Here is a 288,358-nt window from a genome sequence, read left to right as displayed (position 1 = left end):
AGAGACATCTCTGGAGGTGATTGCAGCCATGAGGTTGCAAACCTCTGTATTGTTTTAATCTGTAAGTAAAAGAGTTGTGTTTTCCCTAAACTGGTGAATGAGCATCATGTGCAAAATGTGAACACTATACTGTAAAATTTGCCCTCAAAAGTGTTAGTTTTTGGATTATTTGCTCTCAATATTTTTTTTCAGGTCTGGCACCTCGGATCATTTCCATAAACAAGCCTTTGCCCACAAATGACCTGAATAAAATCTATACCTGCCCAATATCTGTCAATGGTCAAGGACCTGTTAGCATTAACTCTGTTTCTCCTTCTACAGATGCTGCCTGACCTGCTGAGCATTTCTTACATTTTCTGTCATCATTTCAGATCTCCAGTATCTGCAGCATTTTGCTTTCCAATTGTTGATATCTTACCTGGCAGGAGTCAACGCTGCCTGATAGGTAGCCAGCACAGAACATTTGATTGGTGACCAATTCCTTCCCAAGTGCAGATTTACATGTACTCTGACCCAGCAAAGGCACTTTTGCTTCTACTAGTACATCTGCAGATGGCCCATCTGTTTGTAGGAATACAAGAGAACCATAAATCAATATACACGATAACCTTTACATGAATGGAGCATTATTATCTGCCAGTACAGAACTTATCTGCAGTTCATAGTATTTTTAAAAAACACCCTATCTCTGGAGACCTGGTGATATGAAGGATTGACATTTTTGTATCATCAGGTCTCAAACTCAAGCTAATAAGTGTTACCAGAGGGAAGGGAAGGGAAGGGGGGGGGGGGGGGCGGGGGGATGTTGGGGGGGGGGGGGCGGGGGGATGTTGGGGGGGGGGGCGGGGGGATGTTGGGGAGGGGGCTTTATGTGGGGAAAGAGGGGTTGAAGGTGGTGATGGGAGGAAGTTGGATTAAGAAAGACGAGTAGGAAAAATAGTAATTAAGGAAGAGAGCTGACAGCAGATCTATTTTAACATTGCTTCACAAAAACTACGCTATAATGTACTACACTGCGCATTGCACTGCCCCTTCATCAGGTGATGAAGGAGCAGCGCTACAAAAGCTCATGATTCCAAATAAACCTGTTGGACTTTAACCTGGTGTTGTGAGACTTCTTACTGTCCTTTAAGACAGATCACAGAACATCCGTATTTGACCAAGCTTTTGGCTATCTGACCCTGATGTGGCTTTGTTTTATAATGTTCCTGTGAAGTGCCTTGGGGCACTTTCATTATGGTAAAAGTGCTTTCTCTCATATATATGTATAAGTGGTTGCTGCTGTTATTGAAAGGAGATAATTGAAGAGATACCACGCTGATGTTTAAGGTAATAAGAAGTATAGTAAAGGCAAATCGGCCTTTTGGCTAAGATCAAGTGTAGTATGGACAGGCTGCACTTGGTTGAGGTCATTAGGTTACATTTAAGCTTCGTTTGAAGCAATTTTTAAAAGCAACATCTCGGCCTTTTGGCTAAGATGCAAATGAGATCAAGCCTTGGAGGAGGTGAGTCTGCACTTACTCCAATCATGTACTTGGCTCATGTAGATCAGGCCCAAGACAGGAGTGTCAGCTTGGATCGGAAATGTCTCAACTTGTTGAGACTCTGAATTGGACTTGATTTGATTGAATTGGAAAAGTATAAAAAATAAATTAAAAAATCCAGGAACACTGCTTAAAATTTACAATTGATATTAGGAAGTTCTCCACACAGCAATTGACATCCAGGTGGAGCATTGGAGCAAAGGTCCTGTAAGAATTTAAGGGACTTATTTGCGCTTGTATTTTTGTCCAAACTTTGACTTACTGGCTATCTCCTTAAAGTCATGATGTGGGGATGCTGGCGTTGGACTGAGGTGAACACAGTAAGAGTTTTAACAACACCAGGTTAAAGTCCAACAGGTTTATTTGGTAGCAAATACCATAAGCTTTCGAAGCGCTGCTCCTTCGTCAGATGGAGTGGAAATGTGCACCTCTTTGAAGAACTCTATCTTCCTTGTCAAACAAGACTTTTCTTTCCAGTACTGTTTTTGGCTGCTTCGAATTACTTTCTCCTCATCTAGATATATGCTAATTTCACCTTTAAGTAAAGATTCCACCATTTTCCCTAGCACAGATATTAAACTAATTGGCCTGAATTTACCTGGGTTAGCTATTTGTCCAGGTTAAAAAACATTGGAGCATTCTCCGGCATTCTTGCACACATCAATTCTCAATGAAGCCTGGAATTATAACTGCGTTGCTATTTACAACAGAATTCACATGTCAATCGTTCATTTTGTTAATTAATTATCAAGAACCAGTGACCTAACAGTTGTGAAAAACATGATTGTTTTTCTCTCTCTATCCTTGGGATTTGCCTTTCTGTCTGATTTCTACTGTTTCCTTTCTATTGCTCCCCCTCACTTCCATTGCTTGTTCAATTTCATTTTCTCCCCTTAAGAACCTAATTTGGTTCAATCAGTGTTGGGTGATCCCGGCTAGTGAGTGGCTTTCCTCCATCTCAGAGGGCCGCAAGATTGAAATTGAGCATTTTCACTAACCATGACCCTTGAATGAGATTGAATACATTTAGTACATCCCCACATATTTCATGACAAGTTATAGAAAGTGATTAATCATTCATATATTAATAGAACTGTCATCAACTTCAAATGGTAAAAGCAAAAGAAAAGAAATATTTACACTTGTTTAGATGCAGAGGGAGCACACTGCTGTCATGGTCAATGTTGTGTGTACTTCATGTGCCCTTGCTTTACATGTCTATCACAGCAATCATACCGGTAGGAAAAACATTACGTGGATGGAAACCAACAAATGTGACAACTCTGCGCATGGGCGACAGTGAACAAAATGTCTTGTGGTCCACACTCAGAACACTGATGTGACTCCCAGGTTGCCCTCCACTGGAGTAAGTTAATTTTTTCCAACTTTTATTGCAGTACTTGTTTTAACCATTGAATGGTGCTGTCCAGAAATAACTTTTAGTTTAATATGAAACCAGCACTTCTCTGTTTGGAACTACTCCACTCCCACCCAACCCTCCATTTAACCTGTTTTCTTACTGTATCCTCCTGTGAATCACCTGATTGCTGTCTGTTGTAACAATAGAATACCTGGAACCCATCTGCAATCAATATTTATGTTCTAATGCTAATTAGCATTAGCTTTATTCCAAATTGCTGGAATAAATGAAAACAAAGGTTACATTGAGTTTGCACCTTCCATGACCTTAGGACACCCCAAAACACTTCACAGTCAATGATGTGCTTTGGAAGTGGAGCCATTGCTATCATGTAGCAAAGGAAGTTTCCACAAACAGAAATGTAGATAATCTGATGCTTTAAGTGATGTTTAAATGATGTCAAGTGATGTCAACCTAGGACTAAATATTGGCTAGGGCACCAGGGATAATCCCCCTGCTCTTCTTCATGATAGGACTATGGGATCTCTTACATCCATTTGGAAGAGCAGACAAGGCCTGGGCTTAATGTCTCAACTAAAAGATGACATTCCAACAATGGATTGTCAGCTGAGATCCATATGCTCAAGTCCCTGGAGGGGGACCTGAACTTGCAACCTTCTGATTCAGAGCCCAGGGTGCTAGCAACTAAGCCACGAGTTTATTCCACACACTGCAAGACATGACTCCAATTTTGGAACAACAACAAATTGCAACCCCATATATACACACATGGTACAGGATGCATTTGCCCATCTGATACAGGCAGAACTGTGATTTCATTATCCAGTTCTGCCTGGCTTGAATTGTACCAGTGCAGCCCAAGAGGCAACACTTCAAGGACCAGGTGAGGTGATGTTCTGGAGTTGGGAGTACACATTGATTATACAAAATCTGTATAAAATATTTTGGGTAACACACAAGGAGTGATGTTTTATCATGTGACACATTGGAGGTCAGTGACCAGTGGAGTGCCCCAGGGATCTGTTCTGGGACCCTTGCTGTTTGTCATTTTCATAAATGACCTGGATGAGGAAGTGGAGGGATGGGTTGGTAAGTTTGCTGACGACACCAAGGTAGGTGGTGTTGTGGATAGTTTGGAGGGATGTCAGAAGTTGCAGCGAGACATAGATAGAATGCAAGACTGGGCGGAGAAGTGGCAGATGGACTTCAACCCGGATAAGTGTGTGGTGATCCATTTTGGCAGATCCAATGGGATGAAGCAGCAGTATAATATGAAGGGTACCATTCTTAGCAGTGTAGAGGATCAGAAGGACCTTGGGGTCCGGGTCCATAGGACTCTTAAATCGGCCTCGCAGGTGGAGGATGCGGTCAAGAAGGCGTACGGCGTACTGGCCTTCATTAATCGAGGGATTGAGTTTAGGAGTCGGGAGATAATGCTGCAGCTTTATAGGACCCTGGTTAGACCCCACTTGGAGTACTGCGCGCAGTTCTGGTCACCTCATTACAGGAAAGATGTTGAAGCCATTGAAAGGGTGCAGAGGAGATTTACAAGGATGTTGCCTGGATTGGGGGGCATGCCTTATGAGGATAGGTTGAGGGAGCTTGGTCTCTTCTCCCTGGAGAGACGCAGGATGAGAGGTGACCTGATAGAGGTTTACAAGATATTGAGAGGTCTGGATAGGGTAGACTCTCAGAGGCTATTTCCAAGGGCTGAAATGGTTGCTACGAGAGGACACAGGTTTAAGGTGCTGGGGGGTAGGTACAGAGGAGATGTCAGGGGTAAGTTTTTCACTCAGAGGGTGGTGGGTGAGTGGAATCGGCTGACGTCGGTGGTGGTGGAGGCAAACTCGTTGGGGTCTTTTAAGAGACTTCTGGATGAGTACATGGGATTTAATGGGATTGAGGGCTATCGATAGGCCTAGAGGTGGGGATGTGATCGGCGCAACTTGTGGGCCGAAGGGCCTGTTTGTGCTGTGGCTTTCTATGTTCTATGTTCTATTAGTTGGTATCAAAAGACAACCCTGGTGCTTATTGTTTCTTAACCTTTGGAACAATATTTTATACAGACAAGGTGAATTTCCAAAATATGAAATTGACTTGCCTTCCTTGAAGAAGATTCTTTCTGCTTTCACTCCCGTTACATCATGTAAGACATTTGCAGTGAATACCATGGGAATTAAACCAATAGCAACAGGCTAGTCATTTCATCTTGGTTGTCCGCCTTACCTTCATAGAGTGAACCCCAACCAGCAATGTAGCACATTGTTCCAGCAGGAAGCTCCCCAATGCTCTCCGGCAAACACACAAAGTTCACATGTTCTGATACGTCTATAGGCACCGTCAGCTCCAGGAGGGCAATGTCATTATTGAATGTTCTTTGATTAAACTGGAATAAACAGACATATAACTGTTAGTGTGTGAATATATTTGTCATGAGTCTCATTCTGAATTCAACATTTTCTGACCAAGCGGGAATATGACTTGCTTCCTTATGTTCTGAATAAGGTTTAGTGCAGTGAGCGTCATTCCTAGTAGCCAGGATTTTCAATTGCCTGGGAGCTTTGAAAGCTGAGCTTCCAGATGTCGGGGTGGCTCTCCCTGCCCGCTGCACTGCTTTAGCAGTGCAATAGGTCGGGAACCATGGCGTTCACACATCTCCAGCTCTATGTTTTTTGGAGTCATCAAAACTGGAAATCAGCTTGGAGCAGATTTAAATATTTAAATTTGAATTCAAATTTCATTAGTGGGCCCAGGACTGGTTTACTCCAGTTCCCCACTAATTGAGAACAGGCGGCCGACCCCACTGGAGGGAACAGAGGCCAGCAGTCAGCAGTAAAAGGGGAGAGCCCTCTGGGCAGTGCCAGCCTGGCCCCCTGGCACTGACCACCAGGCATCGGGCAATACCAAGGGGGTGGGCCAGAGGGGGTATGGCCTATTGGGTGGGCGGGGCCTACAGGGGTCATTAGTGGGGGTGGGGGAACCTGCTGCATTCAGGATGGAGGGAGGGAGGACAGCGATCAGGGCTGGCTGTCTGGCTGGTGGGGGGGGGGGGGGGGGGGGGGTTCGGGGCTGGTCGTCCAGGATGAGGGAGCATTGGGGCTGGCCCGGAGAGGTCCGAGAGGCCAACAATCGGGGGGGGGTGGAGGGGTCAGAGAGGCAGCGATGGGGGGTTGCGAGGCTGTCCAGTGATTGGGCTGGCCAGCGATTGGGAGGCCGGCAGTGCAGGGCCACTGCACATGCGTCGATCTCGGCACTGACAGATTGGCGCATGGATAGTGGCCCATTCAGCGCTATGCTGCCAGCCTCTCCAGGGGGAATAGGCCCTGCCCCCTGATTTTCAGAGTGAATCACACTAGGGCACACTGCAGTGCACACAGTGTGAGAGATTCATTCTGAAAATCCCACTAAAACAATCGACTGGAGTTACTTCAGTTTTCACACAAAGTCGGCAATTAGCATTTTTTTGGAAGAATCGCCCCTGTCATGTCTCTGTCGCAGCACCTCTGGAATGCGTTTGAGTTTTCAAAGTAAAGTGGGGGAGTCAGGAACCTCCAATTAATGACTCATTAAGCTCTATCTGGAATTTCTTAATGAGCCAGGAAGGGTAGAAGGTGATTTTCCATGTGCAGATTGCTAACTTGAGCAGTCTGGTTCATGTTAATGCACAACCGCTGGGTTCAATACAGAGAACAACCAGGTATTTTTTGATGGTGAAAAGTTTTAACCACCAGGTTGCGCACATTATCTTTTAGTCAGCCATTTGGCCACTTTTCTGAGCAGTGAGGCTGTTGGACCTCATGTTCTGCCTTGTATCTTCTACAAAACTGAAAAGAGATGTGGAATATCCATTTCACACCTCCACTCTGACCTGTCTTATGGAATCTTTCAATAAGACTTAATTCTCACGAGGATGATCAAACTCAATTCTGAGTAATCCTTTGCTTGGTAACGTGCTGAGAATTAACTGGGCATTTCTTGCGAATCTTCTTTTTAAACCTGAATGCTAAACAGAGAAAGTTATTGCTAATTTCCACCCTGTTGCCCATCTCCTATCCTACACCAAATGCAGCTCACCCATTGCCCCTGTGCCCACTGACCTAATGTGGCTTCTGTTCACCCCCAGTTGCTCAAATTTAAAATGATCATCCCCTTGTTTAAATCCTTCAAGAGGTTGGACTGGGATGGGCAGAGTAAGAAGTCTCACAACACCAGGTTAAAGTTTAACAGGTTTATTTGGAATCACAAGCTTTTGGAGCGCTGCTCCTTCATCAAATTAGTTTCTCACCATCCACTCACCTAACGAAGGAGCAGTGCTCCGAAAATTTGTGATTCCAAATAAACCTGTTGGACTTTAACCTGGTTGTGAGACTTTTTACTAAATCCTTCAAGGCCTTGTCCCTCCCTATTCCTGCAATCTCCGCTAACTGTATAATTCTCTGAGATCTCTGAGTTCCTCTAACCTGTACAAATCGCATTTCCTTGTCCCCACCATTGACAGTTGTACCTCCTGCTGTGAGGACCCCAAACTCTGAAATTCCCTCTCCTCATTTAAAACATTGGTAAAAACCCATCAGTTCCTTTGTCCCTCTTAATATCTCCTTCTTTGGCTCAATGCCGATTTTTGTCTGATTCTGTGCAGTGCTTTGGGGCATTTTCTACATTAGTCTAACAATGGCAGGGGAGGAGAAGGGTATTTTTGACAGATGCAGACAGAAAACAGCAGTTTCAGACACTTGTTATGCTTTATTGCCTGTGGAGTACAAAGTAATGTTCATGCCAACAAAACTCAGGGCACAGCTTTTGAATCAATTTACCTTGGGGTGTGTGATGATCCGGTTGACTTGCAAAATCCTTTCTTCAGTATCTTGCTTTTTCAAGTCATATTCACCAACGACCACACGCCAGTAATTCTCGTTTCTGTTCCTGAGGGTAAAAGAAAAAAAAAGATTTGCATTTATATAGCACCTTTCACACTTTCAGGACATCGCAAAGTGTTTTATAGTCAATGAGGTTTGGCAATATCACATAACAATTGGGTGTCTTTATTATCGAATAGAATAGGGCTCCATTCTCCGAAGTTTAAATTATGGAAATATATAAATTTTTTTAGAGGCTTTGACAGTACAGACATGGGCTGTTCCACCTGGCTGGAGAGTTTAGAACTAGGGGCATTCTCAGGATAAGGAGCTGGCCACTTAGAACTGAGATGAAGAGAAAACTCTTCACTCAGTGGGTTATGAGTCTTCTTTAAAGAGATGTGGATGCTCGGTCATTGAGTATTGTTAACTACCAGGACTCTTTAAATGCCACGTGAAAAGTCAACAAGAAGCAACTGAAGTGGTGCAGAGACCAACCCCAACACCAAGTATCAACCAAACCAACCCTACGATTGGGAAGGAGGAGGGGTAATATGTGCCATGCAAGGGAGGCCTGATGTATTCTTGTGGGTATCTTGCTGTTCATCTAGTCTCCATTAGGATAGTTAAAAAAATGTAAACTTGTCTTTTTGATCTTTTGGCCACAATCCAGTCCTTTCCTGAATTGGTCTAGTGAGAAATTCACTGTCACTTCCCCATCATACCTCTGAGTAAAATAGCGGGAGGACCACATTTCAATAAGTGGGACTTGACATGTTAAAAAGGACCCTGCTGGCTTTGTGTAGGCGTCCTTGCTGCCTGTTGAGTACAGCAGCTTCAACAATGTTGTTGGATGATGGTAGCCCAATGACTTTCAAAAAGCATTTAATAAGGTGGCCCATTTAGGTGTTAAATTAAAGTTTCATTCTGAGGAATTAATGGGCAGCATTCCTGCTGGATAGGGAGTTGGTTGCATTCTGATAGCCAGAATTAATGAAAGCAGCCCTGCAATTCTGGCCTCTTTAACATCCCCAGTTTTAATCACTCCACCATTGGTGGCTATGCCTTCAATTGCCTATTCCCAAACTCTGGAATTCCTTCCTATATTTCTTCACCTCTCTCTCTTTACAGTTCTTGGTGCCTGTTCAGTGCACCAGATGAGCCCCTGGGAGGCCTCAGGATGAGTAAGTAACCTGAATGATTGCCATAGGGTGGATAGGGTTAAAAGGGCCTCTACTGCACCTATGCCAGCCAGATCATCCTCCCACTTAAACGTGTTAATGTCAACAGGCAAAAAACTTTACAAGGACTTCAATAAATATTTTTGTCTTGGCTTTTGATTCATTTATTCCTGATGGTCATCAATAGCATTCTCACCCTGTAAAGCAATGTGCTGCTGTTACAACCCATGAATGCTGCACCAGCACGCCTCCACACATCACATTCCCATTCAGCTTGAGTAACACCAGCCACGGCCAGCTCCCAGGAGCTGCTAGGTTACCACCAACAATCCTCCCCATGGCAACGGTGTCATTGGATGTTGCTGCTTTCTGACCGCAAGTGACTGCAAGAAAAATAATGCTTCATAAACACATTCAAAAGCTGCTGCTCCCTGAAATAAAATCACCCCCAAAAATACACATCAACATCAGGGAATTGTAGCCCTACATCCTGGTATAGAAACAAAGCCATTTTTACATGCTAGTCTGATGCAGCATTAACAACCAACTTCCATATTGTAACTTATCTCAGACAATTGGCAGGAAAGTTAAAAGTTTATTTATTAGTGTCACAAGTAGGCTTACATTAATTCTGCAATGAAGTATTACTGTGAAAATCCCCTAGTCGCCACACTCTGCCGGGTACACTGAGGGAGAACTTAGCATGGCCGATGCACCTAACCTGCCCGTCTTTTGGAAGGTCGACAGAGGGAGAGGGACAGTGCAATGCAATGTTGGCCTTAACCTTACAGGGCTGGAACACAATGGGGTGAAAGTTATGTTAGTTATATAAAGCTCCTGGTTGGGGAATGTAGAACCAGGGACACAATTCCAAACTAAGGAGGAAGCCGCTCAGGACCAAGATGAAGAGAAATTTCTTTACTCAGAGGGCTGTGTATCTCTGGAAATCTCTACCCGAGAGCGCTCAGTCATTGCTATGTTTCAAGCAGAGATTGACAGATTTCTAAATACCAACGACATAAAGGGAAATGGGGATAGTGTGGGGAAAAAGGCATTGAAGTGGGTGATCAGCCATGATCGTATTTCAGGGTGTAGCAGGTTCGACAGGCTGAATGGCTTTCTGTTGCTTTTATGTTCCATTTGACCTTATCTAAAGTAATGTTTTCAGTACTGGAAACCACATCTCAGAAAGGATATGGGAATGAAGCATAGATTCACCACTATTATACTATAGAGGTGGCATGGTGGCACAGTGGTGAGCACTGCTGTCTCACAGCGCCAGGGACCCAGGTTCGATTCCCGGCTTGGGTCACTGTCTGTGTGGAGTTGGCACATTCTCCCTGTGTCTGTGTGGGTTTCCTCCAGGTGATCCGGTTTCCTCCCACAAGCCCGAAAGACGTGTCGGTTAGGCGCATTGGCCATGCTAAATTCTCCCTCAGTGTGCCAGAACAGGAGTGTGGTGACTAGGGGATTTTCACAGTAACTTCATTGCAGTGATAATGTAAGCCGACTTGTGACACAAATAAATAAACTTTAAACTACTGCAGGTAAAAGATTCAAATTATGGGGACAGTTTGAATAGACCATTTTCACATTCCCTTCAGTATAAAAGATTCAGGGATGATCTAACTGAAGTGATTATGATTAAAGAATTCTAAGAGTAGATGGAGAGTAAATACTTCCTCTGGTGGGGAGAGACCATTTCACCAATTGTGGGTTCAATGTTTACTTATTCGTGGTTTTCAGAAAAAAGAACACTAGAAGAAATGGTGGAGAAAATATCACAAAATAGAAAAAGCACTTCAATTAATATATTAAAAAAGAAAACTGAAGGTATCCTTGACTTATTTCCTGGACTAGAAGCTGTGCACTGCCTATGCATTAGCTGCCATGTTGCTTCCTAGAATGTTTGCTCGTGGTGTTACATAGAAACATAGACAATAAGAGCAGGAGGAGGCTATTTGGTCCTTCGAACCTGCTCTGCCATTCATTACGATCATGGCTGATCGTCCAACTCAATAGCCTAATCCTACTTTCTCCCCATAACCTTTGGTCCCATTCGCCCCAAAGTTGTTCATAGTTGTTAGGATTTTATTTGTGTTTACAGTAGAGTTAATGCTTGTTCGATAAATAGTTTTGCCTGAGGCTGTGAATGATTTCAGAGGATTCTCCAGTCTGAATGCTGAAGTAACCAAAATTGCTGAGTTGGCAAAACAATTTGGAGAGGAGCGATTTGAAGACTTGCCCACAGATGAGGTAGAGGAGTTTATACAGTCTCATCAAGATGAACTCTCGACAGAAGAATTTGTGGAACTGATGAAATCAAGTGAGTAAAAAAGGAGGAAGAAGGAGAGCCCAAGAAGGTTCAATTCACACCTAAGAGGATGGCACAAATCACCTGAGATCACCTGAAGAATTGAACAGGCAACAGACTAAAGCACAAACATAGAAAAAAATATTGTCCAATGTACAATGATCGACATTGCTATTGCTCCTTACCGAGAAAGTTATAAGATTGAAATGCAAAAGGGGAAGCAGTCAAAAATAACATTGGGGGGGCAGGGGGCGGATGCCATGTGCCCATCAGAAGCAATGCCAGTGTGGAGTCGGCATGAATTAATGAGGGGAGTGCTGAGTGGAACTTTCACCCCTCACTGGGGCTGTCCGTCCTGGCAGCGCCAGGAAACGCCAGTGGCTGCTGCTGGGGCTGCAGAGGAAGCAGATAACCAAGGTCCATGGATCCCTGGAACAGGTAAATCTGGGGTCTTGGGCTGGAAGTGTTTGAGTGGATTAAGTTAAGGGGTGTGGGCTGAGGTGTGTTTAAACATGGGAGTAGCGAGGAAGGAAGTGGGTGGGCTTTGACCTTAGAGTGGGATTGGGAAAGGGCAGCCCCCGGAGAGTGATCCCCCCTTCCTTCCTGCCCTTTAAACATTTAAGTGAAAAAAAAATCAGGCTTCCCACTCCCTCTCCGCCCATACCAAGCACTTTATGCCATGGGCAACATATTATCAGGGTTAGTTGGCTTGATAACAAGCCCAATTAACCCTAGATTATTCATTTGAACATGATGGGCTGTTAATTTTAACACCCCCCTCCCAAGGATTATGGGGGTGAGCTCGAGGGTGGGGTGGGGGGGGGGGGAATTTTATGTGTTCCCTGCCAGGGGCATGTCAAATTCAGCCCATTGTGTGTTTTTTTATCTACTGCCGCATTAATATCTACATCAACCATCTCACCCATTTCCTCCATCTTCAAATAAACCTCCATCAACTTCACCTCCAAGTTTGTTGATGAGCCTTTTACATGGCGGTAATTGTGACAAATATATATTTCTTTTTTTGTTAAAGATCGGGTAATGGTTATGTTTTTTATTGTCTTTTATTCTCTATAAGAACCAAATTGTTTTTTTGATTTATTATTGTCACATGCATTTGTACACAGTGAAAAGTATTGTTTCTTGCACGTTATACAGACAAAGCATACCATTCATTGTGAAGGAAAGCAGAGGGTGCAGGATATAGTGTTACAGTCATAGCTAGGGTGTATAGAAAGGTCAATTTGAGGTAAGGTAGGTCCATTCAAAGTTTAATGGGAGCTGGGAAGAAGCCGTTCTTGAGTCGGTTGGCACGTGACCTCAAACCTCTGTATCTTTTTCCTGCTGGAAGAAGGTGGAAGACAGTGTGTCTGGGGTCCGTGGGGTGCTTGATTATGCTGGCTGCTTTTTCAAAGCAATGGGAAGTTGTATCTTTGGAATCAATCTAACTGACTCCCATTATAAAATACATTTATCATTCGCGAATTTGCCAGTTGCAACGTTTTCCAGGAATGTAATTCCCATGAATGGTGGGACTTTACTATAGATCACTTTCCAAACTAGATAGCAAAGGGGGTTGTGATAGATCAGGTAAACATAGTTCCATTTTACCGGTAGATCCCATAAAATGTGGCTTTTGTTTCCATTAGCTAGATCACTTGTTGTTGCCATATTCCTTTATTGTTACTTCAGGTATTTGGAATTTAATGCCTACCTTTTCTTTCTGAGTTTAGTACAGAGTTCAGGCTCTTCATGTTGCCTGTCTGACCTGTAAATGACAAAAGAAGCACCATTACAATTCTTATTGTGAGTGAATATCAACAGTACTCCACCAACCATTGTGTATTGTGTTGACTAAACTAGTTTCACACCATTGTCTTTGTAGGAATGGTCCCAAAGTACAACATAGAGTAAATTAATTCATATTGTGAATAGGGGGGATAAGCAGAATAAGTGGCATTTACATGTCTTGGATATAAACCATGGGCGACACGGTGGCACAGTGGTTAGCACTGCTGCCATACAACGCCAGGGAGCTGGGTCTGATTCCCGGCTTGGGTCACTGTCTGTGTGGAGTCTGCATGTTCTCCCCGTGTCTGCGTGGGTTTCCTCTGGGTGCTCCGGTTTCCTCCCACAAGTCCGAAAGACGTGCTGGTTAGGCACATCAGCTATGCTAAATTCTCCCCTAGTGTACCCGAACAGCCACCGGAGTGTGGTGACTTGGTGTATTTTCACACTGACTTCAATGCCGTGTTAATGTAAGCCTACTTATGACACTAATAAATAAACTTTAAACAGGTCCAAACCACCCCTCCAAGTGCCTAATATGGAGCTACTTGGTGTAAACAGCATTTGTTTTTGTTTTTTTATTTTATACTTTTCCAATTCAATCAAATCAAATCCAATTCAAAGTCTCAACATTTCCGATCCAGGCTGCCAAGACAGGGCGAGCGACCAAATCACCCTGTCCTGGGCCTGATCTACATGAGCCAAGCTGATTGGAGGAGCAAAGCAACACCTCCTCCAAGACTTGAGCCCATCTGCATCTTAGCCAAAAGGCCGAGATGCCGCTTTAAAAAATTGCCTCATATGAAACATATGAAGCTTCAGTGCAACCGAATGACCCCAACCAAGCGCAGCATCCAATCCATACTACACTTGATCTTAGCCAAAAGGTGTTTGTGTGTAAACAGCATTTGTTGGTTAATACATACTGCACTGAAGTATCCTGGTGTGACAGCGCTCTTCCATCTGTTTCAGACAGCTCACCTTACGTTGCCTTCCTTTTGAACAATATGTCTGATAATACCAACAGGCCTTACTCAGCTCCCATTGACTCTCAGCCTCAGTCTCCATCAACTGTGCTCTTGAAATGGTTTCACAGCTGGGCTCGGAGGTAGGCATGACCCCCGAAACTAAAAACAAAGCAAACGAAAAGTAATAACCAATGGTGGCACAGGACAATATCAGATTTAACAATTGGTTTTACTTGACCATGAACCTGCCTACCATATGACAAAACAAAATAGGTAATATCTGACAATGTTGACAAAGCTGCCCTTCAGTCTTGTATGTGGTACATCATGATGAAAATAAAGCTTTATGCTGATACCCATAAATGTCTTATATTTATTTATTTTAAATATGGTGGGCAGCACAGTGGTTAGTTCTGCTGCCTCACAGCGCCAGGTACCCGGGTTCAATTCAAGGCTTGGGTCACTGTCTGTGCGGAGTTTGTCTCCATGGATTTCCTTTGGGTGCCCGGTTTCCTCCCACAGTCCAAAGATGTGTGGATTAGGTGGATTGGCCATGCTAAATTGCCCCTTAGTGATAGGGGGACTAGCTAGAGTAAATGCATGGGGTTATGAGGGATAGGGCCTGGGTGGGATTGAGGTCGGTGCAGACTGATGGGCCAAATGGCCTCCTTCTGCATTGTAGGACTCTATGATTCTATGGCACCAATCCACTTCCAAATGCTGCACCAAAATTGGCTGCTCAGAAAGTTGTTAGTTTTACAAAAAGTCTAGGTTAAGAGTTAGTGAAATTAAAGTTGATTTTTGAAGAGAAACAAGTATTTTAAATGGCAATTTCACATTCAACATTCCCGATCACAATATCATTTATGTGTCACTCATGTTGCTAGGGGGTGGGTGTTCCAGAAGCTTGGAAAATTTGTGTGCAAGAGACTCGGAGATTGAGGCCTTGTATCAATCCTATCTGTCCCACCCATATGCTGGGTCTCAGAGAATTAGTCATGATGTGGAGATGCCGGCGTTGGACTGGGGTAAGCACAGTAAGAAGTCTTCTTACTGTGCTTATCTCAGAGATCTGTGCTGTAATGTTCTATGTTCTATGTTCTAATTACCAGGGCCTGGAATCTCCACCGTTTGAAGTTGTATCAGGAGCCAACTGGAACTGCTGTAGAATTTACACATACTTTAACTGGACATTTTGGCGAGAATTCTCTGGCTGTTCGCATCCCACCGCCGCTGCCAGCGAGAACGGAGGATTTGGTGCTCAGCCAAACCTCCATTCACTTGCGGTAGGACCGGAGAATCCCAGCTGCAAGCGAGACTGGAGAATGTAGCAACCTCTCACTCCCCATTAAGAAAATCTCTGCAATAATGCTCAGGACTCAATTAATAAGATTATGTAGATGTGATAATTTAATGATTATGATACTGGACTGTCTAGGTCTTACTGATTTAAATTTTATTGCTAACCATCTCACAATAACCCGAGGGAGGACAATGGTGAAGTGTTAGGAGTAAAAGCAGTGCACTTTAGGTGCCAGTGTTGATCATTATGGAGCACTGAGGCCCATTCAGTACTCCATGTTGCATGTCAACTGTGCAGCCAGTGCATTCAATCCTTAGGAGTGAAAAATGCTCAAGGTTCATTGAAAGCATGGGGGAATTTTTCCCATGTTCTTGGAAGTGGGTTCGAAGGGGAGGTGGCTGGAAATATTTGAAAACTTGCCATTGGACAATGAGTAGCCACATATTTCACATAGGTTGTGTGTGCTGCCTGTAACTCACCCGGCAGCGTTGGGAAGCCAATTGAGCTTGTTAATGGTTAAATTATCAGTATTTTGCAAAGAAAATTGACTCTTCCCTCACAGTGTCTAAAGTTGTCAAAGGAGGTACAATCTGAACATTAGATGGGGAAAGCAGCAAATCTGTGGTTACTTGCAGACAGGCCGACCATTGCTTGAAAGGTTCCTACAGTCTGTTGTCACGGACATTGCTGGGAGTGAAGGAATGGATGCCTGTTTCTTCATCCTCATTTTGTTTCACTCTGCCCTTTTTGTGCCATTTATCTCCACAGCGCACTCACTGCAGACACAGTGAAGGCTGCCAGCCGCCCTCTCAATAACATGTGCTGAATCACCCTCCTGCCTCCTCAACCCACCCGCTCACTGATCCTAATTGATGGCCATTACAGAGGCAGGTTCTTAATTTGTACCTTCAGGAAGATTGAACAAGAGGGCTCACCACTTACGCTCTACTAATAGACCAGGAAATTAAGCTGTCCCATGTTTAAAAACTACGGTGGGTAAAATTTAGTTCCCATTTTCTATTTAATTGAGGCTGGCTTCCCAAACTGTAACTGAAGTGCCTGAGAAGTATGAGCAGGGTGATTTTAAGTTGTTCAGGATCTTGTTGGCCAGGACCTTCCTATACGGGTCACCAAGCTAACCAGTACCATGCAATTTGGGCTCAATGGGGCAACGTGTTCTGGCTCTGTGCTCCTCAGGGTGGCATGGTGGCACAGTGGTTAGCACTGCTGCCTCACAGCGCCAGGACCTGGGTTCGATTCCCAGCTTGGGTCACTGTCTGTGTGGAGTTTGCACATTCTCCCCGTGTCTGCGTGGGTTTCCTCCGAGTTCTCCAGTTTCCTCCCACAATCTGAAAGACGGGCTGGTTAGGTGCATTGGCCATGTTATATTCTCCCTCAGTGTACCTGAGCAGGTGCCGGAGGGGATTTTCACAGTAACTTCGTTGCAGTGTTAATGTAAGCCTACTTGTGACATAAATGAAGATAAAACTAAAACTCCTCCCCCCGATCAATTTATTACACACTAATGATGCTGGAGAACCAGTTCGTCTTTACACTGGGGCATGCCGTGCCCAATGAATCAGCCCCTGTGGCACTTGGCAAGCTGTTTTGTCTGTGGAAGCATCCTCACAAAGTCTAGTGTTGTTTTTTTTCCCAGTATCTGCATACACACGCTTTCAACACATTTCATTGGTTAAAGACTTCTGGCCAATTCTTCTTGCTGTAACTGGGCACTGCTATCAATCAAAGTAGGGTCCCTATCCCTGCCACAGCTGAGACCAGCTAACCCAGCACAGAGCATAGCACTCACTCACTTTATAAGCACAAATACCTATTGGACTTCAGTTGACTATACATAATTTCATTCTTCATTGATGTTGTTTTGCTTTCAGACTCTAAAATTCCCTCAGGCTGTCTCATACTCTTATTGGTCTCGCCAGGCAGTACTTGTGTTTCACCTACCGCACTGAGATGTTCTGTTGCCGCAGTTCTTGAACAAACAAACTGCACAGTAGTTGCATTCTTTCAAGTGGAGATTTCGATTCTTCAGCACTTCATCTAGCAGTAATAATGCATTCTTCAAAGCTGCTTCCAGAATTATTGTACCTTTGCTCGACAACTCTACAAATACACAGGTAGAGAATTAATTTGTATTATCTAAAATAGTCTCAGTTTCAACGATGTTTTAAAAGTATATCGGCAGGTTGTGTGAAATACTCAAATTCACACATTGATATTTCCATTCTACACTACAACACTGACACTCCAGAAGGACTTCACTGACTGCTGAGAGTTTTGATAATCCTAAGATCATGGAAAGAGCGATATAAATCGAAGTCATCCTTTCTTTTACTCTAGTGTTGTTTCATAAAGTTTGTTTTTTAAAACTGGATATAACCTGACAACCAAAACTGAACAGGTAGGAATGATTTTACACTTGGTCATTGGCACTTTGTGAATCTATGGAAACCAACTGGTATCCTTTTCCATAGCCTCATCTCAATTTCACTTGTTTAAGTTTATTTATTAGTGTCACAAGTAGGCTTACATTAACACTGCAATGAAGTTATTGTGAAAATCCCCTGGTCGCCAAACTCTGGCACCTGTTCGGGTACACTGAGGGAGAATTTAGCATGGCCAATGCACCTAACCAGCACGTCGTTCGGACTATGGGAGGAAACTAGAGCACCCGGAGGAAACCCACAGTGACACGGGAAGAGTGTGCAGACTCCACACAGTCAGTGACCCCAGCCAGGAATCGAACCCAGGTCCCTGGCGCTGTGAGGCAGCAGTGCTAGCCACTGTGCCACCGTGCTGCCCCCATCATAGACATGCAATAACTCTGTTAAGAATTGAAGCTGGGAAGATACAACATGTGGTTGCTTCATTTTTTCATGACAAAAGTTAAAATTATAAATTGAAAGTTTGGATAGGGTTTTCAAAAATGAACATGTCATTTGGGACATCGGTAACAGTCATGAGAAATGCTTTTCTGTGCTGTTCCAAACAATAGACTTGAATCTGCTTGATGGTTAATTAGTGTCACAAAATCTATTCCATATCTTACTAAACTATTGCCTTAAATGGCTTTGTCCTCCAATCCATTCAAAACATGAGGGGCGTGAAATTGATCATCATCAGCTGCATGGAAGGTGGGACAGGCTCATAACAAATTGTAGACTGATTTTTCACCCCACCCAACCCTCTTCCATAGGATGATGGTTCAAATAATTTTTGGAGACTCATTTCCTATCATCACTGTCACTTTTACTTTGTTTGAAATTAAAAATCTCAGTAATATTTTCCATGTCAATGGAAAATAAAGACTGACGTAGCATAATGTCAGCTGCCTATTTGCCACAAGCCCGTTTCTCACTCCTGGCATAGCTCAATCCCACCGTCAAGGTATTTTTACATGAAGAAATCCCACAACTCCATAATAAATACTTGTCAGCATCTTCTTTGCAAACTCAGCTGATCCCAAACAGCCTACAGTTAACCTGATGTACAACACACAGCGTAAGCAGAATTATTCTTTGTACTAACAAAGAGGAGACATTAGTCAGGGTTGAAGTGTGTGAAGTACTTTTGGATGCAGTAACGTACTGATAAAAGATTGACACTTAATGTCTCTCTGCGAGAATATCAACAATTGCCAATATCGAGTGTGGCCCTGACTCTCACTGTCAGTAGGAATATTTGGAGTTGTTTACTCTGTCTAAGAATTGAACAATCCCCTTCCTGTGTTCACATCACTCAGATATTTCAAGGCTTGAGCAGTTATGCAATATGTTATGTACAGTCCCTCATATTTTAGATATTAATAATTCCATTTCAGTTCCAATCCAGCAGTACCTTCACTTTTCCCCATCCATTTTCTACCTCTTCACCTCTAAATATCTGACTGGCGTGCGACTCCTCGCAAAACATTCATAGCAGACAGACGCATTTCTGATTGATTAATATTGTGAGAATAAACACAAGTGCCTCCACATATAGCAGGTACTCTCTGGATGTCCCATATCTATGCGTGATGCTTATATCCCTGAGAGGCACATTTGTGGACAATTATATGTAAGTGTTTTGAAATTTTAAGTGAATTTTCACTTTTACAGTATTAATTTACAGTTACTGATTTGATTCCAGCTTGCAAATTCAATACAGCTTGCATATTCAGTATATGAGCAATGGAAGCCGTCAATAACATGCACGCTACAATATTTCCTGTATGCTGAAAGCTTTGTGTTTAGTATGAATGCTTAACTAAATGTGCATATGTGTGCATGTGCAAATAGCTTTTACGTCTTCTTGTGCTTAGCAGTTATAAATAAAGTTATTTTTTATAAATGCACAGAATAATTAATATGTCAGTGTCTACGTTCAGCATCAGATAATGAAGGAGAACCTCACCTTCCAAGGCACTGGCTGGCAGTTTGTATACATCTTTGTTCAGTGGAGCAGCCAAGCTAATGTCCACAGCCAGTAAGAAATACAGCAACATCCTCCTCATAAAAACTCTGCGAAGGATCTGACTCTAAACTTCCTTCGGATTCTTTTCACAAACTCTTGTGACTCTGCTCTGCTGGGAAGTAAACCTTATTGTCTTGTTGCTGAAGTTTCCTTTGCACCGGTTAGATGACAGTGGGGAGCGCAGAGTTTTTATATATATATCTGGCTGAGGGGGGAAGCAGGAGTTTCCCATGAATTACAGACAAACAGTTGAATTCATTATTGCAGAGAGTGGAGTTTGTAGAGCTGGCTGATTGTGGGGTGTCTGTCCTCCTCTGAATAGCTGCATTGTGTTCCAAACACGACCCAAACGGCAGAATCAAAGCTAAACTAATGATCAAGAGCCCGGGCGCTGGCATTGATCATTTTCATGCTTTTGTCTTCGAGAATAAAATATTGTCAGTTTGGATCACTTTTGTCCAAGGGAATATTCTGCCAGAAAAAAGGAGGCGAACAAATCATTAAGCATGCTAGCCTGATCTGAAACACACATATATAATTAATTACTAGGGGTCAACTGTTTTAAAGAAGCACTTCAAATGAACACTAGAAACGTTTCATATTCCAAACTTTACGTAATCACCAAAACATAATAGAACAACCAATTGGTCATTGTAATGATTTATGTGGAAATCATACTCAGAAGGCTTTGAAGCAGAAATCCTGGTGTTAAATTACACTACTGCTTAAACTTTATTGTAAGCTGATGCAACAATATCATTTAACAGCACTGAATGAAAAAATGTTTTATTTTATACATGTTACAAATGTTAGGCACAAATGAACAAGAAATAGAACACTGATCAGAAAGATTTGCAGATTTGGAACATCTGGTTTGCTCATGTGCAAAAGTTAAATATACCTCATCTTTGTTGATGGTGTTCTTCATAATAACTTGCCATTTCAAAAATAAGTAAGTTCGTTAATAAAACTGAAATGCTCTCAAAATTTGTAGTCCTGGTGATTGTCATAATTTTCTTACAAGACCAGCAATGTGATCCTGCAGGTGCACAGTCTCACAATAAAACATTGAACTATATACAGCATTTGTCCCAAATCCACCCTTGAAAATATTATTTCTGAAACAAAAACACGAAATGCTGGAAAATCTCATCAGGTCTGACGGCATCAATGGAGAGAGAACAGAGCCAATGTTTCAAGTCTGGATGACTCTTGGTCAGAGATGTTCTAACTTGTACTATTTCTCTTGTGGTATATAAGTCACATTCATAGAAGCTGGTCTCAGCTGTGCTGCCACCGTTGAATTGAGAAATTTGCTGACATTTGAGTTCTGAATGTTTGCGGGGCCCCAATGTGAGAGAAGTTGCACCTGCACCAGTTTTCAGGGGTAGCTTGTATCAGAATTCCATCGACCAGCTCATTGCATTTGCATCGGCCTTTATTTTCATTTAATTCTTTTACAGTCCATGGGGATCGCTGGCTAGGCCAGCATTTTTAACACCCATCACTAATTACCCTTGAGAAAGTGATGGTGTGCTGCCTTCTTGAAACCCTGCAGTCCATCTGGTGTAGGTATACCCACAGTGCAGTTAGGGAGGGAGGCATTTGACCCAGTGACAATGAAGGAACAATGGTACAGTTCCAAGTCAGGATGGTGAGTGAAGTGGAGGGGAAACTCTAGGCGGTGGAATTCCTATGTGTCTGCTGCTCTTGTCCTTGTAGAGGACAAAGATTTGGAAGGACTCCAGTTCTGAAGAAGAGTCAGATTAGATTCAAGACATTAACTGTGTTTCTCTCTCCACAGATGCTGCCAGACCTGCTGAGTTTTCCCAGCACTTTTTATTGCTATTTTAAAAAGCTAACTGGCTGAAGGTTGCAGCAACAGACCGGGGAGCAGCAATATCAGTGCATGTCAGGTAGGTGACTAGAAGATTAGAAGACATAACCCATCAGTTTTCTAGCAAACATGCTAGGGAGAAAAAATAGATTATTATTTTATGTTTACATGATCTTTCTGTTAAATTGTACATTCTTTATTAGGGTATTTAAATATTCTTTGCTATATCCCATACAAAACGTGAATTTACAACAATCTCAATATTTACCTCAACCATACATCCTAAAAATTGATTCTAGATTTAGGTCAGTAGCATAATCTCTTGATATTCTGTCCTAAACAGGTCCTTCGCTAACTTGGGCATGTGCTCTCTTCCACTGCTTTGTTACATCAATAATTTCTTCATTCTTTGGTATTTGAGATTGAAAAGCATTAGCCTCTGTAACTCTTCCCTCTAACCCTGGGGAACAACCACCTTGCTCTCTTCCATACTGTAACGAGTATATTGCATTCAATATTCTAACAGCATAGATTTGCAATGTTGGAACTGGGAAAACACATCAGCTGCCCATGTTTTACTTTTCTTAAATGAATGGATAGAACATTGTGAGCAGTGGGCCTGGGGGTTTCCTGATATGCATTGGCAGTAAATGACATCGCCCACTCAAAAAATGACACCATAGATTCTGCCTGACCAGGGTGCACATCTACAGCATGACATCAGGCAGCAATAACAACACAATTTGCATTGATTATTGCTGCGTCACACTATTTGGACTCTCTGCAGAATCCTGCCTGCCACGGGAATCATAGCGGGTGGGACATGAACCGTGCAAAAGTCTGTTGATCCCAGGCAGGATTTTCTAGCCTTGTGGAGAGCGTGGTTGGAAAATCCCGCCCTTTGAGTTATATGTCAACAATCATCCCCATATCTCTTTCAACTTTTCTATTCTATCCATAATATACACAAGCCTTTTATTTGTGCTTCTGATTCTTAACACTTTTGAAATTAATTAGCTGCTGCTTAAGGTGCACCCTTCATCAAGCTTTCTTTGCAAGAACCTACCCACTCCCTCTGTGTCTACAATTCCTTCCCCCCTCCCCCCCCGTCCCGTCCCGTCCCCTCCACTAGCTTGGTATAACCTTCAAGTCTAACTAGCTGACATGAAGACTGTAGTTCCAGACACATACATCTGGAACATGAGAGATCCCATCATGGAATTCAACTTGATATTATGCGTGTTCTCCTTGAACTGCAACTTCAATCCCAATGAGATTGACAACAGTTGAAAAATATCCTGAATAGTTATAAACAGACATCTGTCAAAATAACAAAGCTGTCATTTCATGATTAAGAAGCCTTTAGAGGAGACGTGATAGTTCAAAGAATGAGAACTTTGCACTTCTGTCTCTAAAACATGGATTTGCAATCAGCTCAGACTGAAGAGATGGAAGTGTCTTCACGACATGGAAGTGAAGAGATTTTTAAAGAGTGAAAGCAATGGAAAGGAAAGCAAATTAAGTTTATAAAGGTTGCTGAATGGTAACAACCTTTTTGCACCCCCAACTGAAGTTGAATTTAACCTCCTATACTGGAGTTTAGAAGAATGAGAGGGGATCTCATAGAAACTTACAGGTTAGACAGGGTAGATTCAGAAAGAATGTTCCAAATGGTGGGGGAGTCCAGAATTAGGGGTCATAGTTTGAGAATAAGGGGTAAACCTTTTAGAACTGAGGTGAGGGGAAATTTCTTCACCCAGAGAGTGGTGAATGTGTGGAATTCACTACCACCGAATGTAGTTGAGGCCAAAATGTTGTCTGATTTCAAGAAGAAATGAGATATAGCTCTTGGGGCCAAAGGGATCAAGGGACATGGGGAGGGGGTGGCGGGGGTGGGGGGGGGGGGATCAGGATATTGAATTCGATAATCAGCCATGATCAAAATGAATGATGGAGCAGGCTTGAAGGGCTGAATGGCTTTCTCCTGCTACTAGTTTCTATGTCTCTATGTATTTTTTCCCAATACTAGCATATATCAGCTTGTTATGCATAACACTTCATTCCTTCCCAGTTCTCTTCACAGAAGCTGGTATATAAAGGATAAGGGAGCTTTGGTTTGAAAAGGCAAGATTCAAACTGTTTTTCTTGTGATGATTGTTGTAAGGTGTTAGCTACATCTCGGTAGGTTTGATGAAGTTTTTGTAATTCTTGGAAGGTTTAATTGTAAGACTTTATTAACTACTGGAAGTATTTACAAGTATACAGTAAAGGGTACAAGCTAGGAGCTGTCTCCATGCTTAGATTTGTACACATCCAACACCACACTGGCCTCGAGATGTGGGTCATATCCACTCTGAATCACTGTGTGGGAGACACTGCACTCAGTCCCACATTAACCCTATATGTGTGCCAGACCCTTGTACTATACCTCACGATGTGGAGATGCCGGCGTTGGACTGGGGTACCAAATAAATCTGTTAAACTTCTTACTATACCTCACCCCAAGACTTTATTCAATGTATTTTAAATGATTATAGTTTACCCGATATCTTATATTGTTATTACTATCATGTTACATTGTCATTATTACAACATCACTATGCCATCTCTCCCACTCAAGTCCTTGAATACAAAGGTTCAGGCAAATTGGAGATCTTATAACCCTTCCATACCTCATTTGCTTTACTGTCAGAGGAGTGGCCAGCTGGGATTTGCCGAAAGAAAGCTAGCACACAGGATAGCAGGTAATCAGGAAGGCTAATGGAACGCTGGCCCTTATTTCAAGGAGGTTGGAGTATAAGAGTGGGGAAATCTTGCTGCAACTGTACAAGGTACTGGTGAGATTACATCTGGAGCACTGGGAGCAGTCTTGGTTCCATTATTTAAGGAAAGATATTATTTCACTGAAGGCAGTTCAGAGACGGTTCACTGAGATGATCCCTGATACGGAGGGATTGTGTTATGAGGAAAGGTTAAAGAAGGTGGGACTCTACTCATGGGAATTTAGAAGAATGAGAGGTGGTCTCATCAAAACATATAGGGGACAATTCTCCCAAAAAAAACCCAAGTGCCCAACAGTTTTTGGGGTACTAAGTTGAATGAATTTCCAGCACTCTGTGCTCTACAGAGTGCCTCAGGGGATTTACACCGGTAAGGGGGAGCGGGGCCTCACCCTGTTGGAGAGGCCGGCAGCATAGTGCTGAGCGGGCCACTGTGCATGCGCTGATCCGTCAGTGGGGAGATCGTTGCATGCGTACTGGCACACACACACACACACACACACACACCCCTCCCCCCCCCCCCCCACCCCGATCTTCGGCCTTCTGATCGCCAGCCTCCCGAATGCTTCCCAGGCTCCTCCTTCTGATCATCGGCTTCCCAATCCCCCCACAGATCACTTCCATGACTCCCCCCAATCACCGGCCTATCCAACCCCCCCCCCCCCCCTCCACCGGGCAAGCCACAATTGTCAGCTCCCCCATGGCCAGCTCCGACACCCCCCATGTCAGCCCCAATCTCCCCCCCATGTGAAGCCCCGATCTCTCCCCCCTCCATGTACAGCCCCAATCACCCTCCTCCTTCCATCTCCTACGGATCCCATTGCGGAGTGTGCAGTGGAATCCTTCCCACCATCACTGATTGGCCCCACTCCCTTGGTACTATCCGGTGCCTGGTGGGCAGTGCTAGTGTGCTTGGTGGGCAGTGCCAGGGTGCCCAGTGGCAGTGTCAGGGTTCCAGGCTGGCACTGCCAAGCTGGCACTGCCCAGGGGTACCTCCTTCCCCTGATCTCCCGGGGGCCCTCAATGGCGGGGTGATCACACCTTACCCCTGTTTATGGGGACCAGTTTTAATCCCCACTGGTAGGAACCTCTCCTAGTGGGGTGGGGGGAGGCATTAGTGAGCCTGGAGAATACCATCCTGTGCTCGCTAATTATATGGAAATGTGAATGTCCATATTGCAATCAGCCTCCTATATTGAATTTTAAATTTATTAAATAACCATTGACTGAAATGTCCACATTCCAAAATGAGAAACCAAGATCTTTGACTTCACCCAAGAAGCATGGTTGTGTGTTTCCAAGCTTGTAGTCTCAACCTCGTGGATTATCTTTGGGCCTTCTGTGCATTTCAGAGTTGTCCTGCACAGTTTGCAGATGTGTCCGATCCTGTTGCACTGAAAGAATTGGACTGAAATTGCAGGAGCTCACCTGTGGGGGCGCTTTTCTTCACAGCATGGTCACTCTGCTGGCCAGTTTGGGTATTGCTTTCCCTGGCCTGGAGTCTGTCTTACTTAGTTAACTAGCTGAGCTGTGGGTTGACCTTTGCACCAAGATTTGCACCAGGGCGGCACGGTGGCACATTGGTTAGCACTGCTGCTTCACAGCTCCAGGGACCTGGGTTCGATTCCCGGCTTGGGTCACTGTCTGTGTGGAGTTTGCACATTCTCCTCGTGTCTGCGTGGGTTTCCTCCCACAGTCCAAAGATATGCGGGTTAGGTTGATTGGCCATGCTAAAAATTGCCCCTTAGTGTCCTGAGATGTGTAGGTTAGAGGGATTAGCGGGTAAATGTGTAGGGATATGGGGGTAGGGCCTGGGTGGGATTGTGGTCGGTGCAGACTCGATGGGCCGAATGGCCTCCTTCCGCACTGTAGGGTTTCTATGATTTCTATGATTTATTCTTCCCCTTAAAATAGCCCTGTACAGCTCACGGAATTCAGTCTGTCTAACTGTATGGATTGCCTTCTTCAGGGTTAGATCTTCCCTTGCTTGTAGGAGGTCAGAGAAAGTGGCATCTGCTACTCCTACCGCTATTCTGTCTACGATGAGCTCACAGAATCACAGAATTGTTACAGTGCAGAAGGTGGCCATTTGGCCCATTGTGTCTGCGCTAGCTCTCTGAATGAGCAGTCACCTGGTTCCATTCTTCTGCCTTCTCCCCATAACCCTGCGCATGCCTTCTTTTCAAATGATAGTCTAATTCCCGTTTTAATGCTTCAATGAACCCTGGCTCCAGCACAATCTCAGCCAGATCATTCCAGACCCTAACCTGCACGAAAGCATTTTCCTCATGTGACTGTTGCTCTTTTCACTAATTATTTTAAATCTGTGCCCTCTCATTCTCAATCCTTTCACAAGTGGAAACCATTTTTCCCTATCAGTTCTGATTTTAAAGCTCCATACTCACAACCTTCTGCTAACTGTAAGGATCATTGCTGAATGAATCAACAGGTTCTTCTGGCTGTTGGACTCTCTTATTGACTCTCTTACTGATTCAAAATATTTTATTACTTCTTAGATTCAAATAAACATCAAACGATTTTAGTACTTCTTTGAATTTTGTGGGTGATTCCTTCATTTAATGTCTTGCAATAATGTCATCCACAATTGGACCTACCATGTAAAACAGTGTGTTTACCTGCACTGTTTTGACTTTTTATTTAAAATTGAAGTGATTCTGTATCTTAAGAATCTTTACCTCCAAAAAGCCCAAATTGAATAATCTGGGCCTTGGATTGGTCTGAATTGAATTAGATTTGTGGAATTCTGATCTATGTTCAAGGTTTTAAAAGTGTAGTTTCTGCTTTAAGAGTTGTCTGAAGTTTGAGACGACATCACCCTTCACTTGGGGACAAAGGGGTTTCTCATGCTTGCTGGTTTTGATAGGCTCCATAGCAATGGTGATGACACTAAGCTTGTAAGATGTTTTCCTCAATAATGGCTGCCTGGAAAAGGTCTTGTCAAACTGCTCTTCTGACTGAATGATTTAAAGATTCCTCAGGACTATCTGTGGCCTGGAATTTTAAAAGATTTCATTCACCTTTCTGACTCTGCGCTCCGGGAATTGAAGCTGAACTTCCAAAGGAGCTGCAATGCAGTCTTCTGCTGCTATAAGGAATTTTACATTTGTGCCTTAAGCTTCCAAGCCTTTCTTTGGAGTTTTCTCTTGGCAATTTTTCCTCTGCACCTCTGCTTTTTGCAGCTTCTGTTCAGGTCAGATTGCTTTGTTGTATTTTTTCCTCAGCCTTCCAGCATATGGTTTATCTCTGAATTTTAGAAATGTTTTTGGTTTTTATCCTTCTGCTGCCACTATATTGTGAGATGTTGGTTTTTTCTCAATAGGTTTGATGAAGTCTTTGTAGCCTTTAGAGGTTAACTGTAAGTCTTTAACTGCTGTAACTATTTTCACATATACAGCAAAAGGTACAATCTAGGAGCTGTCCCCATGCTTAGGTCAGCACATGGCTTTGTCCAGCACCATGCTCACCTCTAGGTGGCAGTGATGTCCTCTCCAACATCACTGTGTGGGCAATACTGATCAGTCCCACATTGACCCTATATGTGCCAGACCCTTATACTACAATGGTTTCTGGTTAATAGTTGTGATAATCTTTCTTTGCAGGCTGTTTTGAGTGCTGAAAGCTAACCAAGCTGCAGCAGTGTGCTAAAATGACACTAGTTAGTTGAGTAGTTCAAGATTTTACATAAAGACGTTTGTAACTAATTGTACGTTATAATTGGCAAACGAAAAGCCCTGCGATTACCAGTATAATGAAACATTTTATTTACAGAATCAATCACAGAATGGTTACAGCACAGAAGGAGGCCACATGTCTGTGTTGAGTCTCTGAAGGAGCAATTCAGAACACGCCATTCCCTTACCTTCTCCCCTTAGCCCTGCATATTTTTCCTTTTCAGATAATAGTCCAATTCCCTCTTGAAGGCCTTGATTGAACATGCCTCTCCCCCGCTCTCAGGCAGTGCATCCCAGATCCTAACCATTCGCTGTACGAAAAAGACTACCTCTTGGCAACATTGCTTCTTTTGTCAATCACCTTAAATTTGTGCCCTTGTGTTCTTGATCCTTCCATCAATGGGAACGGTTTATCCCTATCTACTCCATTACTGTAAAACAGTTGTTTTTTGGAACTGGTGACACTGGGTAAATGGAATGCGTGACAGCTTTTGTTTGGAATGTAGAAGACAGATGTGCCTTAATGCCACCGCAGAATATTTTGATTAATGTTCTGCCTAATTAGGATACAGAGATACATAAAACTGGCATGGAAGAACAGTCAGTGCACGGGTGTGAAATTCAACGTTGGCAGGTTACAAACACCCCTGCCTTTTCTTCCTTTTTTGAATTTAAGTTTCATATATCTTAATATAGCCTCTTTTCAATTCTGTATCACTAATTCTTTGAGAATAATAAAGTTATCGCTTGTTCAGTTTCTAAGTCCAACTGGTTACTCGAACAACATTCCATATAGTTGGAACGCAGTTATCTCATTCTGAACTTTAATTTTAAACATTGCTGGTGAGCAAGTGGCGCTGGACACTTGCTGACTGTGTGGTCAGCTGTTGCAGTTATTATCCTCCTTCACTTTTAATTGGACTGAAAGAAACACAGAGCCAGAATGTGCTTTAAATGGAAGTATCACTGGAGGCAAATATTGAAAGAGCGAGTTGTGCTGTCAGGAAAAGATTTGCAGGATTTGTCACGGGCTGTTGCCGTATGATGATTGACTTGGTCTAGTATGATTTAATTATAAACATTAATAGTACGTTATAATGCTGGAGGCATGAGTAGTAGCATGCCCTGATTATTTAGGTATATTCTATGGATTAATGTTCCAGGTGCAGTGTGTTGAGTGAGAGGAACACACGCTGGGAGTTCAGTGCAGCCTGCACTCTTGAACGGATTGGAAATACAGTTCCCCATGCCCAAATTCCCAATGTGCACCACCTGCTGGGAAATCCTGTGTGTGTGGGCATTCATTTTAAACTGAAAAACTTCTCTCAGGCAGGGGTTTCTCAATATTCATTGTTAGAAGTGGTCGTGGAATTTATATTGTTGCTAAGCAACGCTAGGTTAAATAATTAAAACCCTATTGGGTTTCTTTGCCCCATTTGTCCCATAAATGTTTACTGGTATTTGACAATTCATCATTAGCACTAGACGCAGCCAAATAATCTTCTTTTCATATTACTGTAGCCAACATGGCTCTGAAATATTCCGTTCAGTAATATTTTTATGATGACTAACAAATATTCTACAGCTGAAGCTCATTTTTCATTCAAACAAAATACAGAATTTTCTCTAAACGGAACATTTTTTATCCTTATTTGCTTTTCATTTAATAGAACTTTCTTTCCTGTTGTGGGGGGTGTGGGGAGTCATAGTTTAGACATCTCAAACCTTATTGTACAATCCTAATATACATGTGGGAAATTACTTAAGGTTATAATTTAGTTACCCTTATAAAACCTGACTGCTTCCCAATGTACCCCAGGCTATATAATGGGTAGGTGATCTGTTTCACCACGGTGGTGAAGACAGCTCATTGCAGTTCTACAAAGAAAGTGAAATTATTTTTTCACATCTAAAATGTTTAGAAGAATTTAGGATCCAACCTGAAGGTAACATTCCTGACAATAAGAGTGATGAGGAGATGTGGAGGACATAAAAGTATGTAATGTGTACAGTTCTGGTCACCCTATTATAGAAAGGATATTATTAAACTAGAGAGAGTGCAGGGAAGATTTACTAGGATGCTACCGAGTTATAAGGAGAGGCTGGATAGACTGGGACTTTTTTCTCTGGAGCGTAGGAGGCTTAGGGGTGATCTTATAAAGGTCTATAAAATAATGAGGGGGATAAATAAGGTAGATAGTCAACATCTTTTCCCAAGATAGGGGAGTCTAAAACTAGAGGGCATAGGTTTAAGGTGAGAGGGGAAAGATAAAAAGTGTCCAGAGGGGCAATTTTTTCACACAGAGGGTGGTGAGCTGCCAGAGGTAGTAGTAGAGGCAGGTACAATTTTGTCTTTTAAAAAGCATTTAGACAATTACATGGGTAAGATGGGTAAAGAGGGATATGGGCCAAACGCGGGCAATTGGAACTATCTTAGTGGTTAAAAAAAAGGGCAGCATGGACAAGTTGGGCCGAAGGGTCTATTTCCATGCTGTAAACCTCGATGACTCTATGCCCATGCACATAATTCACAAAATGATGGTGCACAGGTACAAAAAGCAATGAAAATGATTAATGGAAAATGGAGATAAGGCAAGTAAATGGAGATCAGCCTTCTATTAGGACGATGAAATAGGTGTGAGAGGCGCTGTTCCTGTATTCTCACAAAGTGAATTAATCTCATAGATACCCTACAATGCAGAAGGAGGCCCATCGAGTCTGCACCGACTCTCCGACAGAGCATCTTATACAGGTCCCAGTCCCATAACCCCACATATTTACCCCATTAATCTCCCTAACCTACAAAGGGGCAATTTAGCATGACCAACCCACCTAACCTGAACAACTTTGGACTGTGGGAGGAAACCAGAGCACTTGGAGAAAATTTACACCGGCACAGGGAAAGCGTGCAATCTCCACACAATCACCCAAGGCTGGAATCGAATCGGGGTCCCTGGTGCTGTGAGGCAGCAGTGCTAACCACTGTGCCACTGTGTCTCATGTCTAAGAAGAGCAGTTGTGAAGCCACTAGTGGGCTATATTATGCTAAGGTCCACCTAACAAACCCAGGTATACCTAGATATGTAACAGACCTGGCTGGACCCTGGGTCAGAGTGGAACCTTTGTCCAGAAATATCAGAGGCCGGGGGATAGATTTTGTTGCCATGCCAAATCAGCAACAGGAACCAGAATATGGAAATGAAAGAGCAGATCAGGGGGTTGAGGGAAAGAAGGCCAAGAGACTAAGGGCTTAGGGACCGACTCAGTAGGCTCACTGAAGGGTCAGGGCCAGCTGGGAGTTGAATGGCTATGTTATGGTCCTTTGCAGTTACTTTCTCTCAAGTTTCTCCCAGTATTGGTGGTGGGCATTACATTCAGGCTTGGGCACTGAGGGGTGATGATAAACTGATGTCAGCAATGCTTGAAGCAGCTCTCCAAACCCATCTATTACAGGCAGTGGCTCGCATTTGGAATATGCAAGGACAAAGGTAGGGGTGATCCTCAGCCAAATTTTTGGTCATTAACTAGTCACCACATGTGGGGCAAATTTCCATTCCGAGCTACGTCATTACTGTAATTATGTAATCTGACAACTTTATTTCGAGACTAAAGTTAATACTAGTATCATTCATTCTATTAATGCTTTCAATCTTTTTCAAAGAATGTCGATATTTTAAAACCAATCCCAGATTATCATTATATACAGGAGCATAATAAAACAATCATAAATTGCTATTGTTCCAAATCAGTCATTTCCAGCACATAATTTTCTATGACGCTATTTTTATTGTATTGGAATTTTCCAATTTCTCTGCAAGTAACATGGCTCAGGTGGAGTGTTCCAGGCTGCTCTGGTGATTCTAGGGTACGGCAGTTGAATACATGGCTGCTGAGATTCTGAAGAAGCAGTTCACATGTTGTCCTGGGAAGCCATCGAGAGGCTGTAGGCTGGGATGGCTCCACCTTAGTCTGCAATGTCTCAGCATGGGGGCTTGGGCAGTCTGAGCAGTCTGGCTGACAGGCAACTGCAAGGACACTGATGGAGAGGCACGGAGAGAGAAAGAAATGCTGCCATTCAGAGAGAGGCCAATTGATTCCAGTTCCGTGATTCCCATGTCATTACCTCTGGATCCAATCTGCTGATCTGCAGAAAACAGATCTAAGGAATTGGAGATATTCTGTAAGCTCCTTTCAACTCAGGCAGCTGCTTGGACTCCTATTGCATCAGCTTGTCATTCCATGGATGCTGCAAATGAGCAGTAGAACCATAGAGTCACACAGCACAGAGACAGGCCCTTCAGCCCATCATGTCTATCCTAACCATCAAATACCAATCTATACTAATCCCATTTACCAGCATTTGATTCATGGCTTGCTATGCCTTGATGATTTAAGTGTTCGTCCAGATGTTCCTTAAATGTTGAGAGTACCTGCCTCCACCACCCCCTCAGGCAGCACGTTCCATATTTCCATCACCCTCTGGGCGAAAAAACTCTTTCTCAGATCCCCTCTAAATCACTTACTCCTCACCTTAAACCTATGCCCCTCTGGTCTTAGACACCTCTGCTATGGGGAAAGAAATTCTGACGATCTACCCTGTGCCTTTCATAATTTTGTATACCTCTATCAGATTCCTTCCTCTGCTCCAGGGAAAGCAAAGCCAGCCTAACCAGTCTCTCATCATAGCTGAAACTTTCCATCCCAGGCAACGTCCGGATGAATCTGCCCTGCAGTCTCTCCAGTGCAATCCTTTCCTTCTGATAGTGTGGCGACCAGAACTGTACACAATGGGGGCGATTCTCCCAGCCTGCTGTCTCCCAGGTGTCAACGGGCTGTGAGACATCAGCAGGGGCCATTTAGCGGGCTCCCCGCTGGGCACCACACCCCCCGAGAATCTCCGGCTCCATGTTTTTTGGAGTTATCAGCTCCGTGCTGGAAATTGGCACGGAGCTAATTTGAATATTTAAATCCCTATTTCAATGTCATTAGTTGGTCCGGGACTGAACACTCCGGGTCCGCTAGCGTATCCCACCCACCGGGAGTGGTTCACTCCAGCAGGATTTACTCCTGATCTCCACTAAAAGAAGCAGGTGGCCGACCCCGCTGGAGGGAACAGAGACCATGGAGGCCCCCCCCAGGAGGTCAGGGATAAGGAAGGGGTGCCCCCTGGGCAGTGCCAGCCTGGCAGTGCCAGTCTGCCCCCCGACACTGCCCAAGGGACAAACTGGCAATGCCCATGGAGTACCTTTGCATTGCCCACTGGACACCGGGTAGCGCCAAGCGAGCAGAGCCAGAGGGGGGTGATCGGTGGCAATGGGAGGGCTCTCCTACCATTCTGCACAGGGATCGGTGGCAGGGGAAAGGAAGGGGGTGATTGGGGCTGGCCATCCGGATGGGGGGGGTGCTCGGGGCTGCCAGGGGAGGAGGGATTGGGAATACCGGGTGGGCGGCGAATGTTGGGGAGATCGTGGCTGGCCAGGATGAGGGGGGAGGGTGGAGACATCAGGGCCAGCGATAGGGAGTACCTGACCTGTGACCAATTAATAAGTAGAATGTTTATTCAGGAAGGTGCTGAGAAACCTCGGGAACATGCAGGGGCAAAGTCGAAGCATCAGAGAGAAGGCACCAACCTCCAAACCCCCCTGCCCCCACAAGCCCTACCTATCTCACATGTCTCAGAGGCTGCACGTTGCACATTGGACTTATTGGCCATCTCAGAATCTATTGAACCAGAGTGGGAAGCAATTCATCCTCAATCCCAAGGGACTGCCTGAGAAGCTTTATAAAATCTTGGTTAGGCCACATTTGGAGCATTGCGTGCAGTTCTGGTCACCACGCTACCAGAAGGACATGGAAGCTTTGGAGAGAGTGCAAAGAAGGTTCACCAGGATGTTGCCTGGTCTCGAGGGTGTTGGCTGTGGGGAGAGGTTGAAAAAACTAGGATTGTTTTCACTGGAAAGATGGAGGCTGAGGGGAGACCTGATAAAGGTCTACAAAATTATGAGAGGCATAGACAGGGTGGATAGTCAGAGGCTTTTTCCTAGGGTGGCAACGTCAATTACAATGGGGCACAGATTCAAGGTGAGAGGGGCAAAGTTTAAGGGAGATGTGCTGTGATGAACCATAGATGGTTACCACTATGGGTACTTGTACATATGTTACTCTTGTTACTGTTGGGGTTAGGGTTGGGGTGTTCCACCTGTTATCATTGTTTATGTGGTACACTTCGTTTGGCTCCGCCTTCTTACAGGAGTATAAAGGTCACTGCTACTTCCTAGTAGCCCTTAGTCTGGGATAGTATTGTTAAGTAGTGTGCTCCAATCTTGTTGTGAATAAAAGCCTTTATTCCCGGGTACGTCCTAGCCTCCCGTGTGAATCAATCGCGCATCATGTGCGGGAGACGTTTTTCACTCAGAGAATGGTGGGTGCCTGGAACACACTGCCAGAGGAAGTGGCGGAAGCAGGCACATTAGCAAAATTTAAGAAGCATCTGGATGGGTGCATGAATAGGGAAGGAATAGAGGGATAAGGTCCGAGCAAGGGCAGAAGGTTTTTTTAAGTTTAGTTAGGGCATCATGATTGGCACAGGAGGGCCAAAGGGCCTGTTCCGATGCTGTACTTTTCCTTGTTCTTTATGTACTGCTTTAGAAAAATTGCTCCCAATAAACCCTCGAGTGCTAAATGTCAAGGGCTCCAATTTAGTATCTCCAGCCCCATGGCAATCATTGCCTTCACCAATACATCTCATGACCGCGTGGCTATAACTAGAGTTTTAAGCAGGCATGTCTTATTAGCAGAGCATCTACTTGAAGAATTGGGCAGAGAGGACTGCACCTGATTGGTGCTGCTCCAGCTTTTCAAGTTTAGGAAAAATCTAAAGAAAATGAACCATAGCCCCCCTCAACTGGGTAAAAAAAAGCACCAGGTACAATTAATTTTATAGAATGCATGAACAGCAGAAAAAATAGCCAACAGCCCCAGGCAACAGGAAAATTAATGACCAGAAAATTGGGAGCACCATGATTCGAGCACACTGACCTTCACACTTGATCTTCTGATCTGGGTTCCTATTCAACAAGGCTCTGTGCTGGGAATACAGACTCATAAAATTGTCCAGATTGTGGTAAACAAGATGGGATTGGCTCACAGAATGTAATTATTCTGGCACATTGGTGAACAAAACCCAGCAACAAGAAGACAAGAGTAATACAAGGATCGGTATTAGCACGATAAATAGGAAAAGAAAAGCTGAACCATTGTTAAAGGTGCATTCTAAACTCTCCAAGAATGGTGACTTCACCAGAGGGGAAGCTAAAGTTAATAGATTAATAAATTAAACTTTTATTGAAAGGTCCGAGAAAGCATTGAGGCCAGGGGAATGGTGGAGGGAAGACACAAACTAGTGAGATGGGTCAGATAGATTAAGCAGACGAAAATCAAAGTTAGGTGATTTAAACAAGCAAAGGGGAACAGCAAGGACACCAGAACCAGCAGAAACAAATGAAAGTCATTAGGACTGATGTCTTAAAAAAGGTTAAACAGGAGGTACATTGAAGGGAGAAGATCGAGAAAATAGTGAAACTTAGCTTCAACTTTTGCATGGAAAATAACTCCCAATCACAATTAACTTGACAAAATGCACCCATGGCACAGAAATACCCAATAGCCATGGGAGCAAGAACAGGAAAAGCAATTACAAGGTTTTTTAAAAAACTTTCCCTGCCGTGTTGCCTCACGTATTCCAGCTCCGATGCAAATCCTCTGGTCTGGCATTCTACATTCATGGTTGAGCTCACAGCATCAGCTACACTCTATTTATCAAAGAGCCCTTGGACAATGTATAGCCACTCCAGCTAATATCAAAGACAGAGAGGCTCTCTGTTAAGGACACCCGTCAATGCAGGATATTCAGCCTGGGATGTCGTGCACGCTCCCTGGTAATTAAAGATGATATGAAAAGAATCATCGTCGACACTAATTTAAGAGAGTTGTTGGCTGATGTCACTGTATATGTAATTGTAATCTTTCTTTATTCTGCCTAGTCTAAAGGAACCATTCTCATAGACTAAACTGAATTGTAGAATTCTATCTACCTCGGGAATGACAGCAAGGGTACCCAAGGTTTAATCAAGAAAACATTCAAGGAAAGTTTATTTATTAGTGTCACAAGTAGGCTTAACACTCTAATGAAGTTACTGTGAAAGTCCCTTAGTCGCCACACTCCGGTGCCTGTTCGGGTACACTGAGGGAGAATTTAGCATGGCCAGTGCACCTAACCAGCATGTCTTTCGCACTGTGGGAGGAAACCGGAGCACCTGAGGAAACCCACCCAGACACGGGGTGAACGTGCAAACTCCGCACAGATTTATGCATTGTTTTAACTTTTGCCATACTAACTGTATGCATACCCTTTTATTCAACACAGGAAGGTTTGTTGTTAAAAACTACTAAACACCCTTTCAGCGAAGATATTATATTTCTGAAATTATTTTTCGTTTCTCAGGACATGAGGTCGGTCACATATGTCAAAATAAAAATGTTCCAAGATTGCATTTAGAATTATGGAAACATAGACAGTTACAAGTATGAATGCAAGGAAAATGGAAAGTTTATAAAACTTAAGTTGCATGACCCCAACATTTCTGAGGGGTTTTTGTCCCAATCTATTCATTAAAATGACTAACTCCTTAAGTATTAAACAAATAGTATAATTTGGAAATGTTTTCAATTATATACACAATTATGTTTGTCTTATTTAAGGCTCATTACATACAGCCAATTAGATACATACATGGATAAGATAACTGAATGAGGATGGGCGGCACGGTGGCACAATAGTTAGCACTGCTGCCTCACAGCGCCAGGGACCCAGGTTCGATCCCCAGCTTGGGTCACTGTCTGTGCGGAGTCTGCATGTTCTCCCTGTGTCTCCATGGGTTTCTTCTGGGTGCTCCGGTTTCCTCCCGCAGTCCAAAAGACGTGCTGGTTAGGTGCATTGGCCATGCTAAATTCTCCCTCAGTGTACCCGAATAGGCGCCGGGGTGTGGCGACGAGGGGATTTTCACAGTAACTTCATTGCAGTGTTAATGTAAGCTTACTTGTGACACTAATTAATAAACTAACTTAATTGCCCTGTATCATTCAACTCTTCAGTCGGCTTTCTTATGCAAAGAAAGGTTACACTTATTTGGCTGTGTCCAGTTAACCAATCACTTTTATCATCTTAAAATCCTGCATGCACAAAATAACACCAGCAGATGTTTTGCTTTATTCAGGGGCTCATTATTTTATTGAATGTCTTTGGAAAAAAAGAATGGAAATTCTGGGGTAATACAGCTTAAGAAACCTTGCATATTTTTTATTGTTTTCAAAAATAGGAGGCTTTACATTAATGAGGAAAGACAGCCAGTTGACAGATGTTGATTTCACTGAACATACTGGAGTCGAGGCACGTAGAGCAAGATCACGCACTGAAAAGAAAAGTTCCAGTCCAGATGTTAGCAATCATGTTAAAGTGCTCGATAACATGGACCTAGACAAAAAGCAGCAACCTCAGAAAATCTGTGATGTGGATTTGCATTGGACTGTGAAGAAAGTGATTTCACCAAGAGGTTGTTGGCACCATACAGAGGAGAATAAATGAAATATTAAAAGATATTAAAGATTAGTGAGGATCAGCTTATTTTCTTGTTTTATATAGGGATAGGAGATGAGAAAGAATATGATAGACAAACTACAAAAGCATCAAGAAATTCAGAGGATAGAACTGAAGGAAAAGTTTAAAGTTTATTTATTGGTGTCACAAGTCGGCTTACATTAACACTGCAATGACGTTACTGTGAAAATCCCCCAGTTGCCACACTCCGGCGCCTGTTCGGGTACACTGAGGGAGAATTTAGCATGGCCAATGCACCTAACCAGCACATTTTTCGGACTGTGGGAGGAAACCAGAGCACCCGGAGGAAACCCACGCAGACATGGGGAGAACGTGCAAACTCCACACAGACAGTGACCCAAGCCGGGAATCAAACCCAGGTCTCTGGCGCTGTGAGGCAGTAGTACTAACCACTGTGCCGCCTTAATAAATGAAGGCAAGGGAATTTATTAAAATCATTCACACACAAAAAAAGTTGCACTGTAGCTTTCTAGCACACTTCCAGTAATGTCCTGTCCATACGACATACAGGGCAATCAGCCTGTAACAGATTTTCCCTTATTCATTTCTCTGGCATTAAATTCTGACAAGAGGACATTGTTCTACTTATAAATACCTTTTGTTTCAGCCATGGTGCGACCCCATTGATCTGATGTGACCTTGAACCCTTTCATCCTGTGGTTTGCTCTATTAAACAGCCACTAATGACTTATAGTCACATAAAATAAACTCAGAACGTGTTGTAAGCCCATTCATAGAAGATGATAGCAAAAATGACATGCAGGCTTACTTCAGTCGCCCATACAGTTAATACTTCATAATGTTACTGTCAGTGACCTAAAAGTTTATTTTCTAAATGTAAAGTTAAATATGATGCACGTGATGTTTTAAAAGTTGGAGGCTTAAAAAAGAACTTTACGTCATTGTACCAAGTTGTCACTCAATTAACAACACAAAGGAAACTTGGATAACAGCTATTTCAAACCAGCGGCCTGTTTTTTTTTGAAAACTTGTTTCTGTTCAAGAAATATTGTTATCTTGCTAAAGAATTGCACAATTTGCTGCGTTTGTAAACACAATACTTGAGAGGCCACCATCATTTGTGTAATGAGGTCATCTTGAAAGTGACAAATCAGGGCATGTTCCATCATTTAACAAAAATAAATCAAGTGCTTCTTTTTCCTGAAAATTAATCTCAAGAAAGATTGCACGAGAGCAGATAAAGAGAAATGTTTCAAAACGCTCACGGCCGGGATATTACTGCCCTGCCCCCCAGGGGAATTGGAGCGGGTGAGGGGCGGAACGTGGGAATGTCCGTTGACCTCAGGCAGGGTTTTACGGTTTAAGGGTGAGTGAGGCAGTAAAACTCTGCCCCACCTTCCTATTCGGCATCATTCGTTTTGTGATCAATCTTGATCAAAATTCTTCCCTCAAAATCAAGATACCTGGTAATTCATCATCTACTGTTTCTGAATCATTATAAAACACTCTGCGAATATCCAAGGGTATGATAATATGCTATGTAAATGCAACTTTTTCCATTCTTAATCTTTGAATTGATTTGATCTTGATTTTTTAATTTGATTTATCATTGTCACATATATTAGTAAACAGTGGAAAGTATTGTTTCTTGCGCGCTATACAGACAAAGCATACCGTTCATAGAGAAGGAAACGAGAGACTGCAAAATGTAGTGTTACAATTATGGCTAGGGTGTAAAGAAAGATCAACTTAACGCAAGGTAGGTCCATTCAAACGTCTGATGGCAGCAGGGAAGAAGCTGTTCTTGAGTTGGTTGGTGCGTGACCTCAGACTTGTATCTTTTTCCCGACGGAAGAAGATGGAAGAGAGAATGTCCGGGGTGCGTGGGGTCCTTAGTTATGCGGGCTGCTTTGCCAAGGCAGCAGGAAGTGTAGACAGAGTCAATGGAACTATTACTGAGTCATCCATAAAGGTTTACCATACAGAAGGTTCATGTCAGCACTTTGCTAGACCAGTCAAATACTATTTCTAATGCCACGCTCTATACCCATCACCCTAAAATCCTTCTGGCTCAAATATTTATCCAATATTCCTTTTGAAGATGCAATTGGCTTTGACTTACCCATTCCTTTGGCAAAGTATTGCATATCCCATCAACTTTCCATGTAACAAAATGTATTCTATCCCTCCTCTGCTTTCTTTTAATGATATTTTGACATCTTGTCACTAATTCCCCAATCAGAGGAAATAATGGAGGTGATTTTCTGACCTCGCCGTGCCTGGCGTAGATCGAACCGATCCTGGAAAATAGCACGCCGACTTAAAAATTGGCCTTGCGCCCGGTTTCAAACAGTTTGCAATCGTCCTGGTCCCTTTCTAATGGCACAAACCTGATCTCTGGGCTAAAAGCTAATGAGCATATTTAAAGTAGCATTTAAATATCTACATCCCGTTCGACACTGGATTCTCCGAGCTTCCGACCTTTGGGCGTGGCGCAAGACCAACGAGAATCACTACTGGTCTCAACTAGCAGAGACCAGTTGCAACGGGAGGCTCAAGGCCATTGAAGCACCCGGGTGGTCAGGGACATGGCTTGGCAGTGCCCACTTTGCAGTGCCACCTGGCAGTACCCACCGGGCACCATGGTGGTGCCCAATGGGCACCCTGGCAGTACCCACTGGGCATCCTGGCAGTGCTCACCAGGGGAACACGAAGATGGACATGTGTTTTTCATGGATTTCTTAAACTGAAATATAATGGATATTGTGTACACTTATCAGCATTTATTTACTCTTGTATTCTATGTCCCTATTCAAAAAGAATTGCAAAAATGCTTTATGTTAAGGCTTTATGAAACTGCATTAACCTGTCAGGGAATTGTGTATTTGGTTATGTTCACCCAGCCCCTTCTGTGGCTTTCCATTGAATGCCTGAGCTCTTTCCTTGTTGTTCGTTCAAAAATGTATTAGCTCAGACATGGTTAGGTTAAACTGCATCTTCTACCTCAATGTCCATTTCCTCAACTTGTCTATGTCTTCCTGAAGTATGTTACAGTTTTCGTCATTGTTTGTTAAACCTCTATTTTTGTATCATTGGCAAATTTCAAGGTTGCGTTCACTGTGCTCAAGTTAAAATCGTAACTGTAAATATATATTGTGGTGGGCATATCATTGAACCCCTTCTCCAGTTTGAGTTAACCTAACTCTGATTACTGTTAATCAGCTGACTTTCTATCCATACTGCTACATTTCTTCTTATACCATATGCCTGACTTTTTTCCTGGGAAATGGAGATAAGTTATCAAATGTCTTTTAAAAATCCTTCCAATATGTCAACTGCTTTCTCTTTACCTATCTAAATGGTCTTTTATTTTAAAGCCATTAAATTGCCATCAAATGCAATTTACTGGTAACAAATTCAGGTTGATTGTCCTTGATTAAATCATGCATTCTAAGTACTCATTAATTTTATTTTAATATATGTATTATAAAATGTTGTCCATGACTAACAATAAACTAGCTAGTCTAAGGTATCCACTTTATTAATGTATTCTTGGGAAAAGGGATTACAATGGCTACTCTCTGTCTCATGACAATTTGAATATTTAAGAAGGATTGAAGAATTGGTTATTTCTTCTCTCTCATCTTTCAGACTAACTAACCAAGTTCATCACCTATATAACCAATTAATTAACCCACCATTGCCTCAAATTAGCCCGCAGAGAAGGTAGAAGCTTAAAATGCTTGCAGAATCAAACAGCTAAAATTAAACAAGTATACAAGATTATGAGAGGCAAGAAGAGAGTGGATAAGGAGCAACTAACTATTCCCCTTAGTTGAAGGGTCAGTCACGAGGGGACATAGGTTCAAGGTGAGGAGTAGGAGATTTAGGGGGGATGTGAGGAAAAACTTTTTTACCCAGAGGATAGTGACAGTCTGGAATGTGCTGCCTGAGAGGGTGGTGGAGATGGGTTGCCTCACATCCTTTAAAAAGTATCTAGCTGAGCACTTGGCATGTTGTAACATTCACGGATATGGGCATTGGTATTAGGTGGGAGTTTGGATGTTTCTAATGTGTCAATGAGGACTTGATCGGCTGAAGGGTCGCTTCCGCGTTGTATGATTCTATGATTCTAAGTGAAAGTAAATTAACTTCAAAATACCTCCAAAAGGAAAAAACAAATGAAAATTCCAGTATCTATTCTCTCATCACTTCTGCTGAGGTTGGGCGGCACGGTAGCACAGTGGTTAGCACTGCTGCTTCACAGCTCCATCGACCTGGGTTCGATTCCCGGCTTGGGTCACTGTCTGTGTGGAGTTTGCACATTCTCCTCGTGTCTGCATGGGTTTCCTCCGGGTGCTCCGGTTTCCTCTCACTGTCCAAAGATGTGCGGGTTAGGCTGATTGGCCATGCTAAATTGCCCCTTAGTGTCCTGAGATGCGTAGGTTAGAGGGATTAGCGGGTAAATGTGTGGGGGTAGGGCCTGGGTGGGATTGTGGTCGGTGCAGACTCGATGGGCCAGTTGGCCTCTTTCTGAACTGTAGGGTTTCTATGATTCTAGGTTAAACTCCATGCCCATCTGATTTTTCACAACCCAATACTGCACACTCAGGGCGGGACATTCTGGCCCTGCTCGCCCCAAAACCAGTAATTCCCACCCAAGGTCAATGGACCTTTGCATGGTCCACCCTCCCCGCCCGCTACAATTCCTGTGGCGGTTGGGACGGGAAAATTCCCCCCTCGCTGTTCATTTGCCCTCTTTATTTCTGGAGTCTCACTTTGGTATGGACTGTACTGCAGGATTTACCTACTGCAGCTGTGCACATATGAAACAAGGATTTGCAGGGTAAAAGCAAATTATTGTGAATGCTGAAACAAAAAGAGAAAATGCTGGAAAATCTTAGCTAGTCTGACAGCATTTGTGCAAAAGAGAGAGAACAGAGCAATGTTTGAAGTCTGGATGACTCTTTGTTAGGGTCTATTTTTCCGGGGCCTATTTTGAGTTTTGATGACCAACTGGCAGTAAACACTGGTCCAGTGGCAATGGTTTCTGTTGAGAAATAACATTATCTGGGATACCAGGAGTATTCCTCTCCTTTTTACTAGATGATACCAGAAATGCATAGGTACACATATCAAGAAAGGTTCACCAAGCTGTGACTCGTTTCTCTTGAAACGAAGATGGTTGAGGGGTGATCATATAGAGGAACTTAAAATCATGAAAAGTTGTGATGGAGTGGATGCAGAGAGTATGTTTCCACTTGTGGGGAAGAGTATAGCGAGTGGCCATCAATATTAGGTAGTCACCAAGAAAGATGTATGGATTAGGTTGATTGCCCATGCTAAACTGCCTCTCGGTGTCCCAAGATATGCAGGTTAGGGGGATTAGAGGGGTAAATACGTGGGGCTATGAAGATAGGGCCTGGGTAGATGTTCTCTCAGAAACTCAGTGCAGACTTGATGGGCTGAATGGCCTCCTTCTGCACTGTACGGATTCTGTAATACTATGAAATTCAATAGGGATTCAGAAGAAACTTCTTTATCCAAAGAATGATGAGAATATGAAACCTGCTTCCACAGGAGGTGTTTGAAGCAACTGGTTGGGACTTGAGGGAAGCTAGACAAACAAATGAGCAAGAATGGAATGAAGGTTCTGATGGTAGATTTAGATGAGAAATGATGAGAGGAGGCTTGAGAGGAGCATAAACACTGGCATGGACTGATGACAAATAGCCTCTTTCTATGCTGTATATCCTATGTCATCTTTCAAATAACAACTTGAGGGCTGAGCAGGTAGAGCGGGCTTTAGTTTAACACATTGGCCCAAATCTTCTAGATGTAAGTTGGGGGATGCACATCCGGACCCTGCAGAAGCCCTGATGCACAGACTTGCATGGAAATTGTCTGGAAAGTTAGAATTTCCGATGAATTGATTTCAGCTGCCCGGGACATCGCAAAAGTCTCTGACCTTTAGGAAGAGAGGAGACTTGGGCAGAGACATGGGATCTACATGTGGAATGTTGCATGGCCTAACTCAGTGGTTAGCCAGGGTAACTCAACTGAGCACCGCAATCAATCCTCCAAGCAGTCACCCAACCACTTGACTACTTCCACTAACCAACCCCACTTGCCACTGTACAAACCCTGACCACCGACTACCCACTTCAACACCCGTCTATCCCCCACAACCACAACCCAAACCATCTGACTAAACCCCCCGACCATCTGACTACCCCTCGTCCCGACTATCAACTCACCCACCGACTGACCCCACCCACTGACTGACCTCAATCACCTACCCACCTCAGCCATTCACCCATTCACTAACTCACTCACTGAGTGGAAGACTCGGACCTTCAAAAACTTGCACAAATACAACAGCCACTGTTGTGAAAAGGGACGTGTCTTCCCTTCTTCTACCCTTTCTTGAGCCCAACAATCTTCTCAGTGGACATCTACACTGACCCTTCGATGCTTCAGCTGGGATCGGAAAATATAGCAGAAGAATTGTTAAAGAGTTTGCTCACAGAAATCTTTGCGGGAGCATCAATGTGCCCAGCATGAGCTCCAACACAACTGACACTGTAGCACGTCCTCAGTATCAGATTAGATTATGTACTTGAGTCCTCATAAAGGGTCTGAATTGATAACCTTCTAACTTAGGGGCAGGGTTCCGCCATTGAACAAGTGAAATCGATTGAATATTTTTGCTGATGATACAAATACACCAATGCTCAGTTACCCATAACGACAATTTTTAAAAATTCATTTGTGGGACATGGCGTTGCTGGTTGGCCAGCATTTGTTGCCCATCCCTAGTTGCCCTTGGAGGGCAGTTGAGAGTCAACCACATTGCTGTGGCTCTGGAGTCACATGTAAGCCAGACCGGGTAAGGATGGCAGATTTCCTTCCCTAAAGGACATTAGTGAACCGTCAATCGACAATGGTTTCATGGTCATCAGTAGATTCTTAATTCCATATATTTTTTTAATTGAATTCAAATTCCACCATTTGCTGTGATTGGATTCGAACCCAGGCCCCAGAACATTAGCTGAGTTTTCTAGATTAATACTCTAGCGCTAATAGCACTAGACCACCGGCTCCCCACAATTAAAGCGATACTAAACTAAAATAATTCATGTGAGTTATTTTTTGTTAACTCATCCAACAATATTGAACAAAGCACTGTTGAAATTGTCAAGATACATTAAAATGCTGTATTTTCTAAGATGCCAAAGATATAACCAGTTCAGACAGTCGTTTAAAAGTCTATGAAACATTGTGCATTAAATATTGGCCTGAGGTTCTGTAGCCTTCAATAATTTACTTACTGATTACTGAAAGCTCAAATTTAGAAGATTTTATGTTGTGGGGTGTAAATTTATTTCAAAGGTTCAAATGAAGTTCAGACTTAAATCCAATCTGTGACTATGTTTCATACAGTTTAACACTGATCAGGTAACTGACAACTGTCCATATTATTTTAATTAGCACAGAGCCGGACTAATGTAGCCTAATCAGTCGCAACTTTCTCATGGTTGGTTTAAACCCCATGCTGCACCCTTTCAAGAAATAATTGCAATATTTTCTCAGCAGGAGACAGGTGGCTGACGCATATTCACACGGGGCCTTTGGTTCCACACACTGTCATCACGTCATGGCTTTAGAATTGGTGTGAAGAGATGCTGGTACTAGGTATTGGTCTGGGTGAATGAGCAACTCCCTCATTTACACTAATAATTTTACCCCACTCATAAATAATCGTGTTTGTAAGTGAAATAAATTACATTAAGATTTGATTGTCAAACTGTAATGCAACAAGTGTAAATCCTAAATATGTCACACCGTAACAGTAAGGAGCATCTCTTTTGATTATAAAGTACATCACTTCTGGAATAATTTTTAAGTTCTTGAAATTTGGAAAAGATTTATTAAACTACAGGATTTTTAAAAAGACATTTGGTGAAGAGAAAGATTTCATCATCTATGTAATGTACATATACATAAAATCATTACCAAAAGTGACGTGAGGTGATGCATTTTGAGAGATAGGGTAGGAAAAGGCAATATAGACTTAATGGCACCGCTTTAAAATGTGTGAAGGGTCTGAGGGACCCTGGGGATCATATGCATAGATTGTTGAAGATGGCAGCTCATATTGAGAGAGTGGTTAGCAAACCAGATGGGATGTTGGGATTATAAATAAAGTATTGAGTACAAAACCAGGGAAGTTGCGCTAAATCTTTGCAAAGCTCTGGTCAGGCCACGACTAGAGTGTTGCATCCAGTTCTGGTCACCGCACCTTGGGAAGGATGTGAGGGCCCTTGAGAGGGCACAGAGAAGATTTACCAGGATTGTAGCAAGGATACGAACATAGAAAATAGGAGAAGAAGGAGCCGTCTTGTCCCTCGATGAGGGATTTTAGTTAGAGGTTTAGGTTGGAGAAGCTGGTGTTGTCCTCCTTCGCGTAAAGGAGATTGAGAAGAAACTTAATAGAGCTGCACAAGATTATAACAGATTTAGATAACATAAGTAATGAATAGCTGTTCCCATTATCTGATGGTACAGGGAATAGGGAACACCAATTTAAGATTTTGGGCCAGAGATGCAAGAGGAATGATCTGATGTGTTCCATTAGGATAAGAGAAGCTTCTACTCACTGCAAATTCACACTCTCATTAGGATATCAGGCAGTCTAAGGGTTACAGTCCATCTGAGGTCACACACGACATCAGCACTGAATGTCTGCCAGCAAGTTTAACATCACTATCTCATTTAAGATCCTGCGCTAACATTGTCTTACTCCCTTACCTGGAAAGGGCTCAGTACATGCAATAGGCATGCAAGCTTCCGAAACATCCCTCCATTCATAGCATTCACAGTCAATCAGCACGTCTTGATGCAGGACATGATTTCCCACAACCGAGGGGAGAAGAGATCGGAGGTGGGACCCCTGAATGGGGCACACTCTCCTCACACGAGGAGCAGAAGGTAGAGCTCACTGGAGAGGACAGAGATCATTCCTGTGTGGAAGATTAGACCAGTCTCCCCCGACAAGCCAGTGAGGCCCCAACCAGCATACATCGGCCACACATGGACAATGACTGTGAGTGACCTATAATGACCTGCCTAATCAATCACCAATCATCCTTCTTATCTATTCTAGCTCCCATCAAGAAAAGCTGGAGGAAGAGTCCCAGTAAACGTCTCAGCCCCAGCCGCCAGGAGGCAGAGGGACTATCAGACGAAGACCCATGACCGTGTTGACCTGCACCCTCCACCAGCACACATACATCGGCAGGTCCTGGTCCTAGAGCAGGCTCCTGTTCACAACCTGGTGATCACCTCACTGAAACGTGTCCACGGCTGGTGGAGGCAGTGACAGCTGAGGTCTTTGACGCAGGGAGGGCTGCTGGAGACCAGGCCCCTGCTGAGTCTGAGTCAGATGATGAGCCTCTGGAATCAGCCCTGGGAGAAACGTTGGAGATGAAAGGACAGACAGGGGAGCGTCAGGCTGAGTTGTCAGAGACTGTCACCAAGCTGCAGTGAGGGATGAAGGAGTTTTGTTGTGTTCTGTTCGGAGTCATGGCTCTGGCATGTGAGCGCATCGAAGTCTCCATGGAAAGGGTGATGGTTGCCTTGTTTCTGCCAGATTTGCGCACAGACTTGCACACCATAACTCTAACCATTAGTATGTTCCAGCAGTGCCGAGGCAAAAGGGGAAACGGGGCATCTCGACCCTTCCTCTCCTCAGGTATTCAGTGGCTGATCAATGTGGCGCAATGTCCCGCATTCATTCGATGGGACAAAATGAATGTTTAAAAGAAGTGAAAATAAAGTTTTTTTTTACAAAATGAATTATCTCCCATTTGCCTCAGTTCCATGAAGTCTCACTGAATCCCATCACAGTGACTTGTCTTTATTTCCACATCTGCAACATGAACAAAGGCGCTTCCTATGTTACAATGATGGCCAGACAATACCCCATGACCCTTACATGTCAGCTAGACATTATTTAGTCTCCGAATTGGTCATCAAAGTTAATGATTATATGATGCTGTCACAACAAAGTCTGTAATTTGTGGATGGAACAAGTATTTCTCGTGACCAATGTTAGAATCTTTTCTCCTAAGTGTACTTTGTAATGGCATTTATTTGATAACTGTAACCTTTTGAAAAAAGTAGTTTTCGTTGCTGAGCATCACAGCCTTTCATGCCTCCCTGTAGTGTGTTTTCATTTGAGGCTAAACATTATTCCATTACTATTCTCACCCTCCCCATGAGTGACGCTGAACGAGTGTGTGATGTAGGAGGTGTCTGTACTTATCCTACTGAGGCTGTCTACATACCTGTCCAGATTGTACTTTGCTTCTGAACAGTTGCCTAGCAGAGCCTTAAAGGAATCCTTCCGAAAAGGGACAGTATGCAATGTGTACACATTTACTTAAGCTAGATAGGAAGGATTGATAATGTGAAAGGAACAATGTCAAGGGCTGTAATGCTATGAAAGCAATGCTTTGGCACATCTCCTGAGCACTCAGTGGGATCTATGAAGGGAAGAAGTTGTCATTGACAACAGTGTCAATCCACGTCTCTCCCAGATCCCGAGGTAATGCAAGACAAATTGGGCAGGTTTCCAACGAATTCAGGATCGTGAGTGTTTGTAAATAGTCAAGAGCTGGTCCTGCTGAGCTGCTACCTGTGAGGACAATGTGAACATTACCCATAACTTTCGACCGAGCAACAGTTCACTGTGTCTTGATATCCAATCACATTTTGGAGCTCAGTAGCAAGCTGAGACCTCTGAGTTTAATCATGGATGAGGGCAGTGGATGGAGGGATGGTGCTGTCGGGAATCTGTTCCCTCTTGAGGTGGTCAAGCACTAACCATTGACGAATGTCTTTCCTGTTAGAGCTGCCTTGCTAAGCTGCTGTCACACTGGCTTGAGTGCATCCACATGTGCACTGACACTTCAGCTGCTTGCGAATGCCCTGTCCACTGACTTATTGACACCATGGTTGAAATGACTGCATTACGTGTAGTTGCTGAAGGAGGTGTGCTAGTGGAGTGCTGATCACATTCTCGGCAGCTCCATGTTCCCTAGGCTACTGCACCTTGGGAGGATGACTCCATCATTAGTGTTGAAGGGGTTTTACGCTTTCTCCATGATCATTGTGAGATTGATGACTTTGTGATATGTTGATGCTGACAGTGGAGGATTTGTTGTGTCTTTTGCAGTGAAGCCTGAAGTGACCTTGGATTGTGAAAACTTGTCTTCACCTTATTCCATTGAAATCCTGTAACTATGAGTTTGTCACAGGCAGGTCTGGTGCATTGTGGCCGTTCTATGGCATCCTCATTTAGCTTTTCATAATCACCAACCCTCTCACAGCCCCCCCATCCCCCCTCTCACAGCCCCCCATCCCCCCCCTCACACACCCCCGTCCCCCTCTCACACACCCCCATCCCCCTCTCACACCCCCCCATCCCCCTCTCACACCCCCCCTCTCACACACCCCCATCCCCCCTCTCACACCCCCCATCCCCCTCTCACACCCCCCCATCCCCCTCTCACACCCCCCGTCCCCCTCTCACACACCCCCATCCCCCTCTCACACCCCCCATCCCCCTCTCACACCCCCCCTCTCACACCCCCCCATCCCCCTCTCACACCCCCCCATCCCCCTCTCACACCCCCCCGTCCCCCTCTCACACCCCCCATCCCCCTCTCACACCCCCCATCCCCCTCTCACACCCCCCCTCTCACACACCCCCATCCCCCCTCTCACACACCCCCGTCCCCCTCTCACACCCCCCATCCCCCTCTCACACCCCCCCTCTCACACACCCCCATCCCCCCTCTCACACACCCCCCATCCCCCTCTCACACACCCCCGTCCCCCTCTCACACCCCCCCATCCCCCTCTCACACCCCCCCATCCCCCTCTCACACCCCCCTCCCCCTCTCACACACCCCCATCCCCCCTCTCACACACCCCCATCCCCCCTCTCACACCCCCCATCCCCCTCTCACAGCCCCCATCCCCCCTCTCACCCCCCCTCTCACACCCCCCATCCCCCTCTCACACCCCCTCTCCCCCTCTCACACCTCCCCCTGTCCCCTTCTCACATCCTCCCCCCCACCAGCTCCCCAACACCAACTCTCACAGCTCAGCCCTCATGCTCTCAGAGCACTGCCCCCCACCCACTCACCCCACCCCCACTCTCACAGCTCTGCCCCTCCGTTTGGCTCACAATCTGGGATCACAGCAATTTCCAAGCCACAAAAAGAGGACACAATGGGGGGAAAGCTGATGAAACTCGTTATCAACGTCTGGTGAGATTAGTGACAAAGTATGCCCACTAGATGGCACCCGTTACTGCACCAGCACTCTCCAGTTCACATCTGTCGACAGGAGCTGGGTTCACGGTGCAGATGTCCTCGGGACTGCATCTGCCCTGCCAGAGTAACACTGTCGATGTGCAGCGTCTGTTTTCATGCAAACAGGTCTTCCACTGCCTCTCAAGTGGAGTTATGGCAGCGGAGTGGCTGCATCTCTGAGCAAATTTACGGCTAATGTTTCAGGTAACCCTTGAAAAAAATGAAAGTTAACAGGTGAAAAAAGCAGTCTGTTTTCCCTTATCCTTTTTGCTGGATTCCTGTCCCTCTCTGTCACTGCCCTGACTCTCTTTCTTCGTGGACAGATTTACAGCTTCTTGTTGACTCAGCCTGGATATCCTTTGCATCATCCACAGTGGCTGCCACCCAGTCTGCCCATTCCCCTTTTCTGATGTCTTCCCCACAAACACAATTCCTGGAGTCAAATCTCTCAAACATCCCTCTCCTCCTTCAGCACCCTCAGCAGCTCTCCATGTGAGGCGTCTCCTGCACTTCGACTTTCCCAGTACAGCAACACTCATTCTCTCTCTATAGACTGGCACAAGACTGGAGGAGTTTACCGCCACGGAACTGACTGAAACCTCATTTATTTATGACAACATGGGCAACAAATCCAGCGACACCCACATTGCTTGAAAGAAACCTCATCCTCCAATGCTACGCTCGTGTTGACTACAAATGTCAGAGAGGCAAAAGTCTGTCTCCTCAGGACTGCTGTCTCATTGCGCCTCTCTTTATCATCTCATAGGCATAACACCATCTCCAACAGTTGTTATCTTTTCTACTACAGGACTGTGGGTCCTATACCCCCTCCTTATTTACCTGGTTATTCTTAACAACATCACTGGAAGTAAAGAGTTTAGGTAGTTACCATGTACATCAGTCACCCTCAGTGCCATTGTTCTGCCTTCGCTATTCATGTCACCATTGTCTCTAATTTCCTGTCTATCATCAATGAGGAGAAACTTTCACCAACTGAATACCAGCAGATCTTCGACAAGTACTTAAGTACCTGTTGCCACACACCATTCAGTGGTCTCATTTTCACCCTGAACTCTAATGTTGAATGCATAATGTTCAGATGTAACATTCACTTGGGGATCGAAATATATTTTCAGGAATTTCAAAATATCTGCCTTCTATTTTCTCTGCTCATCAGATAGGTTTAGTTGATATACACTTTGTAGCAGTTTCTCCCAGTAGTGTTTAAAGTATGGCTACTCTTTTTGGTTTGGCCTCAACGCAAAACAATAGACCAACGTAAGTCCAGAAGTGTAGAAACATGGTTCAATGCCAAGCTTCACTTTGTCTCCCTTTGTAGCTGTCACCAAGATCACTTCTTCAATAGCGTCACTTTGCTTCTCTGTTTCTGCTGCTAAACATTTAAACAACACTGTTTTTTGAAATGTAACTAGTCTGATTGACACATCTGACTTTCCATAGTCATGTGACTATGCCATGAGGTTGCCTCTGGAGACACATATCTTAACCCAGATCAATGAAGCCTCTCACTGAGAACACACTGAATAAGTACAGCTGTCCTTACACTTGAAACATGGGACAGGCTTTTACAGCCTTACTCATCTAAAAACCATAAAATCCCACCCAAGGTCAATGGACCTTCCCATTGTCCGGCCCTCGTGCACTCTGATTCCCGTGGCAGGCGGGGTGGTAAAATTCCAGCCATCGTGTCAGGAAGTGAGGAAAAAGCAGGTTCTTGAACCCTGAAATGATGTGAACCCAGGAACACAGACTGGTTAAAATCAGCAAAAAAGCTGCTGAAAAGAACAAAGGAAAATGAACAAAGGCATGACATGTAAATGACAGCATGAGTAAAATGACTACATTAAGTTTCCACTCCCATCTCCAGTTGAATTGAAAAGTGATGCATGACAAAACTGGCATTTCTTCTACTTACAATGGCAAAAGTATGAGATTGCAACAGACTTACTAAATTAATTAATTAATAAGCCTGAACTGATAAGACTACCTGTACTTTTAACACTACTCGGGAGATACCGCTACAAAGTGTATACCACCTAAACCTAACTGATGAGCAGAGAAAATAGAAGGCAGATATTTTGAAATTCTGGAAAACATGTTTTGAACCCCAAGTGAATGTTACATCTGAACGTTATGCATTCAACACTAGAGTTCAGAGTGAAAATGAGACCACTGACAACAGTACACAGCTGGCAGAATAATGTGAATTCGGATAGCTTAAAGATGATCCAATTAAAGATAGATTAGTTTTAGGCCAGCGAGACACCTCAGTGAGAGCAGGTCTACTGAAAGATGAGGAACAGAAAGCAATACACATGTGTCAAAATGTGGAAATTGTGAAACATAAGCTAGGGCATATGTATGATAGAGCAGACAAGGAGATACATTATGTTGAGAGACATTCCGGGGGGGGGTGGAGAGCAGAGTAGAGCAATCACATACAAAAGATGAGATGTAAATACTGCAGAGGACAGCATACAAATTAAAAGAAGGATTGCACAGCATGTGGAAAACAATTTAACTGAAAGAAGCAGATTCACTTTGCACACAAGCGCTGAGAATAAAGCAACCCAAGCCTATACACTGGAGAGATATCATCAGACATGTCTGTTGAAGAATTATATACCATACAACAGGTTGGTTTAGTCAAGTCTATAGGCAACAAATGGTTTGTGACTGTTACAATGAGGACCATAGAGGGAAAATGTCAAGCAAACAAGTGTCAGATAGATACTGGTCTGTCATGCAAAGTAATGATCTTCATGGATCTGTGTGAAGTGGTTTATTATGGCGGTCTGAAAATAAAGCCCTCAAAAGTAAGATTGACGCTATATGATGGCACAATACCGAGGACAAATTAGATAGCCCAATGCAATGGCAAGAAGGAAGATTTGGGGTTCCAGATCATAGATGGGACACCAAGGCCACTTATTTCAGCTGAAGCAAGATTAATGTTTGGACTGGTAACCTTGAATGTGCAAACGGTGATTCACAACGTGTCACAGCACACAAAACCATTGACAACAGAACGCATCCGAGAGGAATACAAAGATGTATTGACAGTGTTGGGATGTCTACCAGGACAATATAATCTAGAAATAGATGAGAGTGTAAGACCAGTTCAGAATCTACTGATAGCCTTCAAGTCAAGACTAAAAGACAAGAATGAAGAGCTGAAAAAGAGGGTAGTAATAAAAAGGTGACAACGCCTAAAGCCTGGACTGGCAAGATGGTAGCAGTGAAAAAACCTGGAACTCTGTCTTTGTGCTTAGACCCAAAGGATCTAACTAAAGCACTGAAGAGATCTCACTATTCCATACCAACCATCACAGGAATGTTGCTACACCTTGCTAAGGGAAAGATATTCCCTAGCTAAATGCGAAGGATGGTTACTGGGAAGTGAAACTGGATGAAAATCAGCAGCTTTCTAACGACATTCTGGATGCTGTTTGGGGGATACAGCTAGCTGCGCATGCTGTTTGGCATTCCCACAGCTCCAGAAACGTATCAATGCAGACAACATGAAGCAGTCAATGATCTTCCCAAAGTGGAAGCCATAGTAGATGATCTATAAGTGTATGGATGTGGAGACATAAAGGAAGAAGCCATAGCGGACCATAATCAGAATTTAATAGGACTGCTAGAGAGAATCTGAAGCTGCACAAGAACAAACTGTAACTGAAGATGCCTGAAGTCAAGTAACTAGGCCCTGCATTGACAGCAAAAGGTCTTCACCGAATCCTGACAAGGTGAGAGCTACAGCAGAGATGCAACGACCAATAGATGTGAAAGCAACACAATGATTTGATTGTTTTGTGAACTATTTAGCTAAATGTTTACCTAATTTGTCAGCCGAGTGTGAACCATTACACACTTTATTGCCAAAGAGGGGCTGTGCTATTGGGGAACAGAGGAAGAAACGGCATTCACTAAAATCCAACAGCCAATGAGGACAATGCCAGTGCTGAAGTACTGGCTGAATATCACATTACAATCTTTCAGCTGTAGAACAAGTTCACCTTCTCCAGGGTGTAGAAGGTTAATTGGTGTAAATCACACCCTGCTTCCCTGTATAACCATGTTTGGCTTCTGCTTTTCAGGTTAAAGAAAGCTGCCGGGGTTAAAAGGCCGGCATGTCTCTTGTTCGAAATAAATGTACTTTCCTTTGCTGAAATGGTCATATCCTGACTTCATGATTGAAGAAGGTCAGTCTTTACCCACTTGGTACTCAACCCACACCGCCATTTTGGGTTGGTTCTAACTTGCTTTCTTGGCCCCAAAATGGCTACACCATTAAGCTGCCTTGCTTTCCTGGTAAATGTGGCAAACCACATACTGCCACATACTACAGCCCGTTAAAGGAGATTAAGTTTAATTTTCTTTACCTGCCATATTTTCTTAGTTTTATTCTTATCACAAGAAGTCCACATCCTCCAGGAAGAAGATTGGAACTTGCGTTCCTGGAGACAGAATTGCATCTTATCATGAAAAATCATAGAATCCTGACAGTGCAGAAGGAGGCCATTTGGTCCATGGAGTCTGCACCAAGCACAATCCCACCCAGGCCCTATTCCTGTAACCCGCACATCTTTGGACTGTGGGAGGAAACCGGAGCACCCGGAGGAAACCCACACAGACACAGGGAAGAATGTGCAAACTCCACACAGACAGTGACCCGAGGCCGGAATTGAACCTGGGTCCCTGGCGCTGTGAGGCAGCAATGCTAACCACTGCGCCACTGTGCCGCCCAAAAATAATCCTTCCCTGCCATTTTGGTGGGGGAAAAATATCACATAGAGGCAAACACCTATTTTTTGAATTCATTTGTGGGACATGGGCATCACTAGCTGGCCAGCATTTACTGCCCATCCTTAGTTGCCTGAGGGCAGTTGAGAGTCAACCACATTGCTGTGGCTCTGGAGTCACATGTGAGACCAGACCAGGTCAGGACGGTAGATTTCCTTCCCTAAAGGACATTAGTGAACCAGATGGATTTTCCAACAATCGGCAATTGTTTCATGGTCATCATTAGATTCTTAATTCCAAATGTATTTTATTGAATTCAAATTTGCCGTGGCGGGATTCGAATCCGGGTATTATTGAAGAAAAGGCAAGTAGCATAAAAAAGATAAATTAGTTAATACTCTATTATACTTTCCTTGTAAAATTGTTCCATCAACATTGAAAATTTTAACTGGAAAATGTAGTCTTATTTCTGGTAAAATGGCATGGATTGTTCCCGCAACAGCTCATAATTCCACTTAGCGTGTGATGAAGTTTTCAGCTTGATTTTGGCATGACTCTGAACAGGGAAAATAACATTTAACATTTGTCCAGGAACACTGCAACCTCACCAACAATGGAAGGTCGCATATCCTTCAAACGAGGATCGACGTGGCAGCACAAGTCACACATCTCGCCCAAATCAGTACATTTCCATTTTCAAAATGCAAATTCCACTTTGGTTAATCATAGAATGTAGGAGAATTAAGGCAAACGTTAAAAAGCATACCATTGAATTGAAAGAAGTAAGAGTGATATTTATTTTATGTTGCTGCTTGTTTATTTCATTATAATCAGCCATCATCCGTGACAGATTGGCATTCTGCGTTGTTTTATACAGATCATCAGTTCTTTCTGCAGGAAATGTTAAACATCCCACACATGCACTTGCTATGCCTGTAGAATGCTGCATTGTGGTTTTGCAAAATCATATTTTAATGAAACATGAAAGTTTATATTATCTAAAGTAAATTAACATGTTTGGCCTTTGCAAGGTTTAAACACAGATGAGTAAATGGCTTATGAGGCTGTGATTAAACAGCACAAACGTATAAATAAAACAGACCTTAACAAACCATTAAAAAGTTTAATCTGAATTATCAGGGTTAACAATCTTAACTTTCCAGAAATTGTGTGATGTCAGTATTAGCTATTAATATTAACCAGAACATGTCAGTTGATTGGCTCCATCACTGATCCTTAACCTATTACTATTTGGAATATATTTCTGTTAAAAGTATAAATATAAATGACTTAGGCAGTACAGGAAGTATGCTTGATTGAAAATATGGTAAGTTATTTTTCTTCTCTCCTCTATTATGAAGGCAAAGGTTCAGAAATAGACCACAGCTCCTTACCTAGTGAACCATTCTTCATGTGGGAACTTAGACAGTGACTGTTCAGGGACATTCTGAACAAAACCTTGCCCTGTGCTGGGGATTGGGTGTAAACATTCCGTTTCTCGATCCTGGAGCGGTGCTTTCGCCCATCAAACTAAGAACCGCAGATTAATAAGAATACCTGCTTTGTGTTCTTGTGGTCTTTTGGACTCCTGATTTTGTTAATAATCCCACTTCAAGCTTTGGAAGATGAAAGCTCTTTATGTTTAACACTTGCCATGCTGCCTTGTACAATCGAAAGACCAGGGCCGGGATTCTTCCCAAAAAGTTCTAAGTGTCGAATTTGCGTAAAAACTGGAGTAAATCCCACTGATTTTTTCAGTGGGATTTTCAAAATGAAAAATGAATCCCCCACACTCTGCACTGCAGAGAGCACTAGCATGAATCTCATTAAAAATCAGGGAGTGGGGCCTATTCTCGCTGGAGAGGCCGGCAGCATAGCGCTAAGCAGGCCACTGTGCATGTGCCAATCTGTCATAGCGGAGATCGGTGCATGCGCAGTAACCCCACACGGCCAACCTCCTGATTGCTGGCCAGCCCCATGACCCTGCATCGCTTCTCCTCTGACCCCCCCTCCAATCACTGACCCCCAGCCCACCGGCCGACCCCCTACCACCCCGGTGGGCAGTGCCAATGTGCCCCCTGGGCATTGCCATTTTTCCCCTTGGGCAGTGCCAGGAGGCCAGGCTGACACTGCCAAGCTGGCAATGCCCAGGGGAACCCCCCCATACCCTTGACTCCTGGGGGGACATCCATGGCCCCCCTTCATTCCAGCGGGATTGGGCTGCCAGCTCCTCGCAAGTGGGGAGTTATTGTAAACCCCGCTGGTGTGAAACACTCCTGATGAGGGGGAGACTCCAATGGGCCCAGAGACTTCACTTTCGGGCCCACTAATGATATGCAAATTCTATTTTAAATAATTTATACAGCTCCGCACCAATACCGTAGTACCCAGCGGGGAGCACGCTAAAGTAAAGTAAAGTTTATTTATTCGTGTCACAAGTAGGCTTACATTAACACTGCAATGAAGTTACTATGAAAATCCCCTAGTCGCCACACTCCGGCGCCTGTTCGGGTACACTGAGGAAGAATTTAGCATGGCCAATATACATAACCAGCACGTCTTTTGGACTGTGGGAGGAAACTGGAGCACCCGGAGGAAATCCACGCAGACATGGGGAGAACGAGCAAACTCCACACAGACAGTGACCCAAGCCGGGAATCGAACCCACAGCCTCCGCTTGAAGAATTGCCCCCCCTCCAGTTCTGTTATACATCCCATGAGTCACTGGTGCCGCCATGAAAAGTGGCCCCATGGAAGACTTACACATAACAACTAGTTCTTAGCTTTTTACAGAGGTATTTACAAATGATACAACGATAGATAACCTTGGAATTTCCTAAGTGTCACTGATGTGATGGGAGGAAGCCAGGAAAGTCTAACTTTAAAATTACCATCGGAATATTGCTGCAAACCATTAGTCAGAACACATGTTTAAATGTTTGTGTTTCTATTTTATGCCTGTGCTTAATTCCCAGAATAAAATTTTAATGGTCCAAAATTTTAGTTAATAAATGTTTTTGAGAGGCAGGCTTGACATGGACTTGGATGTCTTGCTTTCCTTGGATGTGTAATTGTGGAAGCAGAGTTAATCCCGGCATAACTCTGCTGTAGAATGATTTGGCCTAATGACCCACTTGTCAGAATCCACCCTAATCACCAATCAGATGTGGGATTATTAACAGAATGGTAATTTCATTGTTTTGTGCCACAGCATGCAATGTCTGGGAAGTTGAGTAGTTTGTTATAGGGCTCAAGGCATTGATTTCAATAGCATATTTCAGAAACAGACAGACTGCTTTCTTAGATAATGAATTGCAATGTATTACATCGTTTATCCCTTGGTAAGGATCACATCGCAGGCAGAGTACTTCACAGTAGCACAATTTTTCAGTGAAAATAGCTACCCACAATTAATAAAACAACAAAATACTGTAACAACGATAAAACTGCAGTCAGTCCAGTAACAAATAACAAGAAAAAAACACCTTACCGAAATGTTGCAGTGAACGGTTAATGTCTTTGACTGTATATAAGTGACACACTTCACTTAATTCGTGACTTAGATGTCAGTAGAGGTTATTAATTAATTGAGCTTCCTGTTGGGGCTACACTGGGGGACAGTATTCTGGACCCTTGAATAACCACAAAACATTGAATCAAATTGAATAATTGATTAATAATTACAGTTGTAAAACGGGATATTCTAATTAGCTCCGGATGGACTAATAATGAGCATTCATGGCAAGGTAATGAATGCAAATGTGGCTCCCAAAATTACTTAGCGGGAACCTCGACCTGCGTTTAACCCACCTTCAAAGTCAGGAGAATACAATTCTAAACTATTTTTATCTTGTAACTGGTACATATTGGATGGTGGTAACAGAAGCGGAATCGAGGCTTGGCGTGGGAGACATGACCAGTGGGGATGTGTGAGACGGAGGCATGAATGGTGGAGGTCAAACGAGAGAGGAAAGTTTAAGACACTGTCTGTGGAATGAGGCTACAATGTTCTGGCCATGATAAAGGCCTTTTCATGAGAAGAGAGTGATGATTGGTTGGCAAGTGGATTCTCATCTCATGCAATATAAATTGTTGCTCCCCTTTCAAGTGGTGTTTTTGCGTATCTGTCCTGATGAGTGCAAGACAAAATGCTTCGACACCATGTCACCTTTTTCAGCAATGCCCAAATTATTGACTGCTCGCCCTGGTGAAAATGTAGCAGAACTTAATTAACTGAAGTTCCGGATGGAGCTACATTGGGGGACAACATCTGGACCTTTAACTAACCATGAAACATTGAAGCAAATTGAATAAAAATGGAATCCATGAGACTTGGAGATGTATAGATTCAACATATCTGCAAAAGTGACAACTACAAACAATGAGTGATCACCTGTGCCACCAGTCTGCATTTTCAATACTACTTAATTTTTCTAACCCTACAACTACATCTAGGCACAGCCCCAATATCCGTAGCTGAGGTGGAGTTAACCTGCTGACTGCTATGCATTATTGTCCGGGATGTCTTTGACAAGTGTCCTCTGAAGGGCTCAGACCTTGAGGGCCCAGGCCTGCAAAAAGTCTTCTACTCAGGTACAGGTGATTCTTCTTCGACTTTATCCGCTGCAATTGATGGGCTCATAGCAGAGAGGGCTCGGAGTGGCATGGCACCCTTAGGGGGAGTTTTCCCATCCCGCCCACCACGGGAAACGTAGCGGGTGGGGCACGGACCATGGAAAGGTCTGTTCACTTCGGACAGGATTTTCTAGTTTTGAGGCGAGCGTGGCCGGAAAATCCCGCCCTGAGAGTGTCAGAGTTCCTGGGTACCAGCAACCTTAGGCACTCTTAGTTGACTTGAGTACAATTAGCACTAGATACCATGCATAATCCAATGCGAGGCCTTTGATGACTTGTGCACAAGGAGAAACCAACTTGCAGTTGTCCTGCAAGTGTTTCTGAAGTTACAGACCAGCAACTTTGCAATTATAGTCAAAGACAGCAAATCAGAAACAAGCAATTTTTCTAATCCTTCATTTGCATACATATTTGCCAATTAAATTCTGGCTTTTTGTCCTTCCTCATTCGATGAAAAACTGACTTCTGTTGATCTTTCATTTGCATAGCATATCCCCATATCTTGCCTTTGGTATTTGTTATGGAAAAATCTGGTCTTGCTCACCCTCTGGTGAAAGCCGAAAAACAGAATGTTATGGGGCCTACACAGATGAAGATTAGCCTGTTCATGCTGAATAGCAGATACTGACTCCTTTGGAAGGTCTGTGAGCCGATGAACATTTTCCACTACTGTACAGAGAAGGCATGAAACTTTAATTTGAACACCTTAGCCTCCGCACAATTTAGCTTCAAACTATGAAACTTCAATCTGAACATTTTAATTTCCACAAGCGTCCTGGCTGGGTATCCCCGGGGTGCCTGACTGGCACTCATCCTCCTTGTGGATGCCTGATAGTCCCTCACTAATTCCTTGAGGAGAAGGGACACCAGGCAGATGTTTGAGAGTCTAGCCACTGCTGAAATGGACCCACAGCTCAAGTGATGGTGTGCAAGTCCGAGTGAAAACCCAGCAGGTTACTCTATCGGAGAGTCGGTGTGGATTCGATGGGCTGAATGGCAGGTACTCTATGATGTTTCCATGATATTCACTGCTGACCTCAAAGATCTCACAATCTCTGTGGCGTTGATTTCCCAGTGCCAGGTTTAGATTTAAGCTGGCTACAGTTTAGGGCCTCACAAAATGAGGGGTCTTGAAGTCAGAAAAATACAGACTTATTATCAACTTTTATCATAATCTGTTGTTAAATAGAGAATAAAAGGGAAAATGATTCTCTAAATATGGACTTTTCATTCTGCTATGATTAAAATATGCATATGTATGGCAACACAGTCATATTGGGTTCATAAATCTGTGCAGATAGGACAATAATCCATCTCAAAATTTGCATTGAAAAATGCATTGAAAAATACTGACACCAGACAAGATGAAGATTTTATTCAGTAACTCTGCTGCTGTCCACAGTTATTGTCTCTGTCTTAAACGTGTCCCAGGTGAGTTTTGTATCCTACACGTATAACATCTTGGCCTGCTGGTTCCGACTGCATCTGTTGTGCCATTGTCTGAGTCGCACGAGGATTCCTTCTCTCTTTGAAACTAGGTCAATATCGACATTATTGAATACACATGTGTGTAAATGCAGCAGTTCAACGTGTTTAGAAGCTTTAAAATGAGTAGATCTTTGTAAGAGTCATAAAATTTCATAAAAACTTGGGGAATTCTGCTCAGTTCTGCAGAATTGAGTTCAAAGGATTTGCCTCAAGTTTATTTGCGTCATTGTGACCGATTGGGATGCTAAAATCTTTTGAAAGTAGATGTTAGAATAGGAAAAAGAAGCAGCAGCTTGAAGGGCAATTAGAACAATTCCCGCAGGTTAACAGTTATTTCACTGTAATAAAGGAGGAACCTCACACTCACGAGAGTCGGCTAGTTTGAGCCCACAGCAACCGCCTTTCTCTTCTACAAGGATAGATACCGGTGAGCGTTTTGACAAAATTGAACTCAAAGCAAAAGAAAACCTGCCTCGTGAAGACAGCAAGTGTGTAAATAAATGGAAAAGGATTAGAAAAAAAAGTCAATGATATGATACACCTCGGGCTAATAAAATTCTATTTCCAAGAGATAAATTTCAAGTGGAATCCTTTATCCCTTTGCTGGATGCACTTGAAATCAACTTGAAGAAAAGAGCAATCATATACAAAAATGCTGCAAAGAATTTTTCATTTTGGTTGATTTAGATGCCTTGGAAAGGCAGCTGTGTGAAAGTGTAAAACTTCTGATGAAAGGCTATCTTGAAGATGTTGATGTTAACCTTAGTGGGGAAATAAAGCACTTCCATGCTTATGTTAGGAAAAATTACACAAATAAAGGGCGCTTAAGCCACCAGAACGTGTTGCATTGTGGCAGCACGGTGGCACAGTGGTTAGCACTGTTGACTCACAGTGCCAGGGACGAGGGTTCGATTCCCAGCTTGGGTCACTGTCTGTGCAGAGTCTGCATGTTCTCCCTGTGTCTGCGTGGATTTCCTCCGGGTGCTCCAGTTTCCTCCCACAGTCGGAAAGACGTGCTGGTTAGGTGCATTGACCATGCTAAATTCTCCCTCAGTGTACCCGAACAGGCGCCGGATTTTTGATTTGATTTGATTTATTATTGTCACATGTATTAGCATACAATGAAAAGTACTGTTTCTTGCGCGCTATACAGACAGAGCATACCGTTCATAGAGAAGGAAACGAGAGAGTGCAGAATGTAGTGTTACGGTCATGGTTAGGGTGTAGAGAAAGATCAATTTAATGCGAGGTAGGTCCACTCAAAAGCCTGACGGCAGCAGGGAAGAAGCTGTTCTTGAGTCGGTTGGTACGCGACCTCAGACTTTTGTATCTTTTTCCCGACGGAAGAAGATGGCGACAAAGAACAAACAAAGAACAAAGAACAATACAGCACAGGAACAGGCCCTTCGGCCCTCCAAGCCCGCGCCGCTCCCCGGTCCAGGATTGAATCCTGAATCCAGGATCCCCGCCAAATTTTCCAGCCTATCTACATCCTAATATCCTATCCACCGAGCTGTCCCTCACAGCTACGATGCTTTGTTCATCACAACCTATTAACTCACCCCCACCCCCCCCATTCCAGACCATGTGATCTCCAGGGAGAGGCGAAAACCCAGAGTGAAAACCCAGGGCCAATATGGGGAAAAAAAAATCTGGGAAATTCCTCTCCGACCCCCTGTGGCGATCGAAACGAGTCCAGGAGATCACACTGGCCCTGATCAGGAATTTTCACAGTAACTTCATTGCAGTGTTAATGTAAGCCTACTTGTGACTAATAAATAAACTTTACAAGATTCAATTTGCGTTCCCTAATGTAGAAACAGCACTGCGGCTATTTTGGAGTCTAATGGTAACTAACTGTTCAGTGGGAAGGTCGCAACTGAAAATCATTGAGGATGAACTGTGGACAACAATGATGCAGGGAAAGCTCCTTGACCCAAGTATTATGAGCGTCAATAATGATAAACTTAGTCGCTTATCATTTGAGGACACCATCGATAACTTTGTTCTCATGAACATATTTTTAACTTCGTGTGATGTGCAAACAGATACACCACAGGTTGCATTAAAGCTTCCATTCAGTAAACTGCTGATTTGTGTGACAGCTTTTCTGCTGGTGTTGATAAAATGTTTCAGATATAATAATGAAAAAAATCATAAACATATTTTAATCTTAGAGTGTACAATTCAAACCGGTATTTTGCAAGACGTGTTTTAGTTACATTATAATGTTTTCTTTGTGCTTTTGTTAGGGTCCTGGACCAGAACCCCAAGTTACATTAGGACACCAGACTAGACTCCAACAATTTTTTATTTTGGCATAAATGTGAGGAACGGATACTTCCTTCCAGGAATTATTCCACTGACAAAGCAGGGATATTTAATAGTAAAACAAACATTATTTAATAACACAGTTTAAATATTACTCTAACAAATGAAGCAATTTAATTATTAACAGTTGAACAATATTTAAAAATGAAAAGGAAACAATTTTAATTTCTAACTGATCACTGTTTCAGTTACAAATAAGCAACATTCTTCTTACAAACCTAAATGCCACTTTAAATACAATCGTAAATATACTTGATGTAATGAGTGTAGATAGTCTTGCAGCTTTAGAGAGAAAATGAGTTTCAGAAGCCTGAAAAATCCTTCTAACTTCAACCAGGCTTCAGCTGTAAACTGCCTTTTGCAAAAACTTTTTCTCTCTGTCCCTAAAGCCATATCACCCCTTGGCCTTGTCTCTCACTCTAATCAGAAATCACCGGGGAATTTAAGTAAACAAAAGTCCAAAAACTACTTTACAATAACTCTCCATTAACCATTTGCAAGGCTAAAATGAGTAATTATCCTGCTCTTCCAGCATCTGAGTTGCATTCCCTCCATACATACCAACTGCCCATAGCATAAAGCTGAATTTTTAAACATTCCCCTTTAACAAAAAATAAGCAATATATATCTCCGTATCAATTGCATTATCATCACACCTTCGCCTTTGTATATATTCAAATATAAAACTTTGTTTCTATATTTTCAATGTTCTTTATGTGAGAATAATAAAGGATTATTTTTATTGTATGGGGCCTTTTAAGCTTGACCTATCTTTGGGCCTCAGCGTGTCATTATCTGGCCCTGAGAGTTCCCTTTCTCAGTTTGAATCTACTGCTAAGTTAAGGAGATCTCCAGGCATTCAACAACATAAAACAAGGTAAGTAGCCAATCTCACTGAGGTATTCTCATGAACAGCAAACCAGGAAGTAAAATGCACTGAATTCTTACTTTTGATTAACATTTTACAAAGAACAAAATAAATGATCAGATCCTATAGATGGGACTAAGAAATAAGCTAAAATCTGATAAACAAAATTTTTAAATATAAATATATATATATATGTAAAAATAATTTAAAATTAAATTATGTAATGCTTTTATCATAATAGATAAATTTGACATGCCACAAACTTTATAATTAGCTTTTCAGGGGTAATGTGAGTGCTTAGCAGTAAATATGAACTTAGCACACTATTAAATCCCCAGATCGTCTCATCTCATTCAATAGGTGTAACTTTTTCGAGGGCTTTTACAGCAAGATTAATCACATAAAATGGCACGTTTTTGTCAATGGAGTGATTTCTCCTTGATTTCTACCAATCTTGGGACCTTCAACATTGCACCCTATGAAGAAGCATGGAATCAGTGGTAACACCTTCCAGATTTCTTTCTTTAACTGTACATGTGCAGACTCCAGTTCATAGAAATCATAGAAACCCTACAGTACAGAAAGAGGCCATTCGGCCCATCGAGTCTGCACCGACCACAATCCCACCCAGGCCCTACCCCCGTATCCCTACATGATAATCAGTTGCTGTCAGTTTCAGGGAGTAATGATGATGAATGCTGGCACTTCCACGATCGTCACTACAACGAATTCTGGGCCATTAGCATTTGTCAGTTAGGTCTTCACTGGAAATTTCTATGCACCTCAGTCCGTGATATTCAAATGTAATGATTTGCTAAGATCCTGCTCACTATTTGAGACTAGCCCAAACCTTCATAATATGGGATGCAATTCTGCGTTATCAATGAATGATTGTCAGGCAAGCAACCTGGCAGGTTGGTGCAAACTCACAACAGATCACTGGAATGAATGAAACCAGAAAACAAATTTCCTGTAAGACAGTTTGTACGTCACAGGAATTTGTTCTCATAAAAACGGATGAGAGACAATCTATATATGGATCAAGTATGTTCTTAAGTGGTACTCGTTTTTAGAAAGCTAGCTCTTAAATTGCCTAAATAAAGAATTGTATACATGATAATCTGAGCCGTCAGAGAGATAACAAGCAGAAATCTGCCCTTGGAGCATTGTTCCATTATTCCCACTATATTGTAATATATCATACAAGTAACATTCAGATGAATGCACACATATCTGTGTTAAAGAATGACCAGACATTTTATTTGTGTGTATGTATGGTATGGGTCTGAAAATATAGAATCATAGAATCCTACAGTGCAGAAGGAGGCCATTCGGCCCATCAAGTCTGCACCGACCACAATCCTACCCAGACCCTGTCCCTATAACCCCATGCATTTTGCCCTAATTAGTCCCCCCGACACTATTTAGCATGGCAATTTGGCATGGTCAATCCACCTAACCTGCACGTCTTTCGGACTCTGGGAGGAAACCGGAGCACCCAGAGGCAACCCAAGTAGACATGGGGAGAATGTACAAACTCCGCACAGAACAGTGACCCAAGCCGGGATTCGAACCCGGATCCCTGGCGCTGTGAGGCAGCAGTGTTAACCACTGTGTCACCGTGCTGCCCTTATGATTTATCATATTAAAATATGATGGGTTGGTGCCTCACATCTTTGGAAAAGAGAACCCTAGACCCTAACACATATTTGACTGGCTTAGTGAAGCTGAATTTAGTCAGCCAGTGCAAAAGGAATTGAGAGCCTGTACTTAAACTGTGTGGTCTTTGCTTCTTGGACAATCAAAAATTATTAGAATGTACAAACATAATAAATAGGAGCTGGAGTAGGTGAATTAGCCCCTCCTTGAGCCAGCTGCACAATTCATTTGAATCGTGGCTGACCTCAACTCCATCTCCTGACTTGCTCCCTATGCCCCTTGACTGCCTTGTAGATCAAAAATATTTACCATTTACTAAGATGGATGTGTAAGATTCTCTCACATTACCCAAAGAGCAGGGAGTTCTCCTAGGGTCCTGACCAATATTCATCCCTTAAAAACTACCCCTTCTTGGTTATTCATTCATTAGCTGTTTGTGGGATCTTGCTATCCACAAATTTGATCAGATTGCAGGATTTCAAAATAATGAATTTAGTGTGAAGTGGTTTTTGGAGCTGTACATGGCCAATCTGTCATTTAGTCTACACCAACCCACCCTACTTGTCCGCCTCATAAAACTAACAGTTCCAGAAGCCATATATGTCCATTGTATAAACTGGCAGCCACATGTGCACATTCTATATTTGTGAAAATGTTTACCCAGCGTTAACAAAAACATCTCTCAGTTTCTGCACATGAAATTCAGATCTAGGAACCTCCACAACCTCGCCATTAGAGAGCCAAAGGTCGAATCAGGAAGAGGAGGAGGAGGCAGAGGAAGAGGAGGAGGCAGAGGAAGAGGAGGAGGCATCCTGGACTCCTTGGACCCAGACATGCTTCGAAAGGGCAGATTATTCAATTCTGATTTCAGAGAAACAACCTCCCGACTCCATCATGGACCCAACATCCTCCATCATTCCATGCAGCTGAAATACCCCATCACAGCGTGCCCTTGGTTCTTGATTCAACAATAATAGTCACCAATAGAAACCTTTCCATCACATCTTTATCCAACAGCACATCCAGTTAGACTAACAGATGTGATCTAATCACAGAATTTTTACAACAGAGAAGGAATTCATTCAACTCATTGGCTGGAAATCTACCACCTCACCCGCCACGGAATCGGGGCGAGCAAGGGTCCGACAACGGAAATCTCCGTTGACCTCGGGTGGGAATTTTGGGTCTCACCCGAGCAAGGCCTGCACCAGCTCTCCGAATGAGAAATTTACTTGGTGCCATTTCCCCACCTTCTCCTGCACATTCTTCCATTCAAATAACAATCTAATTCCCTTGACTGATGCCCCAATTGAACCTGCCTCCACCACACTCTTAAGTGGTGCTTTCCAGATCCTAAACACTTGCCGAGTGCAAAAGATTTTCCTCATATCACTTTTGCTTCTTTCGCAAATCCGCGTCCTCTCATTCTCAATCCTTCCATGAGTGGGAACCCTGTCCAGACCCCTCATGGTTTTGAACATCTCCATCGAATCTCCTCTCAGCCTTCGTTTCTCCAAGGAAAACAGTCCTGTTTTCTCCAATTTATCTTCCTAACTGGAGAAATGATAGAATAATCCTTGCACAGTCCATTAGTGTCTGTTTTCCATGTGCCTTGGCCTCAAGGTGCTCCTGTACAGTGGCTGTAGCATTGCTGGTGAAATGCTGTTTACTTTCACTGGGGAAGACTGCAGATGGTCTTGCAGGATCCATCGAGCAACTCTGGACCTTCAGGACACGGTTTGGGCTACTCAGCCTCAGCGTAGATGGCAGCAGTCTGAGCGCGCTGACTGAGTGCCTTCACCAAGGGTACCGGCAGCGTGGCAGCAGCGGGAGAACAAATGCAGAGAGGACAAAGGTTCATATTCCATGGAACTACTGCTCCTCCCCCAGGGCAATCCCTCAGCAATCTGTAGGAGGACAGATTGCTGGACTGTCATCAGAGCTTACACATCCCTTTGGATACTGAGATTCTGCAGCCATGATGCCAGCAGTCTAAACCTTCATGGCAGCAGGCATGGATTCTATGTCTGATCTTCTGCTGTGGCAATAAAACATTGGGTGGCTGCCGCTTGTGCTGCATGGGAAGTTGAGCAAGTGATAACAGACACTACACCATGACTGGGTCCTTAACTGCCGTCATGGAGTCAGCCACCACCTCTCGTGAGTTGACACATGAGCTACCCTTTCCCCCCTGGCTTGGCTGCAGCCCGCCCATGCCTGGTGGCCCATTTCGTACAGATCCCAACTCTTAGTAAAAGCCACTAAGATAAATTCAGTGCCAGCGTCTGAGCTGGTGGCTGTCAGATCAAGTGATGGTTTTCTCTTCCCTCGTGGTTATTGCAGTGTTCAGTTTTCCTGTGTTTGATAAAGCAAGTCTGTTTACTATTGATGCTCACTGTGCTTGACTGATTAAGCCTGGGTTTGAGCTCAGTGAAAAGTAAACAAAGCTGGAGAAAGAGCTGGAAGCATGTAGCAGACATTTTAAAGCACGTGAATCGAACCTGTTACGGATCTGCATAGATCTGAGATTTAAAATGTACAATATTATGAATCCTCTTGCCCTGCAAGAGAGGTCATATTGCCAGTAATTGTGTTGCATTGTGTTTGGTTGATATGCCTGTCATAGCTGAATAGTTGGAGGTATGTGAAGGCAATGAGAGGTGGCTGTGAGGCATCAGTGAAAGGGGTGTGTGATGCACTATCAACACCCAGAGACGGAATCTGGAATAATAGGCTTTTATTAACTATAAAAGGGAACTAACTCTAAAGTAAACTCTAACTGAGGGACCGGACCAGAATGAGGCGAAGGGGAGGAGCAGCCACCTTTACACCCCAGTGAACAGGGGAGGAGCCTCAGGCAGCACCGGTAGGGGCGTGTCCAGTCATCAGAACATAACAGTGGTTATCAGGACATAACAGTGGTTATCAGGACATAACAGTGGTTTACAACATTCATCCCCTGTTTAAAAAAAAGAGCGGGGGTGAGATGGGTGGAACTATATATACAGAGTCACAGATTAAGTCGGTTCGGTGGCTTGATCCGCCACTGCGACCGCCGTAGTGTAGGTTGCGATGTCGGTTCCGATGGCCGCGAAGTCAGTTGCGGAGATTGCAGTGTCGGTTCAGGCGCCAAAACCCAATTATCGGACCCATCCACAGCCTCGTCCAACTGCCGGGTGCGTGGTGACGGTTCCCGGGGCTCAGGCGAGCTGGACACAGGGGTGAGAGGAGTGAGCAGTGACCCTGGCGCTGTTTGGAGACCAAAAGAGTTTGGGGCTGTGGGGTTGAGGGGCGTAGTGGACTCTGGGGCACCCGCGGGTGCCAGGTCTCGAATCAAGACTGTGTCCTCTCACCCATCGGGATATGCTACGTAGCCATATTGGGGGTTGGCGTGGAGGAGCTGGACCCTATCGACCAGGGGATCCGACTTCCGGGTCTGAACATGCCTCCGGAGCAGAACAGGGCCGGGGTACACCAGCCACGATGGTAGGGATGTCCCCGAGGACGACTTCCTGGGGAACGCGAACATTCGTTCGTGGGAGTGGCATTGGTTGCTGTACACAGGAGGGACCTAATCGAGTGTAGTGCATCGGGAGGACCTCTTGCCAGCGGGTGACTGGAAGACCCTTAGACCGCAGAGCTAGTAGAACGGCCTTCCAGACTGTGGCGTTCTCTCTTTCCACCTGTCCGTTTCCCCGGGGGTTGTAGCTGGTAGTCCTACTCGAGGCTATGCCTTTAGAGAGTAGGTTATGACGCAGCTCATCACTCATGAAGGAGGATCCCCGGTCGCTGTGGATGTAGCTGGGGTAACCGAACAGAGTGAAGAGACCATGCAGGGCCCTGACGACCGTGGCCGAGGTCATATCCGGGCAGGGAATGGCAAAGGGGAAACGTGAATATTCATCTATCACGTTCAGAAAATAGATATTGTGGTCAGAAGAGGGGAGGGGCCCTTTGAAGTCGACACTTAGGCGTTCAAAAGGGCGGGTGGCTTTTATGAGGTGCTCTCTGTCTGGCCGATAAAAGTGCGGCTTGCACTCTGCGCAGACCTGGCAGTGTCTAGTTACAGACCTGACTTCCTCAACGGAGTAGGGAAGGTCGCGGGCTTTAATAAAATGGAAAAGCCTGGTGACCCCTGGGTGGCAGAGGTCATTATGGAGAGCCTGCAACCGGTCCACCTGCGCGCTGGCACATGTTCCACGGGACAGGGCATCCGGGGGCTCATTGAGCTTCCCGGGCCGGTACAAGATATCGTAATTGTAGGTGGAGAGTTCGATTCTCCACCTCAATATCTTATCATTTTTGATCTTGCCCCGCTGCGTATTATTGAACATGAAGGCGACGGATCGTTGGTCCGTGAGCAGGGTGAACCGTTTACCGGCTAAGTAATGGCGCCAGTGCAGTACAGCTTCCACTATGGCTTGGGCCTCTTTTTCAACAGAGGAGTGTCGAATTTCAGGGCCTTGGAGGGTTCGGGAAAAGAAGGCCACGGGTCTGCCCGCCTGGTTAAGAGTGGCGGCTAGGGCGAAATCAGACGCATCACTCTCCACATGGAATGGGATGGATTCGTCTATAGCGTGCATCGTGGCCTTCGCAATATCAGCTTTGACGCGGTCGAAGGCCAGACGGGCCTCTGCCATCATGGGAAAAGAGGCGGATTTGATCAGCGGATGGGTTTATCGACATAATTGGGGACCCACTGGGCATAGTACGAGAAGAAGCCCAGGCATCTTCTCAGTGCTTTGATGCTAGTGGGGAGGGGGAGTTCCGGGAAGGGACGCATACGTTCGGGATCGGGGCCGATGACCCCGTTTTCCACCATGTACCCGAGGATGGCAAGGCGGTGTGTGCAGAATACACACTTCTCCTTATTATAGGTCAGGTTAAGGAGATTTACTGTGTGCAGGAATTTTTGGAGGTTTGCGTCGTGGTCCTGCTGATCGTGGCCGCAGATGGTGACGTTATCCAGGTACGGGAAGGTAGCCCGTAGCCCGTTCTGGTCCACCATTGGGTCCATCTCACGCTGGAAGACCGAGACCCCATTGGTGACGCCGAAAGGGACCCTAAGGAAATGGTATAGGCGACCATCCGTCTCAAAGGCCGTATATGGCCTGTCCTCCGGGCGGATGGGGAGCTGGTGGTATGCCGACTTCAAGTCAATGGTGGAGAACACCCGATAGTGCGCAATCTGATTGACCATGTCAGATATGCGAGGAAGAGGGTACGCGTCCAGCTGCGCATATCGATTAATGGTCTGACTGTAGTCAGTGACCATTCTGTGTTTCTCACCAGACTTTACGATTACCACTTGAGCTCTCCAGGGGCTGGTACTGGCCTGAATGATCCCCTCCGTGAGGAGCCGTTGGACCTCGGACCTGATAAAGGCCCTGTCTCCAGCACTATATCGCCTGCTCTTGGTGGCGATAGGCTTGCAACCAGGGGCAAGATTAGCGAACAGAGAAGGAGGGGTGATTTTAAGAGTCGAGAGACTGCAGGTTGTGCGCGGTGGGTAATTTCGAAACTGCTGATTGCAGACGGAGAGCGGGGGAAGAGGCCCATTATAAATCATAGTCACACTCCTCAGGTGGGTCAGGAAATCCAGCCCCAAGAGTACAGCCGCGCAGAGATGAGGCAGCACGAGGAGCCTGAAATTCTCATATACCATGCCCCTCACCGTCAGGGTCACTACGCAGCATTCGAGGACATTTACGGAGCGGGATTGCGATGCCATGGAGATCGTTTGTTTGACGGGCCACACGGAAAGGGCGTATCGACTCACCGTATCAGGGTGAATAAAGCTCTCCGTGCTCCCACTGTCAAACAAACAATGCTCCACATGGCCATTTACCTGGACGTCCATTATGGACCTGGTGAGTTGGTGAGGCTGGGACTGGTCCAGGGTAATCGACGCCACTGTCGAGGCATGTGAGAAGACACAGGCTGCTGACGACGCCGGAGATGGCCGCCCCCGCTGATCGCACGCGGCTGATGGCGTCGAAGATGGCCGCCCCCGCTGGTCACACGCAGCCGATGGCGTCCAAGATGGCGGCCCCCGTGGGTCGCACGCGGCCAATGTCGTCCAAGGTGGCGGCCCCCGCAGGTCGCACGCGGCCGATGTCATCCAAAATGGCGGCTCTTGCGGGTCGCACGTGGCACTACTGGACCTTGAGTGGACTTTGCCTGGCAGACCTTCGCATAGTGGCCCTTCTTCCCACACGCGGAGCAGAACGAATCCTTCGCCGGGGGTGCTTTCCTAGGCCGCAGAAGTAGCATTTCGGACCACTGGGGACTGCCGCGGCGGTAGAGTCGTGGACTGCACGTGGCGTGGTGTGGGTCAGCGGCCCGCTTGAGTAATGGGGAGGTAGTGGCAGCGGTGCCCACGATGCACTCGTGTGGTCGGGGGTGTAAGCTTCGAGATTACGGGAGGCCAGCTCCAGCGATTCGGCTAGCGCCACGGTTTTCTGCAGGTCCAGCCCACCCTGCTCCAGCAGCTGCTGTTGGATATAACTTGACCCGATGCCCGTGACGTAGGCATCCCGGATTAAGTCCTCCGCGTTTTGGGCGGCTGATACTGCCGTACAGTTGCAGGCCCGGGCGAGTACCCGCAATGCGCGCAGAAATTGGTCGCACGACTCATCCGGCTGTTGTCGGCGTGTAGCTGGGAGATGTCGTGCGTAGACCTCATTAGGCTGCTTGTGGTATTGGCCTTTTAGCAGTTCGATTGCGGCCGTATACGTGTTGGCGTCCCGGATGGGGGTAGCATACACGATGGCGCTTACTCGTGCGTGGAGCACGTGGAGTTTGTCAGCCTCGGACTGGACGACAGCGGAGGCGTCGAGGAAAACCTGGAAACATTTTAGCCAGTGATCAAAACTATCAGAGGCTCCCACGGCTTGAGTGTCCAACTCGAGTTTGTCTGGCTTCAAGAGTTGCTCCATCACAAGAAAATTTTAATATAGTTAATAAAATTGATGCACTATCAACACCCAGAGACGGAATCTGGAATAATAGGCTTTTATTAACTATAAAAGGGAACTAACTCTACAGTAAACTCTAACCGAGGGACCGGACCAGAATGAGGCGAAGGGGAGGAGCAGCCACCTTTATACCCCAGTGAACAGGGGAGGAGCCTCAGGCAGCACCGGTAGGGGGGTGTCCAGTCATCAGGACATAACAGTGGTTATTAGGACATAACAGTGGTTTACCACAGTGTGACCGTGCGATAGAGTATATAAATGATAGGCCTGAGTCCAGAGTGCTAAAGAGTGCCGCTGGGTGAGCAATGGGTCTTTGTACATTTAGCTGTGTAAGAGGGTGGTGATTTGGTGGTATCAGAGGCGATGTAAGGGGACAATCATTGATCTTGATTTATGCATTTAGGGTATTAACCTTCTTCTGACACTGCTGTGAGATCTTTAGAGTCAGACTCTGGGCATTTACCTCCCTTACAGCCTATTGACAATCCATTTTGGCGGGGCTGTTGTGTGGAAACGTTAGTTACCTTTCTCTTTCGGCACAGCTCTGAGACCAGTGCCTCCAGTGACATTGAATCGTGGGGCCTGCTCCTTGGCTGGTGCTGCATTTTTCTTCACTTTCAACCTTCCGCTTTGTCTATCATTGAAGCCTTCACTTCTCCAGTACAGCTTTCCTTTAAAGAGCTGGAGGCTAGCTAGGATAGAAGGACGGCACGGTGGCACAGTGCTTAGCCTCACAGCGCCAAGGACTCAGATTCGATTCCGGCCATGGGTGACTGTCTGTTTGGAGTGTGCACGTTCTCCCCGTGTGTGCGTGGGTTTCCTCCAGCTGCTCCGATTTCCTTCCTCAATCCAAAGATGTGTGGGTTAGGTGGATTGGCCACGCTAAATTGCCCCTTAGTGTCAGCGGGATTGACAGGGTAAATACGTGGGGCTACGGGAATAGAGCTTGGGTGGAATTGTGATCGGTACAGGTTCGATGGGCCGAATGGCCTCCTTCTGCAGTGTAGGGATTCTATGAATATGTGATAGCCTCTTGTAATAATAATCTTACTGAGGCCAGTCTTCACTAATCACCCTTTTATTTACAGTGATATCTGAGTGCTGCTCAGTGGCTACAGAACGCAGATCAGTCCCGAGTGTATCGGCTGCCTGCCTGAGTGGAGTAAGTAGTCTCACAACACCAGGTTAAAGTCCAACAGCTTTCGGAGCATTGCCCCTTCATCAGGTGAGTGGAGCCAGCTGGTTTTAAACCCCCCACTGCTCCTTCTTTATCGGCCAAGCCTCCACTCACCTCATAGAAGAGCTCATATTCAATGAGACCCACGGGGAGATCTATTGACGATCCCCCATGGCCATCGTAACACCTCACATGCTCTTTGTTCCTGGACTGTGTGCAGCCAGCCTGCAGCATGGGTCATGTTTGGCTGCACTCTGCAACCATGTCAATAAGGAGGCAGCATAGACAAGATGCAAATTCAACTTGAATTCAACAAAAACCTGCAATTAAAGTCTAATGATGACCATGAAACCATTGTCGATTGTCATAAAAACCCACCTGATTCACTAATGTCTTTTTGGGAAGGAAATCTGCCATCCTGGCCTACATGTGACTCCAGATCCACAGCAATGTGGTTGTCTCGCAATGCCCTCAGAAATGGAGGGCAGTTAGGGATGGGAAATTAATGCTGGGCCCAGACAGTGATTCTCACTTCCCATAAAAGTTTATTTTTAAAAAATCGCGACCTCACGCGTGAATAACAGTGTAGTTGAATTTTTAGCTGCATCTCTGTATTTGAAGGCCTTTATTCCAATGTTACATTCATGAAAGGTTCACCTGGCTGACTGGTTCCCAAGTGCTGTAAGACTGAAGTCCATAACTTCTTTCAAAGTAACCAAAGGAATGTTACTGGTTAGTGTGGTTGTGGGTCACTCACTTAGCAACTTTGTGAGGGCTTGGTAATATATTTCTCCTCATCCCCTGTCATGTTATCTTTGTAAACATGATACATTATGTGCCTTGTCTGGGCTCTGCCTTTGCGCTCCTGCATTCTCAGGAAACTGTGGAAAGAAAAGAAGAAAGTTCCATTTGGCAGTGAAACTATTGGATTCCTGTCTGCTATGTGTTCCGAGAAGTCATTAATCAAACTATCTCTACAAATATACAGAAGGTTGGTGGAGACGGGGAAACGGGAAAGAGTATGGAAGTTATTTATTTCCTTTTTCAAATTTTTGCTACAATTATTTTCTTCTGTCTTCCTCGAATACTTTATGTAGTTGTAATTATCACGAACCAACATGCCTAATTTCACATGGAAGACCGTAACATGCTTGTACTCCTGTTCTATTAACTTGTATGGTCTTTAAGTATATTTAGCAGCAAAACTCTAAGACTCCGATGCTTCTATTTTGCACAGATTCAGCAGTTTCACACAGCCGTTGTGTTCAATGTTGTGTTTTTCGGGAATGTGATGGAAATTTTTATGATTACCTTCCTCAATGCAGTCAACTGAGAGCTTGGAATGTCTGACACTCCATAAATGCTATTTCATGACAAATACAAGTTTACCAGAGTTACTATCATAAAATGGCTTATAACTTGCTGTCAAATTAGCAGTGCATTTGCTCATGGATAATTAAGCACAGAATGGCGGGGGGGGGGGCGAACTTTCCTCACTTTCCACCCCACCAGTCTTTGCATTCAAAAGATCATCCTCCGCCATTTCCACCAATTCCAGCGTGATGTCACCATGAAACGCATCTCCCCCTCACCCTCCCGCCAGTCAGCATTCCACAGGGACCACTCCCTTTATGACACCCTGGTCCATTCCTCCATCACCCCCAACTCCTCAGTCCATCACGCAAACCAGCCTCCCGTCCATTGACACTGTCTGCACTTCCTGCTGCCTTGGAAAAGCAGTCAGCATAATCAAGGACCCTACGCACCCCGGACATTCTCTCTTCCACCTTCTTCCATCGGGAAAAAGATACAAAAGTCTGAGGTCACGTACCAATCGACTCAAGAGCATCTTCTTCCCTGCTGCCATCAGACTTTTTAATGGACCTACCGCACATTAAGTTGATCTTTCTCTACACCCTAACTGTGACTGTAACACTACATTCTGCACCCTTTCCTTTCCTTCTTTATGAACGGTATGCTTTGTCTGCATAGCACACAAGAAACAATACTTTTCACTGTATACTAATACATGTGACAATAATAAGTCAAATTTAAAACCCTCTTCACACGATACCTTTCTTTGCATTCATAGAAGATGTAACCCTGCCCTTTACCTGACTCCCCCACTCCCCCACCCCGGAGCAAAGCCTGAGGCCTAGTGGCACTCGAATGTGTGTGCCTGCCGAGAAGTGGGAAATGTGGGGAATGAGGGAACATGGTTAGAGCCAGAGCAAAGCACCAGGATCTGAGCTAAAGAACCAGGGCTTGCCGAAAGCAGCCGGAGACACAAGAAAACGCGGTGAGTGAAGGCTGTGCACACTCCAGAGTCTCACTGTCTTCACATACCTACAATCACCAATGTTCACTGCTCCTCCAATCACAACCTGGTTCTCTGTCTTCCTTTGTTGCTGATAGGCTCAGTAGTCAGCCTATTAGCAGCAAATGTGGGAGAGAAGCAGCCTGTCATTGGAGGAGCAGTCTCCTGAAGAAATCTTCAAACTCACTGACCTGTCTCACCGACATTTTCAACAATCGCTCCATGGGTCACATAGAGAGATTTGCAGGCTGTGAGGTAGACAAGCCTGTTTTAATATATTCATGTTCTGCTAAACGGTGCGATATTGCACCTATACATAAGGTTCAGAGATCTGAACCAGAAAGCTCTGGGTTCAAGTTTCATTTCAGGACTTGATGCTACTTTCATAAGGTGAACAAACAGATTGAGTATTAACTTGTAAATCCCTCCAAAATATTCCAATGGTGGGTGGTAAGATTTTGATTTGATTTGATTTATTATCGTCTTATGTATTGGGATACAGTGAAAAGTATTGTTTCTTGTGCGTTATACAGACAAAGCATACCATTCATAGAGTACATAGGGAAGAAGGAAAAGAGAGGGTGCAGAATATAGTGTTACAGTCATAGAAAGATCAACTGAATATAAGGTAGATCCATTCAAAAATCTGATGGCAGCAGGGAAGAAGCTGTTCTTGAGTTGGTACCAAGCAGGAGACATTCCTAGTCAGTCATCTGATGGAAAGAAAATTGAAGCCTTTAGCATCATACTTAACATCATACAATAGGGTCTTTTAAGAGACTCCTGGATGAGTACATGGGACTTAATAGGATGGAGGGTTATAGGTAGGCCTAAAAGGTAGGGATATGTTTGGCACAACTTGTGGGGCCGAAGGGCCTGTTTTGTGCTGTAGTTTTTCTATGTTTCTATGTTTCTACTTCATAGCTCTGGACTACAACATGGTAAAAGTGTACATTGCTGTAGCAACTCAGACTCCCAGGGGGACTGGATGGTCAGCGTGGATCAGATCGATGCCAACAGCATGGGATTCAATACCCATTCCAGTTGGGGTGGATTCAGGACTTGCCTAATTGCCTTACCTGTGGTGGAGGCACCTGGATATAGTCCAGGTCTTGTTGAATACGGACATGGACTGCTTCAGTATCTGAGGAGTTGAGGATGGTGGTGGAGGTTGTGATGCTGTGGGTGGGACCTTCTTTGGGGAGAGAGTTCAAGAAGAAAATATAATATTCAGGTGTTAATCTGGCAGGGCTTTGAAAATGTACATCTCTGAAAATATTTGGCCAGTTATTTTCATAGGCGTGGATTCCCGAATTGTTCCATTGTCTCCAGCATCACACAGAAATTGACTGTAGGAGCATTCCCAAGCACATGAACGAAGAAGCTGCTCCAGTCTCAGTGGCAGAGTTAAACATTCAATACTTTTCGAGTTTGGATAGATCCAGGTCAGTGACATGACATTTATTTTTCCAGTGATTCAGGCAATTGTTTCTTTTTCCTGTGTGGAGTCCATAACTGAATCATGCAGACCTGTTAATGAGAACATGCTGTTTCTGAGGATGAAGGAAGATAATTTTCTCAGTAAAGTAAATGTTACTCTTGTTTTATTTTCACATAAATTTCACCACCGCGGATTCCCACAATAAAAAAAATTGTTTCCAATGGGAAATACCTCATGGATAATTAGCCGTATCTGCACACGCAGACTCGGTGGGCAAAGCTAAGGTTGTTACAATATGTTTGACATGTGTTTGGCAGTGGCTTTCAATTCTAAACAGTGCTTCTTTGTTCTCGAGCAGTTATTACAGACCAATTAGAATGAACATGTTGCAGCCATGAGTCCTCTTTTGGATCTGTTGAGTCCCGACATAAAAATCTTGACATAATGTGTTGCAGAAAGTTTCCATTTGTGTCCTTCGTAGCTGGAGAAGAGGAATACAATATGAAGATATATCACAAATTTGTATAAACCTCCTTTATTGTCAAGCTATTTTCCCCTTGGTATTGCCCTGCGTTGGTTTGTAATTCACGAAGAGGCTTCTAGTCACAGATTCATTGTTGTTATTATAATTTTGTGTGCGACCATTTCACCCCATTATCAGATAGAGGTAGCCCAGAACGACCCAGCATTCTGGCAAATGTGATTAAATGAATGTAATATTACTGTAATAGTCCTGTTGGTGCTGCCGTCATCAAGACTGAACAGTATTTAAATCAAAAAACTACAAGACAATAAGACCATAAGACATAGGAGCAGAATTAGGCCACTCGGCCCATCGAGTCTGCTCTGTCATTCAATCATGACTGGTATTTTTCTCATCCCCATTCTCCTGCCTTTTCCCCATAACTCCTGATCACCTTATTAATCCGAGAACCTATCTTTCTCTGTCTTAAAGACACTCAATGACCACAGCCTCCTGCGGCAAAGACTTCCACAGATTCACCACTCTTTGGCTGAAGAAATTCCTCCTCATCTATGTTTTAAAGGATCGTCCCTTTAGCCTGAGTATGGGCCCTCTGGTTCTAGTTTTTCATACTAGTGGAAATATCCTCTCCACGTCCACTCTATCCAGGCCTCGCAGTATCCTGTAAGTTTCAATAAGATCCCCCCTCATCCTTCTTAACTCCAACGAGTACAGACCCAGAGTCCTCAACCATTCCTCATACGACATATGGTCCTTCTGTAGTTCATTCAGGTTTGTTCTCTGTTTCTACCTCAAAGTTAATGGCAGAAAGCCCTGTCAAAACATCAGACATTTCAACAGAAGTACTTGCTTATATGTTGTCATGCCTCTGTATATTATGAAATTTCTGTCAATACTTTTAAAAACTGGACACAAACAGGCTATTAAAATGGCTGCTGCAAATCGTGTGACCTTTGACACTTGAGCTACAGTCAGTATCATGTATCAAGTCAATACTTCATTAAAAAAGGACTTTCACAGCCAGCCAGGGAATTCATATATTTCTTTGTTCAAGAATGGACCAATACAAAAGGATTGCAGAATTTCTGCCTTTTCTTTTTATTTATTCATTCAAGCAATGTGGGCATTGCTGGCTAGGCCAGCATTTAATTTTCATCCCTACTGGCCCTTTAGAAGGTGATAGTGAGCCGCCTTCTTGAACCCCTGTAGCCCATGTGATATAGATACACCCATGGTGCTGTTATTAAGGGAGTTCTAGGAGTTTAACCCAGTGACAGTGAAGGAAGCTCAATATAGTTCCAATACAGGATGGTGTGTGGCTTGGAGGAGAATTTGCAGATGGTTCTGTTCCCATGTATGTGCTGTCCTTGTCCTTTCCAGTGGTAGAGGTCGTGTGTTTGGAAGGTGCTGACGAAGGAGCTTTGGTGAGTTGCTGCAGTGCAGCTTGTAGATGGTACACACTGCTGCGACTGTCCGTCGAAGGTGGAGGGAGTGAATATTTACTTTAGTGGATAGGGTCTCAATCAAACGGGCTACTTTGTCTTGGATGGTGTTGAGATTCTTGAGTGTTGCTTGAGTTGCATTCATCCAGGCAAATGGAGACTTTCCATCACACTCCTGACTTTTGTCTTGTAGATGGAGAACATGCTATGGAAGCCAGGAGTTTAGTTACTCGCCACACAATTCCCAGCCTCTGATCTGCTCTTGTAGCCACAGTATTTATATGGATAGTTCAGTTCAGTTTCTGGTCAATGTAACCCCCAGGATGTTAGTGGGATTCAATGATGGTAATGCTATTGAATGTCATGGGGAGATGGTTAGATTTTCTCTTATTGGAGATGGCCATTGCCTGGCATTTGTGTGGCACAAGTGTTACTTGTGAGCTCAAGCCTGGATATAGTCCAGGTCTTGTTGAATACAGACATGGACTGCTTCAGTATCTGAGGAGTTGAGGATGGTGCTGAATGTTGTGCAATTATCAGCAAACATTCTAACTTCAGAACCTATGATGGAAGGAAGGTCATTGATGAAGCAGCTGAAGATGGTTGGGTCTAGGACACTATTCTGAGGAACTCCTGCAGCGATGTCCTGGAGTTGAGATAATTGACCTTCAACAACCACACCATCTTTCTTTGTGCCAGATATGACTCCAACCAGTGGAGGGTTTCTTCACAATTCCCATTGACTCCAGTTTTGCTCGGATTCCCTGTTGCCACACTCAGTCAAATGCGGCCTTGATGCCAAGGGCAGTCACTCTCACGTCACCTCTTGAGTTCAGCTCTTTTGTCCATATTTGGATCCAAGCTGTAATGAGGTCAAGAGCTGGGTGGCCCTGGTGAAACCCAGCTGAACATCTAAAATCAACGTGTAACCGATGGAAGTGAATTGACCCTATTAACCTTCCACTGTATTATGATGGTTTCCCCAATCCAAACTAGGCTGCGTGCATCTCAAAGATATTAAACAACAACACAACATCAGAATCAACATAAACATCACCCTGTTATATGAAAAGAACTTTGAACTTGTAAAAGTCATACTTTGAGGGAGCCATGATGTTGTCTGCTTTTAAAATTAGCTCGAAGCTGTTTTGGAGTAAGTGCCACCAGAAAGCCTTGTAGTCAGAAATCTAGACTATGGATTAGCTGCTAGCCACCAAGCAGCTAAGGTAATTAACAATAAAACCTTGAAATTGGGACATCCCAACAGAGAGGACTCACCCAATCTGTTCCAATCTCAGGTTCACCTGAGAACCAACCTCCTTGAAATTCAACTGCAAGACAGCTGGCGAAGGAGCACATTGCAGGACCCAGGCTGTACAGGAAGCTGGATGCTTATCCATGTATCTGCCCTTCCTGCGCCAATTGCAATGAAATTCCTAACGCTGGTAGTTTCCAAACCCACGGGCGAGATAAAGCAGAATTGAGTGACAATGCAGTCCCCAGGGCCACAAAGCAGCTGAGGGATTTGCCTTTTGACCATGCACACTGCAAATTTACTCAGATCCAGACCAACATCTGCAATTCCGGTGGCAGCAAGACTTCTATCAACTCGTCAGTTGTTTCATGGTTCGGAGAATAATCAATCATTCTCAATTGGCTCTTCGGCACTGCCCAGCAGAACCATCATAGATGCAAATTAAAAGGCTGTTCCAATGCACTAATTTAGGAATGTGCCCGCTCCTTCAGAATTTATTGAGTGAGTGGGGATAATAGTAAATGTGCTGACCTCTGATTCTATTTCCATTGATCTTTAATTCATTGACAACACTCTCAGGTATCCAAAAGAGGGTGATTAAAACTTCAGTATTTATAACTTTGCTTGACAAAATGTGTCAGAGTGCCAGTGCTTGGCACTACCAGACAGTGAGTTCAGGCCCAACCCTCATGTTGCCGACTAACCGATCTCAATGACATTGCTGTGGGGATCATGCAAGTGGATTCCTGCCACTTTCAGAGAGGGAGAGACAATATCAATAGACAATAGAGTCCAACTAGTGACTTCGTCAGATTCGTGTTAGTGGGACCCTGAGAACTGCTTCCTGATGTGGTGATGGACAGTTGAGCGAACACGGAGGTGGGGGGAGGGGGTTAGTTTAGCCGTGTAAATGAAATTTGTAACGGAAAGACAAAAATAAAGATTTGCTTTGATTAGTTTGTGAGTTGGTCCTCCAGTCCAATTCTCATTAAATGGGATAACACAAGATTAGACGTGACAACGTTTGACCAATGCTTTGATCTCATCCATGTCACTGACGGGAAGAAAAATCAGGAACAGATTCCTCCCCTGAGGATATGTAGAAAAAAATTACCAGTCTGTGGTGAACCATTGTTGGTTCCCACCAGGTCGTGCTGAGCCATGGTCTGGCCAGTACTATGAGTCTGTAGATATGTTACTGTTGGGGTTAGGGTTGGGCTGTTCTACCTGTTAATATAGTCCTATGGTACACCCCAGTTGGCTCCGCCTCCTGGGAGAGGTATAAAGGTCACTGCTCTGCCTAGTGACCCTTTAGTCTGGGATCGTATACTGTATATAGTAGCTCTGTTATTGTTGGCAATAAAAGCCTTTATTTCCCGAGTACACCAGCCTCTCGTGTGTTATATCGCGCATCAATTTTATTGCCAACAAGTAAATTCTTTTTTTTAAAAAAAGAAAACGACAAAAGAAAACATGGAGCAAATGCTTAAACCCGAACGGCTTACGTTGGACCCACGTGCGGCGGGAGCATCGAACACTTTCGACCACTGGTTGAAGTGTTTCCAAGATTACCTCGACGCCTCAACAGCGGTCACCGACGACGCCGACAGACTCCGGGTCCTCCACGCGAGGATAAGCGACGCTGTATACCTAGCGATCCGTGGGGCCACCGACTACAAAGGGGCCCTCGAGCTTCTCAAGAAGCGATACAGCAAATCGCCGAATGAGGTCCATGCTCGACACCTTCTAGCCACTTGACGGCGGCAGCCCGGCGAAACGACGGAACAGTATGCGTGCGAGCTTCAACAGCTAGCCAAAGCCTGCAACTGCAAGTCAGTGTCGGCAGACCAGTACATGAGCGACCTAGTTCGAGATGCGTTCGTGGCGGGAATCGGCTCGTCGTACATCCGCCTTCGGCTGTTGGAGCAAGGTAACCTCGATCTCACTAAAAACATAGAGTTAGCTGACGCGCTAGAAACAGCCTCCAAAAGTCTGGAGATGTACCCCGACGACCGCGTGGGGACATTGTGGCAGGGGCAGTCGCAGACTCCACTTTATTTAGCGGGAACGAAAAACTGTGCGATTGCGTTCCCAGCCTCGGACCTGACGACGGCAGCAGCTCCAGGTGGCCCGCGGTGTTACTTCTGTGGGGGGGTGAAACACCCTCGGCAGCGATGTCCAGCTAAAGCGGTGTTGTGCTCCGCCTGCAGCAAGAAGGGGCACTATTCCAAGGTATGCCGGTCCAAACTTCCATCCAAGAACAGCAGTGCGGCGTGTGACTCCCCGGAGCCGGCCTCCTTGTCTTCTGCGTCTTCAAGGTCTTCTACCATGTGCGATTCCAGGACGTCGCCATTCCGAACGACGGAGTCGCAAGACACGTGCGACCTTCAGGGGCCGCAGGTTTTGGCGCCATCGTCCACGTGCGATCTATGGGGGCAGACATTTTGGTCGGCACCGACCGCGAATGACCAGCAGGGGTCGTCATCAACCATCTCAGATGCCTGCAATTGCACCCACGAACCAACGGTGGCGTCGATCATCCTGGACCAGGCCAAGCCTCACAGACTCGACAAGTCCATGATGGACATACAGGTAAACAGACGCCCGATTTATTGTTTGTTTGACAGCGGGAGCACGGAGAGCTTCATTCACCCGGACACCGTGAAGCGGTGTGGTCTCCAGATTCGGACTGTCAAGCAGACAATTTCGATGGCGTCAAGGTCCCGGTCTGTCACCATGCTAGGGAGCTGCGTGGTCAATCTGACGGTACAGGGCACGGTTTACGAGAACTTCAGGCTCCTTGTGTTACCGCACCTTTGCGCGCCGATGCTCCTAGGACTAGATTTTATGGTCCACTTGAAGAGTGTAACCCTGCAGTACGATGGGCCACTCCCTCCGCTTTCAGTGGGAGACCCGCAGCCTCTAAATTGCCCAACGCGCTCCACATGTAGTCTCTCAACGTTTAGGATTACCACACCCTCCCTATTCCAGAATCTCGTGCCAGGCTGCAAGCCCATCGCAACAAAGAGCAGGCGTTACAGCGCTGAGGATCGGATCTTCATTCGATCTGAAGTTCAGCGGCTCCTCAAGGAAGGGATCATCCAACCTAGCGCTAGTCCTTGGAGAGCGCAAGTCGTGGTGGTTAAGAATGGGAACAAACCCCGGATGGTCATAGACTATAGTCAGACCATTAACAGATACACGCAGCTGGATGCGTATCCCCTCCCGCGCATATCTGACATGGTCAATCAGATTGCGCAGTACCAGGTGTTCTCCACCATCGACTTAAAATCTGCTTATCACCAGCTCCCCACTCGCCCAGAGGACCGACAATACACGGCCTTTGAGGCGGATGGTCGCCTGTACCATTTTTTAAGGGTTCCTTTTGGTGTCACGAATGGGGTCTCGGTCTTCCAGCGTGCTATGGACCGAATGGTGGACCAGAACGGGCTGCGGGCTACCTTCCCGTACCTGGATAACGTCACCATCTGCAGCCATGACCAGCAGGACCACGATGCCAACCTTCTTAGGTTCTTACGCACTGCATCTCGCCTGAATCTGACCTACAACAGGGAGAAGTGTGTATTTCGCACGCGCCGCCTAGCTATCCTCGGATACGTGGTGGAAAACGGGGTCCTTGGCCCTGATCCAGACCGTATGTGTCCTCTCCTCGAACTTCCCCTGCCCACTAGCATCAAAGCACTGAGAAGGTGTTTAGGCTTCTTCTCATACTATGCACAGTGGGTTCCCAATTACGCGGACAAAGCCCGTCCGCTCATCAAGTCTACCTCTTTTCCACTAGCAACAGAGGCTCGCTTAGCCTTTGCAAGAATAAAAGCCGACATCGCGAAAGCCACGATGCACACTATCGATAAGTCCATCCCCTTCCAGGTGGAGAGTGATGCATCTGATTTCGCCCTGGCCGCCACACTTAACCAGGCGGGCAGGCCCGTCGCCTTTTTCTCTCGCACCCTCCAAGGCCCTGAAATTCGACATTCGGCGGTGGAAAAGGAGGCCCAGGCCATTGTGGAGGCCGTTCGGCATTGGCGCCATTACTTGGCGGGAAAACGGTTCACTCTACTCACGGACCAGCGGTCCGTGGCGTTCATGTTCAACAACACGTTACGGGGTAAGATCAAGAATGATAAAATCTTGAGGTGGAGAATCGAACTCTCCACCTACAATTATGATATCATGTACCGTCCAGGGAAGCTCAACGAGCCCTCGGATGCCCTGTCGCGTGGAACATGCGCTAGTATGCAGGAGAATCGATTGCAGGCTCTCCACAATGACCTCTGCCATCCGGGGGTCACTCGGCTCTTCCACTTCATAAAGGCCCGGAATCTACCCTACTCGGTGGAGGATGTCAGGTCCATAACCAGAAGCTGCCGGGTATGCGCGGAATGCAAACCGCACTTCTACCGACCTGACAGGGCACACCTCGTTAAGGCCACTCGTCCCTTCGAAAGACTGAGTGTGAACTTTAAGGGCCCCCTTTCCTCGACAGATCAGAACATGTACTTCCTCAATGTGGTTGATGAGTACTCACGATTCCCTTTTGTCATTCCCTGTTCTGATATGACCGCTGCCACGGTTATCAAGGCATTTCGTGATCTTTTCACCCTGTTCGGTTACCCCTGTTATATCCACAGCGATAGGGGCTCGTCGTTCATGAGCGATGACTTGAGGCAATACCTGCTCTCATATGGGATTGCCTCTAGTAGAACCACGAGCTACAACCCAAGGGGTAACGGACAGGTCGAATGAGAGAATGCTACAGTCTGGAAGGCTGTCTTACTGGCGTTGAGGTCTAAAGGTCTTCCAGTCTCCCATTGGCAAGAGGTACTCCCTGATGCACTCTACTCCATACGCTCACTCCTGTGTACGGCAACCAACGCTACTCATCATGAGAGAATGTTTTCATTCCCTAGGAAGTCTTCCTCTGGGACCTCATTACCGTCTTGGTTGACGTACTCAGGACCTGTCCTCCTGCGGCGGCATGTTAGGACCCGCAAGTCCGACCCTTTGGTTGAACAGGTCCATCTCCTCCACGCCAACCCTCAGTATGCCTACATGGCATATCCTGATGGGCGAGAGGACACGGTCTCGATTCGAGATCTGGCGCCAGCAGGGGGCTTGGAAACCCCTGTCGCTCCCACACCTCCTGTTAGGGACCCCCCAACCATTATTTCCCCTCCTGACACGGCGCGGGCAGTATCGGGCTCACCACTTAACCCTCTTACTCCCGTGTACAGCTTGCCTGAGTCCAGGAGATGGTCGCCACTTCAAGGCGTGCCCGAGTCCAGCGGATTGTCACCACCTCGGGGTCTACCGGCCTGTGAGGCACTGGAGGAGTCGCTGGACACCGCCTTGGAGAGAACGTTACCGCGATTGCCTGAACCGGTGTCATCGCCGGTGTTGAGGAGGTCACAGCGACAGTGCGGTCCCCCTGACCATTTGAACTTATAGATAGATGAACAATTGTTCTGTGTTTTGTACCCCACCGGCCTTTGTTTTCAAAGGAGGGGTGAATGTGGTGAACCATTGTTGGTTCCCACCAGGTAGTGCTGAGCCATGGTCTGGCCAGTACTATGAGTCTGTAGATATGTTACTGTTGGGGTTAGGGTTGGGCTGTTCTATCTGTTAATATAGTCCTATGGTACACCCCAGTTGGCTCCGCCTCCTGGGAGAGGTATAAAGGTCACTGCTCTGCCTGGTGACCCTTTAGTCTGGGATCGTATACTGTATATGGTAGCTCTGTTATTGTTGGCAATAAAAGCTTTTATTTCCCGAGTACATCCAGCCTCTCGTGTGTTATATCGCGCATCACAGTCTCAATCCTGCGTCTCGTGATAGCAATTTCAGAGTGGCAGCCCCAGAAATGAGATCATCCCTGTTGAACTGAACAGTTCATATCTTACGTTTTCAAAAGGAAAAGCAGAATTTTTTTTAAAATTCCCTGTTCTCTTAATAAATTCATGCTGTAACCGATTCCACAAATGCTGAGATGGTACCACACAGCAGCAGTTAATCAATTGCTAATTGTCCCAAATCTGTAGATGGTGAGTGGCAAGCAAAGGCCAAAACTTTCAGTTTCCCCAGGGACAGGGATCTGCAGCCTCTGCTTTCAGAAAGCATGCAGTTCTCTAACATCGCATTTGCGGCTTCCAACCTTTCCCAGTTGGATCTCAATTGTATGAAAAGCCTTTTAAACAATTAAGTTGAGAAAAGTAAGAGCCGTGTTTTCATTGTGGTGGTCTAAGGCTAATCATTATGATGCACTTTACAATTCCAAGTGATTATGTTGAGGGCAGCATGGTGGCACAATGGTTAGCACTGCTGCCTCACAGCACCAGGGACCCAGGATCAATTCCTGGCTTGGGTCACTGTTTGTGCGGAGTCTGCACGTTTTTTTTCATAGAAACCCTACAGTGCAGAAGGAGGCCATTCGACCCATCGAGTCTGCACCGACCACAATCCCACCCAGGCCCTAGCCCCACATATTTACCCGCTAATTCCTCTAACCTATGCATCCCAGGACTCTAAGGAGCAATTTTTAACCTGGCCAATCAACCTAACCCGCACATCTTTGGACTGTGGGAGGAAACCGGAGCACCCGGAGGAAACCCACGCAGACACGAGGAGAATGTGCAAACTCCACACAGACAGTGACCCGAGCCGGGAATCGAACCCGAGACCCTGGAGCTGTGAAGCAGCAGTGCTAACCACTGTGCTACCGTGCCGCTAACCACTGCGCTACCGTACCATTCTCCCTGTGTCTGCGTGGGTTTCATCCGGGTGCTCCGGTTTCCTCCCACAGTTCGAAAGATGTGCGGGTTCTCCCTCAGTGTACCTGAGCAGGCGCAGGAGTGTGGTGACTAGGGGATTTTCACAATAACTTCATTGCAGTGTGAATGTAAGCCTACTTGTGACACTAATAAATTAATAAAAACTTAATGAAAGTTGTCATCGCCCTCCAAATAACCCTGTACGAGTGGCATAGTTACAGATAAAATACCTTTGAGTCAGGGAACAGACCATTATTGTTTCTGATATAGCTGAGATGTTAAACTATTCCGAATGTGTTAGGCGAAGCTACTTTTTATCATGAAAATCAATAGCTGAAAATATTGTCTTCATTTTGCACATCTTAAATTATAGATTGTTTTAAAGATAACTTTACTGACAAATTCCAGTTTAAAAAGCTCACAAAGTACAATAAGCCAGAGTTAGTCTATTTTAATTTTACTTCATTGCTATTGATATCTAATACAAGTATTTTATTTATTGCGTATGTAAAATATGCATTCTACTTGGTAATTTGCCATCTGTTTGGTTTGGAAATGAATATTTTTGTCTTGCTGCTCCCAGTAATCAATTTTTACTTTAGGATCTTTTTTAAAAGACTCTAGGGCGGCACGGTGACACAGTGGTCGCACTGCTGCCTCACAACGCCTGGGACCAGGGTTTGATTCTCGGCTTGAGTGACTGTGCGGAGTTTGCACGTTCTCCCTGTGTCTGTGTAGGTTTCCTCCGTAAGAGTTTTAACTACAACAGGTTAAAGTCCAACAGGTTTATTTGGTAGCAAATACCATTAACCAAATAAACCTGTTGGACTTTAACCTGGTGTTGTTAAAACTCTTACTGTGTTTACCCCAGTCCAACGCCGGCATCTCCACATCATGGGTTTCCTCCCACAGTCCAAAGATGTACAGGTTAGGTTGATTAGCCATATTAAATTGACCCTAGTTTCGGGGGGATTAACAGGGTAAATATGTGGGGTTATGGGGATCGGGTGGGATTGTTGTCGGTGCAGGCTCGATGGGCCAAATGGCCTCCTTCTGTACTGTAGGTATTCTATGATTCAGGTAAAAAAAAGTTGCCAACTCACTTGAAGGGACATGAACTGAGTGAGATGGGATTAATTTCCTATTTCACCTCCCTCCACCTCACTGAAATTGAAAAATCAAATGTTGATATAACTCAAAAAATGGTGGAAGGCTGAAGTGATTAAATGACAAAAATGATGATGGCACGAGGCAAAAAGAGATGGTAATGGGACAAGGAAAGAAACAAAACTGGATCTGACAGAGCTGTGAATGGCAATAGCACAATCATTGCCAGTCCAAACAAATACGATCGCAATCTGATCTGTGATGGTAAGTGGGCATTTTCCATGTTGCTCAATAAATCTGGAAGCTTCTGTGTGGCCAATGATCTGATTGTGTGTTCAAAGGAAGCGGCAAATTCCTTATAAACTTAAAAGGTAAGCAGAATGGAAAGAGGCTATAAATAATCCCAAAGAGCTGGATTTGTATTCCTGTACATTCCACCCCAATTTAGTCATTCTGCCTGACTGGCCTTTGTTTTTCTTCTATTTCAGTCTTAGGCCGAGCTTAATGGCCTGTTGGTGTAGTCATCGTGCAGTAATGTAGTCAAATGCCTGCAATTCCTTCTGAGAACGTAAGATATATGAACATAGAAGACACTTATTGTCTGCTATTTACATTACATTAACTTGATACAACAAACTTATCGTCATTGTTTGAACAATGACTGTTCGTTCCTATTCGTCTCTCCAGAGTTTTAGAACCGGTTAGTCCAACATTTTGGAGTCATATTCCAATTTTTTTTCTTACACAAGGGGCTGATGAGCAATATACAGAAAGATAAGGTTTGGCACAATATTAAGCATGAATTTTTAAAAATCAATATCAAAGCAATAAATTGATAATTTTTTAAAAAGAGTAATTAATAAAAATAACCATTAGAAAGTACCAAGCAGCAGAGCTAACCACTAAAAACTTTTTGACTATTTGCAGAGTTGAGAGACAGACAAGGCGTCAGGTCCTGAAGGAAGCAGTAACTAACATTAACCTTGGACGAGATTCTCCGGCCTCCCAGCTATGTGTTTCCTGTTGATGGGAGGTGAAGCGTTGTTTGCAAGCGGCGGAATGCTCTGATACCACCGCTGCCAATGGGAATTCCCATTGACGTCACCCCACACCAGCGGGAAACCCGTGAGGGGAGTGGGGGGTGTGCGCTGCCAGCGGGACTGGAGAATTCCCCTGGTGTGAATGTCCAGAGAATTCCGGTCCTTGTGTTCGCCCCCGAGTGGCACACACTCTGAGCTGTCTCTGGTGGAATTCAGACAAAAGTCGGAGTTTGAAGCAAGTTGCTTTTCAGTCTCCTCTGAGGTGCTGACTGGGAGATATCCCGGCATCAGGTGTCAGAGGTGCTGCCTCTTCAAGGATTTCTCCAGCATCCCAGCTACAATGGCACCTTACAAGGAACTGGAGCAGATGCACCGCCCTCAGTTGGCCCGTATGCCTTCAATCTGACAAGGTTCCTCAAGGAGATCAATCTGAGGCAATGGAACTATACACTCTGTGAACATCGATGGTGAATCAGATAATTCACACTTGGGACATGGCAGCCAATGACGTTCCACTGCTGTGAATCCATTGAGAGATGACGAGGACGTCTGTGATGGAATCTTCTAGATCACACTGACATCTGGCACTCTCAGTGAGGGATCCTGAGCTAGCATTTATCTATTTATTATGGATTCCGACCACCTGAGCATGACGATATCAATGCTGGATATCGAAATGCCTCTTTTAAACACAGACATTTTGCTTTCTTGGCCAGCCCTGGTCCTTACTAAGTCCAAAATGCTCAGCCAACATGAAGCCCTCAAAGGCACACGCCATTGTTAGTAAAGAGCAGACTTCAGCTTCAACACATCCTCGTTCCTATCCCATTGCTCCCTTCCACATTGTCCATGTGTGCTTCCACATCATGCACAGAGGCCCATTGCCCACCTGAGATCACCATTTAGAATTAGCTTCAGAGACCTCGGTGAGTGCTGAGGTGAGGGGTTGCACTGTGCTGCATTTCAACTTGGTGATGAAAACCTTGTCCTCACAGTTGACACATCTATAAGGTGTGAGATGCTCAAGTTTGGACGTTTAAGCGCCAGAACAATAATGTTTCGTTTATTTATTTGTCAGAAGTAGGCTTACATTAACATTGCAGAGAAGTTACTGTGAAAATCCCCTAGTCGCTTCACTCCAGCGCCTGTTTGGATACACTGAGGGAGAATTTAGCATGGCCAATGCACCTAGCCAACACATATTTCAGATTGTGGGAGAAAACCGGAGCACCCGGAGGAAACCCACGCCAACATGAGGAGAAGGTGCAAACTCCACACAGACAGTGACCCAAGCCAGGAATCGAACCCGGGTCCCCGGCACTGTGAGGCAGCAATGCTAACCACTGTGTCGCCCATATGGCTGCGAGGGGCAGAGTTTTGTTACTTTGAGGTAGCAAGGTGCTCCTATTTTTTGGTGAGCTTAGCAGATATACCCACACTGAAAGACCGAAACGTGGTTGGCTGACAGCAGTGCACACGGGATCTGAGTATGGGCTCATAGCGTGGACACCCCACTGAGAGAGACAGGGTACACAGAGTTCCACGATAAATGAGCCTTCTCCGTGTGCGAACACATCTCTCTTTGTTACACTACACCTTTACCTTTCAAGAATGCAGATGAGATAGGAGAACACCTCTGACTCAGTCTTACACAGCCAAGATTAAACATGACTTGATCCTGCAGAGCATGTGAAAGTAGTACGTTCCATTAGTAGATATAATATGGAGGTCACGGCATCACTGACATCAAGAATGATCTGGATTGAAGTGCACTACAGACACGAGATACCCATGATGGTGACATCTGCAATAAATGCAGGGAGGGACCCTGGTATCATACCCGATTAACAGGAACACAACTCATCATAAGAAGGAGGCATACACACAAGGAAATATGAAATGGATGCAGTTCTACTTACATTTGTGGATATTATCAACATGTATGAACATCCATGCCACTATTGTGCTCCTAAAGCTTTATAACTCCCTAACCCTACCACTCCAACTTGGTGCTTCCCAGACATCCACAGCAGAGATGGTGGCAGCCACATGGAGACCCAGATGTGGCACTATGCATGCCTGAGGCCCCCTAGCATGTCATTGAGGAGAAGGGGCATAATATTATATGATCATAATATTATATGTTTTAGGCTAGCTTTGGAAAAGGACAAGGCGCAATTCAGAAATAGTAATTAATTGGAAGAGGGAAAATTTCAGTGGTGTGAAGACAAATTTGGCCCAGATAAATTGGAATTAAGGATTGACTGGCAAAGAACATCACATAAAAATATAAGAAACAGGAGCAGGAGTAGACCATTCGGCCCCTTGAGCCTGCCCTGCCATTCAATAAGATCACAGCTGGTCTGATTATGGTCTTAACTCCAGCTCTCTGCCCGCCCACCTATAATGTTAGATCTCCTTTGTCAAAAGCTTACAAAATGTTCCCATTGATGCAAAAATTGAGAATCAGTGCACACCAATTTAAGATGAATTGCAAAAGAACCAAAGGGAGAAAATTGCTGCGGCCTTGAGATAAATCTTTGTATCCTCACTGGCTACAGGGGGGGTCCCAGAGGATTGGAGAATAGCCAATGTTGTTCCTTTGTTTAAGAAGGGTAACAAGAATAATCCAGGTAATTACAGGCCGGTGAGCCTTACGACAGTGGTAGGGAAATTATTGGAGAGGATTCTTCGAGACAGGATTTACTCCCACTTGGAAATAAGTGGACGTATTAGTGAGAGGCAACATGACTTTGTGAAGGGGCGGTCATGTCTCACTAACTTGATCGAGTTTTTTGAGGAAGTGACGAAGATGATTGATGAGGGTAGGGCAGTGAATGTTGTCTACATGGACTTCAGTAAAGCCTTTGACAAGGTCCCTCATGGCAGACTGGTGAAGAAGGTGGAGTCGCATGGGATCAGAGGTAAGCTGGCAAGGTGGATACAGAACTGGCTCGGTCATAGAAGACAGAGGGTAGCAGTGGAAGGGTGTGTTTCTGAATGGAAGGCTGTGACAAGTGACGTTTCTCAGGGACCAGTGCTGGGACCTTGGCTGTTCATAATATATAGAAATGATTTAGAGGAAAATGTAACTGGTTTGATTAGTAAGTTTGCGGATGACACAAAGGTTGGTGGATTTGTGGATAGCGATGAGGACCATTAGAGGATACAGCAGGATATAGGTCGGTTGGAGGCTTGGGCGGAGAGATGGCAGATGGAGTTTAATCCAGACAAATGTGAAGTAATGCATTTTGGAAGGTCTAATAAAGATAGGAAATATACAGTAAATGGCAGAACCCTTAAGAGTATTGATAGGCAGAGGGATCTGGGTGTACAGGTACACAGGTCACTGAAAGTGGCAACGCAGGTGGAGAAGGTAGTCAAGAAGGCATACGGCATGCTTGCCTTCATCGGCTGGGGCATTGAGTTTTAAAATTGGCAAGTCGTGTTGCAGCTTTATAGAACCTGAGTTAGGCCACACCTGGAATATAGTGTTCAATTCTGGTTGCCACACTACCAGAAGGATGTGGAGGCTTTGGAGAGGGTACAGAAAAGATTTACCAGGATGTTGCCTGGCATGGAGGGCATTAGCTATGAGGAGAGGTTGGAGAAACTTGGTTTGTTCTTACTGGAACGACGGAGGTTGAGGGGTGACCTGATAGAAGTCGACAAGATTATGAGGGGCTTGGACAGAACTGATAGTCCGAAGCTTTTTCCCAGGGTGGAAGAATCAATTACTAGGGGACATAGGTTTAAGATGCGAGGGGCAAGATTTAAAGGAGACATATGAGGCACGTTTTTTACACAGAGGGTGGTGGGTGCCTGGAACTCGCTGCCGGGGGAGGTAGTAGAAGTGCGTTTTAGGGGCATCTGGACAAATACATGAATAGGATGGGAATAGAGGGATATGGCCCCCAGAAGGGATGGGGTTTTTAGTTCAGTCTGGCAGCATGATTGGTGCAGGCTTGGAGGGCCAAGGGGCCTGTTCCTGTGCTGTAATTTTCTTTGTTCTTTGTTCAAAGGTGACATGAGGAAAACTTTCTTACATAGCAAATGGTTAATATCTGGAATGCACTGACTGAGAGCATGGTGGAGGCAGATTTAATTGTGGTTTTCAAAAGGAAATTGGATTGTAATCTGAAGAAAACAAATTGCAGGATTACGGAGAAAAGATGGTGAGAGGGACTAGCTGGGTTGCTCTTGGAGACGGACTGCACGAACATGACGAGGCTGAGTTATTCTATACTGCAGTCATTCTACATTCTCTGATATCCTCCTGTTCCTTCCTTTCTCATGTGTTCATCTAGCTTCTCCTTAAATATCTCTATGCTGTTGCCTGAAATACTACTTGAGATTGTGAGCTCCATATGCTTACCACTCTTTGAATAAAGATGTTTTTCATGAATCCCTTATGGGATATGTTGGTGGCTTTCTTATATTTAGATTTGGTCTGCTCAGTAAATGGAAATATGTTCCCTCCATCAAAGTCCTTTATCAAAGCCCTTAGTCAAGTTTTTTCTGGAGAAAAAGGATTCAAGGATCAGCCTTTCTGATACATATATTTTCTCAGAACTGGTATCAACGTCATGAATCTTTTTGTACCTTTTTTGCATCATCTCCAATGCCTCAACATCCTTTTTAAAATATAGAGCACAGGACAATATACAGTACTGCAAATGTTATCTAAACCAAGAAGATTAACATAATGTCTCTGCTCTTCAATTATAACCTTCTAGAATTGGTTTGCTTTTTCTCTGGTCTTATTCTTATCCCTATTCTTCCCACAAAAACAAATACGCCACCTCACATGCACTCAGATTGAAATCCATTTGTTAATTATGCATCCGTTCTGCAAGTTTATTAATGTTTTCTTGCATTCACCTTCAAAGTAGTGTCAGATACAAATTTTGAAACTGAGTTTATTGATTCCCTCTCTCAAGAGGTGAGCAAGGTGATCAAAGCTGATAACTCAGTGCAATACCTGTGGAACCTTGCTGTGAACAAATTGGCTGCCTCATTCCCATGTTACAAAACTTCAAGCATACTTCCCTGGTTGTAATGTACTTTGGGGCTTCCCGAGGTCATGTAAGGCAGTGTATAAATATTTCTTTCTTCGGTAGTGCAGTGAGCGGCTGTCTCTTGTAATAGCTACAAGCCTCTTTCCCTAGCCTGACTGCGGTGAGGTTTCTAATCCCAGTGACTGTTGATAATCTCTTCTCTAGATTTTATTTACTTAAAATCCACTGAATACTTAATGAAGGGAACAGACTGGCACTGTGTCAGATAAAAGAGAACAAAATGTACAGCAAATATCCCCAAATTCCAACAAAGAAATCACCCCAGCAATACTGACACACTTTACTTCAGTACGATATCAGACTTGGGATTTAGTTGCAACCAGCTGACCAAATACAAACTGTGTTTTTCATTGTTTTTATTTCACATTACTAACATTCTTAGGTTCCTTTTTTAACTCATTCAATATGGACAACTGCTACTCAAAAAATCCATCCTGTTCTTCCTTAAGCTGGTATTGCGTCTGAATAGCTTCACCTTAGAAAGAAATGACACTAATTTCTTCTCTGGAATAGCCAAAAAACGGTGATGTTTATAATTAGTTTTTGCCTTCCTTTAAAGGAATAATTAATCGGGACTCTTAACTGTGCCGGAAGATTGCTGTAACGATAATTAAGGTATTAACGTGGCAAAAAGACATAATCAGAAGTGAATAATTGTGAGCTTTATTGCAAAGCACAAAACAGAACAGAGCAAGATGGAAAATTAAACAACATACCATTTACATCCTGTGATCAAACTTTATTGAGATGCAAAGAACATTCATCATTTCGCTAAACTAGCAGAACTGTACAACGGAAGGACTATTAAAAACGTTTTGCTTCCATTCCCTCAATCTCTGAGTATTCATCATCAAATGTGTAAATAGGCAAATTGACTGTTTGAACCAATTTGAACCTGTGTTTGCTATATCACTCCCATCTTGATATTCAAACATTTTCATCTTCGTTAAGATATAAGAATGTTCACAGAAGAATTAAAATACATACTGAATTAATTACACTGGGGAAATCCTGTCCAGACACCTATATGCTGGGTTTTTGCCTCTGTCACTTCTTTACTCTTGATGTGGAGTTACCGGTGTTGGACAGGGGTAGGCACAGTAAGTAGTCTCACAACACCAGGTTAAAGTCCAACAGGTTTATTTGGTAGCACAAGCTTCTTTACTCTGTTCTCATCGAGGGCATTAGCATTTTCCCTCTTCATGTTCCCTTTAACAGTAACCAAACACTAAACTATGCTTTCCAAATGTATCACTGATCTCACCTCTTCTGGAGATCTCTTTACCAGTCCCATGTTTCCCCAGCCCCTTGTTGCCCAATTCTACCTCTTTCTGCCCTCATCCCCCACTTCCTCCTGTAAAATTCACAAGGATTCCCTAAAGGAATCCTGTAAGCATCCATCACATTATCTTAATAAAAGCAAATTACTGCGGATGCTGGAATCTGAAACCAAAAGAGAAAATGCTGGAAAATCTCAGCAGGTCTGGCAGCATCTGTAAGGAGAGAAAAGAGCTGACGTTTAGATTCCAGATGACCTTTTGTCAAAGCTTCATTATCTTCCCTCTATACCTTCCTGCCAATCAAATCACTACCACTTTCATGTCTTTGCATTTGCCTGATCATTCTATGTTATACACACTGGGGGTGATCTTACTGTTGCGTCCTGCTGGCCCATGGGCAGGGCGAGCCAGTAAGATCATGAAAGAGCCAAGAAACCAGGGTCGCGCCCAATTTTTCGCCTCCCGTGATCTTACTGGCACCTGATATCCGGCATGTTCAGCCTCACAACTATTTATAATATTTAAATCTCATGTTAATATGGATTTAAATATTAAAAGTGAGCCCAGGATGGAATTGCTGTGTGACCTCGCCGGGGTAGGTTCTCTCCAGCGAGGGTCATGTATGGTTCCCCATCAGCGGGGACCAGACGTGAGGCCATTGAAGCCTCCCCGGGAGATTGGAGGCAGGGGGTTGCCCCTTAGGCAGTGCCAGCCTGGCACCCTGGCAGTGCCCACCAGGCACCCTGGCACTCTGGAGGTGCCCACTGATCACCAAGCGGTGCCAAGGAGGGGCCGGGGGGGGGGGGGCAGGGCCTACTGCAGTGAAGCCATTCAGGGAAGGCCGCTGCACACTCTGCACAGCGACTGCTGGGGGAGGGAAGGGGGACTACAGTGCACACTGCACAGCAATCGGTGGGGGGAGGGAGGGTGGCAATCATATGAGGCGGTGGGGTGGGGGTTCCTGATTGTTCTGGGTGGGGGGGTCACAATTGTTCAAGGTGGGGTGTCGCGAACAGCTGCTGAGCTCCACAGTAACGTGGGACGGGTGGGCCACGGAGGCCGGCCCAGCAGCAGCAGAGGTTGAGGCTCTCGGCAAAGAGACTTGTACATGCACAATGGCACCCCCTGCTGCTATCAGCTGGCTTTCGAGTGATCTAGGCCCCACCCTCTCACCCTACTGGCGGAAATCAGATCAAGCATTTGTTTATTGCACAGAATGCATTAGATTCGACTGGTTTTAGTTCAGTTGGGCAGCATGGTCAGTGCAGGCTTGGAGGGCAGCAGGGCCTGTTCCTGTGCTGTAATTTTCTTTGTTCTTTTTTCTTTGGTGGCCTCGCCCAAAAAATAGATCTGAAACACTTCCCCTTTCACACTTGTTCTGGACTTCGAATTGCTTTGGTAAGATCGCCCCCCCCCCACCCCCCAGGGCCCCCTTTAAGGTCATATAAAATGTAATAACTCCCCTTGTTTACTTATGAAACTTTGCAAGCTGTAAAAAGCCTTACTTCCCTTTGAAATTCAACAGCTAAAAAAAAACCAAGTCCCTCTCTATCTCCTAATGCAAATTTTAAAATGTTAATTATAAATTCAATTGACCCTAACTTTGTTACAAATGCATGCATTTAACAACTCTACACCTTTTGATCTTTCAATTCTCCCAGAAAACCAGTTTCCATTAATCTTTCCCCAGTTTAACTAAATTATTTACACACACACACACAGACTTCTTTCCAGACTAACACAATATTCCCTGAAAACATTTAAGAAAAGTATCCATCATCACTTTAAAACAATGTATTGTTAGAATCTCCGTAGAGTCACTGTTGGTAGTTTTGGGATCAATGGTTTTGGTGTGATGATGGTTTTGTGATCTGAGTTAATATGTTATATGGCATTTTGTGCTAAATTGACAAAGGCTCTTTAGGAAGCTGTACCTGTATAGTTGGAGACCAGCCAGATTAGTTTTATAGACAGCCTTAGTTGTGGAATGATTGGAGAGTTAGTGATTTATTAATGGATGTATTGTTAAGGCTGATAATATAATCGGTAACACAAAAAATATACAACTTTTATAATTGTAAACACATTATATAATTAACACTTGATTTTAATGTGAATTCTTCAAATGTCATGAGAGTTCTAAGATGCCAGACAGGCTAAAAAGATAACATGAACCTTTCATTAAACCTGACTGAAGAATACGCCTTTATTCAGCCATGATCTTATTGAATGGCGGGGCAGGCTCGAGGGGCTAGATGGCCTACTCCTGCTCCTATTTCTTATGTTCTTATGTTCTTATTCAAGATGCCTCAATTGTGATTGACAGACAGATCTATTGACCAATTAGAAACATAATAACTAGAAGCAGAAGTAGGCCATTTGGCCCTTCGAGCCTGCTCCACCATTCATTTTGATCATGGCTGATCATCGAATTCAATTATTGTTTGTCACTTGGGTTGCCCCAAGGTAAGAGATATAGCTTGAGAGAAGCCATTGTCTTAAAGTTGTGACAATCGACGGAATTCTACCGCCCCACTTGCCAGGGAATCATAGTAGGCAAGGGGCAGACAATGGAAATGTCCTTTGACCTCGGACCTCCAATTGTGGACCAATTGTTTATTTTTCAGCAATTGACTGCGGTGGACTTTCAACATCTTTAAGGTATAAAAGAAGGGATCTCGGGAAGCCATACTGCTATCCATGTTGTCGGAGCCTTCACTTCACATCCTGGTCTGAGACAATACCTGACACCTTCTTCCCAGTAAAACAATCTAAATCTTCCTTTGATTTCTAACAATCAAAACGCCAGGTTCTCTATCAGGCAGACTCCAGAGCGGGTTGTACGACCCCCTGCATATACCCTAAACTTCAAGCTACAGCACCAAAATGTAATCATCTTCTAAACTTCATAATTGCAACTGTACAATTAAGAACTAATTAAGGTTTTATGTCCCAGTTTTGTTGCAGTTTACATGACCATACAGTGATATTTTCACATCACATCACTGCAAACCTTGCAGTATAATGCTGCTGTAGTGACAGTGAACTAAATTCCAGGCTACAGTTCCATTAACTACTATTAATGTTCCATAAGCACCATTCCACATATATATCATCACACAATTCCAATTCTACATCTGACATAGAACTGGTCCACACCTCCAAATTCACTATTCTCATTCTCAAGTTGAGGAATGGCAGGGAAAGTTACCTGTTTATTACTGAAATAAAACGTTTATAATTGTAGTATATCAGCTTCACCCTTACACCGAATTACACTGTGGGCACGGGGAACGTGGAAGAATTTCTTGTGCGTTGAATATCGGCAAATTATTTGACTGCACAATTAATATAATTTTATGATGGAATGTGATAGTTCTTGAACAAAAATATTTTATCACTGAAACTCACGTGGGACACCTCAAAACATTCTCAATTAGGGGCTATTGCAAACCTGAGGTATATTATTTTTGTGTCAGCCAATTTGAACATTGACTTTGGCAATAATTTTTTCATCAGTAGGTCCTCTGAAAGCATGGAATCAGTGGTGATACCAATAACTCAGTGTTTGGAACTTTTTTACTAATCTAGTTTTCAGAACGGAGACATTGACATTGGGAAGGGAACACATGCCCTCCCTCACCTAATCCTAACAATAGCTGCCATTTATCACAATTGTAACGGATGGCTGATATGGAGATTAACTCATGAATAAACATTGGCCTAACCTTTAAGAGTGATGAGAAATGTGATGAATATAAACTCACTTTGCCAACAGCAATAAACAACACGTTTATTACTTTCAGAAAGTAAAAGGCAAGTTTAAACAAGATCCCCGAGCACAATGCTGTCCTATATATGGGCTTGCACCACCAGCTTTTCTTACCTTGAAGTAATGTATTCCAGCTGGGTTATGTTTAAATACTTGAAGCAGATGATGGAAAACAATATTAATTTTTTTTTATTCATGAGACTTGGACATCGCTGGCTGGCCAGCATTTATTGCCCATTCCTGGTCGCCCCTGAACTAAGTGGCTTGCCAGGCCATTTCAGAGGGCAACTGAGAGTCAACCACATTGCTGTGGCTCTGGAGTCTCATGTGGGCCAGACCAAGTAAGGGCGGCAGATTTCCTTCCCTAAAGGACATTAGTGAACCAGATGGATCCGACAATCGACAATGGTTTCACGGTCATCATTAGACTTTTAATTCCAGATATTTTTATTGAATTCAAATTCCACCATCTGCTGTGGCGAGATTTGAACCCGGGTCTCCAGAACATTAGCTGAGTTTCTGGATTAATAGTCTGGCAATAATACCAGTGGGCCATTACCTACCCTGTAAATTAAAACATATTTAATGACTTCCCTCTTTATTTGCAGCAGAATAGATGAACCCTTTCTATCAATTTGTCTCCACAGAGAAAATTAACCCTTTGTTTGCATCTTTTTCCATTTATCATTTGCTAATTGATGACATTTTGTCTATACCCTTTTGCCATTTCCAGTCAGATGCCAAATAAGCAGAGTTGAACGTTTGAATTCCCTTAAGCTTCGTATAGAAAATAATAGGAATAAGAATAGGAAATGCTGTACAAAAAAGTTCTTGAAAGAATATCGGGTGGAAAGGTTTAAAACTTTGATAAGACCCTTTTTTTCCCCAACATTTCATCTGTACCATTCTTAAATCAACTAGCAAAAGTAATAAAGTATTTCTGTTTATTTTCAAAATGGTGTAATCCTTTACCCTTCAGGACAGAGAATTGTTCCCTTTCTAGTTGCCATGTGGATGTAAAGTCAAATTGTTTCTCTTTGTATTTCATAGAATCCCTACAGTGCATCGGCCCATCGAGTCTGCACCGACCACAATCCCACCCAGCCCCTATCCCCATAGCCCCATGGATTTACCCTACTAGTCCCCCTGACACTAAGTGGCAATTTAGCATGGCCAATCAACCTAATCCGCACATCTTTGGACGGGGGGAAGAAACTGGAGCACCCGGAGGAAACCCACACAGACACGGGGAGAACGTGCAAACTCCGCACAGACAGTGACCCAAGCCGGGAATCAAACCCAGATCCCTGGCGCTGTGAAGCAGCAGTGCTAACCACTGTGCCACCGTGCCACTCAGTAAGCAAAAAGGATCCAAGGTTGACCATGAACCTTTTGACAATAGGTCATGGACCTGAAACATTAACCCTGTTTCTCGCTCCACAGATACTGCCTGCCTTGTTTGAGTATTTCCAACAGTTTCTGTTTTTATTTCAGACTTGCAGCATCAGCAATATCTAGTCTTTGTCCAAGACTTACCTGATGGTTTCCCAGAGGATGACCTGAACCTCACCGGTATGCTTGAATATTTGTCAATTTGAACGATACATTTTGCATTTGAATAAGATGTGGTCCTTTTGAATAATTTGTTGACCAATATATTGATAATTTGAACAGCATGCCTCCATTTGAATATTTCTTTGTTTGAATAGTACATTGGTAATCTGAATAATATGTTGATCCTTTGAATAGAACAAAGAACAAAGGAAAGTACAGTACAGGAACAGGTCCTTTGGCCCTCCAAGCCTGCACTGATTATGATGTCTGCCTAAACTAAAACCATATGTTCTTACGGAGTCCGTATCCTTCCATTCCCATCCTATTCATGTATTCATCTAGTTGCCCCTTAAATGTCACTATCGTACCTCCTCCGACCACCTCTCCGGGCAGCGCGTACCAGACATTAACCACCTTCTGTGTAAAAAACTTGCCTCACGCATCTCCTCTAAATTTTTGCCCACGTACCTTAAACCTACGTCTCCTAGTACTTGACTTTTCTACCCTAGGAAAGAGCATCGAACTATCCACTCTATCCATGCCACTTAAATCTTGTAAACCTCGAACGGATCACCCCTCAACTTCTGTCATTCCAGTGAGAACAAACTGAGTTTATCCAACTTCTCCTCATGGCTAGTATTCTCCATACCAGGCAACATCCTGGTAAACCTCTTCTGTACCCTCTCCAAAGCATCCACGTCCTTCGGGTAATGTGGTGACCAGGATTGCACACAATATTCTAAATGACGCCCAACTAAGGCTCTGTACAGCAACAGCATGATCTGCCAATTTTTATACTCAATGCCCCGATCGATGAAGGCAAGCATGCCATATGCCTTCTTGACTACCTTAGCCATCTGCGTTGCCACTTTCAGTGATCGGTGGACATGTACACCCAGATCTCTTTGCCTGTCAATACACCTAAGGGTTCTACCATTTACTGTATAATTCCTACATGCATTGGACCTTCCAAAATGCATTATCCCACACTTGTCTGGATCAAACTCCATCTGCCATTTCTCCGCCCAAGTCTCCAACCGGTCTATATCTTGCTGTATCCTCTGACAATCATCTTCACTATCCGCAACTCCACAAATTTTTGTGTCATCTGCGAAGTTACTAATCAGACCAGCTACATTTTCCTCCAAATCATTTATATATTCTACAAAAAACAAAGATCTCAGAACTGATCCCTGTGGAACACCACTAGTCACAGCCTTCCATTCAGAAAAGCACCCCTCTACTGCTACCCTCTGTCTTCTATGGCCAAGCCAGTTCTGTATCCATCTTGCCAGCTCTCCCCTGATCCTGTGTGACTTCACCTTTCCTGCCAGTCTGCCATGAGGTACCTTGCCAAAGGCTTTACTGAAGCCCATGTATACAACATCCACTGCCTTTCCCTCACATAGAACATAGAACATAGAACATAGAAAGCCACAGCACAAACAGGCCCTTCGGCCCACAAGTTGCGCCGATCACATCCCCACCTCTAGGCCTATCTATAGCCCTCAATCCCATTAAATCCCATGTACTCATCCAGAAGTCTCTTAAAAGACCCCAACGAGTTTGCCTCCACCACCACCGACGTCAGCCGATTCCACTCACCCACCACCCTCTGAGTGAAAAACTTACCCCTGACATCTCCTCTGTACCTACCCCCCAGCACCTTAAACCTGTGTCCTCTCGTAGCAACCATTTCAGCCCTTGGAAATAGCCTCTGGGAGTCTACCCTATCCAGACCTCTCAACATCTTGTAAACCTCTATCAGGTCACCTCTCATCCTTCGTCTCTCCAGGGAGAAGAGACCAAGCTCCCTCAACCTATCCTCATAAGGCATGCCCCCCAATCCAGGCAACATCCTTGTAAATCTCCTCTGCACCCTTTCAATGGCTTCAACATCTTTCCTGTAATGAGGTGACCAGAACTGCGCGCAGTACTCCAAGTGGGGTCTAACCAGGGTCCTATAAAGCTGCAGCATTATCTCCCGACTCCTAAACTCAATCCCTCGATTAATGAAGGCCAGTACGCCGTACGCCTTCTTGACCGCATCCTCCACTTGCGAGGCCGATTTAAGAGTCCTATGGACCCGGACCCCAAGGTCCTTCTGATCCTCTACACTGCTAAGAATGGTACCCTTCATATTATACTGCTGCTTCATCCCATTGGATCTGCCAAAATGGATCACCACACACTTATCCGGGTTGAAGTCCATCTGCCACTTCTCCGCCCAGTCTTGCATTCTATCTATGTCTCGCTGCAACTTCTGACATCCCTCCAAACTATCCACAACACCACCTACCTTGGTGTCGTCAGCAAACTTACCAACCCATCCCTCCACTTCCTCATCCAGGTCATTTATGAAAATGACAAACAGCAAGGGTCCCAGAACAGATCCCTGGGGCACTCCACTGGTCACTGACCTCCATGCAGAGAAAGACCCCTCCACAGCCACTCTCTGCCTTCTGCAGGCAAGCCAGTTCTGGATCCACAAGGCAACAGTCCCTTGGATCCCATGCCCTCTCACTTTCTCAAGAAGTCTTGCATGGGGGACCTTATCGAACGCCTTGCTGAAGTCCATATAGACCACATCCACCGCTCTTCCTTCGTCAATGTGTTTGGTCACATTTTCAAAGAACTCAACCAGGCTCGTAAGGCACGACCTGCCCTTGACAAAGCCGTGCTGACTACTTTTGATCATACTAAACTTCTCTAGATGATCATAAATCCTGTCTCTCAGGATCCTCTCCATCAACTTACCAACCACTGAGGTTAGACTCACCGGTCGGTAATTTCCCGGGCTGTCCCTGTTCCCTTTCTTGAATATAGGGACCACATCTGCAATCCTCCAATCCTCCGGAACCTCTCCCGTCTCCATCGACGATGCAAAGATCATCGCCAAAGGCTCCGCAATCTCCTCCCTCGCCTCCCACAGTAACCTGGGGTACATCCCATCCGGTCCCGGCGACTTACCAACCTTGATGCCTCACCTATCATCTTCGTCACTCCCTCGAAAAACTCGATCAAGTTAGTGAGGCACGACCTCCCTTCACAAAACCATGATGGCAACTCAAACAATACATTGCTTATTTGAAAAATATGCCATCTAAGATTCACCAGAACCATTAGTTTCACTTGCTGACCCCATTTAAAGAGTTCATTTTGATTCAAAAGTAGTTTTGCTGTTTTTTTTTCAATTAGTATTTTTTCTGTTGTTCAGTGCAGGGATCCAATTCTTCAGCACCATTGGAGGACAAACTTTGAAGTTCTGATGGGTGGTTTCATTTGGACCTGCTGCAAATGCGAGGTCGAGTCTGCTGGATCACTGAAAACCCAGCTAACATCCACCGCCCTTTCTGAAAGATTTAATTGCATCAGTCAACATCTAATTCACTACTGAAGTGCCTCCCCAGGCAACATCAACAAACGTCGAGGAAGATGTAAATATTTTTCTTGTTGTGGCCACATCAGGACCTCAGCAGAAAAAATAAACACATCGCTGGCATCACTGACAGAATACGAGATGATCATAAGTCAATGGCAGAACTTCAAACAGACAAACCCTTTTTGTCTCTTAAGTTAACAAAATATTCAATGTGCAGTTTTCCTGGGTTTCAGAGAATCATAGAAAGCCTACAAGAAGGAGACCATTCAGCCCATCGAGTCTGCACCAACAACAACTGCACCCAGGCCCTATCCCCGCAACCTCACAGATTTGCCCCGCTAATCCCTCTAACCTACACATCTCAGGACACTAAGGGGCAATTTGGCATAGCCAGTCAACGTAACCCACACACCTTTGGAGTGTGGGAGGAAACCGGAGCACCCAGAGGAAACCCATGCAGACACAGGGAGAATGTGCAAACTCCACACAAACAGTGACCCAAGCCGGGAATTGAACCTAGGTTCCTGGAGCTGTGAGGCAGCAGTGCTAACCATTGTGCCACCGTGCCGTTTGCGAGGAGTCCATTGTGTTCTCCATTGTCCCTTGCTTTGTATTCACTGTAAAGATGTATAGCACAGGGAAAGGGGCGATAATGAATAGATCCATACTATGGATAAATCCATAACTAGTCCAACTGCAATTTTCATTCTTTGCCATTCCACTAAAGTATTCACATCTGATCAACACATGGACTTTTAATTTTCCATTCCCTTCTTTGGCACTGTTAAGAAATGATGTTCCAACCTTAATTTTGTTACGCCAACCATAAATGAAGCGCCAATGGTGGTTCCAGTTGAATACAAGAGTTCCATCTGAAAACCTTTGCTCCTGCTCTTCAGCAGATCAAACAGGCAATTGAACCAATTGCCTCCAAAAATGTAGGGGAGTCAATGTGATTAAATACAGGAAGTTGAAAAGCCTGCAGTGTGATATGTAAAACGCCTGCAGTCTGTGTTCCTGATAATCAGCATCTCTGAAACCAAGCAAGAAACAAGCAGCTTATAATCAATTGGAGGTTAACAGGAGTCACTGAAAAGTGGTTATTTCAGAATGTGCAAGTGAGTAATATCATTAAACATTAAAGGCTAAAAGCCATTTTCATGGTTTGCAATTTGCTGGCACACAGTGCCTTTTGAGACGGGCTAGTGTGTACTTTGTGCTGCCTCTTCGCTTTCACGATGGTCGTATTCAGTTGAGTGAGAGCCGCACTGCTGACTGGCAGAACATTAAACAGCGGCCCAGCAACATGCAAGAGTAGCATGTGTTCCAGCTAACCTCCACCTCTTCAAGACAGCCTGCCCCTCTCAAAGGGGAGCTGCACGAACTGATAAGAAGCAACTTAAAGCAATCAGAAACAAATTAAATGCAGAGAGAGCATTCACATGTTCATGGATGTGATGTGGGATGTCTTAACCATGGAGGTCATTAAGAGCAGAGAGACCATGGGTGAAATTTAATGGAACATGCTGAAATGGTCACCGAGGCAGGAGGAGTGGGATGGGAGTACCCGTGTCTGATTCCCAGCAGTGGGGAAACTCTCCCAAATTTATGGGGGTGGGAAAGACTTGGCATGGAAATCCCACTCTCTTGTTCAAACCAACTAAACTGAATTAAATAACCTGAGGGATAAAATAAAGGAGCAGCCCCTTAAATGGAAACCACCCAAAACAAAAATACATCACAAATGAAACTTTAAACATTAAATCAATAGGTGATTAAAAGGATCAATAATAAACTCCAGCCCCTGCGGTGCCCAAAGGGCATGGAAGGCCCCGATGGTGCCCATAGACACCACATGCTCTCTCTCCAGGGACACCCAGCCACGAATTTAGCCACGGTAGTGGGGCAGATAGTCAGGTCAGACAACCCCCTTGATTGCCTGCTGTCTGGACCTGTTTATGGCAAATTTGGCCAGTCCCAGGAGCAGGTTCACGAGGAGGTCCTCCTCTTTCCCCAACACACCCCCCCCCCCCCCCCCCCCCCCCACCCACCCCTCCTCTGCACTGGGTGCCGGTAGATCAGGAGCGTGGGGCTGAAGTGCAAACGAAACTGTAACAAAAGATTTTCTTAGAAAACTAAAAGGGGCGTGCAGTCTAAGGCAACCTATGTAAACATGATTTACGGACTCCACAAGGCTGCAAAAAGGGCAGGTTTCTTGAAAATCTGTGAACTGATGCAACGTTTGGCTGTATGGTACTGCCGCGTGCAACACCCTCCACCCCAGGTCCCCAGTGTTAAGGGGGAGGATTCCTCCGTAGAGGGACCTCCACTGGGGACATCTGCCATCGGACAGCAACAAGGCATATCCGGGTGACGGGAGAGGGCAAGGAAGTGAAGGGCCTACAGGAGAACACGGATGGCCATGGACACTCAGATGCTTGATGCATTGCTCCCATATGAGTCCCCTGTGGCAGAACTCATGAATGACCTTGCCCTCTAGTGAGCTGGCACATGAACTATCCTCTCCACCTGGCCTGTCTGCAGCTCACTTGTGCCCGTTGTTGCACCTTGTGCAGATCCTGACTCCACGCTACCCTCTAAAGTTCACGTTGTGATGGTATCCGGCCACTGTCAAGGAGCGTGGAGGAGTCTGCTATGAGTTTGTGCATGTTCGTACACCAACTGCACATTAGCGAAATGGTAGACCTTGCATTTCCTGTAACTCACCCCATTTACATGTGGGACCTGCAGTCATGTGTTCATGCACTCAATGGCTCCCTTCACTTTAAGGAATTCCATTAACCTGGCAAAACCATGTGCTCACTAATCCTGTACCTACTGATTAAAAGAATAATGGTAATGGTGACATGAAGAAAAACATTTTCACACGGTGAGTAGTTAGGATTGGGAATACACTGGTGCATTGTGGTGGAACCAAGGTCAATTGAAATTTTCAAAGGGGAATAAAATCACTCTGATAAGAAAAACTGTGATGGGCTATGGGGAAAAGACAGGGGTGTGACACTAGGTGAATTCCTCCTTCATAAGGTGAATTCGCTTCTCTCACAATGGGATAAATGGCCTCCTTCTAGGCAGTAACCATTGTATGAACCTATACAGCCTCATAAAAGTATCAATCGCTCTTAGATAAATAGACCAACTGAGAGCTGAAGCCATTATGGCTTTTAAAATCCAGCCAAGCATGCATAATAACTAAAGCTGTCATAACCAAAGTTTCCAGCTACATTTCCGAAAACTGACAGAACAGAATGATTCTCCATTTCCATTTCAAAACAGAATGCCTGTTAATCAAAGGTGAGGGGTAGATGCAAAATCATCTTTCAACTTTCAAATTAAGGACTTTTTAAAAAAAATAGCCAGAGCCGTGAGTCGATTTAAATCACTGCACAGAACATGACAGCAGAAGCTAACAGGACATTTATTTTTTACATTTTTTAATTCATTATGGCACTTTTGACATTTGAAAAAGTACTGTCATGCATTACAACCACAATACAATACTGATCAATGTAAGGGTCAAAAGAGAGAGTGTGTACGAGGGGAGGGAGAAGAGAGAGTGTGTGCGTGTAGTACCTTTGCAGGATAGCTCCCTTTGATAAACAATTGCATTAAAAACACATTTTCATTACAATACAGGATCCACAGTGACATTTGAATGTGTCAAAATATTGTACACTTGCCTGTCAGAATGTCTCCATCTCCCCAGTGAGCACTATCTCTCCAAGGAGACATTTGCCAGACTTCCAAAGACCCACACCACCAAATTACTGGCAATTTGGATAATGTTACTGCCATTACTGTTAGTTTACATGGTGTCACCGTCATCATTGCTAGTTAGGAGAGTGAAATCGTCATTGCTGTTTACTTGGGCTATTAATTGGATAATTTCTGGTTTTAATAACAATGGGTCTCATTGGAGACGTTCTGCAAAATGATTCAGAATTATTATACACATTTATGTAACGTCATGTGAAAAATAAAATCATTTCTGGTTGTTTTTTTTCAGGATTCACCCTTTGCTCATTAAATAACAAATTATACTTCCTCAATTAGCACTCCCACAATAAAACATTAAGGGATGCTCAAAACCTTCAGTTAGTTCGGTTATAACATCAGCAAATAATTTGCCAGAAAAATCCAATTGAAGTTGGCAAATGGAATAATGTGGATGTGTTGAAGGCAATGCAGCAGAAATGCCAGAAGGTGGTGAAATCCTGGTACAAATTACTCTGTGGTGGAGAATACAGTGCCAGGAGACGGATCATTCTTAATAATGAGGAAAATAAAATTGAAGTGGAAATGAGAAGAGGGATTTGATTCTTATCGGTTTCAAAACATTACACAGGCCAATCAAAAAGACAAAAATGCAAGTGTGGCAGTACCTCTGACTATGATAAATTTAATTACTTTATATAACAGTTCCACCGTACAGTGAAGGTTTCCAAATGAGACTGTCACTTGTGAATTTTAATTTAGAAGGAAGCATTTTTAAATGTAATGGTGTTTTTCTTCTTTCCCTAAAAATATGTTATTACTTGTGTCAGGAAAGTAAGTAGTCAAATCTTCCTCTCACTAACCCCCCTCTCAGGGGATACTTCTCATCGGAGGTGGATATATGTAGGTCATGGGCCCTGTGCTTAGCTTCATTCCTGGGGACACCGCCCAAGGACCTGAAGGCTGAAGTCCACCCCTCACACACTCTCTCCCCCCACCCCTCACACACCCTCTCTCCCCCCTGACCCCTCACACACACTCTCTCCCCCCACCCCTCACACACTCTCTCTCCCCCCACTCCTCACACACTCTCTCTCCCCCCACCCCTCACACACTCTCTGTCCCCTTCTCCCCACCCCCACACACTCTCCCCTCCATCCCTCACACACTCTCTCTTCCCCCCACCCCTCACACACTCTTTCCCCTTCCCCCCACCCCTCACACACTCTCCCCTCCATCCCTCACACACACTCTCTACCCCACCCCCTCACACACTCTCCCCCCACCCCTCACACACTCTCTCTCCCCCCACCCCACACACACTCTCTCTCCCCCCACCCCTCACACACTCTCTCTCCCCCCACCCCTCACACACTCTCTCTCCCCCCACCCCTCACACACTCTCTCTCCCCTTCCCCACACCCCTCACACACTCTCTCCCCTTCCCCACACCCCTCACACACTCTCCCCTCCACCCCTCACACACTCTCTCTCCCCCCACCCCTCACACACTCTCTCTCCCCTGACCCCTCACACACTCTCTTCCCCACCACCCCTTACACACTCTCTCTCCCCCCACCCCTCACACACTCTCTCTCCCCCCACCCCTCACACACTCTCTCTCCCCTTCCCCTCACCCCTCACACACTCTCTCTCCCCTGACCCCTCACACACTCTCTTCCCCACCACCCCACTCACACACTCTCTCACCTCCCACCCCTCATACACTCTCTTCCCCACCACCCCACTCACACACTCTCTCCCCCCATCCCCTCTCTACCCCCACTCCTCACACACAGTCTCTCTCCCCCCCACCTCTCGCGCAGACTCTGTCTACCCCCCACACTCTCTCTCCCCTTCCCCTCACCCCTCACACACTCTCTCTCCCCTGACCCCTCACACACTCTCTTCCCCACCACCCCACTCACACACTCTCTTACCTCCCACCCCTCATACACTCTCTCTCCCCCCACACCTCACACACTCTCTCCCCCCCATCCCCTCTCTACCCCCACTCCTCACACACAGTCTCTCTCCCCCCCACCTCTCGCGCAGACTCTGTCTACCCCCCACACTCTCTCCCCCCCCACACCTCACATACACTCACACTCTCTCTCCCCCCAGCCCCTCACACACACTCTCTCTACCCCTCACACACTCTCTCCATCCCCCCCACTCCTCCCCCCTGCCCCCACCACCCCCACCTCCCCCACCCCCACCCCTCACGCACACGCTCTCTTCCTCCACATTTTTAGAGAATTTAGCTTAACATGACCCATGTCTTGATCCTTATAAAATACTGTTAGGTTGGGAAGCCTGAAGAGGTTACAGCCCTGGTTCTGAGATTCTTTAATAGAGGCCATTGTTGAAACAATCCCCTGTAGGGGGAGCTCCACCTGGCCATAAACTTTACTTGTTGATGTTTTTTTGAGTCACACTATTATTTCAATGGTATTACTTTGGATGTTGGATCTGCCGCTCTTTCAAACCAGAGGACATTTTTGTGAATCTGTTTAAGATTTCACCACACAATAAACATAAGCACTCTTTCACACTGTGATTTTTCCTTGTGATTCATCAATGCCTCCTCAAACCTTTCTTGTGCCAATAAATAATTGTAAAAAAAATAAAGGATTTTTTAAGGATCAATATGCAACAATATTTGCAAGCCATGTTATTCCAAGACCTGTTATAAGGAGATTGCACTGTACTAAATGCTACAATGGAACACCAGCAGTGCTGAATAGGGGCAGCACAGTGGCACAGTGGTTAGCACTGCTGCCTCACAGCACTCTCAGAAGACAAACCTCAGAAGACCTCCTCAGAAGACAAACACAGGACACAACGGACAGAGTACCCTTCGTTGTCCAGTACTTCCCTGGAGCGGAGAAGCTACGACATCTTCTCCGGAGCCTTCAACATGTCATCGATGAAGACGAACATCTCGCCAAGGCCATCCCCACACCCCCATTTCTTGCCTTCAAACAACCGCACAACTTCAAACAGACCATTGTCCGCAGCAAACTACCCAGCCTTCAGGAGAACAGTGACCACGACACCACTCAACCCTGCCACAGCAACCTCTGCAAGACGTGCCGGATCATCGACACAGATGCCATCATCTCACATGAGAACACCATCCACCAGGTACACGGTACATACAACTCGGCCAATGTTGTCTACCTGATACGCTGCAGGAAAGGATGTCCCGAGGCATGGTACATTGGGGAGACCATGCAGATGCTATGACAACGGATGAATGAACACCACTTGACAATCACCAGGCAGGAGTGTTCTCTTCCTGTTGGGGAACGCTTCGGCAGTTGCGGGCATTCGGCCTCTGATCTTCGGGTAAGTGTTCTCCGGGGTGGTCTTCATGACACACCACAGTGCAGAATTGCTAAGCGGAAACTGATGGCCAAGTTCTGCACACATGAGGACAGCCTCAACCGGGAGCTTGGGTTCATGTCACACTATCTGTAACCCCCATGACTTGCCTGGGCTTGCAAAATCTCATTAACTGTCCTGGCTGGAGAGAATACACATCTCTTTAACCTGTGCTTAACCCTCTCTCCACTCACATTGTCTGTACCTTTAAGACTTGATTGCCTGTAAAGACTCGCATTCCAACCATTATCTTGTAAATTGAGTTTGTGTCTGTATATGCCCTGTTTGTGAACACAACTCCCACTCATCTGATGAAGGGGCAGTGCTCCGAAAACTTGTGCTACCAAATAAACCTGTTGGACTTTAACCTGGTGCTGTGAGACTTCTTATGTGCTCACCCCAGTCCAACGCCGGCATCTCCACATCATGGCCTCACAGCGCCAGGGACCCAGATTCGATTCTGGCCTCGGGTCACTGTGTGTGTGGAGTTTGCACATTCTCCCCGTGTCTGCGTGGGTTTCCTCCGGGTGCTCCGGTTTCTTCCCACACTCCAAAGATGTGCAGGTTAGATTGACTGGCCATGCTAAATTGCTCCTTAGTGTCAGGGAGATTAACAGGGTAAATGTGTGAGGTTACAGGGATGGGGCATGGGTGGATGTGTTGTCGGTGCAGACTCAATGGGCCAAAAAGGCCTCCTTCTATACTGTGAATTCTGTGAATTCAAGTTTAGCAACAACGCTCCTACTTTTGTTTTATACTTTTCCAATTCAATCAAATCAAGTCCAATTCAGAGTCTCAACAAGATCCAAGCTGACAAGACAGGGCCTTCACACCTGTCTTGGGCCTGATCTACGTGAGCCAAGCTGATTGGAGTAGGCAGACGTCTCCGCCTCCAAGGCTTGATCTCATTTGCATCTTAGCCAAAAGGCCGAGATGCCGCTTTTAAAAATTGCTTCATATGAAAATGAAGCTTAAATGCAACCCAATGGCCACGACCAAGTGCAGCATCAGCAGACCACACTCGGCCTTTTGGCTAAGATCAAGTGTAGTATGGATTGGATGCTGCGCTTGGTCGAGGTCATTGGGTTGCATTTAAGCTTCATATTCATATGAAGCAATTTTTAAAAGCGGCATCTCGGCCTTTTGGCTAAGATGCAAATGAGGTCAAGCTTTGGAGGAGGAAACCTCCCCCTCCTCCAATCAGCTTGACTCATGTAGATCAGGTCCAAGACAGGTGTGAAGGCCCTGTCTTGTCAGCTTGGATCGGAAATGTCTCAACTTGTTGAGACTCTGAATTGGACTTGATTTGATTGAATTGGACCACACTTGATCTTAGCCAAAAGGCCGAGAACAAGGCTCCTACTTTACTGATTACGCATTGCATGTTTTTGGGCTCATTTAATTTGTTGTGCTTGTTAATATAATCTTTTAGTCAGAATGTTTTCTATAAAATGATCTATATATGTAGTTTCTGTAATTTTTTCAAAAAGTCACACACCATTCTTACTCAATGTTAACTACTATTGAAAAAAGTCATGTGTTATAGGAGGCTTTCTTTCAGGCTCCGCTTACTTTGACTTTTTCTATTTGATGTGAAGTTGTGAGATAATGTAACAGTTAAAGCTCAGCTTTTCCCAACCTACTGTGAACGGAGGCTCCCTCAAAGTGTGCACGATTAATACACAAACATAGCCTCATAGCAAGTGAACAGCTTTCTCTTGTAAAATTTACTTCAACTGTCACTGGGGAATTAAAATATTTACATAAACTTATAACATGGGCTCTAAGAGGAGAATAAACAATCTTAGCACGGAGAAAGATGCTGGACTGCGTGCAGCACTTACCTCATTCTGGGATGTGCAGAATTACCTAGAGTGCAGAAAGAGAAGCGTCCTTTTCGACAAGCCTCAGATGTGTATAACCTGATCAGAGTAGGACACTTGTAAAGTGTTCACACTTACTCTCAGTACACCCATTTTAATTCCTGTGTTTGCAAGAGCGTAGAAACCGGCCACCACAGGTAGCTGAGTCTTGTTTAAGGGTTTGGCACATATAGGGTCAGTGTGGGACTCAATACAGTATTACCCACACAGAGAGCACATGACCTGCATCTAGGATTAGACTAGTGCTGGACAGAGCAATGTGTACCAGCAAACATGGAAACCGCTCCCAACTGGTACCTTTTACTGTATATTTGTAAATAGTTTTAAGAGCCAATAAAGACTTGTAGTTAACCTACATACGACTATGTAGAGTTCTTCAGACATTCTGAACAGTGTTTAATACCTAACAACATGGTGGAAAAACCCAAGACCTTGGTGAAAATGCAGAGACAAACTAAAATGCAGGAAAAACTTGAACAAATTCAGCAAAGCAGACTAAACTGAAAAGAAGTCCCAAAAGCAGAGGCACACAAGAAAAAAATCACCAGGAAAAGTCTCCAAAGAAAAGTTTGGAAGCTGGAGACAGAAGTTTATAATTCTTTACTAATTCAAAGGCAGCAACCCCCACCCCCGGCAATCACAGCCGACATCCCTCCACCCCACCTCCTCCACCCTGATCAAAGCCAGCATCACCCTCTCTATCCCAGCACCCCCACCAATAGTCATCGCTGACATTGGACCCTTTCTCCCCCCGCCCCCCCTCCCACCACCTGCCCCAAACTGCCATTGCCAGCATCCCCACATCTCCCACGTCTGCTCCCCTCAACTGCCACAAATAAATGCGCCCCACACAAGAAACTCCCACTAGGGTCTGCCCCAGGCACTGCCCCTGACACAGTACCAACCTGTGTTGGGGGCAGTGCCAGGGGGCAGTGCCTGGCCCTGGCCCTGGCCCTGGCCCTGTCCCTCTCCCCCAGGAGCTATACTCACCTTTGCACCCCAGGGGAATCTCATAACAGGTTCACGTCTGAGTGAACCTATGTCATGTTGGCGAGGTTTGAAAATGCAGCTGGGGGGGACTGTTATTGATATAAACATTTTTAAAAATACATTTACTGAGTTTCTCACCTTTTCCCAATTCTGTCACATTGCCATTCCCTCTGACAGCGACCCTGGCTGAAAACCCCCCCTTTTGCCATTTTTTGGTAAGGTTCTGCTCATTAACTAAGCTGCAACAGCAGGTGGCAGTGTGAAGTGAGCAGTTGACTGAATGAGGAAAAGCTATCTGATGAAGTCCAAAGTACACAGATCCTACAAACGGAAGATTAAATAAGGTTGGAAAATGTTCGCATCAAAGTGGAAATGGAAAATTTGAAACACAAAATGCAAGGTGAGTATATAACTTTGCAAATGCACGATAAACTATGATTCAATGATCCAAACTATTCGAGACCCAAACAAACAAATTTCTGAGGCGTCACCAAGGTACCAGGTGAAAATAACAACTCGGAGTTGCATTGTTGGCAAATCAAAGTGGGATGTGGGAAAACTCAACCAGAAGTAGAGCAAGGTACAACAGCCGACAGAAAATGCACTCAAGGAAGCCACAGTCTTGAAAGAACTGAAGAATCAGTTGGCAGAGAAGACTTGGGTATGTTTTATGTTCCAGGAGGAAGCCAAGAGGTACAAGAAAAATACTGCAGAGCAGAAGAAAATGGTTGGCCATTTGGAAGAAAACTTAGGAAAACATTACATTTATGTTTAAAGAGATGCAAACAAAGAACCTAGCATGACAAGAGCAAGTAGAGCTTCTCACAAGAGCATGAAGAGTCTCAGAAACAATTGACAGATGTGTGATTGCAGAAGAGTATTCATGACACGGTGGCACAGTGGTTAGCACTGCTGCCTCACAGCGCCAGGGACCCAGGTTCGATTTCAGCCTCAGCTGACTGCCTATGCTGAGTCTGCGCGTTCTCCCCGTGTCTGCGTGGGTTTCCTCTGGGTGCTCCGGTTTCCTCTCACAGTTCAAAGATGTGCAAGTTAGGTGGATTGGTCATTCTAAATTGTCACTTAGTGCCCAAAGATGTATAGGTTAGGTGGATTAGCCATGGTAAATTGTCCTTTCGTGTCCAAGGATGCGTAGGTTAGGTGGCTTGGCCATTCTAAATTGTCACTTAGTGTCCAAAGCTGTGTAGGTTAGGTGGATAAGCATGGTATATAGCTGGGGTTACGGGGGTGGGGTGAAGAGTTGGGTCTGGGTAAGATGCTCTTTTGGAGAGCCAGTGCAGACTCGATGGACTGAATGGTTTCCTTCTGCACCATAGGGGTTCTATGGTTCTTAATGTGAGCTTGAAGGATAGCATGAGAGAACTACGCTCTGCTGAAGAAAAACTGAGCAGCATAGAGGAACAACTATTACGTACGAAAGATGAGTTTGTGAAGGAAAAACAAGAACAGATGAGAACACTGGAATGTTGCCCACAGGCAGTGAAAAACTTGAAAGTGGATTTGAAATGCCTAAATGGCAAACTTGTAGAAGCATACTCAACAAAGATGGATGGTTAATTAAAACTTGATGATCAAGTGTCGGAAGTCTCTTGTAAGCATTATGAAAAATGCCTAGAATAGGAGAAAGAATTGTTGACACATTGGAACAGTTGCTTGAAAGCAGAATTAATACTCAAAACTGACAAACTTCTTAAACTGCAGTCCAATCTGAACAACACGAAGAAATACAATATGGAAGAGCAAATCCAGACTTTGAAAACAGATAAGAGAGATTCTATGAAATAAAGCAGCCATATAAATATTGTGTCTAGGAATTCCAGCTGAGAAAAGGCTGGGAATTCTGTGCAGAGTAACTCACCACTTGACCCCCCACAAAGCTTGTCCACCATCTACGAGACACAAGAGTGTGATGGAATATTCTCCACTTGTCTGGATGAATGCAGCTCCAACAAAACTCAAGAAGTTCAAAAACCATTTGGGGCAAAGCAGCCCACTTGATTGGCACTCCATCCAATACCTTCAACATCCATTCCTTCCACCACTGACGCACAGTGACAGCAGTGTGTACCATTCACAACATTCACTGCAAAAACTCACAAAGCCTCCTTCAACAGCAGCTTCCAAATGCATGACCTCTACTCATGAAGACTGAAAGAATACGTGAGAAAGGATACACTGGCACTGGAGGGGGTGAGAGGAGATTCACTAGGTTGATTCCAGAGTTGAGAGGGTTGGCTTATGAGGAGAAACTGAGTAGACTGGGGCGATACTCATTGGAATTCAGAAGAATGAGGGGAGATCTTATAGAAACACATAAGATTATGAAGGGAGTAGATAAGATAGAAGCAGGGAAGTTGTTTCCACTGGTGGGTGAAACTAGAACTAGGTGGCATGGCCTCAAAATAAGGGAGAGCAGATTTAGGACTGAGTTGAGGAGGAACTTCTTCACCCAAAGGGTTGTGAATCTGTGGAATTTCCTGCCCAGTGAAGCAGTTGAGGCTACCTCATTGAATGTTTTTAAGGCAAGGATAGATACATTTTTGAACAGTAAAGGAATTAAGGGTTATGGTGAGCGGGTGGGTAAGTGGAGCTGAGTCACGAAAAGATCAGCCATGATCTTATTGAATGGCAGAGTGGGCTTGGGGGGGCCAGATGACCTACTCCTGCTCCTAATTCTTATGTTCTTATGTTTTTATAATACTGTAACAGACTGAGATAAGTTGCAAGAGCATTACAGTGGTGTCAATAGTACTACACAGTGATGCAGTGGAATGTATTATAGTCTCGCCCTTCTAAGGTCAGCTGTTTTCATTATATTAGATAATAGCATAGTATATTCACAAAGCTAATTGACTCTTATGGGAGATTGACATACCTTTGTGGCTTCCCCAGTGTTCCAGAGCAGAATGTTTGTTCAAACACCAGTAATTAAATGAAGTTCAAACAGGGGAAATCAAAATTTATTGAACGATATTATGTTTTCGATATTAGTTTTCTGAGTTTAATGTTTATTCCTAAAATGTTCCACTGTTTATGGAATATTACTTCATGCTGGTTAGAGACTTACTGGCAGTGAGGTAGGATGCTACATATCAAAAACTAAACAAATGTCATCGGCTGGGATTCTCCGGCTGTTCATGTCTCGTCGTCGCTGCGAGTGAGGACAGAGACTTTGGTGCTCAGTCAAATCTCCTTTCACCGCAGCAAGACCGGAGAATCCCGCCGGCATGAATGGCCGGCGAATTCTAGCCATCGCTTTAGAATCAGAGTGTTCAGGACTAAAAGGGTTATTAATGTGGGACTGGGGAAACAGTACTGTCTACATGATGATGTGAAGGGAATCACAAGACGAGTAGTGGTCTGGTAGGAGTTTGAATGTGGAAAGTTCATGGCTTGGACTGAAGAATCCCACACACTTGTATGTCTGTACACAATTATGTTCTATAATAGGGTGGCACGGTGGCATAGTGGTTAGGACTGCTGCTTCACAGCTCCAGGGGCCCGGGTTCAATTCCTGGCTTGGGTCACTGCCTGTGTGGAGTTTGCACGTTCTCCCTGTGTCTGCGTGTGTTTCCTTCGGGTGCTCCAATTTCCTCCACAGTCCAAAGATATGTGGGTTAGGTGCATTGGCCATACTAAATTGCCCCTTAGTGTCTCGGGATGCGTAGTTTAGAGGGATTAGAGGGGTGAATATGTGGGGTTACAGATATAGGGCCTAGGTGGGATTGTTGTCGGGGCAGACTTGATGGGCTGAATGGCCTCCTTCTGCACTGTAGGGATTCTATGAGTTACTGTTCAGGCTCTAAGCTCTGAACCTCTCCCTTAGACAAACACAACAATAGCCACAATTCATCGTAACACCAGCAAGATTGTCATTTCAGCTTGTGGTTTTCGGACATAAAGAAACCCACTGGAATCAGACAATGACTGGAGTACGAAGCCAACCTTTCCAGCTGATTCTATGATCGAGTGTGCGAAAACCTACCCTTGAATCTGTAGATGATGAATATAAACACTGCTCCGAGATATTAAGGCCTCCTCTCTCTAATGGTTGTCAAGAATTAAAATAGAAATTAATTTTGTGTATTTCCTTCTCTGGGCCTATGGCCCTGTATTTCTGATAGCTTAGCAATGTGTTTTATGGAACTAAAATTCTATGAACTGTTGACTGCATTGAATGTGTCACCAAAATGCAAGTTGTTGTTTCAATGGAATTGTAGATTTGTGTTTAGACATCCACAACATCAAACTGAACACTATGAAGCAATAGCTGACAATATCCTTTAAAGAAATGTAAGATTGTAATAAATCGAAGGCGGCTCAATGAGGTTTAAGTAACGAAAGGCTTCATTGCCAATGAACAAATAGGTATTTGAACTAATAGGGTCAGACCGAATAACTATGCAATGATACAACACTCAAGGGGTGACAAGGGGCAGCACGGTGAGGATCTTCCCCGGCAGGGATACGGCCCCTCGCACTCAATTGGTTCAATTTCCTGCCTTCACACTCCATTGGGTCCAGCCCGATCACATGGCCCTCAGGGAATGCCCCCTTAAAGGGGCCACGATACCACACTCCTCCCCCACACCTCCCCCCCCCCCCCCCTGCCCCCGCATGCCTCCACCCCCCAGACTCCTGACGTCACCTCAGAAGGAAACAAAATATTTGAGCACAAGACAATAATCTATTGGCTAAGCTTTGGCCCCTGCCTGACCCAAATTGGAGCTCATAGGTACAAATTAGTAGAAGTTAACTAAAAGCACGTCACACAATTTGAGCTCACTCATGCTCCAGTTTTTAAAAAAGCTAATTTTTAGGAGTAATAACAATGAAGAAGTAAATCAGTGTTTCAGTCATTATATGGAGCTTTGGGAGTATCCAGTGAAGCATTAACCCTGTACAATCGAGATTGGGTTTGCAATATTTTTAAACGGTAATTGGAGGAACGTTGCAATTCAGGTGTTAACAGTTCAGACAACCCGTTGCCAGATCCTGATCTGTATAAATCTTTCCCATCAGTGAACTGTCTGTGCTGTGACTATTGTAAGATGAATATAGTTTACTGAAAGTCCTACAAGGATCAATGAATTATCACAAACAAACATGATTAATTCTCATCATTCTTTGCCAAAATATTTATAATCATTGTATTCTATACCTGACATTTTGGCATTTTTCCCAAAGTGCCTTATGGAGAGCAATGAGCAGGAAATTACTGGATTTATGATAAAAATCAAACTATTTGTGCAGCTACCATTTTACTCTAAGTTCGTTTCCTTTCAGTTCTCAATGACTGACATGTATTTGTCACAGAACAGTTATTCACTGTTGGACAGCAGCTACAAAGAACACTAAAACTAAATTGCTAATTATTTTATTTTTAGTTTTTCTTTAATCCCTCCTATTGTTCCTCTGAAGGTACATGTCATGACCTAAGAAGTTGGATGAAATGCTAATCTCTGACCCAATCAGAGGGGTAAAAAGACTAATCTGATCAGTTTCCTGTTCCCCACCAGTTTTTCAACTCTTGACCAAATTTTAAAAAATTGTCAATGTGAAGATCAGCAGTCTGAATCCTGCATCTTGTAGGGTGGCACGGTGGCACAGTGGTTAGCATTGCTGCCTCACAACTCCAAGGACCCGGATTCAATTCCGGCCTTGGGTCACTGTGTGCAGTTTGCACGTTCTCCCTATGTCTGTGTGGGTTTCCTCTGGGTGCTCCGGTTTCCTCCTACACTCCAAAGATGTGTGGGTTAGGTGGATTGGCCACCTTAATTGCCCCTTAGTGGGGGGTAGTGGGAAGTTGTGCATGGAGTCTGAAGAGATAGGAGAGGCACTAAATGAATATTTTTTGTCGGTATTCACACAGGAGAGGGACAGTGTTGTCGAGGGGAGAACTGAGATGCAGGCTGTTGGACTGGATGGGATTGAGGTTCATAAGGAGGAGGTGCTAGCAATTCTGGAAAGGGTAAAAATAGATAAGTCCCCTGGGTCGGATGGGATTTATCCTAGGATTCTCTGGGAGGCTAGAGAGGAGATTGCAGAGCCTTTGGCTTTGATCTTTGTGTCGTCATTGTCTACAGGAACAGTGCCAGAAGACTGGAGGATAGCAAATGTTGTCCCCTTGTTCAAGAAGGGGAGTAGGGACAACCCTGGTAATTATAGACCGGTGAGCCTTACTTCTGTTGTGGGCAAAGTTTTGGAAAGGATTATAAGAGATAGGATTTATGATCACCTAGAAAGGAATAATTTGATTAGGGATAGTCAGCACTGTTTTGTGAAAGGTAGGTCGTGCCTCACAAACCTTATTGAGTTCTTTGAGAAGGTGACCAAAGAGGTGGATGAGGGTAAAGCGGTTGATGTGGTGTATATGGATTTCAGCAAAGCGTTTGATAACGTTCCCCATGGTAAGCTTTTGCAGAAAATACGGACACATGGGATTGAGGGTGATTTAGTGGTTTGGATCAGGAATTGGCTAGCTGTAAGAAAACAGAGGGTAGTGGTTGATGGGAAATATTCATCCTGGAGTTCAGTTACTAGTGGTGTACCGCAAGGATCTGTTTTGGGGCCACTGCTGTTTGTCATTTTTATTAATGACCTGGATGAGGGCGTGAAAGGATGGATTAGTAAATTTGTGGATGACACTAAAGTCGGTGGAGTTGTAGACAGTGTGGAGGGAAGTGGCAGGTTACAGAGGGACATAGATAAGCTGCAGAGCTGGGCTGAGAGGTGGCAAATGGAGTTTAATGCGGAAAAGTGTGAGGTGATTCACTTTGGAAGGAGTAACAGGAATACAGAGTACTGGGCTAATGGTAAGATACTTGGTAGTGTGGATGAACAGAGGGATCTGGGTGTCCATGTGCATAGATCCCTGAAAGTTGGCACCCAGGTTGATAGGGTTGTTAAGAAGGTGTAGAGTGTGTTAGCTTTCATTGGTAGAGGGATTGAGTTTCGGAACCAGGAGGTCATGCTGCAACTGTACTAAACTCTGGTGTGGTCGCATTTGGAGTATTGCATACAGTTCTGGTCGCCGTATTATAGGAAAGATGTGGAAGTGTTGGAAAGAGTGCAGAGGAGATTTACCAGGATGTTGCCTGGTATGGTGGGAAAATCATATGAGGAAAGGCTGAGGGGCTTGAGGTTGTTTTCGTTAGAGAGAAGGTTAAGAGGTGACTTAATAGAGGCATACAAGATGATCAGAGGATTAGATAGGGTGGATAGTGAGAGCCTTTTTCCTCGGATGGTGATGGCTAGCATGAGGGGACATAGCTTTAAATTGAGGGGTGAGAGATATAGGACAGATGTTAGAGGTAGGTTCTTTACTCAGAGAGTAGTAAGGGCGTGGAATGCCCTGCCTGCAGCAGTAGTGGACTCGTCAACATTAAGAGCATTCAAATGGTTATTGGATAAACATATGGATGATATTGGAATAGTGTAGATTAGAGGGGCTTTAGATTGGTTCCACTGGTCGGCGCAACATCGAGGGCCGAAGGGCCTGTACTGCGCTGTAATGATCGATGTTCTATGTTCTTAGTGTCAGGGAGATTAGCAGGGTAAATATGTGGGGTTATAGGGCTTGGGTGGGATTGTTGTCGATGCAGGCTGAATGGCCTCCTTCTGCACTGTAGGATTTTAAAAACTAATTCATGGGACATGGGGGTTGCTGGCTGGCCAGCATTTAATGCCCATCCCTGCCCAAGGGCAGTTGAGAGTCAACGACATTGCTGTGGCTTCTGGAGCCACATTTAGAACATAGAACATTAGTTACCTCTTAACCTTCTTCTCTCTAACGAAAACAACCTCAAGTCCCTCAGCCTTTCCTCACAAGACCTTCCCACCATACCAGACAACATCCTAGTAAATCTCCTCTGCACCCTTTCCAATGCATCCACATCCTTCCTATAATGCGGTGACCAGAACTATACACAATACTCCAAGTGCGGCCACACCAGAGTTTTGTACAGCTGCAACATGACCTCCTGGCTCCGAAACTCAATCCCTCTACCAATAAAAGCTAACACTTCATACGCCTTCTTAACAACCCTATCAACCTGGGTGCCAACTTTCAGGGATCTATGCACATGGACACCGAGATCTCTCTGTTCATCCACACTACCAAGTATCTTACCATTAGCCTAGTACTCTGTGATCCTGTTACTCCTTCCAAAGTGAACCACCTCACACTTTTCCGCATTAAACTATGTCCCTCTGTAACCTGCAACAACCTTCCGCACTGTCCACAACTCCACCGACTTTAGTGTCATCCGCAAATTTACTAACCCATCCTTCCACGCCCTCATCCAGGTCATTTATAAAAATGACAAACAGCAGTGGCCCCAAAACAGATCCTTGCGGTACACCACTAGTAACTGAACTCCAGGATGAACATTTCTCATCAACCACCACCCTCTGTTTTCTTACAGCTAGCCAATTCCTGATCCAAACCACTAAATCACCCTCAATCCCATGCCTCCGTACCTTCTGCAATAGCTTACCATGGGGAACCTTATCAAATGCTTTACTGAAATCCATATACACCACATCAACTGCTTTACCCTCATCCACCTCTTTGGTCACTTTCTCAAAGAACTCAATAAGGTTTGTGAGGCACGACCTACCCTTCACAAAACCGTGCTGACTATCCCTAATCAAATTATTCCTTTCTACATGATTATAAATCCTATCTCTTATAATCCTTTCCAAAACTTTGCCCACAACAGAAGTTTAGGCCAGACCAGGTAAGGATGGCAGATTTCCTTCCCTAAAGGAATCAGATGGGTTTTTCTGACAATCGACAATGGTTTCATGGTCATCATTAGATTCTTGATTCCAGATATTTTTTATTGAATTCAAATTCTACCATCTGCTGTGGCAGGATTCGAATCCGGGTCCCCAGAACATTAGCTGAGTTTCTGGATTAATAGTCCAGTGATAATACCACTAGGCCATCGCCTCTCCTAGGTATTCTATAAACTGACAGCTGCATGAAATTTGATTGAGATGGTTGAACAATAAACAGCACATTTGTCACCTTACACAAACATGCACTGTTACAGTATAGTGTAAGTAAGTTCAGATGCTCTGAATGAATAACCTGTTTTTTCCCCTTGAACATGGTCAATGTAAAACATTCATTGTCCATGAAAATTAGAACTGAGACAGTTATACTGAGATGAAAGCAAAACACTGCGGATGCAAAACAGAAAATGCTGGAAAATCTCAGCAGATCTGACAGCTTCTGTGGGGAGGGAATAGAGCCAATGTTTCGAGTCTAGATGACCCTCTTGTCAGTTATACTGACATGTGGTGATAACTCCATTGCTTCGTGGCAGCTCTCTCACCTCTGAGTCAGAAGGACAGGAGTTCAAGCTGTACTCCAGGACCTGGAACGGGTAAGTTAGGCTCAATGCATACTGGAGATGTACTGCATTTCTTCAGGTTCCGTGTTTTTAGGTGAGATGTTAAATATCAATCGCACTATCTGAAGAAAAGCAGGAGAGTTTTCCCAGTATCCCAGCCAACATTTAACCCTCAGTAAGCATTTATCCAATTGCTGTTTATGGGATTTTGCTGTGCGCAAGTTGGCAGGGTGTTTGCACAGTAAGCATTTTAAAGTAATTAATTTTGAGCTATTTTGGATCAGTTTGAGGCACTATATAAACACCAGTCTTTTCTTTCTGTAATTACCAATAAGAAATGTAGTTGCTACAGAGAAGGTCAATAGCATCAGGAACTGTATTGTGACAACCTCAATCCAGATCAAGGAGGAGAGTTCAAATAAAACCTCATGAGGGATTATGGATCTATCCTTACCCTACCCGTTGACCTCTTATTTCTTTAACTATGTACTGCCCCTGGGCAACATATTTGAAAGTATGGCAGGTCCCACATATACACCGATGACACCCAGAGGCTGTGCCTTCAGTCAGCTTGGGTCTGAGCTCTTGGATTCTCTCTATAAACTGCTTTGTCTCTCTCTCTGTCCTCCTTTCGGGTCATCCGTAAAGCCTCCCTCATTGATCAGACCTATCCCAATGTCTCCTTCTTTGACTTGGTATCTTGGGCGAAACGGTGGCACAGTGGTTAGCACTGCTGCCTCACAACTCCAGGGTTCAATTTTGGCCTTAGGTCACTGTCTGTGTGGAGTCTGCACGCTCTCCCCGTGTCTGCGTGGGTTTCCTCCGGATGCTCCGGTTTCCTCCCACATTCCAAAGATGTGCAGGTTAGGTGGATTGGCCATGCTAAATTGCCACTTAGTGTCCAAAGGTTTGTAAGTTAGATGGTATAGCCCATGAGAAATGTGTGGGTTTACAGGGATAGGGCCTGGGTAAAATACTGGATAAAAAGTTGGTGCAGACTCGATGAGCCGAATGGCCTCTTACGCATTGTAGGGATTCTATCTTCTTTTAGTCTGATTTTGCTCCTGTGAAGTTCCCTGGGATGTTTTCTTCAGTTAAAGGTGGTATTTAAATGTAGGGCATTGTTGCTGAAAGGCCATAAGTTCTGAGCCATCCCAATAATGAAATGGTTATCCATTTGGCTATCTATGTTATCTATTTGTCTTTGGTTTCTGTTCTAGTAGCTGGCAGTAACAAGCACTACATTGCCAAGGCTGGCAGGTTGGAGTGCATGGCACTGCAAAAAGATGATTGTCTACGCCTTCATTTTTGTCACTCCTTGAACTCTCACACCAGCCAAACAGATTGCAATGTCACTCACAATCACACTCCTGTAACCTTCACAAATTGAAAACTTTAAAGAAGATATTGCTGCATTTGACATTGTTAAAGTGAAACATCACATTACTGACAACACAGGCTTGAGTATCAACACTGGTGTCCAGCCTGAACCTTGTCCCTCACTCAGATCATGCGATTGTGGTTTTCTTTTTATTTCTCATCTGGAACACAAGCTGTATCATCACATTGCAGTGGAGTTATCATTCTAGAAGAGGCGAAAGTCATGTTTCCTGACTCACCACTCCTTGATAAAGCCCCAGCCTCCAAGATGATTTAGGCACTTTTCCATCCACGTTGTCTGTACCTTTAAGACCTGGCTGGTTTTAGGGATTCGCATTCTAATCAGTATTCTGTAACTTGATTTTGTGTCTCTGTGCACTGTTTGAGAGCACATTTCCACTCCATCTGACGAAGGGGCAGCGCTCCGAAAGCTTATGGTATTTGCTATCAAATAAACCTGTTGGACTTTAACCTGGTGTTGTGAAACTTCTTACATAATAAATGTAAACAGAACAACATTAGACAGTAGGGGACGCTAGTCCATAGAGCAATGGGGAGGGTCAGTTGTAGAAACTGTACCGTAGACATTAATTGAACGTCACTACTTAAAAAGAAATCATCAAACTGGGTTGTGAGGTAAACTATGTTTGAAATAAGAAGACTTAACTCCCTTATAAATCATATGAACATATATACATAAAGCTGCACTGGAACAACAGATTTTATCAATGTTTATAGTTGAATGTTCTGTTCTACACAGCAGATTGAAGTCAAACAAAAGTTTAAACTATGGTAGGGGTTAACCTCTTGTATGCCAGGTTAACCTAGTGATGTTCTTCACACCTTCATGTATCTCAGTCTGTGCTACTTTGATAGCAGCATCTCACCTTTACTGAGATCAGTGCCATGTTTGGCCCACTTCCAAAATAATCTCCATTGGTTTATCTTTCTCAGTTAAGGTTGTGATCTTCATAATATGGTACCACGGATATTGCAATAAGTTTAGAATAAGGCTGGTGCGTTATCATGCTGCAAATGGGCAGAACCATTGAGAATGTTTTCACTGCTTCTTGAGTATTGAATGTATTGTCTTATAACTTTTTCCTTGTTCTATTAGTAGCATTACAAGGTTATAGGTAAGAAATTTTAGATGTGTATTTTTCATGATTAATATTGTGAATGTTTGGACACTTTGGGACAGAATTGAACATGCTCTATCCTTGAATTAAATATATTTAATTCTGAAAACATGGTGACAAAATGTTATCCAATGGATTCTCCAATGTGATTTTTACAGTTAAAGATCAAAGGTGATGCTATTTCTTTGAATAAAACATATTATTTTTCTTTTATTTTCCTCCCCATATTTTTCTTCTTAAGCTTTTGTCTGCGTATATCCCTCTTAAACCAGGAAAGCAGGAAACCAGAAAAGCTGTGAGCTTAGTGTTGGCGCCGGCCTTTTCACCAGTGACAGAAACAATGCTGGTTCCTGACAGGACAAATTTGGCAATCTTTCCCTTTGAAATATCACACTCCTGCTACTGTGATGTATCAAATCCAGTGGCCGAACGTTTGTGAAGCTCGTGGTGTTACATTAATGCCAAGACTTAGAACTGCAACTATAACGCAATGAAAGCAGCAAAGCCAGCACGCCACAAACCAGCATTCAACTTGTGACTTTTGCTGTCTCTGGAAGGATGAATAGATCTGTACATCCACAGTCAGCTACTAATATTCATAGTCGCAAGGGTAAGTTTCAAATATCCATCACCCAGTGTGGTGAACCATCGTTGGTTCACCACTGGGGTTTGTTACTATGTTACTGTTGGGCTAGGGTGTTGTTACTGTGGGGGTTGTACTATGTTGTTGGGTTAGGGTGTTTACCTGTTATAAGAGTTATCATGGCACATTCCAGTGGGGTCCCGCCTCCGGTGGCGAGGTATAAGACCCCCTGCTCCGGCAGGACCCCTTCAGTCTGAACTGGTGTATTCGTGTTAGTAGTTACATTGTTACTTTATTAAAGCCTTCAATACCGAAGCCTTGGTTCCATGTGCTTATTGACGCGCATCGATTTAATAAAGTAAACAGAAAACTCACAACTGTACGACAAGAAGAAAAAAACAGAGAGTATGGAACAGATTCTAAAACCGGATCGTCTGACACTGGACCCACGTGCGGTCGGTGCAGCTAACACATTCGACCATTGGTGGAAGTGCTTTGAGGACTACCTGGCAGCCTCGGTAGCTATCACTACAGACAGTGATAGACTCCAGGTCCTCCACGCAAGGGTAAGCGACACGATTTACCTAGCCATTCGTGCAGCTCCCACTTACCAGGGTGCCGTCGAGCTCCTAAAGAAAAGGTACACTATGCCACCCAACGAGATACATGCTCGTTACCTCCTCGCTACACGACATCGGCAGTCGGGCGAAACCATGGAGGATTATGCCAATGAGCTCCTGCAGCTTGCCAGGGGTTGCGACTGTAAGGACGTCTCCGCCGAACAGTATATGTACGACCTCGCCCGAGACGCGTTCGTAGCAGGGGTAGGGTCCTCGTACATCAGGCTTAAATTGCTAGAAAAGGGGAAACTCAACTTGACCCAGGCAATGGAGATGGCCGTGAGGTTGGAGGCGGCGTCGAAGAGCTTGGCGCTGTACCCCGAGGACCACGTGCAGTCAACGTGGTTGGAGCAAGCTCAGCTCCCTCCTCGCCCCGCTAACCCGCGCTCCCAGATCGATTCGACGACGGCGGCAGCTCCAGGTGACCAGCGATGCTATTTTTGTGGAGGGGCCAAGCATCCACGGCAACAGTGTCCGGCAAGAACGGCAATCTGCAGCCAGTGCGGTAAAAAAGGCCACTACGGCAAAGTCTGCAGGTCCAAGCCTAAAAACGGCAGTGTAGCTTGGTCTAAGTCTAAAAACGGCAGTGCAGCTTGTAACCCTCCAGAACGGAGACAATCTCCTTCGGCATCGCAGTACCCACGAGGTCCGACCACGTGCGATCCCAGGACGGCGCCATCGTGGCTGACGGAGGAGGAGGAAGACCACCAGGAGTCGCTGCGCTTGGCGCCCTTGGCCACATGCGATTCATGGGGGCGGCCATCATGGTCCACGACGACTAGGAGCGACCAGCAGGGGTCCTCAGCGTCCACATCGGCAGCATGCAGCAGCGACCAGCAGGGGTCCTCAGCATCCACATCGGCAGCATGCAGTGGCGCCCAGGGGCCAACGGTGGCGTCGATCTCTCTGGATCAGACCAGGCATTACAGACTGGAACATTCTATGATGGAGGTAAAGGTTAGTGGCAGAACTGTGAATTGTCTGTTTGACAGCGGAAGCACCGAAAGTTTCATACACCCTGAAACTGCTAAAAGGTGTGGACTCCGGATTCTCCCTGCCAAACAGACAATTTCCATGGCATCACGGTCCCGGTCTGTACCGATCCAAGGACGATGTATGGTAACTCTTGAGGTACAGGGCACAATTTACGAGCAATACAGGCTCCTTGTGTTACCTCACCTTTGCGCGCCAATTCTCCTCGGACTAAACTTTATGGCCCACATGAGGAGTGTGATCCTACAGTACGGTGGGCCACTCCCTTCACTGGCAGTAGGGAATCAGCCGCAGCCTCCAAATTGCCCAAAGCGCCCCGCATGCAATCTATCCACCCTGAAAATTACTACACCATCCCTTTTTAAAAATCTGGTTCCTGGCTGCAAGCCCATCGCTACTAAAAGTAGGCGTTACAGCGCTGAGGACCGGATCTTTATTAGATCTGAGGTTCAGCGGCTCCTCAAGGAAGGGATCATACAGGCCAGTGCTAGTCCGTGGAGAGCGCAGGTCGTGGTAGTCAAAAGCGGGAACAAACCTCGGATGGTCATCGACTATAGTCAGACCATTAATAGATACACGCAGCTGGATGCGTATCCTCTCCCGCGCATTTCTGATATGGTCAATCAGATTGCGCAGTACCGAGTGTTTTCTACCATAGACCTTAAGTCCGCCTACCATCAACTCCCCATCCGCCCAGAGGACCGACAATATATGGCTTTTGAGGCGGATGGTCGTCTATACCAATTCCTCAGGGTTCCATTTGGTGTCACCAATGGGGTCTCGGTCTTCCAGCGTGCTATGGACCGAATGGTGGACCAGAACGGGTTGCGGGCTACCTTCCCGTACCTGGATAACGTCACCATCTGCGGCCATGACCAGCAGGACCACGACACTAATCTCCAACACTTTCTGCGCACTGCATCTCGCCTGAACCTGACCTATAACAGGGAGAAGTGCGTATTCCGTACGCGTAGGTTAGCCATCCTCGGATACGTGGTGGAAAACGGGGTCATTGGCCCTGATCCAGACCGTATGCGCCCACTCACTGAACTTCCCTTGCCCGCTAGCACGAAAGCACTGAGGAGATGCCTCGGGTTTTTTTCGTATTATGCACAGTGGGTCCCCAACTACGCGGACAAAGCTCGTCCGCTCATTAAGTCCACGACCTTTCCACTTACGCCGGAGGCCCAATTGGCCTTCAAGGTTTTGAAGAGCGACATCTCGAAAGCCACGATGCACGCGGTGGATGAATCCATCCCTTTCCAGGTGGAGAGTGATGCATCTGACTTCGCCCTAGCCGCCACACTAAACCAGGCAGGCAGGCCCGTCGCGTTCTTTTCCCGCACCCTTCAAGGCCCAGAAATTCGGCACTCAGCGGTGGAGAAGGAGGCTCAGGCCATTGTGGAGGCAGTCAGACACTGGCGCCATTACCTGGCAGGGAAGCGGTTCACCCTGATCACGGATCAACGATCCGTGGCGTTTATGTTCAGTAACACGCAGAGGGGCAAGATCAAGAACGATAAGATCTTGCGGTGGAGAATTGACATCTCCACCTATAATTACGATATTATGTATCGTCCAGGGAAGCTCAATGAGCCCTCGGATGCCCTCTCGCGCGGAACATCATGCAGGAGGACCGCTTGAAGGCTCTCCACAATGATCTGTGTCATCCTGGAGTCACCAGACTCTACCACTTCGTCAAAGCCCGCAACCTGCCTTACTCGGTGGAGGATGTCAGGTCAGTGACTAGAAGCTGTCGGATTTGCGCAGAATGCAAACCACACTTTTATCGACCAGACCGGGCACAATTGGTCAAGGCCACTCGCCCTTTTGAGAGGCTGAGTGTGGATTTTAAGGGCCCCCTTCCTTCAACGGACCGGAATGTCTATTTTCTCAACATAATAGACGAGTATTCCCGGTTTCCGTTTGTTTTCCCCTGTGCGGACACGTCAACTGCCACCGTCATTAAGGTTTTCAGTGAACTTTTTATCCTGTTCGGGTACCCCTGCTACATTCATAGCGACAGGGGCTCGTCGTTCATGAGCAACGACTTGAGGCAATTCCTGCTCTCATTCGGGATTGCCTCTAGTAGAACCACGAGCTACAACCCTAGGGGTAACGGACAGGTGGAAAGGGAGAATGCTACAGTCTGGGAGGCTGTCCTACTGGCACTGAAATCCAGGGGCCTTCCAGTCTCCCGTTGGCAGGAGGTCCTTCCAAATGCGCTCCATTCTATCCGCTCCCTCCTGTGTACGGCAACCAATGCTACTCCCCACGAGAGGATGTTCTCATTCCCTCGGAAGTCGTCCTCGGGGACCTCATTGCCAGCCTGGTTGACGTACCCAGGACCCGTCCTTCTGCGGCGCCATGTGAGGGCTCGCAAGTCCGACCCCTTGGTCGAACCGGTCCAACTCCTCCACGCCAACCCTCAGTATGCCTATGTGGCATATCCTGACGGGCGAGAGGACACTGTCTCCATTAGAGACCTGGCGCCCGCAGGGGACGTAGCAACTCCTGTCGCTCCTATTCCCCCAGTCACGAATCCACTACTCCTCATTGCTTCCCCAGACGTGGCGCGGTCAGCACCGGGACCAGTGCACAACACTTTTACTCCCTATACAGCTTGCCTGTGATTCGGAGATCGGCGCCACCATCATCATCACCACCACCACCACTACGACCAAACGTTCCAGGATCCCCTGCACCATCGCCTCACCAGGGCCGGCCGGCCCGGGAGTCCTTGAGGGGACAGCCAGACGTTGCTTTGGAAAGAGCGCCACCACAAGCACCTGCTCCGGTTTCGCAACCGGTGTTGAGGAGATCGGCACCTGCTCCGGTTTCGTAACCGGTGTTGAGGAGATCGGCACCTGCCCCGGTTTCGCAACCGGTGTTGAGGAGATCGCAGCGTTGGTGCGGTCCTCCAGACCGTCTGGACTTGTGAATCCTGTGATTTTTCTGTTATTGTCTGTTTATATGACCTGTTTTTCGTCCACCCCGCCACCTTTTGTTCTTAAAGGAGGGGTGAATGTGGTGAACCATCGTTGGTTCACCACTGGGGTTTGTTACTATGTTACTGTTGGGCTAGGGTGTTGTTACTGTGGGGGTTGTACTATGTTGTTGGGTTAGGGTGTTTACCTGTTATAAGAGTTATCATGGCACATTCCAGTGGGGTCCCGCCTCCGGTGGCGAGGTATAAGACCCCCTGCTCCGGCAGGACCCCTTCAGTCTGAACTGGTGTATTCGTGTTAGTAGTTCCATTGTTACTTTATTAAAGCCTTCAATACCGAAGCCTTGGTTCCATGTGCTTATTGACGCGCATCACCCAGAAAGACAATCATAGAAATAATAGATGCAGGTGAGTATCAAACGAATGAAGGACATAGGTTAAGGTGCTAAACTGGGGGAAGGCTGATTACAACAATATTAGGCAGGAACTGAAGAATGTAGATTGGAGGCAGTTGTTCAAGGGCAAATCAACATCTATCATGTGGGAGGCTTTCAAGTGTAAGTTGATTAGGGATATCCTGTAAGGATGAAGGATAAGTATGGCAAGTTTTGGGAACCTTGGATAATGAGAGATATTGTGAGCCTAGTCAAAGAGAAAAGGAAGCATTTGTCAAGGCTAGGAGGCTGGGCACACACGAAGCAAGTGTGGAATACAAGGAAAGTAGAAATAAACTTAAGCAAGGAGTAACAAGGGCTAAAAGGGGTTATGAAAAAGCATTGGCCAGCAGGATTAAGGAAAATCCCAAGCTTTTTACACATTTATAAAGAGCAAGAGGGTAGCCAGAGAGAGGGTTGGCCCACTCAAGGACAGGGGAGGGAATCTATGCATGGAGCCAGAGGAAATGGGCGAGGTATTAAATGAGTATTTTGCATCAGTATTCACTAAAGAGAAGGACTTGGTGGATGATGAATCTGGGAAAGGGTGTGTAGATAGTTTGAGTCATGTTGAGATCAAAAAGGAGGAGGTATTGGGGTTCTTGAGGAACATTAAGGTAGACAAGTCCCCAGGGCCTGATGGAATATACCCCAGAATACTGAGAGAGGCAAGGGAGGAAATTGCTGGGGCCTTGAGATAAATCTTTGTATCCTCACTGGCTACAAGGGAGGTACAGTAAGAAGTCTCACAACACCAGGTTAAAGTCCAACAGGTTTATTTGGTAGCAAATACCACAAGCTTTCGGAGCACAGCTCCTTCGTCAGATGGAGCGGATATCTGTTCTCAAACAGTGCAAACAGACACAGAAATCAAATTACAGAATACTGATTAGAATGCAAATCTCTACAGCCAGCCAGGTCTTAAATGTACAGACAATGTGGGTGGAGGGAGCATTCAACACAGGTTAAAGAGATGTGTATTGTCTCCAGACAGAACAGCAAGTGAGATTCTACAAGTCCAGGGGGCAAGCTGTGGAGGTTACTGATAATGTGACATAAATCCAACATCCCGGTTTAGGCTGTCCTCATGTGTGCGGAACTCAGGGAGGTCCCAGAGGATTGGAGAATAGCCAATGTTGTTCCTTTGTTTAAGAAGGGTAGCAAGAATAATCCAGGTAATTACAGGCTGGTGAGCCTTACATCAGTGGTAGGAAAATTATTGGAGAGGATTCTTCGAGACAGGATTTACTCCCACTTGGAAATAAGTGGACGTATTAGCGAGAGGCAACATGGTTTTGTGAAGGGGAGGTCATGTCTCACTAACTTGATCGAGTTTTTCAAGGAAGTGACGAAGATGATTGATGAGGATAGGGCAGTGGATGTTGTATACATGGACTTCAGTAAGGCCTTTGACAAGGTCCCTCATGGCAGACTGGTGCAGAAGGTGAAGTCGCATGGGATCAGAGGTGAGCTGGCAAGGTGGATACAGAACTGGCTCGGTCATAGATACCTGAAGAAGGGGCTTGCAGCTCCGAAAGCTTGTGTGGCTTTTGCTACCAAATAAACCTGTTGGACTTTAACCTAGTGTTGTTAAACTTCTTACTGTGTTTACCCCAGTCCAACGCTGGCATCTCCACATCATGTCGGTCATAGAAGACAGAGGGTAGCAGTGGAAGGGTGTGTTTCTCAATGGAGGGCTGTGACAAGTGATGTTCCTCAGGGACCAGTATTGGGACCTTTGCTGTTTGTAATATATATAAATGATTTGGAAGAAAATGTAACTGGTTTGATTAGCAAGTTTGCGGATGACACAAAGGTTGGTGGATTTGCGGATAGTGATGAGGATCATCAGAGGATACAGCAGGATATAGATCGGATGGAGGCTTGGGCAGAGAGATGGCAGATGGAGTTTAATCCGGACAAATGTGAGGTAATGCATTTTGGAAGGTCTAATAAAGATAGGAAATATACAGTAAATGGCAGAACCCTTAGGAGTATTGATAGGCAGAGGGATTTGGGTGTACAGGTACACAGGTCACTGAAAGTGGCAACGCAGGTGGAGAAGGCATTGAGTTTGAAAATTGATAAGTCATGTTTATCGAACCTAAGTTAGGCCGCACTTGGAATATAGTGTTCAATTCTGGTCACCACTCTACCAGGAGGATGTGGAGGCTTTGGAGGGAGTACAGAAAGGATTTACCAGGATGTTGCCTGGTATGGAGGGCATTAGCTATGAGGTGAGGTTGGAGAAACTTGGTTTGTTCTTACTGGAACGACAGAGGTTGAGGGACGACCTGATAGAAGTCTACAAGATTATGAGGGGCATAGACAGAGTGGATAGTCAGGAGCTTTTTCCCAGGGTGGAAGAGTCAATTACTAGGGGGCATAGGTTTAAGGTGCGAGGGGCAAGATTTAAAGGAGATGTATGAGGCAAATGTTTTACACAGAGGGTGGTGGTTGCTTGGAACTCACTGCTGGGGGAGGTAGTGGAAGCAGATACGATAGTGAGTTTTAAGGGGCATCTGGACAAATACATGAATAGGATGGGAATAGAGGGATATGGTCCCCGGAAGGGTAGGGGGTTTTAGTTAAGTCGGGCAGCATGGCCGGTGCAGGCTTGGAGGGCTGAAGGACCTGTTCCTGTGTTGCTGTGTTGCATTTATAACATTTATAAATTTATAACATTATTCATTAATTTAATTTTCTTTATTTCTTTTTCTTTAACACGCTTCCATCAAAAAGATAGAAACATGCAAAAATAATCAGAAAAATATAAAAGTTAAGATAAATAAACATAGGTGGAGAAGACATTATTGGTCCAATTTTACTGCAGAATTAATGATCAGGCTATCAGTGCTCACTTATTTAAATGCAACACAGTGCTCACTTAATTAAACACGGAATTTAACACATGGAAAGGTGTGAAGTTGCAGTAATTAAATGATACACACTCATTGAAATTGCCAGAAAATGTTAGGGGCTTGTCACAGGTTAGAGCACAAAGTTGTAAAGTAAAGTAAAGTTTATTTATTAGTCACAAGTAAGGCTTACATTAACACTGCAATGAAGTTACTGTGAAATTCCCCAAGTTGCCACAGTCCAGCGCCTGTTCGGGTCAATGCACCTAACCAGCACCTATAGGTTTGCAGTTTTGCAAGCAAAATTTTGCTCCTTTTCCATCTTTATTTAGGTGTTTATTCCATTTTAAAGGGCTCTGTTTCAGACATTTATAACATTATTCATTTATATTATTATTTAAAACATTATATGTGTGTGCAGTTTTGAGATTTCTGTTATCGAAAGGATATCCATGTCCTGGAGGGAAAATCATGTTGATGCATCACGATGGCAGGGATGAGAACCTACTGTAAATAAAAACAGAAAATGCTGGAATAACTCAGCAGGTCTGGCAGCATCTGTAGAAAGAGAAACAGATTTAACGTGTTGAGGGGGAATCAGACTCAAAACATTGGCTCTGATTCTCTTTCCACAGATGCTGTCAGCCCTGCTGATCATTTGCAGCATTTTCTGTCTTTATTTCAGGTTTCCAGCCGCTGCAGTATTTCACCTTGATTTTAGTGAGAAGCTATTGTTACGTGAGGCTTGATGTTTTGGGACTATTTCGGTTATATCAAAGTGTCTGTGTTGCAGATCAGTTGCATGTTCAAAGAGTGAATGCCCTTGTAGTTCATATAGGCCATTGGCTGTTCCTATGAGTCCACATGAAAGCAGTTGATGACCCCTTGCACTATAGGGAAAGAAGTGACAGCGCCCAAGGCCCAGTCTTTCCTGTGCCTGGCTGTCCTCGCCTGTGGAGAATTTGATGAATTCATTTGCACAATGGAAGAGGACATTGGTCCTCACCTTCATGCGTGTGTGTGTGGTATTCTGGGAAATGACACACATGTTGCCTAAGGAGCTCAGCAAACAACCACTGGTGAAGAAATTGAGTCCGCAGTCACCAGGAGGCCCACTGGTATGGGGTTCCCACCAAATCCATGAGGTTGCAGATCTTGCTTCATGATTCCACATATCTCTGTGACCACTTCCCAGCACAACCTCAGGAGTCTTTGGCATTGCCACTCCAAAATATGCAGGTTATTTTTCATCCAGCGCTGATGCAGCAGTGCCCATCTTCTACAATGCCGCCTCTGCATATCTGACTCCAGGTGAGGCTCCCTCTCTGGTACTACCTGCTGTTGGCCTTTTGTTGCCTGGTGACAGCTCTCCCTTGTCATATCCTTTCCTCCTTCTACACCTCTACGTTCATGGCTTTCATCCACAAGCTTCTGAACAATGAGATTTTCAAATCCTCCCATGGGCCACACCCAAAATTCATCCCATATCATGATGGCCTCGTCCCACTTGGACCTGAACTGCCAGCCGAAGGTTAGTTAGCAGAAATGGCCTGTAACATAATCAGACTCGCCCTCCACCCGGTACCCTCCACCATCTCTTTGTCATCTTCAAGTTTTGCCCGTTACCTTTGACTTTCTGAAGATCACTGTGTGCCTTCTGTCAACCTTGAGCCTCCCACCATCTCCTTGACCCTGTGACAGTGATAGCTGACATGCCATCTCTTCCCCTTGCCCTTATCCCCATCACCATTGATATTTCTCCTCTGCTCTTGCACCTTTCCCCGTCATCCTTGACACGCCCTTAGAATCTCTTAATTTCAGTCTCTGAGACTTTGGATCATCTCTACCTCTGACTGGATCTGCCCTGCCTTAAAGCCCTGTTGCTCGTGCAGATATCCCTAACCCATGCCACCCCCTCACCCCTGAACCTCCTTCCCCTCTCCTGTCCCTCCAAATTGAGCTGCTATTCTCCTTCTCCCCTACTCTGTGCTACAGAGTCCAACAAAGACAACTCCAGATTCAAATGGACAAACTAAAATGGCGCACAGCACCATTAATGGTGATGAATCTGTGGAACTCATTGCCACAGAGGGCTGTGGAGGCCAAGTCATTGACTGTCTTTAAGACAGAGATAGATAGGTTCTAGATCAATAAGGGGATTAAGGGTTACAAGGAGAAGGCAGGTGAATGGGGATGAGAATCATATCAGCCATGATTAAATGGTAGAGCAGACTCGATGGGCCGAATGGCCTAATTCTGCTCCTATACCTTATGTTCAAAGAACAAAGAACAAAGAAAATTACAGCACAGAAATAAGCCCTTCGGCCCTCCAAGCCTGCACGGACCATGCTGCCCGACTTAGCTAAATCCCCCTACACTTCCGGGGACCATATCCCTCCATTCCCATCCTATTCATGTATTTGTCAAGACGCCCCTTAAACTCCCCTTAAAAGTCACTATCATATACGCTTCCACTACCTCCCCCGGCACCCACCATCCTTTGTGTAAAAAACCTGCCTTGTACATCTCCTTTAAACCTTGCCCCTCGCACCTTAAACCTATGCCCCCTAGTAATTGACTCTTCCACCCTGGGAAAACTTTCTGACTTTGTCCATGCTTCTCATAATCTTGTAGACTTCTATCAGGTCACCCCTCAACCTCCGTCGTTCCAGTGAGAACAAACCAAGTTTCTACAACCTCTCCTCATAGCTAATGCCCTCCATACCAGGCAACATCCTGGTAAATCTTTTCTGTACCCTCTCCAAAGCCTCCAAATCCTTCTGATAGTGTGGCGACCAGAATTGAACACTATATTCCAAGTGCGGCCTAACTAAGGTTCTATAAAGCTGCAACACAACTTGTCAATTTTTAAACTCAATGCCCCGGCCAATGAAGGCAAATATGCCGTATGCCTTAACTACCTTCACCACCTGCGTTGCCACTTTCAGTGACCTGTGTACCTGTACACCCAGATCCCTTTGCCTATCAATACTCTTAATGGTTCTGCCATTTACTGTATATTTCCTATCTGTATGAGACCTTCCAAAATGTATCACCACACATTTGTCCGGATTAAACTCCATCTGCCATCTCTCTGCCCCAGTCTCCAACCGATCTATATCCTGCTGTATCCTCTGATGGTCCTCATCATAGAACATAGAAAGTCACAGCACAAACAGGCCCTTCGGCCCACAAGTTGCGCCGATCACATCCCCACCTCTAGGCCTATCTATAGCCCTCAATCCCATTAAATCCCATGTACTCATCCAGAAGTCTCTTAAAAGACCCCAACGAGTTTGCCTCCACCACCACCGACGTCAGCCGATTCCACTCACCCACCACCCTCTGAGTGAAAAACTTACCCCTGACATCCCCCCTGTACCTACCCCCCAGCACCTTAAACCTGTGTCCTCTCGTAGCAACCATTTCAGCCCTTGGAAATAGCCTCTGAGAGTCCACCCTATCCAGACCCCTCAACATCTTGTAAACCTCTATCAGGTCACCTCTCATCCTTCGTCTCTCCAGGGAGAAGAGACCAAGCTCCCTCAACCTATCCTCATAAGGCATGCCCCCCAATCCAGGCAACATCCTTGTAAATCTCCTCTGCACCCTTTCAATGGCTTCAACATCTTTCCTGTAATGAGGTGACCAGAACTGCGCGCAGTACTCCAAGTGGGGTCTAACCAGGGTCCTATAAAGCTGCAGCATTATCTCCCGACTCCTAAACTCAATCCCTCGATTAATGAAGGCTAGTACGCCATACGCCTTCTTGACCGCATCCTCCACCTGCGAGGCCGATTTAAGAGTCCTATGGACCCGGACCCCAAGGTCCTTCTGATCCTCTACACTGCTAAGAATGGTACCCTTCATTTTATACTGCTGCTCCATCCCATTGGATCTGCCAAAATGGATCACTACACACTTATCCGGGTTGAAGTCCATCTGCCACTTCTCCGCCCAGTCTTGCATTCTATCTATGTCTCGCTGCAACTTCTGACATCCCTCCAAACTATCCACAACACCACCTACCTTGGTGTCGTCAGCAAACTTACCAACCCATCCCTCCACTTCCTCATCCAGGTCATTTATGAAAATGACAAACAGCAAGGGTCCCAGAACAGATCCCTGGGGCACTCCACTGGTCACTGACCTCCATGCAGAGAAAGACCCCTCCACAGCCACTCTCTGCCTTCTGCAGGCAAGCCAGTTCTGGATCCACAAGGCAACAGCCCCTTGGATCCCATGCCCTCTCACTATCCGTAAATCCACCAACCTTTGTGTCATCCGCAAACTTACTAATCAAACCAGTTACATTTTCTTCCAAATCATTTATATATATTACAAACAGCAAAGGTCCCAGTACTGATCCCTGAGGAACACCATTTGTCACAGCCCTCCATTCAGAAATGCACTCTTCCACTGCTACCCTCTGTCTTCTTTGACCGAGCCAGTTTTGTATTCACCTTGCCAGCTCACCTCTGATCCTATGCGACTTTGCCTTCTGCCCCAATCTGCCATGAGGGACCTTGTCAAAGACCTTACTGAAGTCCATGTAGACAACATCCACTGCCCTATCCTCATCAATCATCTTCGTCACTTCCTCGAAAAACTCGATCAAGTTAATGAGACACGATCTCCCCTTCACAAAACCATGTTGCCTCTCATTTATTTCCAAGTGGGAATAAATCCTGTCTCAAAGAATCCTCTCCAATAACTTCCCTATCAGGCTCATCGGCCTGTAATTACCTGGTTCTTGCCACTCTTCCTAAATAAAGGAACAACATTGGCTATTCTCCAATCCTCTGGGACCTCCCCTGTAGTCATGATGTGTGTAGAAACTTGATGTCTGTGTCGATATGCTGTAGAAACTTGATGTCTGTGTCGATATGTCTGTACCTTTAAGACTTGATTACCGGTAAAGACTCGCATTCCAACCATTATCTTGTAAATTGAGTTTGTGTCTTTATATGCCCTGTTTGTGAACACAACTCCCACTCACCTGATGAAGGAGCAGCGCTCCGAAAGCTTGTGGCTTGTGCTACCAAATAAACCTGTTGGACTTTAACCTGGTGTTGTGAGACTTCTCACTGTACCTCCCCTGTAGCCAGTGATTACAAAGATTTCTCTCAAGGCCCCCGCAATTTCCTCCCTTGCCTCTCTCAGTATTCTATGGTATATCCCATTAGGCCCTGGGGACTTGTCTACCTTAATGTTTCTCAAGAACTTCAATACCTCCTCCTTTTTGATCTCAACATGACTCAAACTATTTACACACCTTTTCCCAGACTCATCATCCACCAAGTCCTTCTCTTTGGTGAATACTGACGCAAAGTATTCATTTAATACTTCGGTCATTTCCTCTGGCTCCACACATAGATTCCCTCCCCTGTCCTTGAGTGGGCCAACCCTCTCACTGGCTGTCCTCTTGCTCTTTATATATGTATAAAAAGCCTTGGGATTTTCCTTAATCCTGCTGGCCAATAGTTTTTCATGACCCCTTTTAGCCCTCCTTACTCCTTGCTTAAGTTTCTTTCTACTTTCCTTGTATTCCACACTTGCTTCATGTGTTCCCAGCCTCCTAGGTTTGACAAATGCTTCCTTTTTCTCTTTGACTAGGCTCACAATATCTCTCATTATCCAAGGTTCCCAAAACTTGCCATACTTATCCTTCACCCTTACAGGAATGTGCCGGTCCTGAATCCCTATCAACTTACACTTGAAAGCCTCTCACATGCCAGATGTTGATTTGCCCTCAAACATCTGCCCCCAATCTACATTCTTCAGTTCCTGCCTAATATTGTTGTAATTAGCCTTCCCCCAATTTAGCACCTTAACTTGAGGACTACATTTATCTTTATTCATCAGTGCATTAAAGCTTCACTGTTCCCGAACTGCTCCCATTGTGAAACACCGACCACCTGGCTGGGCTCATTCCCCAATACCAGGTCCAGTACGGCCCCTTCCCTAGTTGGACTATCAACATACTGTTTCATGAGGCCCTCCTGGATGCTCCTTACAAACTCTGCCCCATCCATGCCCCTAGCACTAAGTGAGTCCCAGTCAATATAGGGGAAGTTAAAATCTCCCACCACAACAACCCTGTTACCTTTGCAGCTTGCCAAAATCTGCCTACATATCTGTTCCTCTATCTTCCGCTGGCAGTTGGGTGGCCTATAGTAAACCCCCAACTTTATGACTACACCCTTCCTCTTCCTAAGCTCTACCCATATTGCCTCACTGTATGAGCCCTCTGAGGTGTCCTCCTGCAGTACAGCTGTGATTTCTCCTTAACCAGTAGTGTAACTCCCCCACCCTGTTTACATCCCCCTCTATCCCACCTGAAACATCTGTATCCTGGAATGTTAAGCTGCCAATACTGTCCTTCCCTTAACCAAGTCTCTGTAACGGCAACAACATCATAGTTCCCAGTACTAATCCAAGCTCTAAGTTCATCTGCCTTACCTGTTACACTTCTCGCATTGAAACAAATATGGTCTTATGGTCTTATCACATGCTTCCTGTGTGCCATTGATTTCATCTTGGAGGCAGGACTTAATTTTTTTAAAAGATTTTATATAATGAGCATTCATAGGATGCAAATATATTGAAAATAGTAATCTATGGCAGGGCGGTATGAGGCCTGACCTGCCATTGCTGTTCCACCAACTTAATTTCTACCATTCACTGCCCAAAACTGAGATTTCACATCAAGAGTAATTAATTCTCACCACCTGCCACATTTCCCTCTCCTGGAACTCACAATAAATTCCACTCAACTTGACCTGGGATTAGTTTTGCCTTGCCTTGGCAAAGATCTAGCAGAAACGCACATATCCTGCAAAATCCACTAAATATGTATTTACAATCTGGCTGAGATATTAACTGGAATGAGAATTATTTTCATATTCAGACATCAGCATTCCAACCAAGGCTTTGGGATTGTACAGATATTTTTCTCATCTCTCCTGGGAGTTCTGAATCCCTCCGGGAAATAGTCCCACCGCTGCCAGCAACTGTATGGTACCTCAGCCAAAGTGGCTGCTCTTTGAGTGAAACCCTAGTCTGAGATTATCAGTGGACTATTCAACTCTGGGTGGCATCACAGCAAAATCAAATCCAGTTCCCATTTGACACCTGCAGACCTATCAGTAGGTGCCACAAACTTCAGACAGAAGCAGTATGTTGCAGTGTATTGAAAGATATTATCTGATGCTATTTGTCTCAACACTGTATGGGATTCAAAAAGATTTCACAACTCTGGTATTCTAAGAGTATTTAGTCAGAAATGTTCACACAGCAGTGAATGTTAACCACTCAGCATTCTCCCTGCGAATGAAACGTTTAAAGGATAAATAGTTGGAACAATTGAAGGTGATTTTGAAATTATCACTATTATTAAGGAAGATAGCATCTATGCATTAACAGGACAAGATGATGATGTTATCAAAAGAAAAAACGCGGGAAAATCTCAGCAGGTCTGGCAGCATCTGTAAGGAGAGAAAGAAGCTGACGATTCGAGTCCAGATGACCCTTTGTCAAAGAGAGATTTTCCAGCATTTTCTCTTTTGGTTTCAGATGCCAGCATCCGCAATAATTTACTTTTATTAAGATGATATTGCTAGCGACACTCAAAAAAAATGATTGGTAATAGAGTATTAAAATACACAGAAGGGGTGGATCAGCTGAAGATATAAATATATATTCATAACCATGTTATGTGTTAGGAAAGTGTTAAAACAACTTAAAACTATCTCTGATCACATTTACCTTAAGATGATTACTAATACACTGCTAAAAATGGAAAGGATTAAATTCTCCTGGCACTCTGTTTTCACAAACCTATCTGAATTAAAGGCAGTGTCAAGAATGCTCCTATTTGGAATGCAAAATATATTTTGGAGGATCATAAAAAGACATCTCATTTGCGATATTCTGTTTTACAGATTTTAGCTATCTGTCTCTCTAATAAAATGTAACATTGGGATCTGCCAGACCTGGTGGGGGGTTTCTTCAATGCAATGAAATGTAAAAACATTCTTTATAAATATATTTGTACGTGGCACGGCATACGTAGCTCCACATTCATGGGTGGGGTAGCCACTGTAAGCTGTGTTTTGTATCCTTAAGCCACTAAATGTGCCATTGAAAAACGCCTGTTTTGATGACTAATTGCTCTCTGCTAATACGCAGTTACGATGTGGAGATGCCGGCGTTACAACAGTGAGAATGTGAATGCCCAGAAAGATTTGGATAGGTTATGTTTGACCAAATATGGCTAATTCTCAAAGAGATTGAAACTGATGTATGACAGTATTTAAATCTTTTGATTGGTATTACAATTGTCACACGAAAATCAGCACGATCTCAAATCAAACCAAATCCAATTACCCTTTAATTTATTTGAACAATAGTGTTGGTGACCAAGTACTCTGCACTCGGGAGACGCTATTTCCGTGTAAAGCTGGATGAAAGCACCAGTTTTATTATCTCTTACTGCCGTGAGTGGGGATAATGGAGAGATTGCAGAAAGGTTAATTAATGACACACGCATTCTTACCAAATTCATTCAAGAATAGATTAACATTTCTGTTTCTATGAACTCTGATAATTGAACCAACGGGATCTTTTCGTATGATTTAACATCAGTTTGCATTACTCTTATGCTGGTTGCATATTAAAAACTGGTGTGGTTTGCCAAACTGAGCCCTGAACTCTGTCTGCTGTATTTGGTAGAGCAATGAGATATCTACTTAACACAAATATATTTCTTCCATAAAATGTTTATTCTCATATTTCAGCTATTTATCTCAAATAAGGCAGTTCATTTTAGGATGAAAACCTGTGACTTTTTAAGGCTAATTTTACACTTCAGTCATACTCTAATGTTTTCCTTTTGTGCAGTCAATCACGTTGATTCTTTGCTTAAATGTCAGGGAATCTTCTAAAGATGAGCAAACCTTAAAGTGCACACATAAATCAAATAAATATAGCTTTCAATATCTTGCAGGCATCAGGCTGTCACTGATTATAATTCAGGCTGACAGTGTTTTAACGGGGAATGACTCAGACATGCACTTTGAAAGTCACCCAAAGCATAAGGTGGAGATTTAATTTGTACTATATATATATATATATTTGAAATTCTGTTCCATTTAAGGCATGTTCTAACAGGAATAAATTTCACACAAAGGAAACTTGTTACATACAGGACTTCCCTCCCCCGCTGGCCACCACAAAATTCGCATGGGACCAAGTTTTTGTGAAGAGAACTGATTCTTCTTGCATGCTGGAAATTTACATTTCAACAATTCCAATAAACTGATGGTAATAAAAGTGAAACCAAAATTCAACTGTCAGAAGAAAGACTTTCCTGCAATTTCCTGAGGGACACTGCATGCAGATTCATACATTTCTCTAGTTTCAAATGATCTGGTCTGGAAGCTATCATTGGATTCAGTTAATTGTGAAAAAGATGAGTTCAACTTGCTCTTTTCTAGAAATAACTGTACCTTTCCACTCCCTTATAAGGTCATGCATCAGCTTCAACACAACATAAATTTGTAGGAATAATTTGTAATTGTTATAAATTAAATTCCATTCCTTCTGGATAATCAACTCAGGGGACCAATATTTTATCTATTACATGATACCCCTGGTAATATTGGTCAATAAAGAAATTAGTTTATCAACTAATTAGAAATTAGTCTATTAAACTAACATTTTTTATTCTAAATTTGAAATGACAAGAGAAGGGAGTGAGTAGAAGTGATTATGCAGGCAATATGCTATATTTAAAGACAGTGATAGCTAACCTTAAAGGAAGGTTCTTCCATATTATACAAGAGGTGAAGGCAAAGTGGTATTGTCGCTAGACCAGTAATTCAGAAATTCAGAGTAACTGGGTTTGAATCCCACTGCGGCAAATGGTGGAATTTGAATACAATAAAAATAACAATGACCATGAAACCATCTGGTTCACTCCCTTTAGTGAACAAAATCTACCATCCTCTGATCTGACCTACATGTGACTCTAAAGCCACTCAGATATAGCCAAACACTACCTACACCACTGCTCTCTCAAGGGTAATTAGGGATGGACAATAAATGCTGGCCTAGCCACATCCCCTGAACAGTTGCATAGTGATCTAGCAATCCTGGATTAATGTTTCAAATTCAAAATATAAATAGAGCGATAATCCAATTGTTTTTTAATTAGTGTCACAAATAGGCTGACATTAACCTTGCAATGAAGTTGCTGATGAAGGGCAATTAGGGATGGGCAATAAATCCTAGCCTTGCAGAGATGTCCATATCTCATGAATAAATAAATACATCTCTTGTCCAGTTAGAGTAGGAGAAAACAAACAAGGGAACGGTGTTCGTTCAGGAGCTTTTTAAAAATCTGCTCTGTTACACAGGCATTTCATAGTTGCCCCAAGGTGACGGTGATAGAATTATCCATGAATCACTGCAGTCCCTGTGACAATGCTGCTCTCATGATGGTATTAAGGAATTCCAAATTATTATATATCGGATCACAATCACATTATATATTGATGTGGGGCCTGGACATGATTGTGATTTCCTGATACTGCTAATCTTGTCCTTCTTGTTGGCAGAGGTTGAAAGGAAATAGGCTCCACTGAAGTCGGTTTGGTGCAAAGTTGCAGTGCATTGTGTAGAGTCGTAGAGTGTGAGTGGGCGAGGATCTGGCAGATGGAGTATAACGTTGACAAGTGTGAGGTTATCCACTTTGGAAGGAATAATAGTAAAATGGACTATTATTTAAATGGTGAAAAATTACAACATGCTACTGTGCAGAGGGACCTGGGGGTCCTTGTGCATGAATCGCAAAAACTCAGTTTGCAGGTGCAGCAGGTGATCAAGAAGGCAAATGGAATGTTGGCCTTTATCGTGAAGGGGATGGAGTATAAAAGCAGGGAGGTCTTGCTGCAATTGTACAAGGTACTGGTGAGGCCGCAACTAGAGTACTGTGTGCAATTTTGGTCCCCTTATTTGCAGAAGGATATATTGGCCTTGGAGGGAGTACAGGGAAGGTTCACCAGGTTGATACCGGAGATGAGGGGGTTAGCTTATGAGGAGAGATTGAGTAGATTGGGCCTGTACCCGTTGGTGTTTAGAAGGCTGAGGGGAGATCTTATAGAGACATATAAGATAATGAAGGGGCTAGACAGGGTAGAGGCAGAGAGATTCTTTCCACTTAGAAAGGAAACAAGAACTAGAGGACACAGCCTCAAAATAAGGGGGAGTCAGTTTAGAACAGAGCTGAGGAGGAACTTCTTCTCTCAGAGGGTAGTGAATCTCTGGAATTCTCTACCCATTAAAGCAGTGGAGGCTACCTCGTTAAATATGTTTAAGTCACAGGTAGATAGATTTCTGATCAATAAGGGAATTAAGGGTTATGGGGAGCGGGCAGGTAAGTGGAACAAAACCACTATCAGATCAGCCATGATCTTATTGAATGGTGGGGCAGGCTCGAGGGGCTAGATGGCCTACTCCTGCTCCTATTTCTTATGTTCATATGTTCTTATAGAGTCGTAGAGGTTTACATCATGGAAACAGGCCCTTTGGCCCATCTTGTCCATGCCCCCCTTTTTTTAAAAACCACTAAGCTAATCCCAATTGCCTGCATTTGGCCCATATCCCTCTATACCCATCATACCCATGTAACTATCTAAATGCTTTTTAAAAGACAAAATTGCACCCGCCTCTACTACTACTTCTGGCAGCTTGTTCCAGACAGTCACCACCCTCTGTGTGATAAAATTGCCCCTCTGGACCCTTTTGTATCTCTCCCCTCTCACCTTAAACCTATGCCCTCTAGTTTTAGACTCCCCTACCTTTGGGAAAAGATATTGACTATCTAGCTGATCTGTGCCCCTCATTATTTTATAGACCTCTATAAGATCACCCCTCAGCCTCCTACGCTCCAGAGAAAAAGGTCCCAGTTTATCCAGCCTCTCATTATAACTCAATCCACCAAGTCCCGGTAGCATCCTAGTAAATCTTTTCTGCACTCTTTCTAGTTTAATAATATCCTTTCTATAATAGGGTGACCTGAATTGCACACAGTATTCCAAGTGTGGCCTTACCAATGTCTTGTACAACTTCAGCAAGACGTTCCAACTCCTGTATTCAATGTTCTGACCGATGAAACCAAGCATGCCGAATGCTCTCTTCACCACTCTGTCCACCTGTGACTCCACTTTCAAGGAGCTATGATCATGTACCCCTAGATCTTTGTTCTGTACCTCTCCCCAACGCCCTACCATTAACTGAGTAAGTCCTGCCCTGGTTCAATCTACCAAAATGCATCACCTCGCATTTGTCTAAATTAAACTTCATCTGCCAATTGTCAGCCCACTGGCCCCAATTGATCAAGATCCCGTTGCAATTGGAGATAACTTTCTTCATTGTCCACTATGCCACAAATCTTGGTGTCATCTGCAAACTTATTAACCATGCCTCCTATATTCTCATCCAAATCATTAATATAAATGACAAATAACAGTGGACCCAGCACTAATCCCTGAGGCACACCGCTGGTCACAGGCCTCCAGTTTGAAAAACAACTCTCTACAACCACCCTCTGACTTCTGTCAAGAAGCCAATTTTGTATCCATTTAGATACCTCACTCTGGTTCCCGTGAGATTTAACCTTATGCAACAACCTACCAAGCGGTACCTTGTCAAAGGCCTTGCTAAAGTCCATGTAGACAACATCAACTGCACTGTCCTCATCTACCTTCTTGGTTACCCCTTCAAAAAACGCAATCAAAGTTGTGAGACATGATTTTCCACTCACAAAGCCATGCTGACTGTCCCTAATCAGTCCTTGCATCTCTAAATGCCTGTAGATCCTGTCTCTCAAAATACCTTCCAACAGTTTACCCACCACAGATGTGAGACTCACTGGCCTGTAGTTCCCAGGCTTTTCCCTGCAGCCCTTTTTAAGCAAAGGCACAACATTTGCCACTCTCCAATCTTCAGGCACCTCACCTGTGATTATCGATGATTCAAATATCTCGGCTAGGGGACCTGCAATTTCCTCCTTAGCCTCCCACAATGTCCTGGGATACACTTCATCAGGTCCCGGGGATTTATCTACCTTGATGCGCTTTAAGATTTCCAGCACCTTTCTCTGTAATATGTACACTCCTCAAGACATCACTATTTATTTCCCCAAGTTCCCTAACATCCATGCTTTTCTCAACAGTAAATATTGATGAGAAATATTCATTTAGTATCTCACCCATCGCTTGTGGATCCGCACATAGATGACCTTGTTGATCCTTCCTTGTTACTCTTTTGCCCTTTACGTATTCGTAGCTCTTTGGATTCTCCTTTGCCTTATCTGCCAAAACAATCTCGTGTCCCCTTTTTGCCCTCCTGATTTCTCTCTTAACTACACCCCCTATACTCTTCAAGGATCATATATTCACTGGTAGAGTACAAATTAAGTGAACTGCTTTGCCTTTCCATTGAACAACCTCAACGTTGTTGCAATGACATTCACCCAGGGAAGCCTTGAGCATTCCATCACATTTCTGAGTTGAGCCTTGCAGTTGGTGAAGAGACTTCAAGGAGTCAGGAAGTGAACCATTCATCACAGACCACCCAGCATCTGCCTTGCTCCGGTAGCCAAGGCATTACATATTACATAGAGTTACATATGAGTTTACAGCTCAGAAGTAGGTTATTGGGTCCAACTGGTCTATGTTGCATTTATGCTCAACATGAACCTCCTCCCACTAATTTTTGTTCAACACCATTAGCATATACTTCTATTTCTTTCCCCCTCGTGTTCTAATCTAACTTTCCTAAAATCTTTTAAAGTATATTTATTAGTCACAAGTAGGGCTTACATTACACTGCAATGAAGTTACTGTGAAATTCCCCTTAAATTAAAGTTTATCTATGCTATTTGTCTCAATTTTTAATGTGATAGCGAGTTCCACATTCTTAGGGTAAAAGTTTCTCCTGAATTTCCGTCTATTATATAATTAGTTTAGTTAATCTGCTCAAAGATGACCTTTAAGCTGTTGATGATTGGACACTCGGTGATGACTGTGTAATTGAAGGTCAGAGCTTTCTCTTGCTCAAGATGTCCATTCCCTTGTATTTATCTGGCACGAGCACTAGCGATCACTAAATTCTGCTGTGGGTTATCATAGAGTTCTAACTGGGATAATTAAAGAAAAACCCATTCCTGACTTTATAAACAAATGAAGGTCATTGGGCACTTCAGGAATGTTTGCAGTGAATATCACTGAAATTTTGCAAAAGGCATCAATATCCCAGTCTCTCTCAGCACAAAGTCTTTGTGATGAAAGCCGCTTGAAAATATTAAATGTAAAAGGGGAATTTAGAAACACTGGGGAGGGAACTTAGATAACCTTCAGATATCTCCTTCAAATCCATTTAACCACAGAATAGATGATCATTAATTTAAATGAATAATTGGTTAAAATAGTTTGGTTCCTTATAGTAAAAGGGAAGAGTCCTAAAAAATAACTGAGTAGTAAAATTGGTGGTTAACCTCTGAAAAATGAAATTATTTTTGCATTAGAATCTCTGGGGAAAAAATCTTGGATGAAGTCTAAGAGTAACCTGATTAAAACACCAAGTAAATGGCCATGTACTTTCGAAGATGTTCCTGCTGTACCAGATGCGTGCTGGATCTCACGTTTATGCTTATAAACGGGGTTTGTGCTGCAGTTCTGGCAAAATTGCAGGAGCAGCTCTGAGGAAATTCCCAGGTAGGGTGAATCTTTGTATCTTTTTCCTGACGGAAGAAGGTGGAAGAGAGTATGTCCACTCATCCAAGACATACTCTCTTCCACTTTCATCTGTCGGGAAAAAGATACAAAAGTCTGAGGTCACGTACCAACTGACTCAAGAACAGCTTCTTCCCTGCTGCCATCAGACTTTTGAATGGACTTACCTTGCACTAAGTTGATCTTTCTCTACACCCTAGCTATGATTGTAACACTACATTCTGCACTCTCTCCTTCTCTATGTACGGTATGCTTTGTCTGTATAGCATGCAAGAAATAATACTTTTCACTGCATACTAATACGTGTGACAATAATAAATCAAATCAAATCTATGAGACTTCAAAACCATTATTCTCGACATGTTAAATCCACTTCCAACAAAAAAGGACAGAGAAGTGTCAATAATAAGAAATCTGAAGATTAAAGATGACATTGGCTCATAGGAACTGTGTTAGATTTATGAAAGCAAGATTGGGGTTTTAACAGGTCTGACTATACAGGATTCTTCCAATTAATTTTAATACCAAGGGACGTCAGAGAGCCATAGAGGTTTACAGCATGGAAACAGGCCCATTGGCTCAACTTGTCCATACCGCCCCTTTTTAAAAAAACACTAAGCTAGTCCCAATTGCCCGCATTTGGCCCATATCCCTCTATACCCAGGTGTCTAAATGTTTTTTAAAAGACAAAATTGTACCTACCTCTACTACTACCTCTGGCAGCTTGTTCCAGACACTCACCACCCTCTGTGTGAAAAAATTGCCCCTCTGGACCCTTTTGTATCTCTCCCCTCTCACTTTAAACCTATGCCCTCTAGATTTAGACTCCCCTACCTTTAGGAAAAGATATTGATTTTCTAGCTGATCTATGCCCCTCATTACTTTATAGACCTCCATAAGATCACCCCCAAGTCTCCTACACTCCAGGGAAAAGAGTCCCAGTCTATCCAGCCTTTCCTTATAACTCAAACCATCAAGTCCCAGTAGCATCCGAGGAAATCTTTTCTGCACTCTTTTTAATGGTCTTAAATAGGTTCATCCAGAACGATGGAAGACTGCAGTGTCATTAAATGCAGGCAAATTTGGCTGAACCACTAGATAACAACCACTGGCCTTTCTTCCCCCCCCTTGATTTTCTCCTCCACTCTGCCCGCAGGAGTTTTATTTGCAATCCATTGGGATAGTCCTCATTTCATGTTCAGGTTAGGTTGCTTTTCAATATTGTTTTTCAGAAAAATCTCTACACTCCTTGTGTTTGGAACTGGGCTGACGCAAACCTCAGCAAATAATAGTACAAGATGAAGATTATACTATGATAAATCAGCAAAACCAAATTGATCACCTCCCAGTTCAGAAAATGGTGAGTTCAGCCCCCCTACATGGATTTGAGCATGTAATCTTGATAATTCAGCGTAGTACCGAGTGTGATGTCTTTTTGGAAGTGCTCTCTTTTGAATGAGATACTAACTTGAAGCCGTCTGCTTCCTTAAGTAGACATAAACAAAATATGGTGCTATTCAAGAGCAGAGTTTCCTGGCATGTTGGTCGGTACACATACCCAACTAACTCTATTAAAAACAGATCATCTGTTCATCATAGATCACTGCTTGTGTAACTTAATCTAATGTCTTTTGCAGGTTAATTTCTTTGCTCAGGTCCTCTTTCCACTCCTTTAATGCCTTCTCCACAAGTTAGGAAAGAGAGAAGACTAAGATATATTTGTATGTGTTGGGCATAGCCCATAGCTTTAAGTTTTAGTTTCATTTTTAAGAATTGTCTGTAAGTCTGGGTTTGTTTAAATGCCTACATTTGAAATGAGGTTTTACGACCCTAAAGCAAACATAAAAAATTGGGCTGGTGCCTAGTAACAGAGAGGCTACAGGGAACAGAAAGCTCGGAGTGCCGTTGAAGGAATGTGACCTAGCAGTAAAGAGCTTCCACAGGGACTGCTGCAACAGGGACGCTGCGTGAATGCAAAAAGCAGATCTCAAATTAAAGAACAGAATAGCCCCAGAAACTAGAGAATGGTTTTGAAGAAAGTTCCAGGAAGACTGTGAGGTCAAGGAACAAAGAATCTGGAAAAAAGGTTCTGTTCTGTAATGTTGAATGGAGAGCGAAGAGGCTGAAAGTTAAAGACAGGACTGCATGATGCAAACCTGGGGACCTTGGCTTGGAAAAAGCCAGAGATCCAAGGTGACCCCAAAGGTTGGTGACAGCTTAATACAGCCTCTGAAGCAGTGCTCTGTTGGCACAGCTTGGTATCCGAGAGTGCATGAAAGTCAAGGTGAAGCTCGAATGTATGAGATGCTCCAGGGCAGAGGAATACCGACAGGAGAGGTTGAAACCTTGGAAGTGGATCCTAGGTATGTGTGTGGGGGAGAGGATGGGAGGGAAGAGAAAGAGGGAGGATATCCCAAGAGCAGAGATTGGAAACCCTCATGTGAAAGACTGAGTTCCTTTTGGCTAAGATCAAGTGTAGTATGGATTGGATGCTGCACTTGGTTGAGGTCATTAGGTTACATTGAAGCTTCATATGTTTCATATGAAGCAATTTTTAAAAGCGGCATCTCGGCCTTTTGGCTAAGATGCAAATGAGCTCAAGTCTTGGAGGAGGTATTGCTTTCCCTCCTCCAATCAGCTTGGCTCATCTAGATCAGGCCCAGGACAGGGTAATTTGGTCACTTACCCTGTCTTGTCAGCCTGGATCGGAAATGTCTCAACTTGTTGAGACTCTGAATTGGACTTGATTTGATTGAATTGAAAAAGTATAAAATAAAAAAAAAAGACTGAGTTCCAGTGAGTCATGGTGGCTCAGTGGGACAACTGTCTGTGGTGGGGGGGAATTGGTGAGAAATCAGTACAAGTTTTGGGTGGCATCTGTCACTTGCTTGCTGAGTGTGGTGTATCTGACCACATTTTACTTATTGGTTTTCAGGGACTATGTACTTACTGTGAATATTAGAGTACAAGATAGATTTTGTAATTTGTTATCCTCATGAATCTTTACATATCTGTAAAGGAATAGTGGGTGGAGTAGTGTATAGTGAATTTGTTTTTGTTTAATAAATGCTTTATTTTGTTAAAAGTTTATCAGCAGCCTCTGTGACTCCATTCAGTAGGTGCCTTCCACATTTCTAAACAAAAAATTAATGTTCGGATCTATCAAGCTAGGTTGGGGGCTCATCTGGGAAATATCATTACAAAGAACAATACAGCACAGGAACAGGCCCTTCGGCCCTCCAAGCCTGTGCCGCTCCCTGGTCCAAACTAGACCATTCTTTTGTATCCCTCCATTCCCACTCCGTTCATATGGCTATCTAGATAAGTCTTAAACGTTCCCAGTGTGTCCGCCTCCACCACCTTGCCTGGCAGCGCATTCTAGACCCCCACCATGATGTGGAAACTCTCATGGGATTTTTGGTGGGATTATTAAAACATGAGCATGTGGGGCTACTGGACTGGGTTGGAAACTAAGATTTTTCTAAAGATGGTTACTTTTTGTAATCCAGTTAGTATTACATCTTCCAAGACTCAGTTAATGCAACCAGCAGTTAGAATTACCTGTAGGGGTGGGGAAAGCAGAACTAGTTGAGATAATAGCATGGCATTTGAAATTGGAAGGGAGAACAAAAGGAGAGAGCATCATTTAAATGGATAAAACCTGCAGGAAGCTGCAAACAAAGAGAGTTGGGGGTAGTTGTGCATGAAACACAGAAAGCTAGCACACAGGTGCAGCAGGTAATCAGGAAGACTAATGGAATGTTGGCCCTTATTTCAAGGGGGTTGGAGTATAAGAGTAGGAAAGTCTTGCTGCAACAAACAAGGTACTGGTGAGCCCACATTTGGAGTGCTGTGATCAATTTTGGTCCCCTTATTTAAGGAAGGATTTAATTTCATTTGGGGGAGTTCAGAGAAGGTTCACTAGGATGATCCCTGGTATGGAGGGATTGTCTTATGAGGAAAGGTTAACCAGGGTGGGACTCTACTCTGCATTTTAGAGAAATGAGAGGTGATCTCATTGAAACATATAGATATCTTGACGGGCTTGACAGGGCAAATGCTGAGAGGATGTTTCCCCTTACAGGAGAGTCCAGGAGCAGAGGACAGTCTCAGAATAAAGGGGCACCAGTTTAAGACTGAGATGAGGAGGAATTTCTTCTCTCAGAGTGTTGAGAGTCGTTTGAGCTCCTTGCCACAGAGAGCTAAGAGAGTAGTGTATATTTAAGGCTTAGATAGATTTTTGATCAGTAATGGAATCAAGGGTTATGGGGATAGGGCAGGAAAGTGGACATGAGGAATGTTGGATCAGCCATAATCCTACTGAATGGCGGAGCGGGCTCGAGGGACAGAATGGTCTATTCCTAATCCTATTTCTTGTGATCATATTTCGGAGGTAAATTTCCTGGTAAACCCTGCCCTAAGTCTCCACCTTAAGCTCAGGGTTGGAGAAATTTGTGGAGGGACCTGGACAGTGACAATCAATCCATTGGAATTTTACATTTCTAAGCTAATTTTCAGTGTGAGTCAAAATTTCTGCAGTGTCCAGACGCAACCAGATTTCAGATCCTGGAAGATTTGGGTCATTGTGTTTTTTGGCAATGACAAGTCGGAAACTTGTGAGACTGCCTATTCTGAATTTCCAATTCTATCCAACTGAGCTCAAGAGCCGATGACTGAATTAAACCAAGAAGAATGCGGTTTTTTTTACATGAAAGGGGTTTATTGAATTTCTTAATGTATGTCCAAGTTTTACAATGCATAATAAATCTCTTGCAGCTGTTCTGAGAGTCACCAACACAGACTGTAAATCGTTGTAGTCCATTCTGCAGAAGTATGTCGTGGATTACATATCTTGAATGGGCATCTTCCATTAAACTAAAATGTCGGAACATGGTGGGAATATCGTCTGAATTTCCATTCATAACCTTGTGGAAGGATAGAAGTGAAAAATATAATGAATCTTTCAATATAACGCTTTTCTGCAAAAATGTTTTACTCAGTTTTGTGACTTTTCATTATCAGTCATTATGTAAACCTAAAAATAATTAATTCAGTAAAATCAGAAGTTATCTTCTTTATTCTGTATGACCATGAACCTGCAGGTGTTCCATGTGATGAGAAGTCCTTTGATGCTGCACAAGCATGACCAACTGAAGATTATCCTAAAACTATTAAATGGTTAGATCTGGCTTTTTTGTTAGCTGGGTTACTAATACCATGTTAAGACTCTCCCAGTCAAGTTGTTGAGAAATCCTTACATATAGAAGCTCTGTTTGCCCAATGTTGTGCATACTCTCTCATCACATAGATGTAGCCACATCTAGATAATTTAGATGGATAACAGCAGGGTCTTGGCTTCCTTGTATGTACCGCTTAGAGTTAATCCAACCAAAAGCAGAATGTTTACTAGCACACAACACTAAGTTTCAGATTGCAAGTTTCCCGAGGGGGTATCCGATGGTTTTGACCAGTGAGTTCAGGTGTGTGAATGCTCCAATAGGGTAGAATTGATGTTTGCTGACATTCCTAAGATACAACACCATACTAATTGTCTTAGTTTCATGCATGGAAAATAGCCATATGGTGATTTCAGTGGGTGATTGCTGGCTATATAACTGCACATCTCCCATACGCAACTAAACAGTAACTCATCATTGTGGGGGTGGAGACAGGGTGATGGTGGGAAGTAGTTGAGGAGAAAATAGACTTTGGATCGGTTACATAATCTCAGAGGCTGAAAGTTCTAAATAAATTAGTAGAGTTATTGCAATGGCTCCAGTAATTGTTCAGCGTGAAGAGAACAGAAGGATGCTTGGCAAGTCGCAGCACTTACTTTGATTAATCATCAATGTATTCAAATGGCTCAGGTGGTTCAGGCTCTTCCTCTTCTTCCTCAATCTTGGGTCCATGAGCAGCAACAGGTTCCACAAGCTCCTCTGACTCCTCACTGGTGTCCTTTAGAATTATAATCCCTCCAGTTGACAGCTGCAACAATAGATTTTGGCCATATTTATATTCATTAACTGACTTTTTAAAAAATTTAAAAACAAAGCAATGCATATTTCTTCCTGTTGCAGAATTTCAATGGAGATGAAAGAATCCCCTACCACTATTGCTCTCCTGGCTATGGGGAAAAGGCAAGGGAAGTGGAGTTAGAATGAGATGGGGATCAGCCATGATCATATAGAATGGCAGAGCTGGTTCGAAGGGCTGAATTGCCTACACTCGCTTCTAATTCCTAGGTCTTTTCTCCTCCCTGGTGCTCTGGCCATGACTCTTGCTGCTCTCTCCAGAGGAAGCTTTTCCCCTGTTGGTATTCAGAACTATGTCTCTGTTAGAAAGTGTGATGCCCTCAGGGGTCTGCTGCATCATTTGTCTAACAGCCATCGAGTCCCTCTCTGCCAGCACTTTAAGCTGTGGGGTGACCACCTTCTGAAATGTGAGACTTTCCGGTCTCAACATCGAATTCAACAACTTCAGATGATTAGCTCTACCCCACCTCAACCCCTTTGTTTCCATTTCATTTTTAAACTGTTCTCTACCATTTACTTCTTTATTGTCTTTCTTTATTTTTCTTTCCCTCCCCACTATTTCCCCCTATGTTATCCCCCCTTTCCTTACCTTTTCTTCCCCTTTCCGTCCATTTTACCTCTCTCCCACCCATCCCCCCACATCTTCATTTGTCACAGCTTCCCCTCTGATTTCAGCTTCTCGCCTGTTTGGCCATTTACACCTTTTATTCTATGGACTGCCATTAGCAGCCTTTCCCCTTGTTTTTGTGGCAATGACTCATCTTTCATTCCCTCACCCTGCAGTATAAATATCTCCCACTCTCTGCGCCTTTTAGCTTTCACAAAGGATCATCTGGACTCAAAACGCCAGCTTTTTACTCTTGCAGATGCTGCCAGACCGGCTGAGATTTTCCAGCATTTTCTCTTTTGGTTTCAGATTCCAGCATCCGCAGTAATTTGCTTTTATTCTGAAATGTGCTATCCACTTAGCTCTCAACCTTGCGAATGCACCCCAGTGACACCAGCTGCTCTTTGCATTCCAAGATGCAGCACTCGGATTTTTATATTTGGTGGCACTTTCTGCACTGCCCATTTAGTTATCCAGGATGTAGGTAGTATCTTGGAGTCCCCACATGGTACAGGGTGTGCACTTGGCGGGTATGAGCAGCCCAGCCATGCCTCAAATCATTTATTACTGCACCAAAATTGGAAAATAAGTAAACACAATAAAATGATAATTAACTCTCGCTCTGTAACTCTGCCAGGTATTCTTTAAATCCCTGGAACTCTCACTCTGTCATCGTGCTAGTTATTATTTCTAAAGCTCAATACTCAATGGCACTCTCTCGCTCTGTCCTCCCACCTGTAATTATTTAAAATCCCCTCATTCTCATTGGAATTCTCACTCTGTCCTCGCGCCAGTTTATTTCAAATCCCTGATAGCAAATTCTAATTCACTGGCCGCAGCCTTTTCTTCCTTCTCCAATTTAAAGAAAAGGTGCATGTTAAAAGCTGAGAAAGAGAGATGGAGAAAAACACAGTACCAGGGAGAAAACGCCAGAGCTTAGGGCCTAGACAGCTGAAGGTATTGCTGCCAATGGCGGCTTGAAGGAAGTGGGGAACGCAAAAAAAGAGGACGTTGGGTGAGTGCGAGGTTGCAATAGGAGGGTTTCAGGACTGTAAGTTACACATAAGAAAGGAATTTACAAGGTTACAGAGGGATCTGAAAAAGAGGGTAAGACGACCAAGTGAAGGAATGGAAATAGTAGCTAGGAAATGGAATTTGTGGCAGAGACTGAAAACAATTAGGTCAGTTTTCGAAGGTTTAATTAGAGGAAATCCTGACTGGTCAAAGTTGAATGTCAGTTCCACAACATAGAGGCTGATAATTATCTGAAGAAAAATACTTGCAGGACTGAGGAAAAGGCAAGGAAGCGTGAATAGATGAGCTGCTCTTGCAGCAAGCCAACACAGACACAATGGGCTGAATGGCCTCCTTCAGTACTGTATTCATTCTAAGATTCAGTAGAGGAATGGTAGTGAGGAAGAGCTAGGTGTTGGCTACATTCATTTGGAACATGACTATTTAAAATCAGGTGATGTTGCCGAGGGTAAGCATGTAGATTTATTTATTATTTGTCACAAGTAGGCTTACATTAATTGACACTGCAATGAAAATCCCCTAGTCACCACACTCCAGCCCCTGTTTGGGTATACTGAGGGAGAATTTAGCATGACCAATACACCTAACCAGCGCGTCTTTCGCACTGTGGGAGGATACTGGATAAAACCCACACAGAAACAGGGAGAATGTGCAGACTCTGCACAGACAATGACCCAAGCTGGGAATCGAACCCGGATCCCTGGAGCTGTGAGGCAGCAGTGCTAACCACTGTGCCGCCAATGAGAAACAGGAGTGAGCCAAGGCTAGATACTTGATGGTGGGGTGGGGGACAGGGAGTTATAACCAGCAGTCAATGTGATACTGCCCAAAATTATTTTCTACCTCAGATTTTCCGCCAAAGGTTGTAATTTTAAGGTGATTCCTTCATTATTACAATTGTAGAGCAGAGTCAGACTCAAGTTATGTATTTTGCCATTAGCCATCAAGATTTTTAAAGAGCATTACTTACAGGCTTAAAGGGCTGGTATCTGCACGCTTCTGGCATAATCAAGACTTTAAGCTGTGCGGGCATTACTCGGGCTGGGTTCTCCAATAACTGGCTACTCGGCTCTGGCTCTTTTTTCTTTTCTTTCTCTTTGTCTTCATCCTTTTTCTCAGTCTCTTCCTAAAGACAATAAAAAAGTGAAATTAACACACAACATTTCAATGAACACCAACTAAAGTAATAAAGCCCCCATATTTACGTATCTTTATAACATTAGTTTGTTCTTGTTCAACAGTAATGGAACATTAATAAATCATTCAGCACTATGTGCCCAGTTTGTACTTACAACTTCCATTTTTTCTTCTTCTTTTTCTTTTCCCTTTTCTTTTTCTTTTTCCTTCTCTTTCTTCTTTGCTTTGGCAGTGATTGACAGGACAGCTGTGGAAACCTGAGGGTTTGACAGATTACATCTTTTCAGACCTAGCCTAAAATTATAGAATTAGAAAATAGAACAGAAACGCTTAGAGGTTTACAGCATGACCCAACTTGTCCATGCTGCCCTTTTTTTAAAAAAAACTCCTAAGCTAATCCCAATTGCCCGCATTTGACCCATATCCCTCTATACCCATTGTACCCATGTAACTGTCTAAATGCTTTTTAAAAGACAAAATTGTACCCACCTCGACTACTACCTCTGGCAGCTTGTTCCAGACACTCCCCACCATGTGTGGGAAAAAATTGCCCCTCTGGACACTTTTGTATCTCTCCCCTCTCATCTTAAACCTATGCCCTCTAGTTTTAGACTCCCCTACCTTTGGGAAAAGATATTGACTATCAAGCTGATCTGTGCCCCTCATTGTTTTATAGACGTCTATAAGATCACCCCTCAGCCTCCTACGCTCCAGAGAAAAAAGCCCCAGTCTATCCAGCCTCTCCTTATAACTCAATCCATCAAGTCCGTGTAGCATCCTAGTAAATCTTTTCTGCACTCTTTCTAGTTTAATAATATCCTTTCTAGAATAGGGTGACCTGAATTGCACACAGTATTCCAAGTGTGGCCTTACCAATGTCTTGTACAACTTCAACAAGACGTCTCAACTCCTGTATTTAATGTTCTGACCGATGAAACCAAGCATGCCGAATGCCTCCTTCACCACTCTGTCCACCTGTGACTCCACTTTCAAGGAGCTATGAACATGTACCCCTAGATCTCTTTGTTCTGTAACTCTCCCCAATGCCCTACCATTAACTGAGTAAGTCCTGTCCCTGGTTCAATCTACCAAAATGCATCACCTCACCTTTATCTAAATTAAACTCCATCTGCCATTCGCCAGCCCACTGGCCCAATTGATCAAGATCCTGTTGCAATCAGAGATAACTTTCTTCACTGTCCACTATGCCATCTATCTTGGTATCATCTGCAAACTTACTAACCATGCCTCCTATATTCTCATCCAAATCATTAATATAAATGACAAACAACAGTGGACCCAGCACTGATCCCTGAGGCACACCGCTGGTCACAGGCCTCCAGTTTGAAAAACAAACCTCTACAACCACCTTCTGGCAAGAAGTCAATTTTGTATCCATTTAGATACCTCACCCTGGATTCCATGAGATTTAACCTTATGCAACAACCTACCATGCAGTACCTTGTCAAAGGCCTTGCTAAAGTCCATGTAGACAACATCAATTGCACTGCCCTCATCTACCTTCTTGGTTACCCCTTCAAAAAACAATCAAATTTGTGAGACATGATTTTCCACTCAAAGCCATGCTGACTGTCCCTAATCAGTCCTTGTGTCTCTAAATGCCTGTAGATCCTGTCTCTCAAAATATCTTCGAACGACTTACCCACCACAGATGTGAGGCTCATTGGCCTGTAGCTTCTCAAATTGTAGAAAGAGGAATTCTAGGTTAAAATTCAAGATGACAACAGGAACAACAGCAGATGACAGGTAACCTATAAGCTATCAAATTTATCTATTTCATAACCCATCCCTCAAAAACTAAACAAGGCCAAGACTGAGTAAGCACCTGTGCACAAATTCATTTGTTGAGTTACTGACATTTTAGACTGAAAGACTTGATATTTCAGTTTACATTTTTCCAAGTTGTTAAAATTCATAATACAAATCAAACTCCATGAAATTTGGGGGAAAGACATGAATAAAATGCAAGATTTTGATACCTTACGAGGCAGGAACAGGAATTATATGCAAAACAAGAGTACTTTCAAACCCCATGGTCAAGTCGCTCTACAATCCACCTCTAAATTATACATTTGGATGACAGAGTGTTTGTCCTTCCTCTTTATTTGAATAGAATTTGCATGTGAAGCAGACCTTTTCTTTTTCTTTCTCTTTAGGAACCTCCAGAGGAGCAGGGTAGGCAAATGTTGATGGCTTGCAATTTGACCGGTATTGGACTTTGGGCATCTGTGAACAAAGAATATCATACACGTGCTCAGAAAGAAATAAACAAGTTATAAGAAATAAGAAAGATAATTCAATACTTTGGAACAACAATTCTTCCAAGTTCATTTGTTTGAAGGAAAGAAAAGGACAAGCTTGCATTTACATAGCACCTTCCTTATGATGTTCCAAGGTCTCCACAGCTAATTAAGTATATTTGAAGTGTCATCGTTATTGTAATTTCAAAATGACTAGATTATCTATTTTAGGGATTGATTGGGGGAGAATAATGGACAAGATGCCAGTACAACTTCCTGATTCTTCCTCAAGTAGTGATGGAATCTTTTACATCCACCTGAGAACACATAAACGCCGCCGAGGTTAGCATCTTATCCAAACGATGTCACCTCCAACAGGGAGAGCTCCCTCAGTGTCAGCCTAGATTATGTGCTCAAATCTTGGGGGTGGGACTTGAACCTACAACGTTCTGATTCAGAGCCGAGTGTACTATCACCAAGTTAAAGCTGACACTAATGGATATTTAACTATCTGTTTCTGTCCTACCTGCCCTTTTATTGTATACCATAATATAATGTAATTTTCTACTCTTAATTATGTAACATTCTGCTGAAACTTTCATTAAGATCTAAAGACTGTAGAGCTTTACTTACTTTCTTTCAGATGGCAGTTGAATTTACAAATTTCAAGGGACAATCTTTGCCTGCTTTCATTCTCATTTAATAAATGTGCACTGCATCCATTTTAAAGTTTATTTATTAGAATCACAAGTAGGCTTACATTAACACTGCAATGAAGTTACTGTGAAAATCCCCTGGTCGCCACAACTCTGGTGCCTGTTCGGCTACTCTTTTGTGACTGGAAAGTAACACATGCTGCCAAAAGACCATCTTGTTGCCGTTCATCAGTCCTTGTTCTGAATGCTGGCTGAGCTATGAACAATCTTTCTCCACTGATTTCTAGTCTTTGCTGCCCTCACTGCCTGTTCCTTTCAAAATCCAACCCACACCTCAACGTGGTGAAGGGGTCAACAACTAGAAGTGAGGTAAATAAAGACAAAATGTTGCGGATGCTGGAATTCTGAAATAAAAACAGAAAACACTGGAAAAACTCAGCCAGTCTGGTAGCATCTATGGAGAGAAGCAGAGTTAACATTTTGAGTCCGTATGACTCTTCTTCAAAGCTATGAGAAGTGAGGAATTGCTTGTTGAGGCAATGCTATCAGCGATGAAATTCTCGACTGAAGTACTATCCAGGGTATTATGCATGGTGGACAGGTTCAACAGAAACTCCAAAAATAGCTGCTTAACATAGATGGTGAAGACTTGGGCAGCAGCGGGCTCTTATGGCCACTGTCTGGGCAGATGACCACTTTGGTAATGGGAAGATGTCCAGTACAACTGGAGAATAGCTTCCTCGCTGCAGGATGGAAAGATGAGGGGCCCTACCATCTTATTTATCAAAACAGCACAATGGACAGATTGTAGCCAACCTAAAGACTCAGTGAGTTGCACTAGTTAATTGACCTGCCACCTCAGGTGCAGAAAACATGACAAAACAGCCATTTTGTGCCTGTATAAGCATGCCGTCTGCCGAATTACTATAGGAGTATGGATCATTGAGGTAGGACCAGAAGAACCATAGGCCTACTTCACCATCCTTCCAACTGGAATAAAAATATATGAACAAGCACATTATACAGTTTAAGGCATTTCCTCTATCATATCAGATGGGGTGAAAATAAAAATAGAACTTCTGAACTCAATACTAACCAACAAAATCATATCGTAATTTGACCCTAACTAAAAACAAATCCAAAAAGCTGTATGGAGTAGCAAGGAGTTAAAAAGAGATCATGTAAAATTAAGTTACCTTGAGATCCTTGTTAAGACCAATGACTGCAGTTGGAGTGAAGGCCAGAGACAAAAAGTGTGAATGAGGGAACCAGAACCAGAACTGGGTAAACACCAGCACCCCGACCACTGAGGGCATATGGGTGTGCCCTGTCCGTGACTGGAGTGAAATGGTCATGTTGCGGCCACCTATCAAAAAGGAAAAATAGCGTTAGATATCTATATGATGCCTTCAAGTACAATTATCAGTTTGAATGGTCTAAGGATGTAAAGCAAGAACGAAGGTTCATTCACATGTGGGCTTTTTCATATTAAAATGTTCAGGTCAGGCACACATATTCAGTACAGTTTGTTACAATACATTGATTTCTCAAAATAACAGGCCAAGCTTAATCTATGAAAACATGGTAGAATGGATTGCTGTTTCTAATTTGGTATCTTAGACTTCAAACTAGTTTCAGCAGATCCTGGGCCTTAGAATACAACAATCTTCGCACTCTGTTCCATCCCAGCACTCCTTCATTTCTGGGATATAATTTTGTATTTTTGAACATTCAAATTAACCATCTTTTCACCCTTTCATAATGACAATGAAGATCATTAGTTTTAACGCAGGTGATTTCTATGCTAGTATGAATTCAAATAGATGCACAGAAAACAAACTGATTTCGCTGCTAAAGATAGCACCAACTTTGAACAAGTCAACTGGATCAGCCCTTTGTAACTACGCAACTCTAATCTTGTATATCACTAGAATGACTGACAGATTGTTTAATGAGTATGCAAGACCTCAAAAACCATCTGAAGCAACTCAAACTGAACCAACATATTATAGTGATACGTGCAGTGGCCATTAGCTCTGATCAAATTTCTTTCAGAATCTAGAACTCTAGATTTCTATGCGTAGGATCAAGGGGTGGCAGGACATATGACAAGCACATAATTTTATAAACTGCAAATACATGAGAACAGGAAATGCAAGCTAGCCTAGTGCTGTCAGTCACTGAGGGGATTTATGACACATTCCAGATGTTTAAATGGAGGCTGATTTGCTCTCTCAAATGGATGTAAAAGATCCAAAGGTACTGTTCGAGGAACTGAGGAAATTTCCTTGTATCCTGGCAAACAATTATTCAGTAAGGAGTCTAACAACACCAGGTTAAAGTCCAACAGGTTTATTTGGCAGCAAACGCCACTTCCACACGCCACTTCCACATCAAAACAATTATTCCTCAGCCAAAACTCAACCAGATTATTTGGTCAAGGTATATGAGAGCTGACTATGTGCAAACTTGCTGTCGTGCTTCCTACATTGCAACAGTCATTACACTTCTAAATTATTTAATTGGCTGTGAAGTATTTTGAGAACCATCAGAGTTTGTGAAAGGTGCCGAGTAAGGTTTCTTTCTTTGTCATGGAAATCTTGGAAAGTTCAGGGGTGAGGGGTTGGGAAGAGGTAGGGGACACATGAATGATGAGAAATATTAGAAAATTATCAAAGCGACCGTGTCAGTGAATGACACAATGGGAGTAGAGAGTCCACATGAGATGAGAGGTGGCAGTGAATATGGGTAGAAGACTTCATAGGAGGGAGATTAAGGGAGGAGAAAAGGGCAGAGAAATCAGAGGAGAGGAGGCAAAGTGCCAAGACAGATTCAAATCAGCAAAGATGAGTTATTGCTTAATGCAGAGGCTGAGGGAGGAATATAGCAAGCATATCTTACTGAGAAAATCAGCGTTTGAGGAGGGCGGTAGAGAATGGATGTAAAAGAGAACTGAGAGTTGTAACAAGGTGAGAAAGCTTCAGTAAGAGGCAGGAGTGCGGAACTATGGGCAAGTACAGCAATGTCACACAGTTGCAGTATTTCAAATATTGAGTCTATCAGTACGAACTTCAAAAATACACCCGCTGAAGGAGCAGGGTACTTCGGGCAGCAACTTCTGGACTTTAATATTTAACTGTGTATTTGCATAATCTTGAAGTTGCTGTTAGATTTCCATTAAAAGAGTGAATGCCGATAACCTGACCATTATTCTCATCTCAAATTCCAGGCCGTTTAGGCCACAGTATTTTCAAATAAAATGATTTTAATAAATATACATCCATCAGTAAACAGATGGTAAATTGTCTGGTTACAGGAGTTTAGCTTTAGCAGTAATTATCTACATGGGGCAACACAACACAGCTGAACAGATGTCTTTTTAAATAGCTGTAATAGAAAACAGCTGTATAATGAAAAACAGGACAGATAAATGTTCTGCTCACATTTAGTCTGTGCCCATTTTTAAGGAAATTGGTGATTTGTCAAAAATTAATCTGCCAGATAATCTAGTAATTATCAGAGAAACACCCAATTAGCAAGATTTTATTTTCAAATTGTAATTCAAATTATATTAAAATCCTCCTATTATATGATTTATAGAAAACCCAATTAGACTAACATGATAAGAGCACCTGATTACAGCATTCAAAACAACTTTTCCAATGTAAAAAGAACATTCTACTACAAGTTTCATAGTATGTAGTTAATTCCTCAAAATTACCAGAGTGGTAGCGTGTGGCAGGACTTGATGCAAGGCCACTCCTGACAGAATATTGCAACCAAGACCCTAACAATAAGAGTTACCCGGAGTTACACCTAACATATAGAAAGATGGTTATTGTTTGCAGACATCAATTATAATGGCCGCAAAACATCACTCGAAAGTCCCTCAAAGCAGCGATTTCGGCCAACCACCATCAGGTATGATTATTGCCACCATACTGCTCATAAAATAGGAGTTTTCTTTGGAATTGGGTCCCTTCTTTGTAGTCTTGAGAAAAACATTTGGTGCAATTCACCATAGGTGGAGGAGCTAAATGTTTACGGGGGGTAGAAGGCATTGCGTCACTATTGAGGGAATTAATGTGGTTGCTGTTCAGAGAACCTGTTTTCTTCTCAGTAAAATAATTATTACATATTACATATAATAATTATGACAAGGTATCAATGGGACTGCATTTTTTCATAAATAAAGCTTTGTGCAGATACAGAAATTAACTACTAGAATATAATGGAAAGATTAAAGACTTTCCAGATATTCTGACTGGAGTAAATTGAAATCAAAGCACAAATGCCAAGAATTACCCCACTGTGAGAGACAAACTAATTCGATGAGAAACCTATCTGCCATGATTAAAAATGTGAAAAAAAAATTAAAGAGAAACCTCTCAGTCCAAAATCTTTTGCTTTCACTGAATATTTTGAATTGCAGAAAAAGGCAAATCAGTTTTAAACTACATTAAAAAGCTTATTTCAAACAAGCTGCAGTGCATTTCGAAACAAATTCTTCAGTACAGACTTAAGGGCTCAGTTCATTTGCTCTGCAAACAATACTTAATTGGAATGGGTTTAACATTGACATTATACACGAGCTGCAATAATCTGAACCTAATGTGAACCTAATGACACTGAATTGAAATAAAGAAAAAGAGGGAAGGAGGAGAAACAGAAAGTGTATGCTATTGCACTTTTGAGGGATGGGAACAAATGTTGGCCGAGTCAGCAACACCCACTTCCCACAAAATTAATTTAAAAAAATTATGTGCTCAAGTCTCAGGAATGGAGCTTGACCCCATGTCCTTCTGATATAAGGTTTTGAATGCTACCATTGAGCCACAGCCGACTTTTGAATAAATGCACAAGCACAGATGGGCAGCATTTAGAAATGAATAGACCGAAGGGAAACGTGAAGCTATGATCAAGACTTCATCCAAAAAGTTAACTGTTAATCTTGCCACACACGCTATTTGGCCCGTGGCCTGTTGAGTGCCACCAGCACTTTTTTTAACTTTTGTTTCAGCATTTCTAGGTTAGTACATTTTTGCTCATATTCATTTTTGAATATTATCCTGTAATAAGCACTATGACAAGGCCAGGGAACTAGATTACCAAACTGCTTTGGCAGCAATTGACTGCACCTAACAATGTTAATTCTCCGTCTCAAAATGTTAATTTTTGAGATTCCTTAAACTATCTCAAATTACATGATATTTCATTGCTTAAACCGAAGTTTTCACACAAGGACAGCAGACAGAGTTTTGGAACGAGATACTGACAAAAAGTCACAAGTGATTTAAGTATTACCTGCATCAAGAATGCCCTGAGCTAATATGGCGCCAAACTTGGCCATGACATCATCATGCTTGTCATTGATAACCTTTGCGTAGAGCTGTCGGAATTGTGAGACCTAATAAAGGAACCACAGAACTGTAAGTCAAAGAGGAATTTGTATGTCAAAACAGAATAGCTCAAATTATAGAAACATGCATAATTCCGTGGCTTTAACACTTATCAAGTAAACTGCTTTGTCCCGTAAAGTATTTTCATGAGTGTTATTGCAGCTGCACCCACACATACAAATGAAGAGTATTCCATTGTTCCTCTGACTTGTAGGTGTTGGAGAGGCATTGGGAAGTCAGATAGTGAGCTATAAACTCCAGAATACCAAGTTTCCATCTAACTCTAGCAGCCACAACATTTATGCAACTGGTCCAGTTGAGTTCCTGGTCAATGACTCTCCCTAGGATACTGATGGTGTGGGGGTCCATGCTAGTAACGACACTATGTTTAAGCGGAAGTGGCTTTCTGTTGTTACATACATATGAATTAGGAGCAGGACCAGGCCATTTACCCCATCAAGCCTGCTCTGCCATTCAATAAGATCATAGCTGATCTGATTGTGGCCTCTAATCTACTCTTGCCTCTCCCTGATACCCTTTGAATCCCCTGTCAGTTAAGAATCTGTCATTGTCTTAAAAATATGATGACACTGGCTCTACCACACTCTGGGCAAGAGTGTTCTCCAGATGAATTACCATCTGAAAGAAAGAAAGAAATTTCTCCTCATCAGTTGTAAATAGGAGACACCTTATTTTTAAGCTATGTCCCCTAGTTCTGACCTCTCCCAGAAAGAGAAACATGCTTTCAGCATTCACTGTCAAGCCCCTTATAAGCTTTAATAAGATCGTCTCTTATCCCTCTAAACTGCAATGGATACAGACCCAACTTCTTCATCCCACAAATAAAGGGTTTTTTTGACCACGAACAGCTGCAGACAACTTCAAAAGACCTATTCACTTCCTCTTTTATGTAAACATTGGCTAGAAACATTGGGGGTACTTGAGAAACATTTAAGCATGAAGTGAAAAGTAAATAAACACAGCTAACTGGAGGCTGAGTAGAAAACCATTAAGCTGTCAATCAAATTATAATTAAAAGGGCTGGACTGAAATTGAATGGAAACAAAGGTTTTGAAAGGGTTAGAAGGTATTTCAAAGACACTGGGAGAGATCTTGAGCCCACATTCACCATCTGCAGGATCGGCAGCAGGGGCTCAATATCCAGTATATTGACCCACTGACATGACGCCACATCGGCACGGTTTACAACAGGTCCACCCAGATGTAAATTTGCCATGGTGATCCCCTCAGGGGCATAAAGATGGATATAGCACCTCTCCCCTGAACAACAGACAACTTGCTTCCTGACCCACATAATAAATGCCAGCACCCATCTACCCTTTCTGCACCATTCCAACCTGTGCCAGTGGGCATTGCCAGGCTGTGGCCGGGCAATGCCCACTGGCACAGGTTGGAATGGTGCAGAAAGGGTAGATGGGTGCTGGCATTGATTATGTGGGTCAGGAAGCAAGTTGTCTGTTGTTCAGGGGAGAGGTGCTGGCACTGACTGTTGGGGGGGGGGGAAAGAGAGATGCCAACTTGGATCAGTGGGGGATGGGGTACCCTTTCTAACCGGAATGGGGAAGGAGAAGTGCCGGCTCTGATCATGATGGGGGCAGGGGGGTGCCCCTGAGATCCCATGGTAGGCTGAGGGCGGAGGTTTATTCATGCCCTTTTAACATGCCGCCCCAATCTCAGTGCAGCCAGGCTTTGTCGGTGTGTTTAGGCCCCATCCTCCCCTTGCATGACGTCGGGAAACTCGCCCAGCTGATTCTTTTTTTGGACAGAGCATGGTAAGCTCTGGAAAGAAAACAGACCTGTTTCTCTGGAGAAGCATACCATTTTTCTCGCCGAAAACAACACTGCCAAATTCTGGTAAGATCATCCCCTCTGACACTTCTAAGAAGGCTTAGAGGCTTCAAATAAAAGCTGTGTGAATAGAATGGGGCTGAGTGAATAGCTATGCACCCGCCCCCTCCCCCCATGAAAATGACATCTCCTCTCTCAAAGGACTTCAAAGGAATCTGCTCATACCTGGAGCTTCTGAGAGAAAGAAAAATCTTTAATACAGAATGGAGTGCTACTGTGATTTAAAAGCCCGCCAGGTGACCAGAGAGTATGGAGATTAAAGTGCCCAGGCCACTTCAAAGTTTTCACAGATGACAGGAATGAAGATATTGAGCAGAGAGCTGCCTGAAATCACCAAGCTAGGGGTGATCTTCAGGTCTGCCAGGGCTAGAAGGGGCAGTGCAGCCATGGGACTCCCCCCAATCCCAGGAGACAATGCTAAGATCAACCCCTTACCCCTAGCCCAAGCTCCACCCATTTGGATGAGAATATAGGGGGCATGGTTAGTAAGTTTGCAGATGACACCAAGATTGGTGGCATGGTGGACAGTGAGGAAGGTTATCTCCAATTGCAGCGGGATCTTGATCAATTGGGCCAGTGGGCTGACAATTGGCAGATGAAGTTTAATTTAGACAAATGCGAGGTGATGCATTTTGGTAGATTGAACCAGGGCAGGACTTACTCAGTTAATGGTAGGGCGTTGGAGAGAGGTACAGAACAAAGATCTAGGGGTACATGTTCATAGCTCCTTGAAAGTGGAGTCACAGGTGGACAGAGTGGTGAAGAAGGCATTCAGCATGCTTGGTTTCATCGGTCAGAACATTGAATACAGGAGTTGGGACGTTTTGTTGAAGTTGTACAAGACATTGGTAAGGCCAGACCTGGAATACTGTGTGCAATTCTGGTCACCCTATTATAAAAGGATATTATTAAACTAGAAAGAGTGCAGAAAAGATTTACTAGGATGCTACCGGGACTTGTTGGATTGAGTTATATGGAAAGGCTGAATAGACTGGGACCTTTTTCTCTGGAGCGTAGGAGGCTGAGGGGTGACCTTATAGAGGTCTATAAAATAATGAGGGGCATAGATCAGCTAGATAGTCAATAACTTTTCCCAAAGGTAGGGGAGTCTAAAACTAGAGGGCATAGGTTGAAGGTGAGAGGGGAGAGATACAAAAGTGTCCAGAGGGGCAATGCTTTCACACAGAGGGTGGGGAGTGTCTGGAACAAGCTGCCAGAGGTGGTAGTAGTAGAGGCAGGTACAATTTTATCTTTTAGGAAGCATTTAGATAGTTACATGGGTACGATGGGTATAATGGGTACGATGGGTATAGAGGGATATGGGCCAAATGCGGGCAATTGGGATTAGTTTAGGAGTTTAAAAAAAAAGGGTGGCATGGACAAGTTGGGCCGAAGGGCCTGTTTCCATGCTGTAAACCTCTATGACTCAATGACCGTTAGGGGACCCTGCCTCTGCAGCCTGGCTTTTGGCAGAGGGGCAAACGGCCACTGGAACTACCTCCTTGACCCCTCTCAGAGTCCAAAATGCTAGGTGTGCACACAGGTCATTTCCAGCACCAAAGCCCATTCGGTGCATTTCCCCACTAGGGAGGCAGGTGCATGGAGAGAGGTCACTGAATGGGCTGTCCAGTCCACTAAACTGCATTACAGTTATCCAGTTAGCGTAATTTTTGATCAGGGCTGGCGGACGGTCAGGTGAATCCCAATTGCCTTCACACCCAGCGGGAATCCCGCTTTTTGGCCGACGTCCCATTCAGCATGGCATTAGGATTCCCACAGCCGTCTGACGGGGCTGGAGAACCCTCCCCTCCCCCCAAAGTCAGATCTTATTGTTTCTTTTGTTCACCTCTTTTACATTACTTTCCACTCTCTTCAGCTTTTCTTCATCGATTTCATTAGTTGTGAAGCATTTTGGCACGTCCCAAGGATGCTGAATTCACTATATTAAATAAAAGTTCTTTCATCTTTTCTTTACTGGCTAAGTCTAAGATTGGGAGGTAATGCTACAATTGTATAAACCCTCTGTTAGGCCAGAGCTGGAGTATTGTATACAGGTAATTGCATTAGAGGAAAGATGTGATCCCATTAGACAGTGTACAGGGGAAATTTAAGGTTTTTGATGATGAATCTTAGTTGTGTGGAAAATTTGGATAGGCTGGGATTGCCTTTTTGGAACAAAGGAGGCTGAGGGGAGGCTTGATTGGGGTGTATAACATTATGAGGAGCAGAGAGGACAAGAAGGAAGTGGCGAAAAGATTAATGGCCAGGGCACATTGGTTTAGTGTAATTGGTCGAAGGATTAGAGGGTAGTTGAGAGTTTCTTTCACTCAGTGGGTGGCATGGGTCTGGAATTTCTGCCTGCAAAGGGAGAGAGAGGTAAAAACTTCATTGTTTTTAAAATATTTGGAAGGAAGTGACATAACCTGTAGACTATGTAGGTGGGATTAGGCTGGATATTTGGCTGGTACAGTTAGAATGAGCTGAATGTCTTTTTCTGGGTCACAAACTTTCAATGTTCTACCTCTGGCAATGAACAACGATTTGAAGTTTCTAAATCTACTAAATTTGGAAGAGTCCCAAAAAGTTCAACATTAGGCATTTGGGACTGTAAACACTTGACACAATGAAATGCACAAGTAGGACTCAGACACATGATTCATGATCTTGTTAAGTGTCTTCCTTGGCTCAGTAGTGACTGTCTGTATGGAATTGCATGTTCTCCTAGTGCTTTCATGGGTATCATCCGGCAGCTCCGGTTTCCTCCCATGGTCCAAAAATGTGCAGGTTAGGTGGATTGGCTATGTTAAATTGCTGCTTAGTATGCAAGGGTGCTAAATGCCAGAATTGGTAGGATAGTGCTGGGGACGGGGGGGGGGGGGGGGGGGGGGGATGCTTTTTTTGTAGACTTGGTTTAGACCAAATGGACTCCTTCTGCACTGTAAGGATTCTATGGTACAGAGAGAGTAAAGATAAAGGTAAAAGTCACTAAGGTTCAGGTGACCATAGGCTGCTCTCCCCTTTGAGGGGGAGAGCTGACTGGTGGGGATTTAACCTAAGGATCACCATACCTCAGGTGAGGGGCAAGGTTGATGAATAAAGTCATGAATAACCTCAACCAGTGTGGAAGTTGAACCCATGCACTGCATTGCCAAAGGTATCAACCTTTCTGATGTGGGGCAGAAGTCTCCCAAGAAAATTCTAGTTGTCAAATTTGCGTGTGTAATTCATGCTGGTTTCTTCAGTGGGAGTTTAGAGAAGAATCTCCCACTCTCTGTGCACTGCAGAGGCCACCAGCATGAATATCATTAAATTTCAGGAGGCAGAGCCTATTCCTGTTGGAGAGGCTCGAATCAGCGCGCTGATCGGCGCGGTCCACTCAATCACTGGCCAGCCCCGCAACGCCAGCTCGTCACCACCGCCCCCCCCTCCCCCAAGGCCCCATTGCTGCCCCGCCTCCTCCGTATTCCCGGCCCAACCTCCCCCCCCCGTGATCTCGGATGGGCAATGCCAAGGTGTGCTCTGGGCATTGGCACTTTGCCCCTTTGGCATCCTGGCAGTGCCAGCTGTGCCCATGTCCAGGGGGCACCCCCCTCCTGCTGCCCAACCCCCTGGGGGGCCCCGATTGCCCCCTCTTCACTCCGGCAGGGTCGGGCCGCTAGTTCTCCAAAAGCGGGGAGCTGGTGTAATCCCTGCTGGAATGAAACACTCTTGCGGGGTGAGACATGCTAACAGGCCCGGAGTCTTCAGTCCCAGGCCCACTAATCATATTCAAATAATATTAAAATGACCATTTAAATTGTCTATGCATCTTCCCGCTGATTTCTGGCGCAGAACAGATGCCGCTGGAAATCCGGCGCTGGGAGACGCAAGCGGGGTGCAAACGCTTGCGCAAACCCCACGAATCGGCCACTGTGGGATGCTCCCGGCCTGCTGCGCTAAAAAATTGGCACAGTAGGATGGGAGAATCACAGCTGTGACATTTAAACTTCAGGTGGATATAAAAAAATATCAAACAGGATTATTTCTAAGAGCATGGTATTTCTCCCCAGTGTCCTGGCTAACATTTATCCCTCAACCAAAATTCAGGAGAATAGATTATTTGGTTATTACCTCATTGTGTACAGTTACGTCTCAAAGATAATAAGCTGTTATGATTTCTACATTACTTCAAAAGTGCTTCATTAGCTGTAAAGTGCTTCGATACATCCTGAGGTTGTAAAAGGTGCTATTTAAATAGCTCTAAAATTTCCTTCCCCCTCCATTATAGAAGTGACTTATTTAATCATTTCACTCAGTTGCTTGTCTCAAACAACTCACGCAGTCAGGAATTCTCTCTTAACAAATATGATTGGGACATACTTCAATTTACGACACTAAAAGTGGTGCCTATCAAGTGATGCCGTTCATGAGAAAATCTTCCCTCGTCTTATGTGAAACAAAAATCTTATAACTCTGATTACATTGAAGCTCTGAAGAGACAGGCTATCAAAATGTATGCCAGTCATTTTAACAGGTTCAATAACTATCACCAATATCCATGGCAAGACTTGCTGCTTGGCCCAGAACATGTGCACGCTTTTGGAAATAATGAAATGCTCTCACAATTAGGATTTTAATATTCTTAAGTAACAACTTGCCTCAAATGGTCGCAGACTGACCCAGTCAAAATGCTGTACATTCCAGCTTCACTTTTCATTTGAGTACAACATCAAGATATTTCAGTGCAGTACTAAGGAACTTTCATATTGTAGTTTCATTGTAGGAAGTGCCATCTTTCAGATCAGACGTTGATCAGAAGCCCTGCCTGCCTGTTCAGGTGGACAGACAAGACCCATGGCAGGATTTAAAGTGCAACTGGGGAGCGTTCCTCTCAACCAACAGCATGAAAAATTACCTGATCATTTATCTCATTTGCCCTTTGTCAGATTGTGAGCATGCTACCTGTCACTTTTGCCTACATGAAAGATGACTAAACTTCAAAAGTAGTTCACTGGCTGCAAAGCACTTTCAAGAGTCCTATGGATTCTGAAAATTGTTACAGAAATGCATGCTCGTTCTTTATTAAGCACAGGTTACTGAAAGGATCCCCACACAGATATACAAACCTCATCTTGATCAGAAGAATTAACAAAGGCAGGAACAAACTGAAGAGGTGAATTAAGTAGCATAGCACAGGTAAACACAAATCTTGATAGCTGATCTAATCATTAAAATAAATTCCAAGACAGAACTATGATATGCAAAGTTAAAATCTAAGTTTAAAAATTTTGATTTGAAACATGAAAAATACCAGACATAAATTTTTAAAATGCACAAACGGATGAAGTTTATAATAACAGAACAAACAGTTGCTGCTGACAGACAAGCTTCTGTGGTTTTTGTACAGGATCAATTCAAAGATGGTGTTCACAACAGTTTACATGACCTGGATTTATTGATTTGTACATGAAAATGTAGTAATGAGGAAGAATGTATTCATGGAGTTGTGCAATTCAATTTTGAATTAATATAAAAATTAGTGAAATCCCACTGCAGTTCATTTACAGTAAATAATATGGGAAGCCTGGGTTGACCATTTACTTATGCAACCTGCACATCCATGATTTGAATAGCTTACGAGTGCATGTTTCACATTTAACCTTACCTTCGGACACGTAACTTCTGTCTGTTGGATTAGGAGAAGGGCAGAAGCAATCAGAGCACCCTGGCGAACGTAGTTCACTGGATCATTAGTCATTGGCTCCAAAAGGTTTATGGCATCCTGTAAAGCAGTAGAAGCTGTTACTTAAACAGGACCTGAAAGAAGCAGCCGATGTTCTAGGCAGAAGGCTCTGGAACTTTTAAAGTATGAATAATTTTTGAGCTCAGTAGCAGTTACTCAGGATACAATGAGATGAGTGCATCTGTATACTTTCAAGGTGAAACGTTGGCTCACAATAAACACCTTAGTAAAGACTTCTAATGGCTTTCAGAGACTAGAATTTACCCATCATAGACATAAGCTAATTTGTGAGGGATACTATAAATCACTTACTCAATATGTAATGCAACTATTGTAAGATGTGCATGTGGCTCGAAGCATCTTGGAACAAGATACTCAATTCTTTAGAGCTGGAGGGAACAGGTTCTATTTTACGTTAGATCTGGTTTCTGATATGAACCAGAGTGGAACAGATTATGATGCCTCCAAGCAAGAGTGAAATATCAAGCAGAAAGATTTCCATCTAAAAGTCTTGGCTGCAGCATGTTGGGAATTAAATGAGTATATCAAGCTTTAAATGTGTACATATACAAAAAATCATTGCAGTTTTTGTCCGAGTGACTCGATTAGTAGTAGTGCATAAAAGATACTGACTTGACTTAGTCAAAAGATAAAAAATTAACTCAAAACATTTTTACAAAAAACCCAAATAGCAGCAATTTCCACAACATTTGCTAATTACATTGCTCAATTTTTCCAAACTTGTTTCAGTGACCATTTTAAATTTCTAACTTATCTGAATTATTACCCAAATATTTAATAAAAAGGAAGACATTCTGGAAAACCATCCACTTAATAAAGTCAGCCAAGCTCTAGAAATCTGCCACAAAACTGTTTCTGTTTACTTAATTTTGAACACATCTATTAAATATCCCTAAAACCGCTTTGCTTTAAGAGGAACAATGCCAGTTTCTCCAAACTCTCCATCTAACTGAAGTCTCTCATCCTGCTAATCTTTCATTAAACCACCTCGTTGGGGAGGTCACATTTGAAATCTTCCTGTTGGCTACCTGTGCTTCTTGAAGCAAAATATGGAGGGTGTTTGAATGGCAAATCCAGTTTACTGAGGTATTAATAGATGACTTATTTTTACATTGCTTGCCTCATTTCCAATATGCTCACAATTCATATTGTAAATTGTTTTGTAGCATTTACTTTCAAACACAAATTAGTTTCTGTACTATGTTTGTTCTTTGAGCAGGAAAATCGCTATGAAGTTTAGAACCAAGATGGCTGTGTGACTGGAAAGTTTTGTAATTTATTAAAAGTTCTATTCTAACATGCCTTGATAGAATAGAAAGATAACCTCAGAAATCCCTATTAAGGTACTTATGATTCTTAAAATGGACGGCTTTACAATAATTATTTTAGACCTACAATTTATCATTTAAACTTAGCTATATACCCAAGCGACTGCATTATAAAAACTGTTGGAATTGGTTCCAGTGTATGCACAAAGGGCTATTTACAACTTTTATTTTCAATATTTCTTTAAAATGCAATGAAGGAAGACCCACATTAAGTAACAAGTAATTAAGCAAGAAAGGTTCCTGGAGTTTAAAATGTAAACATCCTTTATACAGTGTATTAGTTGGTTTATGCAATTGTTATCGCAATAGAATTCTTTGAATGTGTGACAGCTTTTAAAAGTTACCACATATCAATAATAATAATAGTTTTCTCATCTGTCTGCCCAGTTCTGACCGATGGCGAGTTGATTCGATAGGCAACGTGCAGCACATGTAGGGTGTGCAGAGGACTACACATATACCGCTGTCTTGTGTCGGTCGTTGGAGAAAATAAACAATGAAAACAAAGTTTCAGCATTGGTTGAGGGAAGGGGTGAAATAGCCTGGGGGTGAGGTATGGAGTGGAGGTGGGGAAATACACAGGAGGGGTGGGATGGCACAGAAAGAAGGGGTGAGATGGGGAATCGGATGATATGAGAGAAATCAAAGGAATGGGATGGGTGTGAATGAGAAGAATAGAAAGGAGAAAATGGCATGGGGTGGGTCTTTAAGGAAGTATTATTGGAACAAAAATACTAATTTCCCTTCAAATGTTTTGCAGTCTATGCTAGCTACTAAATATTTTACAAAGCCACTACTGTACTCAAAATGTCTTCATAAAAAATTATACTGGCGAATGAACCATGCACAATCCACCAAATACACTTCAGAACATTTAGACCAAAATGGAGATCAAAATCAAGTGAAAATTAAGAAACTTAAACAGTAATACTGAACTATATTGGAATTTACACATTAAATGATGATTTACTTATTTGCAATGTACCCAGTGACATATTCCCAGAAATCTGACAGCGTTTCTTCTAATCAATTATAACTTCAGTGGAAATCCTGGAAACAGTTATTCACACTGTTTGTCTAAGGTTTCTGCTGAAATTATATGATCAAGAGAATGCCCATGAAAATGTTATTCCATGAAATCCATACTACTGAATTTAATGTTTCAATTCCCCTTCATCTTCATTGGTAGCTTTTGAAAACACCATTAAAACAAGCAAAAAACTTTTGTGCACTCAGCTGAAAGATGAGGCTGAATATAAAGAAAATCACATACCCTTTACAGAAAAAAACTGTTGATGCACTAAATTAAAAGCCAAAATATACATATTCAAAAAATGTATGTGAAAATCTAACTTTCTAGTTATATCACTGTATTAAGGGCTTTGCTAAATTTTTTTGCTTTCTTGGGGAAATGCCCAAGTTTGTGAATAATAGCAATCCAATAGATATGTCCTATTTCCTGTAAATTTTGACAAATTGAGGCCAGTGATTGGAATCAAAATTCACACAAGATGATGGATGTGCATGTTGAAGCTCAACCATTACAGGCCCACAATACCACTGCCAGATATTAAACAAAGCAGTATCTTCTGTCCAACCATTCCATCAATACCCTTCTTTCCACTATAAAGTTTGGAGTAAGGCAGTTTACCGATGATTTCAGAGTTTTCAGACTTATAAGTTGAATAATGAAGCAGTGTATACCAGCGTACTGCAGGATTTGATAAACACCCAGAACAGAAACTCTTTCACACTCTGACAGGTGTGGCCTGACTTGGTTAATTGCAGAACTTTCAGTTTTTATTTCAGATTTCTAGGATCCGCAGTATTTTAGTTTTCTATTAGCAAAAGTGTCAGTTGTATAACTAACCACAGTGCATCCTAACCAGATCTGCTTCTATCAAACATAATACTGGAGTGAATGTCATAATGAGAAGAAACACTAGCTTTTACTCGTGTCCAATGTGATATAAAACAATTGCATTTATTTTTCTCTGATCTCTCATATGCAGCTGTCCAAACTACAAATCTAATCTCTCAACTTTGACCAACTATGCCTTCTCCAAATGTGACAAATTCCATTATCTTTTCATTACCTCCAATGATTTTAAATCCTGCATTTCTCACTGCTGCAATAGGTCACTCATTGTTGAAAACTGTTTTTCAAGTTGACACCTAACATTCTCTTTGCCCATTGCACTTCAATAATATCCCATGTTAATTTATATACCTCAATGCTCAAGTCTCAAATGGACACAAGACACACTATTTTTCATGTCAGGTCATTTTCCCCACACCCGTAGTCCATTTGAGATACTTCCTGTTAAAGCAATGCAGTTTCACCCCTACCATTTTCCTGTAGCAAGCATACAATTTGCCTGAGTATACAAAAATTCATCCATTACTTGGTCACCATGAATATCCACTTTCATTATAATTCTGGGCTTTTCCTTGTCACAAGTATTGATCATTAAGAAGTAATTTTTACTATACATTTCTTCAGCAGCCAACTCAATAGGCATACTGAGAGCAACCAAACATCCATTGAAAATTATTGTTTGCCTACTTCAGCTCCAGGCTCTATTTTATGCTGTTTTGTTTACATCAGGGCACAGAAATACAGTACTGAACAAGATGGATGACGATTTTCAACCTGAGGAACTCTTCAAGTCAATTTAAACTTTGATGCTTTTTCTTCAATTCTCACCAAACTTTATCTCCTTATCATTCTGGTCATCTCCTCAGTTACACTATGAAAGTTTATCAATGCCCAAATACCACATCTCAACACATATATCAAAACCTACTTAGAAAGCATACTAGAAACATGTAAACACGTTTTATTAATTTTCTGCATTTTTCAATCTGTTTCAAAATAAGGTTCAGGCACAACTGTCACTTCCGCTTATAAAGCATCAATGTCATCCTTGCTCCTTCCTATCCAAAAGCATTTCCTCAAATATTTTGCACAAGGCTTAGCAGATCAGACTTTCTAATGTGTAGAGCAGCAGAATGCTCAACCATGTACAGAGGTTGTTTCATTTTGAAATACTGCAAACTTCATTTTGAAGAGTTTGGATTGCTGACATTCTGCATCACAAAGACCTGATATGTTCAAATAGTGACTTACCCATTTTTTAATAATCCTTCCATTTCACAGAACCGTCAGAATATTTAATAGGCAATTGGAGCTCACCTTGTTGCCAGTTCCAGCACAGCATATTCCCAGAGCTAAGGCAGCACCGTATCGAACGTGAGGATTATAGCTTTCAGAAAGCAGAGACACTACACTTGGGCACTGTTCTGGTGTTCTATAAAACAAAGCAAACAGTAATTGCTTTCTAATGTTTTGAATGTTCAGATGATCAGATGTTAGATTCTAAAGTAACAACAAATACTAATTGCATATCGTACTTCTTGGCAGTTTCAGTAAGTGCTTGCCATGAAAGCAAGGACACACAGCAATTAATGTCATGAGAAAGAAATCAAACCCAAATGAAAACTGCTGCTTGTGTATAATAAATGCTATTTTTAAAAATAATCATTGGAGAATGGTGGTTTCATTCAAGGTTGAGCCACTATTCTCTCTCTTGTAAAGCTGTCATTAATGGCCTGCAGTTTTCTGTGTTAATTCACAATGGTAGATATTAGAGAATATTCAGATAAAAATACAACCTGCATTTAATGAATGAGGGATTTTTAATATTACAGATTGCAAGACAGAACCTATCAAAATAGATTCAAACCCATCTAATGAATTGTTTTCAAAGTTAGATTAAAATCTTCCATATTACCAACATTTAAAGTTGCATAATGAGCCACAATTTGCTGATTGCAAAGTTATTTCCACACACTTGCATCTCCTGTGTGAATCCCAACCATTAAAAACCATGGGACTTGAGAATATACATATATAACTAAGTTGAAATGGGAATCTAACTAAGAATTCACAAAAGTAGCACAAAGATCTTAGAAGCGAGTTTCAACAATTTTCCCTATACAACAGCAATGTTTAGTTGCGAGAGACAAAGAGGAAGATTACACAATACTGTGAAAATGGATATCTTGGACATTTACTATAAATCAGATTGGCAGCGTGTTCTCAGTATTCACCTAGTTTCCTAGGAATGAATGCTAAATATCAATTTTTACCCTACTATTTTGAGGAAAGGCTTCTGAAAGAAATAGAATTCCTGAACCAACCTTTACATATATCACAATCCAAGTAGTTTATCATGCGTAGGATAAAGTACACACGCTCCTCTATTGGGGGAAGAAATCAATCTATTCATCAAATAATAGAGGAGCAATTACGATTAGATGAGAGTTTTTCAACATTCTCTCACCCAACCCCTAGAAAGAGCTCTTGCTACATTTAGTCTCTTTCTCTGCAACTTCAAAACAAATAATGCCCAAGATCAACATCTTTGAACAGTACAATAAAACTGCAATTCAAAATTGCCATAATTTGATTTCAATTACTCTACATTTGGGATGTGCATCCAATCTTCTGTCTCCATCTCACCAACTCCTATATTTTAATAAAATCTCCACCTACATGTAACATGGTGGCACAGTGGTTAGCACTGCTGCCTCACAGCGCCAGGGACCAGGGTTCGATTCCTGGCTTCGGTCACTGTCTGTGCAGAGTCTGCAGTTCTCCCCATGTCTACATGGGTTTCCTCCCACAGTCCGAAAGACGTGCTGGTTAGGTGCATTGGCCATGCTAAATTTTCCCTCAGTGCACCCAAACAGGCACCGGAATGTGGCGACTGGGGGATTTTTACAGTAACTTCATGTAAGTCTACTTGTGACACTAATAAACTTAAACTTATTAGAGTAAGCATTCAAAATCTAAAATTTAAAAAACAATTTAAGACACATTGCGTGGCTAGGCTTCTTTTCTATGAGGGGGTTAAATACATATCCTTCGATGTTATCTGTCCACTTGATCCAAATTGTTTTTTCACTGGTGTGGCTAAAACCTAGACAGAGCACTTCTTGAATTTATTAAAAACTTGGAACAATTTCTTCATCAAGTGCAGTAAAAACTTGCACAAACTTGCAATCGTAAACATTGCCTTTGCTTTTAATCAGAATTGAAAAAGCACAATTAGCAACAAAAGTAAACTATTCTTTTTACTGCCACCATTTGTTAAAAAGGGATCAGTGGAAATATTCATTATGGCGAGCAAAAAAGGCCACCTTCCACAACAAAACCTGTTAAAAATGAGAGGGGAAGCAAGTCAGAGCATGTGTACTAAAGCAATGATGGGCATGCAAGGGCAAAAGAGAGATTGAATTTGTGCAGTGTGCAACTGCCATAGCCAGCGAATCAAAAAGTGTTTACAAAATTTCTTAAGCTCACTACAATTTATAAAAACATACACTGTACCCTCTCATTAAAGGACATTTGTTGTAAAGAGTAGCAGCATTCGTGGGGTGGAAGTTAATGGAAACATTAATAGATCAACTATCCAGGCAAGCAATTTTTATTTTTGAGGAACGAGAATGGATTCCACACAGTTCTAACTTTATACCATTTCAAACTTTACGCCAAATGCTTTTTAAGCTTGGAACTTTTTCCCCAGTGTTTTGTTATTCTATTTCAAATACTGTCTAGCTTAATTTCATAACAGCACTAGATGTGAGTAAGAGGTCTGAACATTTCAGGTTATTACTGGCAGTGCGCTACTTCTAAATTGTAAAAGACGCACATTATTGAAGGAGCTGTGTGAAGCCATAGTGGAAAATAAAGGTAGCCGGACAATTTGTTCCAACAGTTCTTTTACAATATTATAGCTATATACTGCAATACACACAGTATATATCAAATAATACGTCAGACATTTGCAGCTTTTGCTTCACTGCAATGAGTCATTTTAGAGTAATACGAACATCAACATAATAACATGGGGCAATTTCACCGACAAAAGAAGCTCGAGATTTTCCTCGCATTTTACATCTTCATACTACTTTTCAGTCTCTTCAAAACAAAGTAAATTACTAAAATATAACTTTAAGGACTTAACAGTCCCCATAGAGCAGTTATAAAATGCAAGACAAGATTTTAATTATTGACACTTCGCCTCAGTGTGTAACATATCACTGTACTAACATAACTAGCTCAATTCTGTATCATCATAGAGCTGCTACAAAGCTTTTGTTGTTTGCTCATATTTCAATGTTATATTAAGTGTTTTATTATTGTTCTGGGTCCTACTCCACACTACAATTCCTACATCCAAATTTCAAATATAGGTAAGCAAAAACTGATGTGTAGGAAAAGCAGACAGCATCAAAACTCTCCAGAAGCGTTGCCTAACTTGCTGAGGGCTTCCAATATTTTATATTTTTGTTTCTGATTTCCAGCAATTGCAATTTTTTTTTAAATTGCAAAAGGGTAAAAATGATATGACTAAAGTATTTACCCACTGAGGCATTGAGGCCTTGAGCACTCAATGGCTTTCAAAAACATTTACAATCTTAAAATGTAAAAGTAAATTTCACAAAAATATTACTTCTTCCTGTGGCATTAGAATCAGCAGTGCATACATTTTGCCAGTATTCAAAGTTTTAAAAAGTGACATATCAAATTCTCACGTTGGGAGTATTTCTCAATCCAGCTGCAACAGAAATTCAGGGGGTTTCTTCAAAGTCTTCCCAGTAAACAAGGAGATTTACGAGTTACCTCTAGTAAAATCATTCAAGTTATGGCAAAGTTTCATCTTTATCACTCAAGTAAATATTTTTCATAATCAGAAATGTCCATTTGACTACTTCAACAAACACAAGACATGCAGATTTATCATCTCAACCATAGCCATAACATTATAGATAAACATCAGAGTTCAAGGATCAATGCCCTCAAACATCCACCTACAAATACATCCTTTCTAGATGTATCACAGTTTGGTATGGCTCCTGCTCTGACCAAGATCTCAAGAAACTGCAAAGGATTATGAACTAAGTCCATTCCATCACGCAAACCAGCCTCCCATCCATTGACTTCATCTACACTTCCCGCTGCCTCGGAAAAGCAGCCAGCATGATCAAGGATGCCAAACACCCCAGACATACTTCCACCTTCCTCCATCAGGAAAAAGATACAAAAGTCTGAGATCACGTATCAACCGACTCAAAAACAGCTTCTTCCCTGTTGGTATCAGACTTTTGAACGGACCTACCACATATTAAATTGATCTTTCTCCAAACCCTAGCTACGACCGCAACAGTACATTCTGTACCCTCGCCTTTCCTTCTCTATGAACAGTATGTTTTGTCAGTATAGCGCGCAAGAAACAATACTTTTCATTGTATCTAATACATGTGACAATAAATCAAATAAAATGGCTTATCGCTATATACCAGCATATCAAAGACATGAATTGAGAATCTTTGAACTACTAGCATATTTATCCTTGTATCCATCTCGTAAACAAATAAAACATCTTCCTTCCTGAAAATGTGAAAACACAAACATATCTATCAACATGGCAAAGCTGATCTGTTTCAGTTTATGAAAAAGAGTGAAAACAAGTTCAAAGACAGGATTTTAAAAATAAATGTCAGGATCAGTAATGGTCAAGTAATGGTGTATGGCCATAGTTTCTTATTACAAGCTTTTCTAATCGGTGTTGTCTCAGGTTGGGGAACTGAGATGAGGACAGTTACTCTGTCTTGTGAGGTGGAAAGAGGGAGGGGAAAAAAAGTTTATCAAATTGCTCTCTTGCATCACCTTGTGGCAATCTATAGAGTTGCATTTTAGCAAAAGAATTAAATCCTCAATCTGAAATTTATATGCAGATGACAAAAGGTGTGCTGCTTCACACATGGCAGATAGTTTCACGACAACTTTAACATTGCTGCAAAATAATCAAATGCTCAATCTCGGCATGATTATTCTCACCTTCCTCAATCATTTAATTAAGTCTACTTCTTACTCTGTCATGTCTTCAAAATCTTCCCCAGTAGGTAAATATTTAATCTTGCATTAGCTTATTGTGGGTGATTTCAGAAGCCTCCACCTGGCAATACCTGTGACTTTCTGATTTCAATCTCCCTCTCAATTGAGCCGCTCACTCTCTTCAATTCACTGCCCCCTCATCCTCCATATAACTCACTTTTAACCCTTTCATCTCACGTGGCTTTGCTAATCCCATCATGTCAGGGATCATTTTCTTGTATTGCTCTTCAGCCACATCCCTCTTCCACTGTACTTCCTTCTGCACCTGCTGGGAAAATTTCTCTCAATTCACTTACAACTGCATTTTCAAAATCCCAACTGTCTTATCATTGGCCCTCCATTTATTATGTTTCTGCAGATACCAAGATATTCAATCACATCCTTGCCTCCGTCCTTGCTGCCCTAGCTTCCATTAAAAACACAACTCACTATGGCCTGCCCCAAATAGGATTCCCATCTTCACTACTTCATGTTCAATGGATGCTAAGTTAATTGGATAGAGGAAAACTGGTTTAGCTATCCAATGCAAGATCTGGCTGGAATCCAAAACCACTCACTATTCCAGATCATCTTAGAAAGCAAAGAGAACCCTTGGCTTTTTTTCATCATTGCAAACTACCTTCTCCTCCAACCCCTCTCCTGCCTCCTCCACCCTTCACAACGTCAAGTACAAGATGCTCAGTAAGACTGGGACCATTCAATCAGCCCGCTCTACTGCTTCTCTTCTTCACCTAGCCCAATGAGCCAGGTCTTCTCTAAAGTTTCCTCTTACCTTGGCTCCATCTTTCTCCAGTTTCTCTTCTGTCTTTCCTTATGCCCTTTCAAACATCATCTTGCCTATAAGCCCCACCTCCTGCTCCCTCAGCCTCATTCCACTAAACTGCTGATCACCCAACTTCACTTCTGGTTCCCACATAAACTGATATTGTGAACTGCTGTTCCTCCTCGGTTACTGTACTCCTCCCCTTCAAATCTGCTATCATCACTCATCTCCTCAAAAAAAAACCTTGAGCCCTCTGCCCTTGAAAACTAGGACACCATTTCCAAATGCCCTTTTCTCGTCAATGTCCTTTGTTATATTGATATGTTATATTAATGAAGGGTTGCATTAGAGCCAAACTTTGCATACATTTACAAGCATTTATTTGCAGGCATACATATTATAAATGTGCACCTTCTCACATAAACATGCATATTCTCACGAAACAGCCAGAATTTCAGTCTATTCATTTTGATAGCCCACCATCTACACACAATTAGTATCCAATTAACATCCTTAAACATATCATCTCACACATCCTTGTCCAAATTTTCTACAACTCCATGATTGAATTACTCCAATCTGGTTTCCTATTTGCAACAGTACTAAAAATGGCTTTCATCAAACTCAAAATGTGGTCTTAAGTGACTGTGACAAAAGTAAGCCATCCCTCCTCACCCCTCTAGATCTGTCTGCAGTCTTCTCTACCGCTGACCACTCCGGTTTCCAACACATCCCCATCATTCTTTAACAGGGTGGGAGTGCATTTACCTGGTTCCATTCCCATCTAATCATAACCAGAGTATATCTGCAATGGCTCCTCCTTCCACTCAGTTACCTCTGGTGATACGCCCCTCTTTTCTTATCTATGTGGTGCCCTTCAGCGGCATCAACTGATAACATTGTCACTATTCACAAACTAGGTGTCATATTTGACTCCAAAATGAGATTCTAACTACATTTCCCTGCCATCACAAAGACTATTTCCTTTTCAATAACATCACCCAACTCTGTCCCTGCCTCAGCTCATCTGCTCCTGAACCCCTCGCTCATATCTTTGTTGATGCATTTCTAGTCAGCCTCCCATTTTCTGCTCTGTTAACGGATATCATCCAAAACTACAATTTGTGTTCCAATGGGCACCAAGCCTTGTTCATTCATCAGCCCTGTCCTTGGAGATCTAAATAGGCTACCAGTTAAGCAACATCTCCACTTCAAAATTGTCCCTTTCTTCCCCAATTTCTTCATGGTCTCAGTCCACCATATCTCTTCAATCTCCTCCAGCCCACCTCAGATTTCTCTGCACATCAATTCTAGTCTTTTGAGAATCCCTGATTTGTATCAATACACCATTAACAGTCATAAATTTATAGCTGCCAAGGCCCTAAACTCTGGAATTCCCTCCCTAAATCTCTACACTTTTTCTTTCCTTACGATGCTCCTTAAACCTATTTCTATGATCAAGCTTTTAGTCACGGAGCCAAAATCTCCAGCCAACAAAGAACAAAGAAAATTACAACACAGGACCAGGCCCTTCGCCCTCCAAGCCTGCAGTGACCATGCTGCCCGACTGAACTAAAACCCCTTACCCTTCCAGGGACCATATCCCTCCATTCCCATCCTGTTCATGTGTTTATCCAAACGCCCCTTAAAAGTCACTATCGCATTTGCTTCCCCGGCAGCAAGTTCCAGGCACCCACCACTCTCTGTTTAAAAAACTTGCCTCGTATATCTCCTTTAAACCTTGCCCCTCGTACCTTAAACCTATGCCCCTAGTAATTGACTCTTCCACCCTGGGATCAAATTTTCTTTGATAATGCTCTTGTGAAGCACTTTGGGACACTATGTTAAAAATGTTCCTGATGTTAAAAACTGTTCAGTCAAAGGCTGAAACCTCTTGTAAATGGTGCCAAGTAAACTGAAACTCCATGTGCATTTGACCCTGTAAGTAGGTTTATAAGAATTATACCAAAATAGCAATCTCAAAAAAACATATGCATATTATATGATTCGCACACCAGATTTTAAAAGTGTGTCATTCTCAGCTCTTCATTTGATTCATTTCAACCATTTCCTTACTACCAACTCACCTGGCTTATTTTCAACATAAACATCAATTGGCAACACATGCCAACATTTGACTTAATTTCTCTCTCAGACTGAATGTGGCCAGTATAGTTCTTTATAATAGCAGCAGTGAGGTCTCCAAAGAAATTGGCTTTCAATACACTTTTCCTCCATCAACCTTGAGGTGTTCCCCATTACATCAGCACATTGATAATAGCATCTGCTCTAAAATAACCCACAAGCAGGTAATTTTAAAGCAGGCTACTGTAAGCTTTCTACTGAGCTTAAACAAACCCAAGACTGGCATTCATAACAAATGGACTGATGTTTGCAAAGTGTATCCATCCTGTTCATCAAATAGTCAAGCAGAATGGCAAATACTACTGGCATGTCACAGATCACTTTAAATACCTTAGATTTTAGAAAGGAAATTGGGTGGGGAATAGAGAGGAAACATTTGTACAATATTTAACAAATTCAAAAATCTACATGTAGCATATATTCAAATCATCTGCTCAACAGCACCATTTATGCTGCAATAATGACTTACTGAAACCGGATAGCCATGGATATTTGCAACTCTTCTGCAGCCATTCCACATCCTGGAATCATGATGATCTGCAGCACTTTCAGAAACTCTACAGGAGTTCCTGCATCCTCACAGAAACCATCTTGTGGACAAGACAGGCCAAAGGACTCCTTCTGTGCTGTGAGCCTATTGTTTATTAGTTTGTGGGACACGAGTCTCACTGGCAACACCAGCATTTTGTTGCCCAACCCTAATTGCCCTTCTGAAGGTGAACCACCTTCTGAAACTGCTGCAGCCCGTGTGGGATAGGTACATCCATCATGCTGTTAGGGTGAAAGTTCTAGGTTTTTGAATTAGTGACAGTGAAGGAAGAGTAATATAGTTCCAAGTCAGGATAGTCTGCGACTTAGAAGCATCTTGCAAGCGGTGCTGTCAAAGGAGGCTTTGCAAGCTGCTGTTGTAGATGGTACACACTGCTGACACGGTGCGCCTGCGGTGGAGGGCGTGAACCTTTATAATGACGGATAGGTTGCTGATTAAACAGGTTGCTTTGCCCTTGATGGTGTTGAGCTTCTTGTGTTGTTGGAGCTGCAACCATCCAGCTAAGTGGAGAGTATTCAATCACACTCCTGATGTGTGCCTTGTATATGGTGGACAGGCTTTGCGAAGTCAGGAAGTCAATTACTTTCTGCAGAACGCCCAGTCTCTGGTCTGCTCTTGTAGCCACAGTATTTATACGGCGAATCCAGTTAAGCTTCTGGTCAATGGTAACCCCCAAGAAGTGAAGGTACTGCTTGTGGAGATGGGGTGGATTCCCTACTTCTATGATTCTGAGAGTAAACAAAGAAATGACTGGTGCTTTAGGAAGAATTACTTCTCATGCAATTTAACCTCTTCCTTGTAAGTCAGACAAAAAAGTTCTCATTGAAGTTCTCATTGAAACTTTTTCGAGTGTTTAGGAGTAAAAGGGTTAAAATCACAAGCAATGCAACAAAAGTGACTTCTGGTATTTATTTATGCAGGACGGGAAGATTCATCTTCAAGATAGGATCCCAAGATGGATTATAAATTTCTCTAGGAAGAGTACAAAAAGAAAATTCCTGGAAAAAGAAATATATTTTCAACTGCAGTCACTCGTGATGTTACTTCTCAGCTCTCTGGCTCTGTTCCTTAAGCAAAAATCCTCATTTATTTTCCTGCATTCAACCATTAGAGGTTAGCAACGTCCGAGTGCAATACAGAAAAAGAACAGGGCTTCAAGCTTGGAAAAGAAACAGTAACATTCAGTGTGTTTGAGAGAGGCAGGCGGTGGTAATTGCAGCTTTAGTATAGATTTAAAGCGCCAGTGCTGTAAAGCTGTGGCACAGAAGCATTGTAGAGAAAAGAATGTAAATGCCCAAGAAAACAACCACAGTATATCAACCTTAAGTACCAAATATTCTCCAGAACGGAGATGTAGAAACCCGAATAAAAATCACAGGAGAGGTGAAGAAATCCAGTATCAATGAGTGTCAAAGAAAGATATAATGCGGCTTAAGGAGTAAAATGAAAGCAGTGATCTGGCAGCAATACAGAAAATGGATCAAAACATATTCAGAGACGACAAAGAAGAGGAGAAACGGGGGATCGAGATGATTTCCTGACAAAGCAACCCAGGCAACATCAGTTAAATTGTCGGCTGAATTTACATTAACCTTCTTGAGCAAATCTGAAAAGCATCCATCCGACTGAGGTAAGAGCAATTCCAGTTCCTGTAACAACATACAGTGAATTTAATTAGAAATCTGCATGACTAAACGGCAAGTGTTTGCAGCAGCTGGGAGTATTTGGAAGTAGCTCGATCGCTGTTCACTTTTAAGAAACCTCTGGTTCTTCACAAACCTGTTAAAAACTATTTTCCTTATTTTTCAAACAGTATTTATTGTAGAAAGTCATAAAAGGCATTCGGTAAAATGGAAATTTTCAACAAAAGGTGCAAGCAGAGGAACTAATATTCTGTCAAGAGTACATGGTTAGTCAAAACAAGGGACTAAACCTCTCAAAGAATCTGATGTAAAGACATGTTAGTCTGGCACAAGTTTTGCCAGTATCCTGTGAACTGACTGTTCAGACCATGCTGCCTGCTCCTCAACATTCTTCAAAAGCAACCAGAAGGTCAATTGCCTGTACTCAAAGCGTGATGCCTGTTTCCGACAGTAATGGCACATCGAACCCAGTGGACTCTGTGACCATGTTTACAATCGGCAGAATGCAGGCAACTCCAATCCAGCCCTTCAACACTTCTGGAACAAATGGAACCTTCTGCCTTACAATTACAGAGGAATCCAAGCTCACCAGTCCGCTTAGTGACTCTTTTCTAGAAGGGAGTCAAACAAACAATGGACTTCGGTGGGCAGCACTACTGATTTTATTGGTGATCATACCCACTATTGGAGGCAACATACTTGTTATTTTAGCAGTTTCTCTCGAGAAGAAACTCCAAAATGCCACCAACTACTTCCTCATGTCACTTGCAGTAGCAGACATGTTGGTTGGACTCCTGGTGATGCCCATCGCTCTCCTAAACATTCTATTCAGTAAGTTTCATTCAATTTTCTCTAATAGAACTGCAGTATTTCATGCTTAGTTAAGCATTACAAGCAATTCATATAATGTAATCCTCCCCATGTGTCACTGCTATATAATTGAAGTTATTTTGTGTGTGTATAATGTGGGTTAGTTTCAGCTTTATTGAGGAAAAGGTGAAATTAAGCACTCTTCCAATCGAAAATGAAAATGCCTGGGAGCGAAGTCAAGAGTTATTTTTTTCTTCGAATTGGACCTGTTGCACATCATTCATTCTTCTCTGCCATCACAAACTCATATGTATATTTTACATTATTTTCTGTAAGTTCCTTCTGGTCTTCTAAATGATCTTGTGCTTGTTAGCTTTATTTCCCCCGTCCTTACCATGCATCTTGAAAAATCTGTGTTACATCATAGATTAATGATAAACTTGCTTGCTGATAAAAATCAGACTGTGTCATATTTAACATTTATTCGTTAAAAATATTCTTTTGCAATGCCTGCTGAACAAGAGCATAATTTGTGCAAAATTTCTGCATTATATCAAGTGTCTACAATTAGGGGCCAAAAATAGGATAGTTATGAATAAATCGTAACTAAAGTATGTGGAAAACTACTATAATGAGTAACTGAGGCAAATAGCAGAGATGCATTTAAGTAGAAGTTAGATAAACATGAGCAGAAAGGAATAGGAGAGTGAGTTAATCAGATTACACGAAGGAGGAGGCTTGTGTGGAGTATAAACACTCAGTGTTGCAAATACTATGTAACTGGTTTCACCTCATCAGAATTCCTTTAACAATGAGGTCAATTAAACGAAGTACTAGTTTGTGCAGCAACGTATAAACTGCTACTGCACATAAACCTATATCAAATATATTGAAAGTTTATGTTAATAGTATCAAACTTCAGTAACTCAGAAGTTACAAACTTTTTGTTGAATGAGTCATTGTGTAATTTACTAGATAGAAAGTGTTCCTTGCAACAAGGCAGAAGAAAATAGAATCTGCCTTCCCATTGTGCTTATAAAAACATCTGTATATTACTTTTGTTGAAATCTTTAATATTTATTTTCATTTAAATATAATGTACCTTTAATGAAAAAATGGAACACATGAAACAGTAAATTAAAACGAATCTAAACATTCTCGATATTTTCATTTTCTAATTGCATGCGAATAAAATGTTACAAGTTTCAGCAGCTACTGCTATGATTAAGCAAGTTATGTTTAAATTTTTGAAAAATATAACATTTTGAAAGAAAATATGCAAAATTAAATTTGAAACACCACTAAATTATTGTTGTTTGAAATTCTGTGTAGACTGGGGCTATACTCATTGGAATTCAGATGAGGGGAGATCTTATAGAAACAAAAGATTATGGAGGGAATAGATAAAATAGAAGCAGGGAGGTTGTTTCCACTGGTGGATGAAACTAGAACTAGGGGGCATAGCCTCAAAATAAGGGGGAGCAGATTTAGGACTGAGTTGAGGAGGAACTTCTTCACACAAAGGGTTGTGAATCTGTGGAATTCCCTGCCCAGTGAAGCAGTTGAGGCTACCTCATTGAATGTTTTTAAGGCAAGGATAGATAAATTTTTGAACAGTAAAGGAATTAAGGGTTATGGTGAGCGGGCGGGTAAGTGGAGCAGAGTCCACAAAAAGATCAGCCACGATCTTATTGAATAGTGGAGCAGGCTCAAGGAGCCAGATAGCCTACTCCTGCTCCTAGTTCTTTTGTTCTTGTGTGTTTAACCATGCTGTCCCGTGGAAACACCTGCGTCAATACCATGAGAATAAATGAGGTGGCATTGCACTATCAAAAACAAAGTAATCGGAGGCACTTATGAAGGGCATGCTACTTAATAAATAGAACCTAGGTGTCAACAGCATAAGTGCCCAAGTTATCCGGTCAATGACTCTAGGATGCATGTTAACAAAGCTGTTTTGCAGTGGGCTCCTGATTTTCCTCCATTATTTAAGACACAATCACAATTTAAAAACATCTTTACACATACAACCTTTTGCCTCCGCTTGTTTTCATGCTGCTCTGGCTTTGTGAAAACCATTTCTTGATATAAATGTGGTTTTCTTTTCGCTGATACCCGCGCTGATATTGCAGAACCATTTTCTGAAGTGGTTGTCAAATAAATATACCATCAGTTCATCTATGCTGGATTGGAATCCCACAGTTCCTTGTGAATAGCATAACTAGCACCCACACAATTGGTCTGGACATTTGAATCAATTCCAATCTCACTCCATCAATAACACTGCTGTTTTTTTCCTTACAGCTTATACCTTGAAACAATACTAAAAAGGTAGATTTTTACTCGCATTGAAATTCAAACCTGACACACAATAGTATTGTCCTGTAACATAACATTGTAAATTACTGAATAATGTTAAAGTTAATTTATTAGTCACAAGTAAGGCTTACATTAACACTGAAATGAAGTTACTGTGAAATTCCCCTAGTCGCCACAGTCCGGCGCCTGTTCGGGTCAATGCACCTAACCAGCATGTCTTTCAGAATGTGGGAGGAAACCAGAGCACCCGGAGGAAACCCACGCAGACACGGGGAGAATGTGCAAACTTCTCACAGACAGTGACTCAAGCCGGAAATCGAGCCCAGGTCCCTGGCGCTGTGAGGCAGCAGTGCTAACTACTGCCACCATGCTGCCCTCAGATTGAACATGAACGTAGAAGTAAAACCAAAGCTACGTATTCAGAAAAGATCAGATACAAGAGAGTGTTTTTAATCTGTGTAGATCGCAAATTTAAAATGATTCAATTTAAAACAGGTAGTGCAACATCCTGACCAATGTCACAATGCTCAACCTTCTTTCATCCACCAAATGTTATAGAACTGCATGTTCTCTTATGCCACACGTCGAGTTAAAATGACTTTTCTTCAACTTATTTATTCTCCTTATCCAAAAATATTCCTTCAAAAAATGATGCAATTGTTTTTAGAAACCATTTGAGTTAAAAGTGATGCTTACAAATGTGCTCACAAACACAAAAGTTGTCTGGCAAATAAGCAAGAGAGTATTTTAGCAGAAGGATAAACTCCTGTTATTTTGAAGTATCAGCAAATTAAGAAACAATGGTGTAAGAATGGTTTAACAGATCTGGATTCACAAAGAAAAAGGCAAGAAATAAACATCAGGTCCAATCTGCTGAGGAAATTGAGGGTGGAAACAGAGGTTTCAGCCACAATCTTTTACTTCTTCACGGATTGTGGGAGTGGTGCGTAAGGACTAGAGGACTGCAGATGTTGCACCCCTATTCAGAAGGGAATAAACCCAATAACTAAAGAGCAGTCAGCCTGATATCAATGGTGGAGAAAACTTCTGAAAAACATAAGTTGTGACGACATTAGTTGACAACATTAGTATCTGCTTGGATACTGTCTTTAACTTCCTTAATTAGCCACAAATGATGCATCCTTTGAATCTTTCTTTCTCATTGGAATGTATTTTTACTGAGTGTTATGAAGTATCTCCTAAATGTCTTCCACTGCACCTATACTGACCTACCCTTATTATTTCTTGTCCTGTATTACAGAATTGTAGCTACGTTATATATTTTCAGTCATAGAATAATTATGGCATAGGAATTCATTTGGTAATTCAATTCCATACTCTCCGTAGAATAAATCAGCCAGTCCCATTCACCATCTGTGTAGACGTAGCCCTGCAAGTTTATTTCCTACAAGTACTCATCCAATTTCATTTTGAAATCTTTGATTATCTCTGCTTCCACCACCCTAATAAGCAATGAGTTCCAGGACATGACCACTCACTGCCTAAAGTTATTCCTCACATCCCTTCTGAATCTCTAATCAAGTAATACAATACTGTATATTACATTTTAAAAATATATTTAGGCTAGCAGCCTGCCTGATGATTTTCAATGCTGCACAGATTAGGGATGGGCCAGAAAGTTTGGAAAATCTTACAAACCAGCAAGGCACAACTATCTAAAAAAGGGAGGAAACTGAGAATGAATGAATGAAATTCGTAAGTAATATAAAAACAGACAGTACAAGTTTCTAGAAATATATAAAGTGGGAAAATAAGTCTCAATTCCTGAGAGTGTGAGACTGGGAAATTAATGGGAAAGAAGGAAATGGCAGAGACTTTGAACAAGTATTCTGTATCTGTCTTCATAGAAGACACGAAAAGCATCCCAAGAATAGTAGAAAGACAGAGGGCGAAAGGGAGAAACGTAAAACAGTCACAATCAGAGCAAAAGTACGAGGAAAACTCATCGGATGAAAAACTGGCAAGTCTCCTGGACATAATGGCCTGCTTCCTAGGGTCTTAAGGGAAGTATGCCTGCAGAGTTAATGGATGCATCATTTGTCATCTTCAAAAATTTCCTAGATTCTGGAAAGGTCCCAACAGATTGGAAAACCACAATTTAACAATTCAGGAAAGGGGGGAGACAAAATAGAAAATTACAGGCCAGCCAATCTAACATCTGTCATTGGGGAACCAGAAGATGTCATGTTTGCGGATCTCCAAAAGACGTTCAATAAAGGGCCACATAAAATGTTACTGCACAAGGTAAGAGCTCATGGTGTTGGGGGCAAGAGCTTGGACAGAGATAAAAGCAAATTACTGCAGATGCTGGTAACTGAAACAAAAACAAAAATGCTGGGAAATCTCATTAGGTCTGACAGCATCTGTGGAGAGAGAGCAGAACTAACATTGTGTGTCTGGATGGCTCTGACAAAGGGTCATCCAGACTTGAAACGTTGGCTCCAATCTCTCTCAACAGATGCTGTCAGACCTGCTGAGATTTTGCAGCATTTTCTGTTTTTGAGACTGGATAGAGGATTGGCTAACAAACAGGAAACAGAGTCAGGATAATGAGTCATTTTAAGTGAGCAATGTGTGAGTGCTGACAAGGATCAATTCTGACTATTTACAATCTATATTCATAGCTTGGATGAAGGAATTGACTGCAATGAAGCAAATTTGCTAATGACACGACCATAAGTAGGAAAGCAAGTTGTGGAGGAGGATACAAAGGATGTGGATAGGCTAAGTGAGAGGGAAAAATAGTCAGGTGTAGTATAATGTGGAAAAACATGACGTTGCCCACTTTGGCAGGAAAAATAGAAAAGCAGATTATTTAAATTGAGAGTATACTGTAGCATCCTGTCGTCTGAGGGATTTGGGTGACTTTGCACATGAATCACAAAATGTTAACATGCAGGCATAACAAGTAATCAGGAAAGCAAATGAAATGCTGGAATTTATTGCAATGGGGAAATGGAGTACGGTGTATTGTTTTGGTCTCCTTATTTAAGGAGGGATATACTTGCATCAATAGCAGTTCAGAGAAGGTTCATTTGCCTGATTCTTAGGATGAATGGGTTGTCTTAAGAGGAAATGTTAAGCAGGTTAGGCCTATACTCATTGGATTTTGGAAGAATGAGAGGTTTTTTTATTGAAATATAAAAATCCTAAGTAGGTTTCACAGGGTAGATGCTGAGAGGTTGTTTCCGCTCATGGGGGAATCTAGAGCTAGGGGTCACAGTTTCAAAATGAGTAAAATTAAATTAAGCTGGGTAAAGCCTTTTGGTTTCTGAAGAATTGTACTAAATAGAATTCTAGCTCCAAACCAGTAAATGTATTAAACACACATATTAAAAACGGTTTATGAATATTCTGACATTGCATTTATCTACCATTATTTCTAGTCTTTAAACTAGCTTTCAATCTATGTTTAATAGAAGGAAATTCAACAAGAATATATGACAAGAAACAGGGAGGACAACTGTATAGGGAAAGAGCTGAACAGATTCTAAGGAACATCAAAACAAAAGAAAACTGAAATAAGACTCTATAAACACTACATGTAAAAAAAAAAGAAAATATGGAGGAATTAAATGTTATACAGTCCTATTTTCCATCTGTTTGTTAGAATCAACTGAGGGGATTATGTTGCCAAGAATACACGCAGGTTCACCAATGAACGCAAGATGAACTAAAATGTACATAACTTCTGAATCCAACGGAGAAGCTTCCACCAAGTGAAATATTTTTTCAGCCATTTAGCAATGGGCACTTAAAGGGGACAGAAATAAACAGCGTAGTCAGTTAATATTGAGCACACTAGTGGGTTTTGGCAAATATTATACGATGATCAATCTTCATGAGATTATCCGTATAAGAAATTGGATTCTAATGAAGGTCATTAGCTTGCCACAAATGAAAATACTGCTTCTAACTTGGAAATTTGAATTTTGGTGTTACATTTGGGCAGGCAAAACCAAACTTGTAAAGGGATTGGGTCGAAAAAGAATATGTGGAAGATACCTGAAGTAGGGAACTATTTATAGTTGAAGAATCATAGAACATGAACACAGAACTGGTTTCATTATTCAAATTGCATTTCCTCACTCCAAAATTCAACATCTTGTAAAATCAAACACAAAATGGTTGCTGATTTTGTATTTAGTTGCTTGCGGCTGAAGCACTCTGTTGACCATTTTTCACGATGCAGACTTTACAATAAATTATACTTATACTGCACCTTTAATATTGGAAAATGTTTCATGGCATTTCACAGGAACACACAAGAACACAAGAAATAGAAGCAGGACTAGGCCACTAGGTACTTCAAGTCTGTCCCGCCATTTAATGCAATCATGGCTAACATATGCCGGCCTCAACTCCTTTTCTGTGCCATTTCCTGATGGATATCATATATTTATCCACCTCCAATTTAAGTACTTCTAATGGTCCAGCCTCCATCACCTTTTGTGCAGAGAATTGCAGAAACTCACCACCCTCAGTGAAGAAATTTCTATGCACCTCAGTTTTAAATGACTGGCCCTTTGTCTTGTCGCTACGTCCCCTTGGTTGAGACCCTCCCACTAGTGAAAACATCTCACCATCTACCTTGTCAAGCCCCCTCAGGATCTTATATGTTTGAATAAGATCACCCCTCACTCTTCTAAACTCCAAAGAATACATTTCTTTATTAGTGTCACAAGTAGGCTTACATTAACACTGCAATGAAGTTGCTGTGAAAATCCCCTAGTCGCCACACTCTGGTGCCCGTACGGTACACTGAGGGAGAATTTAGCATGGCCAATGCACCTAACCAGCACATCTTTTGGACTGTGGGATGAAACCAGAGCACCCAGAGGAAACCCACGCAGACACGGGGAGAACATGCAAACTCCGCACAGGCAGTGACCCTAGCTGGGAATCGAACCAAGGTCCCTTGTGCTGTGAAGCAGCAGTACGAACCACTGTGCCACTGTACCGCCCAGACCAACACTATTTAGTCTCTCTTGATAGGGCAATCCTGAATTAGCCTGGTGAATCTCCTTTGGACTGCCTCTAATGTTACTATATCCTTTTTTAGGTAAGGGGACCAACACTGCACAGAGTATTCCAGGTGAGGCCTCACCCTGTACAATTGCAACAAAACCCCTCTATTTTTAAATGCCAGCCCCTTTGCAATAAAGGCCAAAATGTTGTTTGTCTTTTTAACTACTTATTGGGCCTGCTTGCCAGCTTTCTGTGGATACCTAGATCGCTCTGTATTTCAATCACCTGCAATCTCCCTCCATTTACATAATAATCTGCCTTTTGATCCCTCCTACCAAAGTGCCCGACTTCACACTTCCCCACATTAAACTACATTTGCCAGGTTTTCCCCCAGTCACCAATCTATCTATATTCTGTTGCAGAATCACAATATCCTTATAACAACATGCCCATTCACCTTTCTTTGTATCATCAGCAAATTTGGAAACCTTACATTCTATTCCCTCCTACAGGTTATCAATGTAAAGAGTGAACAATTGCAGGCCAAGAACTGATCCACTGACCTGTATCTTAGCTGGTTTACCCAGTTCACCTTCGACAACTCCTTCCTCATACCACTAAAACTGCCCTTATTTAATTTGAAGACACTAGTTATGGACCTATGGCATGCACCCTCAAATTGTATCTAGAATTCTATCATGCTACAGTCACTACCTCCTAGGGGATCCTTTACCACAAGATTCCTTATTAATCATTCTGCATTACACAAAACCAGATCTGAAATAGTCCGTTCCCAGGTAGCTTCCACAACGTACTGCTCTAAAAAGCAATCCCTGATGCACTGCACAAATTCTTCTTCCAAGCTACCCTTGCTGTTTTGGTTTGTCCAAACGTACAGGTTAAAATCTCGTGTGATAATTGCAGTTCCCTTTAAACACGCCCTTGATATTTCCCCATTTATGCACTGATTTCATGAGGTGTCATATTTTGGGGGTCTATAGACTACGCCCACCCTTGTCTTCCTTCTCCTGCTATTCATAATTTCAACTCAACCCATTTCTACATAACTATCCACTGCCTTTTTTTAATCAAGGCTCAGTGCTGCTCTGAAACCTTCTTTGACTGACAACACCACCCATCTCTTTTCCCCTTTAGCCTGGTCTTTTGGAACATTGAGCACCCAGTCCTGGTCACCCTGCAACCACGTTTCTGTTAAAGCTAATACATCACATTTAATGTTGCAATTTGTGTTATCAACTCAAAAAATGCTTTGTGCATTCAAATGAAGAACATTTGACTTTGAGTTTTTACAGTTGTTTCTGGATTTGCTCTATGTTGCATATTTTTGTTTATGTTTCTTGCCCTGATCTGTCAACATTATGACAGTCAGGTTCCCACTCACTATCCTGTGCCACCACTCCCTCATATACCCCTGATTTTTTAAACCTTCCGTTCTTGGAACTCTCCCCCCTCCTAGTTAAGGTATTTTATACGAGTCCTTGGCGTAATATAACGTTCATATGATCTGTCCTTAACTGTAGTTTTCTGCTGACAGTCTGATCACTAACCTGCAGTCCTACCTTTAACTTTGACTTCCTAATTTTCCAAGCAACTGAACCCTCACTCCCACTGCTTAGTTAAAACCTTCTTTACTTCCCTTTACCGGCCCCAGCATGGTTCAGATGTAGGCCATCCCAACAGTACAGCCCTCCTTTCCCTAGTACTGATGCTAATGCCCCACAAACTGATACTCACTTTTCCCATACCAGCCTTTGAGCCATGTATTCATCTCTCTAATTTTACGTACCCTTTGCCAATTTGCACATAGCTCAGGTAATAATCAAGAGATTATAAACTTGGAGGTTCTGTTCTTTAATTTCATGCCTAACTTCTCAAATTGCCTACACAGAAACTCCTTCCTCGTTCAACCTATGTCATTGGTGCCTCCATGGACCACAGACACTGGATTCTCCCCCTTCCACTGCAAGTTCCTCTCCAGCCTAGAGCACAAGCCCTGAACCCTGGCACCAGCAGGCACAGATTTGCTGAGTATTTCCATCATTTTTTCTTTCTTTCCCAGATTTCGAGGATCCACAGTATTAAACATTTGTAGGAACATTGGAATTGCTAGATGAGAAAGGGTCAAGGCCCCATCCATTTTATTTCTTTACCTATGCTGTGAGGCGATGTGAAAGCACGGTCGGCCTTTGAAAGGACAGGGGTCCGATTATTCTAGAAATTTTCTTAGGGAATTTAATGACGGGGATACTAACTGGAGAACTTGGCTTTGTTTAGCTTGTAGCTGGTAGTTTTCACACAATAGTTGAGGTGCTTAAGCAATGAACAACACTGCATGACTGCCATGGGTTGAAATGTGCAGTTCTGGCAAGCTGGGAGCAGTTCAGCAAGATCCAAAATATTTCACCTTGGTCTTAATAGATCTGTTGAAACAAGTTGCTGAAAGGAATAGGATGCTATTGGTGTAAAGAAAGATTCAGGAGGTTGGCCATGAGTCAAAGGTCTATTAAATGTCCAGACACCATTCAGAAGTAACAGGTGACAAAGCATCAACAAGACAGGTAGACTGCAGAAGCAAATAGGCAGACATTTGTTGATTCTTTTTCCTCCCCAATCCCCAAGGTCCAATTCTGATAAAATAGATACAGTTTACTCTTAAAGAAACATGTGCTTTGGAACTAGACTGTAGCACAGCGTCAGAAACAGAACACTTCAGTTAAAAGATTGTCACCATCTTTTGAGAATGTATATAGCAGGTTTGCTTTGCTGAATATTTGAAGAGCAGAACCTTTTTGAAGCTGCTCTCCTGGCTTTGGCAAGAGTTTATTAGTCTTGATTGCTTATGCTTTAAAACCTCAAACCTATTTTAAAAGATTGTGCATTTGTTTCATTAATATTCACGTTTTGCATCATGTTGTGAAATTTAGCTTATTTTATTTGCCTTTGAGTGTAATTACGAAGTAAATACTCATGCCAGCTGCATGATTTGTGAATGTGCACTTGAGGAAAAAGTACTTCAGGGTATGATGGCTAAATAATCTTTTTAAGGGGATTTCCAAACTAATGGTCAATTCTGTAGATCATTTAATACAATGGGAATACTGAGGCATCAGTCATACTCAAATTATTTTGCCTTGGTGCATAAACAAAACACACATAGGAAACAGCAGAAATAGCTAACTTATTCCAGATGTAAAGATTATACTTGCTTGCGAGTCCTACTAACTCAACAGCAAATCTCCTATCATCCTCCAACATGTCCATATCTTCACATCCTAACTTTGTCTGAATAATTAATTGCTTATACATATGGTTATTCTCCTAGCTTTCATTTCATGGGTTGGTGTTGAGCTAATCCTTTACCAGCATTTGTTTCACTTAAAGGTCAATTCCTTTTGTTTTACAAATCCATACTGAAATATTCAAAACAAATGAATCTCATCAAATTTATCATGGATACAATCATGATAGAGTATAGCTGCTGCTGAGTTAGTGGCACATGAATCTCACAAGCAAATGTTAATTAGTTATTTTTGTAATTATTTAACCTGAATTTATAATCTAGTTTTATTACAAGTCATTGTCTGGATTGAGGTTTAAAATTTTGTTGCAATCCATAAATGGTCACCCAATCCTGAATTTGATAACAAGCTAAACTTCACCAGAAACAGACAACACATGGGATATCCCATTAGGAAAGATTCTATAGGCTAGGACCTTTTGCTTTTGAAAGAGAAAGCTGAGACATGACTTGATAGATGCCTTTAAGATAATGGAAGGGGTTTTACAGTGGAAAGATAGAGAGAATGTTTCCACTTGTTTGGGAGTCCAAACCTTGAGGTTATGAATCTGTCACTAATAAATCCAATTGAAAATTTGGAAGGAACTTCCAAAGAATGGTTAAAAACATGGAATGTACTACCACAAAGAGTAATTGAAATAAATAGTATTGATGCATTTAAGGGGAAGCTAGATGAGTATGCACAAGAAAGGAATAGAAGGATATGCAGATAGGATTAGATTAATAAGTGCGAGGGGAGACTAGTGTGGAACATATATGCCACCTCTGACTAAAAGGCCTGTTACTGTGTTGTGCATCTTATACAACACTTGTGCTAGTTTGGAATGATTCAAAGCCAGACCGACCTCTAGGAAAAAATAGTATGTAAAATATTTGATGCACTTTTTTCATCGGACCAATAAACACAGATTTTATAGATAATAGACCAGATGTGTTATTTTTCTAATTATTGTTTTCCAATTTTGCATCTTTCATACACTTGCATGATTACCAAGTACCTCTGAATACCACAGGTATAAAAGCAGACAAAATGGTACAAGGGAGAGGGGGAAAGAACATACCAAGAATACAGGTGGGGCCACACAGAGAGCAGTCTCAAATTTTAACCTTAAATAAATAAATGGAATCATGAATGGAATTCAACATTTTAAAATCATAGTGAGTTCATAGATTTACTTCTTGGGTGCCAAAATTAATTTGATTAAGCTCTTTCCTCTTAATTCTACTTTGCAGTTGGCGATTGTTTAACTGTAAAATGAATCATTCCACACAGGATATAACTCTTGTAAACAAATCCCTTTTAAAATATTTGAGCAACTTGAAAAATTCCTCATACATCATAGGTATCAAGCAGGCTAAGATTGCAATGCACATTTTCTATATTACAACAGTTGACTACATTTCAAAAGTCTCAAGCTGAACTGCTTCACAATATTACATCTTATTTGACGACCAGCTGAGCTTCGTACCCCAAATGTTTACCATCATAAAGATTACCTACTTCTACCAATTAATGTACCAGGTCAATGATTTTTCAAAATGTTTTCCCCCTACTCCTCAGTTTCTCATCTTTTCTACATCTCTTCCTTCCATCATTGATAGCTCCATCTTTAGATACCTAGACGCACCCTCCAGAATTACCACGAACCATGTCATCGTATCCATAGGACATGGGAGCAGAAGTAAGCCATTCAGTCCATTGAGTTTGCTCTGCCATTCAATGAGATCATGACTGCTCTGATATGATAACCCTCTACAGTACTTTTCCATCTTATTCCCATAACCTTCGATTCCCTTACTGATTAAAAATCTGTCTTTAACATGCCAGCCTGTACAGCCTTTCGTGGTAACAAATTCATTACACTCAGAAGAAATTCTTCCTCATCTATTATTAATGAACCCTCCACCTCCCCACTTACCTTAAGATTATGCCGTCTGGTCCTAGACTCTCCCACAAGGGAAAACAACCTCTCAGAGCTAGCCCTGTGAATCCTATGTCTCAATAAGGTTGTCTCTCATGAACTCCAATGAGTGGAGGCCCAACCGACTCAACCTCTCCTCATAAAGAAATTTCTCCATACCTGGGATCAACCTTGTGAACTTTCTCTGCACTGCATCCAATACCAGTACATGTTTCCTTAGATAAGGGGACCAAAACAGCTCACAGTATTCCAGATGTGGTCTAACTAGTGCCTTGTATAGTTTTAGCAAGACTTACCTATTTTTATACTCCATTCCCTTTGAAATAGAAGCCAACATTCCATTTGCCTTCCCTATTACCTGTTGAATTTGCATGGTGGCTTTTATAATTTGTGCACAAGGACTCCCAAATCCCTTTGTGCTACAGCATTCTCCAGTCTTTCTCAATTTAAATAATATTCAGCTCCTTTATTCTTCCTACCATAGTGTATAACTTCACATTTTCAGACGTTATATTCCACCTGCCAAGTTTTTGTCCACTCACTTAACCTGTCTATATCCCTCTGTAAACTTTTTGCATCATCCTCACCACTTGCCTTCCCACCTATTTTTGTGTCATCTGCAAACTTGGCAAAAGTACATTCACTTCCCTTGTCCAGGTCATTAATATATATTGTAAATAATTGTGGCCCCAGTACTGATCCCTGTGGCACTCCACTCATTGTAAGTTGCCATTCTGAAAATGTCCCTCTTATCCTAACTCTGTCTTCCATTAGTTAGCCAATCCTCTATCCATGCTAATATACTACCTCAATCATCATGGGCTCTTATTTTATTAAGTAGCCTTTTGTGTGGTACCTTATTGAATGCTTTTGGGAAATCCAAGTAAATTACATCTACTGGTTCCTCTTCCTGAGTGTTAGCACCTTGACAAATTCTAATAAACCTCCCCTTCATAAAGAACAAAGAACAATACAGCACAGGAACAGGCCCTTCGGCCCTCCAAGCCCACGCCGCTCCCTGGTCCAAACTAGACCATTCTTTTGTATCCCTCCATTCCCACTCCGTTCATGTGGCTATCTAGATAAGTCTTAAACGTCCCCAGTGTGCCCACCTCCACCACCTTGCCTGGCAGCGCATTCCAGGCCCCCACCACCCTCTGTGTAAAATACGTCCTTCTGATATCCGTGTTAAACCTCCCCCCCCAACCTTGAACCTATGACCCCTCGTGAACGTCACCACCGACCTGGGAAAAAGCTTCCCACCGTTCACCCTATCTATGCCTTTCATAATTTTACACACCTCTATTAGGTCTCCCCTCATCCTCCGTCTTTCCAGTGAGAACAACCCCAGTTTACCCAATCTCTCCTCATGACTAAGCCCCTCCATATCAGGCAAATCCTGGTAAACCTCCTCTGCACTCTCTCTAAAGCCTCCACGTCCTTCTGGTAGTGTGGCGACCAGAACTGGACGCAGTATTCCAAATGCAGCCGAACCAACGTTCTATACATCTGCAACATCAGACCCCAACTTTTATACTCATGAAGCCATGCTGACTCTGCTTGATTATAATATGCATTTCTAAATGCTCTGCTATTATATTCTTTGCAATGGACTTGAGCATTTTCGCAATGACAGATGTTAAACTAATTGGCCTACAGTTACCCTTTTTTTATTTCCCTCCCCAACAAGGATATTACGTTGCTAGTTCCAATTCTCTGGGACGTTTGCAGAATTGAAGAATTTTTGGAAGAATTCTACCAGTGCACCCACTATCACTGTAGTATGTTTCTTTAATATCCTAGGATACAGCCCAACAGGCCCAGGGGGCTTTAGCCTCATTAGTTTCCCTAGTATTTTTTCTCGAGTAACAATTATTGTATTTATTTCCTCTCCCCCACCCCTTTTGCCCCTTGATGATTTAGTATTTTAGAATGTTATTAATGTCTTCCACCATGGAGACTGACGCAAAGTATTTATTTAACTCTGCCATGTCCTGGTTTCCCCACTATTAATTCCTGTGTCTCATTCTCACTTTGGCCTTTCTCTCCCTTTTTATATATTTAAGGAAGCTCTTACTGTCGGTTTTTATATTACTTGCTAGTTTGTTTTCAATTGATCTTCTCCCTCTTATTATTTTCTGGTCATCTTTTGTTGGTTTACAACTTTCCTAATCCTCTGTCCTACCACAAATGTTTGCCACACGTCATGTTCTTTCTTTCACATTAATACATACTTGAACTTCTTAGGTTAACCATAGTTTATTTATTCCCTTCCTAGAATCCTTTTACCCCACTGGGGTATATATGTGTTGGGAGTCATGAACGATTTTCATGAACATCTGCCATTGCTAATCAGCTGTCTTTTCTGCTAAACCCAGTTCCTTCCAGCCAACTCTGCCCTCATTCCTTTGTAACTACCCTTATTTAAGTTTCGCACAGTGGTTTATGATCCAAGTTTCTCACTCTCAAACTGAATGCTAAGTTCTGGTGGGAGATACAGGAAGGATATCAGAGGTAGGTTCTTTACGCAGAGAGTGGTTGGGGTGTGGAATGGACTGCCTGCAGTGATAGTGGAGTCAGACACTTTAGGAACATTTAAGCGGTTATTGGATAGGCACATGGAGCACACCAGGATGATAGGGAGTGGGATAGCTTGATCTTCGTTTCAGATAAAGCTCGGCACAACATCGTGGGCCGAAGGGCCTGTTCTGTGCTGTACTGTGCTATGTTCTATGTTCTATCATGTTTTAGTCACTGTTTCTTAGGGGAGCTTTCACTCAGATTGTTTACTAAATCTGTCTCATTACACCCGGTTCTCCTCAAAACTCACCTCTTTGACCAAACTTCTGGTCACCCCACCCAATTACTCCTCTTTAGATTAACAATCATTATGCCTTTACAAAACTCCTTGGGGTACATTCCAACATCCATACAAGGAATAAAAAATTTCCAGATTTAGTTCAAAGGCTTGGAAATCAATACTTCTATGAAAATTCAACCATTCTAATATAGATTTACATAGACTCATTGACTACCTTTCAGTAAATCCTTGAAATATTTGCTAGGAATACAGTATTTCCTCTTCATTGCCTTTAGGTACCTGGCAAGCAACAATTTCTTTTTGCTCAAGATGGCGCCGGAATGTGGCGACTTATTGCAAGCTGTGTCCAGTATACCTTTTAATTCTATCTTTTACTCTTGTTCTATGCTTACACCCAGCTATGACTATAACACTACATTCTGCACTCTTCGGTATGCTTTGTCTGTATAGCGCGCAAGAAACAATACTTTTCTCTGTTACGTGTGACAATAATAAATCAAATCAAATCAAATCATTATCTGACTGAAGCAGCTCAAAAATAAAACCGAAATGTTCCTTTCCTTCTCATAGCTACTTTACACAGAGACTGGTTTTAATCCAATGCATTAGGAAATACTCGTCAACAGAGAAGTGCTCTGTGGATTGAACAACTTTTAAAATCAAGGGTAGCATTAATTAACTTTGAAATCTCAAGTGGCAACAAGGTAGATATGGTATACAAGACTGGTGACTTAAGCCTAAATAAAAGCAATTACAAGAGTATGAAAACAGAGTTGGTTGAAGTGGACTGGGAACATCGGTTAAAAGATAGGACAAAAAGATAGAAACAGTGGTAGACTTTTAATGAGATATTTCACAACTCTCAACAAAGATATTTCATTGAGAAAGGAGGACCATGAGAAGGATGTACTGTGGTTAACTAAGGAAGTTAAGGATGATATCAAATTGAAAGAAAATGCATACAATACTACCAAGAATAGTGGCAAATCAGAATATTGGGCAAATTTTAGAAAGTAGCAAAGAATTTCTTTTAAAAAAAGTTAAATTATGAGAGAAAACTAGCTAGAAATATGAAAACAGATAGTAAGAGTTTCTACAAGTATCAGAAGGTTCACTTGGCTGATCCCCGAGATGAAGGAGTTGCCTTTTGAAGAAAGATTGAGTCTATATTCATTGGAGTTCAAAATAATGAGGTGATCTTTTTGAACCATACAAGATTCTGAAGCAGCTTGACAAGATGGATGCCGGAAGGATGTTTTCCTTATGGGGAATCGAGAACTAGGGGCACTTAATGTCTCCCATTTAAAATGGAGTTGAGGAAAAAACTCTCTCTCAAGATTATTAAACTTTGGAATTCTCTTCATTAGATTACAGTGGAGGCTGGGTCATTCAATATATTCAAGGCTGTGCCAGACAGATTTTTGATAGACATGGGAGTCAAGGGTTATGGAGGGCAGGCAGGAAAGTGGAATTAAGGCCACAATTAGAGCGTCCATCATCTGATGGAATGGGGGAACAAGCTTGACAGGCCAAATAGCTTACTCCTGTTCCTATTTCTTACGATCTTGTAATATGATAAAACCCAATGCCACAATTTGGGCTAGATGTAGAGTAGAATCCCTACAGTTCAGGAGGCTATTTGGCCCATTGAATTTGTACCAACTCTCAACAGAGCAACCACCCAGACCCTATCCCCATAACCCCACAATTTACCCCACTAATCCCCCTAGCTTATACATCTTGGGACACTAAGGGGCAATTTAACATGGCCAATCCACCTAACCTGCAAATCTTTGGACTGTGGGAGGAAACAGGAGCACCAGGAGGAAACCCACACAGACACAGGGAGAACACGCAAACTCCACAATGACAGTCACCCAAGGAGAAAATCGAACTTAGATCCCTGGCGCTGTGAGGCAGCAGTGCTAGCCACTGTGCCACCGTGTTGTTTAACTGTCACTCCACCTAAGCCCTAATAAGAACCTTGTTGAGTGTGAATACACTAAATGGAGAATGCACCACACTCCAGCAGGTTAAGAGAAAACAAAAAAGCAGACTTATGACTTGGGCAATTTCTAGTGGCTCCTGATTTTCAGGAACCATTACTAAGTGAATATTGCCATGCATCTAACTGGATTACATCAGATGCAAAGAAAAACTATAAAAAGTAAACAGAACATTTACCTGAACGTTTCAAAATGTTCAAGTTCACAACATGAAAACGTGTACTTGTCTTGCAAACCACAATGTGTTCATTTTTAATCAGTCAATAGAGGTTAAGAAAGCATATCAATAAATAACCAAAGTCAGTTTCAAATGATGGAACTCTCATCTACTTGACTTGTAACATCATAAATGGAATATCCCTGAGGAAAAGAAAACCAGATTTCTAGCCAATTCAAGCCTGGTCTCTGCTCTTTGTAAAGCTGATTACCATCGATTGGCAGGTCCAAATAAAGGTTAAAGCCAAATGCAATTTAAAACAGGAAGAGGTTTTATAGAAATTACAACTACATCAATGACATTTTGTACTGTTTAAATGGAATGTAATCTTTAAGAGATTTTGTTATAAAGTTTAACATACGGCAGTTGCACCTGATCTGATTAGGTGCAGAAAGGACATGTAATGAATTACTGGAACAGAAGTATGCTGGTGTTTTTGAAAAGAATGTAATTCAAATCAAAAAATGCTAGAAAAAAGCCAATAGCTAGTTTGCAGACTTTTAAATAATCTTCAATATTAATCTGCTTATTAAGTAAAGATCTTTCTTAATTTCAGATTCTGAGTGGCTTCTACCTACCGAGATATGCCCAATTTGGATCTTCCTGGATGTTCTTTTATCCACAGCCTCAATTATGCATCTGTGTGCCATCTCACTAGACCGTTATATTGCTATTAAAAAACCTATCCAGCACAGTCGCTTCAATTCCAGGGCAAAGGTTCTCATTAAGATTACAGTAGTATGGTTGATCTCAATTGGTATGTATAACATTTTATGATTCATACCTTTTAATTTGATTCTCCTGACCATCTTATACCAAATCAAATAAGATAACTCAATAAACCAACTCTACTGAAAATATAAAATTCATAATAAAAGGGTAACATGCTCATTTCAGAGTCTGTGCAGACTTGATGCAACCTCCTTCTGCACTGCAGGGATTCTATGGTTCCCCTGCCATGGTGGGGTTTTAACCTGGGTCCCTAGAGCATTATCCAGAGTCTCTGGATTACTAGTCCAGTGACAATGCCACTAGGCCACCACCTCCCTATTCTTGTGATAATCCTGATGATTGCAAGACGAAAAGCTTCAACAAAATGTCTTTTTACAGCAATACTTAAGTTCTGTACTTTGCATGCATATCAGTGGCAGTACAATTCCATTCTTCCGTACTCAGATCCAAACACATTAGCTTTTGTGCCATTTTGGTGGTCAAGAAGGATCTAATAAGCAGAGCTCGTAGCCAGTACAGGATTTTAGGGTTTCATAAATAATAGAATTCTACACTGCTGGTGATCTTATATTAGTGCTTAATCAAAAGTTAGACTGCAACTTGAATGCAACAATTAATAGACAAGTAATAAATTTGAAATGTTTGTTTCTCAGACTAATTATGATAACAATATAGCACTTTAAAAATAAGTTACCTGAAAGTTCCAGAAATATGCAGAGCACAAAAGTTGTTTCAAAGGAATCTGAATGCACAAGAGCAGTATTTTCCATTTTGATGCACTGTGTTCTAAAATTAAATGTTCCAATATAGCCAGCTAGTTTCCACATTGAATGCAGTTGACCAGAAGGTCTTCCCAAGTGGAGCCTTTTCTATTTAAAATTGATCTTATTGACCACATTACTAGTTTTGACAGTAAAATACCATAAATTGAAAAGCAATTACTGTATTGTTCTCAATTTATTTTCTCTTCAATGCAGGCATTGCTATTCCCATCCCCATCAAAGGCCTCCAGAATGAAACAAACGTCTTCATAAATGAAACTTGCTTACTTAAAATCGATACATTCAAAAATTTCATAATCTTTGGATCAATGGCTGCATTCTTCATTCCCCTTGCCATCATGATAGTTATCAACTTCTTGACAATTCAAGTGCTGAGAAAGAAAGCAAATCTGATCAAAGCCAAAGCACCTCAACATTTTAACTGGACTACTGTCTCAACCGTTTTTCAGCAAGACCTTACACCCACCAAGTCTCCCGAGAAGGTGGCTATGCTCAACGGTTCACAAAAGGACAAGACATTTCCCTGCACACTTGAGGATATACCCATCAGAAGACTCTCCACCTTTGGCAAAAAGTCCATGCAGAGCATCAGCAATGAGCAACGAGCCTCCAAGGTTTTAGGAATAGTATTCTTCCTATTTTTGGTGATGTGGTGCCCATTTTTTGTAACAAACGTCACTTCTGCTCTCTGTAAGAGCTGTGATCAGGAACTTCTTGGAACACTGATGGAAGTTTTTGTCTGGGTGGGCTACATCTCCTCAGGCGTCAACCCACTTGTCTACACTCTTTTCAACAAGTCATTTCGTGAGGCATTTAGCCGCTACATTACATGTAAATATATCAGAAATAAGAAAGTTAAAATGCTCAGAAAGTTTTCCAGCCGGATATCTTTTCGAACTTCAATCAATGAAAACTCCAAATTATTCATGAGACGCAATACAAAACATGGATGTAACCCAATGTACACCAGTCCCCTGCGGCTACGATCCTCTCCTGTCCAAACAACATCAGTAATGTTGGACACATTATTACTCGCTGAAAATGAGGTGGACAAAGCAGAAGAGGCAGTTAGCTATGTGTAAAATAGAAAGTAAATAACTGCAAGAGGAGCTAACGGTTCAGCATTCTATGCAGAGTGAAGGTTAAATAGCCTGCAGTACAGAGACTCAATAATGGCTCAAACCATTACTGAAAAACTTTTTAATAACAGTACATGCATTTGTTATTCATTGTATAGTGATGTGTGATATTTAGCTTTAATAATTGTTTAAAGTACATCCTCCCAGGTCCTATGTTACTGATTTTAGATGCCCTCATTCTTTTGGCTTTGACAGCTATTTAAAGCTTCCAATAAAGTCCAACCTAATGTGTCACAGAAAGCCAAATTTGAGAATCTCTTAAGTTTGAAATTTCTGGAAAAAAAACTATTTTATATTGCATCTTTAATATAAGCAAAAATGTTTTGGGGGACATGGGGGTTGGCAAAAATGCCAAAGGAGGTTGTAGAAATTTGGAAGTTTGGTCAGAGGCAGATTTAAGGAAGATCTTGAACAAAAAGTTGGAAAGACAGAAGTTCAATAAAGGAATTACCACTTGGGCTGAAACTTGAAGTCACGGCCAAAGGTGGTGCAAGTTGGAGAGGGAAACCAGAATTTCAGGTGGGTAAGGGGATCATATTTGTAGCATTAGGGACAGTTAGCGAGATATGGGGGGGTGGAAGAGGTTGAGGGGGCTATGGAGCAATATAAACACAAGGACTACAAATTGGAGCCAGTATAGGACAGCAAATCAACATGCGTCAGCAATTAAAAGGAGTGCCAAATGAACAGGCCAGAATACAGGTTATACAGGATAGCAGGTGAGCAAATGTTCAGAGGATACAGGTTGGGAGGCCAGCCTGCAGGTTGAATCGAGAGATGATGAGAAGAGGGTTTCATCAGCAGATGGACTGAGGGATAGAGGAATATTATGGAAATGGAAGTTAGCAGTCTGTGTGATGGAACTGATGGATATTGGATCAAAAAATGAACTCAAGGTTGAATAGAGCACTGAGACTAACAGTATTTCTCAGCCTGAGACAGTGGCATGGAAGAGGTATAGAATCTGTAGCAGAGTTTGTCGTAGGAACCAAAGCTGAATGCCTATCTTATCAATGTTTGCTGGAGGAAATTATGGTTCATCTGTTGCCTGACAAGCATTCTGAAAACAGAGTTAGATACTACCAGCATACAAGTAGAAACTGATGCCACATCTGCAGATAATGGCAACACAGGATGACATATTGAGGAGGAAAAAAAACCATTGCTGGAGATAATCTGGCTATGATCAGTTAGGCAAGAGTTGAACCAAGCAAGGGTACTTCGACTAAGCTTGGGAACAGCAGCTTGGTACCAGAATATGTCAGTGTGGTCAACCACAAAGGCCACGAAGGACCCCTGGTTTATATGGGGGCAGGTGGTGGGAAGCATAGCCAGGCAGTGAGGCCTCAGTTAAGACCAAAATGCCAATGAGTTATTCACATCGAGGCCATTGCTCACAGGTGAATGGACATAAGATAGCAGTAACAAGTGTTTCAATGGGAATACAGAATCAGAGAATGCCGAGAGGCAGAGTGTAGCTGTGGGCTTTTCATGGGGGATTCAAGCCTGGAACAGTGGCAGTAGGAAAGTACAGCAAAAGTGATTCGGATGTATGGATGGAGAGTGGGGCTTGGCAAAGTAGCCTAGAGCAGTAAATGAATGGTGGCATGAATGGTCTTCTTTCCCTCCTGTTGCCCAGAATTAAGGGTCTCAAGAGAGACCAATAAAAACAAAACAAAGGTAGAAATAATAGCTTTGGGTCATAAATGACAATCAAAATAAGTGGCTGAACACAGAATTCAAATTACATAGGCCAAGATAAGAGACGTGCCCTGGCTGTCAACAGAGAAATCTCATTTCAGGTGCCTTAGAAATCTTAGAAACCCTACAGCACAGAAAGAGGCCATTCGGCCCATCGAGTCTGCACTGACTACAATCCCACCCAGGCCCTACCCCCATATCCCTACATATTTACCCACTGATCCCTCTAGCCTATGCATCCCAGGACACTAAGGGCAATTTTGGCATAGCCAATCAACCTAATCCACACATCTTTGGACTGTGGGAGGAAACCGGAGCACCCGGAGGAAACCCACGCAGACACGAGGAGAATGTGCAAACTCCACACAGACAGTGACCCAAGCCGGGAATCGAACCCAGGTCCCTGGAGCTGTGAAGCAGCAGTGCTAACCACTGTGCTACCGTGCCGCCCTTGTTGCAATCAGTAACTGAATGATTTTTAAAAAAGTTGCAATATTTAGTTAAATTACATAAGTCATTATCAAACATTAAAAAATATCACCGAGCACTAAATAAATTAAGTCTCTCTGTGAATTAAGTGAGTCACCATGCATCAGTCTGTCCTTGGGTTGCCCTGATTTCTTGATGCAGATTCTATTTTTTTGCATTCTTGCAACTAAAACCCCATGAAGTAACCTTAAGATTTCTGTATTAGCTTTACTCAACTGCTGATCTAAGTCATTTCTATGGCAGCAGACTGATAAATAAAAAATAGTTGGATGAACCTGTCATGAAAGCAAACCAACCCATTTTCAAACCTTCACAGTATTGTCCAGTCTATCATCATCAGAGATTACAGATTCATCAGAATGGGGGGTGGGTGTCTTACAATTGTGCCCTGCCGGCCGAATGGGGGGGTGGGGGGTGGAGAGACGAGAGACGAGCGGTAAGATTGCGTGAGTGCCAAGAAATCAGCTTCGTGCCCAATTTCTTGCCTCTCACGACCTTACCAACACCGGGTATCCGGCAAAGTCAGCCTCACGCCCATCGGTAGGTGGGAGTTGCCTGTTTTAGGCCATGGAGCATGGCTGAGAGAGGCAGGGGCTGAGTCACAGGTCTCTGTTGCTCTCAGAGCAGAGGGACCTGTGCATGTACAATGACCCCCTCTGCTGCTCTCAGCCAGCGTTTGGGCAATTTAAACCCCACCCCATCCCCCTACAGGTGAGAAATGGTTTTTGAGGTTTTCTCATGCATTGTGTGTATCAGACCGCACAATTCGACTCGCCCAAAAAACAAATCAGAAATTCTCCCATTTTCACGCTTGTTCTCGACTTTGAATTTTTTTTTCGGAAGATCGTCCCCTAGATCTGTGTCAAACATGTATAACTGCTAATGTATAACACTAAATAGGAAAATTTAGCTTGTTTGATAAATGAACAGCATTCAAGATTCTTGCCCCAGGTAAGAGGAGGGAACCTCCGTTTTCTTTTGAAACCATTAGAGAAAATGACTATTTTTCTTGTCTAATTGCTCAAATAATCTTTTTGTTCAATTAATCTAAGTTTACATACTTCATACTTTCAGAGGACATACATATTACAAAGTGCTTGCAGTTAGATACTTTGGGGATCTTATATTGTTCTTTCTGGACTCCAACTTCGTCATTTAACTTTGTAATTTCTACGGTCCAATCAGCCCAAAAGCTTATTGTTTTATATTAAACATTCCAATATGAAAACACTTGGGGCAGACATGGAAGTGTGTGGTGTTTCATGCTATAGTACTCTACTATAGGTTTAGCTCCCAGGGTTTATGTTCAAATATTAATATTGAAACTTCAAACAATTCACAGCATATGATTGAGAATGTCACAGAACAATTGCCTTGAAGGATATACAGTCTGTGTGAATGTAAAGTGAGTGAATACATGAGATAGAGTTAATTATTTATAATATTTTTGTCCAAGGAAGGACAAGGCAAATGAAGAGAGAAAATTACTTTAAATACACATATGCTCCTACTCACACACTAACATTCTTTGAAATTGCTCATGGTCAGAAAGTTTTACTAAGAACAAAGGTTGTATACCGCGGACATGAACATATTAATGCAAGAGCAAAGTACTGCAGATGCTGGAAATCTGAAATAACCCCCAAAAAATACTGGCAGTACCCAACAGGTCTTGTAACATCTGTGGTGAGAGAGAGACAGAGGCAAGAGAGAGGCAGAATTAACATTTGAGCTTGCTGACACAGTCTCATGAAGGGCCATCAACCTGAAAATGTTAACTCTGCTTCTCTCTCCACAGATGCTGCCAGGCAAAATACTTTCAGCATTTTTGGTTTTTACTTAATTAACTCGTTATTACTGGACAGAGCCATTGATTGAGAGCACCAACAAGTCTGAAGATCAGGAAGCATAGAGCATTACTGAGGCTGGGATCTGTAGAAGGAATGTCAGTCAGCAAACTAGAGGGAGAGGAAGAAAGGCCAAGGAGAATGGAAAGCAAACTATCCTTGAAAATTCACAATAAAAGGTTATTTCATGATATTTTTCATGCAAAGAATCAGTAAAAAATGGCTGAGCTAAGATGCACTTTCAAGTAAAAGCTTGCCTAAAAAAGAGTTAGCTTCCCAAGATAGTCTTGTACCAAGTTGTGCAGTAGTAATCAATAAATAGTATTTACCAAAGAAAGATTATATTCTCAAAAAATCCAAATAATAGAAAATTTGTTAATTTTGTTTGCTTATTGCGCACACTTTTACATCTGTGCGTTGGAAATCTTTTTGGATCTACTTGTGGGAGTTTGTGTGACAGGCTTGTAAAATCAGAACACAGACACCAAGAATCTGTGTAACAAAAGGCTAGGGCATTAGGTCACAATACAGAAAGACGAAGCTCAAGCTGAGTTAGGTACCCAGCAATTTGGTCAGGTATAAAAACAAAGTGCTGGAAAAACCCAACAGGTCTGGCAGCATCTGGGGAGAGAGAAATGGAGTTAAAGTTGAGTCCAATGTGATGCTTCTTCCAGCACTTTGTTTTCTTTCAGATCTCCAGTAGCCACAGTCTTTTTGCTTTTATTTTAGCGTGGTCTGGTATTCCTGCGTCCTTATTCTTTTTTGCAATAGTGCACAAATGGAAGTTGTAGTGACTATCTAAGTGACTTTCATTATTCTGTGCAATTTACCTACTCTAGAATAAATCAACTTTTGAGTGGGATCCAACTTCGTCTCAGGGTTAACTTAGTTTATCTTTGGAGAAATTGAACAAGTACACACGGCTCTGAAATCCAGTCCAAATCAAAGAGCAACTTTATTTTACCTTCTTAGGATCCATTACTGCACTCAACATAGGTAATGGAAGTGAATTTCTTTTAAGATGGTGACCAAGCTTTTTGAGAGAATGATGATCATCCAAGGCCAGTATCTGAGGAGGACCTGAATTTTAAGAACTCCTTTCAGTCCACTGAGGGTGCTCCGCATCACTCAGGTCTGTCCATAACCCTTCAGATCCACTGGCGCTCTCCCCCATTACTTGTTGCTTTCAGCTAACTCTTGACTTGAGAGTTAGTGTGAGATTCATGTTTTTGCTGACAGAGTCTGGCACATACTTCTATAAACAAAAACTACCTCATTAAATGTTTGTGCTTTTACTGTCTTTTTCGAAGATTTTTAAACTGAATTTGGAACAAAAATGGAAAGAAATGCTTGCCATGTGATAGCAGTCGATCTGGAAGAACCCAATAATTTAAATTTATCTTCTACCTAGACTTAAATAATTTGGGGAAACAAAAATATCCACCTTTCCCAAGAAAAGAATACATGCTTGACAAACAGTCATTGTTTTTTGCTCTGATAACAAATTAAACCATTGTTCAATAACAGGCGTTGCAGAGATGTCGAGAGGCAAATTTTTTAGTTCTTACAGAAAATTAGCAGTTAATATTTTAATGCAACATTTACCTGAAATTTCAATCTCCAGCTTGTTTCAAAGTCCGTTGGAAGAGGTAGATAAATTTACAAGGGTTTGCAGTATGAGGGGGGGGATAAACACTTTTACGTGAGCTCAGAAATCACTTATTCATGCAGGTTATAAAATGTGTCAAAATATCTATGTTGGAAATGCATAGTGTGATAGATAACTCTCCAACTATTCTGGAGAAAAAAAATATTCAGGGAAGCCTGGAACTCATGGTAAATCATTCAAATGATGGTATTAAAATACAATTGAATGCATAAATTTAATATTGTGAAATGTATTTTTTAATTCAAAGCCTTATTTTGAGTAATAGAAATCTCAGTTACTCAGAACAAAACTTTTTAAAGCATTTTGAGTGATTTGAATTGGTTAATTTCTGCTCCCCCTCCCTCCCCATTTGTTGGTTTTCACGGAAGGTCACTCAGAATTGAAGCCTATATTAGCTTTGCATTGCTAGTTTTCTAACTGCATTAAGCTGTGCATTTCCTACTTCATTTATTCTTACTTGTTGCATATGCCACAGTTAAAGCCTTATAATGGGTATGTGAAAGTAGCACTCAAGTTACAGCTTAGGAATGTAACCATGACTAAAAGCAAGTCTTTTTCTTCAGTTCATGTTGCAGTCTTACGACTTCATTAGGCACCAGAGTGAACTGTACATGTATTGCATAATGTAAATCTAACATTAAATTTCTGCTCTGACCTGAAAAATTTATGTAATTAAATCTCATTCTACACAATAACCTAGTAAGCCTGTTCTTCAAAAATATTTTTGGGCTAAATCTCTACATTAAGTGATGAAAGTGAGGGAGGGAAAAGCGCACATCAGATTTTGTCAAAATACTAATGCCCGACAGCAAATACTGTTTTCCACAGCCCTCTCTTTTAAAATGGCAGTTATCTTGGGACCTTGTTCTAAAGGTGAACAGTGACCCATACCACTGTTGGACTATTGACTTTACCTAGTAAACTAGTTTAATCTCTTCTGTTTTCCTCTATTACTTGTTTAAAAAACCTGTAAACATTCATAATATTCAGTTACACTGTTAGCAGTATTTGATTCTAGCAGGATAGTGAATTTAATCATCTCATTTCAATTTAATTGGTTCTAGTTGTTTTCCTTAAAACAATTTTCTGCTAGAAACAACTATTTGAAAAGCTATATCCACTGAGTTTTACAAATCCTAATTATTTTAAGAACAGGGACATTTTAGAGACTGGCAGAGAAAAGATAATGAGAGAAGGGGAGAAAGAAAGCAAACAAGAAGGAGAGAGGGTGCATGAGAAAGAGAGACTGATACTATGCTTTCCAATAAATAATGAACAGAACAATGGAATTCAATTCCAACACAACAGTAAAAATCAATACCATTTTAAAAATGGAATTTGACTTGTTTAAAACACGGCATGGCGGCACAGTGGTTAGCACTATTGCCCCTCAGCGCCAGGGACCTGGGTTCGATTCCCGACTTGGATCACTGTCTATGTGGAGTTTGCACATTCTCCCCGTGTCTGCGTGGGTTTCCTCCGAGTGCTCCAGTTTCCTCCTACAGTCTGAAAGATGTGCTGATTAGGTGCGTTGACCTGAACAGGCGCCGGAATATGGCGACTAGGAGAATTTCACAGTGACTTCATTGCAATGTTAATATAAGCCTTATTTGTGACCAAATAAACTAACTTTAAAAAACTTTAAATCAGTCGGGCTCATGTTCTCCTCCCCCTCCAAACATGGAATGAAGATCGCTATTTTTTTAGAAACATTATATACTTTCAACTCCATGAGAAATGATGCAGAGCAGCAATTCCCAACCTTTTACATAAGAACATAAGAAATAGGAGCAGGAGTAGGCCATCTAGCCCCTCAAGCCTGCCCCGCCATTCAATAAGATCATGGCTGATCTGAAGTGGATCAGTTCCACCTACCCGCCTGATCCTTATAACCCCTAATTCCCTGACCGATCAGGAATCCATCTATCCGTGATTTAAACATATTCAACGAGGTAGCCCTCCACCACTTCAGTGGGCAGAGAATTCCAGAGATTCACCACCCTCTGAGAGAAGAAGTTCCTCCTCAACTCTGTCCTAAACTGACGCCCCAGGTTTTTCCTTTATGTGGAACATTAGATTGCCATCAGAAGCTTTTGCGGACCACAACATAGAAATCATAGAAATCATAGAAACCCTACAGTGCAGAAGGAGGCCATTCGGCCCATCGAGTCTGCACCGACCACAATCCCACCCAGGCCCTACCCCCACATATTTACCCACTAATCCCTCTAACCTGCGCATCTCAGGACTCTAAGGGGCAATTTTTAACCTGGCCAATCAACCTAACCTGCACATCTTTGGACTGTGGGAGGAAACCGGAGCACCCGGAGGAAACCCACGCAGACACGAGGAGAATGTGCAAACTCCACACAGACAGTGACCCGAGCCGGGAATCGAACCCGGGACCCTGGAGCTGTGAAGCAGCAGTGCTAACCACTGTGCTACCGTGCCGTTCTGGTCAATGGTAACCCCCAAGATGTTGACAGTGGGGGAATTCAGTGATGGTAACACCATTGAATGTCATGGGGAAGTGGTTAGATTGTTATAAACTTTTTTTTAAAAACACAGCCGATGGCCGATGGGAGTCAAACTTATTTGTCAACGGGTATGAAAAACGTGACTATTTCTGATAGTTATAATGCACACTCAAAAATATATTGCACTCGTTAAAGCATTCACCTGCAGTAGGCGTACCAGTGGATAACGCTAACCTAATGAGAAGACTGATGCTGGATGGCAGGTTCCAGGGATGACAGTCTCAATCAGAGATCGGGTTCAACGTGAATTTTATTCTGATATTTGGTCTTCAGGGCGACAAGCCCCAAAAATCCAGTTTCATAAAGGTAGGTTGTAGGAAAAGGCGTCAGATACTTTACTGCCTTGTCACACTGTTCTGGGTATTGCAAATTAACTTTAAGCCAAATGTCAGTCAGGTAGTTCTGAGAAAAATCCAGCTTTAGAGTATTGTCACAGGACAGTTCCACAAAGCTGTCTTGCTCATTCAAGGTCTGGCTTGCGAGGCTGTCATCATCAAAGCTTGCAAAGGGATTTTGTACCCAGTTGAACTTCATGTTGGAAACAAGGAAGTACTCGCGTAGCTGCGTTTTCAAACTTTTCAAGTGCTCGCTGATGGAAGCTACATTTCTGCCATGGCCAAAAATCTGACACAAACAAGTCGTAATTTGGCTACACAAGTTGTTTGGCCCATATCTCTACGTTCTTGATCATCGCTTCCATATCATCCTGTACATGGAAAACTATCACTGATTTTCTCCAAGGACACAGATTGAGATCATTTAACTGATCAAAAATATCTGTCTCTTATGTCATTTTGGCAAGCCACTGAAGCACTGAGAGTTTAAATAAGTAAAAGAAAGTTCTCACTTCATCATGCAACTCAAAAAGACGTGCGAGTATCTTTCCTCGGGAGAGCCAGCGCACTTCAGTGTGCAGAAGTAGTCGATGGTGATCACTGCCCATCCTGTCACATACAGCTGCAAATGTTTGTGATTTCAATGAAAAGCCTTGATAAAATTAATTGTTTTAACCGCTTCCTCCAAAACGGTCATGAGATCAGCAGTCATTTCTTTGCCGCTAACATCTCCTTATGGATGCTGCAGTGAATGGATGTTGCTAGCAGAGCCACTGCTCTTACACATGTTGTTTTGGCCTTACATTGCATTGGCCCCATTTGAACCAACTCCTACACATTTTGACCAATCAATCCCATTGCGAATAATAATGTAACATTGATTATGATATAAACCACGCACATGTAACTATTATTTTTTTCCCCACCACCTGTAGTATTTTAGATCAGTAGTTATACAGTCACAAGAGTTTTTCATTACCTAGTAACTGAGAAGGTCCGAGAAGATTAACTTCAGACCTCATTGGCCCTGTCATTTATTTTGCATTGACAAGCTATATGGGCCAATAGCCATATCGCCATTGCCATTCTGCATGTATAGGCCTCAAGCATTGGCAATGAATAACATTAAGAGCAAACTCTTTCTTTGCACAAATGCGTTCTAGGTGGGTAACAAGTAGCAAGCATTTTCCATTCACTAACCTAAAGCGACTGGTCTATGAAGGTTCATGTATTTGTAATCATGTTCTAGCAAAGATATCACGGCTCTTTACTTGCATCAGGCATGCTGTACATCTTTTTCTTTTGTGAATTACCCATTTATTTCAGGTCAAAAGTTAATGACAAACACATGACTTACACAATACTTGTCTGGTTTCTCATAGCAGACCACTTGGGATAACTTTCCATCCCTAGAGTCTCTGCAAATATTCCAGAAAGCCTCCCCATCACAACCCATCAAGTGTTAAGTTTCACCCCTTTATTCCTCACATTTCAAAATGGAGCTGTACTAAGAGGAGAAAGAGGGCCAATATACAATGTTGTCACATGAAGTTACCCCCACCATACTGCCTGGGTTTGCAAAATCCTACTAACTGTCCTGGCAGTGCTCTGCAAGCTCGTGATTCCAAATAAACCTGTTGGACTTTAACCTGGTGTTGTGAGACTTCTTACTTAATTTATGAGCATTTGCCTTTGGCATGATTTTTTAATTTATTCAAGTTACTTTCAGTAGGAATATTATGGAGGCAGCCTATTTATTTTAGATGTCCATCAATACATTTCAATATTCCTCAGTATACCAGGTTCATAACCTGAACAGTCGTTCTTTCAGAATTGAAGGAAAAAAATGGTTCATATGGAGTTTAATTGTGTGAAAACGAATGCCTCTGGAATATTACTGTCACGTAGTCATTTTACACAGTGAGACTTTGTTAGTCATCATTTTCCACTCAGTGGAAATTTCTTTGGTTTTGGTTGCAGATAAAGTTTTTTTTTGAGATTTACATAACCTAATCCAGACATATTCTTCACAGGAGTCAGCCAGGTGGCAACCTTCCCCTGAACCCCAAGCCAATGCTTCTCTTGTGCCAGATGAAAACACCACAAAGTACTGCGCAAAGACATAATCAAAAAATGAATGCTGAGTCTAAAATGATACTGGCGTGTGGGGAATTGGAGAACAACACCAAAACCTTGGCTTCAAGGAAGGCAAAAGGAGAAAAGGGGTTTAGTAAGAGAGTTCTAACATAGGCCATGGGATTCTGAAGGCATGACCACACAATGGTAGTGGTTGAGGGCTTGCAGCAGAAAGACAGTGTCCTAGAGGGTGCAACTGTGGGGTTAGAGAAAGATTTTCACTATTCCTCAGGATTTTCTCTCCCGTCCTGTTGAACCACCTCTTCAAAAACAGATGGCAACTAGGCTGATGTCAGGAACACTGAAAAACTAAAAGGCATCCCATTGAACAAAGGCACCGCAAAATAACTCTCCAGCTGTTACTGCACAATTGGTTGTGGATGGATTCAAGTCTTCATATGCAATACATTAAAATAAAATTGTAATATACAAGTGTAACAGCATTAAGAACTTTATGCATTTGGTGTCAACTTTAAGTTCTAGATAGTAATTTTCATTTGTATCATTTGCCTTTTACATGTGAAAGCTTATGTTATCCCCTCTTGATTTATGCAATTGGGAGAGTTTCATATTGTGCAAATATCGCAAAATTCATCCTTTAATGAAACTGTTTCTGTGACGATTAACTCACTGACCAGGGAAATGTCTATTTTCATAAAGATGAAATTAATTCGGTAATTTCCATTGCCAAATGGTAAAGACCATTAGGAGGAACTGCCACCCAATGTCAATGGACCAATAAGATGCCAGATATCACAAGTATATGAAGGAAAGGGGGATGGGTAATGGTCTGCCTAAATTGAAATTTAGAAGACAGGGTATACTGAAGTATGCCAGCAAGAGAAGACTGATTTTGCAAAACATAATCTGTTTGGCTACTAAAATGAAAGGAAGCATCTCAAGCATAGTCAAGCCAAAGGGATTTCAAAGAGTTTGAAAACTGTTCCATTACATATAGTTCCTTACAGACAGTTAGTGAAACCCTAGCAAACCAAATAAGTTACTTTAATATAGAATTCGAGATCTATAGGCTGATTCTTTTTTCACATTTTGAACATGGAAATGTTAAGTGAACTTCAAGAGGGTTCCGTTTTGTACAGCAAGTCTTTTTGGTCAAGGCCACAGGTTTTAAAAACACGGCTAATGTAAAACAAAACAATTCATATTGCTCGGCTTCTTGAGTACTTTCATCCTAAGCAGATGCTGCAATACAAGTAAAACAAGCAAACTGTTAAAAGCTTTTGTCTTGGTTCGTTCTAAAATCCAAGTCACATAAGGAATATTTTCTTCAGTTGTTCTCTCAGAACTTTCCTGGTATAACTTGGAGCAGTCATGTGCTTAAAGATTTTATACTTTCCTGGGTTGAAGTGGGAGATCTAACAATAAATCTCAAACTCCTTCAATACAGAAACTCGTGATGACAGAACATATGATGCTTTTTGCCTTAATCCTCTACACTCAAAAATTATTCAAAGACAGCATCAGCTGGCACCTACCCTAGAACACTTGGACATTTATTATTTGGTATTCAGGTGGTCTGGTTATGACTGGACTATGCAATAACAAATCAGATCAGACGCCATCACCATACCCTCTAAGGGAATTCAGGCAGACAGGAATGTAAACTATCACTACACAAATTATCACAGCTCATAACTCAAGTTTTGAATTCACAAAGTCTAGCATTGCCAAAATTTAGAGAGATAGATCATCAAAAGGTTCCCTCCTTCAATAAATATAGTTAACCATAAGTGAAAAAATAACTTAACATAGGATTCGGCGCTTCATCGGTAATCAAAAACTTATTGTCCAATAACAAAGCTGGGTGGGAGGGTGAGTAGTGAGGAGGATGCAGAGATGCTTCAGTGTAATTTGGACAAATTGAGTGAGTGGGAAAATGTATGGCAGATGCGGTATAATATGGGTAAGTACGTAGTGGTAGCAAAAACAGAAAGGCAGATTATCTGAACGGCTATAAATTGAGAGAAGGGAATGTGCAACAAGACCCGGGTGTCCTCGCACCCCAGTCACTGAAAGTCAGCATGCAGGTGCAGCAGGCGGTAAAGAAGGGAAATGATATGTTGACCTTCATAGCGAGAGGATTTGAGTACAGGAGCAGGGATGTCTTGTTGCAATTGTACAGGGCCTTGGTGAGGCCACACCTGGAATAGCGTGTGCATTTTTGGTCTCCTTATCTGAGGAAGGATATTCTTGCTATAGAAGAAGTGCAGCAACGGTTTATTGGGCTGGACTAGACAGGGTATATGCAGGAAGGATGTTCCCGATGGTGGGGGAAATCCAGAACCAGGGGTTATAGTCTAAGGATATGGGTAAATCTTTTAGGATAGAAATTAGGAGAAATCTTCACACAGAGAGTGGCAAGCCTGTGGAATTCACTACCACAGAAAGCAGTTGAGACCAAAATATTGTATTTTTTCAAGAAGGAGTTAAATATAGCTCTTTTTAGACCATTAGACCATTAGACATAGGAGCGGAAGTAAGGCCATTCGGCCCATCGAGTCCACTCCACCATTCAATCATTGTTGATTTCAACTCCATTTACCCGCTCTCTCCCCATAGCCCTTAATTCCTCGAGAAATCAAGAATTTATCAATTTCTGTCTTGAAGACGCTCAACGTCTCGGCCTCCACAGCCCTCTGTGGCAATGAATTCCACAGACCCACCACTCTCTGGCTGAAGAAATTTCTCCTCATCTCTGTTCTAAAGTGACTCCCTTTTATTCTAAGGCTGTGCCCCCGCGTCCTAGTCTCCCCTGTTAATGGAAACAACTTCCCTACGTCCATCCTATCTAAGCCGTTCATTATCTTGTAAGTTTAAGACCATAAGACCATAAGACCATAAGACATAGGAGCGGAAGTAAGGCCATTCGGCCCATCGAGTCCACTCCACCATTCAATCATGGTTGATTTCAACTCCATTTACCCGCTCTCTCCCCATAGCCCTTAATTCCTCGAGAAATCAAGAATTTATCAATTTCTGTCTTGAAGACGCTCAACGTCTCGGCCTCCACAGCCCTCTGTGGCAATGAATTCCACAGACCCACCACTCTCTGGCTGAAGAAATTTCTCCTCATCTCTGTTCTAAAGTGACTCCCTTTTATTCTAAGGCTGTGCCCCCGCGTCCTAGTCTCCCCTGTTAATGGAAACAACTTCCCTACGTCCATCCTATCTAAGCCGTTCATTATCTTGTAAGTTTCTATCAGATCTCCCCTCAACCTCCTAAACTCCAATGAATATAATCCCACGATCCTCAGACGTTCATCGTATGTCAGGCCTACCATTCCTGGGATCATCCGTGTGAATCTCCGCTGGACCCGCTCCAGTGCCAGTATGTCCTTCCTGAGGTGTGGGGCCCAAAATTGCTCACAGTACTCCAAATGGGGCCTAACCAGTGCTTTATAAAGCCTCAGAAGTACATCCCTGCTTTTGTATTCCAAGCCTCTTGAGATAAATGACAACATTACATTTGCTTTCTTAATTACGGACTCAACCTGCAAGTTTACCTTTAGAGAATCCTGGACTAGGACTCCCAAGTCCCTTTGCACTTTAGCATTATGAATTTTGTCACCGTTTAGAAAATAGTCCATGCCTCTATTCTTTTTTCCAAAGTGTACGACCTCGCACTTGCCCACGTTGAATTTCATCAGCCACTTCTTGGACCACTCTCCTAAACTGTCTAAATCTTTCTGCAGCCTCCCCACCTCCTCAATACTACCTGCCCCTCCACCTATCTTTGTATCATCGGCAAACTTGGCCAGAATGCTCCCAGTCCCGTCATCTAGATCGTTAATATATAAAGAGAACAGCTGTGGCCCCAACACTGAACCCTGCGGGACACCACTTGTCACCGGTTGCCATTCTGAGAAAGAACCTTTTATCCCAACTCTCTGCCTTCTGTCTGACAGCCAATCGTCAATCCATGTTAGTACCTTGCCTTGAATACCATGGGCCCTTATTTTACTCAGCAGTCTCCCGTGAGGCACCTTGTCAAAGGCCTTTTGGAAGTCAAGATAGATAACATCCATTGGCTCTCCTTGGTCTAACCTATTTGTTATCTCTTGGGTGAAGGGGATCAAAAGATGTGGGGGGCAAAGCGGGATCAGGCTATTGAGTTGGATGATCAGCCAAGATCATAATGAACGACAGAGCAGGTTCGAAAGGCCAAATGGCCTCCTCCTATTTTTTATGTTTTACTCACTGATGTTATCCATTGGGTCATTTTAGGTAGATTTCAAAACATGGCTGATTAAAATTAACATCTGCTGAATTAAACTGAGCCTATTATTTTTACTTGAAGAATAAATATGCAACAATTAACATTCATCAGTAAACAGAGTGAAATCCATCTTTTTTCAGAAACAACATTCAAAATTTCAAAAGCCCAGCTCAGCTTTTAGCTGCTTTCTAGTTTACTATTAAGCAACTAGTTTAAATATCAAATTGAGATTATAAAAGTCCTGGTCACCTTCAAAGTTCCACATCACACCAAAGCTAGCTAGCTTACCACAATGTTAACTTCAAAGTTTATGTCAAAATATGGATAGCAAGTCATGTCCACCTTAAATTTGTATTCTTTGAAAAAAAAAGTGGCTACCACATAGAGTGAATAATTCATTTTACTTAATGATATTTAAAAGAAGACAACTCTTTTACATGGTCAGTCTGTAAGATGGTATATTTGAGTGAAATGCAAGAACTCTTCCCTCTCCCTTCAGGGGTATTCTTTTCCTTTCCAAATGGTCTAATCAAGACTGGTAGAAGCACACTCCAAAGCAAAATTGAATGCAAGTCATTCAAGATTCTGAATTTGAACCTCCCGAGTAGGTTCTGCAACATTTTAGAACTATGGATGTTGGAGAGTCCGACTAAATTCAGGTCTTAAGGACCATTAAATCTTCCAAAAATTAAGTAAATTAGGCATAGTCTGTGCAGTCCCCTGGGGTTATTTTTTCCAGGGAAGGTTGAGAGAAAGTTTAGAGATTCCCTCTGCAATAATTGGGTTTATTTTTTTTGGACTCAAGTGTGACAGGTGGGTAGGAAGTCTCTAATAGTGACCTCGAGTGTTATGGTGGTTTGTGTCAACTTTGATGGACCCGATTGCCATTTCATGCCTGGTGTTTTTGTAACTTCGTGTCACGCATTTCAGTGCCGGAGTAAACTTTGTGCAACATACCATAAAATATGAAAGTTTAAATTAATTGTAAATTTAACGACAAGAATAGGAGACGTAAAAAAAGTGAGTGCACTCTGTTCCTCACAATAACAACAATTTTAAAGAACGAATGATTATCTCATTATCGAAATAATAATGAAACCGATACAGAATGATCACAACACTGAGCCCAGACTTACTGCCTCTACTAATTGACCCAGACCACCATTCCAGGTTCTGACACCAGCACTTCAAAACACACAGTTTATAATCAAACTTCTTGCGAATGGAAAAACTACCTGACAAAATTTTCAAGGATATCTAGAGTGTTCATAAATTTGGAAACTGGAATTGGGAGTATTTCAAAAGGAATAGAACTCCATGTACTCAGTTGATTACATACAGAGGTTTGCCAAGTGGAGCACATCAACTTAACTAGGATTTCTGCTGGTCTTTGCCACGGGTGAAAATGGTGACGCTGGCAGAAAATCTTGAGACTGCTGAAACGGGAATCTTGGCAGCAAGGTCCCGTTTTCTGATTTTGTTCGCCCTTCGCTGGTGATGTAATGTGGTTCCTGCCCATAAAGGTTGGGAACCTAATTTCCATAAATTAGCATCTCATTAAAGGGCTTCTCGCCATATGTTCCACCCATGTTAAAAATTCTCCCCTCGCTGGCGTGATGTCACGGTGGCGAGGTTTACAACTGCTTTGAAAAAAAGGGAACCAGACAAAGGGAACCCGCCGGGGATGCACCACATACCCGGGCAGTACCCTGGCACTGCCTGTTCTGGGGCCAGTGCCCCTATGGGGGCTGGGGGATTGTCTTATCTCCCCCATCACAGGTCGGGGTGCCCTTTCTCTATCGGCCTACTCTGCAGCGTAATGGCATCAGCAACGCCGGCAGCATTCTTGTAACTCCAAGTGCTGCATTGTCTGGCGAGAAAAGCTGGCTGTGCAGCCAATTGTCAAAATTTCATGATATTTACTGTCTCACCAGAGCATGCCAGCTCTGGTGAGACACTAAATATCATGAAATTTTTGCTCTAAGTATTTTCCAATGGGGAAGAGAGAAACCATTTTTGTCTTGAGCAAAAGAAAGTGATTCAGCAGGAGGCTATCAGTTGCCTAAAATGACATCAAGCTTCCAAGTACTGGAAAATGGAATTGGGCTGGGTGGCTTGTTTTTCAGTCAGTACAGCCACGATGGGCAGAGTGGCCTCCATCTGTGCCATAAACATTTCTACATTTTCTAGATATCTGAAAGGGAGGAATGCACAGCGATATGTGGAGAAGGCAGGAGAGTGGCAGTATTCAAATTGCTCTTTGGGAGAGCCGGCATGAACACAATGGGCCAAATAGCCACCTTCTGTGCTGTAACGATTCCATGATTCCCTTCAATTCAAACTAATGGAAAATTAAACCTAGCGCAATATGATGAAATAGTCCATGACAGAATGTCTGGGACGAGAAATAGAAAGATGAATACACAAAAAAGGAATGTCATTACGAATATACACAAGCATCTTCACTAATCAGTATTTAGGAAATACTTTCTACTAAGGCAACATGAGCGAGGTTCACACAGCTCCCAAAGCACAATATACATCAACCAGCACCACCATGTGGCAGAAGGAGAAATAGTCACAGAATGGCAACACATAATACAAACTTCTGTTATCATTTCAAGCCACTATTTTCAGCACCAAAATATTTCAACAGAACACTATACCTGAATAAAATAAATCCAAGCGACTCTACCGCAGCACGTCTCACATCATCATTGACATCACTAACCTGAAAGAGCAAAGAAAACTCCTTTTATTAGCACCAAGGCATCTCCAATGTGCAAGAATTGATTGGAAGTACAGTCAACACCATATATAACACAATTATAGTGAAGCAATCAGAGTATACTAACTCAAGTGCATTTTAATTCAAGAACATTGGGGGCTCTGCACCATCAGAGTCTTATTATTTAAAAGGCAACTCTGCCTCAAGCTATTTTTTGCTCTTATCCTCCAAAGTTGAACTTCATTATATTTCGCTCTCTCCGTCGTGGCCCAAAGATTAGACAGCTTGCTGCTCAGACTCTCATCCCCAAACCAGAAAGTTGGGATTTCATGCCTAATTGAACAGACGTGAGCACGTAGGCTAACACAGGTATTGGAATGAAGGAATGTTAAAAACTATTGGCAATGCTGTCTTTTAGATGAGATGCAAAAGTTTCAGTGTCAAAATAAGATCAACCACAGATTTTGATATGTGCAGATTGGCTGCTTTGTTTGCCTTCAGAACTTTGACTGCACTAAAAAAAAAGTAATTCATTGAGAAACATTTGTAGATATCCTAAAGATCTGAGAAGTAAACAGATAAGTAGAAGGTCTTCCCCTACATTCTGCTGAGCACTGATCTGAATGCTGAAATCTAGAAATGTGCCACATTGTTCAGCAAACAGGATATTTAACTATAGCTCTACAATGTTGACCAAAGAAACTAACTTCAAATTAATCGCATTAAAAACTGCTTTCCACAGAAAAACATTTTGTATTACGTGAATGAGTTTGAATGCATATTACGCACCTTTAACTTTCCACTGAGCATCAGATCACTTTTTCCATTGTACAAATTTATCAAATCGTCGTTTGAATGAACACAATTAAAACTAAAACTATTTTTGCCAGAAATGGTCAAGTGCTTTCTTCTTGTAAATCATAGAATCCCTACAGTGCCGAAGAGGCTATTCAGCTCATCAAATCTGCACCAATTCTGAGTATTTTACCCAGGCCCTCTTCTCCACCATGTCACTGTAACGCCACACATTTGCCATGGCCAATCCACCTAACCTACACATCTTTGGACATTGGGAGGAAACTGGAGCACCCAGGGCAAACCCACGCAGACCCCAGTGAGAACTCCACACAGACATAGGCTTTCTGATTTTTTAAAAAAGCAGACCCTTTGTCTACTAAATAGCAAAATATTCTTCCCCATTCATGCTATCACCATCAAAAATAATTTAAATCACAAATGGCTCCTGTCCAAGGCCAGTATAAAGGTAACACAAATCAATTCGATTAAATGATCAGTGGACAAAAGGTAAATCTTATTGCACCACTGAAAAATTTGGATCAGAAAGTCAAAACTTGATTATTGGCTTGTGGAGATTTGTGCAGTAATTGGCGTGATATCAACTGGACTCGAGTCCTCATGCTAAGGCAGGTGGTGGGTTGGGGAGAGGATTCAGCTTCCAATTCTCCTCCAGTGACTCGTGCTGCCAAGTGCATAGGTGTATAAGTGAGAATAGGATTCAGTTTGGTGGGGAAGCTGTGCACTCAGTGCAGTATTCAGGGAAGGCTATACACACTGACATTTGCTCTTTCAGATGAGACATTAAACATCTCTGCCTTCTCAGGTAAATGTAAAAGATCCCATGGCACTGTTTCAAATAGCTCAGGAATTTCCCAAGTATGCGAGTTTACTTTATCCCTCAGCCAATCTCACTAAATTTAGATTATCTGGTCGTTACTTCATTGCTGTTTGTGAGATCCTGTTGTGTGAACACTGACTGCATTTCCTGCATTACAAGAGTGACTACCCTTCAAAAGTACTTCGTAGCTGGAAGGAATCTCTAGAGGTCCTGAAAGTCACTATATGCAAATTACTTGCATTTTCTAACCGTTTAATCTGCCTAGACTGATATATGGAGCATGGTTAATATGAGGGTGTTGCTGCATCTTGTACCCAGACTCTAGTAAGAATCAGTGTTGTCTTAAGTGGCGAAGAACAATCATCCAACAGGGAACAGTAGAAGAAAGTAATACGTTAAATCATATTTGCTGATTTTAAAATTATAATGCTTTTTCTTACAGCAACATGCAGCAGTCTTCTGATCGCTTTATTATTCCCAGAACCACAATATGCCATTGCAACCGTGTACATTCCAGAACGTCTGAGAATCGGGTCCTGAACAGATCACAAGCAACCAGAAAATACATCAGTCATGAAATACAAGTATAATTAACATGAATACAATAGTGTTTAAAGTTTAAAAAAATGAAAACCCAAACTCTCCATGGAAATTTACAACTGCTCTGACTTTCCGAAGCATTTTCCAATCTTTTAGTCATCTGCAATTTTTCTAAATTAGTTCCCAAACAGCAAGTGTAATTTGAAATCACCAAATTAACCTTGCATTGTTCTAAACAGTTGCACTTAGTCTGTAACTATGAGAGAACTGGACACCTTTTGTAGTTTTCAACCTATATACATCCATTGTCATTATGACTTGTATAAAAACCATTTCCCATACATTTATTGTTACTAATAAAGTGCACAATGAATGCATAAAACCACAGAACAACTGGGTGAATTCTCTGAATAATTGAAATAAATTAATTATAACTAAACAGTCTGGTTTAACTGATTCGTTTAGGGTCCATGTGTGCATTCATAAAGAAATTTCCTCAAGAGATCAAATAGATGGACACGATAGATTAGTTGGAATATGGGCTGTGGAAGAAGTGGATTTGGGTGCAACAAGCTGGCTTTGTCCTTTATTTCTTTGTAAGTATTCTTACCACCAGTTGTTTAAAAGGAAAACTGATGACTCTTCACAATATTTGTAGAAAACTCAACATTTTATTTAAAGACACAATGCAAAATGCTTGACTAGTAATGGTCACCATTAGCAGCACAAACTAATAGTCTCAAGTATATGCACACATGACGATTATCCATTACTGACTTCCCGAACTACTAAAGTACTATATTAGCCACACTTACAACTTCTATTTGAAATGTATAGAAAACAAACTTGACACCACTGTAAATACTATGGGGCCGATTTTACCAAATCGGCTCTAAGTGCCGGGTGCGGTCGTAAATCAGACCTGCGCCCGGCAGCCGCGCTCCAGCGCCCCATACGCCTTTTTTCGGCGCGGGTCCACTGGGCGGGGCCTAGCGCATTTGCATCTGTCGGAGCACCGAACTGCGCATGCGCAGTTTGAAGCCGTCAGCACTCAGTGCGCCCGAGCGTGAAAGTCAAAGGCAGCGCTGACAGCACTGCTGTCTGCGCTGCCTTTGACTTTCCCTGGTGGGGGTGGGGGGTGGGGTGTGATGTCTCTTCCCTGGGGAGGGGGGGGGGGGATGTGACGTCTCTTCCCTGAGGGGGGTGGGGGAGAGATGTGATGTCTCCGCCCTCCGCCACCCCCCCTCAGGGAAGAGACGTCATCCATCAGAACCCCCAGAGCAAGGCCAGGATCCAGGATCGCAAGATGCTTTCGACGGACACCAGTGATCAAGGTAGGTCGGGGGCCCGGGGGGCCCGATCCCGGTTGGGGGGGGCCTGCGTCCCAGGGTGGTCCGATCGGGTGGGGGGAGGGGGGATGGTGGTGGTGGGCTGCCGGGGTGGTTCGCGGGGGCGATTCGGCAGTTCAGTTGCTGAGTTGAAACCCTATTGGACTTGAATTCAGCAACACGGTAAATGCGCGGGTGCCGATCGGATCGGAGTCTCGTAAAGTGGGAATCCTTGGGTAAGTTGGGCGCGGGCTTCATTATGCCGATTTAAATGCATGCAAATGCATTTAAATCGGCCCACTGGCCAATTCGGGCGCACGCCGGATCGGCCGTTGGTAAAGGCGCGATTGGCCTTGAGTCGGGTCTGGACCGTGTTTTAGGCCCGACGCCCAACTTTACCACGATTTCGCGCTTGAATCGGGCCCTATAATGTACAAGTCATGACAGCTCACTCAATCACACCAAATAAAACAGAAGAAATACTTTTGGGGGGGAATTACCAAATTTTATGCTTACCTTATCTCTACAAAGACTCTCAATCAGAGCATCTGCTTCTTCCATTCGGCCATACATCACCATAGCAATGCCTACAGCTAAGCCACGAAGAATCTTTTCATGCTGGGTTTCCTGAGCATAACCCACCATATCCTCAATTGCTTGAGCAGACTTTGATCCGAGCATGACGAGTCCCAGTGCCAGACCAGCTGCCTCACCTGAAGGGGACAGGAAAATTAATAGTAAAAGGAAAAGTCAGGACAGAAATGTTGTTACTCGAATAATGAAAATGCAAATATATTTTCTCTCCCTGTAGGGGGCATAGTGGTTAGCACTGCTGCCACACAGCGCCAGGGACCTGGGTTGCCTGTGTGGAATTTGCACACGTCTGCATGGGTTTCCTCTGGATGCTCCAGTTTCCTCCCACAATCCTAAAATGTGTGGGTTCGCCATGGTAACAGTATGGGGCACGGGGTAAGGTACTCAGTCAGAGAGAGTCACTGCAGACTCAATGGGCCAAATGGCCTCCTTCCGCATTGTCAGGATTCTCTGATTCAATGTGGTGAAAGCAAATTCAGACTATCAGTGGTGCAGTGCAACTGGAATTCAAATGTGCTTTGAAACCTCTGTTCTCAGTACTGTGAGACACCAGTGTACCTTTAAGAAATGTAATTTTTAAAAATCATGTTCTCTGTAGTCAAACAGCTTTGGTTTTTTTATTGTTGCGGGCTGTCTGCTAGAAGTCCTTTTATTGCTGTTTCAATGGCTTAAATGGAGCTTTGTTTATTTTTACTCTGGGCCTCAGGTACTTTCTGGGATTTTTTATGACCTTGAATTGTTAGGGGGAAGAATGACTGACAGGTCAGGCGACAGGAGTTCTTTCGTTTTCAGTTTTGAGCTGCTGTTTTAGCTTGGAAGGGGTGTGGACATCAGACTGAAAAGCAGCGTTTCTCTCACACTCTGTCTGGTTTTGGAAATTCTGCTGGTTAGCTGGAAGCAAGGCTTCTTGCCTTCCTGGAGTGAAAATTCTGCTGTTGGTGGTTTTGCTCGCTAGTACCTAGAGCCTCTCTCTCTGTTTTTTTGGGAAGCTGTTCTAACTCCAAGCTTGTGAGTGTGTGTGTGTGTGTCAAGAAAACTGCAGCATCCAACCAAAGGACTAATTTCCAGCATCACATGAGCATCCATATTTTATGTGCTAAACCTCTGGCAAGAGTTTGGTTTATGGGGAAGTTTGTTTGATTGGAACATTTCATGTGTGTCAGGGGTTATACAATATCATGGTTGTTTTTTTTCTTGTTTATAATTGGTAAAAGTTATTGCTAATTTTCTTCCTATACATGTTAACTGTATTCTTAAATAAACTTTGTTTGATAAAAGCTCTCTAGTTGGTCAGTTGAATCATACCTGAAGTGAAGCATCGCATGCTCACCCAGCCAAATTCAAACTGCAAAACTTATGATCCAGGCGGACTTCATAACACACTTGAATTTCTGAACTGAATTATAACAACTGATAAGATGCTTATCTACAACTATCAAGATAGCAAGTTGTAAGTTAAGCCTGGTAATTTATTTGTAAATCAAGGAAACTAGTATTTAGAACCAAATACAAACTCACACAAAGCAGCTGAGTTACAACAAAGCTTAAAGAGGGTCCGTAACCTAAACAAAAATTAAAGTGGGTCATTTGTTGCATATGCATCGTGGAGTGCCAACCAGTATGTGGTCTAGTTCAGCAACAAATAGCTTATTACTAATCATGAAGTCCAACTCTTACTCTGCATGGCAATGGTTATTGAGATGATTTAATATGTTTCTTTTCTCCAGAGGAGAGGGGAAAGGAGTGGAAAAGGAATTCAGAATCACCAGAATGGAAATTAAGTAGTATTTAGAAGTATGATAGTGTTACAAACACCCCAAATATCTTTTAGCTATTTTACTGGGACAAGGTTTCTGGTTTCCATACCGGTAACAGCATCATCCTGGTACAGATTTGTTTTGAGCAGGTCATAGACATCCTGTCGAGCAGTACCCAGTGCAGCCAAACCAAGACCAAGGCACCCACCATGACGCACAATCTACAGGTGAAAGAAAGTGTCAAAATCATCTCTTTTCTAACTTACACTATTTTGCAAACTACACGAGAAACAAACATTTATAAGAAGCCAAATTTATGACAACTGCTAATTTAAAAAAATATCTGAAGTTAACACTAGAAAAGCAGATCTTTTGAAGGACAGACTCATGTTTTAGGTAGAAACCTATGTCACAAGTTAAAGTTATGCTGTGGTTAGACCAAATTGGTACAGCAGTTTAGAAATATTAGTTCAAGTTCTCTATTGTGGCAAACTGAAGTTGATTTTTCAGATGATTTAATATTTGTTTGCTACTATCAACTGGTAATAAAAGAATCAACTCAACCTGTTCAGCAACACAAGAGACAGTTAAAAACACACAACTGTTTGCACATATAAAAGCCACATGTCCTGTTAACCCATATCTGACCCAGTGAACTCGAATAAATCTAATAACGATTACTGATAGTACAAAGTTTCCACAATTTGGTGGCTCAGTTAGAATTCTGATCTCAATAACTCCTGTTATGCACATTTTATCATCTTTCAACGTAGTTAGCACTTACATCATTGCTTGCATTCTTTAGTTGGTTGAGCAAATATTCTATGATGTCACCACCATGATTTGCATGGATGAGACCAAGGGCATAGAGACCACCTCCCTCCTGATAAGCTGAGCCAGGTGAGGAGTCCTTGGGTAAATATGTTGCCATTAACTGCAAGGCCTCTTTTTCATGACCCTAGACAAGGAACAGAATTCCACAATACAGATTTCAGATACATATTAGCTGGAAAGTACAAACATACAACGTGCATTTTCATTATTTACCTGATAGCAAATCTTCCCAGGAATATCAAGAGCAGTAACTTAATTAAATAAGTTATACAATGTTCAGATAGAACAACATTGATACACATATAACGACATGATTTAGATGGAATAGAGGAGCAGAGGTACCTTAATGAGTAGATGCACATGATCAAACATTAAATGATAATGCAAGTAATTAAAACTATTAAAAAGGCAAATAGAATCCAGCTGGACTAGTACAAGACTTTAGCCAGGCAACAACTGAAAAACTGCATGCAATATTTGGCAATCCATTATGGGAAGGATGTAAAAGCAATGGAAGAGGTGCAACATCGGTTCACTAGAATGGTACCAAGAATTAGAGGTTGCAATTATAAAGACAGATTTCAGCAACTGGAGATTTTCCCTCTGGAGCTTAAAATCACTGTTTTCAGGAAGGGTGACCAGATTTATCATTCATGATTATGATGGAGTAAGATGCTGTAATGATGGTCTGTTTCCACTAGTTGGTGAAAAACAGAAGCTACCTGGTCTACTGAAACCTATGAACCATTAATAATGTATCTCATGGAACTTGAGCAAATGGGCAGGGAGTTATTTAGACAACTCGCATTCCCAATTTGGCTTTAAAAAACACAAATAAACCATGGAATGTACGTGTCAAAATCCAAAGCAATTTTGAATTGTACAAACTACCTACCTAGCCCTCTCCACTTGGCAGCTGGCAATTTCCATTAAAATGATAAACCAAGCAATTCATTGGTGTGAATGCTATTTTATCTTCTCTGCCACTTACCCCTCCTCCAAAGAAAAAAAAGACAATATCCTCCAAAAATTTGACATGATGCATCATGTGGAATGAGAACGGGAAAGAAAAGCATGAGAAAGAAAAGCCTGGGATTAGTCTAATGAATCTGACTTGGCAGAATGCTGTATCTTTGAAATTTATGGATTGAATATTAAACTACATTAGTATTGCACTGCACAACTTACACCTTTAATGCTTGAAATTGCACAAGGGCAATCCACAAAGAAAGTAAAATGGAAATATATTGCCCAGCGCTTTATCAGATAGACTTCAGAATTTTATTGCAATTACAGACCAGAATAAAGTAAGTATTTTACTTGGCAAAATAATTAGCAACAAAAAATGTAGGCTATTGCAATGTAACGTACTATGAATGATACAAGTGTAGAAGAATTTATGACGGTGGCGAGTACCAACATAGGAATTTGTAAGATGTAGTTAAGATAGCACATACAGACAAAGGATAAAAGAATAAATCTTTACAATCTTTATTGGTAGACAGAGGCACTATTTCAGAACAACATAAGAAATAGAGGCAGGTATAGTCCAATCGGCCCCTTCCAACTTGGTGCGCCATTCAATACAATCAAGGCTGATCTTTCACCTCAACTCCATTTTCTTGCCCGCTCCCCATGTCCCTTGGCTCCAGAGATACCAAAAACCTGTCCAGCTCAGCCTTAAATGTACTCACAATGGAGCACCACAACAGTCTAGGATAGACAATTCCAAAAATTGACACTGAGTGAAGACGTTTTTTGTCATCCTAGTCCTAAATTATCACTCCCTTTATCCTGCAGCTGCACCCATTGTTCTAGATGGTCCATCCATGGCAACACTTTTCAGTATCGACGCTGCCAAACCTTTGTTTCACTGAGATCATCTGTCATTGTTCTAAATTCCAGAGTGCATTGGCTCAAATTTCTCAGTTTCTCATCTTGGACAACCCTCTCATCCCAGGAACCAACTCACACTACGATATTTATCGATGTAATGTTTGCAATTTTATTTTTAATTTACAGGTACAGTGTCTCAAATCTGGCTATCCAAAAACCAGAGTTGTCCCAAAAGTGGACATTTTTAGAATGTTCCATGCATCAATTTTAATTGAGTAAAAATTTTTTTTTAAATTACCCCAACAATTCAGCTAGGAATTGCAGTACTGCAGTGTGGCACCATAGTTATCTGCTTCGTTGATCACATGCTGATCTATTCCCGTGTCCCAAACGACCCTTAACCCTATCTGACACAGCTTGGCCTGAACTGTCCACCGCTCAAACTTCCCAACCCAAAATCCGGCAAGATCCGAAATCCAGCACAACCATGGCCTGTTTGGAGACACTGTACCTGCAATATCTCCTTAGGTGGCTCCATGTCACACTTTGTTTTGTAATGCTCTTGTGAACCACCTTGGGACGTTATCACGTTAAAGTGCTATATATAAATACAAATTATCAACGGCAGCAAAAAAAATGTACGAGAACAAGAGGAATGCCAAATGGTCTGGTTAAGGTAAAAATGAAAAACAAATAGCTCAGCAGAGTTTGGGACATCCAGCTCTTCCTCCTTCCTGAGACTGGAACACAATTAGTTACCTTGTGGATAACTCCCAGGCTGGCCGTTGCTGTAAACTTGGCCCAGTTGGTGGCTCTTGCCAACCATTCAAGATTCTCTCTAGAAAACAAAATAATTCAATTGTGAATCTAATTTTTCTCTCACAAACAACTCCTACTTATCACTTCTGCATTATTTGCACCTGTTCCTTCTTCTCCCTAACCTACAGGTGCAGAGCCTAACTGCAGTACCTGGATTGCCACTTTCACCACCATCTAATTCAGCAGATTAGGAACAAAACCTGGGTAACTTTCAGTCCAGATGATTCAACTACTCACTGGCTAAACTCTCAGCCGTTGGTGGGCCACACTTTCTGAAGCTGCGATTAATTTCCACAAAATGAGAAACAAAACAAAAACAAAACGAGTACTGATGAAAGGTCATCTGATTTTCTCTCCATAGATGCTGCCGAACCTGCTAAGTAGAACCCAGGCTACTGTGGGAGGCGAGGGAGGAGATTGCTGAGCCTCTGGCGATGATCTTTGCATCATCAATGGAGACGGGAGGGGTTCTGGAGGATTGCGGATGTGGTTCCTTTATTCAAGAAAGGGAGTAGAGATAGCCCTGGAAATTATAGACCAGTGAGTCTAACCTCAGTGATTGCTAAGTTGATTGAGAAGATCCTGAGAGGCAGGATTTATGAACATTTGGAGAGGTATAATATGATTTAAGAATAGTCAGCATGGCTTTGTCAAAGGCAGATCATGCCCTACGAGCCTGGTTGAATTTTTTGAAGATGTGACTAAACACATTGATGAAGGAAGAGCAGTAGATGTAGTATATATGGACTTCAGCAAGGCATTTGATAAGGTGCCCCATGCAAGGCTTATTGAGAAAGTGAGGGGGCATGGGATCCAAGGGGACATTGCTTTGTGGATCCAGAACTGGCTTGCCCACAGAAGGCAAAGAGTAATTATAGATGTTCTGAATGGAAGTCGGTCACCAGTGGAGTGCCCCAGGGATCTGTTCTGGGACCCTTACTCTTTGTGATTTTTATAAATGACCTGGATGAGGAAGTGGAGGGATGGGTTGGTAAGTTTGCTGATGACACAAAGGTTGGAGGTGTTGTGGATAGTGTGGAGGGATGTCAGAAGTTGCAGCGAGACATTGATAGGATGCAAGACTGGGCGGAGAAATGGCAGATGGAGTTCAACCCAGATAAGTGTGAGGTGGTTCATTTTGGCAGGTCAAATAGGATGGTGGAATATAATATTAATGGTAGGACTCTTGGCAGTGTGGAAGATCAGAAGGATCTTGGGGCCCGAGTTCATAGGACGCTCAAAGCAGCTGTGCAAGTTGAGGCTGTGGTTAAGAAGGCATATGGTGTACTGGCCTTCATCAATTGAGGAATTGAGTTTAGGAGTCGTGAGATAATGTTGCAGCTATATAGGACCCTGGTCAGACCCCACTTGGAGTACTGTGCTCAGTTCTGGTCGCCTCATTACAGGAAGGATGTGGAAGCCATAGAAAGGGTGCAGAGGAGATTTACAAGGATGTTGCCTGGGTTGGAGGGGCATGCCTTATGAGGATAGGTTGAGTGAGCTCGGCCTTTTCTCCTTGGAGAGACGAAGGATGAGGGGTGACCTGATAGAGGTGTATAAGATGTTGAGAGGCATTGATCGAGTGGACAGTCAGAGGCTTTTTCCTAGGGCTGAAATGGTTGTCACAAGAGGACACAGGTTTAAGGTGCTGGGGAGTAGGTACAGAGGAGATGTCAGGGGTAAGTTTTTCACTCAGAGGTTTTTCTATGTTCTGAAGGGCCTGTATTGTGCTGTAGTTTTTCTATGTTCTATGTATTTCATCCTTCGTCTCTCCAAGGAGAAAAGGCCGAGCTCACTCAACCTATCCTCATAAGGCATGCCCCCCCAACCCAGGCAACATCCTTGTAAATCTCCTCTGCACCTTTCTATGGCATCCACATCCTTCCTGTAATGAGGCGACCAGAACTGAGCACAGTACTCCAAGTGGGGTCTGACCAGGGTCCTATATAGCTGCAACATTATCTCACGACTCCTAAACTCAATTCCTCAATTGGAATGGGCTGCCAGCAACAGTGGTGGAGGCGGATTCGACAGGGTCTTTTAAGAGACTTTTAGGTAAGTACATGGAACTTAGTAAGATAGAGAGTTATAGGTAAGCCTAGTAATCGCTAAGGTAGGGACATGTTTGGCACAACTTTGTGGGCTGAAGGGCCTGTATTGTGCTGTAGTTTTTCTATGTTCTATGTATTTCCAGCATTTTCTGCTTTTACTTCAAATTTCCAGCATCTGCAGTATTTTTGTTTCTTTTGAACATCAAAAATAAAAAGAACTCTTATCCTGGTGAATTCCTATACACGACAGACAAACAAACGTGGAATAAGTTTTATTCTGGCAGATTTTTACAATTTGTAATTGACAGCCTATTACAATGCTCAATAAGGTGCCTTCCAAATAAAGTTCCCACGCACTACTCCCTCCTAGCCCATTATGTTTTTCTATTCCACCCAACAATGCATTAAAAATTTTGCTGCACAAACATCTGTGGGTTGAAGAGAATCTATCTAAATTTCCATTGTCCTGACAAAACTCTTTTGTTTAATCTCATTACCTTACAAATAAACTTGCACTGCATTTTGATTTACCTGAGAAACTGGTCACTTGTTGTTCCACAATGCATGAAAGAATTGGCAATCACAGTTGCCGTATGACAAACCGAATTTCTGACTGCATCCTAGCAAATAGATAAATTTTCATAAGTTACGTTACAAAAGTGAATATTCAACTTCTAAAATTAAAGTTAGATTGAGTCTCTTACTTTTGTGTTCTTTAATATCATAAGATCTGTGTTGTTGTTTCGTATTAAAAACTGTAAATGTAATTCAATAGACATTTCACCACTTAATATTTTTATCATTTTTGTGTTCTGATCCTGCAAGGCCTTGGACTCAGCAGTCTGTAAAATAAAACATAAACTTCTGACAATCAAACATTTTTGACAACTTTTAAGAACAATGTACAGTAAAATCTATAAGATTCCATACATTTACCACTTATGTACATCATAAAGGAAATGCTTAGTGATGTCAATCGCTTTTATAAGTGGTCTGAATATCTTTGATGGGAGTTGGCTGACACTACTCTGTATTTACTTTATCAATCGTGCAACTCAGCAACGTAACAAAAGCACCCCTTTGTGATCTGAACTAGCTAATTTTATCCTTTGCAAATGTTTTTTCAATCTCCCCAAAGACAGACCAAACAATTGGTAAGAACCGGATTATCAATAAGCATCTTTCTGGAACTAGACTCATTTAATTCACCCATATTATATATGTTTGCACAATAACAAAGTACGTTAGCCTGCATTAGTGGATCATCTTATATGGCATATGCAAGATGATTTGCATCCATTCATCTCAGCAAGGCCTCTCTCAGTTTTCCCTTTAGCAAATCTGACTCTCGCATGCTGCCTTCATTTCAATAAAAAAGGAGGTATTTTTAAAAAAGGAGATGCAGACACAGACAGGGAGCGGAGGAATTTCCAAAACAATGGGTGTGAGGTGTTGCTTAATTACTTAGATGAGCTCAATTTTAGACTGAGGGAGAATCTGGCATCATAAAACACCTTTCATTCCAGTTTTTTTTTAAAAAAACATAAACATACTTGACTGAAAAATATAATAACTAATTCCAATTTTCAAATCCTGTCTTTGAAAAAAGTGAAAATATCTTGAAACGCGATACTAAGTGTTTCTCTTTAGAGAGAAAGCAATAGCACAAAGCCAGTGATTCTATCCTTATCAGACATCACTCCGCAATCTGCTACAAATTGGCATTACAGGGGATCTCAGACATTCATCTTGCTTGACCAAATCAAATGGCAGAGCACGATTCTACAGTGGGTGAAAATTTCCAAACCTAAAAAGGGTTGGGGGAGGAACACAATACAATCCTACTTATTGCCTCACCAATTCTGTTGTTTTCACAGATGCTACTGGAGAGTTTCCCAATTTTTCATCTGTCTCCATTGCTTCACTGGAAAGAATTCAAAATTGGTTATGAAAGAGAAATATCAGTTGGCTCACCATTTAAGAAAAGCTATTTGAAGTTTAAAGCATCTCTCTTCTTGGTTAGCTGCATTCTAGCTCAAAGCTAAACTATAAAAGGAAAGTAACAGTTTTTGATATTATATCACTGGGTTTCCGTCATGGACTCCATTTGTCTCCCATTTCTATGTACAGCTAAGGGCAGAGAAAGTAACATGCTCTGATGAGTCAACACCAACACTACAGTCCATTTTTTTAACATTAACAGTACTTCCAAATATCAATAAACTACCACTGTACTTCCCATAGAAGTGTTAAACTACAAATATCTACTACTATGTATTTACAGAAAGATAATGTAATTTGTGTCCAAGTTCTAGCGTGGGTGTCAAACCACAACTTTTTCTACTTTGGAGGCAAAGAGTAGAATCATAGAATCCTACAGTACAGAAGGCGGCCATTCGGCCCATCGAGTCTGCACCAACCACAATCCCACTCAGGCCCTATCCCCACAACCCCATGCATTTACCCTAGCTAGTCCCACTGACACTAAGGGGCAATTTAGCATGGCCAATCCACCTAACCCGCACATCTTTGGACTATGGGAGGAAACCGGAGCACCTGGAGGAAACCCACACAGACACAGGGAGAATGTGCAAACTCCACACAGTGACCCAAGCCAGGAATCGAACTTGGGTCCCTGGCGCTGTGAGGCAGCAGTGCTAACCAATGTGCTACTATGACGGCCCTTAGTACTGCCACTAAGTCAAATGTGATCTTTTTGCATTTGACAGATTACTACAGAAAAATACACAGAACACACTTCTCGATTGCATTTCCCAACTCAATATAAATGTTACAACCTCAAATAGGCACTTGCTATTTACATGCAATACAGATATGTATGCTACTGCAGAATACCTCCACAAAGCTCAAAAGACACTGCAAAGAAAATAGGCATCAAATCCAGAATGTAGATCCTCACTGATTTTCTCAATAATCGAACACATGACCTTTTCACTATGCACAAAGCAAAATATTGTCTTGTTGAGATATTGTTACTTAGCAGCTGTTATGTGCCTGATCATTGATCAGTGAGAAATCACAGATGTTGATACACTCAAAAAAATTCAAAAGGCTAGATATAACATCACTGACTTGACAGAGTTTAGTTAACAATATTTCTAAACTGTTACATGTAGTTCATTTACTTTTAACTTGGATTTACTAGATGTGGGCGAATGTGGTGGTGAGGCACCTTCTTGAACCACTGCAATGTGTGTGGAGAAGGTACTCTCAACAGTGTAATTTCCATTTTTAGCAGTTTCCTGAAACAGAGGCAGGTCGGCTATTTTTTAACCAGCGGTTCTGCCTTTTTTACTGAAGTTAACAAAAAGAAAATCAATCTGTAAGACATGACGGTCTTTTAGTCATTACTATGCATGTGGAATCAAAGGAGGAATTTCAGAGATTTGTCATGCTTTATGCATATTAACACTTTCTGAACAATTACTGCAAATTTATCAAAACAAAGCCAATAACCAGAAAGTTAAATTCTCATCCACTATGGCTTTATGAGCAGCATCTTTACCTTTCTTTCTCAGCAGTTGGCACAGTCCCTGTGTTTGTAGAACCTGGTACAACAGCAATGGGAGTGCCTACAGTCTTCAGGTTCTGGATGACACTAGAGAGGAATTGTTGGCTGGCGCTCTCATACAAGTCAAAACAGATCTGATAGGCCATGAGTAAGTTATCCTCCTTTACAAGCTTTTCCAAGATATCGCTTACTGCCTGGGGGTCATCCAGGAAAATTAGGCACTGTAGAAACAAAACAACAGAAATTAGATCAAATCTCGTTTTGCAACAGCCGACTGCATTCCTGGAATCTTAACAACAGGCTAAATTTAGGCAAATAGGTGGTAGCACAAATGTGCCACCTGCTAGCATTTAAACACTCAAGCTCAGCACAGTGGAAATGGCTTTTCAATTCGCAGTCATGATTTTAGGAATGATACTACTTCACCTAACTGGCAAGTGTTCAAAACAAAAACTTGGGGCAAATTTATTTCTACAATGACTTTAAATTTGCAAATACATATCTTATCTGCACTAAACATTTGCTAGGAAAATCATGTCATCATGCATATCAGAGAGAAAATAACAATAGAGAAACCATCACATTACTGAGTATATTCAATAAGCCACCACCAAGTGGGAGAAATATGAAATTTGCACAAGAACAATAAGAATGATAATGCGGGACTTTATTTACCCTAGCATAGACCAGGATAGTAGAAAGGCAAAGAAGAGGAAGAGTTTATGAAGTATGCTCAGAAACATTTTTGAACTAACTGTGTTTCAGGCCCAACAAGGAAGGAGACACTGCTCGATCTGGTTCTGAGGAATGATGGGAGTCAAGTGGATCAAGAGTCAGTGGGGCAACATTTAGGGGACAATGATCATAATATCATAAGGTTTAGGTTCGCTATGCGAAAAGCATACCCAAATAAATATAATGGGGAGAGGGACAATATTAATGGGGTGAGAATGGATCTGGTTAATGCAAATTGGAATCAAAGATTTCCCAGCAAGAACACAATAAATAAGCGTAAGAGTAAACCACATGACCCTTTGAGCCTGCTCCACCATTCAATACGACTCTGGTTACTTTAAGCTTCAATGCCATTTTTTCCACCTGCTCCCCATATGAAGATGTGACTAGACACTTAGACGGGGGAAGAGCGGTAGATGTGGTTTATATGGATTTCAGTAAGGCGTTTGATAAGGTGCCCCATGCAAGGCTTATGGAGAAAGTGAAGGGGCATGGGATACAAGGGGACGTTGCTTTGTGGATTCAGAACTGGCTTGCCCACAGAAGGCAAAGAGTGGTTGTAGATGGGTCTTTTTCAGAGTGGAGGTCAGTCACCAGTGGGGTGCCCCAGGGATCTGTTCTGGGACCCTTGCTCTTTGTGATTTTTATAAATGACCTGGATGAGGAAGTGGAAGGATAGGTTGGCAAGTTTGCTGATGACACAAAGGTTGGTGGTGTTGTGGATAGTGTAGAGGGATGTCAGCAGTTGCAATGAGACATAGATAAGCTGCAAGACTGGGCGGAGAAGTGGCAGATAGACTTCAACCCAGATAAGTGTGTGGTGATTCATTTTGGCAGGTCGAATAGGATGGAAGAATATAATATTAAGGGTAAGACGCTTGGCAGTGTGGAAGAACAGAGGGATCTTGGAGTCCGGGTTCATAGGACGCTCAAAGCAGCGTCGCAGGTAGAGGCTGTGGTTAAGAAGGCGTATGGATTACTGGCCTTCATCAATAGAGGATTTGAGTTTAGAAATCAGGAGATAATGCTGCAGCTGTACAGGACCCTGATCAGACCCCACCTGGAGTACTGTGCCCAGTTCTGGTTGCCTCATTACAGAAAGGATGTGGAAGCCATAGAACGGGTGCAGAGGAGATTTATGAGGATGTTGCCGGGATTAAGTGGTATGCCCTATAAGGATAGGTTGAGAGAGCTCGGTCTATTCTCCTTGGAGAGACGAAGGATGAGAGGTGACCTGATAGAGGTGTATAAGATGTTGAGAGGTATTGATAGAGTGGATTCTCAGAGGCTTTTACCCAGGGCTGAAATGGTTGTCACAAGAGGCCACAGGTTTAGGGTGCTGGGGTGTAGGTTTAGAGGAGATGTTAGGGGTAAGTTTTTCACTCAGAGGGTGGTGGGTGCGTGGAATCGGCTGCCGGTAGTGGTGGTGGAAGCAGATTCGATTGAGTCTTTTAAGAGACTTTTGGATAGGCTCATGGAGGTTAGTAAGATAGAGGGTTATAGATGAGCCTAGAAGGTAAGGAAATTGTTCGGCGCAACTTGTGGGCCGAAGGGCCTGTTTGTGCTGTAGCTTTTCTATGTTCTACCTATTGATTCCGAGGCATGAAAAAGTTGGTCATCCCTACATATATTCAATGATGGGTAATCTACAAACCTCTGGTCTGGGGTACAGAATTCCAAAGATTCACAACCCTTTAAGTGAAGGAATTTCTCCTCATCGGAGTCCTAAAGAATCAGTCCTTATCCTGACACAGTACCCTCATGTATTAGACACCATAACCAGAAGAAACAATCTTCACATCAAACCCCTTCAAAATCTTGTCTGTTTCAATAAGGTTGCTTGTCATTATTCGAAAGTCCAGATAACATAGACCTAATAAACTCAACCTCTCATGGTAAGACAACTCCTCATTCCAGGAACGAATTTAGTAAATTCTTGCTGCACCACCTCCAAAGCAGACACATCCTTCCTTAAATATAGAGACCAAAACTGCACACAATATTCCAAATGTGGTCTCACTAAAACCTTTTACAACTTTGTACTCCAATCCCCTTGCGATAAAGACCAATATTGTTTGCCTTCCCAATTGCTTGCTGTACCTGCATGTCGACTTTTTGCATTCCTCGTACAAGGATACCCAAATTTCTTTGAACAATTTACAAGTTTCACATCATTTAAAAAATTCAGTTTTTCTATTCTTATGACCAGAATAAATAACTTCACTTTTCCCCACATTATACTTTGTAGTCTGATGGGTATTCATAAAGGCACCAGCAAAGTGGAGACACAGCAAAGCCTGATGGTTAAAAGGATTAACTTAATCAGCCTAGGGACTGTGGGAGCAACAAAGAACAAGATGTGCAGCTATGGAACAAGCATGGGAGTTGATTGGACAGACAATCTGCGTCGTGTTCCTGAGAGAATTACAACCCCTGACAGAGGGACAACTCTTCAGCATTTGTGACCAAAAAGAGAGTCATTGATTAGTGCATTATTGGAAGCATGGTCAGTTCCAGCAACATCTGAATAAGAAGAGGAGATTCAGAGACATTGGCAGCAGTAACCTGGGATCAACCACTGCAAAAGCAGCAGCAAGACCCTGAGTCTGGGCCTCAGAGAGATTGGAACAAAACCCATCAGGAGGAAATCTAATCTAGTTTGCCTCACCAAGTGTAGTATCTCTAAGTCTAAGTCGTGAGTTTGGATATTTTGTGATTTTGAGTCACTGAGGAACTGTAATTGGGTTCTATGTTCATCCACAACTGTCCAACTTTATGAGAATTTCAGTCAGATCTGCCCAGTAAAGCTACTCGGTTTTAGCTGAGGAGGGGGAGGTTCTTTTGTTTGTCAGGTACATGGGGATGGGGGGAGGGGGGATTGGTGTACATGTAGTGGGAAAGATGCCGGGTCGGGAGGAGAAGGAAATAAAAGGGGGAGGGAAAAGGTGTTGGTCAGGTCCCCTGGAGGAAGAGGGTGGTGGATGCGTGGGTTCCGCTGTATTTTAGGTGGCTGTTGAGGTGGTGCGTGTTGGGGGAAGGGGCTGTTAGGTTGGGGACTTTTGTTGTGTTTCCAGGGGTTGGGGTGGATGGCAAGGTGGCATGCTTGTTGGAGAGTAGTTCTGTGAAAAGAGGTTTCCTGGCTGGGGAGGTTTGTGTGCATTGTCGCTGAGCAAGTTGTTTCAGGTCTATTTGGTGTTGGATCTGGAATGCAATGTCTAGAAAGTGTAGTGGAGGCAGATTCAATTCACGACTCCAAAAGTGAGTTGGATATTTATCTGAAGCAAAATAATTTGCAAGTTACAGGGAAACGTGAAGGAGAGTTGGCATGGGCAGGATGGGCTAACTGACCTCCTTCTGTGCTGTATCAATTCTATGATTCTATGAACAAAATGCCAATGAGAATTAACCACCAGGTGACAGTGGTCATGCAGCATGTCAAGAGCTAGATTAGAATATGACAAGTAGATGAGCTTTTCCACTGCTTATTTTTTTAAATCTTATACAGTAAAACAGATAGGATTTTACCATTATAATGACATAAAAAAGGTGACAGAAATTGGTGCCAAAAGCAAGTAAAGTTTCAGCATATACAAGGCTTTTAAGCAGGCCTTATAACCAACTTTTTCCTGGAGCGATTAGGTGACACAGCAGTGTCAATAAAGCATTGGCGGTGGGGGTGGAATTTGTGGTTTCTATTTACAGAAATCTTCGAGTTCATGACCCAAAATTACGATTAGTCTCCAGGCTCAGGAACCAAACTCCAGCACAGCCTCCAAAATCATGAGCCAAACTGCGATAATATTTTTAGATTGCAGCAAGAATTTGCCAGCAAGATGCAGTAAGTGGACAATAACTACATAATACAAACTATATGCACAGAAATCAATCCCATTCACGAACAGCAGACATTATTGACAGGGAAATTCCCTAATCACCATAATTGTGGCCAGGACTTGTGTGACTTGTGTGATTTACTCTTTGCTGCTATTTCTCCCCACTGCATCTCTCTTTGCAATCTCTTATGTTCCTTCTCCCTCATCAGTTTCTGTCTGCCTTGCACCTAATTTTGGTTGTCCAGGCCAGGCAGATTAAAAAAGTAAATATTCTGGGCATCGGGACAGCGCAGAACAGGATAGCTGAGGTAGGGAACAACTAAAAACTTTAGTTGGCTTTCATAGGTGGCATGTCAGCAAGTGGTCTGGTGGAGTGGGACTACAATAAGAGCGAGCCTCGAGACTGGACAGTGAACAGAGGTCAAAGTATTGATTTAATTCTGGGCACCACACTTAGATGGACGTGAGGGCATGAGAAGGGGTTCAGAAAAGATTCATGAGAATAGTTCCAGGCATGAAGAACTTCAGCTATGTGGATAGATTGGAAAGATTGTGACCATTTTCCTTGGTGAAGAGAAAGGAATAGGGAGATGTCATAGAGCCACCAGTGGCGAGAGGTATGAAACTACATTGTGACAGGTTTACATAGTTTAGATTCAGTTATAAATGTTGCTATAAAAATATCACTCCACAATCTTACCGTGAACTAAGGTTTGTAGACAGGAAACGTGTCACATACACAAGATTTATAGATATATCGTTAAAATATTACCTGACACACATTAATGAAGTCTGGTTTGTCCAGATTCATATATAGTTTGACCAGAACACGCAGAACTTCATTTCTGAATTGCTTATTCTGCATAAGTGACATGCACACTTTCACACTGTACGCAAGCATCCCTGAGATATCATTCTGTGAAGATATAATAGAGTTTAATATAGCAGCGTCTCTACACATGGCAGTATAGTTGAAAAAAATTCTGTTTGTCAAAGCTTTCCATCTTAACTCATCAGGACAGTCGCAAGAATACAATGCAAGGAAATTAATCAATTTATACTGTAGGAAAAGAGTGCGCTGGACACACATTGCACCTGTTTCAGCCAAATTAACAGCCATTCACTGGTTCCTTCCTCAGGGCAATGTCTTGGCCAGAATCTTTCTGCTTGGCTTAAATTTCAAACAATGCTTGACAGTTAACTGTCAGTCACCATCAACTGGTGCATTTTCTGCCAGAGTCCACTTGCCAAACAACCAGCACTCACTTCTCATACATTATAAATTTGTTGATACCCTTTCATTGTATTTTTGAGAATGCCCTGATGGGTGCAACACAAAAAGTTGACAGAAAGTCTATTTTATCAGCAATACTCAAGTTCTGTATGACCAAATGACTAAAATAACTTCCTTAGAATTTATTAAAACAAACTGGTATTATCAGGAAAATGTAAATGATCAGAAAATGGCACCCTGTCACCTGTAATTAACCAGATTTGCTGATTAGTTATAAGCAGACTACATCATCAACACATCATTGCTCGTGTGGCACCACTTTAAAACTTCAACAATATGGCTTTACTAAAACCGAAGCTACAGCATTAATTCTACATCAACAATAAAAGCTACTGCAGAATGAACCTTCAAATGCTCCCTTTTGAATAAGGGTGGAAAGAAAAAAGCAATAGCGTATATTACACAAGAAATGACATTATTACAACAAGGAATACTTACAGATTCAAGAATCACTTTCTCAAAGACATCAAGCCGCCTGGTCTCTAGAGCAATGCCAATTGCCTGCTTGTATTTATGGTCATCAAAACAGCGTTGGAACATCTTATTCACAATACCTTCTAATCGAGGGTCAATACTTTTCTCCTCACCATCAGGTAGTTCTCTATTTTCAACTCGTAGCTTTGTATAATGATCAATGCATTTTGCTGCAGTAAAGAAATGACAATCACATTAAACACACAAGTCAAGACTACCCACTGCTATGCCTTAAAACATGAAAGTTGGCAATTACTTCTTGCAGACATATTGGGATGCCATAGCAGCAATCAAGCTCACTAAAGATTGCCTTCCAACAATTAAATGCTGAAGCTTATGTACCTGGGGAATATTGCTCACTTGGAAACATAAAGTGGAAGAAAAAGATAATTGAAAGCTCAGTGCCGGTATGGATAAGCCAGGTTCAATTTCCTTCACCCATCCAAACACAAAATAATTTTCTGTACAGCTATGTCCCACACTCTTCCAGCCTTCCAAATATCTACCAACTTTTTTTGCACACCCACTTATTTGTCATATGCTCATGTCATGGCTTTAGGTATCACAGCTAATGTCCCCTTCTTTAGCTCAGCATTCATTTTCTTCATGCCTTTCTAACACACCTTGGGGCATTTTCCTATGGGAAATGTGCAATATAAATATGGTTGTGAATTGCATCCGAGCAATACTGAACTCAATTTCTAGCAGGCACAAACTCAACCGTGAAAACTTTCCTAATTTAGTACCAAATGGCAATATCACTTTAAAAAAATTTCCCACGGTTAATATAAAACATAATACTAGTTTAATAAAATTCAGGTGTATTACCAGGGCATGGTAGCGCAAGATTCATGAAAGTGCTAACACATTAACACCTGTAGGTATCATCCCAAGTTCAGTGGGCACCAATGCTTTAATACTTAGAACTTACAACATGATTTATTTTTCAAAACATTTTTTTTTATTTCTTTATCCAATTCAATCAAATCAAGTCCAATTCAGAGTCTCAACAAGTGAGACATTCCCGATCCAAGCTGACAAGACAGGGCTCTCACCTTCTGTCTTGGGCTTGATCTACATGATCCAAGCTGATTGGAGTAGGCATTGCACCTCCTCCAAGGCTTGATCTCATTTGCATCTTAGCCAAAAGGTCGAGATGCCGCTTTTAAAAATTGCTTCAAATGAAGCTAAAATGTAACCTAGTGACTTCAACCAAATACAGCATATCGATACTACACTTGATCTTAGCCAAAAGGCCGAGAAGCAATAATTTAGACTAAGCCATGTCCATGAATAAATAGGCTTATAAATCACATTTAACAGTCTAGTTCCCACAGTCCTTCAACTCACTTCATCCTGAATATTGACATAGATTTTGCCTCAACCACTGACCCTAGAAGTGAATTTCAGCCTCAATTCTAAAATTTTGCACATTTTACATCTACCAACACAGAAAGCTTGTATAAGTATAACCACCATAGTGGATGTTGGAAAATAAAAATAAACCATTGTAATTTGGTTAGACTCTTTCCAAAGATGAAGACCTTCAAATAGTCAAAGAAAATTTGTAAAGTATGACAAGTTATTATCTCAAAGATTCACAAGAAAGTAGATACCCTTTGAAATAATTCATAAGGCGTTAGATGGGAATTAAAGAATGCTAACCGATAATTGTCTCCACATATTCAGACTCATCATTTACATTGAAGAGATCCCCAGCTCCAAGTGCATAGTTCAACGATTCCTCAAAGGCTCCCAAGTGGTAGAAAACTTTAGATGCCACCAAGGCAGCAAACTCCCGACTTCGGAAAGTCTCATCTTCATATAGCTCCTCACTTAAAAGAATCACAATATCAATATTAAAATCTTTATACTCAAATGATGCATCATTTATTGTTGTTTAGGTCTTGGCAGAGCACTTTAACTGCATCATTTTCCTGCATTTATAGTGCATCATGCAGCCAGTCTATTGCAAAGTGGCTGCAATGTAATGCTTGCTAATCTGCACACATTTTAGCCATTGCTCATGTGTTAATCAGTGACATGATGTGAGAAAGAAAAGTTTGCTTCTGGCATCTTGAACTCATAGTATCAGCAAATAAAGATCAATGTCAAAGAGGTTATTTTCTTTTCAGTGGTCTCACAACAAATACATGTGACAGCTAATGGATGTAGAGGGTTACAAGCAGCACAGAAAGCTGGAGTACCCATTCGACAACTAGTGATTTCTAAAATGCAGAGATTTGGAGAGAGCACTGAAACAAAAGCTGTACATTTAAGAAACAAGTTAGCTGATGAAATTTGAATTGTCCATCAAACAGCATCACTTCTTAGAATACAGCATAAATTCCTTACATTTTAACCACAGATTCTGAAATTTCAGCCCAGAAGTCATTGACCACCGAGTTCAATTTGTGCAGAGCGAACTCCTAGAACAGAGAGAAAAAAAAAGCATTCATTCAGGGATGTAGATTTGTCACAAACAAAAACAGAAAATGCTGGAAAATCTCAGCAGGTCTTATAGCATCTGCAGAGAGAGAACGAAGCTAACACTTCAGGTATAGATGATTCTTCATCAGAGCCGCCTCCTTCAGTTAAGAGAGCAAAGCCAGCTGTAGACTTTGTATTAATGCTGTATGTCCCGAAATTGTGAGATTAACTCAGCCAGTAACCAAAGAAACTTCTCAACATTCACAAGCAATGAAGAAACTCAACCTTGTAAACACACGGCCTTAATAGTATCCAAACTATATTACAATCCAAATGCTAGCCTAATTTTAACATTCAGAAGGTTTACCAAATCTGTCAGCAGCTCCAAGTTTAATTTTATTTTACAAAATACATAGACTTCACTCCTATATTTACATTAATTTCACGCTGCGAATGTCTCAAGAACAAGATGACATTAAAAAGAAATAAATAGTACTGCAGTCAAAGTATTTAACTCGGTTCCCAGATCACACAGTATACCTCAATCCTGCTTAATCATTTCTGTGAGGAAGAAACACTTACCTTGAGCTGTGGTTCCTTTTCATCCAGAAGTGAAATGATTCCAGCTATAAAGTGCAATTAAAAGGAAAATGTTTAGCACAAAATATATCAATCACTCCCAGTAGATCACAAGAAACAAAGAAGAAACTGTCTATACCAATAGTTACTACCAACAGGCTCACAAACTAAGATTCTTCATGCTGGTCAGATTTTATTTCAGGAGACACAGTTTCAATTCTCAACTTCTTCCAGTAGAAGAGCCAATTTTCATAAAAGCAACCATAATACAGCACAAAATAAGACTGAAAAAACAGTAATGCTGCATGTCAAGAATATATACGTGAAAGAAAATCCATGATTCACTGTTTAACACAGACAAATGACCTGATGCATAACAGTGCAGTCAGTGTACTCAGGGAACATTGTCTCTTTACCAGTTTTATCGGGCATGGATTAAATTTGTTCCACAGAAACCTTCATAGTAGATAGAGTAGAATCCATTTACACCATCATTAGAAAAACTGTCTTCAAAAGGATTTGCAGTCAAAAGGATATAGGTAGAAATGCATTTGCAGCATGTGTGCAGGCAGTGAGCAACTGAGTTACACATACCAGGAAGGTCCCAGCTTTAAACTACTTGGTGTATGCTGCATTAGCTCATTTCTGCCACAACTGTGGCAAGAGATTACAATTCAATGTGGCATTCCAGGATTATGGAGAAGGAAGTCAGTCTTGTTTTTTACTCCCAATCTCTGCAGGATATAATTATATGGATGTCAGATGAGGACAGATGTGATATCCCCAAGATCGAATAGCTTGCAGCCACTGGATTTCAAAGTTTGTAGTCAAACAATTCCAACTTATATGTGGAATTTTGCAATTTCACACTGAACCATGCTCTAACAAGCATCACTGCCTTTGAAAAGTTTGGAGAAAAATGAACAAGCAAGTTATAAAACCATGCACATTTGTAATGGAAACTAAAAACATAATCAGAAATGAAAAGATGGGGAGAAAAAAATAAAAATGTATAGAACTTGTTCATCTTCAGCACAAATGAGTTGCGTGCTCTATGACCGATCCCTTTTCAAGAATTACCATATAACTGACCATTAAACCACCTTGGTACTGGCAGTTGGCAACAGCAGAATGCAACTAAACCTGCCAAAAACAGTAGCTTAGCCATTCAGAAAAAGGGAAAAAATAATTTCAAAGATAAAATATTTGAAGAATATTTTTTCATAACCCGAGATGACCAAGTTGAACTGAAAGAAACTGTTTCGACAAATAAAACACAACATGAACGATTAGTTTGATATCACATCAAATTAAACTTTCATAACCAGTGAATTATTATGTGTGGCTTTGTTTCCCTTCTTTGTACGTACAGAACCATACACATAACAGTGTTGCAAATAGTTTTCATATTCATCTCACTGTTTAGGAAGTTTTACACATATTATTGGCATGTACAACACTTTGAACTGAACCATAAGAGTAGGCCATTTTGCTCCTTGAGCTTGTCCCCGCCATTGAATGAGATAATAGCTGATCTGAAGTCTAACTCTATATACCTACCTCTGTGGTTCGAACAAAACTTCTTCACCGCACAGGACCTTCAACCAATGCTATACACCAGATACATTGATGACATTTTCTTCCTTTGGACTCACGGTGAACAATCATTAAAACAACTATATGACGACAAGTTCCATCCCACCATGAGACTTACTATGGCCTACTCTCCGGAATCGGTTGCATTCTTGAACACACGCATCTCCATTAAAGACGGTCACCTCAGCACTTCACTGTACCGCAAGCCCACGGATAACCTCACGATGCTCCACTTCACCAGCTTCCACCCTAAACACGTTAAAGAAGCCATCCCCTACGGACAAGCCCTCCGTATACACAAGATCTGCTCGGATGAGGAGGATCGCAATAGACACCTCCAGATGCTGAAAGATGCCCTCATAAGAACAGGATATGGTGCTCGACTCATTGATCGATAGTTCCGACGCGCCACAGCGAAAAACCGCACTGATCTCCTCAGAAGACAAATGCGGGACATGGCGGACAGAGTACCCTTCGTCGTCCAGTATTCCCTGGAGCGGAGAAGCTACGACATCTCCTCCGGAGCCTTCAACATGTCATTGATGAAGACGAACATCTCGCCAAGGCCATCCCCACACCCCCACTTCTTGCCTTCAAACAACCGCACAACCTCAAACAGACCACTGTCCGCAGCAAACTACCCAGCCTTCAGGAGAACAGTGACCACGACACCACACAACCCTGCCACAGCAACCTCTGCAAGACGTGCCGGATCATCAACACAGATGCCATCATCTCATGTGAGAACACCATCCACCAGGTACACGGTACATACTCTTGTAACTCGGACAATGTTGTCTACCTGATACGCTACAGGAAAGGATGTCCCAAGGCATGGTACATTGGGGAAACCATGCAGACACTACGACAACAGATGAATGAACACCGCTCGACAATCACCAGGCAAGACTGTTCTCGTCCTGTTGGGGAGCACTTCAGCGGTCACGAGCATTCGGCCTCTGATCTTCGGGTAAGCGTTCTCCAAGGCGGCCTTCACGACACACGACAACGCAGAGTCGCTGAGCAGAAACTGATAGCCAAGTTCCGCACACATGAGGACGGCCTCAACCGGGATCTTGGGTTCATGTCACACTATCTGTAACCCCCACAACTTGCCTGGACTTGCAAAATTTCACTAGCTGTCCTGGCTGGAGACAATACACATCTCTTTAACCTGTGCTTAATGCTCCCTCCACTCACATTGTCTGTACCTTTAAGACTTGATTAGCTGTAAAGAATCGCATTCCAATCATTATTCTGTAAATTGAGTTTGTGTCTCTGTATGCCCTGTTTGTGAGCAGATCTCCCACTCCACCTGACGAAGGAGCAGCACTCCGAAAGCTAGTGGCGTTTGCTACCAAATAAACCTGTTGGACTTTAACCTGGCGTTGTTAAACTTCTTAGTCTGTTCCATATATCCAAATGCCTTTGGTTAACAAAAATCTATCAATCTGTTTTAATATTAAGTTATCAACTGTTGTTTGCGGACATGAGTTCCAAACTTCTACCGTGCTTTGCGCGAAGAAACATTTCCTAATTTCACTTCTGAAAGGTTTGGCTCTAATTTTTAGACAACGCATCTTGGTCCGACACTTCCCAACTAACAGAGACAAGGTAGACTGGGAGAAATATCTGTTCCCCTTCATACCTTGAATACTTCCATCAAACTTTCAACCCTCTGAACCCCAGGGAATGCAATCAATTTATTTAAGCTCTTCTTGCAAACTAATACCTCAGCTTTGTTGTTATTGCCAGGGGAAGAGTGGGCAAGGAGGGAACGGGAGCTGCTGGTGGAGTAGGACACCTTCCCATAACGACAGAAGAAAAGTTAAAAGGAATGGCAAGTTAGTCGGTACATTGTTACCCTTCAGTGGTCTCCTGAAGAGCATCTTACGACACAGACTAAAGAGCTGCATGTGTACCATTTGTTCGGAGGCATTCTGATGCCATATTTCCTCAAGTCGGTTGTGGAGAGGTTAGTACAATCTATCATTAAAGGAAGAGAGTGTAACTAAGTACATGCTCAAGTCTGACAGTTCAAAGCCAGCATGGATTTATTTATGAACGTTATGATGGACTAACAAAGCTGAATTTTCTGAAGCTGTATTAGTCCAATGAATGGGACATGGTCTATGGATTTTATCTGAATGCACTTCACTCATTGGCGATCCCTCAATTTGAGGGTGTTGTCTACTCTGGGTTGTGTGTTTCTGCCATGGATCTGCTGTGATTTAGCAGGCCAATTAATTCTCAACCCACAGATCTTTAAGCACTTGGAGTAGGACATCCCATTAGGTAGTGGTATCCAGAGTGCAGGATTTGCTTATTTTTCTTTTTTTCTCTGCCTCAAAGCATGATGCAGTTTGATGGACAGGTTGTCGGCATTCTAAATGTTTGGTAGCAAGCTCCTCCCAGTCAATGCCGCTGCATTCAAGAAGGGCTTCAAGAGTGTCTTTCAAGCATTTTCTTTACCTTTCCCAGAATGCTGGCCATTTGAGACTTGGAGAAGAGGAACTGACAGGGAAGAGTGTATAGCCATCCCAAATGTCCAGTCCATCCAAGTTTATTTTGCCTGCATAATTGTGGACCTGGCGTCAAGAAAGGCTTCAGAATTTGCTCGATGGTCCTCCCATTGGATCTGGAGGATGCAGCAGCATTGCTGATGAAATTTCTCTAGCGTCCTAATATGTTGTTGAAAGGCACTCCAGGAGCTTGTTGACGACAGCAGGTCAGTACACCAAGACTTTAGTTAACTTGCGGAGGCCTTTGTTGTCAAACACTCACTCCATAGTTTGAAAAAGGTCGAACTGATGCAGTTGATCCAGTGTTGGATTTCTTTGTTAATGGCGGCCATTTGATAGAGGTGGCTGCCAACGTATGGAAAGTGCTCAACATATTTCAGAATCACAACTTCATATATAGGTGGTGGAATATTTGACTGACTAGGTGTGGGTTAATATAGGAGTTTTGTTTTGGAAACATTCAAAGACCAGCCTACTTTCCCCTACATAACATTGAAGAGAGAGGTTTGTAAATTTGGTGCAGAGCAGGCAACGATATTGCAAACAGCAGATCATGTATATCGTGAACACCTATGGAGGTCAGTTCAGTTTTGGCACAGAGACAACTGAGATTGAAGAGCTTTCCATCTAGATGGTATTTAATACTGATACCAGAGGGTAGTTGATCCTTGAGGCAAATAGTCACGATCGGGTAGATTGTAAATAATACAACCAGCTTTGCTTGACCCCAGTTTGAATTCTGAAGGCAACTGTTTCAGATCTCCCACTCAATGAGATTAGCAATCTCATCATCATGAAACAATTTCAGAATTATAGTTTCTTTGACATCCAAATCTTTGAAGCACAATCCACAGAGCCTCATGATTTACTGACTCAAATCCATTACCTTCATCAACCTGATCAAAGAGCTCCTGGTGTTGTTCTCAACATTTTTCTTGGACTTCTCTGGCAACAAAGACCATGTTCCTCTGGAACAACTCATGCCACATTGTCCACAATGGAATCCCAGATGGGATTTGACAAGGATTTGCACAAGGGATGGGGTACAAAGAACAGGGATAAAGGACTTGTGCCCTGGCTGGCTGAAATATGGAAGCAGGAGATTACAAAGGATCATAAACGAAACTCTCATCTGCCACAGTTTTGTTCAACATGGAAAATAGGAGGTCACTCACTTTGGATCCAAGTCAGACAAGAAAGAATATTTTAATTTGGGAACAACTAGGAGAAGCAAAGTATGCCCTGATACACAAAATCATTAAAGGCTCATGCAGATGGAAAAAAATAATCCTAATAGAATGTCAGCCTTTAACACAACGGGGTTGGAATAAAAATGTTTCAATTGTTAAGAGCCTTGGTCAGACCCCATCTGGAGAACTGTTTTCAATTTCAGGCATCACACACCAGGAAGGATATGTGGGCCTTGGTGCAGAATCACCCAGAATGATACTTTGGTTTAGAGTTATGTCATAAAAGAAAATTGCATAAACATGGTTTGATTCCCTCAAGCTTACAGGTTTGAGAAGGGATTTGATATGTCAGATCTAGAGAAACAATTTCCTCTAGTGGTTCAACTCAGGACAAGGGGGTTCAATAATTGCAGCTTCCTTCACCCTGCCATTACATTCAGACACTGCCTTATTCTGTAGAACTCTAAATCCCTTCATCTTTCCTGTTCACCAGCTTGACTTTTCTTAAAGGCCCTTTTCTTTGACCAATCTTTAAATCACTGCTCCCAATCAGTCCACCTGTGACTCACTGCTCATTCTCCTTATCTTTGAACATTTACTCTGCTAAATGTATTAAATAAATGCAAGCTTCCAATTATTTTATGATGTTAGAGAGTTGGGATAAAAGGTTCTTTCTCAGAATGGCAACCGGTGACAAGTGGTGTCCCGCAGGGTTCAGTGTTGGGGCCACAGCTGTTCTCTTTATATATTAACGATCTAGATGACGGGACTGGGAGCATTCTGGCCAAGTTTGCCGATGATACAAAGATAGGTGGAGGGGCAGGTAGTATTGAGGAGGTGGGGAGGCTGCAGAAAGATTTAGACAGTTTAGGAGAGTGGTCCAAGAAGTGGCTGATGAAATTCAACGTGGGCAAGTGCGAGGTCGTACACTTTGGAAAAAAGAATAGGGGCGTGGACTATTTTCTAAACGGTGACAAAATTCATAATGCTAAAGTGCAAAGGGACTTGGGAGTCCTAGTCCAGGATTCTCTAAAGGTAAACTTGCAGGTTGAGTCCGTAATTAAGAAAGCAAATGTAATGTTGTCATTTATCTCAAGAGGCTTGGAATACAAAAGCAGGGATGTACTTCTGAGGCTTTATAAAGCACTGGTTAGGCCCCATTTGGAGTACTGTGAGCAATTTTGGGCCCCACACCTCAGGAAGGACATACTGGCACTGGAGCGGGTCCAGCGGAGATTCACACGGATGATCCCAGGAATGGTAGGCCTGACATACGATGAACGTCTGAGGATCGTGGGATTATATTCATTGGAGTTTAGGAGGTTGAGGGGAGATCTGATAGAAACTTACAAGATAATGAACGGCTTAGATAGGATGGACGTAGGGAAGTTGTTTCCATTAACAGGGGAGACTAGGACGCGGGGGCACAGCCTTAGAATAAAAGGGAGTCACTTTAGAACAGAGATGAGGAGAAATTTCTTCAGCCAGAGAGTGGTGGGTCTGTGGAATTCATTGCCACAGAGGGCTGTGGAGGCCGAGACGTTGAGCGTCTTCAAGACAGAAATTGATAAATTCTTGATTTCTTGAGGAATTAAGGGCTATGGGGAGAGAGCGGGTAAATGGAGTTGAAATCAACCATGATTGAATGGTGGAGTGGACTCGATGGGCCGAATGGCCTTACTTCCGCTCCTATGTCTTATGGTCTTATGGTCTTACGTTGCAACCTGACTCCCAATCACTCCATCAATATTGAACTATTATACTGCCCTCTTACATTGCTCCCTTATTGACTTGTTTTAGGAACAATCAGTGGCACAGCGCCAGGGACCCAGGTTCGATTCCTGGCTTGGGTCACTATCTGCGCAGAGTCTGCACCTTCTCCCCGTGCCTGCGTGGGTTTCCTCCGGGTGCTCCTGTTTCCACCCACAGTCCGAAAGACGTGGTTAGGTGTATTGGCCGTACTAAATTCTCCCTCAGTGTACCCGAACAGGCACTGGAGTGTGGCGACTAGGGGATTTTCACAGTAACTTCATTGCAGTGTTCATGTAAGCCTAATTGTGACACTAATAAATAAACTTTAAACTTATTTTGACATTTCCATAGATTTAATAGGAGTGAAATGACAGTGTATGTCCATTGCCGCACTCTCTATAAAAAAGTAGCTGGTCATTTAATAATTGCTTGGATTTACTGACTGAATATAATCCCAAAAAGGCGCTTTATATTCCTGGAGCCAGTGTCAACAACACATGCACTTCATTGAAACTGTTCTGGTTTCAGCAACATAGTAGCACCGTGAGTGCTCAATAAGACTCGACCTGATAGCCACCCTCTTCTCAGGTATAACACAATGGCACAGTGGTTAGCACTGCTGCCTGACAGTTCCCAGCCTTGGGTCACTGTCTGTGCGGAGTCTGCACGTTCTCCCCGTGGGTTTCCTCCGGGTGCTCCAGTTTCCTCCCACAGTCTGAAAGATGTGCTGGTTAGGTGCATTGGCCATAATAAATTCTCCCTCAGTGTCACCCGAACAGGCGCCGGAGTGTGGTGACTAGGGGATTTTCACAATAACTTCATTGCAGTGTTAATGTAAGCCTACGTGTGACACTAATAAACAAATAAATTTCCAACATTACAGGGAAACCACAGATAATAATCCCGGCCTGATTGCGGGCTGGATGTTGTTGGAAGCGGCCCCGGGATCAGCAGCCTTTCCCATTGCCAGTGGCCGCTCTCGGGCCTCAATGACTCAGCTCACTGGGTGCCGGGTAACAGCCAGCACAAGGCCCAGAAACGGCACGGTCCAAGTGGGCCAGTGCTGGGGGGGGGGGGGCGGGAGAGAGGGTAACCTGAGGGCCTCGCGGAGAAGCTTCCCTCAGCCTCCCGGGGACCGGCGGCTCTGACTAACTCACCGGCCGAGGTGATCATGATGGAGCCGCGGATGAAGCTGCCTCACTCGCTGCCTGGGGTGGCTGTTCTCCGGTCTCGGGTCTCTCGCGCCGGCGCCTCACTGACTCCCTCCGCGCAGCCGGGGCCTAGTCTAACTCCACCCCCTCCCTTCGTCCACCACCCGCCTGCTTCCCCCAATTCACCTCAAAGAAGTGGCTGCTCGTTGTTGTTTTTTAAATGGCACATTCAAAAAAATGTTATTTTTATTTTTCAAAAAACAAGTGGTCCCCTCTTTGCTTTCGTTCTCTCCAAATGTTAGGCATGTTGTTAGCCAGCTGAGTTGCAGTCCAGTTGTCCTCAGGCTGAGGGCAGCAAATCTCAAACAGCAGCAGAGTTTTTAAAGTTTATTTATTAGTGTCACAATTAGATTTACATTAACACTGCAATGAAGTTACTGAGAAAATCCCCTAGACGCCACACTCCGGCGCCTGTTTGGGTACACTGAGGGAGAATCTAGCATGGCCAATGCACCTAACCAGCATGTCTTTCGGACTGTGGGAGGAAACCGGAGCACCCGGAGGAAACCCACGCAGACACGGGGAGAACGTGCAGACTCCACACAGACAGTGACCCAAGCCAGGAATCGAACCCAGGTCCCTGGCGCTGTGAGGCAGCAGTGCTAACCACTGTGCCACCGTTCTTTAGAACAGAGGAAACCTAACTGTAAGTGCTTAAAATGTAAATAGAATAGGGTCTATTCCCCTCTGTAGATGGAGCCATAACCAGAGACAATAGATATTGCGTGGGAGGTTTCAAGAGGATCTGAAGTGTAACCTTTCACACAGAGGGTGGTGGGGATCTGGAATTTGCCATCTCAGAGGGTGGTGAAAGAAATCCTCAAAGCATTTTTAAAAAAGACACGAATATGCACTTAAAGTTCCAAGGCTATAGACTAAGAACCAGAAAGTGCGATTAGACTATAGTTCCTTGTTTGCTGGTGCAGACATGATGGATAGAATAGCCTCCTTCTACGCTGTGGATTTCTATAATTCTAGGTGCAAATTGCTTTGTGGTGGTAACTCCACAGTGACCATTATTCACATGCACCTTTGCAGTGAATATCAGCAGACCATTTGATGAATGGTCTGCTGATATTCACTGAATCTCAATTTATGGTTCTTTCGTACACATACTTGCAGCACAAATCACAGGAGACTAATCAGGAGTGAAAACTCTACCTGATTCTCCCCACTCTTAATTGTAAGTGCACAGCAGTTTACCCCAGTCTGGAACCTTCTTACTTTGCATAGTTCAGCGACTCACTGGTTAAACTTAATGAACCATTTAGGGAGCCCCCAGAACTCTGTTTGATATAAATCAAATACCTAAATTACATTCACATGACCTATTAGCCCAGCCTATTTAGTCTGCAAAGTCAAATTAGTGTCTCCAATGATAATAAAAATAGACCTCAGCAGCTCTGGCAGAATCTGTGGAGAGAAACATTGAGGCTTGGGTCCATATGACTGTTACAGCACTTTCAGTTTTTATTTCAGATTTCCAGCGTCTACAGTATTTTTATTTTAGTATTTCACTCTCCTGCAGATGGACATTCCATTGCAGAACTGTGAAGAAAAAAATGTTTCACGTCTGAAAGGATTGATAAGTTCTGTTTATATTTTCACAGCTTGTTCTGCTACAAACAAACAACATCAGTAGAGAATTCCACATTCTTTCATTAGGCAGAGACTTTGTCCATTTTGAGATCAATCGCAGGGAGTAATTGTTTGTCAGTTCCCAATCTGCACTTGCTGTTCTTCCGTTCGATGCAGGGCTCTAACTACTAAGCAGTTGAGGAAATTACTGCATTGAATTCCATCAACATCACCTACAGCAAAAGAGGAGACAGGGATGCCGACTCCTTTGTTTTGGTCAGATGGTGGCTGTTGGATAATTCCTTCTTATCCTTTTAACAGATTCATAAATCTAGAAACATTAATATATTTGTGAATTAATTTCATTTATTCTTCAAAACGTTCATCATTTAACATTCCATACGGAATAGGACATGAGTCTCACATCTGAAACTTGTGCAGGGAACATCTTGAGAGAAATCATAAGAGTGGCTTGTTCAAGCCACCAACCTGGTCATGTCAGTAAAAAGAAATTCGTGTGGTGCAAAATATTGCACCTATTTTTTTAAACCATTTTCTCTGTGGTCTGCTTCCTGCTGGATGCAGCATGATCGATGTTTTAGTACCATCCAGTGAAACAGGGTTGAGGACTTCATGACTTTTCACACTACACTATTACTTCCCATCACAGTTTTCCCTGAGCCCTATTTTTGCAATACACTATTTGCAATACACTCTATAACAATATACTGCCTTTTGTATTCCACCAATCTTAGTTCGTACATTATCCACTACTGCGATGAAAACCTGTGTTTCAATCTCAGCAATTTAAGCTCACTATTCATTAGCTTGTTTAATAATTTATATGCATACGTCTTTACAATGTCTTCAGTCCTGAAATTCATCATTTTCCAACATCATCAGCATCATTCAGAAAACAAGACATGGATTTTCAAGAACACGGTTTTCGGCAATTATGTTCACATTACTGGTCTTTGTTCCATATTCAAATAACATAAAAACATATCTATATTCTTTTTAGTGGCTGAGCAAATGATGGCACCATAGTATGTAGAAATAAAAATAAAAATGACTACTCCCTCCGGAATGTGGATAGATTGAAAGCACCAAATTTACTTTTAAATAGATTTATTCAATTGTAATATTACAGTTGTGAGGCTTATAAGAATATGTTTTGGGACTGTATCTTTTTGTTTATAGAATTATTATACTTTGGGAATTTGGGGTAACTGAACAGCATCATGTGCCCTTGTTCTGCAGTCTACCTGACAGTAAGCATGGATGGTTTGATTGTTAGGGATTAAAGAGAGGCTAGGATTGTTTTACTGAGAAGATGCAAGATATTCACGCTTAATGCAACAGTCTCTGAGTGTACCAGGAGTAGACCTTGAGTTTCCAAAAGGTCCCAGAAAAGTGCTGGTATCAGGTTGTAAACTGTTGTGCTGTAAATTATTCACTTGGGTCACTGTCTGTGCAGAGTCTGCATGTTCTCCCCATGTCTGCGTGGGTTTCCTCCCACAGTCCAAAAGACGTGCTGGTTAGGTGCATTGGTTATGCTAAATTGCCCCTTACTGTACCTGCACAGGCACTGGAGTGTGGCAACCAGGGGATTTTCACAATAACTTCATTGCAGTATTAATGTAAGCCAACTTGTGACACTAATAAATAAACTTAAACATATTTCTGAAGTGAAGGGGAGTATAGATCAAAGATAAGCTACTTAGCAATTCTACCTAGATACAAGGCTAGTGTTTCACAGGCAGAGGAAACCATTTTTTTCAGATCAGGTGTCACTTCAAATCCATGAATATAACTGACAGATGCCATTTCTGTTTGATGTGGTCTGTAATCATCTGAGAGGCAGAAAGCATGACAGAGGCAGCCAGACCTGCACCTAAAGCAGAGAAAATATCGACTTTATTGTTCACCATGTAAAACACAGATGGGAGCTTGTGCTCAGATTGAAGACCGAGTTTGTGAGAATTTAAAGGAGGGTAGAAGACTCACCTAACTTGGAGCTGGAGGAAAATAATCTACAATGTAATTCTCACAGTGAAAGTTTTGAGATCAATTGTTTTACCTGGTTGGGAAAGTAAAAAGCAAACAAGCCATCAGGAACTGAGAATAATTTAAATCTGGTTCTTGGAGGATGAAGTGCCCACATAAAGGAGAGTGTAACATCGAACCACAGCAGGAGATTTTTGGCTGTGCTAAAAGTTAAATGGGGAATCAAGGTGCCCACAAATCTCGAGATGTCACTCGTTTAGCTGTTAACCAGAAGTTCACTTTTCTCTCGAAAAATTATCTGTCTCCATGGAGATTATAACAATAAAACAATTCCTTCATTCCCCCAACACTCCCCCAGCCCCTGCACTGCATACCACCAAACAAAACCTCTCAAATCCACTTTTTGGAGAAGAACAAAGTTTTGACTTCAGTTTCCCTCATTGTAGAGTGATAGTTAACTTCCAACATCTTGGCATCAACATCGAACTATCTGGGTTGATCTCCACAAAACTAGTATCTGCAATAGTTAATAATCTCTACTTTTGGAGTAATGCAAACGGGCAGCACGGTGGCACAGTGGTTAGCACTGCTGCCTCACAGCGTTACGGACCCAGGTTCGATTCCCGGCTTAGGGTTCCTGCAAGATACTTTGCGGTACCATTTGGTTTAGTGGGCTCCCCAACAAAGCGATACAACAGAAACTGCTGATAAAGTTTTAAGATTTTAAAAGTGGCTTTTGAGATAGCTACTGCTATGGAACTGGTTGCAAATGAAGCAACACAGTTAGGTGTCGGTGACTGAGCAAAGTAACCGAAGTACAACAGAACATGGTGTCAAGCATAGAATGCCGCCGCTATGGTAAGTCTGGCCACAGAGAATCCACAGGCTGGACTTGTGAAGTCCAATGCCACCGGTATAAGTAGGTGGGGCATATTGCCCATAATTGTGGGGTACAACTGAAAAAGGAAAAGGGGAGTTGGAGAGAGATGAACTTGAAGACTAGGCACAAGATACACGCCACCAGCCAAGAAGGGGAAAGGGATTCTGCCAAATCTGCAAAGGAGGCAGAAGAACCCAAATCAACAGAATTCCGACTGAATATATTATGAGTTTGAGAAGCCGAGATTCTGGGTCCTTCCCAAGGTAGAACTACCTTCCCAAAGTAGTTAAAATGGAAGTAGATATGGGACAGCGGTATTACTGATTCCGGACTCAGTATACAGGGACAACTTGAAAACATTACCGTTGAAGCCTTCCAGAATCACCTTACATATTTACATGGAGCAAGTGGTGCCACTGAGAGGATATGTACTGGTGAAAGTGCAACTGAGGGACCAGTGCGCCGTTGTATGTGGTCAACCCTGCCATGTTTGGATGCTCCTGGCTGCAGAAATTAAAATTAAACTGGGGCATGGTAAATAGGCTGGTGGATTTGAGAACAAGTTGACAGGACATCCTGGAGAAATATAAGGATGTGTTCAAGGGGACCCTGGTGAGATGAAAGGAGTCGAGATTAAAATTCAACTGAAATCAGACTTGTCCAAGGAGTCTGCAGGCCCAGTGTTCCCCAGCATCATTGATGTTTGGCAACAAATTGAGGACCATTTTTGACCTGATAGGGCCAGAGGAGACACGAGAAGTGGTAACAAAGAACCAGAAGAGTCAGATGGCCTGAAAGGAGGGGAAGTCAAGGAAGTTCAGCAAGGGAGAAACCGTGTTGGCGAGGAACTACACGTCAGGTAAGAAATGGTTTCCAACAACAGACGGGACCAGTGTCACACATTGTACGGACGCAGGACAAACAGATCTGGAGGAGAAACATGAATTAGCTGGTGGAAGTCCTCCCCATTCCAGAGGAACCGACTGAGTCTAGTGTTCCTGAAGCAGAGATAGTTCTACCCAGAGAGGAAACGTTGACAGAAGCTACTGGAGACAAGAGAGGAAGCTCAAGAGCTCCGGAAATTCAAAACAATTCCAAAGGCAAAGAGACGTTTGTCCAGAAACTGTCATGCTCCAGATAGACTGATTATTTCTATGTAGACATTTAAGTGGACATTGATATTGCTATTCACAGTTCATATTCTTATTTGTATATAGTTGAGTTGTGTATCTATATAATTGTGTTAAAAATGTATGTTATACGAGAGGTTTTGAAGGAAGAGGAGGTGTGTTCTGAATGTTGGGGCATGCCCCTTTCAGAGAACAGGTCAGGTGTACTGATTGTGCAAGAGAATAGGTGTGTTAATCAACAGTTCCAGTTAGTTTACTCCCACTTACCTAGTGGTCTTTTATTAGTTATCAGACCTCATACATAATAGTTTTAAATAAAAAAAAGTATGGTTCTCAGAGGAGCTAGGAATTTTAAATACTTTCAGGCAAATCTTTTCAGTTTTACATATTTCTCTTGAACTGACAGAATACTTCTCTCTTCGATTATTGTCAACAAGTTTTCTGCAAAGGAGTTGATTCAAAAATGGCGAGCTGGACGTTCAAATGAACCTGTTGGACTTTAACCTGGTGTTGTTAAAACTCTTACTGAGCTGGACGATGTCAGGATTCTCTTCCCATGTTTACAGCCGGTGAATTGGTTTGAATGAATGCACATACTCGGTTATCATAGGTTAAGTCAACTGTGAGGACTACAATACCATCATATTTCAGGTTCTTTTGGAATAAGTACTTGTTCAGATAATCCAGACTAGCAACTCTCCCAATCAATACACTGAGAAAAAGGAAAATATGGAAAATCAAGTATTTAATTTGTTTTTCTCAGGTCCTGGTACTCTTTAATAAATGTGCAAATGTAGAAAACAGTGGTTTATAAAAATCATTTAAACTTCAGTTTCCATATTCATGCCATTATTTCCACTAGAGTCAATCTGTAGGTCAGTTTTATAGCCATCAACCGTGGATGGACCCACTGTCAACTGTTGTGAAGTAGCATCTGTCCCAGCAGTCTTGGATATTCCTAAAAAAAAACAACATGCAAGTATTATAAAGCCAGATTCAAAATTGTGTTGTATTATCAGTGTTCTTTTTTCAGTCCATTTGACTTGAGCTAATCAATGAGGAACAACAGAGGCGAGGAATGAAATAGTTTTCATTATTTTGGCAGCAAGCATTAAATACTCTTAGATACAACACAAAGCAATGCAGAGTAAAAACCCCTTCTATTCTGACTCAGTTTGCTTCAGTCAAACCACAGAAAACCACCAATCCTTTTGGCAGGCCAGACTGGGTAAGGACGGCAGATTTCCTTCCCTAAAGGACATTAATGAACCAGATAGGTTTCATGGTTTTTCATTGTCATCATCAGACTTTTACTGAATTCAAATTACGCCACCTATTGTGGTGGGATTTGAACCCAGATTCCCAGAGCGTTACACTGGATGCCTGGATTACTAGTCCTGTGACAATTCCACTATGCCACCACCACCTCAGGATAATTGAACCCCAGTCTCCCGTGTGACAGGTGGGGATACTATCCTCTACACTAACGAGGAAGTTGCTGTCACAGAAAGCGACCTGGACCACAGATTTTTCCATTCCCCACATCAGTCATTCTGCAGGAACTCAGAGTGAGATTGCCAATTAACAACAGTCTTATGCACAGAGCCAACTTTCATGGGGAATTTATTTTAACAGGCGCCTTGTGGCAATCAGAAGGTGAGTATTTAATCCTTCATTCTGGATTTGATTTGAATGTGGATATTCCCCAGAATTCAATGTTATCCTGACCATAGTACATGGCGCTCTGATCCGCTAAGAGTGAAATTCCAGCTCTGTTTGAAGACAAGGAACAACTCTTTTCATCCACAGCACCACATTATTCCCAACATTTGTTTATATTGACTTTATTTAGATGAAGACTTTAAATAAGAGAGCATTCCAGTTCTCCCTCTCACCAATGGCATAATGGAGAACAGCATCACTTGTGGGTGGCACATTAGTTAGCACTGCTGCCTCACAGCACCAGGGACCTGGGTTCGATTCCTGGCTTGGGCCACTGGCTGTGTGGAGTTTGCACTTTCTCGCCATGTCTGCGTGGGTTTCCTCCGAGTGCTCCGGTTTCCTCCCACAGTCTGAAAGACGTGCTGGTTAGGTGCATTGACCCGAACAGGCGCCGGAGTGCGGCAACTAGGGGAATTTCACAGTAACTTCATTGCAGTGTTAATGTAAGCCTTACTTATGAGTAATAAATAAACTAATTGATGTTTACAACTCTGGAAGCCTAGTTCTGAAATTGAATGGCAACTCAGAGGTCAGCATTAGAAAATAATCAGATTGTCATAACTGCCATCTTCAGGGAACAGAACTTCTCAATGTCCATTCCAGCTTACGTAAACTGCATTCTACACTGTATAGCTGACTGAGGGAAATAAACATCTGTCTTGTCTGAAAGGCCCACATCCCAAGAAAGAAAAATTAAAAATTCCAGTTTTGCCTCATAGAGTTACCCAATCTCAACTGGGCAGAACAATTTGATTTATCAACCAGAGAAAATTGCAAAGTTAACGGATTAAATAATTCACAGCACTAACACTAATACACAATGGAGAATACATTCAAAATACATACATTCAAACTTCTATAGATATGAAGGCTTAGTTATAACAGCTGGTATTACAACTATAAATCGAACAATTGCCTTTGGCCAGCCATTCATCACAACATTTCTGTATTTACTCAATCTTATCCTTACCTTTGCCGTTTTGTTACCATAATCCCCAATAAAACCATTACCCTGGTCATTATCTCAGCAGATTCCTCATCTCCACTAACCTAATCCAAGTGGCACAGACTTGAACAGATATCACAGACAAAGGCTTTAGCCATTCCCCACCAGATCTGGTTTGACCACATTACACACCATTAGGTCCTGCTCTCATCTGCTAAAACTGTTCACTCTCCCAGGATCATCCTTGAACGCAAAGATAACCCCATACTTCTTTCTTGAAGTACAAACCATATCTTAAACCCCATTTCCATTCAACCTCACGGTCAACAATAAGCGAGAGTTCATGAAATGCTTTGTCACTAAAACTAAGGCCATCCGATCAGCTGCCATGTTCCTCCCTTCTCCTGATCCACTGGGCCAAATCTCTAAAGTGCCCTTTTCTGCATTTGCATCATTCTCTGCTTTCTCTCGTACACCCCATTATGCCCTTTGAGTTCATCTGGTCCTCCTGTTCCCTCAACTTTACTGCTGACCACCCACATTCCTTCCTACTTCTCACATTAGCCGATATCGTAAATGGTTCTCTTTCAAATCTGCCATCATTACCCTCTTTCAAGCTATGCCTGCACTGCAATTAAAGGTTTACGACATGAAAATAAACAGGGTTAAAGGAAGACTAGGCTGTTGCTTAGCAACCAGGAGCTGCCTTAGGTTAGAAATAACTTTTGAGTTTAGTTTTAAGCTAGACCAAGAAGAAGCTAGACAGAACCAGGGAACTGGGAGAAAGCAAACATCCCAAAAGAACAAGAGAAAGCCCAGACAACTGGGGAGTTGGGACAAAAAAAAGTCTCAGGAAATCAATTCCATTAAAGGAACAGAGAACAAAATGTTGAATAAGGTCCTGTAGGGTGAAGTTAAAGTTTAAGGTTTTTTTAAATTAGTGTCACAAGTAAGCTTACATTAACATTGCAATGAAGTTACTGTGAAAATCCCACAGTCGCCACACTCCTGCGCCTGTTCGGGTACACTGATGGAGAATTTAGCATGGCTAATGCATCTAATCAGCATGTCTTTCAGACTGTGGGAGGAAACTGGAGTACCCGGAGGAAACCCACACAGACACAGGGAGAATGTGCAAACTCCACACAGACAGTGACCCAAGCCAGGAATTGAACTTGGGTCCCTGGCGCTCTGAGGCAGCTGTATTAATCACTGTGCCACCGTGCCACCACCAAAAGCAGTAAAAATCAGAGAAAGTACTCTGAGTTAAAGAGACAGCTGCAAGAACCAGATTTAAAGTGAGAAACCAGATATCAGAGGTAAATCAAAAGGTTGGTGACACCTGAAAACAGCCTGTGAAGCAATGGTGTTCTGTTGGTATGACTGGATACCTGAGAGATGATGTGGAAACTTGAATACATGTGGCAATCCAGAGAAGAGGAATACTGAAAGACAAACTGAAATTCTGGAAGTGGGTCCTTGGTGTAAGCATCGAAGAGAAAGCCTTGTTTGGGAGAAGGTTCTAAGGTGTGTTTTTTCAGAGTAGAGTTTGGAAACACTTATGTGGAAGTCAGGAGACTTCCTGGAGTTCCAGGAGACCAGTTGGCTCACAGTGTGACAGGCATCTGGGGGGATTTGATGAGAAATCCACAGAAGCTATACTGGGTGGCATCAGTGTGTGGTGTGTCTGACCGCATTTTGCCTATTGGTTTGTATGGACTGTGTACTTACTGAGAACACGAAGATATATTTTGTATCTTCTGTTAATCTTAACAATCTGCACACATTTGTGAAGATTTAGGTAGGGTGAAGAAGTATTATATTTTAGTCAACCTTTTCATTCTTTTGTTATAAGTTAAATTGGCAGTCCTGTGACTCTGTTCATCCACAAAAGTGATGGTCTATTAAGCCAGGGTTTCATTCTGAGACTGGATTACTTCGTGGTAAGATCAGCTGGGATTGTAACAGTGGGTGGCCATGCCGTCAACAGCCAAGGCCCCAAGCTCTGGGATTTGCTTCTTAAACCTTCCCACCACTCTTCTTTTCCACATTAAGCCACTCCTTAAAACCTACTTCTCTGACAAGTTTTTGGTCATTTGCCTACATGTCTCTTTATACGCGGCTCAGTGTCAAGGTGAAGCACTTTGAAACTTATATTATGTTAAATACTATACAAATACAAGTTGTTCTTACTGTATAAATATTCAATAGTCTTCAAAATGGAATTGATTAAATACTTGGAAGGAGAAAAAAAATGTAGGAATACGGGGAAAAGTTGACTCCTTTCATGCTGTAATATTCTATGTTGGATACATGAAGGTTTAGTTCATTTGAAAGGACCAGACAAAGGCAAATCTGTTTAAATTTTGCATCTGCTTTTTTTTTTTAAAAAGGCAGCGTCATTTTCAATTTACCTTCTTGTTTTATGCAATTCCGAATGTTATTAACTTGTCTATCCTCTATACGTCTTCTGGTATTCCTGAAGAAACAGGGAATTCCAGGAAAACATATTCCTCTTCTCTCCCTTACATCTGTAAGCAAAATAAAAGTTCCTTAGTTTCTTGTTTCACCAAAGCAAAACAATTTAAAGTAAATTATTGCTCTGGTTTGTATTATTACTTTCTGTTCAAATAATGCTCATATAAGCAATAGTACACATCCCCACCATTTCATTACTTACTGATTAAGTAAAGTATGCGCAAGTCAATTCCTTTCTGTGGATGGTGTAGAGGGGACAAGCATTTAGATGATGGAAAGGGAGGCAAGAATGAATCCTTGGGGAACTTCTGAGGTAATAATGTAGAGTTCAGAGGAGAAGCCATTGTAACAATGCGATGGATGTTGTCGGACAGGTAAGAGTGGAGCCAAATGAATACTGTCAGAACAAGCTGGACAACAGAGGAAAAGCATTGGAATGGTATAATCAACTATCTCAAGGGCTAGAAAGGGTGCAGTGTATCCGACAACCACAAAGGATATTGTTTGTGTCTTTGACTAGGGTAGACTTAAGATGTGGAAAAGTGGAAAATTGATTGGAGAGATTCAAACAAGAGGTTTTGGAGGAAAGAAAGGACATAGATGAAGGAAATGACATGTTCAAGGGCCTTAGAAATTGAGATTAGAGATGAAAGACTTTTAAATTCATTCATGGGATGTGGGCATCGCTGGATAGGTCAGCTTTTATTTTCCATCCCTAATTGCCCTTGAGAAGGTGGTGGTGAGCCGTCTTCTTTAATCGCTGCAATCCACGTGGTCTAGGTACACCTACAGGATTGTTAGGGTAGGAATTCCAGGATTTTGACTCTGTGCCTTAAACCATGAAGAAATATAGCAGTATAGATAGAAAGCTGATTGAACAGAAAGTGAAGGATCAAGGCAAATGAGTAAAATGAGGTATTCAGGGGACCTTTTAACAAAGCTGACATGCCTTTGTATCTGCAAATCAACAGTCACTGACTTCTGCCCCACCACGTTTTTCATGTTGACAAACAGCAAACAGCTCAAATCTGACATGATGCTACATAATCTTTACTTCATCCCTCAATGATTTCAAAGTCATTAAAAAGAAACATATTATTCACACACACAGTTCACTCAATACCACTGTCTTTGCCTGCCATTTAGTTCTTTCCATTCAGAACTCCATAATGTACATGTGATACTTGTGCCATCTTTGCAGGACAAAAACCACTGTACAGCATGGAGGCTGGTACCAAATTGAAGACTGATTTAATCCGGTTTGGCTGACATACATACATACATAGTCTTGTCGTGTACTGGGTAGCATCCCTGCCTCTAAGCCAGAAACACGTTTCAGCACACATTCCAGGATCTGCTGGCTAAGGAAGGTGTATTCATAATTCCTTGTCAGCCATGTGATGGAAAGGAAATTGGAGCCTCTGCCATCATTATTCATAGCTCCAAGCTGCAATATGCATGTGAAAATGGCCATTATGGATCAGATTGGTGTCAACAGCACTGGGGTTCAATTCCTGTTCCGACTGGAGTGGATTCAGAACTTCCTACTTGTGGAGGAGGTCATGGTATTGTGGATCAGACCTGCTTTTGCCTGAGAACTCAAGATGAAGACATACATACACAAGTGGCCAGAGGGCACGATCAAGCTCTTCTCTCAATGAAAAAAGATGCACAATTTTTAAGTTCCATACAACTTATATACATTTCTTGATTTTCATTTATTTACAAATCAAACTTAGCCATTGGCTTCCTATTCTCATGAGGATATCTATTTTCTTGACCCAAACTTTCAGGATTGACCCATCTTGGCCCGAGTCGGAGGAGAAGCTTTCTCCAACAAAGACTGATTTTGACCTTAAACTTCAATTGAATTTTCCACTCATGTCTGTCAGACTGTGACTTGGCTTTGAACTGGTTTCAGGCGCTTATGAGGGAGTAATTATTGGAACTTTGGTACTCTACTTATTTAAGTTTATTTATTAGTGTCACAAGTAGGTTCACAATTACACTGCAATGAAGTTACTGTGAAAATCCCCTAATCACCACACTCCGGAGCATGTTCGGATACAGAGAGGGAGAATTTAGCATGGCCGGGGCACCTAACCAGCATGTCTTTCGGACTGTGGGAGGAAACCGGAGCACCTGGAAGAAACCCACGCAGACACGGGGAGAACATGCAGATTCTGCACAGACAGTGACCCAAGCCTGGAGCAGAACCGGGTCCCTAGTGCTGTGAGGCAGTAGTGCTAACCACTGTGCCACCCATCACCACCATGCCACACATGTATCCCAACTATCTGATTAATCAGACTCATTTGATTTTTCCCACCTTCCTTTTTTTCATAAACCTCTAAAGATAAAATTATACATGTACAAACCTAACCTTTCCATTACCGCCCATCTTGACTGAATACCTGCAAGCACTGTGTATTCTTACAACTCTTCCTGGTAGCCATTTCAACCACTTGTTATCATTGGAACCTTCTGGTTCAACTTCAGACTTCTTTATCTCACTCTACCCCCATCATGGCTCTCATTCTGCCTTGATTTTTTTCCTCTTCTACAGACTGTGTTAAATGTAGCCTCATCAATGAAAACCTTGTTCTAGATGGTCTTCTAAGAAATCCACTGGTGTTCAGCCTGTAGTAATGTGAAGGATGTTACAATAAACAAAGATTTTACCAGTTTGTGAGGCAATGAAAACCGGTGTTTCTTCCAATTTGCCTCAAAAGCTTTTTTAACAAAAGCAAGCTGTGTGCTATGCTGCTCTAATTGCAGCAGGGTGATATGGTAGAACTCTAGAGTGTTTTAGCCTGTTCATTCTTGTGAATTATGGATACTCTTCTGAACAAAACTGAAGTGCGTTGTCAGACAGTTTCCTTTGGGAACCCATAAGCAGTGAACAAACTTTGCAAGATATCTAGAGTTTTGCTATTTGTTCAATTCCCTCAACCCTCTTCAAAGGGCTGTCACTACGAATACCTCTTGCCCTTCAAAGTCAGCAGAATCTATTTGCTACCTCACTCATACTCAAGCCAGTCATTCCCATGGCAGCTTCTTTTCTGTTGCTCGACACTGTTTCACTGCGTCTTCTATATCCCTATCTAGCCCTGGCCACCGAAGGGAGCTTCTCACCAGACTCTTTGTCAAGCGCGTCCCCAAGTGTTGACCCTGAAATCATATAGCAAATGTGACCTGTAACTTTCTGGAATTACAACTTTTGTCCCCACATAACACAACGGTTATCAACGGAAGGTTCATTCTTACGCATAAAAATGGCCTGAATTCCAAATACAGTATCTGTGTTGGCCACCTGTTTGCGATATAGTCATACATGCTTGTTTACGAGTTGTTCAACCAATGTCATTTGCTGCGATTGGTGACTCATTTACGTGTGAAAAGAAAAATAAATCCTCCCCGTTGGGCTCTCCCTGTGATGAGGACAGTGATCTAGACATTGCATCAACATTATAATAAATCTTCAATAGTCTGTACTTAATGTTGCACTGACAAGCAGACAAAATCAAAGTCCATGTCTGTACTCCGACTGTAGCCAAAGTGGGTACTGGAGATTTTGGAATCAAAATGAGTGATTATGAGCAGTTTTGATTGTGAAACTACAACCACACAAGTATTTATGAAATCTTCTTACCCTGAAGATCAATGGTGTGAATTTTACAATCAGGGCACAACCAAAGTCAGCATGGGCAGGAGTGGATGTGAAACCCACTCCCGCTTGAGATCGTGTTGTTAACACAATATTACGATGTCTGGCCAATTAACAACCATTTAGCGTGAAACGCACTCTGTTAAAGGCTGAGTGCTGCTGGGGAGGGTGGGCACCGAGGAAAGGGAATGTGTGGACTGGCGGTTCGAATGTGCTCCCTCAGGGGAACAGCCGCTGCTCAGCTGAGAGGCAGCTGTGGACCTGTAAAAAATAAATATCAGTGGAAAAACTGTGCCAAGAGAGTCTAGACAGCACAATCGTACACAGATCTCAATCCCTGCGTTAATTTTACTTGAGCCTAGAATTTCATCGCACCCTGGATCGAAGTTGTAGCTAAAATGCAAAGGCTGCCTTGCCAATTGGCCCTCCTGGCAACCGTAAAAACAGATGGGTAACATAAAATCCCAGTCAATTGCTGTTTAATTAATCTAAATTGGCTTCTTGATTGTTGGCTGATGGGCTTCCAACTCGCACATATGCCCATCGGCCAAAATATTGCACGAGGACACAATGACTTTGGAAATGTGCCCAAACATTACACATAAAATTCTGGTCAAAGACAATACTTCACATTCTGAGGGTGATTTCCCTCACTGGAAGTTAGGGTGTGTGAGTCAAATGTAATTGGTCTCTCCTCGCAATCATCCAACACGAGAGATCACAGTGGCTACTCTTTATGGAAAGGCATCACACGCTAACTTAAATTATTTGGACACATCATAATATACAAGCACTGTGTCGTCTACCAGTTGACTATTACACAACTTGAATGTTTTGTCACATTCCTGTCCAATTCCATGGAACATCCTTCCTCAAGAGTTCATTCAATGGATGCAGCAAAGTTGCCAAATTTGGCATGAATTTATTGTAGTGATTCATGAAGCCCAAAAAGGATCTGTGCTCAGATATTCTGCTAGTTTGGTGATTTTCTCATGCTTGAACCTCACTGTTGGTAGGATGTAAACCATCTTCATCTACCCTGTGACAAAATAGTCTACAGATTTTTGAAACGTTTCATATTTGTGTGCCTTCACCCGAACTCCTTACTTTTCAGAATGTTGAAACACCTATTTCAGTCTGTCATCATGGGAGCCGAAATAAGTACTTCATTCACATAGCACACTACTTCCTGAATTTGGAAAATTCCAGGAGCTTAAGAAATACAAACTGGCAACCTATGAAACTGAAATAGACCCACGTGTGTTTTAATAGTCAAATACAGTTTAGACACATTGTCTAACTCAAGTTGCAGGTGGGCATTTGTCAGATCCAACTCTGAATAACATTTGGCCTCCTGACATGACTGTGAACAGATCCTCCACGTATGGCAAAGTATCCTGCGGAATGCATTCCAATAGTTTGCAGTTACCTTGTAATCACCACATATTCATGTCATAGAGGTTTACAGCATGGAAACAGGCCCTTTGGCCCAACTTATCCATGCTGCCCCTTTTTTTAAACCATTAAGACAGTCCCAATTGCCTGCGTTTGGCCCATATCCCTCTATACCCATCTTGTCCATGTAACTGTCTAAATGCTTTTTAAAAGACAAAATTGTACCCGCCTCTACTACTGCTTCTGGCAGCTCATTCCAGACACTCACCACCCTGTGTGAAAAAAGTGGCCCTCTGGACCCTTTTGTATCTCTCCCCTCTCACCTTAAACCTATGCCCTCTAGTTTTAGACTTTGGGAAAAGATATTGACTATCTAGCTGATCTATGCCCCTCATTATTTTATCGACCTCTAAAAGATCAATATAGATATTCATTATATAGATATTCGATATATATGATATTCGTACAATACCATCTGACCTTGGTACTACCACTACAATGGGAGTAGTCCAATTACTCTGTTCTACATTAGAAAATTTTCAGCCTCAAATTTTTTCAATTTGTTACGATCCCAGTTACCATTGGACAGTCAGGTCCCAGAATGGAACCCTGGCTCAATAGATTGTCACTTTTTTTAGAAACCTGAATGAAGAGAGTCACAGGACTACTGATTAATTTTTAACAAGAGAATAAAACATTTATTAAACATGAAAAGATTAACTATAATACCCTACTCCTTCACCCCATCTATATCATTACAGCTGTACACAGACTTATCAAGATTACCCAAGTTACCAAAACAGATCTATACTTCAGTGTTCTCAGTAAGTACACAGTCCATTCAAACCAATAGGCGAAATGTGGTCAGACACACAGAGTACTTCCTCTCAAGCACATTTGTGGTCACAGGTGTCTGATCTTCTGAGTATTTTTGCTTTTATTTCAGATTTCCAGAATCCAGCTCTTCCAAATCTAATCTTCTGACTAGGGATTGACTGGGGTGGTCTTCTGACTGGAGTGGCATGGTGGCAGAGTGGTTAGCATGGCTGCCTCACAGCGCCAGGGACCCGGGTTCGATTCCCAGCTTGGGTGACTGTGCGGAGTTTGCACGTTCTCCCGTGTCTGCGTGCGTTTCCTTCAGGTGCTCTGGTTTCCTCCCACAGTCCAAATTATGTGCTGGTTAGGTGCATTGGCCATGCTAAATTTTCCCTTAACACAAACAGGCGCCGGAGTGTGGCGACTAGGGGATTTTCACAGTAACTTCATTGGTGTTCATATCATTACAACTACTTGTGACACTAATAAACTGAAGTTTAGACTGGAACTGTATGAGGAACACAGTTCAGGAGGTGGTACCCATTTGAAAAAAAAGGTCAATGACATTAATGTTGCCCTTTTCTAATCCTTTACCACAGAGTCACAGATTGTGTTTTTATATTAGGTGGGTGGTGTTACGTGGAGATGGGAAAAGGGAGGAAAAGAGGGAAATTTTCAACAATTCGTCAAACCTTTGTCATCATTGATTGCAAATGCAATAAATATACAAGAGGAGTTTCTGGCTGATCACAAATTCTGATAATCCAAATGGAATCCCAGATTAATTCAATTCCATTAGGTGCATGTTATTGACCAAATATTAATGATTAATGGTCAGTAAACAAGGAAGTCAAATCTGGAGGAGTCCAATGTTTACATGTTCAGTTTATTCTGAATATTTTTGTTTGATGTACGTTTTCTGTATTTGTATTGCAGTCCAATATCACTGACCAACTGACCAATGAACCCATTCACAAAACAACTACCGTCTGCATTCTTAAAGTGAATATTTAGGAGCTCAGAACATTTTTAAAGTGAATATTTAGGAGCTCAGACCCTACTGAAACAGCACAGGGATATAAATGCTGCAACCCTGGATCTTCAGTTGCAAAGATTAAAAACATTTACCTGCTTCACGGTCCTAGGTTACAATTACTGAATACTGTTTGCTGTTTTTTTTCACAGATCTGTTTCTAAGAGTTATTGCCTTTGCTAGTTTTTTTCCATTTCATAGGGCGTGGGCATCATTGGCAAGGCCAGCATTTGTTGCTCATCCCTAATTAAATACAAATTAGGTGCAGGCTACTCGGCCCCTCGAGTCTGCTCTTCCATTCAATAAGATTATGGCTGTTCTGATTGTGACCTCAACTGCACATTCCTACCTACCCCTGATAACCTTACAGCCCCTTGCTTATCAAGAATCTATCCACCTCTGTCTTAAAATATTCAAAAGCTCTGCTTGCTTCCACTGCCTTTTGAGGAAGAGATATCCAAAGACTCACTACTGTCAGAGAGAAAAAGATCTCCTCACCCAGGTCTTAAATGGGCATCCCCTTATTTTTAAAACAGTGGCCCCTAGTCTAGGTTCTCCCACAAGAGGAAACATCTTCTCCACATCGATCCTGTCACAACCGCTCAAGATCTTGCACATTTCAATCAGCTTGCCTCTTACTCTTCTAAACTCCAGCAGATGCAAACTAGGCTGTATGGGAAAAAGGTTGTAACTCAGAGCCAGGGCATTCAGGAGAGAGGCTCGGACACATTCATGCAAAGGGTAGTAAGAAGTTGTGGAACTTTCCTCGCAAAAAGCAGTGGATGATAGCTCAAATAATCACTTTAAATTTGACTGATAGATTTTTGCCAGCCAAGGGTATTATGGAACTTTAAGCAGCTCAGTCTTAAACCTATGATCGATCACAATATCCCTTTCACGCTTTTTTCAGAGACGCACCATCCGAAGCCTGCAAGATAAATTCCTGGCCCATGGAATTGTAAATCAGAGATCTGTGACCAACCACGAGATTAAAAAGTTGCTGTCAATCAATGTTAGCATCCTTGGGTTTACAACCTAAAATAATGCATAATTCCGGTATTCAGGGCACTTCCAGAACTATGCCTCACACAGCCAGATGTTGCAATGGTATGCCTGTGACAACAATGGAACCTCTCCAACTGTACGAAAAACATGAAGAATTCAGCAAAATATATAATGCTGAAAATACGCATCAGATCAGGTAAGACACCATAGGAATCATAGAAACCCTACAGTACAGAAAGAGGCCATTCGGCCCATCGAGTCTGCACCGACCACAATCCCACCCAGGCCCCTACCCCCATATCCCTACATATTTTACCCGCTAATCCCTCTAATCTACGCATCCCAGGACACTAAGGGACAATTTTAGCATGGCCAATCAACCTAACCCGCACATCTTTGGACTGTGGGAGGAAACCGGAGCACCCGGAGGAAACCCACGCAGACACAAGGAGAATGTGCAAACTCCACACAGACAGTGACCCAAGCCGGGAATCGAACCCAGGTCCCTGGAGCTGTGAAGCAGCAGTGCTAACCACTGTGCTACCGTGCCGCCCTGAGAGAGAGGTTTGGATGCAGATGTGGAACCCAGAATTTTCCAGGTACCTTCAAGGGGAGGGGGGAAACTGTGAATGAAATTAGAAATAACTCTGTGACAATTCCCTATACAGGCTGGCAACTGTAAAAAAAAGATCAATTCCCCAAATAACTAAATAATTGAATGACAAATCCCCATTCGCCACATCTTCAAGAGCTCCCTTTGTTGTGTTCCCTTTATTCTGTTTGAACAGAAACTGGTCTTTAACTCCAGCAATTTTCCCTGCTTCTCCATGGCAGTGGCTTTTGTTTCTGACTGCCTGTATCTCAGCAGCAGCTTTTTCTCTGTTCTGTACACTTGTGAGAGAGCTGCTGAAACTGCCCTTCCACATTTTAATTTGAGTTTCTCTCTCCATGGCAACCAAAGATCATATATGTACACTTCTTAGAACCGAGGTGTTTACCAGGAATTCACCATAACCCTTTAACAGAAGTTTCTGTGTTACTTCAAGTTAAAGAGGACATTATTTTAAAAAATATTGATCTTGTAAAGCTCAGCATTCATAATCCTCTTGAATAAGATTCTCTCTAGTTAGGGTTGTCAATTGTGATTAAATGTATTCCTGGAGACTTCACCACATGACTTGCTCTGGCCATTCGTTGGTCAACCCATCCATTCTTGTGACAGACACACTGCCTTCCTACGCCAATTGGAAAGTAAAGTGAATGATGCTGGACTCAGGCCAACACCCTTTTCTTCTCTCCCATTCTCAATATTCTTAAATCCGGTAAAGAAAAATGTTCAAAGAAAATAACAAAATCCTGGAAACTGACCTTCAATTCCTGGAGACTCCGGGTCAATCCTGGAAGATTATCAATCCGATCTCTAGTTCCTACGTAGACGTTGTAAAATGGCTCCTATTGCCATTCCCGAAACATTGACTTTTGTTCTCTCCACAGGTGTTACCCAACCTAATGAATGTTTCCAGCAATTTTTGGTTTTTGTTTCCATCTCCATTACACAATGGACTGAATGTTCCCACACATCTGGGACCCCATGTCGGGATCATCTGTGGGTCCCAAGACTGAGCATGTCCACAGCACACCCAACTGTGTGCGAGTGCCAGTGATCAGGGAGGTCCAAAAGGCAGAAATGAGCAGCCAGGAGCTCCATAGGGGGAGGTAAGCGCTGCCAGAAAAGCAGGAGATCTGGAGGTACCTTAATATGGAAGGTGCTCGAAGGCTTTCCGCTCCAGTGGCTAAAAAAGATCGCAAACTGCTGCAAGCAGATTTACATTGGAGGGCTAACCCCCTCCGTAAGAATGCATGACACACTGGACACTGGCTCCTGGACACACTGAGCATTGCAACCCGCTGATACCGCCAGCCACGGCTCACCCTGGCATTGCCAGCCACACCTCACCCCAGCATTGCCAGCCACACACCACCCCGGCACCACCAGCCACGCCTCACCCCAGCACCGCCAACCACAAAGTGTCTATAGTGACCAAAGCACTTGCTGTATCTCTCCTGTGCAGACAATTCGTTTGGAGACCTTGATGGTTCCATGTGGGTTTTGGTCAATGTCTGCAATGATAATACCTGTGATCATCCCAGCACTGCCAACCATGGCTCACCCTGATGCCGCCAGCCACAGCTCACCCTGACCCACCTCCCAGTAAGAGGCTGCCTGGCTCCCAGCCGGCGGGAGGGGGGGGGGGGGGGGGTATTGCTCTCGATCTAGATCTTAATCGGTTTCAATGTCCAAAGAATGGGCTGCTGACGCCTGTAATTGCCAATCCTCGGTCCAGCGGAAGGATCACAATGGGGAGTTGTCCCGATGGGGCTTTCCTCACTACTTTTATGGCCATTGCTCTTCCAAACCCAGGGAGATTGATGCCCCTTGATTAAAAATAATACTATAGATAGTCTTTGGAGTTAACTCTGTGCGTTCTGCTTCAAGCATTACGTGGGCATGTTTTTAAAAAAGTTAAACCTAAAACTTCATTGCACAAAGGGGGATTTAACAGATATTCTGAAAATAAAAGGTTACGAATGTACGATGAGTGAATGATAATTAGCCAGCCAGTAAAGGGAGTATTCTGACAACGTGTTAGCTGAAAAAATCTTTTGATGCCCCCTTCATTCTGCTAGTGCAGAGCTTTCAAAACTGGGGCTGTGATGAGGTTATCAGAAAAGGGCACAGAGGATGAGCGGTTTTAGAGTTCAAAGATTTTATTCACAGGGCTATTGCTCAAGATACAAAGCAAAATAAATAGCACAGTACCAATGTTGAATTTAAACCAATTAACTGACTAAACTTGGAAGATATATATTTTTCAAATTAATGATTCACATTTGCCTCAGGTGAGTAGGATCTCAGCACTCATTTGGAGTTAGGATTTAGTCCCCAGGAATGATAATGAGTCCTGGGTGGGGCTCATGAAGGGCGATCAAAGGTATTATCATTGCAGAGATTGACCAAAACCCACATGGAACCATCAAGGTCTTCAAACTAATTGTCTGCACAGGAGAGGTACAGTGAGGGCTTGAGTTATCATAAGACATAGGAGCAGAATTAGGCCACTTGGCCCATCGAATCTGTTCTGCCATTCAATCATGGCTGATATTTTTCTCATCCCCATTCTCCTGCCTTTTCCCCATAACCCCTGATCCCCTTATTAATCAAGAACCTATCTAACTCTGTCTTAAAGACACTCAATGACCTGGCCTCCACAGCCGTCTGCGGCAAAGAGTTCCACAGATTCACCACTCTCTGGCTGAAGAAATTCCTCCTCATCTCTGTTTTAAAGGATCATCCCTTTAGCCTGAGGTTGTGCCCTCTGTCCTACAGACACTTATGGAAGAGGAGACAATCCATTGCACTTCAGCTCACTCAGCTACAGTCTGTCAGGGCAGCATTGCTTGGTACTGAAGTACACTCATGTGGAGGGTTATTGTTTATGCAGAATTAGTTGTCAAGGCTGGTTTAAATAGGTTGATAATCCAGTTGATTATACATTTAGTTCATGCACTTAATTTTCTAATCAGCATTTCCCAACTCCAATGTTATTTCTTTACTTCATTTGTTATTGTCAAAAGTAGGCTTACATTAACACTGCAATGAAGTCACTGTGAAAATCCCTTGATCGCCACATTCCGCCATCTGTTCAGAGAATTTGGCATGGCCAATGCACCTAACCAGCATGTCTTTCGGACTGTGGGAGGAAACCAGAGCACCCAGAGGAGACCAGGCAGACATGGGGAGAACGTGAAAACTCCACACAGAGTGACCGAATCGGACCCGGGTCTCTGGCACTGTGAGGCAGCAATGCTAACCACTGTGCCACCGTGCCGCCCATCGCTAATTGTGGATTATAGAAGACCTGAAGTATTTTGTATGTTGGCCATGATTGTGTGCGCTCCAGTGTAATGAGTCAGAGTACACACCTCATTTTGTTGCAATAAGATCCTGGAGCCCATGTGCAAAGTCTGTGTTTCTTTACGGTTTGCTCAATCTGAATGAGATACACAGTCACTTGCTCTATTCACATATGTAGAGGGTGTCATGCTGCCGAGATGTCCCACTGACAGCAACTTACTTTGTAAAACTTCCATGGACAATCTATGGACAAGTCCATAAGAAAAAAACAAAATACTGTGGATGCTAGAATCTGAAACAAGAGAAGAAAATGCTGGAAAATCTTGGCAGGTCTGACAGCATCTGTGGAGAGAGATGGAGTCTGGATCCAGACTCAAAAACGTTGGATCTGGATCGTTGAGTCTGGATCCAGACTCAAAAACATCAAAAATCTCCATTACAAGGGAGGAAATGTTAGGTTTTTTAGGTAACATTAAAACTGACAAATCCCCAGGGCCTGATGGCATCTATCCTAGACTGCTCAGGGAGACAAGAGATGTAATTGCTGGGCCTCTGACGGAAATCTTTGTCTCTTCATTGGACACAGGTGAGGTCCCTGAGGATTGGAGGATAGCAAATGTGGTACCGTTATTTAAGAAGGGTAGCAGGGATAACCCGGGTAATTATAGGCCAGTGAGCTTGACGTCCGTGGTAGGGAAGTTGTTGGAGAGGATTCTTAGAGACAGGATGTATGCGCATTTAGAACGGAACAATCTCCTTAGTGACAGACAGCATGGTTTTGTAAGAGGGAGGTCGTGCCTTACAAATTTGGTGGAGTTTTTTGAGGAAGTGACAAAAACGGTTGATGAAGGAAGGGCCGTGGACGTCGTCTATATGGATTTCAGTAAGGCATTTGACAAAGTCCCTCATGGCAGGTTGGTTAAGAAGGTTAAGGCTCATGGGATACAAGGACAGGTGGCTAGATGGGTAGAAAACTGGCTGCTTGGCCACAGGATGTGGAGATGCTGGCGTTGGACTGGGGTAAACACAGTAAGACGTTTAACAACACCAGGTTAAAGTCCAACAGGTTTATTTGGTAGCAAAAACCACACAAAATTTCGGAGCCTTAAGCCCCTTACTGTGTTGGCCACATGAGACAGAGGGTAGCAGTCGAAGGGTCTTTTTCCGGCTGGAGGTCTGTGACCAGTGGTGTTCCGCAGGGCGCAGGGCTCTGTACTGGGACCTCTGCTATTTGTGATATATATAAATGATTTGGAAGAAGGTGTAACTGGTGTTATCAGCAAGTTTGCAGATGACACGAAGATGGCTGGACTTGCGGATAGCGATGAACATTGTCGGACAATACAGCAGGATATAGATAGGCTGGAAAATTGGGCGGAGAAATGGCAGATGGAATTTAATCCAGATAAATGCGAAGTGATGCATTTTGGAAGAACTAATGTAGGGAGGAGTTATACAATAAATGGCAGAGCCATCAAGAGTATAGAAACACAGAGGGACCTAGGTGTGCAAGTCCACAAATCCTTGAAGGTGGCAGCACAGGTGAAGAAGGTGGTGAAGAAGGCATATGGTATGCTTCCCTTTATAGGACGAGGTATAGAGTATAAAAGCTGGAGTCTGATGTTGCAGCTGTATAGAACGCTGGTTAGGCCACATTTGGAATGCTGCGTCCAGTTCTGGTCGCCGCACTACCAGAAGGACGTGGAGGCTTTAGAGAGAGTGCAGAGAAGGTTTACCAGGTTTGCCTGGTATGGAGGGTCTTAGCTATGGAGGAGAGATTGGGTAAACTGGGCTCGTTCTCCCTGGAAAGACGGAGAATGAGGTGAGACCTAATAGAGGTGTACAAAATTATGAAGGGCAGAGATAGGGTGAACAGTGGGAAGCTTTTTCCCAGGTTGGAGGTGACGATCACGAGGGGTCACGGGCTCAAGGTGAGAGGGGCGAGGTATAACTCAGATATCAGAGGGCCGTTTTTTTACACAGAGTGGTGAGGGCCTGGAATGCGCTGCCAAGTAGGGTGGTGGAGGCAGACACGCTGGCATCGTTTAAGACTTTCCTGGATAGTCACATGAGCAGTCTGGGAATGGAGAGATACAAATGAATGGTCTAGTTGGACCAATGAGCAGCACAGGCTTGGAGGGCCAAAGGGCCTGTTTCCTGTGCTGCACTGTTTTTTGTTGGCTCTATTCTCTCCCCACAGATGCTGTCAGACCTGCTGAGATTTTCCAGCATTTTCTGTTTTAGCTACGGACAAGTCCTGTCTATTAATTCACCTAGAGCAAATTCTGGCATGCGTGCCAGGGCCATAAATCTCAGAAGAGGGCAGTCAAACAAAAAGGGTTGGGATTACGAGTTTTTTTTCTGCTGCCTCCTATTGAACACGTGTGCATCTGTTAAATATTCCATAAAAAAGGTGGATAAGTGGCTTAGATTGCCATCCCTAGCAAGACAATGCACTTAATTAATAAACTGCACCAAATGGTTGAGGGGGGGATATGCACCAAAAACAAAGATACATTACAATTCCTTTCCAAAGTGCAGGCATCCTATAATGTATTTCCTTAGGTGGGAGATACCTGTTGTGACGCTCGAAACAGCTCGGAGGACAACACAAATGGTCTTTTTCAGCTGTGTCATAGAGTCTGGCTGGTTGGCTATGAAGGGGAGAGCCTGCACGCACTCCCCGGGGTGCCGGTGGAAGACTGCCCGCAGGTAATACTCTATGAGGCGGACAGCCACGCCGAGCTCCCCGGTGACAGTGTCAGCGTGGACCACCCCAATGAGAGCGGGTAGGTCCTTCCAGGAGCTGGACCTGTGCCGAACGTCCTTCAGCAGCTCCCGGATCACGAGGTCGTTCTGCTTGTTACAGATGAAATCCTGGTGGAAGAGGAAGAGAATGAGCCGGGCTTTGATCCGCCTCTGCTCCTTGGTGCCGTTCACCGTGTGGGTCACCTTGCCGGGAGGCTCCAACAAACTCTCAAACTCCCGCTCGCTGTGGGGCTCAGAGTCCTTGCACTGGGGCTCCATCACTTGCTGCCCGCTGCCCGTGTCCGAGAGCTTACTGTGAACTTTCCCAGGACATGGAAACAAGTCATTAACAAACTGGAACATCAGGTCCCGGCTCTCGCACACTTCCCCGATCAGGAAGATATTCTCTCTGCCTCCTATGGCTTTGACCAGTTGTTGGAATTCCCTGTCGGTCCAGTCTGGGTCCAGCTCTGCTCTCCCTCCCTCCATCCTCTCTTCCTTCATCCTCACTCAGCCCCTTGAGCAAAAGCCACTCAACCTCAGGGAGCTCCGCCTCTTCGAATGCCAATCTGCGGGGCATTGACCAATCTGATACTCCAACACCAAAAGGGGCGGTGTCACCACTCTGTGATTTCACAATCAGTGGGAAAGACACTCAACGTTTCTCACACACACCGAGTGTGGGCAGAACAAGGGAACCAACGTGCTCTCTGAGTGATAGACTATAAACACTGGCTGTGAACCCAACACCATGAGAATTCATACAACTGCAACCCCTCTCCGGGAGGAAGACACCTTTTCACATGCAACCTAGAAACTCTTGGTTGAGGTAAACAGCTTAGAGGTGAGGAAAAGTTTCTTCACCCAGAGGTTGGTGAATGTGTGGAATTCACTACCACAGAAAGTAGTTGAGGTCAAAATGTTGTCTGATTTCCAAGAAGAAATTAGATATAGCTCTTAGGGCTAAAGACATCAAAGGCTATGGGCGAAGGCGGATTTTGAATTTGATGATCAGCCACAATCAAAATGAATGGCAGAGCAGGTTCGAAGGGCCGAATGGCCTACTCCTGCTTCTAGTTTCAATGTTTTCAAAAGGAAACTAAACGAGTACAGGAGAGAAAAAGGACACAGTTTATTGAGAGGCCGAGATTAGGGAGAAGGAATCACTTTTGTGGATTCTAAATAGCAGCTTCTTTGCTGTTTATGGCATATGATTCTTGACACCAACAATACACGCTGGTGTAGTGTTAAATGAGGTCTGATTTTTATAGTCAATAAAGCAGGTCATGCCCACTTCACTGCTGCGGAGGACCTCAGTCAAACTGATGGATGCTGAATTCTTTATTCATTTTTGGGACATGGGCTTCACTGGCTGGGCCAGCATTTATTGCCCATCCTTAGTTGCCTGAGGGCAATTAAGAGTCAACCACATTGCTGTGGCTCTGGAGTCACAAGTAGGCCAGACCAGGTGAGGTTGGCAGATTTCCTTCCCGAAAGGACGTTAGGGAACCAGATGGGTTTTTCTGACAATCGACAATGGTTTCATGGTCATCAGTAGATTCTAAATTCCAGATTTATTTTGATTGAATTCAAATTCCACCATCTGCCATGGCGGGATTCAAACCTGGGTCCCCAGAACATTAGCCGATTTTCTGGATTAATAGTCTAGCAATAATACCACTAGGCCATGGCCTCCCCCGAAATGGACTTATCCCAATAGTCACCCAGGCTTTCAGGCAGGCTCAGAATAACAGGAGGTGGTCAGAGATCCACAGAGAGATTTTAGGATCTAGCTCTATCCAAATACGAGATTAGACAGAAACACTCCACGCTAATCCGCATCTTTGATGTCATTGATAGCCCAGTTCCTGGATAGCACTGATATCAGAGTGGACATAACACCAGTTCATCGTGGTGACTAATATCTCCAGGAGATCCATCCATTCTACTTCCAGCTTGACTCTGGTTACCTTGGCAGTAAGGGCTTGTCTCCTTTTCAGCCATGCACTGAAAAAGCTGAACAATGGCAACTGGGAGGTTTCCAACTCAATGAGAGAGTCCCTGGAATAATCCAATTTCCAAGATTTTCCAATAAAACGGAGACAGTTAAAAAATAAATCCCTCTTCAAGATGGATTAGAAAATCAGGTGGTGCAGCAACTACAAGGAAAGTATCACAACTACAGAGAATCTGCAAAATTGCTGGAGCTTCATGTTTGAGTCCTCGTAATAAATTCAGGGGAGCGAGCCAGTATTAAAGTAAACCGGCCAGCAGCTGGTTTATGGCAAAATCTATTCCAGTATGCAAGCATTCGAGTCAATCCTATCCACCAAAGAGATGTGGTGATTTTATTTCCAGCTTGGGTAAGTTTCTGAATCAGGCATCCTCTGAGGTCCAGAGCAGCCTGTCAAATGTCTTCTCCTGATCTCGGAGAAGTAGGTGCTTAGACCAGTACTTGGTGGTAATATATCAGGCATCAGATCAGATCAGAGTCATTAAAATGCAGCAATAGAGAGCAGAGAT

At 42.8% G+C, this 288,358-nt stretch overlaps 3 protein-coding genes and 1 non-coding gene across 5 annotated transcripts; 1 reads left to right on the top strand and 3 right to left on the bottom strand.

The window, feature by feature from the left end:
* Window positions 1-154,796: 154,796 nt before the first annotated feature.
* psmd1 (proteasome 26S subunit, non-ATPase 1) lies at window positions 154,797-260,602 on the bottom strand. The gene is made up of 25 exons (XM_078206864.1): window positions 260,461-260,602; window positions 252,247-252,290; window positions 251,590-251,663; window positions 250,900-251,069; window positions 249,199-249,404; window positions 248,239-248,382; window positions 242,893-243,119; window positions 241,224-241,290; window positions 240,071-240,208; window positions 239,898-239,986; window positions 237,256-237,334; window positions 234,611-234,784; window positions 233,936-234,047; window positions 231,992-232,188; window positions 230,048-230,143; window positions 227,910-227,974; window positions 179,367-179,481; window positions 174,744-174,860; window positions 167,136-167,238; window positions 163,028-163,197; window positions 161,069-161,161; window positions 159,070-159,171; window positions 158,748-158,903; window positions 155,937-156,088; window positions 154,797-155,028 (listed from the first exon to the last, which is right to left on the bottom strand). Exons 1-24 carry the CDS (start codon window positions 260,474-260,476, stop codon window positions 155,942-155,944), a joined length of 2,901 nt encoding a protein of 966 aa, XP_078062990.1. The 5' UTR covers window positions 260,477-260,602; the 3' UTR covers window positions 154,797-155,028; window positions 155,937-155,941.
* On the top strand, window positions 189,672-210,236 carry htr2b (5-hydroxytryptamine (serotonin) receptor 2B, G protein-coupled). The gene is made up of 3 exons (XM_078203594.1): window positions 189,672-190,068; window positions 208,197-208,397; window positions 209,350-210,236. Exons 1-3 carry the CDS (start codon window positions 189,672-189,674, stop codon window positions 210,234-210,236), a joined length of 1,485 nt encoding a protein of 494 aa, XP_078059720.1.
* Window positions 250,304-250,502, bottom strand: LOC144492003 (U2 spliceosomal RNA). The gene has a single exon (XR_013497557.1). It is a non-coding gene; the product is annotated as a U2 spliceosomal RNA (small nuclear RNA).
* A 6,235-nt stretch (window positions 260,603-266,837) lies between the features above and the next one.
* LOC144483322 (uncharacterized protein C2orf72 homolog) lies at window positions 266,838-286,363 on the bottom strand. Of its 2 annotated transcripts, XM_078202041.1 has the most exons (3): window positions 285,664-286,357; window positions 271,192-271,308; window positions 266,838-267,067 (listed from the first exon to the last, which is right to left on the bottom strand). In XM_078202041.1, exons 1-3 carry the CDS (start codon window positions 286,337-286,339, stop codon window positions 266,931-266,933), a joined length of 930 nt encoding a protein of 309 aa, XP_078058167.1. In that variant the 5' UTR covers window positions 286,340-286,357; the 3' UTR covers window positions 266,838-266,930. The 2 variants fall into 2 exon arrangements, with proteins under 2 accessions (XP_078058167.1, XP_078058173.1); XM_078202047.1 differs by lacking the exon at window positions 271,192-271,308 and having other exon boundaries at window positions 285,664-286,363.
* Between the last annotated feature and the right edge of the window lie 1,995 nt (window positions 286,364-288,358).

This window comes from Mustelus asterias, chromosome 3 (assembly GCF_964213995.1).
Source record: "Mustelus asterias chromosome 3, sMusAst1.hap1.1, whole genome shotgun sequence".
NCBI lineage: Eukaryota > Metazoa > Chordata > Chondrichthyes > Carcharhiniformes > Triakidae > Mustelus > Mustelus asterias.
This window is presented reverse-complemented; position numbering and strand designations above follow the sequence as displayed.

What these genes read in the sequence shown, in the direction of transcription:
- htr2b (XM_078203594.1), top strand. Translation starts at nt 189,672, where the DNA reads ATGCCTGTTTCCGACAGTAATGGCACATCGAACCCAGTGGACTCTGTG. An exon ending in TCTCCTAAACATTCTATTCA is followed by an intron (nt 190,069 to 208,196) that starts GTAAGTTTCATT and finishes TCTTAATTTCAG; the next exon opens with ATTCTGAGTGGCTTCTACCT. An exon ending in AGTATGGTTGATCTCAATTG is followed by an intron (nt 208,398 to 209,349) that starts GTATGTATAACA and finishes TCTTCAATGCAG; the next exon opens with GCATTGCTATTCCCATCCCC.
- psmd1 (XM_078206864.1), bottom strand. An exon ending in TAAAGAATGCAAGCAATGAT is followed by an intron (nt 234,048 to 234,610) that starts GTAAGTGCTAAC and finishes TTTCACCTGTAG; the next exon opens with ATTGTGCGTCATGGTGGGTG. An exon ending in GTCTTAACAAGGATCTCAAG is followed by an intron (nt 161,162 to 163,027) that starts GTAACTTAATTT and finishes CTTTGTTCACAG; the next exon opens with ATGCCCAAAGTCCAATACCG.
- LOC144483322 (XM_078202041.1), bottom strand. Translation starts at nt 286,339, where the DNA reads ATGAAGGAAGAGAGGATGGAGGGAGGGAGAGCAGAGCTGGACCCAGAC. An exon ending in TGTTTCGAGCGTCACAACAG is followed by an intron (nt 271,309 to 285,663) that starts GTATCTCCCACC and finishes TTTTGCTTACAG; the next exon opens with ATGTAAGGGAGAGAAGAGGA. An exon ending in GAATTGCATAAAACAAGAAG is followed by an intron (nt 267,068 to 271,191) that starts GTAAATTGAAAA and finishes GTTTTTTTTTAG; the next exon opens with GAATATCCAAGACTGCTGGG.